Source organism: Hippoglossus stenolepis, chromosome 5 (assembly GCF_022539355.2).
Source record: "Hippoglossus stenolepis isolate QCI-W04-F060 chromosome 5, HSTE1.2, whole genome shotgun sequence".
Classification (NCBI taxonomy): Eukaryota; Metazoa; Chordata; class Actinopteri; order Pleuronectiformes; family Pleuronectidae; genus Hippoglossus; species Hippoglossus stenolepis.
Window position 1 is genome coordinate 21,734,938 of NC_061487.1, and position 269,646 is coordinate 22,004,583.

At 42.3% G+C, this 269,646-nt stretch overlaps 23 protein-coding genes across 42 annotated transcripts; 9 read left to right on the forward strand and 14 right to left on the reverse strand.

Moving 5' to 3' along the window:
* Positions 1–515: 515 nt before the first annotated feature.
* kcnj11 (potassium inwardly rectifying channel subfamily J member 11) lies at positions 516–2,701 on the reverse strand. The gene has a single exon (XM_035156302.2). The coding sequence runs from the start codon at positions 1,927–1,929 to the stop codon at positions 775–777; it is 1,155 nt and encodes a 384-aa protein (XP_035012193.1). The 5' UTR covers positions 1,930–2,701; the 3' UTR covers positions 516–774.
* Positions 2,702–3,790: 1,089 nt separating this feature from the next.
* On the reverse strand, positions 3,791–52,120 carry abcc8 (ATP-binding cassette, sub-family C (CFTR/MRP), member 8). 7 transcript variants are annotated; one of them, XM_035156297.2, is made up of 40 exons: positions 51,754–52,120; positions 47,763–47,925; positions 45,065–45,206; positions 43,795–43,916; positions 41,739–41,905; positions 40,094–40,336; positions 36,741–36,929; positions 35,777–35,941; positions 35,520–35,675; positions 33,045–33,179; positions 32,224–32,386; positions 31,441–31,481; positions 30,802–30,947; positions 28,446–28,560; positions 28,062–28,181; positions 27,389–27,461; positions 27,160–27,265; positions 22,131–22,163; positions 21,524–21,562; positions 21,086–21,184; positions 18,867–18,951; positions 18,470–18,550; positions 17,633–17,770; positions 17,053–17,178; positions 16,824–16,920; positions 16,193–16,261; positions 14,751–14,998; positions 12,323–12,489; positions 11,542–11,769; positions 10,884–10,976; positions 10,008–10,110; positions 9,531–9,635; positions 9,035–9,155; positions 8,116–8,246; positions 7,943–8,021; positions 7,709–7,817; positions 6,964–7,067; positions 5,842–5,975; positions 4,825–4,887; positions 3,791–4,082 (listed from the first exon to the last, which is right to left on the reverse strand). In XM_035156297.2, exons 1-40 carry the CDS (start codon positions 51,772–51,774, stop codon positions 3,945–3,947), a joined length of 4,857 nt encoding a protein of 1,618 aa, XP_035012188.1. In that variant the 5' UTR covers positions 51,775–52,120; the 3' UTR covers positions 3,791–3,944. The 7 variants fall into 7 exon arrangements, with proteins under 7 accessions (XP_035012188.1, XP_035012187.1, XP_035012186.1 ...); XM_035156296.2 differs by having other exon boundaries at positions 14,751–14,995; positions 28,062–28,238; XM_035156295.2 differs by having other exon boundaries at positions 28,062–28,238.
* A 460-nt stretch (positions 52,121–52,580) lies between these two features.
* ush1c (Usher syndrome 1C) lies at positions 52,581–72,704 on the reverse strand. 2 transcript variants are annotated; one of them, XM_047340001.1, is made up of 25 exons: positions 72,564–72,704; positions 69,866–69,933; positions 68,481–68,624; positions 68,213–68,351; positions 66,804–66,912; positions 66,681–66,705; positions 66,521–66,578; positions 65,987–66,175; positions 65,838–65,897; positions 65,510–65,566; positions 64,246–64,388; positions 63,706–63,771; positions 63,482–63,615; positions 62,499–62,548; positions 62,108–62,272; positions 61,767–61,883; positions 60,675–61,433; positions 59,766–59,894; positions 58,573–58,638; positions 57,134–57,175; positions 56,580–56,633; positions 56,395–56,494; positions 55,499–55,608; positions 54,537–54,592; positions 52,581–53,315 (listed from the first exon to the last, which is right to left on the reverse strand). In XM_047340001.1, exons 1-25 carry the CDS (start codon positions 72,597–72,599, stop codon positions 53,303–53,305), a joined length of 2,889 nt encoding a protein of 962 aa, XP_047195957.1. In that variant the 5' UTR covers positions 72,600–72,704; the 3' UTR covers positions 52,581–53,302. The 2 variants fall into 2 exon arrangements, with proteins under 2 accessions (XP_047195957.1, XP_047195958.1); XM_047340002.1 differs by lacking the exons at positions 58,573–58,638; positions 59,766–59,894; positions 60,675–61,433; ... (1 more) ...; positions 62,108–62,272; positions 62,499–62,548 and adding an exon at positions 63,275–63,339 and having other exon boundaries at positions 72,564–72,703.
* Positions 72,705–73,199: 495 nt separating this feature from the next.
* Positions 73,200–77,589, forward strand: ccdc77 (coiled-coil domain containing 77). The gene is made up of 12 exons (XM_035157060.2): positions 73,200–73,284; positions 74,200–74,248; positions 74,646–74,832; positions 74,920–75,062; positions 75,241–75,337; positions 75,447–75,537; positions 75,759–75,847; positions 75,960–76,108; positions 76,236–76,497; positions 76,664–76,789; positions 76,882–77,034; positions 77,310–77,589. The coding sequence occupies exons 2-12, from the start codon at positions 74,214–74,216 to the stop codon at positions 77,454–77,456; spliced, it is 1,479 nt and encodes a 492-aa protein (XP_035012951.1). The 5' UTR covers positions 73,200–73,284; positions 74,200–74,213; the 3' UTR covers positions 77,457–77,589.
* Positions 77,590–78,284: 695 nt separating this feature from the next.
* hdhd5 (haloacid dehalogenase like hydrolase domain containing 5) lies at positions 78,285–82,601 on the forward strand. 2 transcript variants are annotated; one of them, XM_035157106.2, is made up of 8 exons: positions 78,285–78,596; positions 79,211–79,426; positions 79,514–79,626; positions 80,245–80,338; positions 80,412–80,445; positions 80,536–80,710; positions 80,835–81,023; positions 81,124–82,601. In XM_035157106.2, the coding sequence occupies exons 1-8, from the start codon at positions 78,486–78,488 to the stop codon at positions 81,545–81,547; spliced, it is 1,356 nt and encodes a 451-aa protein (XP_035012997.1). In that variant the 5' UTR covers positions 78,285–78,485; the 3' UTR covers positions 81,548–82,601. The 2 variants fall into 2 exon arrangements, with proteins under 2 accessions (XP_035012997.1, XP_035012998.1); XM_035157107.2 differs by having other exon boundaries at positions 79,223–79,426.
* Positions 82,602–82,603: 2 nt separating this feature from the next.
* Positions 82,604–86,177, reverse strand: LOC118109750 (ras-related protein Rab-19). 2 transcript variants are annotated; one of them, XM_035157111.2, is made up of 5 exons: positions 86,015–86,177; positions 85,421–85,522; positions 84,728–84,838; positions 84,056–84,239; positions 82,604–83,195 (listed from the first exon to the last, which is right to left on the reverse strand). In XM_035157111.2, exons 2-5 carry the CDS (start codon positions 85,469–85,471, stop codon positions 82,921–82,923), a joined length of 621 nt encoding a protein of 206 aa, XP_035013002.1. In that variant the 5' UTR covers positions 85,472–85,522; positions 86,015–86,177; the 3' UTR covers positions 82,604–82,920. The 2 variants fall into 2 exon arrangements, with proteins under 2 accessions (XP_035013002.1, XP_035013001.1); XM_035157110.2 differs by having other exon boundaries at positions 84,728–84,916.
* Positions 86,062–89,570, reverse strand: LOC118109749 (coiled-coil domain-containing protein 34). 3 transcript variants are annotated; one of them, XR_007032713.1, is made up of 8 exons: positions 89,451–89,570; positions 88,855–89,148; positions 87,911–88,061; positions 87,668–87,775; positions 87,389–87,547; positions 87,170–87,299; positions 86,659–86,933; positions 86,062–86,135 (listed from the first exon to the last, which is right to left on the reverse strand). XR_007032713.1 is itself a non-coding variant. In XM_035157109.2 (7 exons), exons 1-7 carry the CDS (start codon positions 89,534–89,536, stop codon positions 86,731–86,733), a joined length of 1,125 nt encoding a protein of 374 aa, XP_035013000.2. In that variant the 5' UTR covers positions 89,537–89,570; the 3' UTR covers positions 86,311–86,730. The 3 variants fall into 3 exon arrangements, 2 of the variants coding, with proteins under 2 accessions (XP_035013000.2, XP_047195883.1); XM_035157109.2 differs by lacking the exon at positions 86,062–86,135 and having other exon boundaries at positions 86,311–86,933; positions 87,911–88,055; XM_047339927.1 differs by lacking the exon at positions 86,062–86,135 and having other exon boundaries at positions 86,311–86,933.
* Positions 89,571–91,250: 1,680 nt separating this feature from the next.
* On the forward strand, positions 91,251–96,508 carry slc15a5 (solute carrier family 15 member 5). Its single transcript, XM_035156005.2, has 9 exons — positions 91,251–91,602; positions 92,350–92,572; positions 93,317–93,486; positions 93,586–93,806; positions 93,882–94,068; positions 95,320–95,508; positions 95,652–95,783; positions 95,893–96,001; positions 96,269–96,508. The coding sequence occupies exons 1-9, from the start codon at positions 91,251–91,253 to the stop codon at positions 96,408–96,410; spliced, it is 1,725 nt and encodes a 574-aa protein (XP_035011896.1). The 3' UTR covers positions 96,411–96,508.
* Positions 96,509–97,102: 594 nt separating this feature from the next.
* Positions 97,103–100,513, reverse strand: LOC118109145 (E3 ubiquitin/ISG15 ligase TRIM25). The gene is made up of 6 exons (XM_035156004.2): positions 99,805–100,513; positions 98,788–98,883; positions 98,471–98,704; positions 98,226–98,382; positions 98,096–98,134; positions 97,103–98,004 (listed from the first exon to the last, which is right to left on the reverse strand). Exons 1-6 carry the CDS (start codon positions 100,396–100,398, stop codon positions 97,484–97,486), a joined length of 1,641 nt encoding a protein of 546 aa, XP_035011895.1. The 5' UTR covers positions 100,399–100,513; the 3' UTR covers positions 97,103–97,483.
* Positions 100,514–101,722: 1,209 nt separating this feature from the next.
* tmem17 (transmembrane protein 17) lies at positions 101,723–103,882 on the forward strand. Its single transcript, XM_035156008.2, has 5 exons — positions 101,723–101,955; positions 102,108–102,211; positions 103,110–103,223; positions 103,308–103,451; positions 103,546–103,882. Exons 1-5 carry the CDS (start codon positions 101,841–101,843, stop codon positions 103,621–103,623), a joined length of 555 nt encoding a protein of 184 aa, XP_035011899.1. The 5' UTR covers positions 101,723–101,840; the 3' UTR covers positions 103,624–103,882.
* agbl2 (AGBL carboxypeptidase 2) lies at positions 103,882–113,878 on the reverse strand. 3 transcript variants are annotated; one of them, XM_047339774.1, is made up of 23 exons: positions 113,708–113,878; positions 111,685–111,734; positions 111,418–111,535; positions 110,926–111,099; positions 110,625–110,732; positions 109,944–110,094; positions 109,584–109,839; positions 108,735–109,130; positions 108,436–108,578; positions 107,927–108,086; positions 107,557–107,683; positions 107,362–107,462; positions 107,081–107,193; positions 106,903–106,981; positions 106,656–106,814; positions 106,491–106,580; positions 106,303–106,395; positions 106,087–106,153; positions 105,659–105,808; positions 105,514–105,544; positions 105,200–105,420; positions 104,937–105,072; positions 103,882–104,462 (listed from the first exon to the last, which is right to left on the reverse strand). In XM_047339774.1, exons 2-23 carry the CDS (start codon positions 111,718–111,720, stop codon positions 104,258–104,260), a joined length of 3,114 nt encoding a protein of 1,037 aa, XP_047195730.1. In that variant the 5' UTR covers positions 111,721–111,734; positions 113,708–113,878; the 3' UTR covers positions 103,882–104,257. The 3 variants fall into 3 exon arrangements, with proteins under 3 accessions (XP_047195730.1, XP_047195731.1, XP_035011891.2); XM_047339775.1 differs by having other exon boundaries at positions 106,683–106,814; positions 111,685–111,737; XM_035156000.2 differs by having other exon boundaries at positions 111,685–111,737.
* Positions 113,879–113,981: 103 nt separating this feature from the next.
* fnbp4 (formin binding protein 4) lies at positions 113,982–122,341 on the reverse strand. 3 transcript variants are annotated; one of them, XM_035156003.2, is made up of 17 exons: positions 122,215–122,341; positions 121,520–121,597; positions 120,549–120,682; positions 119,656–119,827; positions 119,257–119,404; positions 119,039–119,144; positions 118,593–118,937; positions 118,251–118,443; positions 117,920–118,110; positions 117,731–117,835; positions 117,266–117,399; positions 116,014–116,183; positions 115,532–115,824; positions 115,327–115,441; positions 114,909–115,108; positions 114,645–114,802; positions 113,982–114,523 (listed from the first exon to the last, which is right to left on the reverse strand). In XM_035156003.2, the coding sequence occupies exons 1-17, from the start codon at positions 122,225–122,227 to the stop codon at positions 114,436–114,438; spliced, it is 2,643 nt and encodes an 880-aa protein (XP_035011894.1). In that variant the 5' UTR covers positions 122,228–122,341; the 3' UTR covers positions 113,982–114,435. The 3 variants fall into 3 exon arrangements, with proteins under 3 accessions (XP_035011894.1, XP_035011893.1, XP_035011892.1); XM_035156002.2 differs by having other exon boundaries at positions 117,974–118,110; positions 122,095–122,303; XM_035156001.2 differs by having other exon boundaries at positions 122,095–122,302.
* LOC118109147 (seipin) lies at positions 122,323–125,163 on the forward strand. Its single transcript, XM_035156006.1, has one exon. The coding sequence runs from the start codon at positions 122,615–122,617 to the stop codon at positions 123,884–123,886; it is 1,272 nt and encodes a 423-aa protein (XP_035011897.1). The 5' UTR covers positions 122,323–122,614; the 3' UTR covers positions 123,887–125,163.
* Positions 125,164–127,090: 1,927 nt separating this feature from the next.
* Positions 127,091–128,741, reverse strand: lrrc10 (leucine rich repeat containing 10). The gene is made up of 2 exons (XM_035157226.2): positions 128,536–128,741; positions 127,091–128,310 (listed from the first exon to the last, which is right to left on the reverse strand). Exon 2 carries the CDS (start codon positions 128,166–128,168, stop codon positions 127,344–127,346), a length of 825 nt encoding a protein of 274 aa, XP_035013117.1. The 5' UTR covers positions 128,169–128,310; positions 128,536–128,741; the 3' UTR covers positions 127,091–127,343.
* Positions 128,742–130,926: 2,185 nt separating this feature from the next.
* Positions 130,927–138,165, forward strand: cnot2 (CCR4-NOT transcription complex, subunit 2). Of its 3 annotated transcripts, none has more exons than XM_035155985.2 (15): positions 130,927–131,016; positions 132,529–132,657; positions 132,770–132,902; positions 133,052–133,199; positions 133,849–134,031; positions 134,138–134,217; positions 134,478–134,603; positions 134,829–134,953; positions 135,072–135,189; positions 135,551–135,707; positions 135,916–135,977; positions 136,068–136,117; positions 136,207–136,307; positions 136,440–136,584; positions 136,686–138,165. In XM_035155985.2, exons 2-15 carry the CDS (start codon positions 132,541–132,543, stop codon positions 136,770–136,772), a joined length of 1,632 nt encoding a protein of 543 aa, XP_035011876.1. In that variant the 5' UTR covers positions 130,927–131,016; positions 132,529–132,540; the 3' UTR covers positions 136,773–138,165. The 3 variants fall into 3 exon arrangements, with proteins under 3 accessions (XP_035011876.1, XP_035011878.1, XP_035011877.1); XM_035155987.2 differs by having other exon boundaries at positions 132,770–132,842; XM_035155986.2 differs by lacking the exon at positions 130,927–131,016 and adding an exon at positions 131,055–131,326.
* Positions 138,166–138,372: 207 nt separating this feature from the next.
* washc4 (WASH complex subunit 4) lies at positions 138,373–150,942 on the reverse strand. Of its 2 annotated transcripts, none has more exons than XM_035155984.2 (33): positions 150,796–150,942; positions 149,488–149,627; positions 149,327–149,380; positions 149,165–149,230; positions 148,404–148,449; positions 148,224–148,291; positions 148,058–148,140; positions 147,814–147,856; positions 147,621–147,724; positions 147,264–147,384; positions 146,739–146,862; positions 146,518–146,645; positions 146,181–146,341; positions 145,675–145,801; positions 145,342–145,467; positions 145,148–145,255; positions 144,891–145,037; positions 144,703–144,782; positions 144,196–144,301; positions 143,937–144,053; positions 143,545–143,713; positions 143,147–143,301; positions 142,187–142,261; positions 141,995–142,099; positions 141,766–141,900; positions 141,288–141,396; positions 141,111–141,177; positions 140,839–140,925; positions 140,451–140,598; positions 140,031–140,127; positions 139,750–139,946; positions 139,488–139,584; positions 138,373–139,325 (listed from the first exon to the last, which is right to left on the reverse strand). In XM_035155984.2, exons 1-33 carry the CDS (start codon positions 150,854–150,856, stop codon positions 139,264–139,266), a joined length of 3,513 nt encoding a protein of 1,170 aa, XP_035011875.1. In that variant the 5' UTR covers positions 150,857–150,942; the 3' UTR covers positions 138,373–139,263. The 2 variants fall into 2 exon arrangements, with proteins under 2 accessions (XP_035011875.1, XP_035011874.1); XM_035155983.2 differs by having other exon boundaries at positions 138,373–139,328.
* A 1,019-nt stretch (positions 150,943–151,961) lies between these two features.
* On the forward strand, positions 151,962–165,495 carry slc41a2a (solute carrier family 41 member 2a). The gene is made up of 11 exons (XM_035155988.2): positions 151,962–152,099; positions 153,122–153,567; positions 153,806–153,913; positions 155,193–155,264; positions 155,408–155,552; positions 156,100–156,246; positions 158,398–158,545; positions 160,901–160,980; positions 161,555–161,686; positions 162,398–162,546; positions 162,620–165,495. The coding sequence occupies exons 2-11, from the start codon at positions 153,205–153,207 to the stop codon at positions 162,860–162,862; spliced, it is 1,587 nt and encodes a 528-aa protein (XP_035011879.1). The 5' UTR covers positions 151,962–152,099; positions 153,122–153,204; the 3' UTR covers positions 162,863–165,495.
* Positions 165,496–169,142: 3,647 nt separating this feature from the next.
* On the forward strand, positions 169,143–183,507 carry si:ch211-106e7.2. The gene is made up of 4 exons (XM_035155981.2): positions 169,143–169,474; positions 176,282–180,546; positions 182,835–182,891; positions 183,002–183,507. Exons 2-4 carry the CDS (start codon positions 176,328–176,330, stop codon positions 183,010–183,012), a joined length of 4,287 nt encoding a protein of 1,428 aa, XP_035011872.2. The 5' UTR covers positions 169,143–169,474; positions 176,282–176,327; the 3' UTR covers positions 183,013–183,507.
* Positions 183,508–186,702: 3,195 nt separating this feature from the next.
* etfbkmt (electron transfer flavoprotein subunit beta lysine methyltransferase) lies at positions 186,703–190,164 on the reverse strand. The gene is made up of 3 exons (XM_035157797.1): positions 189,824–190,164; positions 188,308–188,438; positions 186,703–187,333 (listed from the first exon to the last, which is right to left on the reverse strand). The coding sequence occupies exons 1-3, from the start codon at positions 190,117–190,119 to the stop codon at positions 186,984–186,986; spliced, it is 777 nt and encodes a 258-aa protein (XP_035013688.1). The 5' UTR covers positions 190,120–190,164; the 3' UTR covers positions 186,703–186,983.
* A 26,138-nt stretch (positions 190,165–216,302) lies between these two features.
* si:ch73-62b13.1 (Carbohydrate sulfotransferase 1-like) lies at positions 216,303–225,256 on the reverse strand. The gene is made up of 3 exons (XM_035157203.2): positions 224,783–225,256; positions 219,688–219,859; positions 216,303–218,065 (listed from the first exon to the last, which is right to left on the reverse strand). The coding sequence occupies exons 1-3, from the start codon at positions 224,783–224,785 to the stop codon at positions 216,939–216,941; spliced, it is 1,302 nt and encodes a 433-aa protein (XP_035013094.1). The 5' UTR covers positions 224,786–225,256; the 3' UTR covers positions 216,303–216,938.
* A 15,796-nt stretch (positions 225,257–241,052) lies between these two features.
* On the forward strand, positions 241,053–243,714 carry mterf2 (mitochondrial transcription termination factor 2). Its single transcript, XM_035157961.2, has 2 exons — positions 241,053–241,256; positions 242,467–243,714. The coding sequence occupies exon 2, from the start codon at positions 242,485–242,487 to the stop codon at positions 243,610–243,612; it is 1,128 nt and encodes a 375-aa protein (XP_035013852.2). The 5' UTR covers positions 241,053–241,256; positions 242,467–242,484; the 3' UTR covers positions 243,613–243,714.
* Positions 243,715–247,119: 3,405 nt separating this feature from the next.
* zgc:153031 lies at positions 247,120–252,391 on the reverse strand. Its single transcript, XM_035156235.2, has 6 exons — positions 251,958–252,391; positions 251,153–251,202; positions 250,792–250,897; positions 249,591–249,717; positions 249,038–249,153; positions 247,120–247,936 (listed from the first exon to the last, which is right to left on the reverse strand). The coding sequence occupies exons 1-6, from the start codon at positions 252,062–252,064 to the stop codon at positions 247,846–247,848; spliced, it is 597 nt and encodes a 198-aa protein (XP_035012126.1). The 5' UTR covers positions 252,065–252,391; the 3' UTR covers positions 247,120–247,845.
* Positions 252,392–253,271: 880 nt separating this feature from the next.
* cry1b (cryptochrome circadian regulator 1b) lies at positions 253,272–263,770 on the reverse strand. 2 transcript variants are annotated; one of them, XM_035156234.2, is made up of 12 exons: positions 263,515–263,770; positions 262,861–263,112; positions 260,099–260,207; positions 259,513–259,655; positions 259,231–259,415; positions 259,052–259,140; positions 258,699–258,839; positions 258,236–258,547; positions 257,997–258,148; positions 257,231–257,433; positions 256,265–256,387; positions 253,272–255,907 (listed from the first exon to the last, which is right to left on the reverse strand). In XM_035156234.2, the coding sequence occupies exons 2-12, from the start codon at positions 263,016–263,018 to the stop codon at positions 255,825–255,827; spliced, it is 1,698 nt and encodes a 565-aa protein (XP_035012125.1). In that variant the 5' UTR covers positions 263,019–263,112; positions 263,515–263,770; the 3' UTR covers positions 253,272–255,824. The 2 variants fall into 2 exon arrangements, with proteins under 2 accessions (XP_035012125.1, XP_035012124.1); XM_035156233.2 differs by having other exon boundaries at positions 262,861–263,770.
* Positions 263,771–269,646: the final 5,876 nt, after the last annotated feature.

The following is a 269,646-nucleotide window of genomic DNA, read 5'->3' on the forward strand; positions in this document are numbered from 1 at the left end:
CAAAAAATAATGATAATAAACTAAATACGTGTTTTTACTGATAAAAAACACATTAATACCACCAGTTTCATCATCATTCTAATGTATTGGTAGATTGAGGTGATTATCACACCTACATACACTGCATTTCCCAAATGAAGGAAATATATCTCACACATAGTTCCATCATCTTTCTGACTTGATAAAGCAAAGTTGAAACAACCTTCTGCTGAATTAGAAATCAACTGACTTTGTTTTGTTTATTTATTGCATCATTTTTGTTTATAGTAGAATAATCACTAAAACATTATTTTAACTTGATTGTGTTATAGGCGACAATGTCATGATCCCTAATCATTTGTTAGATCGGATGTTAAACTGGTAGCATTAATGCTGTTTATTATTATAATTGTTTTTATTATTATTACTTTACAACCACATTTAAATAGATTTTTGTAACCTCTCAAATATCAACATGGAGTTTGAAAAATGGTCCTAAACTCTATGGAAATACAAAAACCCTTAAATCACATGTATCCACATCTCACTTCTCCTTTATTTCTCATAGATACATGCAGGCAACTCTGAATCATACAAAAAGATCAAACATGTTCGAACTGGACCTCCTCTTCATCCTCTTCATGCACAGGTGTCACATCTCGGCGAAGTCCGACTTTGTGCTTCATCACAGACCCTGAGTATAAAATCATGTGCGTATATTTGACGAAAAAAACAACAACTTCATACTTGATTGGTTCTCACACAAAATGCTGGTTTACACGAGTCATCAGTTTGTCAAACGTCCATCCGGGACCTGCGCATCGAAGAGGCCTGGCGCCTTCTCACGGACGGCCGCAAGGTGACGCCCTCGCTCAGCTTGAACTGGGCTATGCCCCCCGCCGCGTCCAGCTTCTTGGCGCTGCAGCACGGGGTCGGGGCCTTCACCGTGTTGCCGAACTTGGAGTAGTCCACCGCGTACATGCCGTCCTCCGCGGACACCGTGGGCACGAAGCGCTGGCCCCACAGGATCTCATCCGCCACGTACGAGGTCCGGGCCTGCGTGGTGATGCCGGTGGTCTCCACCACCCCCTCCAGCACCACCACCACCTCGAGGTCGTCGTGCTGCAGGTCGGAGGCGCACATCTCGTACAGGGGACTGTCCTTGTCGATCACGTGGCAGATGATGAGGGGGGACACCAGGAAGATGCCGTTGGTGCCTACCGGGTTGTCCATGTGGATGTCGATCTGGTCCAGCGGCACCACCTCGCCCTCCTCCGTCGTGGTTCTCCGGACCACCTGCATCCGCACGGTGGCGCTGATGATCATGCTCTTCCTCAGGTCGCCGATGCGGACCATGAAGCACAGTTTGTTGTTGCGCACGGAGATGACCGCGTGCTTGCTGAAGATGAGCGTCTCCGCGCGCCGGTTGGCCTGCGCCGTCTTCATGAAGATGCAGCCGAGCATGATGGCGTTGATGACCAGGCCGACGATGTTCTGCACGATCAGGATGATGATGGCGGAGACGCACTCCTCCGTGATCATCCGGGCGCCGAAGCCGATGGTCACCTGCACCTCTATGGAGAAGAGGAACGCGGAGGAGAAGGAGTGGATGCCCGTTACGCACGGGACAAACTCGTTTCCCCTTTGGTCTAAGTCGCCGTGCGCAAAGGCGACGAGCCACCAGATCATCCCGAAGAGGAGCCAGCTGCACAGGAAGGACATGGTGAAGATGACGAGCGTGTGGAGCCATTTTAAATCAACTAGAGTGGTGAAGACGTCCTGCAGGAAGCGGCCCTGCTCTCGGATGTTGGTGTGCGCAACATTGCAGGTGCCGTTCTTGGCGACGAACCGAGCTTTCCCCGGTTTCGCCTTGAACTTGGGCTGCACGACCCCCTCGGCCAGACGCGTCAGCAGGTAATCCTCAGGAATGAGTCCTTTCCTGGACAACATAGCGTTCCCATACTACGGTGCCTCCGCCGTGTGGCTCTGAGGGAACTCTCTCTGCCCGGCTGGAGGCTGGAAAAGAGGAATCTTCGCCCCTCTCTCTCTCTCGGGGCCTTTTCTCACCGGTGTCAGCTCCTCGGTCGCTGTCGTGCGCAGGAGGCAGAGTCTCCGTTTGGCCCGTTCACTGGAGGTATGTGCGCTCCTCACGTTGCCTCCAGATCAGGCGCTTCACAGCTGCGGCGACGTCCCATGAGAAGATTCTTCTTCCAGCTCCGCAGCTGCCGCCGTCACTCAGCGCACGGATCGACCGTCCGGACGTTGCTGCTGCGCCGCGCCGCCCCGTCCCATTGCGCACCGACGCACCGGAACCTGTGCGCAACTCGGCGAGATGTGAAAAGTTGATGTCGAAGCCCTGTGAGCTGCTGAGCGGAGGGTTTATCACCTTTGGATGAGGAGACAGGTTCATGTGGCGCACTTGGCTCAGCGCTGACTTCAGCCTGGTAACCTGAGCTGGTGGAGAGACCCTCCCTCCTGATACCCTTCCTGTGATCTTTAGAAGCAGTTCAGTGGTGCAGCTGTAAAATGCCTCAGGCAGCTCACACTCTGAATATACATAAGAAATAAAGGGCACTTTCTGTAACTCACCCTCAGGCTGTTTGGTTTTATCTCCAGCAGCTTTAAGCCTGAATAGAAAAACAGGCAGTTCACTCACATGAGACAGATTTAAGTCCTGGGTTTCACTCCCTTGTTCTTCTCATGACAGATTTTATTTTACAGACCATTGGGCTTCTCTGGCATCCACATAACTTTCTATGTCACGTGTCAGTCCTGACTCCAGCAGCTGCACACTCTCATCCCACTGACACCATCACTGATCTGTGAGCTGCAGTTTCCAGGAAGCTTCATTTTAATCCTACGTTTCCTGTTTTTTTTTATCTGTTTCTGTTTTTTAACTGGTTCCAATTGTTTGGCTTCAATTTTTATAACTATATTATCCCTTGATGACTCATTTGATTATAACAGGGTAACAGGTAATTTAGGGCCAGGCGATAAACCAATATCAATAATTATAATAGCAATAATTATCAATAGCAATATAACAAAAGTTCTACATAAATCAATACATTTTCCTATTTTGTAAAGACAGTGAGTAGATATGAGACATAATTGATGGACCTCAGATTTATAGAATGTTTTGGTGCTTATCAAGTGTTTTTCATTCTCTGAAGAGAAGTTTGAAACTAGAACCTTCACTCTGAAGCAAAAAAGCATCAAGTCTTAAAACCTGAGTCGGATTAAAGACGTTTTTGTTTCATCAGTGGATCTTTTCTGGTACTGTCACTATTTGGAGGGAGGTTTGAGGAAAGCAATGAAATTATGTCTCAAACCAGATTTTATTATGTAACATTCTTAATTTGATCATTTTGTTGGGAAAAAGAAGGATGTGGATTCTCTCAATGTTTATCAATTTAGAATCTTTGATAAACGTAACCTAACTTTGGAAGGATGTGTTGCAAAAATAAATGATGCACTTCAAACTTTTTTAAAAGCAGAGAACTGGAATAAAACTTTTATTTAATCCCCAAAAAGATAAACAATTTATTTATCTATTTATTTAAATTATTGTTTAAATTTATTTAGTTTTCCTTTGTTGCCTAATTAGGTTGTTTGGCCTGTTAATACAGTTGTGACAATATATGTATCGGTCTTTACTTTTTTTAACTGCATAATTGTCGATATCAAAACTAATAATTTTTTATCGTGATATAGTTTTTGGCCATATTGCCCAGCTCTACACATCACACACACACACATAAGCACAAAAAACACTCACTATTGTGATCATAACCAAGAGAAAACACTAAAGTGAATGATAATTTATGTTTTATTAACAAAGATTTCATATTTTTTAATGTACAAATATAATACAACGTGATTTAAAAATAAAAGGAATATATTCCATGGGACAATTGCACTTTGAATGTCTTCCTTCGCTGCTTCCTGTCTCTTTTTTTTTTGTGCTATTTGTCTGCGCGCACAAAGGAGGCGAAGACGCTGTCCTGCGCGTCCAGCAGGGCCTGGGGTTTGTCGTACTCCAGGATGATGCCCCGCTTCATCACAATCACCAGGTCGGCATTCAGGATGGTGTGGACACGATGCTGCAGGGTGGAGAGCGGGAGGAGAGAACGATTACTACATCAGAGAGAGCGGTGGGCGCTAATCTACAGTGAAACGTCCTGAAAGAGATTTTAAAGCAACACTGTGTCACTTTCGCTGAGCGACAGCGCCCTCTGCTGCCACATGTGTCCGAGCGATGGCTTGGTTTTCATGTAGCGGAAAAAACTAAGCGAATTCACTGAACTGAAAGACAACTGAACATTGGATATTACCCATGATCTCCGGCTTCCTGAACCAGAAGAGCTGCTGCTGTAACAAATCCACCAAACCCTGTTTAGAACACTGTTTTTTAATGACTTCTAATCATTTTTAAATGATCTACTGGATCTGATTCTGACAGTTGAAGCTGCAACCATCAGTCAGGAGATGGTACCTGCTCATTAAAGTTACATAGAGCAAGATGCAAGGTTCAGGGTGAGGAGTGGGAATGAAAGAGAAAACATTCTTCTTATTTCAAGTCAGTAAACCATCAAACTCATTTTGAAGCCGCTAAGGTAAAAAAGTTGCGTAATGTTGCTTTAAATAACAGAAAATCATTACTTTTGGTCTTTTAACATGGACGGTTACAGTTTACACACGTCCTCCAGGAAGTCCAGCATCTCCTCTGATTTCACCTTTCCTCCTTTTGTGTCTAATCTTTTTTAAATTTTCACCTTCATCCTGTTCTGTGTTCGCTGCACCAGTTTAGAAGAATAGCATCGTCAGTGTGGGGGAGATACTCACTGCTATAGTTACCACTGTGCGGTCAGCGAATGCAGTCATCACCACTTTCTGCAGGATGCTCTCCTGTGAAGAGAGAGAGGGAGAGAGAGAGGAGGGCGACACAATCACACTTACTTTCACGTTAACTGAGAATAAAAGAACATGTCAAATATAAATAGTCGTTTTAAACAGTCGCTCATTCTCCTGAAGCTTATTTATCAAACTGTTTCCTCGAGGGCAGAGCGGCTGCGTTAATGTAAAACTAGAAACATCGGCTCATTGTGGCCCATCATTCAGTAGCGGGTCTTAAGTAAGAAGCTATCATTCACGGACACAGTTTCCCCTCAGGCTCTGCACTGCACTCAGTATTCTCCCTCCATTTCAGTCTCTCTCTTTCTGCCTCACGCACACACTTCCTCCTCCTCCTCTTCCTCTTCCTCCTCCTCCTCCACTCTGACTTTCGTTTTTATCCTCCCCTAATGTATGATTCTCTCTTCCCTTTCTCTTATGTAAAAAAACAATCAGGTAAAAGTAACCTCCTCTTCTTCCTGCTCCTTTTTCATACGTGGGAATGTGTAAGTATACGTGTATTGTTTTGTTTTGTTAAATTGTTGTTGGATAACACTGAAATAAACAAACTTAACTATACTAACCCCCGATCAGAACATGTGATCATCACCAACAGATGGATATGAGACAACAATTTCTATTTACATCTTATATTTTCATTTAAGATCCATAGAGAAACACAAGAGTGCAGATTTTTCACCCAGAAATTTTAACTTTTACAAATGAATATATGTTCTTTTAGAGTTTATAAGGTCATAAAGGTCAAGACTGGGCCTTAAACAAGTATAGTTCCATCTATAAATTCTTTTATTTCTGCTTTTCTTTTGTTTTCATGTCTACAGATGAAAATCAGCTGCTAAACTTTGTCTCCTCCATCTCCTCCACCTCCTCATCTCCTCCATCTGTTTCTTCCCTCCATCATCACCTCTCCTGACTCAGGGATGCAGCTCTCTTAAAGCACACACTGACCGTTGCCATGTCGATGGACGCCGTGGCTTCGTCCATGATGAGGATGCTGCTCTTCCTGACGAAGGCTCTGGCCAAACAGAACAGCTGCCTCTGACCCTGACTGAAGTTCTCCCCTCCCTCCGTCACCGTGGCATCTGAAAGACAAACAACAGACGTATCTTTAATACTTTAAATCGAATATAATACACAACACAGCCAATATTAATCTTCTAAGTTCTATATATTTAGACCGTAAACTGTAAAGCATTAAGCCTCAATTACATTTCTTTGTCATGGGTTTGATGACAACATATTTATTGGAAAACATCAATCAGGCCTAACAACATAATCATCCTTAACTGGATTTTTTGTATTTTCTTCCTGTTACATAATAAAACCTTGAAAATACAATCATTAATTTCAACTGTCTCATCATGGCCGCAGCAACGAGGCGCCTCCCAGCAACAAAGAACACTATGTTGTCGCAGCGCTGTTACTAAACTAATGAATCATTAACTCCTGGATTACAGAACAATATATCTTATGAAACACGCAGCTCCCCTGAACATAAATTAAAGCAGTGAGTAGCTCAGTGTCAACATGTCACACAACTACAATAACACACACATTTGTCACTGTCACACAGGACAAGGGAAAGCAGCTCCGTGTCTCCTGAGGCAGAAACACATCAGGTGAGTTGAGCAGCAGCAGCAGACGACTACAATGACAAACGACCAACCCAGAGGCCAAGTGCATCAGCGTGCCGAACATTCATCATGTACAGTGTAGGTCAAGTCTGTCGATGAGGCACGTGGCCACTCGGCTTCTATCGGATCTGATCCTGAGTCTGCTGCAGTGTGCAGCTGTCGGGTCTGTGCAGGACGGAGCAGCAGCACACATGATACAGCTCAGCTAAAACATTAATGCTCCTGTATTCTGATACAGACGCTGGAACTTTGTGGGGAGACACGCGAGCAGATGACGGATGTGATGAGAGACTAGAAGAAGGAATAATAGTTTCCCTCGAACACATCAGCAAAACACAATCAGCATAGATTTACATATATTTATGAGTAAGTTGAAATTCAGTGCAGATACAAACGAACGAATCTGGATCTTGTGAACAAAGAGAGATTTCCTCACCCAGGCCTCCAGGAAGGAATTTAACGATGGGCTTCAGCTGAGCAATCTCCAGAGCTTCCCACAGCATCTCATCTGTAGCCTTCATCTCTGGATCCAGGTTGAACCTACACACACAACACACAACACACAACACACAACACACAACACACACACACACTTTGATCAGTGAATCTTTTTATAACGTTTTCCCAGTTTGATCTATAAAACATCATAAAACTGTGAAACCCACTGACCACCATGGGCAGTGGGTTTGTTTTGCACCAACAGTCCAAACCTCAAAGATATTCAGTTTAATAAGAGGACAGGATAAAAGTTAAAGTAAAGTTAAAGTAAAGATAAAAATTCATCGTGATCATCAAACATGTAAACCTTTACTTGTCTGTAAATATACTTTTACTTGATTTTACTGACAGCGTCACACCGCTCCATGAGATCTCTGCTCATCTCCTCTTCTCTGACATGACTAAGCTTTTATGGTCACTGCTGCTGGAGTCTAAAAATAAACTTGTCTCACAGAAGCGTTTTCAGAGGAATGTCCTCTTATCTCAAACCCCCTCTCTGCTCCACTTGTGCTTCTAATAAGTGTCTCTGAAGTGGAGCACATTCAGCACCACAGCTCCTGTAACTGTTTCCCCTCTGCTTCCTGAATCCATCTCAGTCAGACCGTCTGTGTGACCACATCTAAACTGCTGTGAGGAGTCTTTCCTGTTGGTGGAACTGAAGGTGACGTGAAGGTGCACTGTACCGGATGGTGCCGCTGAACAGGATGGGGTCTTGGAGGATGATGGACAAGCGAGACCTGAGGGTCTGCAGCGGCAGCTTGGCGATGTCGATGTCATCGATCACGATCCTCCCTGTGAAAGGAGGAAAAACAACCATCACGCTCAGACACATCAATCGGGTTTCTCAGTATTTAAGACATTAGGTACAAAGCTGTTTCTGGCTTGTGTTGCATTGAGAAACCTTTTAAAGGTTTTACCCTCAAACATGTCGACCATGCGGAAGAAGGCCAGGGAGAAGGAGGATTTGCCGCTGCCTGTCCTGCCACAGATCCCCACCTGAAAAAAAGCCAATAATCAACCAATCAGCTAATAAACATCGTAAATTTACAGACTGTTTCCTTTGTTTTTGTTCGCTCAGTTGTTTGTTTACCTTCTGTCCGGGGCTGATGTTTGCGTTGACATTTTTGAGCACCGGCTTCAGCGTGGCGTCGTATCGGACGCTCAGGTTCTGGATCTTGATCTCTCCCTGCCGGGGCCAGCCGTCAGGAACCTGAGACACAGCTGAGACAGACACAGACACGTCAGTGGAGGGAAGATCTCAAAATTTTCCATAGACTGTAATTAAAGATGGTCGACATGACAGCTCCTCAAAAGTGAAGCCAAATTATCGCAATCACCCCCTGGTGGCGGGCTGCAGTATGGTCGTAAACCCTGACTCCTCCATGTTAGCAGATGGGACCAAACTAAGAAATACAAGCACATGTCGAGTACATTTTTCTTGAAGATTGTTTTAGGTCACTTTAGCTAGTTCTTATCGCACTATGTTGTTTGTTGATAAGTTATTTGATGTTATACAAACACAGTGAAACGTCATGATTGACAGCTGAGACTGAAGCGTGTGTATTGGCAGGAACTCGATACCGTGGCTCCATCCCCCGATCGTGTTTTGACTCTGGCTCCAGATGACGTCAAAAACTCAAGATGGCAGAATTCAATTTTTACATCTTTATAAACGATCCATATGTTTTTCTTACACTTTGAAATTCAGGAAAGACGTCAGGACTATTTGTAAAATAATTTTTGGCTTAGAGGCAACGTGGATGGTTGACAGATTATTAAGGGATGTAATTGCTTTAGCTGAAGGAGGATAAATCAATAATAAACCAGCCCTAATCCCCTTGGCATTATGTTTCCCTACTCGAGTTGACCGTGCTAAATTTAAACTTCATCCTGAGAGACGAAGAAAACATCAAGATTCGAACCCCCTGCAGAGAACAGGTGTGATTTATTGCGGCTGAATTAGTGAAAGTTTAATTTAAGAAGAAGTGAAAGTGTGTTGCTGCACTCACTGAGCAGTCCCTCGAAATTCTCTGGTTCAGTGTGGAGCAGACCGTTGATTCTCTTGACTGAGCCAAGCTGCACCTCCATGTCTGCCAGGTTTCGAACCATCCAGTTCATGTAGTTGGACACCTGATACACGGAGGGGAGGAGGTGGGTAAATGTCCCTCGCACGCACACACACACACACACACACACACACACACACACACACACACACACACACACACACACACACACACACACACACACACACACACACACACACACACACACACACACACACACACACACACACAGTCCTCTCAGGCTAAAGACTCTGACGTTGCTGAACCGGCTGTGTTTACAGGATCACTTCAATACACAGCACATTAAAACAGGCAGATAATTAAGCAGGCACTTCATTATATATATATATATAGTGATAATAAACACAGAGAATGCATTATTTAATAGACCAATATATAAAACCAGGTAAACACACACCACATACACACATATTCTCACCATGAGTGCGTACGTCAGTCCCAGCCCCACCAGACCAGTGGACTGCTGGTTGTTAGTGATGGAGGCCACGGCTGCCACCAGCACCACACACGCGCCAATATACTCCTGCAGAGAGAGAGAGAGAGAGAGAGAGAGAGAGAGAGAGAGAGAGAGAGAGAGAGAGAGAGAGAGAGCATCACTAAATAATAAAAAAAAACATACATTTTGTGTCAATTAAGAACCTGTCAACAAGAAGCCCTGTGCATGTCAATCTGTGCACATGAATGTGTAAATATCTTAAAGCTCTTAAGCTGGGAAACACTCAAGCTGAACATATCACATGAACTTTATATTCAATGTGAACAAGAGGATGGAAGAATCTGTTTTACTGTGTCCCAGCAGACGGAGCAGTTTCCCAGCAGCGAACCAGCGGCTGTGCGACAAACAGTAAAACAGTCGCCAGCACTGATCCATGTTCCAAAGATCTGAGGTGGTTACCATGCGGACCTCCAGCCACCGGTTGGCGGCTGTGAGGAACAGCGAGGCGATGTTGTTGGCGTCTGTGTACTGCAGCAACCTCTGTCTGAACCTGGGCTCGTACCTGTGAGACGGAAGAGATCATTTCATTACGTTACAGACACATTAACCGTTCTCCATCCTGTCTGGTTCTGTGTCTACATCCACCAATTAAACAGAAAGCCGATTATTGGGGAGGGAGAAAGATGAATTATTGAATTAATTGAGCTTCAGGACCTGTTCTTTAAATATAAATAAATAATTATTTCACTGACTGTAATTGAAATCCATTATCCCACCTCTCTTGATTTAAAACCATGACGGGAGACGAGGTTACAAGGAATTGTGTAAATGTATAATCATTTTCCTGTGTAATTATGAAACTAAATGGGTGTCAGAAAGCCACATACCTCTGTAAGATGAGGCTTTTTAATTCTGAAAAATCAAACAAGCGACTGAGCGTCTGTGTTGCAGACTTTAGTTTCCTCAGAATTTGCACCTTTAGGTTAATTGAAAAGTGGCACCAACAGCATGAGGCCGAACATTTTTTAAAGTGTTCAAGCAATTCAACATCATGTTTCCGTAAAATTTCAAGGCTTTGTAGATACGATTTTTAAGAAAACTTTTCAAACTTTTAGTCCCTAGTGATCCAAAAACCCTCAGTAAGATTTGGCTCCTCCAGAGTAGCTACATTTCAACAGCAAGTTTCATAACAAGTGGAAAGTCAAGAAAAAGAATTAGATACGTTTGTATCACTCTGAGGCAACAATATCAACATCATTCAACTTGGCTGTTTCAGCCACTGGACTCCAGGACGTAAAGTAGCTACAGTGGGAGATAGTGTACGTTAGCAATGACCTGAGGGCCCTGATGGTGGTGAGACCTTCCACTGTCTCAGTGAAGTGGGACAGCAGAGGGAGTTGGGTGCTGTCCTCCAGCTGATGCAGGTCCCTGACCAGATGTTACAAACACAGCAGAGAGAGAGAACTGTCAACTGAAGCAAAAGTTCAACTGATATCGGTCACAACGGTGTGTGTGTGTGTGTGTGTGTGTGTGTGTGTGTGTGTGTGTGTGTGCGGTGTGTGTGTGTGATATTTCTGTACTCGAAACCAAAAGTCGACATCTTTCGTGTTTTCGTGACATGTCCAAAATGCATCTTAAATTATTTCTCAATTGTAACTTTATGTCTTAAAATGAAGGATAATATATTGGCAACAAATAATTTAAATTAAAACAAATAAAAACAGCTACAAGCAGGTAAGAAAACTCTGATGTAAACAGGGACAAGACGATTGTTCACCAAAAAGTTCAAACTTCTGTCACTGATGGAAAACTGCTTCACTTTTATCTTTCTCAATCTGTTAAGTCATATGTTTGTTGAATGTAAAGAGAAATACATACAGTAAATACCTCAAACTTTATCAAATGTTAGATTTAACATTCTAACATCTAAATGAGGAGAATGTACGTTAGAGACATGTGGCTGAGATCCATCGGTCTGTCCTGTCTGACTCACCTGGACGCCACGCGAAAGTATTTCTGGATGAAGTAGCAGGTGACGGCAAGTGGCAGGAGGGCGAAGAGGAAGACGGGGGTCACGTAGGAGATGACACCGAGGGCGGACACACACAGCAGGGTGGAGCGGGAGAGGCATTCCAGGGTGGTGGGGATGTGCTGGTCGATGGTGTTTGTGTCGGTGGAAAACCTGTTGAGGATACTGCCGAGCGGAGTCGTCTCAAACAGCCTGGAGGAGCCAAAACAGAGCTGAAGTGTTTCTGAACAACTCGTGAGGATTCTTACAAAATCCAGGTCTGATATCTATGAATGTGTGAAATCTGGAACAGCTTGATTGAATTGAAAGGGACAGGTTGTGCTTTTAATCTGCAAAATACGTCAAGCACTTAATTATATTTTATTATGTTTATTATTGTTTTGATTTAAATACTGAGAAATATTATGCTGTGCAGCTGGTTCAGTGTAAATTCTTCCATCTGATTTACATGTAATTATTCAGACGTCTTAAGTGAGTGGATATTTACAGTATGTGCAGCTGTGTCATGTGCATGTGAGCGTCCTAATGTAAGTAATGTCTCTCCTGGGTGTTGTGTAAAGAAAGCAGATGTTCTGCTGAGTAATGGGGCGAAAAAAAGGTGCTTTTAACGGCGTTTCCTCTTTCAAATGATCTGTTTTAACACAAACACACACACACAGATGAGGACACACACACATTGTACACATCTCTCTCATTCGCCCTGAGGTAGAGCTGCAGCACACACACCAGTCACTGAGCACTGTACCTCATGGGGGCCAGTATGATCTTGTTGAGCAGGTTGTGGTGGAGCGCCTTGGCCACTTTGAGTCCGGTCCACTCCACCGCGACAGATGTGGCCATACACAGGATGATGCCGAGGCAGCACAACACGCTGAACACCAACAGATACCACGAGTGACTGAAACCACAGTGCTGCAACACAAACACACACACACACAGAAAGAGAAGGAGAGGGTTACTAAGGACGTGACTGTGTGCAGAGAGAGTGAGAGAGAGCAGGGCTGTCGCTGTCACTCAGTTTGCTTGCTCTGTGATTATAAGCATAATTAAACTCTGGCTGGTTAAAAATTAGCCGTTCAGAGACAAAAAGCAGTGAAGCTTTCAAAGCGGATCTGTCAACACCAACCAGGAGCCTCAGAAAGAGACGCTGCTCTTTTCTGCCCTGAGCTTCAGGTTCTTCTCAGTTTATCTTTTACTTCATTTCACAGTTTGACTGATTCAATCTCAAGCTTTTGTTTTTCACAAAATCGTTTTTTCACCCATTAAATATCACTTTATGCTTTATGCAGTCAAATAAAAATCAGGACATGATATCACATAAGCTAAAAATGTGAACTCTATTTGGTTGATAAACACAGTTGAAAATCTTTAGTCATGTATATTAATTCATATTAAATGTAAAGTATAATGTCTCCACTTCTTTTTGTTGTACAAATAGATATGGGAACTACCACTTTTGCACGTCTGCACAGTACGGATCCGGATGTGGAGCTGCGTCTGGAATTTCATTAGTGTTAAATTATAAAAGACACTTTTCAACACAGAAAAATCCTTACTAGAGATATCAAGAATTTCCTCATGTAATCCTCTCAATTTTCCTTTCCCTTCAGTGAAGTGAATATTCAGTTTTAAAACATACTCCAGAGAGCTGCCTGCAGTCACATAAAGTGGCATTAATGTACCAGAGACAGCGTTGGACAGCAGATCAGGACTTCCACGTCCACGAGTGGATTAGTGCAGAGTACAGCAAAGATTAGATAAACCTGGCAGAGACCCACTTTGAGGCTCGGCCGGCCAAGATGTCCTCGGCATCCAGGCGACAATCTGTCTACTCTTAACCGCACATTCAGGGAATCAGTGAACGTGTGTGAAGGGAACTGAGGAAGAGACGCCCGCGGCAGTCAGGAGGACAAGGTGCACTTTAAAACGACTCCGTCATCCTTGGCTGACTTGGTCTTCAGTCTCCACGTCAATGTGTGGAACGTGACCTGGCATGTTTGGTTCACTGGATGGACACACACACGCACGCACGCACGCACGCACGCACACACACACACACACACACACACACACACACACACACACACACACACACACACACACACACACACACACACACACACACACAAATATAACCAATGATAATGGAGCTGCTTTTTTGGTCCTGGAACATGATAACCTGCCAACAGCTGGTGAGGCCTCAACATGTGAACGATGCAGCTTAACCTTTGCTGCTATTTGCAGGTTATTGATTATTTTGAGCTTGCGTGTGAGTGTGTTTTCAGTGTGTTTCTTAGTAAACGGCAGTTACAGACTATATTGGGTACGGTGGCGTGGGAATAGAGAGCTTAAACCTAAACTAAAGTTAAAGCAATATATGTAGGTGACAAATTGTCTTTCATTTACGCACATACTTCTGTTACCGTTGGGATGAAGGTTCACTTCAGGTCAAACCGGTTGTGATGTGTTAAAATGAAACTCCCTCCACCATCTTGTAAACACTGACATGTCGTCAAACGTGTTCCTGATTAAACCTCTTTTTACTTAATGCTTCTCAGATGCATTAGTGCTGCTCTAATATGCAGATGAGGCCGAGCTGCAGTTGCTTCAGGGAGCGTTAGTGAGCGCTCCGTCTGGAGCCGGCAGCGTCTGTGTTTGTGTTTTTTCAGTCAGCGCTGCTTCGTTGAGATTCACTACAATAGAGAGAAAAATGTGTTATGTAATTTCTCTTTGGTCTGTTCTTCAAAGAGATTTAGATATGATTTTATTGTTTTCGACCTTTCAATATGTTGTTTTTAAAGAGTAACTGTAAGGGCTCCAACTGATTTTATACGGATTAATGAAAAAATGTACGATATTTTGGGGTATTTAGCCTTCAATCGTTGGATAGAATTAAATGTGAAGGGAGGAGAGCGAGCATGGATGACGGCAAAGAACTGGGCTGGAACTGAACCTGCGGACTCCAGCCTCCATACAGGGGGCGCCACACCAACAAGGTGAAACTAAAGTTTTAAAACTCAAATTTATCCTTTGACAGAGTCATGACCGCCATGAATCAATATAAGACTTAGAAACCAAACCAAAGACTCTGAAAAGTGCAGATCAATTAAGAAAAAAAGATATTTTGGGCTCTACAGCAATGAATAAAAACGAAAAACCATTCAGTGTCCCACCTGAATGATGGTACAGTTTCGAGCCGTGGCGTTTATCTTGGCTGCGATGACCTGCGACGTCCAGTGGGCCAGCCAGTAGTCTATGGCGACCATGAGGGAGTGTTTGAGGAGCTGGGACAGGAGGAGCAAGGTGAGCAGGAGGAGCCCGGCAGAGGACAGGTAGGTGCCACAGGAGCGCCAGGGGATGGTGGCTCGCTGACGCATCGACTGCGACATGTCATCGTCATCGTCGCTCTCCAGGGATTCTTCTAGGATAAAGAGAGACGAAGGTGAAAAGTCTCGATTTGGGAGATTTGATTACAGACTGTATATAAAGATGGACGACATGGCAGCTCCCATAAAGTGAAGCCAAATCATCTAACTCCATGTTAGTGGATGGGACAAGGGCCAAACCAAAAAGACGGTTTCTGTCATTTTAGGATGTTCTTCGTACTGATGTTTGTTTAAGTGTAAAAAAAATTTTTTTAAGCAAGATGGTGGCCCCTGTATCCAGGAACATGTGGCTTCATTATTAACCAACAGGAGGAAGTGGAGATGTGTTGTCCATCTTTTTAAACAGGATTTGTTTAGGTGGAATAATTCATTTATTTTAGGAAGACAGTACAACATAATCATCCTTTGGAAAATAAAAACTGTGACCTTTCAACACTGCTTCGTGAAAACTGCTTAATTTCTTATATCTAACTGTGTTCTCCTCTGCTGTGACTCAGCGCTCATACACTCTCTTGACATTTCTGATGTTTCTCCTCCTACTCTCCTTACCAGAAATCTCATTATCTTCAATTTCTAACTCTTTCTCTTTTCATTTCTGGACACATTTGCGCATCTTTTTCTCTCCACATGTCTGTCTGAGGAACCGCTGCTGACACAGGACAGGAGAGAAGAGAAGAATCTAATGGAGGACAAGGGTCACAAGAGAGGAGAACCCACAGTGAGAGAAGTGAATGACAGTGTCTATGTTCTACGATGCCAAGCAGATGCTCATTCCCACGAATGGTGTTTTCTCTTTTTTTCAGGGACGACAGAGCAGCCATGAGACACTCATTGGGGGGGGGGGGTGAGGAGTTACTGTTAACGACCTCCCGCCTCCTCCTCCACACCCCTGAAGTAAATATGTTGCATCACATCGTGCGGCAAGCTTTGAAGCATGAGGCTGCATGTGGGTGACTGGTGGGATCAGACAAACCAGAGGGGAAGCAGGAGAGAAGAGGAGGGGGACAAAATAACTGGCAGGAGCTAAACAGACTACTGCGAGCATCCTCTACAGTCATGCTGACGCTACGTAGCTTTTCAGGAGCAGGAGAGAGAAATGTTTGGGGATAAAGTGAGACAAAATAAAAGACTATAAATGGATGATGAGACTCTGAGATGGTGGGAGAAGCTCAGGCGTTTGGGCTTTTGTTGCTGTTGTTGTTTTCAAACCGCATGCTTTCTGGTCACACCTGCTTGATCGAGAAAGAGGGCAACACCTGGTGCTGGAGCCATCGCACAAGTCCACCCCGGGTAGCCATCAGCACACAGGAGACAACACAGAGCACAGATAAAGAGTACAGCCACTGCACCTTAGCCCCTTCCAATACAGTCGCATGTTCAACGGCCAAGACAAACACACACACACACACACACAGAGACAGGCATATAAAGCATCAGATTCAGGGTCTAGCCACGGCTGGAGGGAAGATCGGGTCGTATCCGGTGGCTGAGAAAGTCAGAAGAGAAGCCGAGACACCAAACACCAGAACCAGAGAGAATGAGAAGGTCCAGAGTTTTTAATGCAATGTTAGCACTGATCAGACGGAATAGAACAAATGATGAACATGAAATATATTGGAAAATAAAGAAGGTGTGAGCATTAATATAAGCTGAAGAGCTTAAGCTTTAATGTAGCAAGTGCCACTGCTCTGCTAATAAACAGAATCCGGGAAATGACAACCTGTCTATATCATTATAGTTAGTTCACACACATACACATTATAATCAGGCTTAAATTGTTAAGGCACTGACTGCATCATCATGTAATTAGGCAGATATTTACTGTTGCCATAGCATTGGCTGAGACCCGTGACCTCTCACCTTCCTCGTCGTCTTCAGTCCTGGCGGCCTCTCTGGAGTACATGGCCCGCCGCAGGTTTTTCCTCTCCAGGTCGGTCATACTCGCTGCCACCGTCTCCTGGATGAGAAGCAAAGAAAAGCATTCGATTCTCATCAGTATGTGAAACACGCAAGTATTCAAACGTTCATTCCAGGCGGTGCTAGAGTGTGTGCGACTTGAAACGTCATTGGCCCTGCAGTCATTAATCACCGTCTCAAACTCCTGGTCCTGCCTGTGCATCAGGGTCTTCCACTGCTCAAAGAGTTCAGGCTCAGTGTTCTGGATGTCCTTCAGAGTTCCCTCAGTCTGGATGGTGCCGTCCTTCATGGCAATAATCTGAAAATAAGCACACGCAGTCTTCAGTATTAGCAAATAAAAATGAATGTTAATGTGTGCTGGGATCTTTCAGAGATAAACTGCATCACACGTGAGACAATAAAGTGTTTGCATCATGAATAATATAACAGCATCACAAATGGACGGTCTTATCAGTGACTGCTGAAGAGTTAAATGTGTATTTACAGTCTGTCCAGCTGGCAAAGATAAAAACAGTACACACACACACACACGCACACACGTTTGTACTTCTATTTTAGTGAGGACACTCATTGGCAAAATACATTCCCTAGCCCCTTACCCTAACCTTAACCATCCAAACTAAATGCCTAACCCTAACTCTAACTCTAACCCTAACCCTAAAACCAAGTCTTAACCCTCAAGCAGCCCTTTGAAGAAGTAGTCCTCACTTTCCACTCTGGGTCTAGTGTGGAAAGTTCCCCCCCCCCCTTACCCAGTCTGCGCGTAGTAGATACGGAAGTTTGTGTGTCACCAACACCACGGTCCTCTTCTCCTCCCTCAGCATCTTCAGGATGCCGTCCTGCATCAGGTGGTCACTCAGGTGGATGTCTAAGGCGGAGAACGGGTCGTCCTAAAAAAACAATATGTAGACAGACTCAGATTAATGCAAGAATCAATGAGAAAGTTTAAAGGCTTTGAAAACGTGAGCTATGACAATATCCCATATAACTTTGTATTATAATCTGCATTGTCCACATCAACTACTATAATACAGCCAAGGTAATAACTCTAAAACATGATTAATCGAAGTCACCACAACTTATTTGTCCTTAAAAAAAAATTCTTTACTATATTAATAAATAAAATCCGTAAAAGTTTTAGACTCAGACAGTGTAAATACAAATTTAAAAATAAAATAGCAAACTAAAATCATTATACTGTGTCTTTTTTTCATTATTTTTAACATACAAGCAAAACAATAAAGCAATGAATTGTATAATAAAGTGCAGATTAATCAATAATGAAAATTCTTGTTAGTTTCAGCCCTAAATACAAACACATGATTTAAAGTGATGTTTATAAACTGAGAGGCAGTCGAATGCATCAGAGGCTCATGTTTTCAAGCTGAGTTTGAAAGTTGCATTTTCCGCAGCTGGGATCAAGAGAATGTTGCTATTTTAGTCACGTCAGGAATAGAATCACATCAGAGTCTAAAGGGAAAAGCTTCACACGGTGAATGCTGATATGCCGTCTGTCTGCTGATGGGGTCAATTAAAGGTGCAGTCCGACAACTGGACTCCAAATGTTTGTGTCCCGACTCCCGACTTACCAGAAAGACCACGTTGGTCTGCTGGTACAAGGCTCTGGCCACACTGATCCGCTGCTTCTGTCCACCAGAGAGGATGACGCCCTGCACCGGAGGAAAGGGCAGCATGTGAGGAAGACATTACTGAAGGGTTTCCCCACGAAGAGGAACCAACAACATGATTAAGTCTGCCCCCAGAGCAACAAAGGAGATGGTGGTTTACTTCCTGCATTACTGGTGCATGAAGAAATCCAAAATGACAGCCCTCTGGCTGAACAACATCAGACTAGCTCCCCGACGCACAAACATCAAAAGCTCGCTGCACATTAACGATGACAAACGATCATGTTATACCCAGTAGGGGCTGTGGTCAGGTCTAAGACCACAGAGGAATTTTTTTAATTATTATTGTGATACCAACCCGCTCTCCGATCTCCGTCTGGTCCCCCTGTGGAAGGATGTCAATGTCAGGCTGCAGAGAGCAGGCGTCGATGACGGCTTTGTACCTGGGAGGCACAAACAGAGACAGAATACAGATGAGGACAGAGAGCAGCTGCTGATTGTAGCCAGGAGGAAACCATGGCTCTTACCCTGTTGGCTAATATAGATATTAAATTCATGTAAATGATAGATTTCTACTGTTACACATGAAAGTCTCTAAACAGACCCCTCTCTAACAGAAGCATCTCAACAGCCTCTGTGGTTTCACTTGAAAGACTTTTCCCCCGAGACGTCGCGCTGACTCACTTCAATAGCAGACAGAATAGAGGGATTGGAGGCAGATCCAGAAACACACAGGGAACAAATTCAGCCCCTCATTCATGTTCAGATCTAAATGGTGAGCACATGCTTCATTAATCCTCATCATCATCTCTATAGCATCAATTTAGGGCAACCCCCACAGTCCTGAAACCAAAGTTCCACACACTCAGTTTCACATGACAGTTTCACCAGCTCTGTCACCGCAGGGGCCTCGTGACCCCACAAAATACAAGGCCATGGCCCAGAAAACATCAAACTACGCTGCTTTAAATAAGTCTTTTTCTAGACTTTTCATCAGACTCTGATTGTTGAGGAATTTGATATACTATTGATATACTATAACAAACATTTTCAAAAAGGTATATAAAGTCAAAACCAAAAGTCTAACCCTCACCCAAAATGGCCAAAATAGCCCATGAGTCCTAAAAGTTAAGTGCAATGTTGAAAGTTTAGCACTGGGGAACTTAAAAAAGTAAAGTGCTATGCATACGTGCTCTATGTTAAGCATGGATAAAGTTGTTTTTTGCAGGTTTTTGTTCATAAACTACATTCATCATTCATCATGGCAGAAGGAGACTGAGAGTAGTGTGCACTTGAACCTGTGTGCAACCGGGGACATGATGCTCACAAAAGCAAATGAGGGACAAAGTAATCAGGTCATAATGGCCTTGGTCAAGCATAATTTTTTGTGAAGCTCAGTCGCTGCAGCTCGACAGTAACTTAATTCATTGAATGAGCGGGAACAGGATGGAAGGATAGAGGTAGATGAATAAAGAGGAGGACTGATGAGACAGTGAGGATGGAGGCACAACAAGGACAAACATCCATTTTTTAGAGCATCATCAGGGCAACAAACCACAATGGTCCATTAGACGTACAAATTAAACTGACCTTTCAGGAGGACACTTTGCTGTGAGGATGTGTGTGTGAGAGCGAGAAAGCGTGCATGTTTTGATGATGCCCACACACATATACAAATGTTGTTACTGCAGGAGTAAGTGAACATGTAGACGCTCCACAGAGACATAAGAGAAACAGAACTGCACAGCTTCCGTCCAAACTGTTTGTTTGGAAAGTCACCAACTGGATTCTTTTTCCTTTTTTTAACAGTTGACTTCATCGGGCAATAAACACTTCCAATTCACCACAGTGGCCTCAGGGAGCAGCACGATTATTGGCTCTATTTTGGCTTAACGACTCGGCCTAACAACTTGATAATTAGTCTGTTTTAATTAACAGCTCTCTGGGTCATTTAAAAGGAGAATGTCTATAAACAGCGAGCTTCATTGGGATGATGGGAATCACTAGGTTTAATAATTAATAAGTAAGCTTCTACACAGTGGTCACTAATGCAAATGTACAGTCTACCAACTTGCTCTTGTTTGTACGAAACTCAATATCGCACCAAACTTGGTGGGAATATTACCCGGGAGGATGTCTCCAGATGATAAAAGTTTGGAGCTGATCGGCCTTGGAGGGGGTAGACGGAGATGATACTCATACTCATACTCTTACAGAGGAGGGTCAGAGTTAAGCTGATGTAATTCCTGCTGAGACCAGTATGCAAGTCGTGTGTATGTGCGCAGTAAAATAAATATCTTCTGAATTTATGCTGAATCCTGCCTGCCTGCCAAGGACAGTAAACGATTTATGGATGTTTTAACTTGCCAACGACGCTGGCAGGATTTCTCCTGGAGAGTGAGTGACAGCAGCAGCAGGGAGTAGAGCACTGCACACAGCTAGTGCAAAACACAAAGTTAGATATGTAGATGTAACTAGGACATGCATCGCTCCTAAACTGCTTTAGAGAGATGTTGATTCAATGGTCTGTGATTCTGGACACTAACAAAGCAAACAGCCACTGACCTGAGCTCTTACCTCGGTTTTATCATGGGCATCTCAAAGGTGATGTTCTCCAACAGTGTGGCGTTCAGCAGCCAGGGCTTCTGGGAAGCATAGGCCACGGCACTTCTCTTCCTACCAGAGGTTTTAAATTACAGACAAACAGATTCAATCTCTTATTTCATCTCTTATTGCTTCACACATGGGTTAAGATGAAGAAACCGTTTAACCCCTCGACCAAAGGGACTCCTCAGCCTCAAAAGCTGATGATGCATAAAAATGACTCCTGTGTATAAAAACCTGTTCCAGTGATCATTAGAGACCGTTGTGTATTTGTGAAGTCAATATGTTACTGAGGCTCAGATAGGCGAGTGGAGGGAATATCTAGTCCTCTGTTTCCATCAGTGGATGAATTACTGTTCTGTTGATAACGGTGATGCATCTCCATGGAGACGACCTGTTGTCTGAGCTCACCTGATGTCTCCATCGCTTGCTGCATCTCTTTCTGTGGGACTGCAGAGAAAAAGTCAAACACAAACACAGAAAAACATTAGATGAGCAAAACTATCGCTCACTTCACCTTCACCTGTAATGGTAAACGAAAAAACAGACGCCCACACACAAACAAGATCCATATACCCTTCCATCCCTATGACAACTGTGTGGCGGCCTAAACCCAAACAGGCCAATCACTGCCTTACATGACCTCGTCTCTCATTAGCTGTGATCTTATCCTTCCTAAAAATAATGCCCCCGCCACCCCGGCCCCTCCCAGGTTTTTCTTCCTGTAATTTGCTGATATGGAAATCAGCCTCAACCCGTGAGTACATCAACAACATGATATATTTACAGTACACTTTCCACAGCTTTATGAATGTATTTATAGTGACCACTATTTTTCCTGTGCAACAGCTGAATCAAATGTCTTTACACTGTCATCACAGATAGTTCACTGCACTACTCTGTAATCCAGGCTGCAAATAGTTGACTTCTACTCAGTTGTTTGTCCGAGATTTTCAGTTTAAACAAGGTCTTATAACTAAGGTTTATGCGTTTTAAGGCCATTTCCCTCTTTACTCACATTTCATCTTTCTCAATCTCCGGGTTCGGCAGGCTGCAGAAAAAAGATCAAAAAAGAAAACACAAACTTTAGGTCGAGACATTCTTAAGAACTCTTCTAATAACTGCTCCTCACTGAAAGTTGTAAAAGTTCAAACTCTCAAGGGCCCGGACAACATTTGGCAGTTATTTATTATAATTGTAAAAAAAGCCTTGGCACACACAAGTACATAAACTTTAACCACGCTGACTCCCACCCTTAAAATGAATTAAGATGTGATTGGCTGGTTGTAGCATGTGAACGCGCTCAGTTGAGGCTACCGTGTATTTTTAGCTTTGAAAAGTTGACACCTGCGTCACTCGTCCTGAGAAGATGAGCAAGAGCTGATTTACACCAGTTTACTGCAGCGGCTTGAAAACGCTTACCACAGTCCACCACAGCTGTCAGGAAGTGAACCGGTGCCTGACATTTAAGAAGCTGTGACACACGGCACGCACACACGTAAACACGCCCGTCACTGACTGCGTGACATCAGGAAAAAGCAACAGAAGCAAACAAGGTCAGCAGCTCTATTCAGGAGGAGTTGAAACTAAGACCATGAATGTCAGAAATGTAGAGTTTGTGCAAAAAGATTAAGATATAGCCAAACATCAACTTATTTATCAAAGTGTGTTTTTATTTTTGTCAATAAATACAGATTTAGAAACTGACTGTACTGTGTTTTTTCCCCTTTAAACAAGTCATTCAAACCTCTGCCATGGACGTTTTGTTTCCATTGCCGTTAGTAGCAGGATGAAAAAACTACCCAACCAGCAAAACCTGAGTGAGAACCAATTAGGTTTTGGAGCAGATGCATATAAATGGGCAGATTTTAGATTTTTTTTCCCCGATCGTTGTTGCTACAGTGTTATGGGGCATTTTTTGACATTTTCGTACATTTCAGAAAACATTTGTATATCTGATGTGGGACCGGATGTCAATGCAATATGCTGCTGAAGTGGCCAATCATCCTTGTTCTGTATCTGGGCACCATATGAAAGGGAATTCAGGTTGTGTTTGGTTTTCTTTTACCTCACTGAACAAATATGGTGATAATTTCACAGGGTTGATTTCCCTTTCAGGAGATAACCTCATCAAACCTCATCACCTAATGATTCAGTAGGTGACAACTTTCAGCTTTCATCTCTGGCTGAACCACCAGCCACCATTTTCCCCTTCAGCACCTCTAAGGACTCGAGGTCGTGTTGGAGGAGAACGTGTGAGGGAGTCGGACAGAACAGCTTCTATCAGCAACGTAGAACCTTGCAAACCTTAGTAATCATCAAGTCAACTGAGGACCCTCCCACTGTTTCTAATTGTCTTTAATAAACCTAAACACCTGTCGTTAAAACTTAAAAGCACCGTAATGATGACGGGGAGTAATGGTGCATGTTCACTGTGATGACCACGCCTGATAACGACTGATAATACGTCCTCATTTGTCAGCAAACAGTCGTTCTCTCACACAATGTGCTCTTGCTTTTGTACATTTCTTTGTCAATAACTGTAACCAGGCGACAAACTATCCACTTCACTGATCCTCTACAGTCAAGGGCTCTTTTAATCCTGTAATATGGGACATGGTTCTAACTCCTGGATGTGTTGCAGTTGATTGCTTCAGCAGGTATGTTTTAGTGTTATGACCTGAAACCTCTCCAGCTGGCTACGAAGCCCAGACTCTGGAGCTTTCCTCACGTATAAGATATCCAACCAGCACCAGTTTGACTGGACGCTGACGTCAGGATACAAATAGTCCTCCGCCTCAACGGCAGAGAAATCCTAGACAAACCTTGCTCTGTGCCATATTTGGATCTGGAAAATGTAAGGAAGAGGACAACAGGAGCCAGGGAGGAGCAGGTGGGAGAGAGATCCCACCTGTGGAAACGACAGATGTTTGAAAAGTACAATCATGTAGGAAACCTTCCGATGCCTGTAATTCAACCCTCTAGAACATTTTATTTAATCAAAGTCTATCACAGTCATTTTAAAGCAAAGCAACTGAAGGAGAGATTAGAGATATTAACAGCATAAAACCTTCAACCACAAATCTTTATCGCTTCCATCGTTAAATGTCTGAAATGCCCACCAAAAAGTCTAAAAAAATGATATTGATTGATATATATGTTTCCTGGCTTGCATTGCCCTAAAGCTCAGAAGAAAAATAAAATCAATTCTAGTTCTCTGACAAAACAAGGGACTTTGTGGTGAAACAGTTTTGCTCAGCTGCTGTTTCCAAAGGTCGACTTTTCAGTTAAATTCCCAAGGGTCCAAAAAAACTTGAAGTGCTGATTAAAACATTTCTAAACTTCCTTGACAACTGGGGAACTCATTCTGCCGAGGAAGATCGTGACAAGTGATCGAAAAGATCCGGAACAGCTACAGTACGACTCCTATGGTGAGAATGTTTTGACAAGCAATCCGTTTTGACAAGCAATCTGTTGTCTGATGACAAATTGGCCTCTGCGGCAATGGCCAATATGTTGTGGCGTCCAGTGTAGACAGCAGATATCTATGTCAAGAGGCCGGCATTCGTTCGCCGTATATCACTCTCCACTTGGACTGTTCACCTGCAGGCAAACAAAGTCCGCCCATGCGTGATTGGTCAAACTAGAAACAGAAACCAGAATCTTGTCCCTCGACTACAAGTAATGAAAAGAGTTATTATTACTTGATTACTTAAACACATGGAGCACGTTGAGCTCAAGTCAAACAGTAAAGTCACCATCAGCTGTTCAGTAACAGCTGACTCACCAAACACATCACAGTTATCCTCGTCTGCCTCTCTTCTGTGTTGAGTTTGAACAGGATTCATTTATGGCTTTTCCTAAAAAGCAGACCCTTCCCCTCCCAGACACCAGCGCTGGTCCCATGTGTAGCTATAAATGTCCACCGACTGAAATGCAGCACAATAATAACAGCATCAAACATGGTGGACTCACGTGTTCAGTGTGGTCAGTGTGAATATGTCTCAGTCAGTACACAGGGAGGGCAAACTCGACACTCTCCCTGTGACACATGATAAGTACTGGGATTTGGCCCCCGGCATGGTGCACAATCCAACCTAATAAGTAAGAGGGAGCGCCAGCACGACTGTTTGCCAGGAAAAACTGTGACAATCTGGGGAGTTAAACTTTGTTGACATATAGAAAGTGATAGCGGTGCTATCCTGGGTGGGTGATGAGACGATCAGATACGGGGATAAGAGCTAACGGCTTCCAGAATACATCTGTCGCGACACTAGGTTTCAGATTCAGCTGTATTTCACATGCGCTGTGATTTTCAGATCCGCTGGGATGACTTTTGCTGAAACTTGTCATTTAATTCAGCAGCAGGATTAAGGACTTCACGACATGAAAACAGATGCTCTTGTGCTACTTGTGTTGTCTGACTCATGGACGTGACAACTAGATCACAAGCTAAATATAAAGCTAATATAGCAATGATCTTATTTACAACAAAAACAGGGATATCACGTTACATCCGTATAAGACGGTGGTTTCCAATCTGGGGTCAGGACCACCAAACAGGTTGCAGAACAAGTGGTTAGAACTGTTGCCACACAGCAAGAAGGTTCTAGGTTTGAATCCTGGTACCAACCAGGGCCTTTCTGTGTGGAATTCACATCTCCTCCCTGTTTTCTGTTGAGTCCTCTGGCTTCCTCCCACAGTCCAACATTGGGATTGTCTTTTTTGGAGACTCTAAATAGACTCTAGGTGTGATTGTTAGAAGTAATTGTTTGTCTCTGTATGTTGTTAACGTGTCCAGGATGTACCCCACCTCTTGCCAAACGGCAGGTAGGATTGGCTCCAGCTACCCTTTTTCAATGCTAACTTTAAACTTTTTCCACTAACTACCCTTTCCAGAGCTTTTAGTATTGTCCCACTCTTTTCTTCAGTGATCACATAGGACTCAACTCAACACATTCAGTTTGCAGAGGAATACGGTTAAACCCCATTGAATGCTCACAGCTCACATATTTACAACCTTATTCAATGTATGCAAGCAAACATTGCTTTGCTTTCAAAGCTCTCTGGCCCAAAAAAGTCTGATATCATTGATTTGTCAAAAGCGACCATCAGCAAATTCATTCAACCTCCATAGAAATATGAGCTACATGTTGTGGGAGTGTTTCTAAAGGGAATGACACAGCAGCAGAAGCCTGAATGAGCATGCACATCTAATTTGAAAAGGTAAGCTCCAAGCCTTAAGCTGCAGCGAGTCTGTTGGGATGTTTCCCCATCTGCATTTAACTCATTTTGGGTCAGTGGTGCATGAGAGGATCCTCTCTTCCTCCACACTCCATCTCTCAGCCATAAAAAAGACAAACTGACATATCAGCACTCTCCCTACGACCTGTAAATTAGTTTTATTGCCGTGTCACAGTAAGAGGGAGCTTGCAGGTTGCTTGAAGTTGATTTGGTTATTAGTCATATTGTCCTGTCAGAGACGTAGAATATATTTCAACACACACACACATAAATAAAAGCACACAATCTCCCCGACAGGCCAATTACCAGAGAGGTTGGGCAGCGGGCGAGGAAGTAAAACTCGATATAGATCGGGTCCCTGTGGGGAAGCAATTCACTTCAAATTCATCTTTCACCTCGTGATTGAATCTCATTTTAAGAATGAACTACACCACATAAAGTACACAGGTTTCCCTGAGGGCATTTCTAATTGAAATGGTTGATATACTGCTGCGACTTTCCTTTATATACTGTTATATAATGTCAATGAGACCAGCAGCTCCAAGCACAGAGAGCTTCTTTTCATTAGACGCACACGATTAGTCACAGTAGAAATCATTCTGCACCTATTTGCAACTTGATTTTTAGAGTAGTATCACAATTGTTTTTCAATTGGGACCTTGTTTTCTTGGTCTAATTATTTCATTATGAGCTCAGTGGTACTTCCCAGCGTTCCAGTGATTCTGAAGAACATCACTGTTCAGAATTGATTAGCGCAGACGGATTCAGGGAAAAAGTAAATAACGAGTGAAGCTGAAACTGACCTGTTCCAAGTGACTGTTCCCGACACTCGCTGCACCTCCCCCAGCGCTGCCAGCAGCAGAGACGATTTCCCACAGCCCACCTGGCCCACAATCATAGTGAGCTTACCTGATTGATTTCATGAAGAAGAGAGAGAGAACTGCACAGTGAGTAAAGAACAGAAACTGGATGGAGGAATAAAGAAGCGGAAATGAGAAGGTAGACATGTGCATCACGTTGCCTGACGCTCACCAAAAGGAACATTGATGTCCACGTTGGTGAGTGTTGGCGGTCCATCGGTCCAGGTGAAGTAACCGCTGCTTATCTGCAAAGAGATTCATTCAGCCTTTAAAAAGTAAACAGCGACGATGTCTTCAACCAGAAATGATGCAGATAATAGAATTTAGACAGATCATCATTGCCAGTTTAAGCCGAAATGTGATCAGTGGTGTCCAAAATATTGTGTCTGACATCTTGTCATGATGAAACCTCAGGTCAGTTGGTTTAACTTTTAAAATTTCGGTTGGCAAAACTGATAATTCTCTGAATGAGAAAACTGTGTCTCTTCTTCTGGAGCATCAATTTGAAAAGAATTAGCTCCAAGTAAAGTTACAGAATATTGATGAGGATACAATTTTAGATCATTTTTATTTCACAGCAAGACATAAAACGGAGAATTCTCTAAAGGTCATAACATGATTATTGAGACTAGACCTGGAGGGAAAGTGTATTTCCCTCCAATTACGGAGGGTCAGGTCAGTGTAGTTCTCTCTGACTGACCTTTATCAAAGGTAAAATGTTAAAAACGTCGTTATAATTTAGATCAAACAATGAGGAGCAATGTGTCTGACTGGGCCAACATGCAGCCTGAAGAAGTCTTCTGCACTTCTCAGTCTCTCTCTCTACTTGTCTCCTCTCTTCTCACCTTGATACAAAGGTCTTGGTCCATGTCCTGGGTCGGTCCGTCGCCCACATGGTCCCCCTGCGAGCTGTTGTTGTGCCAGTCGTCCCTCGGAGAGCGCTTCCGGTTCACCACCTTCAGGGGCTGGAGGTGCCGGGACAAAGAGGAGGAGGACGATGAGGAGAGAGATTTTGAGGACGACTAGAGGAGGATAAGATAATTTCCGGCACAAAGGATTCAAAGGGGAAGTGGAGATTTTAACAGGAAGACATTAAGGGGGGAGGAAGACAACAATGTGAGACAGCCTGGATGCAGCAAAGCCAAGTCAGTGAGAAACAAACCATGTCTGCATTAAAATAAACTCAACAGATTAATGTATTTCTGACACATGTGTCTTATTGTACTTACCACAGCCTGGTACCTATTTCGGTTGTGATTACTGGAGCCGGAGGTTAACACCGCTTTGGGCTCTTGTTCTTCTCCAATCTCGTCACTTGAGAAAAACTCGCTGAGCTTCTGAACGCTACAGTGCAGAGAGAAACATGTGAAATCAACCAAGTTATAAAAACACAGTAAATAATGACAGATCCTCTGTGTTTTACTACGACAGCAGAAATTCCTGCAGTGAACTACACCAGCAACATGGACTTGAAATGAGGTAATTTCTCATTCGTGCTAAGATAACAGCATCACTTTAATTCACTGTCACATCCTTCATTCAGTAAAACAGATTGGAAATCAATGGAACATGGTTCAGTAGAAATTAACTTCATCTTATCTCTCTCTTACACTCGCACACACACACACACACACACACACACACACACACACACACACACACACACACACACACACACACACACACACACACACACACACACACACACACACACACACACAAAACGCTACTACATACCGTAATTGAATAATTTATCTCCTACATTTCATTTCTAAGTGCAAATGCTTCCCTCTGTTATATCATAGCTGCTTTCAGAAATTCTAGTGGGGCTGTATGTGAGAATGTAAATCTCCAAGTCGGTTGTCCTGGACATTTTTATGGATTTCTTCCTGTAACCCTCTTGTATAAAAAAATCCAGAAAATGAGCCCATGTGAGAATACATCAGGAAAATGCCAACGAAGACTTCAACCTGGAAAGCCAATTACAGTCCCGAGCTTTAGGGCATGAAGGTCGACGCCGGAATGTTCTGCCTCCTGAGTTCTCTACCGTCACCTGAATGTTCCGTCTGAAAACAGCTTCAGTTTGTGCTTCATAACAGACATGACAGGTTGAAATCGTCTTAACTGGGATTGATTTCCTTCTTTTTACATTATTATATCTTGTGCCATTTAATCTATATGTTTTATGAATCAAAACACACACAGGTAACATGCTACAGTGAACCCTGTGTGGTGAAGAAACTAAGTTGCAGTAGTCATGTTAATATAAGTGAGAGCTGCTAGTTTCAATATGAAATGAGAATGACTCAACATTTCAGTCAACAGGAAGAAAAACAAATGATTATAAAGCGAATGTCGCCTCTAATGAGTTAAATCTAATGAAATATAGTTAAAGCTGCACAATGACGTTGTATTTACAATATTGTTTGATTATTCTTTCCTCTTCAACTAAACATCTTCTCACGTTGAAGAGTGAAGACTAGCTGAGGTGCTGAAGCCACAGTTTTTGCTGGCGTCTGACAAACTGTGTCAGATCGACTTGGTCCCGAAATAGACTCAGTCTCAAAGGATCGGGGGCAGCTTCGACGTTCAAACACGAGAGAAACGCTGCCCCCCCCCCAAACCCATTACAAAACACCTCATCTCCAAAATGTTCAAACACAGATGATGGGGTTTAAACTGCCATGCTCTCTTTGCTTCATTTGACATTCCTGGAAGGAGATCTATGAATTAATGTCAATCAATCCGTAAATTAATTCACACGGGGGATAATGATGATCAACGACATCTGATAAAAGTGATTTTGTCATTTGCAGAAGAGACTAATCATTATAATTTTCCTAATGGTTAATTATACATGAACAAATTGACTTTTTAAATTTATACCGTCTCAGCTGAGCCATTCATTGTTTTGCTTACCGGAGGGAGAATTATTCATGTGAGTTTTCCTGCACAGCCAACCTTTAAGTAAATCTACTCTCCTCTGTATATCCATCATTCCCTTGTGGAACTGCTATTTTGCAATGTGAGGCTTTTAACACCTAAAATCAAGACATCAGAGATTCGAGTGTGCAAGGAAAAAATGGGTTGATAATTTTCAGCCTATTTGCATAGATCTATGAAAATAACAAGGCAGTAGAACCGGAGAGAGGATGACTAGAGCAGATAATTCTACGGGTTGTGCAGAATTAGTAGCTGAGGGAGAGAAATCTGTGGCTGCAGGCGCCTGATTTCTCCACTAACGAATTTGTGAGGCTAATTGCTGAGATAAATAGATGCAATCAGTGTCGGAGAGCACAGAACTAAAGCAACTGGGACATTAAGCACTTTGTTACATGAACAAAGGTTGATCCAGGGAAGCAGCTGATCCATCTACTGCAGAAAAAGGTCAATGGCTTCATTTAATCACATTTTGCTTTTCTCCTCTGCTCGTTCTCAGTGGTGGTTCTGCTGTTTCAGCTCAAATCTCCTTTGAAAAAACTTTTTTCAGACATTTCAAATAAATATTGATCATGTCTGTATGAAGATTATCTGAAGACGATCAGATTTGACATCGGGTTATCCATGTATTGTTTATATCCTCACCTAACAAGAGCCTTGACGGTGGAGCGCACCACGCTGGAGAGCAGGAAGAGGGGGGTGACCAGGATGTGGAAGAGGGACAAGGAGGCAAAGGCCACAGCTGGAGACAGATCCGCGTCCTCCGAGAGGTGAACGTGAACCACAAAAGTCTGAGGGATGAGACGGAGAACAGAACAGCAGAGGTTAGTCTCAACAGCCTCGCGTTAGACCCTTAAGCCCCGGAGCTTTTGGGGTTTTGATGAGCTGACAGTCAGCCATGGCCGGTTCAAGGTAAAAACAACAGTTACAGACGAACAGAACAGTCGAACTCGTGCTCTCAGATCAAATCAGATCCTAAGAGGAAATGCTTGTCTACATTTGTCCTCCGGAGTCGTCCCTCTCCTCTAGTATCTGTCTGACTTTTCTAACGTGTCACCACTCAGACCAACAACAAAGAAGGGCTTCTATAAATACAGACGGGATTGAGTGTGGTGCTGTCAGAGATCTTCCAGTGTGACAGTGTGAAATGTCCCCGGACATCTTACTGGCAACACTGTGGCAGTGTCCTCGCTCTGTCCTTCACACCGATGTGAAACTGTTGCTCTAACGAGACACAACATTGGGACATTTGGAATTAATGACAATATAGGAAGTGGAACTCACCGTCAACACGGCTGCGATGGGAATAGCTGCATTCATGAAAACTGAAAGCAGAAAAGAAAGACAGGACGATATGAATCACTGACAGGCTGTAAAACTTCACACGCTGTAAAATAAAAAAATGTAATGTAGAGAGAAACTATTTCTACGTGGTGTTTGTTTGCAGGAAGAAAACCTGTTTTTAGAGCCCGACTTATTCATGGATTGGTCGACTGAAAAACTGCAGATGAGCCTTTCACAGTCTTACGGTCTGCAAATGCATCCAAGGTAATTACAACACCCTTTAGGTGCTTGAGTATTGTGTGGACATTTGCTTGTATTATCCAAACCATGCACGTTTGTCATGATAAAACACAAAGTGGTTAATGCAGTGGAGTAGTGTTGGCACTGTGTTGAGGGTAAGCTCATCTTAGTTTCTGTTCAGCTCCTTGTAAAACTGTCAAGGATCCATTACAGGACTGGAGCCATGTGGACTGCAGCCAGTGAGCAGAAGAAGATAAAGAGGAGAGCAAACACTCCTATAGTCTTTTGTAAATGGGAAGTGAATGGAAGCATAATAATCCCTGCTGGTCAAACATCAGTTATCTTTACACCCAGTTTCTTATATGTTAAAATAAAAATGTTCACTTGAATGCAAATAAGAATTATAATAGAAACATAAGTTGTGGTCACAGCGGTGAATTTTAAAGCCTAATTCTTGTACCTGTGTTTGCCTAAGGGAGAAATATTTCAAATGTCGTCAGTGTCAGAGTTGAAAGTGTGTGCAGAGGAAACAAAGGGCCTCACTGGATATGGATGTGTAAAGGGCGAATTCCTTCAGGCTGGTGAGCTCCTTGCCCCTGGTCTCCTCCACACTGTCGCTGAAGATGTGTTCCCAGGCGTACAGCTTCAGCAGCTTGATGCCCCGCAGCAGCTCGTTGGTTTTCTTCAGTCGCTCGCTGGAGTATTCCTGAAAGCAGAGAGGGGAGACGTTGATAATTTGACACGCTGCGGACATGGAGGACTATAAAAGGTTACGGCCGAGGGGCAACACAAGCGTATTGACTTGTATTAGTGTCAGCAGAAACATTTCAGACAACAAAGCAAACATGTTTTCTCTAATATAATATCCTCCTTCACACCATCAGGGGGAAAACAACATTGATTGAATAGCAGCTTTGAAGCAACTGAACAAAAGGCTTGAGGAGCTCATTTTGAGTGATTGACATTTGACTTTCACCTGTGTGATGTGTGTGTGTGTGTGAGAGTGTGTGTGTACTTGTCTTTCTATTGTTTTGAGGGCTAATTTTATTTCAATACCAATATCAGTTTTTTTCTCCAGCCCATGATGACTTATTTTGGCTTAAATCTGCTGCACATAGCATCACCATCACTACCATGTGACATCAGACACCTCACTAAAGAGAAGCAGTTCCAGCCGTTATATTAGAGACGTTGGTGTGTTTATCTTACAAAGATTGCAGTTTTCCATCCCAAGAGTAAAAGTTAAGGATGATTAAGGCTTTATCTTCTTGGGACCATGAATGTCTTTAAAAAAGGTTATTGTCAATCTATACATATGTTATTCAGATACTTGTGTAAACAACATTGTGAGTCTCAATACACACCAGGGTGCTCTTTTGCGTCTGGGACAGCTTTGTGGCCACAAAGTATTGTACAGGAGCTAACACAGCGATGACGGTCGCTCCAATCAAGGCACTGATTCCCAAGAGGTAGTAGAGCAGGATCACTCCCACAATAATCTGAGGGCGGAGGATAGATTGATGGAAAGAAAGGAAAGATACTCATACTCTTATATTATATCATATATACTCACATTCATATATTGTGAAGAGAAAAACAGAATACGAAAACGTATTAACACAGTACATCATTTAGTGAGAAGCAGTGACCTTGAGCTTCATAAGGACATCAGCATAAACGCCAGGAAATGTTAATTATGTAACACACAGCTCAAAACACTCTGAAACCTACTATGAATGAAAAGTAGACATTATTATTTCAAAAGACATTTACACTGACATTCATACGCACATGCTTACAAACAAAGCAGCATATTTCTACACGCTTCTGGCTTTCAGAGACACAACTCTTTAATCCAACATCGCTCTGTAATTTCATCATAAATTAAGAATGATCAAGCTGAAATATTTATGAAAATGAAGCTCTCTTCACAATGCTCGGGTCATTCAGCATCCTGCACATACTGTAAGTATCTCTCTCTGCACTAGTTCACTACAGGCATGAGTCATGTTTACAGCCCTCCTTGGCCCATTTCCAGCCACCGACCATCTTTGGCAACACACTGAACACATGCCGGCTTCAGAAATCCACAGGACACTCAGAAGCAGATGGAGATGGATGTGACATTTCCCACCTTCTCCTTCATCCCTCACCGGATAATAAGTGCCACTGCGGATGAGGTGGGTGACAGGTAAAGCAGCAGGATAAGAGCTACTTGCCTTTGTAATATCTATATTAAAAGTGGCACCTTTTTACAGCACAGCTGTCTCCCGAGGTGGGACTCAAGTTGCGGCGCCACCAGATCCCACACAGTTTCTGTCACTCTGTCAGACAGACAGAGAATACTAATACGGCTCAGACCTATCAAGCCAGCAGGCTATTACAGCCTGAATGATCTAACGCAGCCGGTATCTGACCTGCTCTGTTCTCTTGATTCATAAATAACAGAGTCATTTGCTGAGACTTTGTTTCAAAACTATCCCTATTTATTGGCTTTTTCAAATACTGTTTGACGATGGTTTTCCTGTAGCCTGACACAACGTTGTGTTGTATCATCGAAATGCTGAAGCCCTGCCTGAGGTGTTTATGCCTTAAAACGGTCTGCAGAAATTATACCACTTAAAATACAACAGAGCAAAGATTAGCATGAAGATAATACTTCAGGAGAACTGAAATGTCAACAAAATGCAGTCAACTCAAATTCAAATCTGCATGCATATGTAATGTATTTGTAACTTTGTGTTAAAAACATCATGTAGGTTGTATTTCATCATGCTTGTGTTTCATCGTATGTTGAGTCACACACCGAAACGTTTATACCAGCAGATTTCCCATCATACTAAATATCCATGGGAAACTAATTGTTGTGGATCTCATGAATTAAATGATCCATTTACAGGACACTTCAACACACAAAGGTCACATGCTGACAATCGACTGCACACATTTGCAGTAAATCTAATCTAAATCCCACAGGGGCTGTAACATCTGACACTGTTTTCTGCCTGTACATCTCTGTATACGATTATTTATGTCCCACTTTAGAATGAGGAAAGCTTTGCCCTCTTGACTATGAGTCTAATGGGAAAAGACAAACACAACCTCAATGACAAGAAAACACTGCGACAAGATACAATGCAATAAAAAAGCAATCCAATAACAGAGGAGCGGCCAAATGGCAAAGGGAGAACCCTGTTCATAACACAAAGTAATACAACATTATGAACTGTAGCAGAATGTAAACTGTGAATCGGAGCTATAACCATTACAGAGACAATCAAGAAGTCCTCCAATGAGACAACCGTACCGATCCTTTATTCCGGGGTCACAGTTTGATTTGGTTTAAACAGACATACTGGTGATTAACCCAGTGGTTACGTTTTCACCCCAGTCTGTTTATTTGTCAGCGGGATTACGCAAAAACTACTGAACCGATTTCCACGTAATTTGGTGGAAGGATCTGATGGGACATGGCCCAAAGAAGAACTCAATAAATTTTGGCGTGGATCCAGATCAGGGGGCGGCTCCAAGATTTTGTTTATCACTGTCGTTAATTTAGGATTTTTTAACATTTTCACAAATTTCCGAGGGAATCATTCATGGATCTTGATGAAAAAAAGGCCAATTTAGAAGACTGATGTATATGATTGTGTGTGATGTCATGCAGCTGGATTGAATTTAAGGGGATTGTCGGGCCTTGGCGGAGGAATATTTGATAGAGTTGCGGTTCTAAACCAACGCATAGATCCAAACACAGATGTAGGTATCAGGACAATTCAAATTAACCTCTGTGTTAACTCACTATATCTCTGACTTATTGTCTCACACGTGTTTCCTACCTGTACTGGCATGGCCCACAGGTTAGGACAGAGGAAGAAGAACCACATGAGCTGGTTGGCATCTATGGCAACCAGGTTGCAGATCTGAGCAGCGGTTAGCTCGCCTATAGACATGTTGGACGTACACAGACGCATGATCTTGTTGTAGATTTTTGTCTGGGGAGAGAACAACCACATCGGGATCCATGTGAACACAAAGAACCATAATAAACTTATAAACTCGTGGCTAAAAGTGGAGAATTGGTCTAGAATCGCACCTGTATGGCCCCACGCAGGTTGATGCCTGTTTCAATGGCCACGTAGTAGGAGGCCTGGAGGAAGGTCCTCTGCAGGAGCAGAGCGAAGAAGAGCAGCACAGCCAGCACGTACGCATTCTCCAGAAACTCCTTGGACGAAATGAAATAGATACCGAGCAACTTCATCTGGAAGCACACACAGGTAGGGAGAGAGACACAGAGGGAGATATCGACCGGTTTATCACAGTTAGTCAGCGACAAGCCTCGGCAGGGTCACTCACACAGACTGAGCTCGGCATGACTGCAATCGACTTCTGTCAATGAATAATTCTCAACTGAAATTGGCTACTGCATCAATTTTTTAATGTTTAATCTACATGATACCAGAGGCTTCAATAGTGTGAGTGAAGAGGAGCCTTCAGAGATTAATTCATTCTGCAGCAGTTACCTCACGTCATCCTAATCCAACTTTATATATCTGACTCTCTGTGAACGCAGATCCTGCCACAGACTTGTTTACTGCTATTTTACAAAAAGGCCTATTTTCAGTATTCACTCCAAACTGAAACAGTGTCGAGAACAATCATTTTGAGGGACTGTAGAGGCTCTTTGACTTTCAAACAAACAAGTCTGACAGTTATTCTCACAGAAGAGATGCCTGAGTGTCTGATGTGGGACTGTGTCCTGTGAGGAATCTAAGAAACTGAGACAGCTCCTCAATAAGTCTCATGAATATTTGACCAGGCTTAAATTAGTTCACCCTCAGGGCAGACGTAAACTGATCAGGTGCGACAGTTGAGTCAGGACGAAGCCATGTGACAAAAGTTGTCCACTGAGGCTGTTTTATTCTGTTTCATTGAGCAAAAGATTAAAAAAAACAGCAGCTGAGGAAAATATATATATTTTTTAAAAACCAATAACACATGAATCAGCCTTGTCCTTCTGTGTTCTGCTGTAACTGTGGCAGAGCGGTCGACCCCCTCACCGGCTGTTGAATGGTGCGGTTGTCCTTGCTGATGTGGTGGACGATGCCGGAGATGCACAGCGGACCGGCGAAGCCCAGCAGGTCGGCCATGAAACGGAATGTGATGCTGAGGATGAGAGGTCTGCCGAACGCTCTTCTCAAGGCCCGCCAGATCCACTTTGGTCCCTGGGGGGCTGTGCTCTGAGTCCGCTGGGGGAAAAATAAGAAAGAAATATCAGCAGAGTGAATACGTTGAGCAGAGGTGAGCAGCTTCAGTCATTTACTGAATTCAGCTAATCCGCAGAGACTGAAGAACAATGTTGTCTAATTTAAAATATAAATTACAAAATTCACACTGTTCCATAAGTGAAATGAAGATAGCTCCTGTGGAGGATAAAAGTAAATTGGATGGTTCCTTCTACGTGAAGATGACTCATAACACTGAGAGCTGCAGTTATTTCTCTGCGGAACGGATCTGGCAGCACAACAAAGGAAAAGGAAGAAGCTGGGTTAGAAAAAGAGGAGGTAATTGGTTGAACATAAAAGCTGAATCGACACCATTTACTTCAGACTCTGTCCACCACTGCAACAGAAACCAGCAAAATGAGGTCAAGCTCTTTCCACCCTCTCCGCTGCTGCTGCTGCTGCTGCTGCTGCATCGTTGGATGTGGTGAGTAATGATGAGTTTCACAGGGAAGCTACAGTCAGTCATGTGTAACCGCTCTGTAACTAATGATGCTGGAGAGCCACGACAGTGAGAGGGAAGCTAAGAAGGACCCTTAGAGGTGTCGGAGGATGTAAGGACGTTAAAAATCACTTTGAGAGTTAAATAGATTTCCAGGACAGACCAAAGGAGCCGCTCATGGTGATTTATATTCATTGATAAAATACAACAACTTCCCAAACTGCACAACAGCTCGGTTCAGTGGGTCCATTAGCAATGAGCAGAGGAAAACATCTGTGTAGTAAACACTCCCAGAACACTGCATCATGTGTGTGTGTGTGTGTGTGTGTGTGTGTGTGTGTGTGTGTGTGTGTGTGTGTGTGTGTGTGTGTGTGTGTGTGTGTGTGTGTGTCTATCTGTGAACACAACTGAGTCAATCTCAGAACTGTGAGAACAGACGTGACCATTATCATGTATCCCTGTCTATTGGAGTTTGTGAAGAACCTCAGCCTCCAAATTCAAACTGTGCACATCACACATATATAAATAAATATACAGAAAGACGTGTCCTCTCTTTCTACCTAACAGTTGGTTCAAACAACAGGGAAGGGAGATGTTTCATGTTTCATTCTCACACACGCGGAGTGAAACTAGCTTCCCATGATGTGCAGTGCTTTCTCCCCCGCAGGGGTCGGGATGTCGCCTCGTTCACAGTAGAATGGGATTGACCCGGCGCCTCCGGGCCCTCTTCTAAGTGCCCCACCCCCACCTCTCCACTGGGATCTCTCAATCTCTCTCATCCCTTCGCTCCTGCCGGAAGGAAGTGGAGTTTGCGTTCACACCGGACGCACACGCACCAATGACGAATCTGCGTGACCTTCCAAACACTGGAAAACGGTGACCCTGCAGAGGAGGCCCTTCACCTCGGACCCCTGACACATGCTCACGAGAGAGGAAGAGGAAGCATAACGAGGAAATATCCTCAGCTTTGACGAAGACCTCAGGGTGACAGCGGTGACCTTAAAGCATAAAGGACCAAAACTCGATTTCATCAGCCAATTCAATTCTCTACCACACAGATGACATTATCTTGATAAATGGAACATTTCTATTTCATTTTACACTTTCAACTTTCCAGGGACATGGTTTGAATTATCTGTAATGAAATCTGGTCTTTACAAAAGAAAAACGTTATCTGGAAACACGTCCAACACATCACCAGCGAAACAGAAGTCTGAGCAACTTCAGTCTCTGAACCATGTTCATTATTGTGATCCGCCACAGAGGTTGTGTTTGTTAAATTGTCGGCTGGATTATGCAAAAATGGTAAATATTCTGTATTTATATAGAAGATTCTCTAGTGTTGATGACCACTCAAAGAACTTTACAGTACAGTTTTGCCATACACCCATTCACACACACATTCACACACACATTCACACACACATTCACACAGTGAATCCATGGGCGGCACTTTTGAGCAGCCATTCAGAATTCAGTATCTTGCCTCTTATCAGAGTTATGTGCCTTTCTAGTTACCTCCGGCTGTTTGTCTGTTAGCAAGATTACGCAAAAACTATACGGACAAGTTTACCACTAACATTGGTGGAAGGATGTTGTGTCATTCAGGAGAGAACCTGATACATTTCCATTGTGAATCTGGATCTGGGGGCAGATCCAGGAATACATTTTTTTCTTTTCTTTAATTTTGCGAAATAGGGAGTTTTTCATAATTTTCATTGATTCTTTTCAGAGAATAATTTCTGGATCTTGATTAAGAACAATAATCAGACATGTTTAGGGACTGATCTTCATGAGTGTGTGCAAAAAGAACTCGGATCTATTGAATTGAAATGGTTTCAAAAGGAAACTGTCTTGGTGGAATATTACACTAGAATGCAATTCTATTTCTGTATGTACTACGAGAGAGCCTGAGCTTGTTTACATGTTTATATTATTACGAGCAGTGTGACATTTCAGTGTTTACACTGTATTTTGGCTCATCATCTCTGTGACGTCTGATACAGTTTAACGGTCCCAGTCCAGCCAGAGCCGAGTCTTCACAGGACAGAGGTCAACAGCTGTATAAGATGCACACTGAGCTCTGACTTAAAAACTTTAAACCTTACTTGTGTCTGTGATAAGTTTGAAGTTGATCCATTGATGATAATCATTACATTCAGAAAAAGACAGTAGTTTGTTATAAATAACATAAAGACCCTCAACGTGCATGTTGTTTGGTGTTTGTGGACAAAACGCTTCAATATTTTGCTTCTGGCTGAGACTCAATGGAAAAAACATCTGGTTATCATTGCTCCATTTTTTGCAGATTTCCTCTGTTACTTTGCGTTGCTATGTTCACCAGCGCCCGAAACATTCACGATTATTTATTCAGTGACGCAAAGCAGAAAGTGACGCTGCTGACCTTTTTCCCATGGAATTGCAGTGAAATGAGAATTTACACTTGAGGCTTTCCCACATGATCTGGAAGAAATCCACACATTTCTGTTATTACATGCAGGAGCCAACAAGCTTCTATGCCAATGCACGTGGTGGAAAGTAGCACAGCAACTTCATGTAATATTTACTCATAACACCTCACGTTGCTTCAATTAATGTTTCATGTGAGCTGTGATTTTTCTTTATGCATTTTTCCAGCACTAGACAGCGATCACATATTTACTATTACCCGGTCAGGCAGTGCACTAACCTTCTGGTCTTCGAAGGCCGTGCGTAGCTTTATGTAGTTTGTGAGCGCTCTCATTGCGATGGGGAGTTTGCCGATGACCTTGAGGTCAATGGGTCGTCTATGGGCGGAGGTGATGAAAGTGTTCATCCACCAGTAGGTGGCTTTGGACAGCAGGTTAACGAAGGGCTGGAGGAATCGAACGCCCAAGTCCTGAAGGTCCTCGGGGGGCTTCACCTCTGTGGGGTCGGCAAAACACATGTAGCGCTGTGATGGGAAAGAAAAGTAGAGGAGGACAGGTTTGATTTTCCAATAAACCCACTGTGTCTTCTGCAGTGACCTGAAAACCAAGAGTGAATATAAAAGCTCACGGCTGAGACATTTACTCATCCGTCACTACATGATGGAGTTATAGATTTTCTTTGTGCTGTATGCGAGAGCAGCAACATAATGGATACGAAAGCTGAACACACTTTCATTTGTGGGTTTAATTAAAACTGTTCAAAGCTAAACTGTCTGTTTAATTCACAGTAATTCCAGGTTGTCTGATATCACAATAGAAAACGCTGAGTCTCGGCAAAGCTTAACAATTCGGAATCTCTCTTCGTTCTTTTAAAACCATCGAAGTGGAGCTTTTACAATTAAAATAAAAAAATTATCTTTAAAATGTGTGTTTTATTGCTAGTTAATTAGTTTTATAGGACTGAACAATTGGAGTGATTAGTTGAATAAGAGATAAAATGATTTATATAAAGAAAATATCTACAGGGCAATACAAGAACAGATGAGATCCTATAATTTTCTATGATAGTTCCTATAATAAAATGTACTGTTACATAAGAATCACTTTGCTTTGCTGTTCACTCAGATCCACTAACAGATGTGTGCTCAGCTTAGAGGTAAACTGAGACAAAGCCACTCTGAACTGTTCAATGGAAAAAGATGAAAAGACTGTTTGACTATGAAATGACGATGATAATTTTTTCCCCAGTGAAACACAACTGAAACACGATAAGAGAGGAGCAAAGAACAAGGTTTTTTTCTACTTTCAGACCCAATTTCTATAAAGTTGTCATTTGCCACATTTCAGTCTGCGTTTTGTGCGACACCTTAGAACCTATAAGCCAGACGGCAGCCAGAGGCTTTTAATTTGTCATAAAGCTGAAAGGACCTGCCCTTCACCTTCATGTAATAATCTGCTATTTTTACTTCTGACATTGGTTTGAATGGATTACTATGACATTTCGTGCAGACGGTCATGTGCCATTCGTAACTTCTTATCTTACAGCATCATCAGATCAACATTTCAGTTTGGTTCATAAGAAAATTCCTGCAAAAAGATAATTAAATATAATAAAGATAAGAATTCCCAAGAGCTTTATCTGTGCCTTATGTTAAGTGCTAATCTGCAGGAGTTAGCATGCTAACACAATATACCAAGATACTAAACCTGTTAGCGCTCTAACATGGCTGGCTGCTGCATAGGTCATAAATCCTGCCTCCTCCATGTTAGCGGATGGGACATAGGGAAAACTAAAGCCTTCACAAATGTAACACACACACACACACACACACACACACACACACACACACACACACACACACACACACACACACACACACACACACACACACACACACACACACACACACACATAGACACACTCACCCTGCCCAGGATGACATTGATCTCCACAGATAGTAGTAGTCCATAAAGCAGCATCAGCAGACTGGTGATGCAGTAGCGCAGCTGCCTGGGGCCGATGCCATGCTCAGTGTATTTGGCAAACTTGATGGTCTTCATGATGAAGGCCAGCACCCAGTAGATCAGCAGGGCTGGGGGTAAGTAAGGGATCAGAGAGATGTATAGCAATTCACCGGACAAGCCTAAGTGAATTATATTAGAGCTGAATTTTAAATTTCATGGGTGTCACCAAAGCCCAACAACTATTCCTCTCTTACTGCCTCAACAAGGCAAAATAATAATAAGTAATAATAATTACTTTCTATGTCATGAGGGAAATGAAGGTTCCTATCTCCAAAATGCTGCTACATGATCGAACCAGATAAGATACATCATAAGCGGCAAACTCCCACAACTTTATATGATTTGCAAACTTTCATGTCATGCCTCGCACACTGATTTTTTTCTAATAAGTTAACAAGTGCGAATCCCAGGATACTGAAGACGAAAGGAGAAAATACAAATGAGAAATGAATGTTCTGGTCACATTCTAAGATAGAGATTTATATTATGTCTCTTTTATTTGGTTTATGCACATTTTTCATTTAATTCGATTACGTATTTCATTATTTTGTACAATTGAATGTGCACTGATAACATCTTATCATTCTTTCATATGAATGAACATGAGTGGCGATATAACAATATACTGTACGTATGTTTGTCTGAATCAAGCTTAGTGCAATATCCAATCATATTTCGTCACCACAGCCATTGGTCAGAGGTGAATCTTCTAGTATCTGCATCACCTTCAGTTAAACCATCTCTTGTGTGAGAGTGAAGTGAATCGTTACAGACATATTAGATACGAGCTGTATCAGATCCTTCCTCTTTCACTTTCTCCTTTTCACCCTGTTCCTCTTCAGATGTCAACAACATGTGTGACATCATCATCAACATCAGCTGTCCAGGTCAAAACCTTTAACCAGTGAACAGCAGATAAATCAATTGTCTTCCCTCCGCAAAGATTCACATTATGTCCTTCCTGCAGGTTGACTGGAGTGAATAATGATAAAAGATGAGTGTTGTTGGGGAATAATTACCCTGCAAGGAAACAAGATCATTATCTCACATTCTGCTGCAGACTCAAGTGTTTACTTGTTCGTAATGATGAATATTTATAAAAGTGACAATGATATCAACAGACAAAATGGCTTTGTCATTTAGACGAATAATTCCATGCAACGATGAGCCCAGCATCGCTCAGTCACTTCTCCTCAGGAGACCTAAAGCCGAGAAGTGTGATGCCAGCGGCGAGTAAAGCGTTCAGAGCCGAACACAGAAGAGGCAATGATGTGTGAAGAGAGTAAAACTGTATGAACCTTCACAGAGCAGCAACAGGGTTTTCATTACAAGAGCAGACATGTGTGTCATGTGATAGATGCACGAAGGAGAATAGTGTGAATATTCATGCATTTCCCCATAAAAGGATGAGATGAGGATTCCACAGTGTTTGTTCTCCTGTATTTATTTATTTAAGAAAACCTATCTTGCATCATTGCCACTGGGATATTTTGTTATATTTTATAAACTCTCACAGGCCAGAATGAAATGTAATGAATATAATTGCGAGCAAGAACTATTCCGAACCATTAACGCCAAGAATCGTGTAAATCTAATTTTGTTAATGAAAAGTGACAATTAATATTAACCCAGTGCCGTACAGTTACACAAATGACATTGCACTCAGTCCTTTTGCAACCCGAAGGTAATGAACCATTCATCTGCAAATGGTTGCACTGGCCCTGGCGCTGTGAATTATAATTACATCATCCCGAAATGCTCGTTCAATTTGAATCCGTGGCTGTTGACAAAGGTCAGTTCTCAGTTAGACTGTTTGGTTAATCCTGGATTTGCAAGCCCTGATCATTATTCAGTGATGTTTTCACTTGACCTCATCAAACTGTGGGTGTTTACAGCAGAGCTGCACAAACAACAACACTGAAGGGACGAGATTCTGCTCAGTTAAAAAATACGGTACCTAATAGTAGTTTGGGAAAGTTGGAGGTCTCGATGTTGTGATAGTAGACAATCGAGGTGATGCCGGCCATGAAGGCCAGCCCTGCAGGCATGTACAGGTGGAGGTGGAGAGATTGGCTGAATCTGCAAATGAATGTCAGATAGAGGAGAAAAGGGATTAGAGCACAAAATGACACACATATATATCCAGGAGGCAACCAGGGACATCAGGGTGGGAAATGTTAAACTCACAAACCAACGTAGCTGCCCCTCGATAATCCAGAATATTCGGTTGGAGAACGTGTGATGCAACTCATCACTTTTGCCATATTTTCTCAGGTGCACAAACACACACGTTCACGTAAATTTGACAGTCGTAAACAACCATCCAGGGATTTTCAGCACCGCGCTGAATTCAGTGTAAAGAGATCAGTGAAGTGGGGAGCAGATGGAGAGCTCCTCCATTCACTTCAGTGGCAATCACACAAATGTGGTTACCCGCCTACAGTCTGCAGTAATGCTGATAAACAGTAATCCTGAGGGGATGCATGCATGGAGGCCACGGCAGAGAGAAACAGATAACAAGAAGATTTAGAGACGGAGAGGGCAGAGTTGGATTCTATCTGACTCAGTGAAAAGACTAAAATAAGAAACCCATTAGCACGTTAGAAATAAATGCGACATATTTTCACAAACACAGGATGGAAAACCTGGCACAGCTTTGTTTGTTTGTTTACTTGTGCTTACGTCAGAGTTTAATTGGAGCGCGTGCTAAATGGTTAGCGCTTGTGTGGCTGTGGACGCTTTTCGTGTCAAAATGAAGCTGCAGCTGACACAGATGCTAAGAACCTATAATTAACATCTGTGTCAGTGACTTTCGAAACCACAGAAACAGAAAATGACATGTTGCTACATTTCTGATATGAAAAATTGATATGTCACATAAACACTTACTCAACTGCGCTCTACATAACAAACAAATGCTAACTATAGCTCGCAATTTGAAGGCGTACCTCAATTAAATTAATTAATCCAAATGAACAGTGTGAATCAGCGAGGGGCGACCACAACAATGAACCGTGGGGTGCACAGTACAAAACACAATTATCTCACTGTCGGTTTATTGTTCATTATAAATATGCCACCACACAATATGGTAAATGTTATAAAGAGAACTTTAATTGATAGAATTGTCAGCATTTTCAGAAGTTCAGGACATAAAAAAAGTCCCACATGCACCTGACCTGAAATTGAGATGAGGATAAAAAGTTATACGAGTTAATCTGACATACCCATCGGAGACGATGCCCTCTGCGATCTCACAGACGAGGATGAAGAGCAGGACGAAGGTGAGGAGCCAGCGCAGGTTGTGACCAGGAAAGTGAAGCCAGGTGCTGTGGTGGATGTGGACCTTCGAGCTCTGGCTGCCCCAGCCTGGAACAGGAGACAAGAAATTCTAATTTAGACTAACGACCAGAAACAGATGAAATCTCCTGCAGATATGCAGACGAGCCAAACAGAGGCTGGAACCACACAAGAATTTCTACGTGAGTCGCATGAAAAATTAAACCGTGCACAACCTTGACTTGATGCGCTGCTTTCTATTCCCCCGTGCAGCCTTGAACATCCTGAGCTACAATACATGACAAGAAGTCTCATCCTCAGAGCAAGGCTGGATGATAGCAGCAGGAAAACTAAGAACACAAACCTGCTGGGTAAAAGGGCTTCGTGCCTGCTGCGTTGCCTCATGTTTGGCAGACAAAGCTATGAGAGTGGATGCAAGGCTGCTGGCCTGAGACCTTTCAATCAATTATTAAAGCTCTTTACAGGGGCCACAGCTTTTCCCCGTCTCAGGTCAGACAAGGAAATTACAATAATCTGGTCCTCTAAGTGCAATTTTTATCATTAATGTGAGACGCTGCTGTCGTGAAAACACATCTCTGCGTATCAAACTGTGATGATGACTCCTCTGCTGTTGGCACCGTAGCCGCCGGATAGTTCATTTCTCAGGGGTGTTGGCGAAAGCCAGCAAATCACAGACCCACTGCACGGATTCTTCCTCCTTCTCGTTTTCACATATGCAAACACACAAATTCATCATCTGCTCAAGTACTATAAGACTAAAACCATCTGTTAAAATGTGTAAAACAAAACCTATAGTAACCGTTTTTTAAAATCATTACTATGTATATAGATTTATTTCTTTGGCTGCAGATGCAGATAATCATAAACACGATCAGACAAATTCAGCAGAAGGCCAAGGTAAAATAATCCTTATCTCTGATCGCTGGTTTACTGAAGACTGTTTCATAAGGGTCTGTGGGTACATGGTGCATGTATCCACAGTCCTCTCACTGCCCCGATGTGACAAGGTGCACTCACAAGTCTGCGCTCCAAACAGCCAAAGAATCACATATCTGCAGGCCAGGAGTGTTAGATGCATAAATAGGAAGCTCACTTAACAGGATGTGTCTTTCACACCCCTGAGGTTTTTCTTTGGTGACAAAGAAGAAAAGCAGCTCAGTGACAGGAATCACTGCAGTTCATGAGTTATCCTCTAACAATGGACGCTCGTGACATTTAGGGATGTGACTTCTGATTCTGAGACCGTCCATAGTCTTTTGACATTTTCACAGATTCATGAATATTGATGAAATGAGTCAGGCATATTCAGGGGACCCATTTCTGTGAGTGTGTGCAAATTGGTGCAGCTTGATTGATTCCTTGGTCGAGCAAAGAGCTCTTTAAAATTGTTTTATATTTTGTATATATCACACATTACACAAGTTTTCCTTCAACTGCATGTTTGGCCCAATAATTTGGCCCAATAATGATCGCGTGAAAACACCAACGGTAAAAGTTAGGATGTGAGGGCTGGTTCAATTAGCTCAAGATGGATAATAGGAGATTCTATTCACTCATTCAAGTCATCAAAGTTGGAACCAAATAAAAAAACTGAGGTGTGGCTCAAAAATTTAGGTCTGAACCAAACTGTATATTTTAAAAATCATTACCCACTTTTTTGTGTTTTGTCGTCCCTCTTTCCCCTTGTTCATTAGCATACATTCGCGGAATTTGATTTTTAAGTGTTAATAATTACATTAAAATACATTTATGGATGCCAACATTGTTTTGAGAAGAATCTAAGACAAAACTAGATTTACAGATCACAGCCACGATCAGGCTCTAAACGACTGTTCTCAGGCGCCGCAATGTTGAAAGCTAATGATGTAATACAGTGACAGAAATAACTGTGGACGCTGAAAATGATCAGACTGTCTTTTTACAGAAGCCTCCAAATATAAACACAAAGAAATAGTGATGAATTAAGTCAAAGGACAAAAGTTCAATGTGAAACTAAAGAAAGGAGAAACGTGTGCGCTTGATGTAGAGAGTTTGAATATTCTTGAGACAACAGGAACGCAGAGGCAGCACATGGAGGGACGAAGTGCTTTCAGACAGATACATACACATGGTACACAAAACAGACACACCACACTGACATGACAGAGCGCATGATGAAGCCAGAGCATGTGTGTGACCATGGCAGCGGCGGGTGCACAGCGACTCGTCTGTTACACGCTGATGATGACACTAATGGAATGGCCAGCAGCCAGGAAGGGGAGCAGAGGAGGTGTAACATAATCCTGGCACGATGGCATCTGTTTGCCTCTGTACAGTAACAAGAGTCACAAGAGTCACATTGGGCTGCAAAAATGCTTGCAGCTCAAAATAAATGTCTTCAAATGTCCTACCTCACTCAGGGAATGACATGCAAATTTTTTTTTTTAATTAATATTTATTATTTGACATAAAATATTGTGTAATAGTTCATTCATCACATGCAGAAGTAAAAAAAGAAGCCGAGAATGGAACTTTCAAAGTCTTAGATCCTTGTTTTGACACCTTATCTGAGGACAAATGTGAGTGTGTCTGTTTGTGTGTGAGTTGTGAAGAGGTTAGGGATCTCACCCCCCAAGTGACACTCACCGATGAAGAGGATGGGAAAGGTGATGAAGAGGAGGAATACATGTGGCACCACGTTGAGCGCGTCCAGGAAACAGCCGTTGTTCAGGACCCCCCCATCCACGTTGTAGGCCACCGAGTTATTCTCGTTCCCACAAAATGCCAAGGACATGGTGGAACCGGGACTCTGCAGGGAACCGGCCGGAGCAAGAGGAGGAAGAAGAGGAGGAGGAGGAGGGAAGGAGGAGGGGGACCAGAGAGAGAGGAGAGACAGAGAGATTTAAACCAGAGGCTCTCAGAGCATTTCGTCTTTTCAAAGGGAAGACTGACGGCGTCTTCAGTAGATCCTGGTAATTCCCAAAGTGACCTCCTTCCTGCTGCCCTCACAAATCCAGCTTCCAAATATCGGATCCGGCAGAAGAGAGAAGAAGAGGGAGGGAGGGAGGGGGAGGGAGAAGAGGGTCAGAGGCAGTCACAGTCCAGCGCAGCAGCTTCCTCCCCTCTCTGGCTGTCTAAGCAGCTTTCTCAGCCATGTTGGTGAGAGACATCTGCATCCCTTCTGCCCACAGTCCTCAGACATCCTTTAAAACTGAAGCTTCACCTGCACACAGCTCTGCACAGCTTCACTGGAATGCAATCAAACACACATCTCCCACATACACACACACACTCAAACCGGCTCTACACTCAGAGCAGCGGCGGCATTCTGCGGTGCACCTGCTATTCCTGTCTCTTTGCAAATGAGAGCTCGAAGTCGACCTTGAAAGACGAGAGCAGAGGGGGGCACAGTGTGCAGGCAGGCTGGAGGACTGAGCGGCAGAGCCTCTGAAGGTAGGAGGGGGAGGTCGGGAGTGAAGAGTGACTGATGAAGAGAGAGAGAGAGAGAGAGAGAGAGAGGGAGAGGGAGGGGGAGAGAGGGAGAGGGAGGGAGGGAAGAGTGACTGATGAAGAGAGAGAGAGGGGGGGAGGGGGAGAGAGGGAGAGGTCGGGAGTGAAGAGTGACTGATGGAGAGAGAGAGAGAGAGAGAGAGAGAGGGAGGGAGGGAGGGGAGAGAGGAGAGAGAGAGAGAGAGAGAGAGAGAGAGAGGGAGAGAGAGAGAGGGAGAGAGAGAGAGGGAGAGAGAGAGAGTGAGGAGAGGGAGAGAGTGCGGGAGAGGGGAGAGGAAGAGAGAGAGAGAGAGAGAGAGAGAGAGAGAGAGAGGAAGAAGAGGGAGGAGAGGGAGGGAGAGAGAGAGTGAGGGAGAGAGAGAGAGAGAGAGAGAGAGAGAGAGAGAGAGAGGGAGAGAGGGAGAGAGTGAGGAGAGGGAGAGAGAGAGAGAGAGAGAGAGAGAGAGAGAGAGAGAGGAAGAAGAGTGAGGGAGAGGGAGGGAGAGAGAGAGAGAGAGAGAGAGAGAGAGAGAGAGAGAGAGAGAGAGAGAATTTCTCTTTCAGGAATTGCATAACTCCCTGAAATACCCCTTTGTCACTTATTCTATCATAGTTTATATTCTAACTATACTAATTAATAAAGCAAGAAGGAGCGAATGCATGGAACGTGAATAACCAGGCTGCACACATGAAATATAATGTTATGAAATATTAATGCATTCCTGGGACGGATGAATTGTGCAGGGAGGGATCAGGCTGCAGCCACAGGAAGCTGACTCGTGCTCAGGGATCAGCAAAGACCCACACGGGAGCAGATTTTGATAATCCGTGTATCAACCAGGTCGGATTTATAGCCTTTTCTTAGTCTTTAATATGATTTATGGTAAGTGTAATCCATGCCATGCTGACCTTCACGTCATGAGAGCCAGGAGATGAGTTTAAATGAGCAGTTTACATGAGTGTTGACACATCAAATTTTATTGGTACAGCCCATATTCCCAAATTACACTTTGTCTCATAGAGCAACCAAGACGACCTCTGTTCTTAAGCCTCAACAAGAGAGAGGAAAAAACTACCAAGCTGTCAGAGTTCTGTGTCGTACAATTTCTACTCCTTACAATTACTGTGGGGATTCTCTTGTACTCTAGACCTGGTAGTGAAGGTTAAAATGAAAACATAAAAATGTCACAGTTATAAACTGGAAGAAAAATCATTACAAACCCAAGGCACCACAGTCTCTTGATGAAACCACAATTAAATCACTAGATACAGAATTCTGTTTGGATCTGCACCAAATTGCATACACTCACACATATTTACATACCTGATTATCTCACAATCTTACAGAAAGAAAAAAATTCCTTGGATCCGCTTCCCTGATCCATAATTGCACCAATGTTTATTGGGTTCTTTCCTGACCCACACCACATCCTGACCAACAAGTTTGGTAGTAATCCATCCAAGAGTTTCAACAAACTCCTGCAGACTCACAGACACAAATAAACAAAGGAGCGAGCAGACCTGCAGCAGAACAGACACCAGTGGCTTTTCTCTGCAAAAAACATAACTGTGACAAGATTTGGCTCGTAGGGATGTTCAGAAGGCCAAATGGCATTTGGGGAAGCAATGGACTGTATGGGAAAGGGACACCATGCAGACTGGGTGCAGCTCAAAGTGAAGATATTCCTGCTGTCTGTCATTTAACCACCGAGATGCAGAGGTCACAGCACATGCAGCCCTCTCACTTCCTGTCACACATCAACCATCTCATGGGGAGAGTGGAAATTGATTGATAGTTGGAAGCTGAACTGATATTTCAACAAGCAACTGAATTCTTTTAAAAATGTCTCAGCAGAACACAGACTAACCAGGAGTTATGTCAGGCGGGAGGTTCACAAACCACAGAAACCACACTTGCACCACGCATTGACTGTGTTGTTATTCTTTCCACCAGCTGCATGGGGATAACTGTCTGGGTTATAGTCCTGTGGTGCAAACCATCACTACTTTGTCAGATTACCACAGATACAGACAGATGTGTGTGTGTGTGTCTACTTGTTTTTGCTACCTCTTAAGGTCATTATCCATTACAAATGCTGACTCTGACAGGACCTAAGCCTGGTCTGAATGAGACTAAAACTAATTTCCGAGGTCTTGGTTAATGTTAGTTGTGAGATGTGAATGGTTGTTGGGTTAAGGTTAAGGAGGAGGTTTGGTTAGACTGTCCAAATTGGATGGAAGTCAATGCAGAGTCCTGATAAGGATAGATGTTTGTACGAATGTGTGTTCCAGGTTATTAATCATATCGTGGGAGCCTAAATCTGTTACAGTCACATTATGGGGCCTTGTCTTTCCTATGTGAATACACAGGAAGTCCCCATGGGGTAAATCCTGATTTAAGGTAAGGTTTGGGTTTGGGTTTAAGTTACCATACAGTTAAGGTTAGAGTAAGTCTCCAGGAAGACAATGGAAGTCAATGAAATGTCGTCTGAAGCCATGGAGACACGACTCTGTGTGTGTATTTATATCTTTGAGGACCATTTAGAGGGAGACTTGCCAGTGAGGGTCCTCTCCTCACTAGGCTAGAAGTGTGTGTGTGTGTGTGTGTGTGTGTGTGTGTGTGTGTGTGTGTGTGAGAAGCAGTGATGTTTTTTTGTCAGTGGGATCAAACTGAGGGTAAGAGGTGAATGATGATGATGAATGATATATTATTTTATTTTAGCATCTATGTGAATCTATTCTGTAGGCCTCCGTCTCACTAGTGGTTTGTTCATCTTACATCTTATGTAAAAAAAAGAAGAAGCTTCTTTTACAAAAAGCTGTGAACACATAATGGAACAGCCCTCCCTCCCCACAGTGACACCAGCACATCCAATAATTCACACTCCATAACTCGCCTCTAGAAGTGAGAATGAATCTCAGTGATGCATGAGGCCATTACACAGGGACTCATTGAGCAAATATAACCTAATGTGACTTACAACAGCTTTACACAGACTGAATCTGCAGCCAGTGAATGCTCTGTGTATATGCACTGGTGCAAGTGAGCAGCGCAGCCCTAACGATTCAACGTGAAAGTATGGATCGAGGTGAGGGAACAGGTGAGACGAGCAGCAGCAGCCGCAGCAGCAGCAGCAGCAGCACTTACCGGTTTATACCGTGAGATCATCGCGCTTCAGCCTCGGACTCTACAGACTCTGAGACTCAGTAATGTCACATCCGTCGCTTGGCTGATGAAACCACTGGAACCCGTCGTCCCTCGTGCGCTCGGGTCGCAGCCGACTCGTCTGTGCCCAACTTCAGTCTGACCATCAGAGCGCGAGGAGCTGTCCACGGTGCTGAACCCGGGTACAGAGGAGGAGGAGGAGGAGGAGGAGGAGGAGGAGGAAGAAGGGAGGAGGTGGTGGACAAAAGAGAAGGAGGAAGAAGGATGTTGATGTTCTAACGAGGCCTCCTCTGGTTTCCCACGTGAACCGTGGAGCGGCGGGTTTCCGCAGCGGACAGTAGTCACGTACATGCGATCAACCGAGACAGGCTGACCCAGCGGTTATATAACAGTAAAGTGGGATGATGCTCGAAGCAAGAACATCGCATGATGCACATCTGTGTTCTCTTTTACCTCAAATTTCCATTTACCACGATTAACTCTCAGTTGAAGTCTCATATATAGGTCATCTGATTGTAATATGTAGGTTTATTTAAAGGCAGAATTATTCACACAGGGAGGAATCCCTCGTTCACATAGCAGCTTGGTATTCAAGAAGGAGCACTGTTGCCCCCTGTGGACGTTTTACGTTTAATTACCAATCGGTACAGCTGCCGGTGCATGGTTAGAGGAAATCGATGCAGAACAGCAGAATAAAACCCACAGGTCAGGGTGTGCAGCAGGAGAGAAACTTCTTTCTTTAAATAAAATCTCATTTAAAATATGTAGAATGATGTTTATTAATATTTAAAATAATCAAAACGGGGACATTTAAGTTTTTCAAGAAATTTTATATTGAATTCAATTTTTATTTGCATACCGCCAAATCACAACATTCATTAGCTCAAGGCAATTTACATAGTGAAGTCGAGACCGTACAATATTATAGAGAAATCCAACAGTTCCCATAACGTGTGAAAGGTAAATATAAAGTCCTGCGTTTTAAAACGACATACAAAATGCAATTTGGGGCTCAGTATCTTGTTCAAGGAGACTTCGACATGAGGAATGGGGGAGACAGGGATCAAACCATCAGCCTTCGATCCGCTCTACCACCTGAGCCACAGCCACAAAGCAGAGAATACAGATACAGAAACTCTTTCTGGTTATAGGAGCTGCAGTCCTTTATTGGGCTTTGGAAAAAGGCAGATTACAGAGGTGCTATTGATCACAGTTTGCCTCCTGAAAGATAAACGGATGGTCATTTGTCTCTTAATGAGATCAAGCTTGTGTTGGACGACACATCTAGACAGTGACAATGTACATCGACTGTTGTCAACATCTCAAAATATGACACAAGGCTGATTCTCAAAGAGATTTGAGTAATGTTAAGAACAATAAGACTTGTACAGATGTGTGTGAAGATGAAGCAGAAACAGTTATTTTTATTGAGATAAATCAGACTGTGCATCTTGAAGGAATCATCAATAGTAAAAAAAAAAAAAACATCTTCTTCTCAATCAGTCTGGTTTTCTTGGCAGGTCGTTAAAGACTAGAAGAACGTCCTGCAGGAGAAGAGACAGGAAAGAATCAATAATGAGTTAATCTGGTGAATAAGAGGAGTTGAGTAATGTCATTTATTAACTGGACCTCTAGGTGATGTATGCATTGGATGTTTCTTCTGTTTACCGTTTGCTTTAGTCACTGCACATTAAGCACAACAGAGCAACACACATGCGGGTGACAAACAAAGAAATAAAAGATAATCAGGGCTAAACTGAACTTTCGTTTTTTGACTGAGGAATTAAACTGAAAGAGGAAACAGAGCAGCTGCCTGCTCAAATCTATGCAAATGAATTAGCAAAGTTATTTGCACAGATTTGAGTGTGCAAATGTTTTTCCTTAATATTGTTTTTTGCTTGAGGAAAAGTCTGTCAACATGTTCGTTCTTACTCTACCAGAGCAGTGTCACTTTATGTCTGTGTATGTCTGAACATGTCACAGTCCCGTGGAACAACATCAATCAGAACAACTGCTGAAGGCTGGCAGGAGTCGTAGGCTGCTTTTTATGAGAGTCCGTGACCTGACGACACTGGACAATACCACACGAGCCGTACATGTATGAATGTGTTTATATCCGGCTCACTGGGTCAGGCATTGGCAGATATATGGTGGGATGGGTCACTGATCGCATTAGCTATGAATGTCTTCACTTAAATAGCCTGGCTGTGTCACTGTCCACCACATGCTACAGCAATAAAGAAACAACGCCCTGAGGCGGTTTTCGAACAGGGAAGAAAACCTGCACACTGTGTGTACATTCACTCTCACGCTAGCTTTTCATGAGAACTTTAAAGGAGATACATAAATCTGACAGTTTGACATCAGCGACGGGAAACAAATACCAAAATACTCTGCGCGTCCGCTTTCTTCTGATTGACAGGGAGACTGTCACATGTGCTCACGAACATAAAAAAAAAAACGGGGGCAAACAAAAACAAAGGCCACACCAAGCATCCTCTCGGAGACGTGCAGTGAAGAAGAGGAGGTGTGAAGACTACGAGGATTACCAGGACGAGGCTGAGCTAGTGCTGAAGCAGGTAGCCGTGTCTGTACAGTGTTGCACTGCCTTCAAACACCTTTCTGTTCACAGTGGGACTGACTGATGCTGATTTAGGGCTGCATACACGTGCACACACATAATTGCAATTAAATAGAAACAAAGATGATCGTGGTTATACATGTGTAGACTAAAAAGATGATAAAGACTCGAAAGGAACTCTTACACTTCGTCTTCATAGTCTTTCGGAGGAGAAACAGCGATAACAACATCGATCCAGTCCTGAGAAAGGCAACAGTAAATATTACTTTCTTTCTGTCCTTATTAAGGAGTGTGGTTTTTCAGTTTGAGAGCAAGACTTATTGATTTCATGTTCAGATTTTATGAAGCTTTCACTCACCCACTGCTTGGGCTTAAATTTGCTCTGCTCACACTCAGATAATTTGTTGCTTGGACAGATTTCTTGCGCTGCGCCGTCACCTCTTCTCCTCGCAGTCACACTCCTCCTGCGTACGTGTGAAACGTCTGCTCTCGGATTTCTGCTCTGCTCTTGGATTTTTCTGTCTGTCAAAAATTCTCCAACCAACAGAATTCCAGGTCTAGTGTTGACAAATTAAACCATCTCGCCCCTTGTTATGGGTGCATTAGCTTTACTTACTATGTAATAATAAAGCCATGGAGGGCGGGAGAGCATGAATCCAGTTAAAATAACCGCCCTTATAGGACACTCAAAGAAGTAAAGCTAATGCACCCACAACAAAAGGAATATTCTTTAATTTATCAACTCTACACCACAATTCTTTTGGTTGGGGAATTTTGGGGATGTCTGAGAGCAGATGTTTGGTCCAAGCAACAAAATATCTGACAGCAAGCGCACAGCTTGAGCACAAGCAGAGCACAGTTAGGGGCTTTTTGAGTGTGAGTGCCGGGTGAACGAAAAAATCAATAGGTCCTGCCCTGAAAGACCACACTGTTGAATAAACAGAGGAAAAGTAAACATATACTGTATATATTTTTATATATATAAATAAAAAAGGAATCTGTAAGTAAAGAGTCTGTCAACACAAAGTACAAACAATCAGTGTGGGTTCATGTGGTTTAACTAGATCACTAGCACTCCCTGCTGTGGTAACATATATTTTTATTAATGGTTCATGGCATTTCATTGGAATCTAGTCTGAGTCATACCCCTCCACTACTCCAGGCTCGAGCCAGAGAGTTTTGTCCCTCGGTCAATGTGGCATCGATCAGGATTTTCCCGTTCACGGCCATGAGCTCATCCCCTGGTACAATGCCCCCTGCGAATAGAGACATCCGACATTTAACTGCCAAACATATTTACAGACACACAAACACAGAGTACGTGCCAGCTCCAGCAGCAGACATAAATACAGTCGGCATGAAAAGGCTCTCCAGCACTTGGCTCTCTCAACTGACTCGTGTTAACCCTGTGCGAAACAGAGCAGGTGTCATTTTCCTGATGCTGTGCCACGCCCCTCGCTACAGTTCACCATGGAAACAGTGATGACAGTGTGATGATAATGTACGAATATAAGCCCAGTGTTTTCACACAATACAAAATGATTCTGTTCTCCGAGGTTTGGTTTACACAAAGGACTTTTGTGTTCAGTGTTAAATGTGTTTGCAGTTCAAATATGAGATTTTGCTTCAGAGCCTGAAGTGGGACATTGTCTGATGAGATCTACACTCAGTTCCTAGTTTATTGATGTATTTAACAGCCTGTGTTTAGTTTAGTATATTAATACAGTCTAATAAAACTGCCCCATGATAAATCCCAGGATCAATGTTATAGTGTTCAGTTTCTGGATTGTGTTTTTAAAGAGGTGTTAAACAGCAAATGGACTGTGTTTACATAGCGCTTCAGTCACATTCACTAATTCACACACACATCCAAGCAATGCTTCTGTACACGGTGTAGCAACTGTTGTCCATGAAAACGTTCCGGTCAACAGAAAATATTGGAGCTGTACCCTCGTCTGTGTCTGGAACCTGCCAAGTGTTTTTAGACGTATTATAAATTGACATGAAGTTAAAGCATGAACGTTAAAAAAAACCGAACTGACCGTGCCTATCTGCAGCTCCACCTTCATACACAGAGCACACCGCCAGCTTTCCCAGAGGAGAGTCTGCTCCACCCTCCAGAGCCAGGTCCAGCTGTCCGGTCTTCAGAGCAACAGCCAAAAAAACACCATCAGTCACATTTTAGAAACTCTTACCTCAGTTATTTCTACGTGAATGCAGTCGCTACCTTTTTGATTCTCAGCAGCCTCACTTCTCGTCCGGCTATCTGCTCCGAGGAAAACTATTGACAAACGGGATAAGGATTTAAAAAAGTGGAGGGAAAGGGACACAGCAGTTATATAGAAAGTAGTAAAATGATAAACAGAGGAGGGAACATGAAGAATGATTCATCTGAATTTAATACTCTAAACATTAATCTGAAGTCGATATGCTGGTTTCAGTCATTACAGCTGCACCTTAATCTCTTACGATATCTATGAGTTTCAAGGGGAAGCAACGAAAAGTATGTTTAAGTTGTCAATCCAACTTCCCTTCTAACTCCCAAGTGAAGCTAACCCGTGTGTGCCATTAATATTGTATATAGGAAAAACAACAGACGTTTCTTACAAACAAAGCAACAAATTTGTGTACGTCTTTTGTTCCTGTGATTTTAATAACCCAATAAGTCAAGGAGACATTCTGTCTCTGTAAAAGCAGGAGCAGAGATCTGTAAATGTAAAGCTGCATATTTATGAAATGTTCTGCTTCGTTGTGGTGGTCAGAAGATCAGGGATACGATACCATTGAGTAGGGATCAAAACCGTCCTCGTATTTCTGAAATCCCTGAAAGAGAATCAACACGCAGCTCATTAAAAACGGATCAACGCATCGATAACAAGCAAAGAGACAGGCCACAGATTAAATCTCTGTGAATGTGAGCTGTGTAACAAGTCGATGCATCAAGTGCATGTCAGATTTCCTTTGGCAACCAGCTCTGTGTTTAAGTTTAAGTTCCACACTGAATAAATGGAAACAGCGAGACGGAGACTTTACTTACAACACACATACATAGAAAATCATCTCTAATCATTCCTCACAAAGACGACAGCTATTTAATTTCATGGAGGGCGGAGGAAACTTTAAAAAGAAAAGGCTCATTTATCTGTAATGACTCATTTGGTATAATGGATGAATCTAATGAGACTATCAGGTAACAGTCACTCCCTTGGCTTCGTGAGGTCGACTCTAACCTGTAGTGGTGGGATGCAACTTTTAATTTGAATACATGCATTATATTTGAAAGCAAGTACTAAGTAACTTTTGCCCGGTTGGAAAAGTTAATGTGGCACGTTTGAGTGCTTCCTCCACCACTGCCAACCTGATACAACCTCTGACCTTTACTTTATACACTTCTGGTTAGATGCTAAACTGCAGCCCGGGGAGACCAGACAGAGGAGGTCCACAGACGCAAGAAATAAATATCTAGAGCTGGTGGCAGAATATAGAAGGCCCGCTGCGAGCCCATGGAGGCGGCTGCAGGGGCTCAGCGGGACAGTCTTCACACCGAGATCTCAGTCTCTTTGCCATTAGAGGGCTGCAAGAGACAAAAGCCACCACAAATGTCACCAAAGCTGGGTCGCACGCAACTTAGACACAAACCTTTAAATGATCTCCCCCCAGCTGGGTCGCCCAGGGGAGGGTGTCAGTAGAGAATAGACCTGAAACACCCTACAACCCTCGGTTCATCAATGATGTCAAGTGGTGTTATTCAAGAAACAGTTCTCTGTGCTTTAACTTAGTTGAATCTACTCTCATCTCAAAGTGTTCTTTGTCGGGCAAAGTGAAGGTGCTGTACACAGATAACAACTTCCTATGAGCCTTTATAGGAAGGCCCTTAATAAATAATCCATCTGATGCCGGTAAAGATCACATCTAATCACTGCAGCAAGACGAAAATCATTGTGATGTGCATTCACACTCTGCACTTTCACAGCGCTGCACTACAGCGACCATCAAATCGATGAAAGTGCGGTCATGCAGATGCTCCACAACTGGACCTAAAAGGCAGAGAAGCAGCCAACTGAGAGCGGATATAATGAAAAAAATAAAAGGAGGAGCCACCACTGGGTCTCCAGTGAACCGTGAGGAAACCGGATGTGTGAGCGTGGAGACAGAACAAAGAACAGAACAACAGCACTCAAGGGATAAAAGAGTGAGAGAGGTGGTTATATATGGATTACTTGTCGTTTGTTCTTTGATTTAAAAGACGAGTTGAAAGGCACCATCCGTTTCAGCATTTCTTGAGGCTGAAACACAAAATAACACCCAGCATGACATCACCCATGAGTTTGTGATTTTCTCCAGCGACATCGTGTTTTATTTTGTTGAGCCATCGCCTCCAATACACATCATGCTTTATCGTCTATTTGACTCTAAATGGGACCGTAATTCACAAAATGAGCATCAAGCTGTACTGAAGACGTGAAACTAGTGATTGAGATAATAAACTGTGTACGTAAATGTTTACTGACGTTATAAATCAAGTGAGTATAGGGTCATTTTCTCATAGATTTCTATAGAAACAACATTTTGGTCATTCTAAAGAATACAGGATTAAGGCACTTCCACATTGACTTCATTCTCTGGACCAGGAGTCAGTTCCATTTGTATATCTATAGTTTTAGTCGACGGCAAAATTTCCAGTCATACCGTTTTTCTTTGGCCTATTTCTCACAGCAGATGAGACACAGTTACAAACAAGATCCGACTTAAACACTACACAACCACAGTCTTTGGGGACTGAACAAGAGGTGACAGTAAACACAACTGTACTCAGGAGCAATTTTCTTTTAAATTAATATTTTCAATTTCATGAAATAAAACCCAGAAAACTGTATCTCAAAACATCAACAGAATAAAGATGCGTGCAGCAGCAGTTTGCCAGCACATACTTTCAGACATCTGGGGTAGAATATGATTTATAGTGCCCCCCACTCGAGCTTCCACAGTCAAGGTGCCCTTCACCAGAGCATGCCTCCTCCAGAGGCTGCTGGTAGAAGTGGTGCTCTTCTACTCTCAGGTGTGAACGTGTGACTCTATCAATGGGGGAAGAGGGTTTGTGGAAAAGACAGTTGCTCGGCTCACTGGTCCACGGAAAATGCAGTTTCAATAATCTACCCGTTTCCATTATAGCTAATTTGACAGGAAGGATAAATGTCTTCCTGGTGTGATCTCATAACCACACACTGGGATTCTGTGAAACAGCTAGGGCGTCTGGACCGACTCCCCAGGAGTTGAGAAAGAGGCAGAGATTAATACTTCAGCTCGATGATGACACAGTGTGTCAGACGCCTGAATGCTTTATGGCCCTATTAAGATGAAGCAAAGTTTTAATACAGGGAAGTAGATTACTGTAATGTGGTGCGTTTCATACCAGAGCATCCAATCGGACTGCAGCTTTGTGTGGATCTGGTCGGTGCGTCTGCGACTGAGGCAGCATGACGGGCTTAGACATGACAGGGACCATCTGACGCCTCTGGTTGGGGGGGCTAGGAGCGAGTTGCTATTGGGGGAAGAAATCGTATTTCTACAAGCCACAGCTGAGCACAGGTTCATTTGATAGTTTTTCAAGCTCATGACTCAAAAAGCAGGGGATGTTTGCAAAACATGACATGCTTCCTTCAGAGACTCACCAAGGGACCGCTGGAGGAGGAAACGTGACTGGCATGCGATGTATTTCTCATTACCTGAGCCACAGTGAAATAAAAGTAATGTTTCAGCCCTCTGGCACATGCAGCACACCACAGGAATACTGGTGCCAACAAACACCCAGACTCACACACCAAACCCTGGGCGAAGTTTCAAAAGCATTGAATTCATCTTTGAATCAGTTCCTCTCATGAGCTTTATATTATGATGGTTTCATCACAAGTACACACCACACAGCAGGTGAAACCCGAACAAATCACACAGCTTCGAGAAAACATCAATATCAAAGGCTTCTCTGGATGTAGTTTCTTAGGATTAAAGAAAATTGTAAACTAATGACTCTCCAAGTCAGTCGTGCTAATACGGTGTATCACTCTCTTCATGCATAAAACATTCCAATACACAAAAACGCTTTAATGCACAGACCTGTGCATTAAAAGGAAATTTAATCCTGCAGCAGTGAAAATGCATCAACTCTGAGAAATATATAGAGATATTTCTATCAAACTGCTGACTCAAATTTTCTTTATAGATTAAAAAGGAAAAACAATCCTTTCCATCTATAAATCCAACACTCCAACAACAAGGTAAAGCCGTTCGGCCACACCACCCCTCTCAAATGAGAATCTCTAACCTTTGGACTAGAGGGGTAGGACATTTCACTGGTGTTAGACGAGTATAACCCTCCTCTCGGGAGATAGCCGCCCGTCTCCCACTCACTCCTGTGCTCTGGCGGACTGGGAGGGTGTTGGGGGTGATGGTGAGGATGGTGAGGATGCTGGCGGTACAAACCAAGGGAGCCCATCCTGTCTTCAGAGTGCTGCGGAGGTGGGGGTGGAGGGGGAGGCGGAGGTGGCGGAGGAGGAGGGGGTGGCGGCGGAGGAGGAGGAGGCCGGGGAGTAGGCTGAGGCGAGGATGGAGGCCACGACGACTGAAACTGGGGAGGGTAGTGGGAGGAGGGGTGGCTAGCGAGATGGGTTTGCGGAGGGTGAGGCTGAGGGTGAGGCTGAGGGTGGGACTGTGGGTGAGGGTGAGGCTGAGGGTGAGGCTGTGGGTGAGGCCTGCGCCCCTTGTTGGTCAAGGTAGAGGGGCCGATGGGAGGTTTCCTGGCAAGAGGTGGAGACGGAGGTCTGCGCTGAGCCGGTGCTCGAGAGGGAGGAGGAGAGTAGTTGGGGATGGTGGGGTTCAGTTTGGGTGAAGGGGGAGGGAGAGGTAAGGGAGGGGGAGGCTGGCTGGTGCTGGGCTGGGTGGGGGCCAGTCTCCTCAGTGGGCCCCTCAGGCTCTGATCAACCTCATCCAGGTTGATGTCATCCAGGTCGGTGGTGGCCAGATGGAGGCCACCAGGGAAACGCCTCACCTTGGGCTCGGAGGCAGGAGAGCGTGGCGGGGAGAGCTTAAAGTCACAGTGACATGGAAAACGTTTCAGCTCATGTTAATTCTCCTTTTAGCCTAAATAACAATTCACATTTTTACATTCCTGTTCCTCCCGTCCCTTCCCATCTATGGAAAATTATAGGGCTGAGCTAAACATTCAATTGAGGCAAGTCATTTGCTAAACGTGCTGGGGAACAGTTGCCTCTTATTGATTTTTTGATTTGTGAAATGTCTACCGATGCCAAAGTATCAGAGCTTTACTCATCTCTATGTAACAGTAAATATAAAGTTACATGTACAGACAAAACATCATTAAACAAAGAGAGGGTTGGACAGAGGTCTCACTCTGTACCTCTGGGGATTCGTTCTCCACACAGGAGATCTGCTCCAACCGAGTTTGACAAAGACGCTCAACCCAGTGCTGCACTTTCTCAGACTCCTCCAGGTCTTCTCTCTCCGTCTCTGAAACCTGGTGCAGAGGCATCGACCGGGCAGCATCAGACAACAGGCATCAAACCCTCACGCACATGCAAAACACACCTGCTCAGGTCTCAAAAGGACCAGGATGTACAACTCGGTGGCATTTGAGTTGAAGCCAAAACAAGCGAAGGTGACTTTGCCAGAATGTGCATCATAAATATTATATCATAAAAGTCCAATTAACTCGGGTAAACTCCCCCATTACTTTCATACCTCCTGCACCAGCCTATTGATCTTCAGCTGCTTCTCTCGTTCGTGCATCCCTTCTTTCTCCTTGGCGAGTTTCAGCTCAAACTCCATCTCCTTCTTGTTTTTCCTCTGCTCCTGGAGCGTGTCTGTGTTGGACACCTTCTTCTTTTTCTTCTTCTTTTCTCCCTTCTGAGATGCCATCAGTTAGTCAGCATAAACAGCAGGTGACAGACAAAATGTTCCACTCCAAACCACATGACAAATAGCTACTGACTAAAAAACACTTTGAATGAGCCACAGGAGGCAAACTTAAAGTTTTAGAAACAAGCTGAGTTATGTGACCAGCACCTTGTCAGGAAGACAGAGAGTTACAGTTATCCTGAACACCACACTGAGCTCACACAGCGGACGGTACCTTGCGGAGTGACGGCAGTTTCCCCTCATATCGATAAAACCAGCCGAAAGCTAAGGATGGACATGAGCACAGGTCATTCTCACAGTTACGTTAAATCAAAACCAAACTTTGAACAAAATCTCAGCAAACACCAAGCAGGGTATCCATTTGAAAAACAAGACGTTGAAGAGCCACAGCACAGCATTCAAGGAGAAATTGTGTTTGGGCCTGTTCTTCAGGAAACTCTTCTGTACAACCAAATGATGAATTTTCAGGTTGGGCTTGATTTTGGCTTTCATTGTGAATTTAGCAATAAATAAATGATATAAGCTACAGTTACCGCCCCGCAGTTCTATTGATCTTTGACCACTGAAATAAATCGAATCTAAGTGACAACTGGTCAAATTTGAAAGAATTCTCTAAAGACTTGAGATGATTTGCTCAAGAGGCCAAAAACATGTTTTGAGAGGACACTGTGACCTTGACATTTGACCTTTGACCTCCACATTCAAATCACTTCATCCTTGAGTCAAACTGAACGTTCGAACCAAATTTGAAGAAATTCCTTGAAGGCGTTCTTGAGATATCGTGTTCACAAGAATGACACAGATGGACGGACGACCTGAAAACATGATGTCTCCGGCCGCTGGCTGCCACCGACTCAGAGGCAAAAAAAAACTTATCACCAATAGTTACATTCTGGTTGCCAAAGGAGATCTCGCACTAGTCTCAGCATGTTTGCACAAACATCCTCTGAAAGCAGCCGTGACAATGCACAGCTGAGGCTCGGGACTTACTTGTCTGCCCTCCTTCTCCTCCTCCTCCTCCTCATCCTCCTCGTCTTCCTCTCTGCCTTCATCAGCTTAGAAGGAGAGGCCATAAAAAGCAGCACGGCACACGACAGTGACAGAAAGAGAGCGTGCAGACAGAGAGAGGGAATAAGGTGAGAGTGACTAGAAGATTCATGCATTTTAAAAGGAGGAGATCCAATCAGGCGGCCTTACGAGAGCTCTTCGTCTTCTCGGTGGTTTTTAATTCAGGTGGGGCAGGTGACGGGCTCTTCGGGCTCTTCGGCCTGTTTTTGTTGCCCCAGTCCTCCTCCCACTCTCTGCTGTGCTTCTTCTCCGCGGCATCAATCCTGCACAGGACAACATAACAAATAAGGAATATGATGATTTATTATTATAACAATATTGATTTGGCTCTTTATGGAAAATGAGTCGCGTACTTCTCCATCTCCTGCTGATAGCGCTCCTCTTCTTCTGCCGCTTTCTGAGAAATTTCCATCTTCCTCCTGGTAAACATAAACACATCATGCTACAGTGCAGGACTATAAAAGGTTAGAATATATTACATTTAATCAATAGACTGCTGTTGAAAACCCTCCAGCACATGGTACTCAGATATAACAAGCGGTTTATAAACGCCACAGACAAATGTGCAAGTGAGCCTGAATCTATCTGGCGATGGAGCTGCAGAGCAATTAAGTAAAGCTCCGGGTTTAGACAGAAAACCATTGCAGCTCGTGTTTACTTTGCTGCATCTACCGGATTTATGAAGACGTGTGAATGAGCAGCATATGTTGAAATGATTTATTCCTCTGTTCAAAATTGTGGAAAACTCTGTGTATTGCCTGTACTGCTGCAGCGGTAAACAGGCCACACAATGCAATGGCCTGAATGGCATTACAGGTGTTAGAATTCAGGATGACTGAAGAGTTTTGATTTCTAAGGAAAGCGGAGTCAAAGTTTTTATGCCGTTCACTCACTGCTTCTCCTTCTCCTGCTGATCTTTAAGGATTTTGTTGGTCTCCAGTGCCACCCTCTTCTGGTGCATCAGCTCCTGCCTATCCAGCTCCCGGCGAGACTCCACGGCCAGCCGCTCCTCGTCTGTCATGAACAGCTCGCTGCCCTGAGACGATAATGAGGGAAAGACGTCTGTTTTTGTCAAGTCAAAACTTTGAAGCTTTGATTACAGTTATTCATTTATGTTTTATTCATTTTTTTTAATTAAAAAAATAACTGCATGGGAGGAACAGGAGGACCAAAACGTCCAAAAGGACCAATTCTGCTTCGATCTCACAGAAGAAGAAAAAAATACCTCTCAGCTATAATAGTGGATTTCATGTATATTCAAAATGAAACACACACACTAACGTAAATAAGTGCCTCAGACAGGCCGCAAGGAAAACACAGTCATCGTCAATAAGTCCTGAGGTAAACAATCTGCCGAGTGACTTGACTGATGATCCATATTCCCCTTGCAGACGGCCGGGCTGAGGCACAGGCTTGTAATGAGACGTCTCCCAAACAAAATGCCACATCAATCTGTGCGCTGCTGGAATGCAAAGAGGCAGAAATGTCTGTTCGTACGTCCAGACAAGATGATCCCTGCACTGTTTTTACCTTTAGTACATTTCTAAAGTAATTTAAAAGTCAATAAAGTGCTATTTAATACATTTCCCAGGTTTTTAATTATCTGCACATCATCCTATGATATCAATCACAATACAAACAATAATTCTAGACATTTTATAAACACCATTTTGTTTTGCCTCTAAAACTGTGAAATGATTTTAAGTTTACAAGTCATGAAGATCTGTTCGATGTAATTTCTGTGAGTTATCACATTTAATAGATTAAACTAATTAAACTAATGCTTGAGGATCTCTGGGAAACACTCAACATGTAATAGAAAATCACAAAATCACTGTTGGCACCTTATCCAGGAGAATTCATTTTAAAGGTCTCATGAGCAGACGCAGTCACGTGTATCTTCAACTCACATGCTGTGTTGTCAAGTCTATTCAAAAGTGCTCACAATAGATTACTGGGCAAAAAAACACATATGAGGGGAGCTGCAATAAATAACATGCGCTGGTTTCAGACGTGCTCTGACCTCCAGACATTTTCCTCCATGTGTCTGAACTGGACATTCTCCTGCTGCACTCTTCACATGTGAAAGTAAAACTCTGGAAAATGTTTCTATGGTGTTGAATACTATATGTACATTAAAGTTGTTAGTGTACTTACAGCTCCCGTCAGAACAGTAATAGTCAGACTCCTGCTGCTCTTCAAGACTCTCACAGCCTGGGAAGAGAAAAACAGAAAATTTGAATAACACTTCAAATAACCATTCATTTTAAGAAGTGTCTTTAATGAATAAGATTATGGGAAATCCATTAACACTGCTCCTTGTCTTGTGTGAAGTACATGCTTCATCAGAGTGTGAAATCGTCGCCGGCTCCAAACAAATTACATCTTCATGAGCTTTTCCCTCAGCTGCTTTGGCAAATAAGCAACTGTCCTGATCACACAGATCAAACTTTGCTTGGGATGAAGGGTGTCTGTTAAAACACACCTCTTTGTGGTCCGTGATGGTAAAATCGACCCCATTCACCTCCACAATCTGGTCTCCAATCTACATTTTGACATGAGACATAGATACAGTTCACAGCAGGCAGGAAAATAACATGTCAGTATTTCATGGAGTTGTTTCTGAGAAGTCACCTGAAGTCCAACTTCTGCAGAGAGAGAGCCAGGTTTGACGTTACTGATGTAGATACCAGGTTTCTGTGTGGGGCCGCTGGAGATGCTGATGCCCATTCCCTTTGTGCCCACAAGACTGAGGAAAACCTTCTTCTCCTTGATCTCCTTCCCTCCGATCGATGCCAAGCCGGCAATGCTGTTTTTTTTCTCCTGGAAGGAAGAGAGAATAAAAGAAACAAAGCTATTCTGTATAGATCTGGTGTAAAAAAGACAAAGGTCATGAGATAAGTAGAATTTCAGTCCTGCAGTTTTATGTCACCACAATCCAGTGCACTTTCTGTCAACATGGATTTTCTTTTTCACAGGTTCATTTGAGATCACTGGGACCTTTGACCACTAAAATCTAATCCGTTCATCTTTGAGCCCAAGTGAACATTTGTACCAAATTTACAGAAATTCTATTAAGGCAGTTTTGAGATATCGTGTTGACAAGGATGGGAAAGACAAATTGTCTGTCGCTGGAGTGGAGCCATAAAAACAAACTCAGGTTCTTACCCCTGACTCAGACACAAACTGGTCAACGAACTGCCACTTCAGCGGCTCATCTGATGAACTGGAGAAGATGAGAAAAACAAATGAGAACAGAGGAGAGCAGAATCTTAGATAGTGATAAATAAACAAATGAATAATGTTATCACAAAATACTGCATCTCACCTTTTCACTGGGATCATCCCCACATCTGTAAACATGAGGAAAAAATATATCAAAATGAAAGATTCCACTGATTATCATCAATCACGCTCCTGATGTTGTAAAATGAGTTTGTGTTTGACGTACGTCGAACTTTGAGCGACACGATCTTCTTGGTCTTGATGAGACTGATGACCTCCTCGTGGATACAGGAGGAAATGGAGTATCCATTTATACGCACGATCTCGTCACCGAGCTATAAATCAACACAGGACGGGATATAAGGATGGACACGCTCTGTCAATCCATCACGTCAGATCACAGACGAAGCCATTGATTATTTTATAATGTAACTCTGTTAATTAAACCAGACAGTATATAATCTATTGATCTGCATAATTTATCTACATTCTTTAAATTGATTCCATCTACGTGATGCACTCTGTGGAAGTGACTTACAATTACAGAGTGAAAACCGCTGAGTAAGCTTATACACCTCAATCTCCCTGACCTTAGTTTGCTTGTGCAATATACAGGATAATCGGGGCAGCTGTGAATCAGGAGGCAGAGTGGGTCGTCCACTAAGCAGAGGGTTCGATCCCAGCAATACACTGAATCCAAAATTGCCCAAATTGGCTGTGCCGGCAGTGTTTGAGTGATGTGTAATAAAGAAACTGCTGCACATAGATGCACTGTTTGAATGTGTATATGGCAAAAACTGTGCTGTAAAGGGCTTTGAGTGGACATCAAGACCAGAAAACGATATGTAAATACAGACAGATACATTTTAGAAATTGATAAAATAACTATTATATTACACTATGTAGGTATTCTAATTAAAAATGATTGATTCTGAGTTAGTGTTTGGCTGCTTTTTAATGAAAGAAAAATATGCTATTTGCATAAATTAGGTTGATGCTGACACTGCAGGATTTCACCATTTTCCTAAACATTTTTCGTGTATCTCCAAACAGTTGATTCAATATAATTAATAGGCAATGAAACATAATTTTAAAAAGCCTTCAAAACCTTACATTTTAAAGCAGCTAAAATACATGGTGCTAAAATACATTTTTTAGATGATGACAGTTTCCCAACAGCTACTGACAGAAAAACGACTGTCCTCTACCTTTGATGCTTTATAAATCTAGATATTAGACAAGAGACCATGCTGTTATAAAGCATGTTGTAAATCTGTCACAGATAGATACAGACATTCAGGCTCTTTAGAGTGTAACAAACATGGTTCTTTACACCACCTAGTGGATCCTGCAATTATGACAAGGACTAACAGGGCCACAAAAAGTCAAGAGTTAAACAATTTTACTTTATTTACACATGTAAACTATGCAACTTATTGCAAAAAGGGTTGGTATCCTAACTGCAACTAGTAATATTAATGTTATACTATAATGACACCAAAAATAATTGTTTTACATACATATACCTCTATAAATGGAACTTTAATATAAGTTAGAATCTACTGTTTAACATTTAGTGGCATTAAAGATAAATAAAAATATCACAGTGAGCTCATACGTAGGTACATACAGCACCTGAAGGCCGACGTTCCCGGCCTGACCGTCTTTGACGATCTGTGATATGTAGAGGCCGCTGCCAAACTCCAGCCCTCCTCGGACACTCAGACCAAGTCCGTCACGATGAGTCCGGTCCAAACGCACCTCTTTGAGCTTCCTGTTCAGTCAGGAGAGACATAAACCAGAGATAAGAACCAGGATGTGTGAGCCACATAAAAGTGAGCAAGGGATAAGGAGGACGGTTTCAATACGAAAACAAACTAGCACAAGGTCATGCAGTACTCACCGTGACCTCTTGGGTGTGAGGAGGTCGTACTCCACCTGGTGTTTGAGTGGGATGAGAGGTCGGATGGCGTCGAACAGGGGCAAACGCTTTGGCTCGTTGATCACCAGCTTCAGGTCCCCAACCAGCACCGGTAGATCCATCGACCTGAGAGAGCAAGAGGAGGGTAACTGGAGATTTACATCAATGTACCACGATTTCTACCTTCTGAGAGAATTTAAAATAATGAAGACTCTTCGGGTAAAGACCGAGAGGCAAGAATGTATTTAGTGGACTTCGGTACAAGAAACCTAAACTATAGTAATGTGTACTGAAGCTGCACTAAAACAAGAATAAGGAAATGAAAATATTTCAAGTATCAAATGTTAATATGATGTACATTCCTGACATCAGCTCCAGAACTGAAACTTTATTGGGCCGGGACAAGACAATAAAATATGAAACAAAGACATTGTAAACTATTAGAGATGATTTTATAGGATTTTTCCCTTCCTGATATGCAATTTTATTTTATCTGTTTTAAAGTATCTAATCATGCTTTTTCTGAATATGAAATGACTACAATAGCTCAAAGATCTCATAACTGCCTGCAGAGGATCTCATCAGCCAAAAGAGCTTCCTAATGTTCCATTTCTAATCTAAACGTACAGCAAATGACTATATTATCAAAACTGTGATGCCCTGCAGAGTCCAGTCTTCGGTCAGTTGCTATTCAAAGAAAGACACAAGGTAACTCGAACATCCATTAAAGCAGCAAAGTAAAAGCTACTGTATAAAATTTGTCCACCTGGCCTCCTCCTTGAATTATTAATAGGTGAAACTCAGCTCTGTTTGGAGGATGAACATAAAAAGAGCTTTTGTGAATAACTGGCCAGGCTTGTCAGGGCACAGTGGAAACTGATCAGAGGCTTAACCAGCGGAGTCTCAGGCCTCTGCCTCCGTACAAAGATGAATTGGACCTGTAGCCCCCACCGGCCCACTGAGACCAGGCTGTTACCAGAAACCAGGATGGATAAAGACAGTTTGAACTGCAGGCGTGTGTGCATCAGAACGGACTGAGGCGGGATTGAGAGATTTTGGTGATTTTACATTAATAAGATGCAGAGGAGTCAATAGAAGTTGAAAAAAGGCATTTTAGCATCATTTCACCTGCAGCTAACGTACGACAAGAAGACATTCTAGCTGCATGTGAGGCAAATGGGAATAAATGAAGCTTTTACCCTTGATTTTACTGACATTTTATATTTGCATAGACAGAAACATTACAACACTGGTTCAAAGTGGCAATTATTTACCCGCCAAGTCTATTCAATGACCATCAACAGGTGATTTAAATAGAAAAATACAGGTGTGAATATACAGATGTGTATGAGACGAGTGGCACTCACTGGTGATACATGCGGAGGACGTCGTACAGGTAATCCTTCTCCGCTTCATTTTCAATCAGCAACTCCACCTGCAAGAAGAGACGCACATCAGGCGCCATCGTTCGACTCACTGCTGATTCAGAGGAAACGTCAGACACACACTGTACCGCTCTCCTGTGGTCCCGTCAACGCTACAGGGGGTAAGCCTTGTGTGTGCATCTGTGTGTGTGTGTGTGTGTGTGTGTGTGTGTGTGTGTGTGTGTGTGTGTGTGTAGGAGTCGTACAAACCTGATGGCGGCTCAGATGCAGCAGGATCGTTTTGAGGAAACGCTTCGGCCAATCACTGATGTAACACATTTCTGTCTTTCTCATCGAATCTGTCCCAAACTCAGCTTCACCCCTGACCCTGAGCAGTTGGTTTTCTTATTTCTTTAAGTTCAGTTAAAGCTGCAGGCTTTCAGATGCTGAGGCTCCTTGCAGTTTAAGCAGGTCTAATGAGTTGCCCTTGCCTGACTATCAAACCCCCGGGAGGGAATAATGGTATAACAGCTGAGGAGAGGCTGCAGCGGGAAGGTCAGCAGTGTCCTCTTACAGCAGACACAAACAGAGGTCCACATTCACACCCAATGTTCACACACACGCGAGCACACACACACACACACACACACACACACACACACACACACACACACACACACACACACACACACACACACACACACACACACACACACACACACACACACACACACACACACACACACACACACACACACACACACACACACACACACACACGACTTCATCATTTCACAGGACATTACATTGACTTCCATTGAATAATTCTGTATATATTTGTGATGTCTTGCAATGTATATTATGTATGTGTCTTTTAGTAATATTTGTATTTATAAAACGTTTCATAGGAATAATAATATATTAATAGGATTTTTTCTTTGCTGCGTTGTGTGTGAATGAGCTACCCGGACTTCTGAAAATAATATCTATCCATCTCATACATCTATATCCTAACCTTAAAACATGTCTTCACCTTAAAGTTTAAGGATTTACATTATGGGGACTTTCTTTTTGTCTTCACAAGGAAGACAAGTCTCCATAATGGGACTGTGTAGACAGACTTAGGTCCCCACAACATGACCAATACCTTGACCACCCACACACACACACACCCACACCCACCCACCCACACCCACCCACACCCACACACACACACACTTTGCCTTACTGTCTGAACTCCAAACTTTAAAAAAGTCTTATAGAGAGCAAAACACACACGACAACACACACATCTGTATCATTGTATGTTGGGATTAAAGCATATGCAGATCAACTGGGCTGCACATTGGTTTAATAAATGTTAACTACCCGGTCTGAAGGCCCTGCTGTGAGGTCATTGTGAGGGAGTGTGTGACATGGTGTTTACGACTCTCGTAAATTTCCCCTGCTCAGGGCAGTAACACACAGTCACCCTGCACTACATGCAGACTTTGGCACCATAGTCCAATAAAATAAGAGCTCATCACATATTGATTTTGAAAAGCACAATGTGTTTTTAGAGAGTGTGACTGTTTTCACACAGTAAGATCCTGTGTAAGTTCGCTTCACTATGATGTCCTAAGACTGCAGTGTAGACTTAAACCTACTGAGAGCACATCCACCTTTAAATGGCAATTTAACAAAGACGACACACATGATAATTCAGTTCTTCAGTTTGAATCCGGACAGTTGCTTTGACACACACTCAGCCAAACAACCAGAGATGACTATTACCATGTCCCCACAGAGAAACAAAGCCTGATTGTGCCGTGAACTCCCCTCTGCCTCTAATTAAAACCTGTAAACTGTCCCATCTCTTCCGCTCAGCTGCTCATCTCTGGCACGGCCCACATTACCTAATGCGAGGATGCCCTTTGTGAAGAGTCCACAATATGGCGCCATGCCTGCCTGCATCACAGATGGCTGTGTCGGTGGTGATCCCTGTACCTGCTGCGGGGCTGAAAAACACCCTGAACATATCATGTTCCCTCTGATATCGTTCACTCACAGTTACCTTTTCGGGGCTTGACATGTTTTACCAACCAATAAAACATTCTGCATTTCAATCTAAATTAATGGATTTCATGGATCAGTGGGTGACCTCAGACATATACAGAATTGACATCCTAGAATATAAATACTTAAAGACATATGTTTAATATCAATAAATAGACTATGAAGATTAATTGTAACTTAAATAATGCTCATATGTCTCAAAAGAGTTGTTCTGTGCCATCTTATGGAAAAGTTCATTGAGAAAAGCAGTTAAGTAATTCAGGTTAATTTATAAGTTGAAAAACAATTACACTATATTACCAACTCTAATAGTTCTGTATGTTTCCCATGGACGTAATAGTAAGTGATACACTATTATGGCTGTTTTGAATGGTGCTATATAAATAAAGTTATTATCATTATTATTATTAGTAGTAGTAGTTGTAGTAGTAGAAATATTTTTTAAAGTATCATCATCATAATTTTTAAACCTAATTCTTTGAGCTGCTACTCTCTTTGTGTTGTCTTGTTTCTTGAGGCCTGTTGAACATCCCGCTGTCAGCAGGTGAAGACACCTGAGCCGGTTCATTGTCCCGCAGGTAAACAAGCAGCTCTTTACATTTAGAGGTATATTCATCGGCCGAAGAGACAAATGTCGTTTTCTCACCTTGTGTCGAAATTCCCGAGCAACTTTCCGCTCCATGGTGAAGAGACAGAGACAAACAGGAGGACGACAGATCCAGAGTCAGAGAGTTGGACAGGATCTGAGGCTCCGTGTCAAGATAGACCGAGTTCAATCAGAGCTTCCGCTTTGGATCTCCATAGTAAAGGAAGAACTACAAAGTAAGAGCAGTTGTTTTGGTGATTACTTTGACGTGTTTAAGAAAGCATTCATGTTATTCCGTCACGACAAATTCCACCCTTCATTCTGAAAACACAAAGGTTTAATTTTATTTAATTTGATAACTTAATGAAACTTTTTTTTGCCGTTAATTATTTTATAATTATAATTTTAATAACTTAACAGAGATCTAGACATTGAATTAAATGTCTCTAAAAGTTATTTCATCATACTGGTCTTCATCTTTGTCCATTGTTTCCGATTTGTATTTAAATACTTCATTCAACATCGATTAGCTTACAAACATGGAAACTAAAATAATGATTAAAAAAAATATGTAACAACTTAAATAAAATGAGGAAAATGTATAAAATTCATCTGAAACGTTATTTAATAAAACTCGTCAACACTCGGTAGTTGGCGACATAACACAGCTTCCGTTACTTAATCCCACGAAGAAGACGAAGAGGCGTGGACTTCCGGATTTCAAAAGCTTGGTAGCAACGAACAACACCAGTGTGTCTGCGAGTTTTCTAAACTGTGTCAGGTGAGTAAATATATCTTATAAATGTTTGTTTAAATGCTAAGGATGCTTGAAAATACTACCTTTATATACTTATATATACTTTAGCCCATTATATAGTTTCACAATGTGTAATTCCTGACAGATTACGTTGATTCTTTCCGTTAGAGGAAAACAGGAGAGACTCATTTCTCTCTGTTATTCTCACACATTAATCCACATCGTCCAGATAAAACTGATCAAACATGAATGTTTCTAAATTATCACAGTTTTCTATTTACTGTCGTCCCCCTCCCCCTGGCGTCCAGTCCACGTAGTTCAGAGTAACTCACTGTACTGATCCAACTGTTGACATTTTAATCATCTTCATTCATCTTTCCTGTTCGGTTCTTTGATGCACTTGGTTTTATTACATCTACAAACAAGCAGCACGTGTCATCGTTATTTTTTAGGGTCAATAACTCTAATGACTTGCTTCTATTATTTCGTGTAAAGATTGGATATTATATTCATCATTTATATGTTGATATTCTAATTAATTAAATTTGCTTTTTCTGTAAAACAAAGAAATTCTATAATAAGTGCTTATAACAACCATAAAGTTTTTACTGGTTGTTGGATTATGGCAACAGTCTCAAACAGACTTCTTCTTTATATTAATATTAGTTCTCTAAAGGGACTTAAAGAGTCTGGATGTGTGAGTATATCAACATGAGCCGTTCACAGGCGTACTGGTGTCAGCGTTGGTTTATGTCAGTATGCAGCGAAATGAAAGCTTCTATTTTTATAGAAGGAACAACGCTGAAAAGATGTGCATTTTATGTAAAGAAAACATGTCATATTCTTAATTGTAGTTCTATTTATTTGGTTCTATTCGTGTTTTCATTTCCGATATCAACGTTTAGAGACAAACCTAATTTCATTAACTCTTGTTTTCAGTGTTTTGTGCAGGAATGGGATCTCCAACTAAAGATGCAACACCACACAGGTAAGGTTATTTAACACATGGGAGGAGAGACATTTTTGAAGAAATGTTGCTGTTGCCCTGACAGAGTCCAGTGTGAGAAGGACGTAATACTTTTAACTGAAATCTCCCCGAATGATACTTGGATTTATTTTGTCAGTCTGGTCTCCCGCTGTTACAAACCTTAATCCTGGATGAGATTAGTGTTACTCTTTAAGTAGGTTTAAATCTGCAGGGTAATCATTGATTTTCCTTGCTTGTTGTTTTTCTGAAGACATGTACAGGGTAAAACTGATACTGCAGGTCTAGAGCAAACACAGGGTCAGCAGATAGTGTTCATGTGACATGTGACATGCTGCTGGACTGGTATACACAACCGTCCCCTTCCATATTGTCCTACTGGTCTATTTTCTTCCCACAGAACCAACATTAAAACCCCTGGTCGGGAACCTGACTCCCCACTACCCCCCATCCATGAGCGCTTGGCGTACCTGCGACCATCCAGGGAGCTACTGGAGTTCTACCGACAGAAGATCGCCCAGTTTGACACAGAACACGAGGAGCTGCTGCAGATGATGGAGAAGTACAGAGGCATCACAGAGGACCAGGTGAGACACAACTAGGGAGTCACCTTATGTGCTTTTGCTTTATTTAGTTTATGCCTGTATTAACTGATCTACTCTCTGTCTTGGTAGCATAAGCTACAGCGGGAGGTACGACAGCGGGAGGGAGAGATCGCTGAGCTGCAAAACGCTCTGAGTGACATGCAGGTCTATCTTTTTCAAGAGAGGGAGCAGTCTCTCCGGCTTTACGCAGAAAATGATCGACTAAAGATCAGGTGGGGGAAACCATTAGTATCTACACACCCATGGTACATCTACACATGTGTTTTGACTTGTACGCTAGAGCAACTGTTCAGTGTGAGCATGGGTATTGAATATTTGCCTTTATTACTGAATTGCCATTATTCTTCAATGTTACTTATACATCTAATCACCTGTTCACTTTCTGTACAGAGAGCTAGAGGACAGGAAGAAAATCCAACACCTTCTCGCCCTGGTTGGTCCTGACGCAGGAGAGATCACATATTTCCATCGAGAACCTCCTCACAAGGTGCACACCTCCTCACAGCAAAGGTTTTGAGTTGTTGTACTTAGGGAAAAAAGGAAGGGAAAGAATCAGCTTGGTTGACACACAAAACTGTATGTGTGATATATTTCAGGTGACTATCACTCAGAGAAACCCTGAATCCAGATTGGAGGAAAATCTCAGTCTCAGAACAACAATGTTCAGACCTTCTGTGAACAGGAAAGGTTTGATACATATAATGTTATTTCAAGTGTTTCTAATAATTTAAAAAATGTAATATAATTGTTTGTTTGCATTCTTTGATCAAGTCAATAACAATATTTGTGTGTGTTATGATGAATAATAATAGTAAAGATCTGGTTAATGTTTTATGTTTCATTTCTCAAGTAAGAAAATCAGATCACTGTTTCTGCTTATCCTCCTGACTATGTCACTATTCAATTAGAGAGTGGCAGGAGAACAAAAAACGCTGACGGGGCGAATGGAGAGAGCCTGGAACAATACAAGAACGACAACCAGACTTTGTTACTGCAGGTACAGGCCCACTTTATGGATGCATGAAATGGGATGTAGGTGACGTTTTCTCATGCAAACACGCCACAGAAACCTGCTTTTAATGCAGTCATTTTGTGTCTCACATTTCCAGGTGGAGGCACTGCAGGCTCAGATGGCGGAACAGACTCGTCTGGCCAAAGAACAGGTAGAGTCTCTGATGGAGGATAGACGGATCAAAACAGAGGAGGCATATGCACAACAGCAGAGAGACCAGGAGCGAATCACAGCTCTGACTGACAAGTGGGTCTTTTATATTTCTGGAATTATCAACACCTTTCTGCTAAATTGTCCAGATGGCCCTGGATTTTGTCTTCTTGACTCTGGATGATAATAAATCTTTCCTACTGATTTTAATTTGACACCTTAGGCTCCAGCGAACACAGAACCTATTGTATGAGAGCACCAAAGATTTCTTGCAGCTAAAGTTTGACACACGGTCTCACGAGAAGAGCTGGATGGTGGAGAAGGACCGGCTGTTGAGGGACTTGGACTCCTGCCACAACCGACTGAGGAAAGCCGGGTTCGCTGGCACTGAGCCGGGCCGGACGTGGCAGCCCAGCAGCAGCACGGCTCTGCTCCTCCCACGGCCTCAGCCCGAGTCACAGCAGACAAACAAAGAGGGGCTGAAGGTGACATTAATTATCAGTACACATTGACTGAGATTTAAGAAGTTCCCAGTAGCCTATCTGTCTTTTTCATAGTAGAATAGATATTGTTACCTTTTGTCCTTGATGAAGAAAGTCAGTAGCTTTGGTTTTGAAGGTTTGTTGTTCTTTACTTTGTGCTTTTTATCAGGCAATGCGGGAGGATCTGAAACAAGCCCACCGTCTGGCAGAGATGTACAGGGAGCAGTGTATTACTCTGGAGACAGAACTGTCCCAAATCCGAGAGGAGGGAGATGTTGGCAGGGAAATATTTAAGGTGCTAAAGTTGGAATGATAATCGGTGAAAATTAATGCACACCTCTGATTGATTGTTCTTAATTTTCTTAATTACTGGTTTCATGTGTGCAGGAGCGTTCAGAAAAAATGGCCAAGCGACTTCAGCTGATGACTCAGCGCTATGAGGCACTGGAGAAGAGGAGGGTCATGGAGGTGGAGGGCTTCAAGACTGACCTGAAGCACCTCAGACAGAAATTCAAAGATGTTGAAAAACAGCTTCTCAAGGTAAATAGTTTGTGGGGTTTTGCAGAAATCATATTGTTGCTTTTAATTTGATCTAATCTTTTAATCAAAAGTTTCACAAGAAAATGATTGAGGACAACGAGCTTGATTTGTTGAGATCACAAATACATTATTTAGTTGTAATAGCAAAACTTTGAGCAGACTTCTCCCCTCTGCTTTCCATACTGCTGAGAGTTTAAAAAAATAACATTTAAACTGCTTAAATATGTGTGTATAACGTATATATTCTCTACTAAGATCTTTATTTGTGTTTGAAGGTTACTCTGAACATCGGGCCCAACCAGGACCTAGCTATTCTCCATGAAGTACGTCAGACCAATGCCAGAACAAAAAAGGTTCAGGGTGAGCTGATGACGCTGAAAGCTAAAATCTATGGGCTGGAAAATGAGCTGAGATTCAGCTGAAGAATTTACTGTAATGTCTAGTGCCTGAATCTCTGTGTGGTTTATACCAGTCATGTGTGTTTGTGCTACTGTGTTTGTTACGATAGATTTTCCTATACTGTGTTTTGGACCAATAAAGATGTTTTTAAAATGATTTGAAATAAATGGACATCCATGGTTATTGAGAGTTTGAGTTCTGAGACATGACCGAGAGCCAATTTCCACAATACAAGGACCCTGTAATGTAATGGCTTGATGGAAATAAGCCATTATAGTATTTACACCTATGTCTTTTTTATAATTCTCTATATGGTAATATAAATACCTGATAGATACAGCGGTTTATCGTGGTACTAACTGCTAATACTTTTATCTGTCTTTCTACTATTAATATATCACACTGGCATCACTTTTAATAGTGAATTTGTGAATCTTTTTCAGTAAATCAATCAATCAAAAACTACATAAAATCATGATACATGCAGGGTGGTAAGAAATGAAGCCTCTACTTGGCATCTCCAACTCAACCTGCAGTCAGAGGAGAAGGTGCACAACATGGTTATTGTATTATGCTGCGGTATATATATATGTTTTGTATATTTAGAAGCATTTACAAAAAAGGTATATATATACATATAATACATATATAATTCTTCGAAAAAGAATAAGCATAAGTATAAAAAGGAATATAAGCATACAAAAAAAAAAACGATGTATTATTTTTTTCTTCATTATTCAAAACAGAGATTACAAGAATAACAATACACAAATAAGAAAGAAGAAAGATGAAACTTCCGGGGGGATATTTCGTGACGTAGTAGACCAGGAAGTAGGCAGGTCCCCGCTCCTCTGCGCATGCGCCTCCATTGAGCAGCGCTGTTGTGAGTGGAGACAGCTCCACTGACACCGTGAAGAAGAAGAAGAGGAGGAAGAAGAAGAGTTCAGCACCGACTCTGAGGGATCATGAGACACGTTCACTGACGGTCACCGTTAGCTTTAGCTTTAGCGGAGCCTCGTGTCTCGTTGTTAAACTCACCGCTGCCTGGAGCGATGCAGAGACTCGGCTCAGTGAGCAGAGTCCTGAAGCTGCTGAAGTTCAGCTGCGAGGGAGCAGCCGGACATGTCCCCGGCTCGTCCTCCGCCTCAAGACCCTACAGCCATGTAAGTGGAGGCTTCACTCAGACTTTACACACATGAAGAAGACGAGGTGGAGCAAATGACACGATCTTTTAGTCCTTTAACGCAACACTAATGGCTGCTGTGCACAATAGTGTGAGATATAAGAAATGTAGGGAGCACATACACCCCCAACCTTGTACTTCTGAGTACTCCTTGTACTTCATTGGCATTGCCTAGCCCCTTACCCTAACCTCAACCATCACCCTGACCTAATTCTAACCCTAACCTAAGTCTTAAGTTCCAAACCAGCCCATTGAAAGTGAGTCAGAAAGTGAGCACTGGCCAAAATGTCCCCACTTTTCCAAAATGTCCTCACTCTATAGGTTCTAGGGTCCAAGAGGTCCTCACAGAGACATCTATCTGTACAAGTACACACACACACAAAGAGTTGATTACATCACACACTCACAACAGCAGTTATTACGATCTCATTCACCCACTTCACTCATCAGTGATTTGTCCCCTCCATTAAATCACTGCTGTGTGATTCTTACACCCTGAGAGTAAATCCCACCCGGCTCCCTCTATCTGAACTGATGCAATCAAGATGCCATGCTCAGCGTGTGTTATCACAGTCAATCAATAACTTTTAACAGGTCCATCCTCAGGGCCCCGGCTCCTTCGGGCTCCTCTTCGACATCGATGGGGTGCTGGTGCGGGGCAGGACGCTCATCCCTGCCGCCAAGGAGTGCTTCAAGAACCTGGTGGACCGCGACGGGAAATACAAGGTGCCCGTGGTGTTTGTCACCAATGCTGGGAACTGCATGAGGCAGACGAAAGCCGAACATCTGTCACATCTGCTGGAGGTGGAGGTAAAACAAAGTTGGATTTTCTTTTGAAGCTTCCTCAGTTTTATTTGTCTCTGTTTTTCACATTTTTTTTTCCTCTTTTCATCTCAGGTGTCTCCCGACCAGGTGATGCTGTCCCACAGTCCTTTGCGAATGTTCACCCAGTTCCACAAAATGTGCGTGCTGGTGTCTGGGCAGGGTCCGGTGGAGGAGGTCGCTCACAAGTATCCTGTCTTAACTCTGCGGCTCCTGCAGTCACTCTGGATGTTGACTTTAAAACATGTTCTGTTTATTCAGTGCACTTATGTCCTACTTTGTTATCAGTGTTTATTCTTTGTGCCCTTTGTTCCCTTTGCTTCCTGACTGTCGCACCGGAGAGTCGTCACTGATTTCTTTTACTCATTTTATTCTTAATGGAGAATTGATGGGTGGTTTGTTTCTTTTTCTCATTTGGAATAAGCTCTTATTTATTAGTTGATTCATAGTGTGAAGGTTTTACTTTTAATCTAATCAAGTTTGAGAGTAAATCAGTGCGTACGATGTGTACGATCTCCTGTGAGAAGTGTGGAACTTAAACTGCCAGAATCAGACTCCAGTGAGTTCAAGAATAAGCTGAAATGTAAATCAGTTAAAAACACGGATCCCAACAGAATAAATCACTACTTGTGGCTGCAGAGGGCGCTGTTGCTCAGTAAAAGCGACATTGTGTCGCTTTAAAGTAAATTATACTTGAAGAACAAATTATCCAAGGAACAATCACGGTAATATCAGGGTTTTTAACATGTGCCTTGTGGCTCTTACCTCCACATGTTTGTGTTTGACTTTAACTCAGCAAACTTCAGTCTGGGCTTTCAGGATGTTGTTACCATTGATATGCTCAGAGACGCATATCCTCTTCTCGATATCGTCGATCAAGACCGAAGGCCCAAAGGCAGTGTAAGCATTCCCACTAAAGCCAGTATATGTTCAGACGTGGATGAGTATCTCACCAGTTGCCAATGTCTTACAGATTCCACCCACCAAAGGCATACGGCCGATAGACGGTATGTTTCCACTGACGGTGACTGCTGTAGCTCTTAACATTTATGACTGTATTTTATAAAACTTCTCTCCTCACCCGTTTGTTTGTACAGCTGTGATTTTATTCGGCGAGCCAATCAGATGGGAGACAAACCTGCAGCTTATTGTTGATGTGCTCCTGACAAACGGGAACCCAGACAACGCCTGGAGTTCCATACAGTACCCTCACATCCCGGTCCTGGCCTGTAACATGGACCTGCTGTGGATGGCTGAGGCCAAGGATCCCAGGTACGGTGCATGTGCGTTTAAAGATACACACAATATTATGTACATCAAACTCAAAGACACTATTAGAGGATCTGCAGGACCACAGAGTTATTATGGTAAATGTGTTATTATCCGTGTGTTACAGGTTTGGTCACGGTATGTTTCTGGTGTGCTTGGAAAGCCTGTACAAGAAGATCACAGGCCATGATCTGAAGTACGAGGCTCTGATCGGTAAACCCAGCGTTGTCACGTACAACTACGCCGAGCTGCTGGTCAGACAGCAGGCGGAGAGACTCGGCTGGACCACACCGGTGAAGAGGCTGTATGCTATAGGGTGAGAGATTGTTATCTCCTGACTTTGAATCATTTAGTTTTTCCCTTTTACTTTTACACAGAAAAACTTTGACTTTTCCTTTTATTGTCTCCATCTACAGCGACAATCCCATGGCAGACATATACGGCGCCAACCTCTACAACAGCTACCTCCAGGCTTCTCGGTCTTCCAAGGCCCAGAAGCAGGCTAAGAGTGGGGGAGGTGGTCTCGAGCCCTCGGCAGAAACTGTGGACCATGGCCCTAAGATGACATCAGCCGAGCTCGGCGGGGCGTCCAGCGTATACGGGGCAGAGGAAGATCTTCCGGACAAGTGCAGCTCCATCCTGGTGTGCACTGGCGTGTACAGCAGAGACCAGCAGGAGCTGCCCTCGGACACAACGCAGACCGTCACAGAGCAACACATCTTCCACGGCCACCGGGACTTCCGCTTCGACCCCAGCCTCACACAGCCGTCCTTCGTGGTGCAGGATGTAAAGGAGGCGGTGGAGCTGGTGTTCCAGCAGGAGGGCTGGCCCCTGGAGTAGGACCAGCTCTAACACCTCCTTACCAATTGTAGCAGAAGCTCGAGGGTGTGTGTTCTGTTTTAATATAAGCTTATCCACAGGGTAGATGTAGCTGTTACTGTAGCTAATTCTTAAAGATTTTCATCAAGTGCCATAGAATCTGCTGCAAAAAACAAGTTTTAACACCAAATATATAAAGGCTATAGACGTTTTAATCCGTCATATGTTTTTTAAATTAATATATTTTTCACAAACAATACACGCCTCACTGTTTCTAATCGCCCAAACTGCACTGTATAGTCTGACGTCTGCCCTTTCTTGCCTTTGTACACAATAATATCAGATGTCCTTTACAGATAGTGTAGGCGCTGAGTTACATTCTTTTTTTTTGCAAAAACTCAGACTTGTGAAATATCTGTATGTTCAATGACCAGAGCTGAGAAATCTCTTAAGTCTAGACTGATCCAGAAAGATCTGTCGACAGTGTCGCAGATAAAGATAGATTTTGTTATTTTCTCAACAGTCTGCCAAACTAGGTCATCTTGCCTTCCCAGATACACAGACCCCAGCAGGTCTCATGTAGCGCCGTCCTGCTGCTTGTTTGCACTGCTCTCACATTTCAGCTGGATTTGTTTTTAAACTAGGATGAACATGTAACCACTAATGCTGATGAGATTAAGTTGCCAGGTTTCAGTTTAGTACCTCACCAGATTAGATTTTTAGCCTTAATCAGGAGTATTTTAATTTTGATGTTTTATTTTATAGAGGATCTGCAATTACCAGAGTGTTCACAGCAATGAAAAAGGTGCTATTTTTCTGTCAAGTAGTTTTAGTTGTGAAAATTGAATGAATGATTTCTGTGAATTTCTGTATTTTTTGTGGATAAAATATTTAATTACATCACCAGCACTAGTACAAAATGTCATAGTGCTGTTTGTCATCTTTGTAAGTGACAGGTTTAAATTTTTTTATTTGTATTTGACTTCAATTACAGGTTGAAACCGGTAAACACTGGGAATGTACTGTAATAGCCATACTGTGTGAGAGGACAATTAAAAAGGCACAAAAAACTGCACATCAAGTGAAAACAGTGTTTACAGAGTCCTCTGGCAGAGGTGTGGTTTGTAAAGTCAACACATTCAGCAGCAGTTATCCTCAGGAGAATATTACAAATACATTTCCCATTTAAAACCTGCGATGGAGGTTTTTTAGCTATATAAATAATAATAACAAAACCTACATTGATTCACACACAATATAACAGATGCATTTCTTTAAAAAATCATGTAAATAACCTCCCTGCTCTTTTTGTTTTAAACATACGTTTAGTTTTCAGGCTGCAGTCACTATTTTTTCAGACAAGTCTTAATCTACACATTCCTGCTTCATTCCACTCAGCACCCACACTTTTTATCTGAAGACACGGTACCATAGACAGGGTGAGAGCTGTTACTAAGCATGAACTCAGGGTGGTCTTGAGAGGCCTCGTCTACCATCGTCATGCCGTTGCGTGACAGCAGCTCCCGGGCCATGAGGTTGAACGCCGTCTCCACATTCTGGGCCTCCTTGGCTGAGGTTTCTAGAGCAGCGAGGACACCGTTTTTTTCTGCCAGAGTGCAGGCGTCCTCGAACAACACCTGCCGCTGATCGAGGAGGTCGGACTTGTTACCTGCAGAGGTGAACAGAGCAGGAAATGTTGAAAACACAGTGGATACAGATGTTTGTGGTTACAAGTAGGAGATTGCCGTTCAAAATAATAAAGCCCCGCTTCAGAAAAATGTTTTAGAGAATCTGCTGATTCAATTTTACAAAACCCCCAAACATTGAATTTATAGTTCACTGTATTATCATATACAAAGAAAATCATAAAATTCTCCCATTTGAGAAACTGGCACCAAACAGTGTTCAGAATTTTGACTTGAAAAATGATACTGTATCGTGGAGAGCAACAGCTGATATAACCACATCTCCACAGGTCAAACCAAAACTTTCAAATAAAACACTGAAGTTCCAAAATATTAGTGATGCGTGTAATTGATGTGTTGTTGGTGTATTGCAGGGAATTCCAACAATGGACACGTTTACCTAGAAGAGTACGAAAGATTTGTCTAAACAATCAAACAATTATTAAAATAGCTACAACTCAATGTGTTGTGTTTGGGAGAACGATGAACAAACCGCTAGCATCACAAGAGTCTGATCTTTTGTATATTTACTGCAACCACAGCCTGCAAACTTCCAACCACAGCTGTAACACCTGAACACCGCCACCTGCTGGAGCGCAGAGTGCATTAGTGAAAAGTAGTGAGTTAGTGAATGAGACGCTAAGCTTTAAACGTGCACACTCGGTACAAATGCAAACTTCAAAACGAGACCCAGCCGAGGCACTGTCCGTTCTGAGATCCCTGTGTGTTGTGTAGTGAAGGAGCACATAGAGCATGATGGGTGGGTCACTAGAGCTCACCTGACAGGGCTGAGGAGGAAAAAAACTCTGGCAACCTCTGACTGACAAGTTTTATTTCTTCTCACCTATGAGTATCAGGACCACGCTGGAAGCTCCGTACTGCTCCACCTCCCTGATCCAGTGGGGGACGGATTCAAACGTGGTGCGGCGGCTGATGTCGTAGGCCACCATCGCCCCATGTGCACTGCGGTAGTAGCTCTGAGTTATGGTGCGGAAACGCTCCTGTCCGGCTGTGTCCCACACCTGCATCTGTGATGACACACAAATAAAACAACAATCCAGTGTAACTACAGTGGCTACAAACTGTGGGTCTAATAGCAACAAAATATAGTTAATATACAGTTATTATATAATTATATTAGAGGAAATGTAGAGTTTTTCCATTTTTTTGAACAGTGCTCATGTCAACAGAACCCCTCATTAGCATGACAAGCAGTTAACAAGTTAACACACCCAGAAAGCTAACACAGAAATGGTGTCATTTAAAGGAGCAGCCACTCCTCTTACTAACGTAGGAAAAACACTGATTAACTGAAACAAGCAGACGCACTATTTACTTAAAGACTAAAGTAAGTACAGGTACATCTCACATGCATGTTTTCGTTAATATATATATTAAAAAATGCACATTTTAATGACCTTATACCTGTGAAAATGATTGTGCAGTAGCACCATATGTCTGATGCAAACTGGACTCAGGTTAGCAAACATATGTACTGACACACATATCCACTTACCTTGATTTTCTTGCCATCGATGTCCAAGGTACGAACAGTAAAGTCGACCCCGATGGTGTTTTGCTGCTTTTCGATGAAAATGCCAGATTTGAATCTCTGAACCACGCACGTCTTCCCCACATCCGAGTCCCCAATGAGGATGATTTTAAAAAGAAAGTCAAAGGAATCCTCAATCTCCGGTCCTGCAGACTGCATGGTTGAAGGGAGGAATATACACACACACACACAAAACTGAGGCTGAAACTCTGGATCCAGTACCTCTATGCCTGTATGCAACAGAACGGGTTCCTTCCAAGTTGTGTCAATAACAAATGAGACTATTTACAGAGACAGCAGTCACATCCTTGTTAGAAAAAGAAGCAGCTGGAGCAGAACAGTCCATGTGGTTTGAATGAGTGATTCTCAGGTGAAAGGTATCCAGGTCAGACATAAAAAAAAAAACTATATCATGAATAATTAAACTGCTACAGCTGAAGTCAGTTCTAATCAGCAACAAATGAACATACTTATCTCATTACAGAGGATTCAAATTAAAAAAACAAGTAAAAACCGCCATCTTCGTTTCCATGTCTACGTTACACTATCCACCACCTTCTTCAAGTCCTAACAAGTGTAATCTCTATTTCTGCCCTTTAGACTGTCACTCTGCCCCGCTCACTTTCATTCTGCGACTGTTTAAGCCACGCCTCCTACCTGTCCTGGTAGGTGTGATCTCCAGCTGCCGGCCCACCTGCACCACTGCATCTTGGGATATGGATTTTTGTCTCTTCAGGCTGCGGGAAAGGGACACAATACCTGGAAGAGGTGGAAACAAGATATCATTTATTGAAAGCATGGAGTGGCAGATACATGGAGACAAGATTGAGCTGCACTTGTTGTTATGTTTAGCTGGTTAGATTGTACACAGAGAGCCAAAATGCTGGAGGCGTTGTTGGAACAGAAGCTTAACTCTTTATGCACAGTTCTGCTCACAAGACTCAATGTGCAAACTCTCCTGAGCAAACATCTTAAACCACTCCCACAGTCAAAGTACTGCCGGCAGAACGTAAACACCTGACGTCTTTGTATTAGAATGTGTCCTTTGCACCCCGCAATGTTTCTTCGTGCATTTAAAAAGTGTCCAACATAATCAGCGTCCTCATTATGAGCCCACTCACTGACTCCTGTCAACACATTCCACAGCAGCAGACAAGAGACCCAGAGGAACGTCCATCACACAAAAGACAAAAAGGAAACACAAGGGAAGGAGTTAAAGACAGTCATTAAGGAATAAGGTGATCATTTTACCTCCGGCTTCAGCGTGAGATGCTTAAACACAGAGCGAGCGTACTGCTTTGAATCTGAATCTCTCTCCTCTGCTTCTCTCTCCCTCCACCCCCTCACTTGTTTCTGTCGTCATCTCAGCCCACTGAAGAGCAAGGCACAACAGAACAATGTGTGAGTGTGAGGGGCTCTTGACCACGCCGGGTTTATCTATCTGTGGCTGTGACCGAGAGCCAGCGTCTTTGTGTGGTGTGGTTGACATGTGGTTCTGCTGACCACCCAGTGACGGAACAAAAGAAGAAGAGGACACGAGCCCGGGGGAGATGTTTATAGACTATTTATTGCAATAACAAGCTGAGTTAATTTACACAGTGCGAGAATAAGAAAGAAAAAAACAGGGTGATGTGGGTGTAGCCATCTTAGAATATGAAAGCTGATTAAAGTATCAGAACAACTTATTTACATCTTTTAGGTTAGATCATGTTTAAATCATGTAAACATACTAAAACCTGAATATTTATTAATATAATTACTTAAAGTTTACATTAAATTGGTTCAACAAATTGCTCCGGTGTATAAATCAAAGACAATAATGAAAACTTCAACAGGACATGAGGGACCATGTCTCGATTACCATATTAGAGAACAGAAATCCTGCTGTGACTCACCATGGTGTCAGATCAGGAGCTGTGGTTGAACCTAAACAAAGCTGCAGTGTCACAGTCACAGACTCTGCTGTGTCATCTCCCCGGCAGCATCTGTGCAGCACTCACCACATTTCTAAGTCTACAAGTCGTCCTGGAGCTTTGCTGTTTTTTTCTTTGTTTCTGAGGTTTATTCCCAGAGGTCTCATTCAGCGATGTCTCTGGAGGTGGTGTGGGAATCGGCTTCCATGGGATGGGATTGACGTAGCTGGGTGATGGGTAGGATTTGTCATAGGGACCTGGCGGGAATCAAACCGATAACATATTCATAAATACCAAGGATCCACAAGGGAAAAGAAACTGACAAGCTAGGATCACAATTACAGTCTGAAACCAAAATAGAAAATGTATTTTGCCGCTGATGATAAACTGCATGAAAAACCCAAAGATAGATTTTTATCAGTTGTAGGGTTTCAAAGCATTTTTAAATGATTAATCACAGTTACGTATTCCCTGATGACTGAAATGATCTTACTTGTTGGGCAGCAAGGTGATTTGGGAACTGTTCTGCTTTTTTCATTGGTCGTCGTCACCCATTCCTTAAACTTCTCCTCTGCCCTCTTGCGGCGCTCTTTTTCCTGCTCCTCTTTCAAGGCAGCTTCCTCCTGTAAAAAGACAAAAACATCCAGTCATCTCTCACATCATCAGATTTTCTTTTATAAATAGTAAAATGACTACAAAGCTTCAGCATTACTTTCTCCTTCTTTTCTTTCTCTACTTTTTCTCGGTTCTTCTTCTGCAGCCAGTCTCTGTACTTCAGCTGAGCTTTCTGTTCAATCTCCCTCTGTTTTTCCAACCGCCTCTGCAGCTCCTCCTCCTCCTTCCCCTGTTTCACAAGCTGCTCATGTTTCTCCTGCAGTTGTAAGAAGAGAACAGATTAGAGAAACGACAAACGTAGATAACTGTGGCAATACTGTTGAGCAGCTTTAAAAAAAACTGTGATTCTGTTGAGTTTAAAAAAGCAGCTCTGTACCTGTTCACTTTTGATCTTAAGCCATTCTTGGATCTTCTCTTCAATGACCATCTTTTTCTGTTCACGCTCCCTTTCTTCTTGTTGTTGTTTTTCTTTGAGTAAGCCCTCCTAATTAATAGTGTACAAAAGGTTTCAAAACATTCAGATAGTGTGAAGGAATAAAGATGGTAAAAACTAAAACAAAAAGAGTAAAACGCTGCTGTTCCATTACAGTGACAGAAATGATGTGAACCAGTGGCTGACCTCCTCTGCTTTCTTTTCCAGTTTGAGTCGATCCTCTTTGGCTTTGTTCACCAGCCACATCTCCCATGCACTCAGGGTAGGTGAGGCCGAAGGCTGCACCGCCGAACTGAACATCTGCTCAACGGGTCTTTTTGGAAGCTCACACCTATAACTAAACCAAACAAGATGAGTATGGTGGCCCTAAAGTGCAAAAAAACTGAACAGAAAAATATAAGAAAACACACGGAAAACCACAACAACAAATCACCAAATCAATGTCATTAAATTCTAATAGTGAAGGTAGGTAATGAAATATGGACAAGGCTCTTCACTGATTGGATGAACACACTCATAGACACATAAGGAAATGCTGTGTGTATTTTGTTATTTGTTGTAGTGTTTTGAGAATAGTTGTGTGATTTGCACTTAAAGGTTCAGTGTGTAGGATTGAGTGACATCTAGTGGTGAAGTTGCCTGTTGCAGTTGAACACCCCTCACCTCATGCTCTCCTTCCAAACATGAAGGAGAACCTATGGAAACCTTCAGTTGTCCTAAAAACTCAAAAGGTGTTTAGTTTGTCAGTCTGGGCTACTGAAAAAAATAATGGGGGCCTCCGTAGAGAGGACCTGCTCCTGATGTAAATATAAGTATTTAAATATTAAGTATTTAAATATTAAATATCTACATATAAAAGACCCATTCTATCACATCACTAGTATTATTATATATTTTATTTCTGCCAATAGATCCCTTTCACCTAAATCTTACACACTGAACCTTTAAAAAGGGCCAAGATAAGAAGGAACAAGATCATTTTCCACTGCACATATAAGATATTGAAATACTCTCCAAACACATTAACTTTAAAACATATTCTATTATACACAGATATGTTACCAGCCTTGATCCTGATGGTGTTTGAGTCGGTTCAGAAAGTGTGAACAGCTTTAATAACGGATCTGTACCTGACTGGAGAGACGCTGAGTCCGGACTGGAGGCTCTGCCGGGGTGAGTCCTCCTCACCCGGACTGAGCTCCAGATCCTCCTCCTCACTCTCAAAACTGTCATGGTAGATGGGGGAGAGCAGGGAGAACGTGTCCTCGTCGTCGGACAGGACTCCGTCCTCCAGGCCCCCGGGTGCGTGGACATCTTTCCCCCGGCCGCTGCTCTTCAGAGGGGTCGAGCTGAAGACCAGCGAGGCAGAGGAGGGACAGTTCGACATCTTCCCTCCAGCTCCAGACATCACTAGCCGATGTCTGCTGAGAAGCACATGTTGACACACAACGAAGGTTTTCATGTAGTTGTGATTAACTTCTGTCTATGAAGTGAAGTGAAATAAACACACGCAGCTTTCAACGTGTAACAACACGCAAACACAACTCACCCGCTGACGTTAAACAGTCGTGTTTACAGCTTGTTTCGGCGGTTAGCAGAGCGGGGCTAACGTTAGCATTAGTGAGCTAACTTAGCTAAAACAGCCAAACGACTGATGCTAAGTGCTGGCTAACTCCGCAGTGTCTGTGGCTCAGTGTGAAACAACAGACAACAACAAGTAGTTTACCTGTGTGTGTGTGTGAAGAAAAGCTTGGCTGTAGTTCTCGTCTCTTTCTTTCTTCCAAGTGCTTTGTAAACAACTCCGCTTCCCATGATACGCCACGCCCCCACGCTCAACTGGACTCTGCCTCCGTAACCATGGAGATCTCCTACTTCTCAAATGCCAAACTCTTCATCATGTTTTCAGTCACAAGACATTTGACTGTGTATAAATATATAAGCTACATATACATATATATGCATGAACATGTTGAGTACAAATATTTTATTGTTATATTGTTTTCTTGTTTAGTGACATGGAAGCTCACAAAAATACTCTCCTCTCCAAATATTATAGACTTTTATATATTGACTGTGACATCTATAAACAGCTCACATTTTCACATCTATCGTTGTTCTATTATGTTTATTACCTTATACTGTGTATTCTAGTACTTTATTGTGTATCATTTACTTAGGGAGTATGTACAGTTTTTAGTACATTTTATGTTTATTACATTCTATTTAATAAAGTACAGACCTTGTATCATGTATAGTACCATCCATCCATCCATCCATCTATTAATTATACTGCAAATACCTGACATGCCCCAAGATGCCTGGAAAAAAACGTTGTTATAAAACAATAATAATAAAACTTTATTTTCTGTAGCATTTATCCAAAGAAGGATACAAAGTGCTTTCTAAAATACGGGGGGATAAAACAAAAAAGAATAAAACAGAGGGATAATAAGAAATATAACATGAAAGAACGTATTACAAAACAAACAACATCTGTTGTAACCAGTTAAGGCTTTCCTATAAAAATATGTTTTAAGCAATTGCAGAGCCTCGAGTGGCAATGGCAAAAGCCTGGTGTATAAAAGGAGGTGTATAAAAAATTGGACTTTCTATTCAAATATGCACGTTTTAAACATCAGAAAAGAATACTGAGGCCTCCAGAAAACAATCTTGTTCCAAATCATTAGCAAAAGTGTTGATCCCTCCATTCAAAGCAGCTTGTAAACTGCTGAATCAGCTGTAGTTAACCTCACTTCACGGCGGACGTGGCCTGGACTGTGCTTTGGGAAGTCAGCTAACTGTCTCCTCTATCAACAGGCAGTTGTTTTCTAAATGCACGGGCTCAGTTGACTTTAAACTGCCGATGACTCTCACTTAACATCAACAGTCTAATTATCAGCAGGCGAGCCAAAATGAGCTCGTACACTGAAAGACTGCTTTCACAAGGATATGTGACATTTTGTAAGTGTTTGTTATAACCTGCAGCACTAAATTATTTTCTTATGTTTTCTTTTATGTTATTTAACACTAAAGCCTACAGCTTAGGCAACATCATGCTTTCTTGAGTTGTCATTTCATCCATGACTATATTAATTGCAATTTAGCAGAATTTCAATGACATAATTAGATTTAAAAATCCAGAGCCAACAGTGTCCAAATAACGATTGTGGGAATAAAAACAACAAACATCATGTTTATGACTTACTGGTAATTATAGAAATATTTCTGGGATGCTCTCTAAATAGATTCCGTCCATTACTCCTGACGGGTGCGATCTCCAGATCTGTGTCACATCCTCGTAAGACGTCCACAGTTCTGAGTAAGATCATGACACAGGAGGAAAAATCAGTCACTAGCACGTGCAGAATGCAAGAAGGTGTGTCTCATCCTACGTGTCTCAGGTCCAGTTCCACAGTCGCACCAGCGTGACGGATTCCAGCTCAATCCACAGCTGGTCCCATCCTCGAACGGGCAAGAGTTCCCATTCAACCGAGCAGCCCGGCAGCCAGCTCACAGGCCAGGTGTTATGGTGGCAGGAGACTTTCAGAGACTGCCAGAGGGCAGGAGCCAACTGCGACGAATCTCCCGGACGCCTCGTCCAGACCCGGGGCGGCCGAAGAAGTCACGCAAGAAGCTCCAAGTCATCATCTGCGTGCTGCTGGTGGAGCTGTGTGAAAGATTTGCTTTCTTTGGGATTGTGTGCAACATGATTCTCTTCTGCACTGTGAAGCTCGGCTATGACAACTACTCAGCTGCGACAGTCAACCTGTGCTTCATAGGAGCCAGCACCCTGACCCCGGTTCTGGTGGGGTGGTTTGCAGAAACCTTCTTAGGAAGGGCCAAAGTGCTCTACGTGTGTGCTGTTCTTCATTTCTTTGGTGAGACACAATGATTTCAGTTTGATACCTGTTGTCTGATGTGAGAAATTGGAAAGTATATTTCTGTAATAATGTAAGATAAGGGTTTGGCTTGATGATACAAAGATCAGCTGTGATGAGTCTTTTCTCACTTTTCCTTGATGATACAATATCTAGATATTTTTCAAAGCCTGGAAAAAAGTTTCAATTGTTCCTCTTATACCTCTGTTCATCCATCCATCCATCCATCCATCATTCATTATCCATTATCAATACCTCTTATCCTTTGAGGGTAGCGGGGGGAGCTAATCCCAGCTGACATTGGCTGAGAGGCAGGGTACAACCTGGACAGTGTCTCGGAGGCCGACATACAGAGACAAACAGCCATTCACACGTCGATTTAGATTCTCCAATTAACCTGACCTAAATCTGCATGTCTTTGGACTGTGCAAGGAAACTACGGTACATGCAGAAAAACCCTTTAAATACAGGCAGAACATGCCAACTCCACACAGAGGGGCTTCTGGCCAAACCAGGATTCAAACCTATCTCTCTTTGAAACGACAGTGCTAACCACTGCACCACCATACCACCCTTCATTCTTATTGTACTGTATTATTGATGTACATAAATCTACCAGATTGTTAGTGTGGGCAAATTTCAATAGTCTAATTCTGTAAAGGTGCTTGGTCATGGTTCCACTCCTGTGAAATCCTGTTTGAAATGGAGCTGATGACGAGGACTTCACATGTCTTTGTAAAATTCTAGGTACAGCCATGCTGCCCGTGGTGGCTTTTCCCTTTGAGGATTTCTACATCGACACTCATCACATGACCCACCGGCTGGAGCCCCGGGAGCAGCAGATCTTGTTCTATACCGGCCTCCTGGCTGCCGCTCTGGGCATCGGCGGCATCCGGGCCATCCTCTGCCCCATGGGTGCCTACAGCCTGCAGGGCTACAACCAGCACCAGCTCCTGTCCTTCTTCAACTGGTGGGTGTCGCAATCTGAGAGCTGTCATTTACTAGTTTAGCAAATCCTCCACAATCCACTGCTGTTTTTACTGTGATCAGTTTTAGGATCATTTGAGAGATCGTCTTTATGAAGTTCTCTACAGATCAGTGCTTCTGTTACATTCTGAAACTTTTTTGTATGACGTTAAAATGTTCCTGTATAGCACCAACCCCCAATGGTAATGCTTGCGAAGAGTTTATGAAGTGGAGTAGAAAATAGAGGGGTTCATCCTCTGGGGAAAGTGACCATGCTCAGCAGTCTAGCAATTGTATGATTGGTTTTCCAGATGTATGTATAATTATATTATTTATTCTATAACCAGGTAAAAGTCACATTGAGATTAAAACCTCCTTTATAAGAGAGATCTGCCCAAGAAGACAGAAAACCATTGTTACAACAATAAAAACAATAGACAAATGCAGCTGTTATACACTACATACACAACACAAACAACTTTTAAGAGACTGATCCTGGTATTAGATAAAGAGAAATAAAAACGATGCAATAGGTTTATCAAAAAGAAAATAATGCAAACCGTTGTTGAAAAACTTTGAATAGACTTACTTCCTTGTCAAACCAATCAAAACATGCCAACATTCTTAGGGGATACAACAAATCAAACTGTTTCACAAAGCTAATGTACTCTACGCTATGTACCCATGTAAAACTTCATGTTTAAAGAAATTAAGGACTTTCATTTAGAATTGATTTCCTTGTGTTCAGGTTCTACTGGTTGGTGAACCTGAATTCCACTGTTGTGTTTCTGGGTATTGCGTACATTCAGCAGTCTGTGGCCAAAAATCTGGGCTTCCTCATCCCGTTCACCTCAGTGCTGCTGGCGCTCATCGCCATACACATGATGCGCAACAAACTCACCTACAAACCCAAGAAAGGTAACGTACATAGAAAAAAGTCAGTCTGGCTCACAGTACACATACTTCTAGTCTATGACGTGTACAACCTCACACTTTTCCTCCGTGTTTCCTTCACAGGTGGATCCTTGCTGACCACACTGGGCGTCTTCCTGAACTCTCTCAAGATGTGCTGCCTCCACTATCGGCACCTGAGTGGAGATGTGGTGTCTTGGTTGGACCGGGCCAAGGAGAACAACGGTGGTCGCTACAGTGAGACGCACGTGGAGAACGTTAAAGTCCTGGCAAAGCTCTTCCCTCTTTATGGCCTCCAGCTGCTGTACAGAGCCTGCATCACACAGGCAGGTCAACGCAACGATTCCTTTAGTTAATCATCGGGATCGTTTCCATAATGTTAAAGAATGTGTTTCCCACAGATTCCCTCAGGTTACTACATACAGACGATGAACTCCAACCTTCACCTGAACGACCTGCTGTTGCCTATTGGAGCCATGAATGTGATCAGCATCCTGCCTCTGCTGCTCTTAGCCCCGCTGATCGAGTGCGTCTCTACCTGCTACCTCTCCATGGAAAAGGCTCCTATGGCCCCTGCGAAAGTCATCAGTGAGTATATCTGAATATAAACTCCTCCACTATTTGTTTTCACTGTCTATTTTCTTTCATTGAGTCCGTTTTTTATGCCTCCGTGGCAGCGACAGCCAGAAGTCAGAGGCATTACGTGTTTGGGTTGTCCGTCCATCCGTCCTACTCTACATGAACATGATCACTCAAGAACAGCCAGAGGGAATTTAATCAGATTCAGTAAAAAGGTTCAGTTGGACTCATAGATTAACTGAGTAGATTTGGGTGGTTAAAGTTCAAATGCCAAGATTTCTGGGACCTCACAGTTCCCCTCTTTGCCTTGTGAACATGTTCATTTAAGAACATCTCTAGAGGATCCTTAGAGGAGGAAATTTGGTTCAAATGTTCACTTTGACTCATGGATTAATTGATTAGATTCAGGTATTCAAGGTCAAAGATCAAGGTCATTGTGACCCTGCAAATCAATTATTTTTGCCTTATGAACATGAAATCTCAAGAATGCCTTAAGCGAATTTCTTTAAATTTGGTAAAAATGTTAAGTTGGACTTACGTATTAACTGATCAGGTTTGCATGGTCGAAGGTCAAAGGTCACAGTGTTCTCAGAAATCATGTTTTTGACCTTTTCAACATGATATCTCCAGTTTGCCTTTAGGGGACTTCTAGAAGTTGTAGTTCCCATTTAGACAGTGTTTCCTAACAGGTCACTCACGTCACTAATAGAACATAGTTTATCGTTTATCTTAAGCATAGCTGTGAGGCTGCATCTTCACAGTTCCCACTAGTAGCTGTCATGGCAACCAAGGTCAAGCCCAGACACTCAGACAGAGGGTAAGGCCTTCAGTGACCAGTCATATCCATTACCATTAGTTTAAGATAAGGTCACCAATAGAATCGTCACACACGGTGGATGGATAAAGAATAAATAATTTGAACCTGTATCATGTGAGTTGACTGATATCTGTGTATATTTGGGTTCAACTACCCCCTGCCAGGGACAGCCTTCGTGGTTGGGTGGCATTACACTTGTTGGGTTGTGTGTCTCTTTTGCTTCCCCTTCAGATTGAAGATTCTGAGCTCCCCTCTAGATTTCCTTCTGTCATTACTTCACACTTTTTTTTGTCTTCACCTAATCATCGGAATGACTTTCTCGCTCTTCTATCTCTGTGTCATCCTCCATCTTCTCTCCTGTAATCACAACCCCCAACCCGCTCCCCCTCCATTCCGCAGCCCCCTCTCTTATCATCCCACCCTGTCTATCCTCCCCCTTCCAGCTCTGGGCCATGCATGTGCCACTCTGTCAGTCCTGGTGGCAGGTTTGACTGAGCTGCAGAGGAAGACTCATCCGCTGGTGGAGCAGACGCTGTCCGGGAAGGTCCTGCAGGTGTCGTCCATGCCGTATTTCCAGCTGGCTCCCCAGTACATCCTGCTTGGTCTGGCAGAGGCTCTCGTCACCCCTGCATGTGAGTGAAAGACTAGAGTTCACCCGGGATTGGAAGCTTTTGTGAACTGATCAGATTACTCCGATTTACACATGAAGGAGGGTGCAGGGGCGGTGCTGACATGTCACAAATAGAAGCTTCTGCTGTCACTTCCTCCCTGGCAGGTTCCCTCATATCTTTCCAACTGACCCCGAGCCACATCAGAGGCATCTCCCTGCACTTCCTCACTCTGTCCTACGGAGGGGGCTGTTTTCTTGGAGCCTTTATCGTCCAGCTGGCGTACTTTCTCTCTGGAGGTAAAAAAAAAGTGAAATGTTTTTTTTCCTTCCTGTAACAAATGACAGGGGCACAGTGATTTGATTAGAAAGCTGATTCTGATATGGTCACGATTATATTTGACGACAGGTAACTTCTACCCAAACATACTGCATGATGGGAATCTGGAGAGGTACTTCTTCCTCCTGGCCTCACTGATGGCTATTAATACCCTTGTCTTTTGGAGAGTATCTTACAGGTACAGTATTATTTCCAACAATCTTGTCTATATGGTGGTTGCCTATAAGGTTACAAGTATTTTATTAATTATACACAATAAACACTGTCATGCGTTGATTTCTGTGAGTTACCCTGGTTCAGGTCCATTACAGTTCATTTTAGGTGCTTTTGAACAGCTAGTAATTAGTTGAATATAAGACTATGGTTAAAATGATGGTCAAATATATTTTTCTGTTTCCTCTTTGTTGCTTTAAAACATTGTGCATCTTCCTGTTGTCCGGCCCAGGTACATAGACCTGAGTGTGCAGGGCAAAGCACTGACCATCAGCCCTCTGACCGAGAAGCTGCTGCGTTATAAGGCCTGCCTGCGTTTCTACGACACCGTGGATCGCTCCTACACAAACAGCTCCATCGACTCTGTTCTATGACCGTCTTCGTCACGACCTCAACTCTTAGCGGCGCTGGCGCTGTTACTACTGTGTGTCTAAATGTGTCACTTTGGAAAATGTAGCTTGAACTGAAGGAATTAAATATGTGGAATGTACATTTTTTGTTGCTTTCCGATTATTTTAATACAGCGATGGCAGAATTTCTGCATGTGATCAAACGTATACTGATCCTTAGTGTTCCCTCTGCCAAGGAAGTTCACCCCTGGTGGTTTGTTGGTTCGTTGGTTTTGTTTGTTTACCACACAACTTGGTTTAAGGGCTACATTTTAGTCCGCTTTTTAAAACATTGACATTTTCACTGATTTCTCCGAGTATAATTCATGGATCTTGATGTAGAAGAATATTGATATTTATGAGTGTGTGCAGTTTGGTGCCGCTTGACTGACTGTTGCCTTGACAACTGAGGGCCTTTCTTGGACTGTTATTTTAGTGTTGGCCCATGGAAGAGGGCCATATGTTGGGTATAATTTTTCAAATCAAAATTAGACCACAACATTTTCATACACGAGCATCACAACCCAGTCACCATAAGGTTGAACTGAGTTACCTGCATGTCACACATCTCTGCTGCAGCTTCCACCGTGTTGTCACCTTGGTGTTCACCACACACATCATCAGGCATATGAGCCGTCGATGGGCGCGGCAGGAGAGGTCCAGAAACAACACTGAACTTTTTCACATTTTATTTTTATTCGTAAACATGTTCCTATGTAACGTTTGACCACTATTATTATTGGGTTTACATTTGAAATGAAGGTGTTATACTTGAAGAGAAATGTGTATGATTAACAAAAGAACTTGAAAATAAACATGTTACGTTTCTATCATCTTTTCCTTGCATGTAAAAGAAATACAATCAACTCAGGTCCAGCAAGTTCAAGATTAATGCTGAACTGTAGATCCGTTAAAACCACATATTCAGTGAGGAAACATTTAAAGTAGGAATAAGGTGCAAATGAAAATGAGAAATATTCAACAGTCAATTCTGACACCAAAAAAATGCACGAAGCAAAACGAAAGTACTCTCAAAGATAGTTCCCTCAAGCAACCCTTTACTTTGGTGCGCGTATTTTAACAGAGGAACCTCTGGAGACCATGAACCCAGGGTACAGAGGCTTGGAGAATGTGGTCTGAACTCTGTGAAGGAGCATCATTTGACCAGAATCAGAGACGCTGTAGAAGGACAGGCTCCCGACCTGGTGGTTCAGATACACTCCTACAGTGACGGAGCAGGGCCCAGATATCCTAGTTTTGACTTCATTGTGCCAGAAGGTGCAACTAGAGGTTGAGAGGGAAAGGCTCCAGGACTGGTCTGTGTATCCAAAGCAACTCTCTTGCAGCTCTGAGCCTTTGTAGCACATAGCGACCTCAACCCTGGGCCCCTTCCACTCAACCTCCCAGTAGCACACGCCAGATAAACCTTCAGTGCACAACACTTGATCATATTCGGTGAATCTCTCTGGATGGTGGGGGCGGTGCTGAGCCCTTTTAATCCAGGTTACCTTGCTGTTTCCATCAGAAAGCATTAGGTTTTTAAATGCTGTGTTAGGATCCAAACTGATGCTGCAGAGATCTGAAATGCAGAATGTTAGAAATTATTATTCAGTGTGAAGTGACGGGCTTAATCCAAATGTGTTTTTGCCAGGATACAGTGAACAACTCACACAGGAGGAACTCTTCTCTTTTCATCGGATCAGCTTGAACTAAAACAAACACAAATAATCTCAACATCCTTAGAAAACAGAATATTTATACAATCTCATATGCTTCCAAAAAATAAACTTGTTTTCTTACTTGTCTCAGTTATTTCTGCAATACCCTGTGTGATGTTTTCCATTTGATCTCTCAAAGTACAGATGGCCTTTGTCATAAAGTCAAACGATGTGTGCAGGTGGATGTTGAAATCTGGAGACTCATCAGGTTCTGGACAGTTGAAAATGGACTGGGGGCTCTACACACGTGAAAAAAACAGACACACGTTATAAGTTGCAGTCCTAAACACCAAATAATTGGATCCTAGCTGCTTTGTGTCGCTGTACCTGCAGGAAATAAATGTGATCCTCAGTGAGCGACAGCTGCTTCAGTACGTCCTCTCCCTTCCTCAGCTCAGAGATCTCCCTCTCCAGCCGATCCACCAGGGCCCCGGCTCGGCTCACCCCAGCCGTCTCCTCGGCTCTGATCCCCTGCTTCACAGCACGCAGCCTCATATCCGCCGTCCGGACAATTTCAGTGTAGACCCTGTCTGCCTCTTGCACCGCTGCATCTCCAGAGCCCTGATATAGTGCAAAGACATTGGGAATAATGTCAGTTCCTGTACAGGAAATGGTTGCAGGAAAAAAAGAACAAGAACATTCACCTTTAGTGAATCAATCTTCTGTCTCAGTTGCTGCAGCTTCTTCTCTTTCTCGTGAATTCCCCGTTGATACCTTTGTTTGTTCTTTCCAAATTGTTTCTGAAAATAAAACCATATTGTTAACACCTTTGTTCGTTGTTGATCAGTAACATAGATTTACACTTTATTAGAATAGAATAGATTAACGACCCCGCCAAGAATGTTATGTTTTCACCAATATCCGTTTGTTCGTTTGTCATCAGGATTACGCGAAAACTATTGAGCGGATTTATACGACACTTGGTGGACATGGGCCGAAAAAGAAGATATTAAATATTGTCTCGGATCCACAAAACATAACACTTTATGATTGAAATATAGTCCTTCCGTCTGCTGAGCCTGTTTTCCTTCAGTATGCGATGCAATTGATTCCTGATGTTCCTGTGTCTCTGTGCAGGAGCAACAAAAGTTTCATTATAGGCCATTTACAGGTGAAAATAACACTTGATTTCTCTGCTATGGTAAAAATCTGCATCTGGTGGCTGTGTGCATCTGACGCACCGTGTAAATATCTTATGCCCACAAAAATATAGCACAATTTGGGACTTCAGGGGCTCCGGAAGTGGCTAATGGGGATATAAATAAACTTTACCAGGACAGATTTGTATATTTGCACACTTGCAGTAAAAACTGTATTTCTGTCTCCTCTTAAATCTTTAGTTTTATAACACTATTAAGAACTAAGATAAAATAAGGGAGATTTGCAGTATTACAGCTGCAACAGTCAAAATAGGCATCAAATAAGTAACATGCAATACTTGTTAAGTGTAAGGACTATAAAAAAAGAAAGTAATATAGTAAAATATGAATGTATTTAAACAAATAAATACAGTGTAAAGACAGGAAAGTGTGAGAATTTGTACAGGGAATGAATTGCACATGAACCGTTGATATTTAGTCTGTTGATAAAGTGTAAAAGTGTCAAAGGGATATTCTCTCTAATCCTTTGTTAAAGGGCTGGCCGACATTAAACAGTCTGACCTGTCTGTCTTCCCTCTCCGCTGCAGCCGAGACGGTGTCATGACTTCTGTGCTCGTCCATCACACACAGCAGACAGATGCAGTGGCCGTCGGTGCGGCAGAAGACCTCCAGCAGCTTGTTGTGCTTGGGGCAGATCTTGTCCTGCATGGAGGCGGACACCTCCACCAGCTTGTGCCTCTTGAAAGCTGCAGACAGGTAGTGAGGCTGCAGGTGGGTGGAGCAGTACGAGGCCAGACACACCAGGCAGGTCTTCACGGCCTTCAGCCTCCTCCCGGTGCAGAAATCACACTCCACGTCCCCGGGGACAACTTCGTCCTCCACAGCAGCAGCAGCAGCTTTGGCTTCTTCTTTTTCTCCCCCGGACATTTTCCCCATCGCATTCGCCAGCACTATGCTCTTGCTCAGGACGGGTCTTGGGTTGAAGGAGTGGACACACTGGGGACATGTGTAAACTCCACTCTGGTCGCCCTGGTCCCAGAAGGCGTTCACACACTCCTGACAGTAGCTGTGTCCGCAGTGAAGGGTCACAGGGTTGATCAGTCCATCCAAACAGATCGAGCACTGGAAAATGTTTGACTCGCAGCTTTCTGCCATCTTCTGCTGCTCCGTCTAACTTTCGTTTTCTCTCAAAGTGAAACTGTCTGTAAGGTGGAAGTGATTTGTTGTTGTATTGTGCTGTAGATCATTAATGAACCTGACAGGGCTGATTACAGGAAGTATTTTACAAATGTGTCGCTGTTTAAAGCTCATTAGTTTGATGTGGTGTCACATTTTTAAAAAAATTTAAAAGGAAAAAGGGGAATTTACCAAAGGAATTCACTTTGGTGCGTTCACGTGGTCTCAGAATTATCGGGAAATATTCATTTTACGAGTGGGAAAATTCACGTAAACGACACCGGCACAACTCGAATAAATTATTATTACTAAATACTTTATTCAACAATAAAGAGCTTACAGACATATATCATTTGGGGGATCACAACAAGCAGTAATGACGTAAAGAAAATACAGGAGTACAGCTACATTATGAGAAAGTGTCTTGAAACATAATAAATAATAATAAATAACTTCAAAGAGGTAGGCAATGAATTACATTTCTATAAACCCATTTTATCACACTAGTCATATGATTGTTTATAATCAAAATGATTCATAAAATCAATTCTAAAAGACTCAAAAGTTGGGAAATACTTTGAGGACTTGGCTTTGTGTGTGCGGAATATAATTAAAATCAAGAATTTAGTTATTTGATGAGTTTTCTAGTTTTTATTTGCATAACATATAAAAACGTCTATAGCTTCCAGTTAAGTTGAGTGGTTGGTGTGTGTGTCAAAATCATCTACGCTCTTCCATAAAACAGCTGGTTTATCGCTTCTTCTTCAAATTCAAAATTTTATCAATATAATTTAAAAGTAACCCTTGACACTCATAACTTGTTTTTTTTAAATCGTTGAAAGGTAACACAGATATTTCAACTGTCTCTTGTTCATGGTGACTCCCACTGTCTATATGCCAAGTTTTAAGTGACTTTACTGTAGAATTTGTGGAAAAAAATGAAAGGCAAAGTTGGCTACCTTGATTGTGGCTCATAACTTGCTCATATTAAATATAATTTTAAAATACATCTTTGAGAGGTGACCCATATATTTCCCCTCACTCTTGTCCATGGTGACTCCCACTGTCAGAACTTCAAGATTCAGAAGATTTTTACTGTAGAATTTGTCAATCAAAGGCAACATCAAAGGCAAAGTTGGCTACTTTTTCATTGTGACTCATAAAACTGCTCATATTTAATATAATTATTAAAAAATCTTCTGGATATCTTATATAACATCAGTTTACACCTTTACATGAAAGATAACAGGATCAGGAAATACCACCTTAAAGACACAGTTCTCCATTCGCACCGTGAACAGCTGCAGTTGAATTCTACTTCCTGAACTGATGTCTTCGGTTGCCAAGGAGACGAGGACAGCGTTCGGACAGCGGAAGAGGTTTTCACTTCCTCCGCTGATGTTTGTGTTGCGCAGAGAACGATGGAGCTGCCGGAGACGATCCGCAGACATTTAGAGGATTTCTCCCGGAACGTTTTATTCGACCGGAGCCGAACGGAGACGCCCTCGAAGCGGAACGACGGGTTTTTGTTTCCCGGTGAGTCCCAACACGAAAACAGCTGCTATTGCTAACATGCTAACGTAGCTAACTAGCGACGGGAGCACCCGTTCGTGTCAGGTGTGGTTTTCTGCAGCCGCTGCCACTGAAGCTGATCTGTTCATTGATATTTTTTATTATTTCTCTTGCAGACAAGCGGGTTCTGTCCAGTCTCCAGCTCCAGATGTCTCTGTACTTTAACATGTGGTTCTTCCCCTGGTGGTGGATCAGTGAAATTGTGATGCTGCAACTCAAGGTGAGAAACAGGGAAAGTGATGTGAAAGAATGTGAATATTAAAAAAATCAATAATTACAACACTGCGATAGTATGAACTTCAGGGTTCTGATCCTGTTTGTACTCAGGAAGTAAATACTGATGTGAAAATAAATCTAAGTCAGATCACTGAATTCAAAAGGAGGACAACAAAGAAGAGTTTGGGGAAAATGAAGTTAATAAAGTATTTTCCTGCATATTTGATACAACACTATACAAAAAATATGTGAAAAGCAAATGCAAAGTTGAAAAAGCACAATTTCTTAAGGAGTAAATATGCACTTTAATTCCATATTGACCAATTGTGTGTTTATCCTTTTTCTTTATATGGTTTTTCTTGTTTGTTTTTCTTTTTGTGTTTTGTTTTATGTATCATTTTGTTTATGACGTGCCTTTATTGTAATATATTTGAAGTTGAACAGTTAAACTTTGCTGTATGTCACCAGAAACGTAATTTAAATCCTTAGTATTCAAATCTAAATGGCTCAACCTGACCCCCTGATTGGCTGAATCAGGTAACTGGCGACTATCTGCAACAAACGTTTAATCGACAATGGGCTGAGTAGCGGAGATTAACCTGCTCTGGTTAATAAATCACAAAAGGAAATCCAATGTGTGTAAAGTCCTAAAACTAGTCTGTAAAACTGGTGGCTCCCATTATCTAATAAATTTCATTTCACTCTTAACAGCAAAAAATAAGGCTTCCCCCATCACATCCTCTCCATTCATTCACAACTAAACAGTGAACAGGTGACAAACATTATGCTTCAGCCACTGACATCAACAATAACACAGACGACACCTGACTCCTACTACACAGGGGTTCATTTTTACTACTCACTTAATTAAACTGCACTGCTGTGGTTGTCCTCCCTTCCAGTATCCTGCCTTGCCAGACTACTACAAGTTCATCCTCGTGACCGTTCTCATCCTGATGACTCTGATCGAGGCCATTAGACTTTATCTGGGTTATGTCGGGAACCTGCAAGAAAAGGTGGTGCATCAAGCAAACATAAAGAAATTCTGCAGTTGACGTATACAAGGAGTGTAACTGATGTCATGCTTGTGTTTGCGGAAGGTCCCAGAGTTGGCTGGATTTTGGCTGCTGAGCCTCCTGCTGCAGTCTCCTCTCATCCTGTTTCAGCTCTTTAACGAAGCCATTCTCATACAGCCCCTGGAGAGAGGAGTTCACATAGTTCTTGCTATATTTGTACTCTCACAGGTATGATTACATTTCCCCCAAAAAGTGACAATTTTAAGCAATGTATATACTGGCTGCTATTTCATCTTCATTTGTTTCTTCCTGAATGATCCAGGCCCTCTCTGGTTTCGTGGCGCTGCGGGACATGGTTAAACACACAGAAAGCCAATTTCACCTCCGACAGTTTGACTGATTTCTGAAGCTCCGATGTCTCCGCCACATCTGGACACACCTGGACATGACATCGACTTTGTTCAAGGTCTAACAAAAATGATGCGTCACTTTTTTTTAAATGACATTTTACATGGGACACTTGCTGAGCACAGCTGTTTGCTGAAGAGAAAGACTTTTGTACCATATTTATTTTTATATTGAACTCACATTATATTTCATTGGATTGTGATGTTGTTATTTTTTGTAGGGTTGCAATAAATAAAATCCATATAACGTGTCGCCTGTACATCATTTATTAGCAATGCAGGTATAGTTAAGTATCAAACAAAGATTGATGTTGGATAGTAACTGTTACTTGGGGGTGTCACTTCTCTCCTATCCAAATGTGATTAGTTTGAGTTGAGGGGACAGAATGTTGTTCTCACAATGTTGAAGAAAGTGAAAAAAAACAATCCTGGAACAGCTCCCTGATCTGGACCTAAATGTAATGAGTTCTTCCCTGAATTAGACACCCTTCCACAGTTTTTTGTGGAAATTGCTGCCCTGTCGTTTTGGCGTAATAAATAAAAACAAACAAACGAATGCAGATTAAAACAACATCTTTTGTGGAGTTAATAAAATCTGTAGTTCTCAGATTTTTAGAATCGAGCATCCTACAGTGGTGTGGACTGCGATGGTTTTATGATGGCAACCATCTCCGCTTGTGGAGCCGTGCTTTTTCTTCCAGTGATGCCCTGAGCCTGAAGCCGACTGAGTGTGTCCCTCTGCGGATGTTTCACCTTCATAAAGTCTGGAGGCTTTGACACAGGGCGAGAAACATCCAACTGCCTTTTGGTCTCCTGAGCATCTTTACACAGTCTGAGGAAATTGAAAAAAAGGGATAGGGATGTTTGTCAATGTTTGTCTTATTGTCACTGCACAAATATTGTCTGGTTATCAATTTTTATTCGTATAGCCCATTTTCACTAATTACAATTTGCCTCATTGGGCTGAACAATATGTTAAAGGTGCAACATCCTCTGACTTTAACTACTCACTTAGAGAGTTTAATTTAACATTTAACATTTAACAGGGAAAGAACCGAAACCTCAGAGAAAGTCCCTAGTGAGGGAAAGTCACTCCCTCTCCCAGGAAGGACAGAATTGAAATAGATTTAACAAATTAACTATTTATAACATTCCTGAGAAAAGAGAGAAAAGACAGTGTCTAACATCATCTAACATGTAAGTCACAAACTTTAAAATGAAAGGTTTAACCTAAATATTTTAGAGACAAGAAAAGATGGCAGAAGAAGGGAAGAGGGAGTACTCGAGAGGATAAAAACTAATTTACCTTTTCCCACTCAGGTTTGTGGCTCTCAACCCAGACAAAGTGCTGCGTGGTTCAGTTTCTCTCAGCGGGCCGTCAGACCTCATATCTCTCTGCTTCTGCTCCTCAAGTGGTTTACATCCCCACAGAGACAACCCCACTGAATGAATGACAGGTAGAGAAGAGGTCAGAGGGAAGTTTGTGATACATTTATGTAACGGTATCCTCACAAACAAAAATCTGTATAAACTGTATCAGTGTAATATCTGTTCATATCAAAGAGCAACCTTCTGTGGGGTCATCTTCCTGTTCCCCGTTCTGCCGTTTGATGGTCGTTGCATCTGTGTGAGAGGGGAAGGCGTCCTCCAGCACAGAGTAACTTGCTGAAACACGCAAAGAACCTCTGGCTCCGAAAATAAACCGTCTGTTGTCACTGGTGAAACTTGACAGCAGGCGCTTTGTTTGAATCATATCTGGAACCATATTGACGCACGTTGATGAGGGAGACCTGCAACAGATGTAACACTTGTTGAATCTGATCACTACTCAGCAAGGAGTTATCGCTTGTCTGCCTGATAAGATTCTACACATTTAGGTTTACCTGTGTGCTATTTTTAGGGGAGGCAGCAGCCCTGAAAAGTGGAGATAGGTTTTAATCAAGCAGATTTCAAATCGGAAGCAGACGTGTATCAACTGATGAAGAAACTTAGTCTTCATCTGGAGCTGAGGTGCACGTGTAGACAAACCTCCGTAGAGTTTGTAGGACACTGGGGATTGTCCAGGGTAGTGATGCTGTCGCCGGTGGGGATGCAGGAGTTTAGCTGCAGGTATGAGAGCACTGAGGTGCAGCAGCTGAGAGGAACATCGCCACTGTCCTGTATCCATCCCCAGGTCACCTGGGAAAACAAAACTAACTACATGTGCTGCACAATACCATTTCAAAGGATGCAATGATATCTTGCAAAATAACCATGAAATCTTATTTTAATCCAGCAGAATATTTTAGTTTAATCCCTGCTCTTTTTATAACGTTTTCAGTGCAGGGCTGACGTTTCTGTGGACAGGACTAAAACTACATTGAAACGCCGATGTAAATCCGCTGGCTGACGGTGTATTGATCAATAGATCCAGGAGAATCTTTTAGAGAGGCTGAACATCTAAAAATAAAAGCTACCTGTGTGAGGTGATGCCTTTGCCCTCTGAGGTGAGTGTGCAGCCCTCGTGTTCTCCAGACCATCGTCCTGAAGCACAGAAAAGACCCACAAATAAGAGTCAAAACTACAGTGAGTTCAGTTTCCTAAAGTTTCACCTTGTATCAATTAAAACATTTGTTAAATTGTGTATGTTCACGGCTGATCGATAATGTGACAATGATCATGGTCATATTAACCTTGACAGGTTCGCAGCCCTGCCACAGAGTCACCTGACTGACATCTCCAGTGTTGGGTGGAGGCATTGCTGCTTTTTTCATCACACTGTTGACCTTCACAAAGAAAGAGATATAAACAGAAACCTCTCAGGAAATCTCACTTCATTGTTGCTCTGTCTCATAAACCATCCACTGTCTGTGCTTCATACCAGCCATTTAGTCCGGTGTCGCCCGACAGGCCTCTCTGTGACGCTCTCTTTAACTGTGGTCTCATGAGGCAGACAGGACTCCTGCAAAGTCTGTTCACCAATCAATAAATACGAATAGGTTAATCAGACGGGGTGATTTCATTAATGGACCTTTTAGTCTCTTACAGTACTCTTGATGCTGCTTTGCAGGACCTGTGGCTGTGTATCATTCTTCGCTCCCTCCGGCCGCTGCTTGTTCCTCTCTTTACGACTCTTTAAACGTTTCTTCTTCTTCTTCTTCTTCACAGGATTTTGCTTTGGAAGAGTGCAACAGTTTGTGGGAAACTGAGGAAGCACAAGGATCCAGATGTGATATGAACTTTAGAAAAAAGGCACAAGTGTGTAAACACAGATTTCTGTTACGTCTTTATACCTCTAGATGGACAGTTTCAGTCTGGTTCAGTAAATGAGCCGGGAGTCCATCTGAATCTGAACTGTTTGATCCACTGGTGCTGTGAAAGGAAACAGAAAATATTCACATCCACGCTGAACGAGGACACATTTTACACATATCCCACATCACCCAGGTATAATATAAATTATTGTATCACCTGGTTTCTAGGTCAGACTCAGAGATGTTACAATCAGGGCCTAAATCTTTGCCCAGCCTCTCTCCGGCCTCCTTTCTCAACAATGTCGCCAGCTCCGTCAGACAGTAAGTGGTCTGAAATAATAAATGTGAATTATAAAAACCAGTTGCACACACAAAATGTTCAAATTAAATACTAAAGTCACAAAATCCAAGCTTTAAAAATCATGATCCAGGTATATTTCCATGCTTCAACAATGGAAAGAGTCTACATTTCTTCATATAAAAATAAAAGACTCTCACCTTTGTTGGATCGGGGTCACAGAAGTCCAGGAGGGTGTCACAAAAATTATAGCCCATTGACTTTAGGTCTCGAGTCGTAAAATGTGTCCCCCCCCTGTCACCTAACAATCAAACAGACGACAGCTGCTCATACATCAGGCGTACCAGCTTACATCACTGGACATTAACGCTCACATTCAGGAAACCTGAGCTCACCCAGAGTGGAGCCTCCGAACGTGGCCTCCATCGTGTAGCTGTTTCTGATGCCAAGTCTCCACATGGCGATTCGTCCTGTTCCCTCTTTGCTCTTCTGCACCTTGAATTTACAGCTCTTGAAGGAGAACTGAGAGGAAGCCAGTGTAGTTTAGAGCTTGTAGCTGAATGCTGACAATACACAAATGAATACCAAAGAAAAGACACTGCCTCTGAAACATAATTCATATTTTGTAAGAGTGGTGATGGGTTGTAACTGTAGAAAAAGCATTATGTGAAGATGACTAGGACTAATAAAATGGTACCATAACTCCAAAAAATAATTTGTTTGAGTCACAGTTTAAATATATTAAAGGCTTTTAAGTGACTCTACCTTGTTGTTGGCGTTCTTGCTCATCATTAGGGGAAAAACTCTTTCGTGAAGCTTCGGAGAACCTTCACCTCGGTTGTTGCAGCCGTACATGAAGACATTATTTTTGCGGTTGTGGCCATGAAAGTCACAGTAAAGAGCGACATCTGTCTCTGCCATTAACCTGGAGAAGATACAGCACAACAAGGAGCAGAATGAAGGATTTTGTGCAGAGTAGGTTGAGGTTTGTTTATGAGCTCACCAAATTGACAGAATGTAGGAGGGTAATACAGAGCAGGCAAATAAAGTATGTTCCAAGTATGTTCCATGTTTGTGAAGCTCCTGCAAACTCTGGAAAAAATGTTGCACAATCTGCGCTTATTGTAAGAAGACGTGCAGCGAGGGTTCACTTTATATCATGTTGGTTAAGTTTGGTCTTTTTCTCTCATAGTTTCATTGCATATGAGCCTAAAATGCAAGTTATTTGATATGAATATTGTCATTTCATATTGTTATTGTTGTCGTGTCTTTACCTCTCCACCATGTTGCGGATGTGCCACACACAGGGAAAAGAGTCCCTGAGCAGTGTCTTGTAGTTTCTGTTGAGGTCCCTGCCGGCCAGAGAGCAGCGGTAATTCCCCACCACCACACCATCAGGGTTCAGCATCGGCACCACCTGCAGCACATCATGCAAAACTGTGTGTGATAGCATTGCAACACAGACGACGTTCTATCTCTAAATTGCTATTCAGACATAAAAAATTGATAATGTATTGGAGAAATAATTGTGAAAATCATTCAGATGTGACACAACAAGTTTGACGTTCCTCACCTTAAAAACAAAAGTGTCCCTGAGCAGCTGAGCGTCCGACGAGTCCCCGAGCAGAAAGTCCAGCAACCCCTCCATCATCCAGGAGCTGTTGGTTTCCCCTGGGTGCACTCGGGCCGTCACCACCACAGCCTTCTTGGTCCTGCCCTTCACCTTTCCATCCCCCTGGGATGTTATGTTCATCACGTACACGGCGTTCCCAGCGAGGCTGTGGCACAGCACCCGCAATTTACAGTATGACGCCACTGCTGGGTTGGAGGACACCCGCTGAAGGTAGCGCTGCAGGTGTGAGTAGGTGTAGGGGTAGCAGTGGGCCAGGTAGCAGGTGTCTGAGTCATGAGGGAACCGGAGAGTCCAGGTAAGTGAGTACAGGGCGATGGTGTCATTTTCATTTGAATCCTACAGAGAGACACAGACACTGGTTTTCAAGAGAGTTGCTGCTTCTATGACTGTAAATTATATTTCGTAAAGTCATCCTGTTGTGGTGTGCTTCTGTAATTCTGGCAACACGACAGACGACAGAGGTTTGTGCGTGTTTTAATCAACTTACAGATCTCAGACTCAGATTTACTGACAGCCTTTTACCAAGGTTCAGTTTGTGGAGCTCAAGTACAAACATCAACTTGCACTTTTAACTTATGAACGCAAGTTTATGCAAAATGTGATGACAAGTGGCTCCCAGAGAAATATGAGTCTTTCACAAACACATCAGTCTCTGCACTAGTTTACTGACAGCTTGTAGTCGACTACAGAGCATAAATAAAAAGTAGAGAAATGTGAATGGTCGCTGCTGCTGCTCCTAAATCAGAGTGTACTGACTAAAGACAGTCCGGAGTCAGACGGTTCACTGACCTGACTGCAGTTGCGATAGTATCTGATGTTGAAGCCGGTGCGTTGCCATCCAACACCTTCCTCCTTGGCCGCCCTCTCAGAGTAGAAGAGTGGTCTCAAACCCACAGAGTACAGGCAGCTCCTTTTCATCAGGTTGATTATAGTGAAGCGGTAGGTGACTCCAGCCTCCATGTTCCTGACCCTGAAGTAGAACCACTGCGTGTGCTTCTTCGTGTACGTGTCTGTGCACAGGGTGAGCTCATACTCGTAGTCCCCCCTGGAAACAGAGGGAGAGTCACTTAACTTAAAGGTGATGGGAAAAAATATAATGCCCGAGATGCAGTAACAACTGATCAGTGGATTCTTCCTGTAGGGACTCACACTTGCACAGCTTTCTGGAGGTTCCCACTCTCAAAGCGTGACTCAAACTCCAGGGTGAAGTCTGCCTGATCGATGTCACAGGAGGTGGCGCCCTTGATGGGCCCCCTGCTCCCTCCCACACGAGAGCAGGTGAAAAAGGGACGTTTAGTGGCTTAAAGGAGGGAGAAGGAAAAAGTCTGTATTGTAAGGACGGTTTCTTGGAGCAGTGGTAAAATATTGATGATGCATATTCATCAAAAAGCAGGACTTACAGAACATGTGAGGGTGGTGACATTAATATGAAATCTCATAAATCTCTCTAACTCACTCAGATGTGAATTCACTATATCAATATCTTCATGACATTGTATTTAGTCTGTTGAATATAATGTTTATATTTCTTTTACATTTTCTTGTATTTATATTACATGTTTACATATTGATTATTACTAATCAATATTCCACATGCCTGGATGGTGTCAGAGTAAACAGGTTGGACCACATCACCCTGGTTTCAGGTTCCAGTACATTTTAGAATTGATTTCTTTTAATTGCTTACAAGGTACTTGATGGTCTCACTCCTCAGTTTATCATGGATCCTATATCCCAATACAACCCTGCTCAAACCTTAAGTTATGGTTGTTTATTTTGTGCACTAATATATACATTTATGGAGTAAGATGCCTTTTTGTTAAATGTTACCTTGGTCAACGCAGTACACCACTTTCCCTCTCTCTTCTCCAACAGGCATCGGTGTCCTCTCATGTCCTGTGGGCTGATAAAAAGTCTCCGGCTCTGGCGGATCCCACTCTGCAAAATACACTCTCACTGTATCATTACACGTTAACATCCATTATTTTTTTGTACAACAAAAGAATCGATATTTTCAGAGAAAAGCGTCACCTCACAAATTTAACTCATTACCTTTGCTTGGGCCGATAAACACCAGTGATTAACATTCATACCTGGTGATTTTAAAGGTTTAAATAATATCCAAACTTACCTATGTGATGGATAATGTCGCTGATGACCTCACACTCTATGGGCCACCGGGGGCGGGAGATTGATGGAAAGCTCACCAGGTCCTGCGGTGCCCTTAGACTCAGAACTGGTCTGCCACCATTGAAATCTATTTCCAGCTGCCTCGTCCGCAGAGTCTTTTTTAGGTTTGTGGACACTGGGTGAGAACATGAGCCACACATTCAGTATCTGTTCTTTCAAGCTCTTTTTCTTCCAATCTGGATAAATGCATTTTTCATCGGGTCTGCCTCACCAACTAAAAGAATATATGCTGCACCCGATTGCTCTAATTGTCTCATTCACAAAAGAGCTCTTGTGTAATAAATAATGATGTGGAATTAAGGACGAGATGTCCTCTCCAACACAGGAACTCATTATCATGGCTAAACACAGTTGATACGTAAACATTGTTACGCTCCCATTTTAGAAACAGTGAGATATGCATATGTTAGTAAATGCAGTGAAAACATCTTACACTGCCTCATCTCCGCCAACTCCCCCTCATCCTCCTCTGTGCTGGAGTTGTTGGTGTCCGACTTGTCCAACTGGAAGGTGTTCCACCAGTTCCTGATGGCAGAGACGGCCATGGTGGCCTGATTGGAAAAAATATAGTTCATCAGTGTTGTATTAAATACCAGATCAGAAGTGTAATGGCTTGATCCCTGTTAACAAAGAGAGCCTGAAATATTGTTTTGAGTGACAGAGGAACAACAACAAAAAAACAAGTTAGGTTTAAACTCACAAGTGAGATGTTAAGGGAGGAGTCTCTCTCAGGCATCTTCAGCTGTATTTCTGCTAAAAGGGAAATGCCAAAGAATTTAATTTGCCATTTAGTATAGTGTTATTGCAGGAGAGTATAATAAACCGTAAAAACTAATAATGTAGTCTAAATATATATATTTTGTATATTAAGAAAAAAATTGAACTTTTTAAGAATATATCAAGCTGTAGTGGCTATTTGTCCAAAAGATGTCTCTGTCAAAATAAAAGACACTAAGGCACAAGTCTAGTTGGGTTTGACTTGGCTTGATCTCTAGCGTGAGACATTGGAGACACTATCCCCAGGTCCAGCTGCCACTGAGGCTGTCAAACTTAGGACATCAACATGTTCAGGACTCTTAATATTAGGTTGTCACAGTACAGTGTTATTTAGGTGTGAAACCACTGCTTCTTGTTTTTCAACTTCATCCTTGGGTGTGGGTAAGTTTAGGATAATATTCACTCTCATTTCTTGCTTCCTCATAGCACTTGATGAAATTGGACAATTCACACTGTACGTCAGTAATGATTTCCTTGGAGTCCATAAGCTCGTGAAGCTTTTTCAGATGTTTGCTTGCTTGCGTTTTGATTTTCTTGCAGCTTTAGCAGTTTTCAGCAGCAACTCAGTGCAAACCCGACAAACCGGGCCGACACAATCAACACAATCAACGCCACAAAGCTCAGCAAATGAAACATGACCGTCAACTCCAATCGTTGTGTCGTTTTCCCAAACACAGCTTTACAGTCACTGTGTCTATTACACGTACCATGTCTCAGCGCCCTCCGCTTGGTGCGGCGCGCTCCTGCTCTGGCTTGGCTGTCCTGCTCCAGTGTTTGTCGTGTCGGTGACACATTGGCTTTTATAACGTAAATATAAAGAATGCACATCCACATGAAATCCACAGAATCGAAATGTTCCTTTTCCAGTTTTCTTGTTCCAAAGTTCTTTGTTCAAAGGTTTTTTTTTCTTTCTTTAATGTTCCAAAGGAAGTTTTTTTTGCTTTAATGTTCCAAAGGATGTTATTCTTTTTACTTTATGTACTTTATGTGGCTATTTGTCCAAAAGATGTTTCTGTCAAAATAAACTTGACATTAAACAGCCACTGAGGCACCAGTCTAGTTGGGCTGTACTCAGGCAATTGAAGAAGTCCAGTGTCCACGCTGACTTCACGGTTGGGTAGATTGATTTCATGTAATTCTCCTCAAGCTCTAGTAAATAAACATTTCCCTTAGCGGTGCTTCTCATTAACACCCCTGCTACCTCCACTGTGAATCCTACCTGGCCTGGTGCTTAGGGCCCCCTGGTGTCTAAAAATATAAATGCAAAAATAGCAAATAATAATCACAACATATCAAACTAATAGAACAGCTCCTACACAAGCTACTAACATTAGCACACACGACTGCCTTTACAAAAACCTCTTGTGCGGATAAGTTGGTGCGATCAGATCTGTTTCAGCTACAAGGGAATTCTTTCTTTTGGTGCATGAAGTGTTGTTGGGAGATTGTGCTGAAAACTGGAGACGGAGAAATCACAGCAACACATTCTGCAACTGGAATAACAGGCAAAATTAAAACTGTTTACACTTTTTATTTAATTATATTTAAAGTTTTTTTTTTAATAACAAAACTAATTATAACATACAAAATAAAACACTTTAAATGTGAGGATGTAAATATATCCTCTGGTTGGAACTTTAGTGTAAACATCTTAATTTATTTCTCTTGGCACTAATGGTGTCCCATATACTCCTGTACTTAAGCTAACTCGAACAGTTCCCACATCAACACAACGTTCAACCTTCAGCACAGACTTCCTGCTGTTTTTCTTCCGTTAGTTTAAGTTGACAAAGTCTGTTTTAATAACCGTTTGAGAGAAGTCGGTCATCAACATACTGATAACTGGTGTAAGAAGCCTTTTCCCGCTGCTAATGTCATTAGCTTCATTATCATCTACCACCGCAATGTCCGCAACGAGTCATAACAAATGTCTGAGAGCCACTTACCTCCATCACGTTTTAATTTCACCGCTTTACATGATGACAAAAACACTAATCACGATTAAAAACAACTTCCACCGCAAGAGGAACAATCTGTCGAAGTGCACGAGGTCACCAAGCAACAGGCGGCGACACCAACACCGGGGTTGCCATGGTGATGCCGTCCTATTGACGTGGCCCCCCCCAAACCAGGAAGTGCTTAATAAAATCACGAGGAGCACGGATGTACTTACTATGTTACCTTTAGATTGATTACGATGTAAACAAATCAGGACGAGACTTTGGAAAAAAAACGTTTAATAACTTTTTACAAAATATACAAGTTCAGTGACATTCACTTTTCTTCAAAAAAAATAAAAATAAAACACAGCTTGACCCATAATACAGCTTATGTACACAGTTGTAAAAATGCTCAATAAAATACACAATCCCTCCATTTTAAACTGTGGTGGTCATCTAGTTGTTGAAGTCTTCAATAAAGTAATGAACTCAAGACATTTGGCACAAACGTAGCTACAAAAACAACCAAAAAACAACATGGCCGTGTTAGAGCCTTTAAATGTCTCCATGTACAAAGATGTACAGTCTCCATGTGAACAAGAACAGTGGTAGAAAAAAAGTCCACAGACCACTGAGCAAAACGTTAACCAGGGGAGGACGACCTTGTGGGGCCAGTAGGAGTGGATTTGGAAAATAAAATTTTTAGATGGGTGGTGTATAACCGAGGCCAGATGTTACGTGCTATTCAACTTCCGTTTCTTCAGTCGCTGCCGCCAGTCGTCAGGAAGGGCCTCGAAGTTGGCGTTCTTTGACGCTTTTCCTCTGAAGAGATGAAAACAACACAACAGTTAGTGTAAGACAGAGAAAGGCAGAAGACACTAGAGGTTAAACAGTTCTTCTGAACCATTCAAAGGAGGTGATTGGATATCAAATGGTAGCATACGTCTGGAGCTGCGCCTGCCTCCAGTCCTCTATGTTCTTTTTGTTCATCTGGTCTCTATCCTCGTCACTGGAGCTGCTTTTCTCTTCCTCGTCCAACTCTTTTTGGATGCTCTGCCATTTCTTCACCAGAGAAGGCATTTTGGTCTTACTCTTCTTCGACTATAGAGCGAGTGTATTAAAAGGAAAGAAAAAAAAGGATTACATGGATGCCTTGATTTCACCCACTTTTAAACATCTTGTGTAAAATACTAACTCCAGTACGAACCTTATCCTTTTTGACTTTCTTGCTCTTGTCTGAGGGCAGATCTTTGGCCGCAGGAGGCTCCAAAGGTGGCTGCGATGGTGGCAGAGGCGGTAGAGGAGGTAAGGCTGGGACTGGTGGGAGCGGAGGTTCACAAGGCGCCAAGGGGGCAGCGACTGCGACAGCCGACATGCCCCAGTAGGCCGTTGCTGAGATAAGAGGAGCTGCAGACAAAAGTAAAGCTACGGTTTTATTTCATTTGATTTATTGCTTGTTTGAATTTGCACTCCTTCGTTAAGCACTGCCTTAGTGAGCTGGTACACTGCTGTCATTTACCCAGTATACACATCTGTTCCTTATTTAACAGTGGAAGGTTCAGCAGACAATCAAATTAGGAACAAAGGTCGTAACAAACTGCAGATATGTAGTGATGTGTGTTTACCTGCAGTGGCAGCAGGCTGAGTGTAGAGAATGGGACTGCTGCCTATAATGGCTTTATTCAGCTGACCAGCCTTACGTTTCTGACCCTTCACCAAGGGGCCCGGTGACTCCACGATCTGTAAAATGCAATAAAGGTTTAACACTGCTGCCCTCTCTGAATTAACACATTTAAAATTGTCATGTACAGTAAACTATATTATATACACCTTCATGCTAGAAGCGCCTGGAGGTAAAGGAGGCCTCCCACTGCCGTCCTCCTCAGTTCCAGGGGCTGGAGGCTCCCCGTCATTGTCATCATCCATCTCCATCTCCACCTCCATGATCTCCCCATCACTGTCAGGAGGAGGAGGCGGTGGAGGAGGCGAGCCTGGGGGGAGAGGCGGAGGTGGGGGGTAGTTGGAAGGTGGAGGCGGGGGGCTGTCGGGAGGAGGAGGTTGGGATGGGGACCAGAATGCACTGGGCTGAGGGGGGGCTGGTGGGGCAACAGCAAAAGTAGATCCTGTAAAAACAAAAAAACAAAGCATGGGGTGTTAGTGAGGGACAGTAAATTGTTGAATTAGTTTTCCTTTAGTAAATCAAATTAATGAATATTATCTATGAACAGGATTAATAGGAGAAACATGAATATTAATTACATTTTTATTTCAAAAGTCACTAAAGACAGAAACAAAAGTAGTAGGAGACTGACCTGTGATCCCACCAGTAGGTGCAGACACTGTTTTTGTATCTCCTTGGCTGGAAGTCTGTGTCTCCGCTCCTTCGCTGCCTTTCAGGTCCTCTTCCTTGTCCTCCTCTGAAGGGAAATCCCACTGGGAGGCACCGGTCCGGTCCTTCACATAGAAATACCGCCTGTGTTCTCTAAAGAGTGGGACAACAGAGATAGAAGGCAATAGTCTCAACAACTGGTCTAGCAACTGGCTTGATTGGCATGATACCCTGGCAGAGTGGGGCAAGGGAATGGACATTATTGCCACAGTGACGGGCAGGGGTGTTGGCAAGAACAGCATCTTTAAGCTGTCCAGAGGAAGGGGCCCAATTAGAGTGTGGTTATGGATGTGGACAGGGAACCCACCTTGCTCTCAAAGATAAATAAAGCAAAACAAATCATCTCTAGGGTCCCGAAAGTAGCATTCAGCAGCTTACACCATGGTTGTCACAACAGTTTCTTTTTTTTTTTGACAACCATTCCCACCCAGACACAGGTAGACGCCAGGGAGAAAGCATCATCCTTATCATCATAATCATCATCAACTTCATCATCAACTTCATCATCAACATCATCATCATCAACATCAACATCAACATCGTCATCAACCACCATATTTCAGAAAATAACAAGCACACAATCAATGCATTTCACATCAGAAAGCAGAAAATTAAAAAACAGTAAGACATATGAAATAGAGTTGGTCTGACCTGCTGGATTCCCGTCATTGCTCCATCTTCACCTTTTAATTGATGCGTGACACTCGGCGCTTCCTGGGCGTCACTCTGTCTGCATTGCATTCTGGGTGTTGTAGTCCTGTAAAGTTCAAAGCTCTCCCACGCAAACCAACCTTCCTACCGTACCCGCCATCCCACCCCTAAATTTTCCACTGACTCGTCCGATAATCAGTCTACATCTGCCCTGACAACACAGGGCTTATCAGTCTGTTATGGGACGGGGAGTCCTGTCTGTGGTTGGTATATTTTACAGGAAGCAGGCTGGCCCAGAGTGGATGCTCCCTTATCAGTGCGTGCAAGGCAGAGTGCCAGGACTGCATCACAGAAACCTGAAGAGTCTGTTTCTGGTAAGTATCTTAATCCACTCGAACTGGTTAAGCTTCTCCCCAAGTCATGTTACAAAGTCTGTAACCTCAGCAGTGAAGGAGGTGTAGTCACACGGTAAGATTTTTGGGAGACGAAGGAGTTTAGAGATGTGAAAGGTAAGGAGCGCGTACCTGTCCCAGTGGCAGGACCAGCCTTTAGGGGCGGCGTTAAGTTCGTAAAATTTTATGTGTTCAGCAGCTTCCTGCAGCCTGCGGCGAAGATAGACACCATTCAGAGCGCCCTCCCTCCAGTCAGCAATTCGTGTCTGGAAGAAAAAGGACAAAGCAAAGAGACAGGAGTGAGATAAAAAGTGAGATAAAAATCAAGAGAGCAGAGGTAAAGGGATAAAGAGATAGAAAGAGACAGAGGAGCAAGAAGATAGATGAGAAACACAGAAAAGTAATTACAGTAAGTTTCCAGAATGACAGATTGTGATGGATTATTATGGGAATATTAAATATTAAATGCCACCACGTGGCTTTGTGCAAAAATTACATGAAATAGAATTATGCAATAAATATTTTACACGTCGCACTGGTACAGCTAAAACTGAAAACTAGGGTAATACTGCTTTGATAAATCAACGGTGCGCTCACCTCTGTTTGTAGAAGAAGCAACTGGAAGTTAGAGATTGCTTTTTTGTTTATCCCCAGGAACTCCATCTTGCTGGTTAAGGTGTTTGCCAGCTCTCCAATCTGAAACTATATATTTCAGCATAAAAATAATGTATTAAAAGAGATTGTAACAATTTTTATGTTTAGTGATAATAACAAGATTGTTGTTACCTTGAGCTCAGGCGTTTCCACTTTGAGCTCAGGGGTTTCTGATTCTTCTTTTACCAGAGGTTTTGAAACCGCTTTGTCTTCAGAATCGTCGGTTTCCTTTTTTTCTTCTTCTTCTTCTCCCTCTTCTTCTTCTTCCTCCTCCTCTTCTTCTTCCTCTTCTTCTGCAACATTCTCCAGGACTTTAGGAAGTGCTATAGGTCACAACAGAGGAAAACAAATCAGAACGAATTTTGGGATGAGCACATTAACAGGTAAGATTTCCTATGTTGTTTACACACCCTTGTCGTGAATGGCACCCTTTACTAGCACATGTGTAAATATTTGAACTCACTGGTCTCTGTGTTGTCCTGCTGGTCTGAGCCTCTGCTGTTAGAGTCAGGGCTGGAAGCAGAGGGGAAGGCAGTCTTCCACCGGTTTTTCTTCAGTGGAATACCACGAGTTCCAGAGGCTTCTTGGCTCGTCTCAGAACAGGGACTGGAAGCCCCGGTGCTCCCATCACCCTCCTCCAGTGCCCGCAGCTCAGCCTGGAAGTCAGAGGTTCAAGTCAGTTCAAAACTAGTCCATATTGACGTTAACATTTGCCACGAATGTTGGAATCTCACTGCTGTGCACTAAAAGAGGACTTACAAGCAAGTTATCAAAGATTCTCACTGAAAAAGCATTAATTCCCAACCTTTTTCCTCTCCAGAGCCAGTTCCAGATCCATTGTGTCTTCCTCTGTCTCCTCCTCAGCATCAGAGTTGTCTCTCGACTGCTTCTTGGCACAAGTGTCTTTATGGGGAGTGGGAACAGAGTCTGATTCGCACGGGGGGATAGCTGGGGATCCTGCTGGACGTACACCCTCGCCATCAGAATCCACACTGTTCTCTGTGTCATCTAAACCTTTAATCAGTCTTTTTCTCCATTTCTCTTCTGCTTCTTTTACTTCAGAGGGGATCAGTGGACCAAGCAGAGACGCAGCTACTCCATGACGCTCCTCCTCTTCACTTGTGAGTCCTACAACACTCTCGATTACCTCCTTTGACACAACACGAGTGAAATATTAAAATCAAAATTACAACCCTAAAACACCACAAAATCAAGGCGATTCATATTTGTGTTGACATGAATGAAACTTGCCTTCACTTTGTTCTCTTTCGCTGCTGTCGGAACTGCAGCAGATGCAGATTTCTCTTTCTCTGTATAATAAGCTCCATGGGCTGGACCGTTGCCATTAACACTAGAGCTACAAAGAAATATACAAAACACATAACACACAATTTAATTTCTGTACGGGGGACAAAATAAATAAAACTGTGCTTCAGATAATGTAGGTATCAGTCATTAGTGAATCCTACCTGTTGGCATGCTGCCCCAGGCTTTGCACCTGATCAGCGAGATAGTGTGGTAGCTCCCAGGACACCTCGTTGGTCACAGTGTTCCAGTAGTAATGGCAACCAGGGTTCTCCTCCCACACCTCCTGCCAGTCTCCCATCTCCACATCCACTGCAAAAAAGAATATAAATGAGATAAATATATATTTTGCACAATATCTCTATACCCTGAACAATTTGGAAAGTGGAGCCAAAATGTCATCAGAATTCTGCAATATACTAAAAAGCTGGCAAAAAAGTATTTCCTTGTGTTATGAAGACAACAGTAATTACTATACAATTGCTTTGTTTATGTATTTTAACACAGGACACTTGACAACACACATTTGCACATTTGATTTTAAAACGAACTGAGACATTTACCTCCAGCTAGTGAATACTGAGTATTGTACTCAAAAGCTGTGCTTTGATTCTGTCCGTCACCGGCAGAGGGCTGCTGAGTATCAGCCTCGGGTTTGGGAGGGATGTTAGTCGGGACTGAGGGATGAGATGCTGCCTCCTCTGAACTTGGCTGAGTGGTGATTGCATCAATTTCCTGTGGTGAAAAAAAACCCACAAAAAGGAATGTTTTGAGTTCCAAGAATGAAAAACACTTTCCTAATCATTAGTCTTTACATAAATATTGTGATTTATTCATGAGTTAGATACCAAGAGAAAATCAATTATAAGTCAGAAAAGCCAAAGCCTGCATCTACGTTGTACTAAAAACTGCTACTCACATATGATTCAAAATTAATAAAAAACACAGATCTAATAACTACTTCTTCAAATCATGACGACACTCTCTGCTGCTGTTTGAGCTCATTTTGTCCAGTTTGAATCCTTCAAATCTCCACAACACTTTATAGAATAGTCTTATTAGCATAAAATGTTGCCCTCAAACAGATGATTCGATGGACAAAGAAAGTCAATTAATTCTCCTTTTTTTTTCGTAGTGATTTTTAGACTGAACTACTTTGACTGCTATTATTTAATATCAATCACGTAAAACTGAATCCAGATAAAGGTAAATATTAGTTGGTTCATTATGAACCTCAACTGCACATAAGAACTGGGTTAGAGCCATGTTTGTTCCTACAGTGAACCATACAAACAAATGTAGTAGCTTACAGCCTAAGCTATACAATTAACTATTCTATAATTGTTTTGAACACTGCCCTAACTATAATGTGAGTATTTTTATAAACGATAACATGAGATCAACATAAACACTGTTTCAAACCAAGGGAATAAGATATATAACAGTATATACTCACAGCCATGAAATTGGCCAGTGTACTGTCGATGTCAGCTGACTGGTTGTGTTGAGAATTTGCATTCGAGCGTAGAGAGTCTCCAGCATCGTCCTCATCATCACTGTCCTCGTAGGTTCCGAGCAGGGACAAGCCCTCTACAGGTGGACACAAAACAACTCTGCTCAATCAAACAGCATGTCTTTTTCTTGTTGCCACTGCCTGACACACACACACACACACAGGTTTGTGCAACTATCCCTATTAGGACTAAGCATTGACATCCACTCTTTGTGGTCCAACAGTCTGACCAAAACCTTATCCATAATCAATAAATGCCTAAACCTAGACTTAGCCCAATAATAATTTTGCATCATTAGAACTGGGCTTTGGTCATTCCAAGGTCAGTGTTTATGCTAAGGTAAGAAAAACGAGTCCACAAACATAGAGGATTGCCCAGCTATCCTAACTTTACAGCCTTATTAAATCCGTATCCCAAACCTTAACCCGAACCTATCCAAGCTTAAAGGGATAGTTCAAATTTGACTCAAAACGGCATCATTTACACCATGTTTTCAGCCCAAATGTCTGCTGTTATGTTAGGAGGAGGATAACAGCGGCCATTTAGGCAAAAAACATGGTGTAAATGACAACGTTTAAGTCAAATTGATCCTGTCGGGGTTTACGTACACTTGGAGGACACCACATTGAGGATTTGGCTGCAACACTGTTTACCCCTGAAACTCCAAAAGTGTTTTGTGGACTCAAACACTTCACCCACCACCTCCATTGGCACAGTGGTGAGAAGATAATAAGTGACTTCATTTTTGGGTGAACTATCCCTTTAACGACAATTCACATTTTACCCCAAAACCTTAACAAGGACCCCAGAGATTAAGTTTTCCAAATTTGGACCCCGTGAGACAATGTCAGTGTTTATACTGGAAAACATGCAAATACACACAATAAAGTGAACACACACACACACAGTTTACCTGTGGCCTTCGCTGCGGGCAGCTTCATGATTGTGCGGTTCTCTCTCGTGAATCTGTGTCCGTCGCCCTCCTGCTCATCTGCAAAGCACAAGAGCCACGAAGTTCACGCGGATCTTCCACATTAAAACTGCACGGAGCTGACTGGTCGCTCCGCTACACGCACCCACATCCTGGCTAACTGCTAACAGCTGCAGTTAACCGCCCGCACGGTCCTCACACTCCTTCATGAAGACAATACAACTCTTCGGTGTTTAATCGTCACGTAGTTTGATTAGGTTTGAGTTAACTCACCCACTCGTTTGTCATAAGCTTGTTTTTGGCAAGCCGTCAAAACCTGCTAGCTTGCTACCCGCTAGCTTAGCCAACTAGCTGTTAGCTGCTACCACTGAATGGAACAGAAATAACGCGGTTCTTACTTGGTTTAATGCGCTAATACACATTTTAGTTATAAATATATGTATATTATATATATCAAATATATTAACTAACCCGACAGCTAGCATTAATCGTCCATAAAACCTATAGCATTTAGCCGCTAGCTATCCTGAAGCTAACAAAGCTCCGAGATGTTTTACCATCAGATCCCGAGGCTGCTTCCTCCCTCTCCCCGACATTCCCACTGCGTAGCCCGGGGGGTGAAAGCTGAAGGATCGTTCTCCGACCGACTGTTCCACCCGTGAGGCGAGTTTTCTTACCCATCCCTGGCATGAAGGCCTGCACCCTGCGCTTCGCTGGCGTCGGAGTAGCGGTGGTTTTTCGCAGCTGCCACAAAAAAAGAAGAAGGCATCGACTTCCGGGTCACGGTGTTTACCGGGGAGGAAGAAGAAGAAGCTGGAGGAGGAAGAACACGATGTTTTGTTTGTGTTTCAGCGGCTCAATGGTGACAACAGCGTTAAGTTGTTAACGAGCTTAGAAACCCTCCGTCCGCACAAGAGGAGCTGACACTAAACCTCCAACAACCCGGGGAAGATTGTGTTTTTAATGTTTAGCGAGCTTGTGGGTGAAAGCTAACACTGTTAGTGTGCAGCTGAACGAACATGACATGGAGGAGTGAGCAGAAGCAATTCGCCACACGCTCACTGGGACAACCCACTGATGTCTGAACATAAAGACCCACCTCAGAGGCAGCAGTCAGCGGGAGTCGGCGGAGGAACAAGCGGACAGACCGGGAACAGAAGCAGGCCTGTGTCTTCCATATCAGACTCGATGGGGGCGGCGATGGGACCCGCGCTGCACTGGCTGCACGATGTCGGGGTAGTGACTCTCCTCAAGGCCCGGAGGACTCTGTTTCAGGCGGCCATCCTGTTCTGCGTCCTGGGTCTGCTGCTCTGGGTGTCCATCTTCCTCTACGGGAGCTTCTACTACTCCTACATGCCCACCGTGAGCTTCTCCACCCCGGTGCACTTCAGCTACTCCTCGGATTGTGACCCCTCGGGGCCAGGGCTCTGCTCGTTCCCCATGGCCAACATCTCCTTCATGAAGAACAACAGGGACCAGGTGATGGCGTTCGGCCAGCCTTACAGGGTGTCTTTGGAGCTGGAGATGCCCGAGTCTCCAGTGAATGAGCATCTGGGGATGTTCATGGTCCGGATGTCTGCCTATGCCAAGAGTGGGAAGACGGTCTCTTCGGTGGGGAGATCTACGATGCTGCATTACCGCTCCAGCCTGCTGCAGACCCTGAGCACCCTCCTCTTCTCGCCCATACTCCTGACCGGGATGGCTGAACAGAAGCAGCTCATAGAAGTGGAGCTCTACTCTGACTACATAACCAATGCCAATCAACCCACTGTGGGTGCCGTCCTCGAGGTCCACTCCAAACAAGTGCAGATCTACTCCTCTCAGCTCCGGATCCATGCCTACTTCACTGGCATACGTTACCTTCTCTACAACTTCCCCCTGACATCCGCAGTCGTCGGCGTGGCCTCCAACTTTGCCTTCCTCAGTGTCATCGTGCTCTTCAGCTATTTGCAGTTCATATGGGGGGGGCTCTGGCCTCCAGACCAAGTCAGGGTCCGGGTGATGATTGGAGACAACACCCGCATCCAGCAGAGGAGAGAGGAGGCCCGAAAGCGCATGGATCGAGAAAACTCGAATAAGGAACTTGATGTTCCTAAAGTGATCGGTTCTGTGACTGACCCGTCTGATTTCCAGGGAACTGACACAGCGGCGAAGGAACCGTCAAAGAAGACCTCAGCTATCCCAGATGCCTGTGAGGCTGATGCGCCTGATACCAAGGAAGAAGGGTCTCATGACTCTGAGGGGCCCGATGAGAAAGAAGACTCGGACGCGCCGGGTGGATGCCCGCTGCCTGAGCCACAGATTGAGACAACACTCCGTCAGAGACCTGGACCCTGGATGAGCCTGTGAATCATGCATTGCACAAAGCGACAGTACCTATAGTATGTTCTTATGCCAAATAATGTCCCATCACTCTTCAGAAGATGGGAAGTTATTTGGCAGATGCTACTCATAGACCTCCTGGTACAGTTGGCACAAGTACAGATGCATGAGAATATATTACCTGTGTCATTTAAGCTAACAAACTACAGTTTATTGCCTTGTCTTCAAAAAAAGTTTACCTCATTGTAACTTAGACCTCTGCTAATGTATTTCTGCTTATTGTCTTCTGAGTGGACAGACTGTCCTAGACAGCATTATACAACAGTCGTATGTTTGTGTTTTGGGTGTGTCTGTAGCATGAGGTGCTACATACCAACTCAGTCTTGTCCAACAGTGTTGTCAGCAGGAATTCTTTGGTTCATTGTAAGTCTGTTGAACCTGCTTATGTTTTTTTTTTTTTGCTTAGCCAAAAATATGTGACGTACAGATTCTGACAATCCTCCCATGAAGACGTTGGAAAGTTTCTCTCTCAGTTACTGATTCCATGTCGCCGCTGTGTACTTGCAGCTACATTTTTTACTCGAAATTTGACCATCCAGAACTTCACACCCTTTTAGAGGAAACCCATAAACATGCCTCGTGATGTTTTCTTTCTCAGAGACTCTTTCAGACCAATTCGATTTGGAAAATTTGCCCCAAAAAAGTTCCTTTGTTTTAGAAAAAACCTTCTAGGAACATGTGCAAATGTTCCCGCCTGACGGATACAAGGAATGTGTTTGTATGTGTTCATATTTTTAATCATACTAATAGAGATGTTCTGTCTCCGTTTTCTCTGCCGTGACAGATGAAGTTAACGCTTAAACGCTTTTACAGAGTTGCTTTTCATTCCATCTGATCTGATGTGTTCTGCTGGGGTCAGGGTTACACAGTGCTACACTGTTACAGTGGAGTCTGTACTCTGCAGTTATATGTTGTAAGAACATGGTATTTATTGTGTTTTCATTATGTCAAAGAACCAACAATTTTAAATGGGTCTTCTAAGAAAGAGAAGTTTGTTAATGGGTCTGTTGATTGATCATTGATGAACATACAGTGTGAGAAAGATAAGTGAAGCGACTGTTGTTCGAAGTTGTGTCGATTAAGGAGTTAGTAGCAAAGATATTAATAGGAACCACTTATCACTTGTTCATCTTGGTTTTCTGTTCTTCAGAATATTCTGCTCAATGCCTCTGATGTTACATGAGTCTATGTTATTTATGCACTGATACTAAATTAAACAAATAAACATGCAGCGCTGCACATCTTTTTCTGTCTTGTCTTTTTTTTACGATTTGCTTCTGGGACATAACTCTTAAGTGATGTTTACAGGAAAGTGCAATTTGTGTCAAATCTGTTAATTTCTTTATTATAACAATATTATATATGATCAGTCAGCATGCCACACTCAGTGCACCTGATTCTATCTTCTTAAAAAACACTCTGCATCCACATCCACTCTCTGCTACCACAAACCCACTCGTCTTCATCGCTTGATTATCAGTCACTCCCTCAGGTTGCTGCTATTTCTGGTCACAGATCAGTTGTAGCTTGACAGTATCTGTAAGACCAGTGGTACCACAGCTTGTTTCGCTGGAGCTGCTTCATGTGTAGGGACTGGAGGTGAGACCTCCACCAAGGCATCCTTTGGTCAGAACACCTTGGATAGCTGGCAGCCCTTGTCCTACCCAGTCCCTGTGTGCATCCTGGCGTCCTCATGGAGCTCCTGTGGTTGCTGTCACTCCATGACCTGTCGTTCACCCATGTTACATGTGTGTATGAATGGGATAAAGGGGGTGGAGGTTGTTAAATGAAGCTAGGTGATAATATACGATACGTGTACTGTATATAAATGAAAATATATCTTTATATTCCACACTATTTCCATTTAAGAATGACAGAGGCCACTGTCTCTGAGATCTGCACCAGCTCCTTCAACTTGGTTTTTACACCGATATTTCAATATCTAAAGTGAGGTGCTATAACAACATCAAGGAGTTTATCTTTGACATAGAGAATGTAACAGGAATACGTCTTTATACACTGAACCTGTGAAATAACTCCAACAAACAGTGAAATTGTCCTTAAGCGTGTATGAGCCTAAGTGTTAGCTGAGAATACAATAGTTCAGTTTGTGCAACCAATTTGAAATAATCACATTTCCAGTAAATTAGTTGGTATGCAGCCAATTTAATTCCATCTTTTTCCCCCGTTTTGTTGAAAAGGATTCCAAATGATAAATTGTGCATTGACATTTAATCTTGTTTACGGAACATTTTCCTGGTACATTGCGGCATTAGAAAGCTGCCTTTATGATCTGTCTCTAACCAGAACCGTATGGCAATGATATTAGGGCCCAGGAGCAGCCTTTATTCAAAGCCACAGCCCCAATCTGTCAGATGAATTATGCATTGGTCTGGATAAGAAGTGCTCTAATTGACTCAAACCATCAATCACGTGTATTAAAAACCTCACATTAAGCCTCAGCAGGTACAGATATTATCTCAGACTCCTCTGGAACAAGAAAAGCTTTTTCTCCGTCTCTACAGTATAAAGTACGAACTTACAAATAGACATTGAGTTTGGTGCAATCTCACTGTTGTTGATTTAAAGATTAAATTGTGTACATGCATCAGGGATATCTGAAACTAAGCAACCCATAGATGATCTGCAGCCTCAGCAACAAGTAACTGCGTATTCAAATTAATGGAAAACTATGAATGCCGGAATTACAGTCCCACAAAGACACTCTTTACTATATTTAAATTGCCAAGTTTAGGTGTTTTGTACCATAAGATAAAATGGTAAGAACCTTTGTGACAAACAAAACAATCTAATGTTGTTTCTCCCACCAAGGATTTTACGCTTTCATCCCTGTATGTTTTTTGTTTGTTGGTTAGTTTATATGTTTGCTTGTAAGCAAGTTTATGCAAAACCAACTGGATGGATTTCCATGAAACTTGGTGGACGGATGAAGTAGGTCACAGAAGAGCTCATTAGGTTTTGGTGCAGATTTAGCACTGAGGGCGGATCCAGGAATTTTTTTAACAATGCACGATAGACACAGTTTTCCCAGGAAACAATTCATGGATCTAGATGATCTAGCCTGCTTTCAAATTACAATTTCACTGCTGTTTACACCAATCATTTGAAGGTATTTACAGATGTATAAATTCCAATAAGAGACATTTCATATATATCAGTAAGCAAACATATTGATATGTTTTTATTTCAAGGTTCAAGTGTCGCTGTTCACACAGGCCACGTTTTTTAGACAACTTATCAATCAGTGTCTCACATTAAAACACATATGCCTGACTTTGCCGTATATGGACCAAAGACCATCAGCCTGATGAACAACACACCTCTCTGCTCTAAGTGCTCCACTTGAATCTCATCCTGTGCTGGCAGCCGCCACCAAGGCTGAAGGTCATTTTGTTCCTTGACCCTAAATGTTGTGCTCCTCTTCCGGTTGTAGCTCCACAACCTCGGCTGTGGTCTCACTGGCTGCTTTTGGCCCTTCTTCGTCCTGCTCTTCATTTGCACAATCCGCCCAGCGCCCCACCCTCCTCACTTCCTCGCCAACCACTGGGGCATTACAACAGGGGTTGTGGTCGTAAATGACAAGTTTCAACCCCTGCATGTGAGACAGGGCTGGGAAGCGACGTATTTTGTTCCGATCCACATCAATGACAGCTAGAAAGTGCATTTCCAGCAACACTGACGGGAACTCTGTCAGCTGGTTTCCAGCAAGCCAGATGCTTCTTAGCTCTTCCAGCTGTCCAAGTTCTTGTGGTAAACTCTTTATCTGGTTATACCCGAGGTGCAGGGTCTTGAGATTGGAAAGCTCACAAACCACCTCAGGAAAAACAGTGAAACAGTTAGTCTCCAGCCACAGAGTATTGAGTTCCTTGAGCACTCTCAGTTCACTGGGGAGGTAGTAAAGCCTGTTGTTACCTAGGTAAAGGATGCTGAGCTGAGGCAGTTTGCAGACAGCTGCTGGCAGCTCTTCGAAGCAGTTAAAGTCGAGGGCCAGCAGCTGCAGCTTCCTCAGCCCCTGCAGATCAGCAGGTAAAGTGCTGAGGTTGTTGTCACTCAGGTAGAGCTTCACCAGCTCATCAAAGACACACACAGCAAGAGGCAGCCGACGCAGCTGCCGGCTGCTCAGGTCCAGGGTCCGATCGAGAGGCATCTCTTTCAGGTCCCCCACTAAGAAGCGTTGACAGCGCTCTGACGGAATCAAGGCGATGACACCTCGCATGACATTACCCATCTTCCTAAATGGTCTCTGACACACCCCTGGTCCTTCACACCACAATAGTGCCAGGCAAGGGTTGCACTTACGCAGGCTGTTGGCATCTTTTAGAGAATTTCATGGCATCCAAATAATGCTCCTCCACTCTGGAGTTATTGATCTTGAAAACATGAAAAACCAAAGTTAATAACAATTTTATACATCTTTGTGAAAATGTAGCTGTATGCAGCAGCAATTACATGATTATGATGCAGAATTGCAATCTTTCATGTGATAAAAGCCACAACGGTGAGCAATTTAAGACAATATCATCATTAGTCATCAAAAAGAAAACAGATAACATGAGCATGTAGGTGATCATTATAAGTTTGAAAAAAACACTTACTTTCCAGTGTTGTCCTGCTGATTTCCACGACTCTCAGCATCTCCAACAGAAAGCCATTTGTTTATGCAACTTAATGGGCTGAAAACCTATTGTATCCCCTGGACAGTTATTCCCCAGCGCACTCCTCTTGCTATCTCCTCGTGGCTCTGAGCTTTGCCCTGACTTTCATGGCGATAGCAACCACTGGCTGCGCTCTCCTCCCCATTTGTGCCTAATGACTCCCCCCCCCACCCACCCTTCTTCTTCTCCAAGATGACAGAGGTGGTGGAGCGAGAGAGAGACAGGGAGGAGCAGGGTGCCAGGGATAAGCTCGAGAAGTGCTCTGTGATAAAAGAGCAGCAAAGGTCATTTACATTCTGTTTTAATCGGCCGGATGCTGTCCTGGATCTGTGCCACCGGGCCAGACAAGTGGGCCCCCACAGAGGGATAATGTCAGGAATTTGTCAATGTTCACAGCAAGAAAAAAGAAGGAGCGTGTAGGTTTTACTCCCACTTAGGTTGTAGTGAATCATTGCATTATTGTTGAAATGTTTCTGCAGGGAAGGGAAATTAAGTCACAGGGCAAAAACTACGAGAGGCCTATTGAAGTGTGATCAAGGGAGTGCGGCTCTCTAGGTCTGTGTTTTGTCAGTGCCACATTGTACATGTCTTTTTGAATTGCTTGGACATGTGGGGTCATTGTGGCGTCGATACCTCAGTGCCATAAACACTCTAATCCTCCAAATCCAAGTTCAAACTGAAGTTTTAGTTCAGTTTTGCTCCTGAACTGTGGGAAGTCACAGGTCATCCATGCCAGCCAGAGGTGTGATTTGCCCATGTTGTCTACATACCTTCATTAGTGCTATTTTCCAACAAGATAAAACTGGGGAGGAATTTCATTTTCCTTATCACAAGGGGCAATGGTCGACCCCCCCTGTCTGTTTTCACTCACTGACAGACTGTTTTTAGCACTTGTGCCTCTTCTTATCCACTCACTGCATTGGGGGGCCTCAAAGAGCCAACAGACGGAACACACAGACAAAACACGTGACTGCATAATATACCCTGTTCATCGCAGAGATTGTTATATGTCATAGCAAAAAAGCTACAGTGTAATTGATTGTCCCATTATGTATTAATGGACTATGAACTGTCATAGGCTTTTAAATACGCTGCGCTTTTCCTGCTATAACAAGAAAACATCTGCGGTGAAAAAGGTCTATGCAGCACCAGATCTAAATCTGATCACTAAAACAGCTTTGTCATGATTGTTAAAACCAGGGAGGATCAAAAGCCACATTTTCTCTCATTTTTAAGTTGGACCAGGTCCTAAATGTAGAGAACAAAGTAAAATATCTGGGTCACATCATTAGGGATGATTTATGTGATGATGATGATTTTCATCGTTAGTGCTGCAAACTGTATGCATGTGTGCAGATGAGGTAAAATAGCACTTTATTAGAGCCTAACGAACTCCACCGTACTTCTAACTAGATTGCTCCCTTCATCACTGTCGAACAATTTCTGTTCTACAAATACTTAAAACACTTATTTTCTCATCAATGTTGTAAATATTGTTATTCTATTGATGTGCTCTGATACTCACGGCATCTATTGCACTTCTCTCCGTCCTGGGAGAGGGATCCCTCACATGTGGCTCTCTGAGGTTTCTATGTTTGTTTCCCCTGTTAATTGGATTTTTTTGGTAGTTTTTTCTTACTCTTAATGAAGGTTTAGAGATTCAGTGTGTAAGATTTAGGTGAAAGGAATCTATTAGCAGAAATTTTATATAAAATAATCCTAGTGATGTTTTCATTAGTGTGTAATTATCTAAATTGTATGAATTCTTGTTTTCTTTACCCTAGAATGAGCCCTTTATATTTAAATACTTTATATTTACATCTGGAGCGGGTCCTCTCTTACGGAGGCCGCCATGTTTTTTTTTTACAGTAGCCCAGACTGGACAAACTGAACACCTTTTGAGTTTTTATGACAACTGACGCTACCACAGGTTCTCCTTCGTGTTTGGAAGGGGAGAATCAGGTGAGGGGTCTTCAGCTGCCACATGCAACTTCACCACTAGATGTCACTAAATCCTACACACTGAACCTTTAAGGACAGAGGATGTTGCACCTTGTTTAGCCCTGAGACAAACTGTGATTTGTGAATATCGACTATACACATAAATCCTGATTAAATTCTGTGATTGACGATGATAATAACAACAATAATGAGAACAACAACAACAATACCAACAACAACAATCATTATTGTGATTATTATTATAATTATTTTCCTTACAGATGTGAGGAAAATGCCACGTGTGTTCTTCTTCGTAATATCTGTGCTCGGTTAAATAACTTAATAAAAAAAAGAGCAGAGCGGTTTTGTGTACGGAAGTGGTCAGCCGGTTGTAAGGTCAGAGGGTAAAGGCTATCCCTGTTTCGATTTAGAATACACACAGCCATCTTGGATCTAACGAAGCGAAGGGAAATTGATGCGGTGAGGCTCCTTTACTTCTTTTTTCGCCGCATTAAAGAGGCTCTTGACCAAATTCAACCGGTCAGCACGAGCCAGTCCCCTCGAGGTTTCCTCCAGTTTCCACACGGAAGCAGCTCGTTAGCTTGAAGCTCCAGCAGAGCTGAAGCTGCTGCTGCTGCTGCGGACGGAGCGTAAAGTAAAGCGAGAAAACGGAACAGCTGTCCGGGTACATAGAGCCAGAGAGGGCCCGTGTCACCGTCCGATTCCGACCGCGGCTCTGCAACCAAGTCTGGGGGATTTGCTGTAGAAAGGTGTCGGTGTGTTAGCTCCGGTGAGGGTAGCCGCTTAGCTGGCTATGCTAACACAGAGTGATTACAGTTAGCATGCTAACGCTAGCTGCTCTACTGTTGGCTAACTAGCCTGTTAGCATTGCTGCTGCTCCTTTTTCTCAACTGTGTCAAATTAGCTAAATGTGCATCAATTAAATATAAAAGTCATTAAAGAGCTACAGGAAGCTACTTGTCTGTGAGCTGGGCTGTAAAAAAACCAACAGTTTACTTTGTAATGGAAGTTCATCATCTTGTTCCCATTGAAACCAGACACACACACACACACACACACACACACTGTTCAAAACTTTATCTCAGCAGCGATTTGATGCCAAAATATGTCGCTGTGTATTTACACAGAAACGAGAATAACAAATGCATCTGTGATTTTCTTGCACTCACAGAGAATACTGTCCTGTTATACACAGGGAAAGTACATTTCACATTAGGTCTTTGTGTTGTCAGTGAAGTGCTGAAACAAAAGGATCCACATTAATCTGTCAAATGAAAACAGAGGTTCAACATTAGAAGATTTTTAATCATATAACCTATTATGGTGAAACTTGCCTATTTCAAAGTTTGTATAGGGAACATTCAGGTTCAAAGAAATCAGTGTTGGAGATGTTCAATATCATTTTTCCCTTCCTGACATAATTCCGATATCAGGACTTTGTGTATTGGACGATACAGGAAATCAGATATTAGTGCATTTAGAAAATTACAATATATATATATATATATATATATGTATTTCAACAGATGCACGTCTCTAGCGCTGTATGCAAGTGATGATCGCTATCATACATACAGTACACGTCACCCTTTTACTTGTGGATGTGCAACATTGCTGACATTTTAGGTAGATCTGGCTCGTGCTGCATCACAGGAAATCACCACTTCTTCCCCGCTCTAAAAACGACGAAGAAGTGATTTCCAGGAAAAGGAAACTGCAGTGTTATCTGGGGGAAACTAATATACTTTAAAGACATGGTATCAGATCAGTACAGGGAATTGTCTACTCGCTGATGCCTGTCCCGGCACTTGTGACAGTATCTGAGGCACATGCGATGCTGATGTCAGGACATCTCTAGTCTAGTGTATTTAGATTAGAAATCTTATATGTATTAGTTTAGTGAATGACTTCCCTGACTTTTTTCTTCAGGGCATCTTTAATATCACCACTCTTCTCTCTCTCTCTCTCCAGGTGACAAAAGGCATGTTTGGTGCTAGAAAGAAATTTGTAGAGTTCGTCGAGGTGGTCGATAACGACTTCTCTGATGAAAGCATGTACTACAATCAGCCGTCGATGTTCCCACATCGATCGGACAAAGATGTGAGTTTTTGCCTTCAGCTCTGCACTTATTTAGTAATTTCTTGAGTTATCACCAGAGGAGCTGTTTTCCCGTCGTCTTACTCGGCCCTCTCCTCAAATGTTTTTCCTTCAGATGCTCTCCTCCCCCTCACCATCGTCGTCGGGTCAGCTGTCGCAGCTCGGTGCAAGTCTGTATGGTCCACAAAGTGAGTTTGTTTCAAATACAGACAATCACCACAGTTTTCCCATGTCACAAACCTGGAGTGGTAAGATATTCTATGCTTGTTGAAACGTGATGCTTGTATTTTTCAAAATTTTTAGAGGCATTTTAACAAGTAGGACAAGAGTTACTAACAGTTGGACAGATACTTTTGGTTGCCTGACAGTGTCTGTTTGTCTTTCTGTCTTACTGCAGGTGCACTGGGCTTTTCAGTCAGGGGCATGGGGAACAGCACACCTCAGTTAAACCGAAATCTCACACAAGGCACGCAGCTACCAAGTCATATCACTCCCACAACAGGAGTCTCCACCATGTCCCTCCACACCCCTCCGTCACCAAGCAGGTCAGTGTGAAGGGGCTCATTTGTGCGTTCGAAGACAAAGGTTGAACAGACACCGGTTTATAACAGTGACTAAAAGGGCTGTGGGATGTGATCATTTACATAATGTGATGGTGAAAAATGTCTATTGTTTCATAATAATGCACTATTGTTTATTTCACTGTTTCGCAAATCAATCTTTACGACTATTTACAGTCATTTGGACGGCACTTTGCCTTTCGTAACTCATGGCATTGATGCAGACAGGAAATGTGCATCAAGGCAACACAAACAAACATTGAGGAGAGTGAATTTGATACAGAACAGAGTCATTCTGAGGAAAAGATGGACTCCAGCCAGCCAAGACAAAACGAGGAGCCTGGACCTAAAAGAGAAGCTACTTCAGCTTCATAGTTGTGGTTTGTGGACGTTAAGTCTGAATGAAACGGGCTCAAACACCTCTAACCCCTTAAACTTCCTTCGCAATAATCATGTCAAACAGTATTGATCTCAAAACAAACTCCAAACTTAGCTGTTGCAAAAGGCTTTTGCTTTCAGCAAGACATATGGCCAAAGTCATGAAGATGGAAGTATATGTATATATTTTAGTCATTTTGCACAAGTTTGCCCTGAAAGGAGCAAAAACTGATCAGATCTGATCTTGTGTTTACAGGGGGACGTTGCCAATGAACACGAGGAACATGCTGAACCACTCTCAGGTCAGTCAAAGCATTGGGATGAGCGGCAGGACCAATAGCATGGGCAGCTCGGGGCTGGGCAGCCCCAACCGCAGCTCACCCAGCATCATCTGTATGCCCAAACAGCAGCCAGCACGTCAGCCCTTCACCATAAACAGGTAGACAGAGCTGAACACTTGTTATTCATTTTACGTATTTTTATTAGAAGTGAATGTTTTGAAGCTGATGTCATCTTCTTGTTTTGGTTCCTCTCTCTCTCTGCAGCATGTCAGGATTCGGTATGAACCGCAACCAGGGTTTTGGGATGAACAACTCGTTATCAAGCAACATCTTCAATGGCACAGGTTAGAATCCGTAACCTGGGTGGGTCAACCTAGTGATCAGTATTAGTGGGTTTTATAGAAACACTCCTGAAACACATCTGTGTATATATAGAATATTAAGAAAGCAATCTGATTAAAAAAAATTAAAATACAGTGAGATGTGCATTTCATAAATACTTAAATTTTGAAATCTTGAATTAAATGAATGAATATATGACAGTAAATAATATTAATACATTTCATCGAATGTGACATTGTTCCTAACCTTCGTCTTGGTGCAGATGGGAGTGAAAATCTAACAGGACTGGATCTGTCAGACTTCCCTGCGTTAGCAGACAGGAGTCGAAGAGAAGGGACTGGAAACCCAACACCGGTGCTCAACCCTCTGGCTGGGAGGGCTCCCTATGGTAGGCCATTAGACGGAGTAAAGTGTCTTATTTTTACACACATTAAGCCAAAGGCAGTAGGTTCGCAGAGGAGAGGAAGTGGCTTTAGCTTCTTGGCTTCATAGTCGAAGGTTTGTTTCAGTGACCGTGTGAGATCGTAGAAAAATTGTCGGGATATCGTTGAAAGTGTGTTACTTACATTAGAACCTGTGTAATCTGTACTTCACTGTGATCGTCATCATCAAGTTGGCATGGTGACAAAGCCATCGACAGAACAGACACAGGATTTCTCCATCCACAACGAGGACTTCCCTGCACTGCCTGGCCCGAACTACAAGGACCCCACGTTGAACAATGACGACAGCAAAACTGTGAGTGTGAGCGACTGATGACTTTACTCTGGCTGTTTTTCATCAAGGTTGCACATCAAAGAGAAAAAAAAAATGATCACACATTTACATCCTTTAAAACTGCTTTTTGTTGTTTTAGAACTTGAACTCCACAAGCAAGAGCACATCCAATGCAGATGGGCCCAAGTTCCCCGGAGACAAGACGACCTCAGCACAGAACAACAACCAGAAGAAAGGAATCCAGGTGTTGCCCGATGGTGAGACCTCTCAGCCAATCGTATCGCTCCAATTCCACTGAGACATCCCTTCTTAATCGCACAACTTGGGTGAGGCAGTTGGGCTCTCTACCCTGTATTTTGGGTTTAGATAATTATTGGATAAGGGACATAGAGGAAACCAAAACATTATGTTTACTATGATACAGACCATCATTAAATCTTTACGTGCACTTGTCTGTGACCATAACGTATTAAAATAAATAATTGGCTTGGTTTGCTCTCCAATGCGTGCACAAAGTGTGGTTTAGAAATATGGAGGTAATGTATTGACTCTAAGTATTAACTGTAGTTCCCAGTTTCAGTGTCTTTGCTGAGCTCTGAGTGTGTCGTGCCGCTGCAGGTCGGGTGACGAACATTCCCTCAGGAATGGTGACAGACCAATTCGGCATGATCGGCCTGTTGACGTTTATCCGGGCGGCAGAGACTGATCCTGGGATGGTCCATCTGGCGCTGGGGAGCGACCTCACGACACTGGGACTCAACTTAAACTCACCAGAGTAAGAGGGCTGTCCTATTATATTAACATTTAATGGTGAAACAAAAATTAAAATAGGATTAGTAAATCACTGCTTCAGTAATCAAAATCACCAGCTTATTTAAATAGTTATAGGAAATACTGCAGACGGATATGATAACCATGTTTACGATGGCATTTTCTGTTTGTATAAGAGACGAAAAACTTACAGCAACTTTATTCTCTGACAGAAACTTATACCCCAAGTTCGCCTCTCCGTGGGCCTCAGCACCTTGTCGACCTCAAGACATCGGTAAGACATTAACATTCAGTTAATGAGGCTACATGTGTCACAATGACTCTTCTGAGATCTGCTCACTTATGTCTGTTCTTGGCTTCTCAGACTTCCATGTTCCCTCTGAGTATTTAACCAATATCCACATAAGGGACAAGGTAAAGCAGAGCCACATTAATTGGCCTCATTTTTAAAAGATGTATCTACAGTACGAGTGGAAAACTAACTCCTCGTTCTCTGCTTGTAGTTGGCTGCGATCAAACTGGCTCGATATGGCGAAGACCTGTTGTTCTACCTGTACTACATGAACGGTGGAGACCTGCTACAGCTTTTGGCAGCAGTAGAGCTGTGAGTATTTTCACCCTTTTATGTGGGGATTGGTGCAGAAATATTGTCTCCATGTGTCTATTGTCTGTTTAGAGAGAAGCTCACAGGTTTTCTCCACTTTTCTTATTCCTCTTTCACAACCTCACTCTCCAGCTTCAACCGGGACTGGAGGTACCACAAAGAAGAGCGGGTTTGGATAACGAGGGCGCCCGGCATGGAGCCTACACTGAAGACCAACAACTATGAGAGGGGCACCTACTACTTTTTTGATTGTCTTAACTGGAGAAAAGTAGCCAAGGTAAGAATCTGTCCGCTCAATTCATCTGGAGAAAGTTTTTACTGGCTTTAATTGTGGAGGAGAACATTTCCCATCGTTGAAACTGTGTCTGCATCTCCAAGGAGTTTCATCTGGAGTACGAGAAGCTGGAAGAGAGGCCTCACGTGCCAACAACGTTCAACTACAACCCAGCCCAGCAGGCCTTCTAAGGCCCGACCAGTCCAAAGGCCGCAGCTGCTCCCGTGCACAACGATGCAGGGGGGGGCGCTGTGGTTCTCACAGCTTGGTTTTTATTCCTCGAGGATTTGGCTAAATGACTGCGGGGGTCATCGCCACCATCAAAACTGCCCTGCCTTTCCAAAATTTACATGCTGCCCAAAACACCAACACTTGTTCTGTTTTTATTCTTTATGTTCATCCTGTTGTTTTTTTTGTCTTGTTTCGAGCAGGGTCTGTGTTATGTTTACGTCTCTGAATCTGAAGCCTGTTTTTCTCCCGGAGAGGAGGACTGACCTTGTGGCACAGGACAGTGACAGAACAAGGGTTAACGCCTCATATTTACAGCAAGTGTTAAGAACAGAGAAAAGAGCGGGGAAAGCAAAGTTAACTTCGTCAGACTCAAGTGAAAGGGTGAAAGAAATGCAATGTTTATTGTTGCACTATATTTAGTAATAAAAGAACACAAAATTTGTTTGTGCTTTTTTATGTGAACACTCCCTCTTTTTTCCTTTCTACATTTCTTTGTTTTGGCTCAAGGGGGGGTGGGGTGGGTCATGCAACTTTTCCACATGCATCACTTTTCATTTCACCGTTTCTCTTTTTCTTCCTTCCATTAACTCTGATTTCTTTAACCTCCGTTTCTGCAACTCCAATTTGTTTCCGTCTCACACTCTGTCCGTCTCTCTCTCTCTCTCTCTCTCTGAGAGTTCTGTGCCAGTTGAACTTGGACACAAATCTGGGAGAAGACTTTGGCGTCTGCGAAACGTGGACGAAACCTCGCAGAAGCTAAATGGCGACACGTCGTTGCTCCGGAGCAAACAAAACACTTTCCAGTCTTTGTTACAATTTTGTAAGAAATGTGTACATTTTTTGTTTCTTTGCATCACATAAATTAGTATATGTATGTACGAATGTGTATATATGATTGCTATATATATATATATGTATGTATATATATATATATGACATCTATTTTGGAAGAAATTTTGCCCTGCCTTGTACCTCGTTTTTATGAGGTGAGCATGGATGCAATATGTGGACGCAACAGGACATTTCTGGATCTGCTGGACAGGGTGTCACATGGCACCGTGGGCACTTACAACAAAAAAAGATACAAAATTTAAATGTCATTCAAGGAAAGGCCTGATTCTCACCAAAAAAAACAAACAAGAAAAATAAACATTGATCAAGTCCAAAGCAAAAAAAAAGAAGGGATGTATTTGGATTAAAGCTGTTTGAGCAGCGGTGAACAGCAGCATTTCATAAGAAACGGGGAAAAAACGTCAATTTAAGGAGATAAAAAAAAAAAATCAGACCAATCTTGTATTTTCTGAAGTGAAAAGCTTCTTTTCTTTGTATTAAAGCAGAAAAGGCTTTCTTGAACCACTGTGTGTGTTGTTTTTTCAGCTCAATAATCCCTCATGAATTCTCCCGGGGTGTTTTATTTGTTTTGTAAGAAAGACATTCACATGTAGGATTATTTTCTCTACCTAGTACAACAGGTTAAATGTTCACACGGAGACATTGAGCTTGTTTCCTGTGCAGCGAGACCTTCACTCTTCAGTACAAAGTCAAGACTGACACAGTGAAGTCTATTGAAAGTGCAAGTTTTATTAGTCTTAAGAGACTTTTCTCTTCAAGCAGGTTAATTCATGGAATGTAGTCTTTGACCAAACTGGCCTCATTTCCACATGTTGACATATAAAATATAAATGCGCTGCAGAGAAATTAACACTCAGATCAAGAACCTGATGTGTGTTTGGCGTAATTAATTAGGATTATCCGCAGTTTAGAAAGGCGCTTACACACCTTAGTTGATACGATGTATAAATTTAACAAAAATAAGTAGTTGAGAAATATGGCACACTAACAATAAAGGGTTTAAATGGAAAAACATTCTAAAGAGTCCTCGCTCGTGTGCTGCAGCGCACAGAGCTGCCATCAAAGGCCACAAACAATCACAACAGCACTGAAATGAAATCACATGCAAACTAGTCGATGATTGAACTCTGGTCAGCGGAGGGCGCAGAGCAGCTGAGGCTTCTACTGTAGTAAAAAAACAATCCAGTTCTTGAAGTGTAAAAGTAGCAAAAGGCTGCGTAGCACTGGAACTGATTCACCTCCACCTCATGCTTGTCTCACCGCCGCGCATTTCAAACTGCACTTGCTTGTTTAAATGCTACGAATTCAAAGTGAATCGATTAGAAGCCGACAGATTTGGGGGCGACACTCTGTTGTTTCTGTAAAATGGAAACAAAGAAACAGACACTTGCTGCCGTAGCACTTGAAGAAAAACATTCATTCTCTGATGAAGATAATCCCTTCGTCATGGGACACAAAGAGTCTGACAAACATCGCCTGTTGTTTCAAGTCTCTTATCTCTGAGATCTTCTCTCCACTCTTCTGCTCGACAGGTGCACGCTCTGCTTATTTTACAGTCCTCTCAGACTTTACAATCCAACACGACATCATCCGCTGGCTTCACTTTGAGGCTGGTTCAGTCGTGTTGGAGTCGTCTGAAGCGCCTCCTGCTTTGGAAGCTGCTTCTGGTGGAGAAAATGTTACAAGTTACTAGTGAAGTCTAAAGGATGAAGGCACAGACCTCCTCATTCATTAATCAGGAAACATCATCTACAAAAAGCCCATGTAACAGGGTTGGATGTGCATAATTTAAGGCTTCATTAATCATCACAACACCAGCCAACCTCTGTCCTTCTTCTCCTGAGTCTCTTCGGCCGCGGTCTTGTCCGCTCTGAAGAAGATCCTGGCGCTGCTCAAGGAGAAGTGGAGCAGTTCAAACTCCTGCAGAGAGAGAGAGAGGAAGACAAAGAGTTCAGTGTGAAACATCCCGCCCACACGATCACAACACTTCGCGGATTTCCTTGTTGCTTTAGAACTCTGCATTTCAAAGACAGACGGCAGAATCAACGGAGAGACACTGAAAAGGCTGAAAACGTAAGAATATACCTGCAGGTAGATGTCCAGCCTCTTTTGGGTGAGGTTCATAGTTTGCAGCAGTTTTTCATCCTGACTGGACGACTGGACGTTCTGCTCCTTCACCACCGCGTTCATCTCTTTCTTGTACTTATCTCTGACGGCCTGGAACCAGTGCAGCGAGTCGAACTCCAGATACTGGTCCAGCAGCTTCAGGATGTACGCCACACCTGAGAGAGCGAGTCAGAGACAGTCATGACCCTGGACAGAGGCAGTTAAGCAGGAAGCTGTTCCAGTGAAATGTGATTTATTACCCATAGCAAAGCCGTCGTCTGTGAAAGCTGCTCCACTTTTGTTTTTCTTGTTGAGTTTCTCTTTGCAGCCGATCGAGTGCTCCACGAAATTCACGGTCTACGAGAGAGATTTGTTCGTGCATCAATTCTTAAAAGTGCTGCATGTCTGAAAACTAAACAAAAAATTCCCAAAAGGCAGACAAGACATGTTTTATAAAAGGTCACAGTGTCCTTCCTGTCCCACCAAATTGTAATCAATTCATCCGTGAGTCCAAGTGAACAAGAAGTTGCCCAGGGGTGTTGTTGAGATATTTTGTTTTACAAAAATGGCACAGGTGGAAGAACAACCCGAGAACATAATGCCACCGGCCACTGGCTGTTGCTGGAGTGGAGGCATAAGAACAAAGCTGACACACAAATGAAAAAAGACTCAGTACTGACCAGTGGGGGTACAATCATGTAGAAGTTCCTCAGGTGCATATTCTTGGCACTGCGAAACTCAGCTGCAAACACCGCCACCAGCATCTTGAAGTACTCCGTCCCCTCGGCAGAGTTGCTGGTCAGATCCCCCAACACGGAATCTAAGACACTGGGAATAAAAACACAGAGAGAGTTTCAGATGAACAGATGTCAAAATAGCAGGTGACGTTTCATTCACATTTTTGTAACTGTGGTGCCACCTTGAGGTTGAAAAATTGAAATGCAGCGCAGATATCTTATAATAAACCGTCTGTGCAGAAGATTGTACATCGTGTCTACATCCACTGGAGCTGTAATAATAACAATAATCTACAGACAACATTTAAAGATATTTTGAAGTTGTGCCCACCTAGCAGCTTTCAGAGTCTCCTCTGAAAGTCCCTCCTCCTTCACCAGCTCCTCAAAGTTCACAATGTCCTCCAGGTCTGGAACAAACCTGCAAACGACACAGACAGAAAACATTAATCATTAAAGAGAGAAATGTCAGAAAAAAAAGGGAGAACTCTTGTAAATGCATCCAGGTTTTTGAGTATAGTTAATGTTTTGAAGACTTTTTCATTCCTTCATATTCAATCAAAGGGAGCATTGTTTACTACACAGCTACAACAACCGTCTACTCACCTGATAGCACTGCTGCAACAGTGGAGGCCACCAGAGCGGATCATGCGAACGTAGCCCATGGCGTTACCTGAGAGAAAAACAGGGTCAAATCGGTGTTGGCTGACATTGGCTCAGACGGGATCCATGTCCAATGATTTCTTAGGTTTAACCTTCATCTGTTGAATGGTATTTTCTCACCGATCTGGCTGATGAGCTGTCGGAACTGGTCTAGGTAGCTCTGTCCATCAGGACTGATTCCCAGCTTCCTGATGCCACGGTTGAACTTCTCTGCTCGCTCAAACGGATACTGAGACAAAAACAAACAGTTAAACAGCAGCTGGGAGGGAAATCATGTCATTGTCCCTGGTGATATAATAAAAAAAAGTATTTGTTACAACAGACTTCACAGTTATTACTGGAATCCAACTGGTTCCAAGAACAGAAAATCTAGATCTTGTTCCAGAGAATTGATTTACTGATGTGACACATTAACCTCCTCTATGGTTGATTAGTTTCGTCTTAATCACTGATCACAGTGTTGGTTCTGTCTGCAGCTCTCATGCATGATCATTAACTGGTGTTACGACTTTCTGACTGGAGTAAAACACTTTGCTTTGTTAGTGTAACTGGTGTAATAAAGTGATGAGCTTTGAGGAGACAGCGAGTCGTCTCTCACCTTCTGATCAGACTGGTCCTTTGTCTCTCTGAAGAAGCGGATGTCCTTGATGAGTCTGGACTTGATGTGTTCGTCGTACATAAACTGGCTGAAGATGTAAAACTTCTTACGCAGGAACTGGTAGGTGAAATTCACCTGATGAAAGCGGGGGGAGATGTGCAACAGGTGAGAAAAAAAAATACTTAAGTGGAAAGATTCTAAACCTCCTCTGCGTCTCCTGGGAACTCACCGTGGTGTTCATGATGCCGGTGCCGTGGGTTCGGATGGAGTTGGCAATGTGGCGGATGTTGATGGTGTTCAAGTGCTTGTTGTTACTTGCCTTCTCTATGAAGATCTATCGGAGAGCGATGGATTAAATGTAAGACTTGATATCCACTTGGTTCAACATACAGAAGGTGAACACGGAGGCTCAGAGTCTCACCTGGTTGTTGAGGTTGTAAAGGTAACGTGAGACAAAAACATGAATGTTCCTCATTATCTCCAGGACGTCTAAACCCTGAGGGAGAACACAGAGGAAACAGTTAATCATCCATTTATCTGCTACACTTCTATATTAAAACATCCACTTCTATTACAGAGTAAATTCACAATTTCCCCAGTCTGATAAGTAACCAGCCCACATTGGAGATTTAAGTTTCCTGACATAGGGACGTGCCGAATGACTGACTCTATGGCCCCATACACACCTGGTATTAACATGTGGTTTTTGTGATCCGAGCATTAGATGGACAGCTCTACGTAGAGGTGTGATAGCGATCCGTCTGGGCCACATGTCTACATTCCTTTAGCTGTGAGATGGCAAATGCGTCCAGGGCCACATATGAAGGAACGCCTACTCAGCTGATGTCCTCTGACCTGCTACAGTTTCACTGTGAACTGAACCTTTTTTTTTTAACTCTCAACTGTGCCCATATGCGGATTTGTTAGTGGCCATTGGATTTATTCAGCGCCTCCTGACTCGTCTGTCTCTCTCTCTCTCTCTCTCTCTCTCACACAAACAGTGACATCGGACACATCTGTGACTGGTCAAAACAACATCATTTGGTTTTAACCAAAACAAATTACACACATGTTAATTTGCATGTAGAGCGGGGAAGTGAGATCCGATCACAACTGGTCACAGGAGACACATTCAGGATGTATTTTAATGTCAGGTGTGAACACACAAACTCTGGCCACTTGTGATTGGATCAGGATGGATGTTAATACCAGGGCCTATGTCAGCACCAGTTGGAAACAGTCGGTGGCACTATAAGCATCATGTAATGTGACATTAATGTGTTTCGTCACAGTACAGTCACATCATTTAGTTTACATCTCAAAAAACACATGTAAATGTAAAGTATCTCTTCAATGATGTGTAAGGTGCCATCACACAGACCTGTTCCAGTGTCTGGCTGGGCAGGTGAGCCTCTGTCATCGTGAGTCCATAACGCTGTGTGGCCAGGTTCCTCATCTCGCTGTAGGTGGCCCAGTCATGCAGAGCCACGGTGGTCAGGTTGTAGAAAGTTTTGTCCAGGTAGTGAGTCACGTAGGCTGCAATGGCAACACCGAGTTAGTTTACCAGCAGGGGTCAGCATTACTCAACACACACACTCCACTCTATTTCACTGACATGATTCAGTTTTTAATAAAACATCAACTCTATAGATGTATGGATGAGAAGACATCTTTTAGAAAGTTTTTGAATCAACAGCAAAAGTTGCCCCCAAAAATGTTTTCAATATCCAACAAGAACAAACAATCTGTGTGCATGTATGAAAAAGAGTTTCCCGGGACCTTTGATATGAATGAAGCGGTTGAAGAAGCGGACGGGTTTAAGGGAGAAGAAGTGAGCCAGATCCTTCATGCCAACTTTGAAAGGGTTCCTGTCGTCCAGCTTCAGGTGAGTGTGAACGGAGAGACGCAGGTCCTTCTCTATCTCCTTACAGAGCTTGTCCAGTAGGTGCTGCACGAGAAAAATAAAACAAAATCCACATTGTAAAACTACAACCCAAAAACCTAATAACTTTGGCTACGACACAACAAAGTCCACATATGTACAATCACATCCTCAACCTCCATGTTGAAACACGATCTTCTAAATCAACACTGTGTTGTGATGATTCGATTCCTGTACATTTCCTCTTTCTGCTCCTTATTCTGGCTGCAACATTTTCATCTGCTCTCACCTCGTTGAAAACATCCATGATCTCCTTGTCATAGCTCTCCAGTAGCTGGTCACATGACTCCATGTGTTTGGCATGTAACATGGACGGCACACTGTCTCTCAGCGCGCTAAACATGTACTGCTCTGGCCAATCAGACGTCATCAAGGGGACAGAAGAAGAGGTGACGATTAAAACATAATCAAAACAAAGATAAAACAGTTTTCTTGAATTTGCAAGTGGAATGTTTTCCACTTCAACATAATTGTGCCCGTCAGCCTACGTGTATTCTTGCTGCGTCCACCGCATTGTCATACACGTCATCTAAGTAGATGGGAAACACAGCTCGGTGCCAGTAAAGGAAACTACAGTCGCACTGTATCTTGACCCTGAGGAACAAAAAAATACAAATTCCTTAAGTATGACTCTTACAGTATGTAAAAAAAAATACAACGTCGAATTGCATCATGAAATCATGTTTCTGATAAGCTCAGACATTAACCTTCCTAAGGACCAGAATGGTTTGTCAGCTGCCAAAGTGATAAATGGGCATTTGAGATGTTCGGATGTAAATGATTTGTGGTCTGACTGTGAGCCAGTGAGATCAGAACAAAACTCTTTGATTCTACTTCAGAAAGATGTCGAAGCCGCCCGTGACATTGCCCCCACACCAAGTAGCATCTCAACTTCTCCAAGTTTTCTTCCCTGACACAGATTTCGTCATGCACCAATTATAAATCTAGCACTGGAAACTTTGTTGCTAATCAAAAGAAGAAGAAAGAAACCACACCTCTCACGCAGCTCACTGATCAGATCCAGCTTCTTCAGCACAAGCTGCAGCGGGAGCAGATCCTCGTCTTTGAAAGTTTTCTGGAAGGAGCGACAGATTGATTTCAGTGTCAAGCTAAGAGTCAAGTGAAATAAGAAGGAAACAGAAGTGTCTGTATCCCATTAACCATTTGTTTTCCCCCGACGTACCAGCTGAGTGCCGACGCACAGAGCCAGAGACACCACAAGGCGGCGCTCTTTTGTGCTGGGTCCACTGAGGGCATTTTCTGCCAGCACCAGAGAGGACAGCACATCCAGTCGCTGCTCACTGTACTTCTTGTCAGAGATCACCCTTTTCTTCAGGGAGGTAAACACATTAAGTGTCAAATAAAATGAACATAGAAACTATATGAACTCCTTCTGTAAATACTTAGCATTTGAATGAATATTTTTGGGCCTGTGTTTACCTTGGCTGTGCCGATGGCATTCAGGGCCTGTGACTGCAGCTGCTGAGTGATGTGAGACACAGAGTCGGCTACAACCATAGAACGCCTGTGAAACATGTGCTCCACAGCCTGAAGGGAAACAGGATTAAACCTCATGTTAATAAAGGTACAGGTATAAAGCATGGAAATAGTCTCTCATGCACACACCCACACACCTTGAGCAATTCAACCAGTCGACAGAGCGCTTTGACCGAGGTCTTGGTCATGGGCCGCTGCATTGACATGTACATGTTCATGGTGGTCTTGATAATAGTGCCGATGCCGTACGCATACAGGATTCCCTGTGAGGAACGGGAAAGAAGAGGGGATTTTCAGAGTGTTCTTTTAAGAAAGGACACTTACAGAAAGCTTGTCAGTTAACAAATAAATAAATGAGCATAATACATGTATTTCTCTGTTCATGGAGACTAAAAAAACGTAAAAGCGAAAAAATGTGAAACGTGAAATGTTTGAATGCATCACTGTAGTTTATATTGTGTTGTCTTTACCTGTACAAACACATTACACCTGCTGTTAAGGTCGTCTGCCAACTTGTCCCCTTTATGGTCCTTGGACAAGATGGACTCCATCTTCATCATCCATGAGGTTACAAACACGTAGTAGGACTGAACATCCCTGAAGAGAAACGACAACAGAAACTGTTAGATTGTTTTGAATCTAACTAGAATTACTGCTTTGCGGTTGTTCGCCTCTGCCAACAAGTGCAGTTTTTGTTTACATATCTAAACACACCTTTTTCTCCAGATTCATAATCTAATCAGTTAATCTTTGAGTCCAAGTGAACGTTTGTACCAAATTTGAAGACATTCCCACAAGCTGATCTTCAGATATCATGTTCAAGAAAAACATAAACAGCCTTTGTGAGGACACCGTACTGACGGATGGACGGACAACCTGAAAACATAATGCCTCCGGCCACTGGCTCTCGCCGGCGCGGAGGAATAACAATCTGGTTTCAACAGAACTAGTGTGACTGAGTATGGACACTACTGACTTTGTTAGCGTCTGAGCTCTCTGCTGCAGGTAGGTGTCTCTCTGCCCTCTGATGCCCTGCAGACTCTTCTTATCCATCAGTTTAGCTGCAGCTGGGACTTTAGCAATGAGGAAGGTGTCAGGAAACCAGATGATGTTTGCAATCAAAGTGACAGCGGGAACCTGGAGGAAGGGGGCAGACACAAACACACATGAAAACTAGAATGGCTCTCAGGAAGTATGCACCTCCACCAAGTCCGAAGAGTTTCCTTATGAAACCACATTTAAATTCACTAGATCCAGTTTGAAACCAGGATCAGGAAACGGTGTCACAACTAAAGATAGAAAGACAAAACTACCTTTTTACAGACATCGAGCAGGGCCTTGTACAGCTTTTTGTCGACACTCCTGAAGATGTGAAAGTGAAGCACAAAGAGACCACAGACGCCAGCATATTTATCCCTCTGGTCAATTTCGGAAGGTTCACCTGAAAACCACATGAACACAAAGAAGATATTTCAAAGTTGCAAGCGAAGGATACCACCTGGCAAACTAAGTTTTCCTGGGAGAAGAAACTGACCAATCTTTGACTCAACGTTGGTGAATATGGTGCGAAGGTTGAAGGCAAACTCCTCTGCAAAGACGCTGTTTTTGGCAACAGCTACTCCTTCCCCATGGTCGTCAAACCTCTGTTCCACGCAGGCCTGTCACACAAGCATAAACATTAGGAGATCAGTGATCAAGTATTTGGTTGTAGGCTGAAGGAGGTCAACAAATAATGATGCCAAGAACCCAGGAGCAACCCCCATGAGAAAGTGCTTCCTCTCTCTCCCTTCTCAGAGGGGGGTTGCTTCCTATCAGGTGAGATCAGACAGAGGCAATAAAACCACATTCCATTCTGAACTGAAAACCAGCTCATTTTATTGAAGGTCTGAAGCAAAGTGAGAATAATGTTTCTGTAGTTTGTTTAATATTGTTTTTTATTATTGCTTTTAGTTAATTTGATTAAATTCCTTACTGTTCAAAGACTAAAATCATCCTGTGGAACCTGCTTATATTGATTAAAAGACTTGAAACTAAACTAAAAACACGTCTTTGAAGTTACCTGCAGTATCATGCCATCCAGCAGCTGTCCCTCCAGCTTCAGCAGGAGCTTCTCGAACGGTTTCAGCTTCTCTTCGGGGATGGAAAATTTCCCAGGGTTATGGTGCACTGATTTCAATAACCTGTGATAGAATGATGCAGTTATAGACGACAACAAACAATGAATGATCATAAAAATGCATTCAATTTAAGGGTAAAAGGTGAATACATAACATAATACAAAAACAGCACTTCTGTCTATATTTTATCTCACTGGTTGCAAACTGGTGTGTGTGTGTATGTGTGTGGGAGGGAGAGAGGAAAAGACAGAGGGTAAGAGGGTTTGGGTTTGTGTTTGTGTGTGCGTGCATGCGTTCACCTTTTATACATCTTCCAGTGATCTTTTAGTGTGCCATGATTCTCCAAAATCTCATCCAGTGTGAGCAGCACCACTAACAACTCTCCGAGGTGTTCGTACACAGTCTGCAGCAGGAAAACACAAAATAGACAATATTTAATACTCAAGACACAGACACACACAAAAAAAAAAAATCATTACATCATAAACCAACCTGGAAATGGACGCCTGATGACTCAATGATCTTCGTTGCACCTCTAAGATACGGAAAGAGAAATGTTGTAACAGAGCAGAAACATTATGTGGCTATTTAAACCAGAACTGCAGTGTGCGCGTTCTGCTTTTGCCTCCATGTTAAGTGGGTAAAGACTCTTCACAACGAGGGTATTTAAACCAATCCAACCACAAACAGTATATCCACTGTGCAACACTGACTGGCTTCTGTTCATGCGTCTCACTTGTTGCTGTTGTAGAGGGCAGCCAGCTGATGGACAATGTTGACCACCACTTCATAACATCTGGACACAAAGCACGACAGTTCCTGTACAAAGAGCAAAGAGAGAAGCTCTCAGCGTTTTCTCCAGTAAATGATCTTATCAATAAAAAAAATGACTAAATACTCACTTGCAGGAATGAGATGAATCTACCCATCTGAATCTGTGACTCTCCTTCAACCACACCGGTGTCAGACACTGTAACGCAAAAGTACATAAACAACGTATTTGCATCAATTCTTTAAAAAGCGGAATGTTGAAAGTAAGAAAAACGGGGGAAATGAGGAAGCACTGCTGGCTGACTGATTACCTCCTTCTCCGTAATACAACAAGCCATTGTAGAACTTGGTTTCCGCCTGTAGGTGAACATAAATATCAAGCAGGTCAGTCAGGACACAAAATCTGATTTTGCATTTCATAAGCACAACAATAACAGAGTGTGGTGGCAGAAAATTCTGTATGTATTTATTCTTTGCAAGCTTATGTACTTATACTAGGTGTCTGTGTAAAGAGAGCATCAGAACTGCAGGCAATCCAAGTCAAACGGTTGTAGCGGCAGGCTAATGAGGCTATAAATGTCTATGTGATATACTGAGGAGATGAGAAAGGCACTAGCTCAGCATGAGGCTGCAGTTATAATTGCAGTTGTACACTCTCAGGTGACAACACTATACTGTATATCAAGCATAAATGTAATATAATCATGATAGAAGCCTTATGTAAACATGTGAGGAACGGTTGCTTTGAAAAACTTATATTTAGAATGGGACATGTAACGAAGAATCAACCTTAGTTAAGTCTAATGGTGAAAGAAATCATACCAATAAAAAGCTCAGATCAAAGGCCTCCAATGACGAAGATTGATAATGGTGTCAGAGGTGGACTGATAACCAGTGATTTAATGAAACCATTAAAAACCAGTGATCTAATGCCAAAATTCACTAAAGGAAATACGACACCATTAGACGAGTCAGAAGTTTTGAACAAGAAAGAAGGTGAGGAGAGAATAGAATCTGGCCCAGTGTTTGTATCTCCAACAAGTGAAGAGTGCACTGTTTTGAAAGTACTTACCTCATACTTGAGTTTCTTCACTTCACTACAGAGTGCAGCATAAACTGTGATGACTTTATTTAGAACCTGAACAACACAGAAAACAAGACTGATCAATGAAAAGAAAAAACAACTTTGTGGATCTGAGACTTCAACTGTTCCAGACTCTTGGTCTTGACTTACCTTGTTGTCTGTTTTAATTAACTCCAGTAAAGATGACTGCTCATATGGGATAAGCTGAAAGAGAGTAACACAACGTATTGGGAAGGAAGTTGTGCAAGTTCCAACTGTGTGAACTCAACTGTGTAAACGCTCAGGTTGATGTTCGGCCAACGGGGTTTTACCTTCAGGGCGATGGGGTCCAGAGTGAAGTCCCACACGTCTCCGATGGAGTCATCCAGCGCCTCCTCGATGCCCCTCAGCTGAGAAGTGTACTCCTCCAGGAACTTATTGTAGTTCTTCAGCTGGACCTCGGTGTGTATTTCTGTATGATGGGAGAGAGTTAGATGAAGGACATTGTCGGGGGATTTTCATGTTCTTGTACTTTACTTCACCCTGTGGCTATTTTCTTCTTCTACTCTCTTAAGTTAATGGAACTCAGTAGAGCACATAACTCTACCAAGGCCCAGCAGTCCCCTTAAATCCCACCCAGCTGCACCATAGTGTATTTTGCAGTGTTAAAGACATAGAAAAAACACTGCATCCTTCAACATTAGAGTTGGACCACATCGCCAAAAATTACATTGAGATAAAAACGATCATATTAGATGATGTCAATAATCCCCACGATAAATGTCCCATTATGTATTATACGTTTAAAGACTGATTTAAAGTGAAGGTCAACCCTAACCCTATGGACAGAGGACGACAAATCGGAGGAAGATCAATTACGTGTTATATACCTCATCGCTGCATTACCCTTTAATTGATGTATATTTGACCTTTGTTATACTGCTACTGATGAAGATTATACAGGGATAAATATATTATTTTATTGCGGAGCCCCAATAAGTTTGCAGATGTTTTCTTCATCCACAGCAGATGCATGAAACGGACACTGAGCCTTTGCTACCAGCTCTGACATACATGTGTATTTACATATGTTTGAATGAGGGTAAAGGGTCATGGTTAACAACTGGGTGAGGATTCATTCCTGCACAACTACCCAGCTTTGTATTTGCATACGAGTCAGAAAGAGGAACCAGCACAAACACAGAAAACCCTCAAACGCCAACGTTGATCTATGAACTTTAAACTGTTGCACTTTAACCCTGTGTTTTGTTTATGTGAATGAAAGTAACGTGAGGTGATTTAATCGTAAGTGAAGTAAATGTTTGTGTACTGTCATACACTGTGATTAGCCTTATTTGACAGGTAGCCGGCTAGTACTGACAGCTAACACGTCCCTGCCTGTTGTTACACGAGTTTACACCTTAAACGTGAGCGAAACTGTCCGTGCTGATGAAGTCACTGTCAGTAAATATCAAGTGAGATAAGTGGAAATGTCTTTATTAATCCAGTAAATAGACGGAGCCCGGCGGCAAAGCATCTAGCCAGCAGCGCAAGCTAGCACTGGAGGCTAATGTGGCTAACTGCAGCGTGTCGCCATGTTTTTTCTTGTTTGTGTCTACATGTCAGGGCTCGTCACTTACTCTGTGAGCCGTCGTCAAAACGGTCAAACTCCCAGTCAGGTGCGATGGTTTCCACCGCCATTCTGCCCGGAGAGGAGACCCGAGAGCCCGCTGCTACACTGAGGAGAGGCACGGTCCCATGATGGGTCCCATGATTCTGTGAATGGTCGCTAGGGTTCATGGGAAGTGGAGTCCGCGGAGGGAGATAGATAGATAGATAAATAGATAAATAGATAAATAGATAAATAGATAAATAGATAAATAGATTCTACTACTACTTCTACTACGACTAGTATTAAAAAATAACATAATAACTATAATAATAATAATATCAATAACAACAATGAAAACTTTATTTCTATTGCAAAACAGTAGTTACAAAGTGCTTCAAAATAAACAAACAAGTAAATTGTCAGTAAGTACATCATTTATTTTATTTATTTGTCTCATTATTTGTTGTCAAAAGGCAAAAACATGTTTTCTGAGATCAGTGACATCGACCTTAGACGACCAAAATAAAATCCAAGTGTATGTTTGTACCAACTTTAAAGAAATTCCCTGAAGGTGTTCCTGAGATGTCGCATTCACAAGAGCGAACATGTGTTTTGCACGGTTACTACAGTGACCTTGACCTTTGAGCACTATATTCTAATGAGATCATCTTTGAGTCCAAGTGAAAATTTGTACCCCATTGGAAATTAATCCTTGGAGATGTTCCTGAGATATAACAAAAAAATTGTGAGGTCACAGCGAACTCGACCTTTGACCATCAAAATCTAACCAGTTCATCCTTGAGGCCTAATGTCCAAGGAGACACTTTGGTACCAAGCCCTACTTGTATCCTACATCCCACATCTTTGGTTTGTGTCTGCATCTGACGTGCCAGCTGATTGCAAACCAGAGAGCTTGTTACATCCCTATTTAGCGATATATATTGTAAATTCATGTAGTTTTACGCCCTTTAATTGTTGTGCTTGGCAGTGCTGCCATAAGTGCTTGTTCCTATAAACAAATAAACAGTCACACAATGATAAAGTCAGAAGCCAGGACTAAACTTTGTGTTTAGTGCTGTCTGTCATATACAGGTTATACACAGGATGTGATACATGAGGTGAGAGTGTGAGTTATGTGTATGTGTGTGTGTGTGTGTGGTTGTGTGTGTGTGGTTGTGTGTGTGTGTGTGAAGGAGGTTTGGGTAATTCCACTGTGAAGACTCAGCACACCAATCAGACGACGACAGTGGCCGCAAGGAAGAGTCCGTGTCATCAGCAGTGGACTGTGAGAAGAACAGATGCCTCTTCTCCTCCCATGGTCTCACATTAAGGGTAAGGCACTTGTTCACTCTTTACTTTCTCGACTCTTAAGCAAAGACCAAGTGTTGCTATCAAATTAAACGGAAATTTGTTTTAAACTTTACTTTACTGTGCTTTATCTGTGTTTGCAAAGTTGCTGGGAAGAGAGAGACACTCTCAGAGGGTGTTGCAAATTAATTTGATACGCGAATTAACACTCTCAGGTTTGTGCCTGATGGTGGAAATCCTCTCATTCGACTGTGTCTACTTGACGTCAGTTTGATGTTCCCGGATTTTCCTTGACGTACTTTTCTAGCATCTAACAGCGCCGACTTACTCAAAGACATCACTGCAGGACTCCACACAGACAACAGTAAACACCTTGAATTACCTTGTATGTCGTTGCCTCACACAGAGTCTGATGATAATCCAGCTGTTGCTTGGATCATCATCAGACTCAATATTTAACATTATGCAATGTTATTTCCATTAAAGCTATAGTTCCATCTCTAGTTAAAGCTTTTTAAACATATGAGGCTTCTTTAATACATTTTGTTCCAGTGTTTTTGCCGATTATGTTAGAATTTTTTTTACATTTTGTACAATTCCTCTCTCAAAACTTGATGACCTTAGCTTTTTTCGTACCTGATCATCTCTTAGGAATTTTTTTCGAATGAAGTGCATTGTCTCTGTCAGACAACATGGCCTCAGTGTTGCTGAGGCAGGCATGAAGAATGATAATCATGGCAATTTCCACCATCAGATGACACTGAAACCATGCACTGACCATTACATTTTGGCACTGATACAGATCAGGGGGATCCAGGTCTCTTTTTCAATTTCTTTAACTTTGCAAGATACTTTTTTGAGAATAATTCATGGATCTTTATGAAAGAAATCAAGCATTTTTAGGGGATTTATCCAATTAAAATATGGATCAACTGAATTGAATTGCTGTTTCATAAGGGGACTGTTGTGAAGGTCTGAACTCTACTTCGTGCCATTCTAGTTTATTCTATCTTTACCCTTAAAATAAAACTTATCTCCTGTTTTAGCAAACTGTGTCTGACCAGTGAAAGGATTTCTCAGGAGCCGGAGCAGCGGGATTAACATCCTGCCAAAAACCTCACTTCACATCATGGTTGTCTCGGAGTCCCAGGACGATCAACAACCCATAAGAAGCCCCGGTCAGCAGTCCAGATCAAATCCCTCCTCATCCCAACACTCTGGAAGTCCACAACCATACAGCTCCAATGAGAACATTCCACCGGTCGACACCAGTCTGCAATACAAGCCTCGGGAGTTAACTGAGATGGACTACCTGCTCCCCGTTAGACTCTACGGAAGTTCAAGGGTCAGCGAATCCACGACAGAAAAGGATGCAGTCGTCACGAGTGCACCTGCGGAGTCGGCGCGCTCCTTGTTGTCGCAGATCCTGGTGCCGTTTCTTTTGGCCGGGTTCGGGACAGTCGCGGCCGGGATGCTGCTGGACCATGTTAAGGTGAGGACACAGAAATCATTAAGACGAGGTCAACGGTGAGGTCATCATTTAGTTTACAGTGCCTGGTTGCTGAATCAAGGAAACTACATGACCAAAAACATTCTCCTTAGAGAGGAAACAGGTACGGAAGAAACACAGAGAAGAAGGAAATCTGTGTAGTTTTTCTGCGTGGGTATTGTGTGTTTGTGGTGTTGGTGTAAACTGAAGCTCATTTATCTCTGAACTGTTGTGTTGGCAGGACTGGGACGTGTTCCAGGACGTCAAAGAAATCTTCATCTTGGTCACTGCTGTCTTAGGCATGAAGGGGAACCTAGAAATGACTCTGGCCTCGAGACTCTCCACTGCTGTGAGTGAGCACACACACACTCACACATGAGCACATGAGCACATGAGCAGTATATTGCATTCAGTGTAAGAGAACAGATAACATAATAAAATTCCCTATGCAGTAAAATGTAAAATATAAACAAGGACAAAGTTGAAGAAAACTAAATCTGATTGACAAAGAAACACCAACTCTCAGGATTAGATTTTGCTCTTTTGCATCATGGGTGTGAAACTCCTCACAGGCCTGTGAAGTCCACGGCAGCAAATCAATTTACTAATAATAGTCCAACAAGTCGGATAGCCTGGCATGATGTTTTCCTGGAAAAGCAAATAATATAACCATGTAATATTTTCATAAAGAGCCTTCATAAACTATCCAAAGATCGATTTTTCCTCTGTGCTTCAGATCGCCACTGTATAAAAACTACTAAAGCTCTTTTCTGGTTAAACATCAACACTGTGGTTTGTTTTGAGTCAGTGTTGGGCTAAAGGGTGTATTCATCCGCAGCTGAAAATAGTCACCACCTTTTGCTTCTGTTTCCACGGAGGCGTAGCGTACTCGGCATTTCGGAGACTTTTTTAATTTAGTTTTCTAGTGAATGCGATACGCTTCCGCAGTTCTAGGAAACATTGACACTGTGGTTTGTTTTGAGTCAGTGAAAATAGTCACCACCTTTCTACGGAGGCGTATTGCATTAATTTGAAAAAAAAGTTCAGTTTTTCTGAGATAATATCTCGGGAAATTACGAGATAAGTTTTCGTTTAAAAAAAATAAAAAATAAGAAACTCGTTTTCATGGAATTCTTTTAATTTTTTACTGTTATTCTGAATGACGCTCTCATTTGTTGGCTCTTTGGTGTTCGTGGAAGCAACACTGTCCCGTCTGCTTAGTTTAATCCAGTTTAATTTTATTTTTGTACGGAAGCGTATTGCATTCACTGTTTTTCTGAGATAATTATCTTGGAAATTCCGAGATCAGTTTTCATAAAAAAAAACTAAAAAAACGTTAATGCAATACGCTTTCCGTAGTAGTTTCCCCTTTTTGCTTTACATTTACTCGTTAAGTTGTTTAAAACAGTTTATCTGCAAAGAAAAAAAAAATATTAAAACAAAATATACATTAATAAAACAAATGATTATGATCAGTTATCAATTGATGTTCAATTCGATTTTTGCCCTTGGGAACATCATTTGACACAACACTGAGCTCATAATCCAATTTACAGCTCAATCGATGATCTACACACACATAGTGTGATGTATTTATACTCTACTGTATTTTAATCTGATGTTTTCAGGTAAATGCAGGGAAAATGGAATCTGCCAGAGAAAAGTGGATGATTATCGTTGGCAACCTGGCACTCAAGCAGGTACATTATTATTTTTCATTTGTCTTATATCATTATTTGTAACATATCTTAATTCAAATCAACCATCTTTGAATCCTTGTCTATTTATCTGCAAAATTGAATTCCACTCCAGTAAATCTTTTTCCTATTTTCTTACTTCACAGCTGCAGGCCACAGTGCTGGGTCTGCTGGCCTCTGTGATGGCGACTCTACTGGGCTGGATGGTGGAAGGGGAGATGACCTTCAATCACGTTGTGCTTTTGTGTTCAACCAGTGTTTCCACTGCCTTCATGGCTTCAATGCTGCAAGGTAACAACACAAACTGTTCAACTGTCCTTGACCTTTCTGTCAGTGTGAAAATCAGAAGCAGAATCAGAAATATGTTATTGATCTCTTGGGTGGAAATTAGGTTTTGTTACACTCGCTGCAGTAGAGAAAATAAAACTATACAGACCAAGACAATTGCAATGAATAGAAATGCAAAATATGGGTAAGAGTTTGAAATAAAAAGTTTGTAAAGTCAGTAAAGTAGCAGGCGTCATGCATGGTCTGTGCCTTGGTGGATGTAAAATCCTCATTTTGAATGTCCAAGTTTTCTTTCCCTCTACGACATTAAGAATCCTCTTGTGACAGAAGTTACTCTGGAAAAGAGAGTTTAAACAGTTTGTGTCTCCAAATCACATTGTTTTCTGTTTACAAGTAAAACTTTAGAGTTACACTTGAATAAAGACATGAGACACAGTCTTATTTCCATTGTTGAAATTTGTGTAAATGGTAAAAGTAAAGTTTATCCGTGTTTTGACTTCAGAGTCACGTCATACATGGAGAACCTCCCCCTGTCTTTAACCCTGCCCAGGCATCATCATGGTGGCAGTGATCCTCGGCTCCATGCGACTGGGGATCAACCCTGACAACGTGGCGACACCCATGGCCGCCAGCTTCGGGGATCTCATCACTCTGGCCCTTCTGGCCTTCAGCAGTCGGTGGTTCTACTCTATCTCAGGTAAAGGAAGATGACGATAAGATAAGATAAGATAAGATAAGACAAGATAAGATAAGACATATATATATATATATATATATATAATTCACAAAGGGGCTTTTCTCATATGAAAATAATGATACATAATAAATAAAAAACTAGAATGCCACTCTTTCTGTGCCTACACTGGGCATCAGTGTGTGAGGAGCATCAGGCAGTTAACCTTTGAACTGGGCCTCTGTACATGAGGAGCATGTGCAGCCCGGGGCAGCTGCCTAACAAAGAGCACAAAGAGGCTTCAGGCTCCGAGTGCAGCCCGAGCAGCCTGAGGCGATTGCCTCATTAACAGCAGACACATACGAATGTCCTTTGATAGAAAAATGTAGTTAGTTGCCTTGCATGTTAAACACTGATTATATCTTATACTGGGGGATGCATAAGGGATGACAGAGGCCCACCATACAGGGCGAGACCAGGCAATATAGATTTCTTTTTGCAACTCTATGCTTTTGTTGTATATTTAAGCAGCAGTGATGTTGAAGATGATGATGAAGGAATCTCCGCGGACACCATTCTTGCTTGTATAATAAGGTTTATTACACAGAAGTTACAGGTCAGGACAGGTACCTAGATATACCCGGAGACGTTCTCAGCCAATGCAGAAGTCTGTCTCGCAGATATAGGGAAGTTGTTCAAGATTCAAGATTCAAGAGTTTATTGTCATATGCACAATGATAACATTAAGCAGTGCAGAGTTATGACAGATTGGAGGAGTTTAAAAGTCTTATGGCCTGAGGGATGAAACTGTCTCTGAGCCTGGTGGTGCGGGCCCGGATGCTGCGGTACCGTCGCCCAGACGGCAGCAGGCAGAACAGTTTATGGCTGGGGTGATAGGGATCTTTAATGATCCGGTTGGCCTTCTTCCTACACCGCTGGGTGTAGAGGTCCTCCATGGATGGTAGCTCCGTCCTGGTGATGTGCTGGGCAGACTTCACCACCCTCTGCAAAGCCTTACGGTTCAGGGTGGTGCAGCTGCCGTACCAGGCGGTGATGCAGCCAGTCAGGATGCTCTCTATGGTGCACCTGTAGAAATTGCAGAGAATCCTGGCATCCATGTTGAGCCTCCACAGCCTGCGGAGGAAGAAGAGCCGCTGTCTGGCCGTCTTCCTGATGGAGTCTGTGTGTGCGCCCAAGACTTGAGATAAAATGACGTCATACATAGGGGCCTCTAATTCAAGACATGCTTCGTACATAAAGATGGAAACGAGGGCCCCCTAACCATTGAACAGGTCAAAGAGCATTCCCCGAGGGACAGAACTAACGAGTAACATCGGGAAGAATAATTACATAATCTGAGAGTCCGGAAACGAGGGTCATTATGTTTTACACACATGTCAAAATGATTTACGTTAGCTAAATATACCACACTTTCACAAGACAGCATCGTAAATTCAGCATAAAGAAATGTATATTCTAATGGAGTCCGGAAACAGAGCCTTTGAAACTGAGTAAGGACTGAAACAGAGGCCCTCTAAATGCTCCAAAAGATTTATAATGGTGTGAGAAATTGGCAATCACTACTCTATACACCATTCAAATCGACTGAAAAAATACTTGTGGCTCCATCCCTGATCCTCATCCTGATCCTGATCCGTACCAAAATGAAATGATTTTCTTCTCTGACCCATACCGCATCCTTCACTAAGTAACGTGGTCCGTCCAGTAGTTTTACATCCTCTGGTTTACAAACAGACAAACCAACAAATAGACAGACAGGGGTGAAAACATAACCTCCTTGTTTAAGGTAATAAGTAAAGATACAATATAAACACAAGGGAATATAAAAGAAAGAATGTATAACGTGTAACAGTACTGCACATATAAGACATTGAGATTGCACAGAAACTAATTATTGTTAAATAGTTAAACTAATTGAAAACCTGAGTAAAGTATGAAAACGAAGAGGATCAGCAAGGACAGTTTGATTCTGTAACACACACTCAGGATCAGAAAACATTTTTAAACACTTGGTCTTTCTCTGAGCATGATCCCAAGCAGTTTCCACTTTTGGCCAGCAGATGACACCTGTTGCACTTGTTTCACAAACATCACAGAGCCATCATGGATTAGTGTGAAAATGAAAGTCTAAATAAAGACTGTTTCTCTGGACAGAGCTGCAGCCCTACGTGCTGTACCTGGTGGATCTGTTGATTTTGTGCCTGATCCCTCTGTGGGTGGTGATCTCCTCCAAACACCCAGCCAGTCACATCCTGCTGCGCACAGGCTGGGAACCGATCATTACTGCAATGGCCATCAGCAGGTACTTGCCTCAGCCTTCTACCTGACTCTTTCCCCAGCTTGGACATTTATTCACATTATTTATAAGGAATACGTTTAGAAATACATTAAATTGTGAGTTAGGGTTAGGGTTAGCCTTAAGGTTTATGATAACAAACATCATATCCCTCCAATCACTGTCATCCACATATCCACATACAGGGCTACACTACACATGTGTATAGTAAACTGACATTTAAACTGACATCAGGGTCTAAGTTAAGGCTTGAAAAAAAAGGCTGAATTGATTAAAAAAGTAAAAATATGACTTTAAAAGAAAACAAGAAAAAGTCCAATGGCAGACTTAACAAAAAAAAACAAATAACATATAAACCAGAGGTGGTCTGGACCAAGTCTGAAGAAAGGTCTCTTTTATATGGTGATATTTGCTGATCTAGCCGGAAATCTTCCTACAGCAGCAGGAAAAGTTGTGTGTGGTGGGAATTTCTTTTCTAATTCCTTGGTGAGGAATTAAACTATTACAATGAATTATTGAAACATAGCTCAAGCGAGTTTCAAGGCATTTTATGCTGATCGATGCAAAATTACAAAGAGTATATTGAACACAAACCAAGTCACAGTGTTACTATTTGGCCAAATAGAGACAGAGTTCTCAAAGCCACTGCAGGCATCAAGAATCTGATCTGAACTGTCTCTTCTGACAAGCTTTTATACATAAAAAGTGCTGAACACGTAGCTGGTCAAAATCACTGTCGACCCCGTGAACGCGCGTCCTGTAACCTGCTGCATGGTAAATATTTAAGTGTACAGATTATAAATGTGGGCCGATTCTTATCTTATCAAACAGTTCATTGGCATTTCCTCGGTATTACCCTTACACAAGCTTTCCTGTAATTGTACCCACGCAGCATATTCCGGTCGAGCTGTTAGATGATGCAGATTTCCATTACATTGTGCATCATCGCTCTTCCACATATTTCTGTTGCATCTCTGCTGCATTTCTCCCGGTCGGTTTTACCTGTTTTATACCCCCCTAAAAAACGCAACTGACTCCTCTCCCATAGCCAGCAGAGGAGAATACATCCCATTCACCCTGGTAATCTGAATGAAATGATTGGTTGTGTTTAGTTCTGTCATCTTAACACATACTTGTTATGAGCATAATACCACTGGTGTCTTCACTTAAGGATGGAAACCTTCATCAATTCCAGGATTCTCAAACAAAACACATTCTAATATTATCTTAACACAAGAATAAGAATAAATGAAAACACACTTTCGGATACTTATATGATATATATGATAATGATATAAGAAAGCTCAATATACGAAGTTGATTGCAAATGAATGCATTTCATCCTTCTTTGGTCAGACAATTTCTTGTCTGTGTTGCTTTGGAGATTTTCCTCCTTTAGTTTTTGTTTTTGGTCTGTCTAGCTTTGTTTTCTATTCAAATGAGCAAAGACGTAACCGTCTGTCATATGATAAATACGTAAGGTCCTGAGACAAACCCACTATATGAAAGTAAGATGACAAAGCAAATTAAATAGTTGCATATAATTCTATTCTTCCAAAAACAAAAACAAAACAAAACATCACAACTCAACCTTGGACAATCACAGGCCGTGCTCTGCACATAGGACTTGCACTGTGCATGCCAACCACTCAACTTTGACCTGCAAGTTAAAAGCTTTCATATCCTCTCCTGCCAATGAACCTTCTCTTGGGAACCATTTGCACATTCCTAAAAACTTTCCTAAAAACTGCAGACTTCAGCGTCAGTGGGAGACTCTTCTCAGTAGTTGTCCATCCTGAAGACAACACCCAGTGTTTATCCTTGTTTCTGTTGTCATGTCCACATTTCCGCTTGTTAAGAGGTTTAAACCTCAGTCTTAATGGACATGTTGCCAGCTATTGGTGCTCTGGCTTTAATCATCCTGATTACCAACAGTTGTTATATCTAATTATTTATTAAAATTTCCGTAGCTTGGTCTATTTATTAATTTGAAATAGATAAATTTAAAGTTTTAATCATTATTGTTATTTTATTACTTTGCTATTTTTTATCACGCGCAGATTATCCAATTACTACACAATATCACCGTCTTCCTTTAATAACCCCTGCAGCTTTAATCTGTCTTGTGTGTGTGCAACCTTTAACTATAACTTAAATGAACTTAAAATCATCACAACACTCTCTTTTGATGATTGATTGATTGATTGATTGATTGAAAAGATTGAGGTTCTGTCATGAAACAGTTATCAGTGTTTATAAACAGAGACAAAAACCTGAATATCGTGGTGTTGATGTTTTTAAAGTGCCAATAATGTACTGATCATAAAGAGCTTCTGTAAACTTTCTGTTTTTGTCTTTTAGTATTGGAGGACTTATTCTGGACATGTCAATGTCAAATCAAAACATGGCAGGACTTATAATTTATGCTCCAGTCATAAATGGTGAGTTGTCTTCTGAAAATGTGTATTAAATGGGCTGCTTTGTGTGTGTGTGTGTGTGTGTGTGTGTGTGTGTGTAATGATACAGGTTTAAAATCATTTGATCATGATAATCCGCCTCTGAATTTACACTGTGTAATCTCATCCTCTCAAAGGATCAGTGGTGGATGAATGGATGGATGGATGGATGGGTGGATGGATGGATGGATGGATGGATGGTACATGTTGTTTTTTGTGATTCCTCACCAGGGTCATTGTAGCATTTGATGTCAGTCCTTACAGCTGTGAGGTCTGCTGTTTGTGAAGGCGTCTGCATGAGAAGAGAATCTCTGAACAACTGCATTCATCATGTGTGAACGATGCAGTTGTTGAGTTCCTCCACAGGGTTTGGCTTTCTGTGTGGGTTAGACCAGAGGTGAGATTGAGCCTTGCATACAACGCGTCTGATTTCAAAGGAGGTCGTCACATTTAAATATATTACGATCTTAAGAATGCGGCCTTCTTTGTTGTCAAACAGTAGGTTATATCACGTCCTATCGCTGGTGACCCCTGCCCCCGACATTTCTTTTCTTCTCAGGTATTGGAGGGAACCTCGTCTCCATACAGTCGAGTCGGTTGTCTACTTATCTGCATTTGAACTTCCCAGCTGGAGATCTTCCAGAGGAGCGAAGGGGCTGCTACAACCCATTTCGCACCTTCTTTGGATCAGGTGATAAATGGTCAATTTCTTTAAAGCTGTTGAATTGCCCCTTCACTATACACACATACTGTAAAAATGAAAAAAAAAAAAACTTCTTGGCTATCTGGGGTCTCACTCTGGGGGTCTTCCACAGAGACATGAAGGCAGGATAGCTCCCACCCTGATAAGACATTACATAACATTTCATTTAGCTGACGCTATTATCCAAAGCGACTTACAATAAGTGCATTAAGTACAAACCCAGAACAACAAGAATCAAGAAAGTACAATTTTCTTCAAAAAAGCCAAACTACAAAGTGCTATAAGTAAGTGCCATTTAAGTGCTACTACATTTTTTTGTTATAACTTTTCAATTCTTTTAAATTTCATGGACCTCAGACATCAGGAGGGTAATACATACCTTCACATACCCAATGGGAGGGAGCTATGGGTTATAAGAACAGTGTTGGACTTTGTGCTTGATTCACTGAAATAGCCAACACAAAAGACATATAGATAGATAGATAGATAGATAGATAGATAGATAGATAGATAGATAGATAGATACTTTATTGATCCAGACCAGAGAGAGATTTAGGCATCCAGTAGCACACAAAACAATCAAACACAAGAGCATGAGACTAATAAAAGGGCGAAATGAGTCAAGAAGTAAGTTGCCTTTCAAATTTTGAGTTTTCATTTTAGCATTGTGAATTCTGATGTTCAGCTTTGTTGTGGCAGGAGCAAACCATCGCTCTGCCCGGATCCTGCTTCTCTTGGTCATCCCTGGTCAGTTCATCTTCTTATACACCATCAACCTAATGAAAGGAGACCCCAGGTTACCCGGTGCTGTCCTGACTGTCGCCTTCTTGTCTGCTTCCCTGATTCAGGTGAGTCAGTCGCAGGGTTCAGTTTCCCTCCGCCGACTGTTCTACAATACATCTCATACTCCTTGTCTCGTAGGTCTTCTCTCTGCTGTGTACAGCCGACTGTATGGTCCACTGGTTGTGGCGGAGGCGTAAAGACCCCGACAGTTACTCGATACCCTACCTCACAGCCCTGGGAGACCTTCTCGGGACCTCACTCCTCGCTCTTGCCTTCCTCATGCTGTGGTGCATTGATGACTCAGGCAGTGAGCTCAAAGCAAGAGGAACAACATTGTATTGCACCCTGTGCAATACAACGAAAAATTGCACAGGGTGGTGAAATGTTTTTTAAAAAAGGACAGAGAAAGCAAATATTGATTGATGAAAGACGATCATCCATTTCTTCATTTCTTTGGCTCATCATGTTTGTCCTAATAATATTTTTGCTCTTTCTCGGTTTCTATAATTTCACCTCCTGACACTATGGAAGACACACCCGCTGCTTTTATCTTTGCACGATAACAGTAAACCTTCCTGGGATTTTGGGAAGTTAATCAAAACGCACATGTCTGATTCTGTCACAGCTGTAGCAAGCGAAAGCAAACACAAAGAGCTAAATGCTGAAAACTTTAACCCAAACACCATGTTAGCAGTATTTCACAAATAACTACATGATGAGGTTTCAGCAGTTTCAATTTAGGGGACGGATCAGGATTTGCTATTTTTAACATTGCAACATTTTTTTGAATCTCTCAAGAACAAAATGTAGAGATCTTGATGTAGAATGTCAGTCTTTCTTGGAGGACTGATATCTATGAGTGTGTGCATTTTGGTGCAACTTGATTGAATTTAAAGGGACTGTTGGGCCTGGTTGGAGGTGTGTGCTCTACTGAGTACAAACAGAAAATTCACAAGGGGGCTAGAAACACAGATGCGCACAACTACACAACTCAAGGCTCAAACTGTTACATGCACACTTGAAGTCTTTGCACACTAACTCTGTATTTTTCATCCAAAAATTGTTGCACGTTTAAGAGTAAATACGACCTCATGTTGCATCAAGCATGTTTACACACTGACATATAAACTTTTGTCTTTTAAGATTTTGGAGAAGGTTTGATTTGCTGCGTTTTTCGCATTTGTCAAAGGCTCCGAGAGATTTGTTTTCTTCTTCTTTTTAATGTTCAGTATCAGTGCTGGTAGCGTATCGAACTGGATCTGACATCCTGAGATGGACTTGGAAGCAATCAGGATCATTTTGCAGCTCTTTGATCCGAGGATGAAATTCCTGTCGGCCTCTCAGGATTGGATGGACCAAATGTTTTCCCTTTTTCAAGAAGTCAGAGGACCTCGAAATCATCCTCAACCTTGGACAATAACCAAACGTTCTCTTCAATTCTGGCTCAACTTGAACCTGACACTTCTCCTCTCTCCTCCTGCCAATGGATCTTCTCTTGGGGACCAATTGCACATTCCTAAAACATTCCTGGAACATCTATTCATCCTGTCGCTGCACATGGAGTGAGGACCGCTTGTGTAAACAAATTCACTGTGACCTTAAGAAATAAGTATACATGAACATATTCATACAACCACACAAGTATCTTTGAGACCTATGAGAGAAATTGTGATTAGTGAACACAGATTTAATTGATTGATTGATTGATATTAGATATACAACAGAGGAAGCTGAAAGCACAATATATGCCAAGAACCTAAACAGTCCATTTGGTTAATATAAAACTGTTTTTTATCTCAGGTTACTTTATAGTGGGCATACATTTCTTTCTGTAAGTGTAGCTGAGCATCTGCAGATGGACTCACAGCACAGTCAAACACATGAGATGCACAAATGACTGTGTTTTCTATTTGCTGGTGAGTCACATATAACCTGGATCGCAAGTTACACATGTTCTTGAGCCGTTCAGGCCATCTCATCCTGTTCCGTCCTTGCATATGGAGAAAGGCACTAACAGCTTGCTGGAACCTCACTTCTCGCTCTTGCCTTTGTGGAAGAAAGTACATTTTGTAGTGGAAAAGTAAATTTTTAACTCTGTGGTCTGAACCTCTTTAGATGACTTACCTTTAGATGACTTATTAACCGTCTAATTTTCAGACCCTGTTTTAAGACTGCGCCTATGCAGAACCAGTCTGAACTGGCTCAGGCAACAGCCTTAGTTCTCTTATACAGGATGTTTGCATTTGACTGTTCTTTATCGACATTCTGAGATCCTTGTGACTCTGTGTTGATCCTTTCTGCAGAAAGCTCTTAATAAAATACACAATGACAATTTGGTAATCCAGCCTCTTGTATTTTTAGATTTCCATCACACCTTCCTCATGCTGTGGTGCATTAGTGACCCAGGCAGTGTATGAGCTCAAAGCAAGACGATGTCTGAGGAAGAACAAATACAACGCAAGATATCATGTGGTGGTAAAACAAGAACAGAGAGAGTCGATATTGTTCGCTTTCATCTCTCAGATCACTGGAGGTCTGGGTTGAGATTGAGAGGGCTTTTCCTTTGACAGTGTGAATGCAAATGTCTCCTGGGCAACATTTGCATTCACACTGTCAAAGGAATGTGTCCCAGATAGGGTTTAGAAGAATACAAAAGATCTTCCATTATAAGAGCCTGTAGTGGAAAAATAACTAAGTGTGGTTGAAACCTATTTTGTAGTTGAAAAGTAAGTTTTTGCAGACCTGTCTAAATACTTTTATGACCTGAACTGTTTATGATCTGAACTTTTATGACCTGAAACCTTTATGACGGTTTTATTACTATCTCCAAAGGAACCATATCTAAATCTGTTCACTGTTATATCTAAATCTGTTCAACCAGTCTGAACTGGCTCAGACAAAGAGCCTTGATTCTCCTATATAAGATCCCTCCATCTTCACTCTGAGATCCCTGTGACTCTCTGTGTTGATCCTTTCTGCAGAAAGCCCATATTAAAAGTCGGCTTCTAACACGTTGTCAGTGTGCATTCATATTTTTGGGGGACGTAGCTTTGACAAAAGGGCTGATGGGAACATGTGGGATGTATCGGTTGCACTGTAGCCTGCACTTGGTAGTTTTTCCCTGCTAATCAAATCCAGCTTTCACCGGCAATGTGCCTTAATACTTTGTATTTCATCGCTCTTGTTCAGGTGTAATGGAAAACTCCACTGATCAATGTCTTACTACTGTCTTATGACTGTTGCTGACTGTGGCTGATGCAACCTCAGATTTCATGCCATCCTGTTGACCCTTATCTGTGCAACTGGGTGCTGGGGTTGGTTCCTCTTTCTGTAGCAACAAAGCCAGACGTTTCCTGTCTGCTTTCTGTTATGTTTCCTGTTTACCACAATGTATAAAAACCTTCTTCTTTAACGATCGAGATTCCACTCTGAGTGTGTAACCCTCTCAAGAGCTTACTATTCAAACTCAAAGACAATAAAAAATATTGCATCGCGTGGCTGCGTACGCTAGCTCTGAAACCTCGAGGAGCCGACATTTAGGCTTAAATCACAGTGTAAATTACCTTGTTTTCGAGTCGATTATGAATGTCGTAGCTTGCCGACCCTTGGATGAGACCACACGAGCAGTATGGAGGCATGTTATGTTTTTTGTGATGTTTAAATACGTCTGAAGTGGAAATCGTCTGGGCTAAACGCTGTTTACCACTGAAGTGTTTTGTCGACTCAAACACTTCACCCACCCCTCGATCGGCATAGTGGTGAGTAATTAATGAGGGAATTTTCATTTTTCTGTGAACTGTCCCTTTAATGAGGTTAAACGGATGAGGTCAATTGAGTTCAAAGTATTGTTGTCTTGTTTTTTGGTCATTGTTATTGTGTGTGGCTTGACCTCTACATGACCAGTGTTCTATGACTAGTTATATAACTTGTGTTGATCAAACTTTGCTGTAGTATGGGGAAATACCAAGCCTCAGTTGTAACCTTATATGCACAAAACACACACATACAAGGCCGTACACACGGTTGGGTCAACAATGTGTGTCCTGGAACATTATTTCCGAACACTGCTAAATCGGTGGATGTGGAAGTCCCCTCTTCTGAAAAAGAGAAACAGTTCTAAATGAGGAACTAGAATCAGCGACAGGATGCAGAGCAGAGCTAGTAAACGATTTGTGTGTATAGAAAAGATCTTTAATCACCAGCAACTAGCAACTATGGTCCAGCAATGTCACAGTGAACATGTTTTGCAGAAAATCGCAGTAAATACATGGATGAAATATGAAATGATATTTAAAGGGGACATAGCATGCCCATTTTACCACAAGTTGATATGGTTCCTTGGGGTCTTAATGAAATGTCTGTAACATACTTTGGTCAAAATAGCACAAGGATCATATAAAACAGCACCCTTTTCACCCTGTATAAAACAGCCCTCCACAGAGTGACCTGTTTTGAGGGAGAGGGGGGGGCAAGACCATGTAGGAGACTTCCAGTTCCTTGTTACGACACAATACCCAGGAAGCGCAATCGAGTCGCTCAAGCATGACGTTTCTGACTTAGAGGAACTATAACAAAACGCGCGAGTGTTTTTTCCCCAGAGTTTTTGGGTTGGTAGACATGCCAGATACCCACATTAACCTGTAGAAGCACTAACAAAGTGGAATTTGCATGCTATGTCCCCTTTAAAGGGATAGTTCCCCGAAAAATTATAATTCACTCATTATCTACACACCACAATGCCGATGGAGGGGTTGGTGAAGTGTTCACAAAACACTTTTATGCCTAAAGTCCACAGGAAGTGGCTAAGCTAGCGGCCATAGCCACACGATGGTGTGTCCGAGGGTCCGTGAACGCACCTCGTAGGAAGATATCAGCGGACATTTAGGCTAAAAACGTGGTGTAAATGATGTCGTTTCGAGACGAATTTGAATGTTGGGGCTTGCGGACACTTGGATGACACCACAGGAGCAATATGGAGGCATGTTTGTTTTTTTCTGTTGTTTAATTACGTCTGAAGAAGGACACACCATTGACTGCAATTGTATTGGATTCTGCTGCAACAAAGTTTACCCCTGAAACTGGTTTGTAATATTCACCCCAATGGGAAGCTGTTGGCTCGCTCCTCCCCCCCTGAGGTTGTTTCTTAAGCCGAAGGTCAGGATCTTCTGATGATGAACAATGCCTTAGTTAAAGCCATCAGGCCAAGATTCATTCAGTCAACAAAGGTTACATTGAACAGGATTCAACATGATCAATACATAGGGAAAATGAACATGATTAGTATTGTACATGAGTCAAAGGTTACATTTCTCTTACAACACCCCCATTCCAGAGTTCTTAACCCATGTCATAAAGGTTTGCACTGGTGTACAGAGGTGTGGGCGGCAGGGTTGTGTTAAATTCCAAACCCTTTAAAGTCAATTTAAAAGTTAATTTAAATATCAATGCCAGGAAGCAATCTAACCCTCTGAATAGTGCTTTGGCAGTACAATGGGAAGCCTCGAATTACAACTCATATTGACGTAAGCTATTATTTTGAATAGTTAAAAACAGAATTACAGATATCTGCAATTGTCATTAAGGATGTGTGACGAGTTTTAGAAAAAATAGAATTCGTATCGCTTCCTTAAAAGACTTCTAAAATAACCAACATGCGATGTATGAAAAACTCCAGTTCAGTAAATCATTCAAACTAGTAGGTAAACCACACACATAAGAATAGTAGTAAAGCAAATTCAGTTTCATGTTATTAAAGTCATTGACTAAAATACTCCTTGCAGACAAACCAAGTAGGATGAATGCAAAGTTTTGTAACTTCCCTTTGCACCATTGACTGTATATAAAATGCTCAGCACACAAAAAAATATATTATAGAAAACGTCAATGTGAAATCTAAACATCAAATTTCAAACTAAATATTTAATGTTAGATGTTAAATCTAAATCTAAAATCTAAATGTAAAATCTTTAATCCAAATCTAAATGTTAAATGTCAACGGTAAATCTAAATGTGGAATCTATATTTGAAATAAAATGGGAATTGGAAATGTTAATTTTTACACTTTAAATTTCAATGTGAAATCTAAACGTTCAATTCAAATGTAAATCTAAAAGTGCAGCTTTACAATCGCTGCCCCACACGCTGCACAGGCACGTTGACAACACGCACAGCACTGTGTCCTGAATAACAATTCTTACACAACGCAATCACGACCAGTGAAAATGACGTTGCATATATCCATAATGATAATTTTAGATAGAAGTTCACGGAGAGGCCTGTGGATCCCTGTAATGCACGACAAGCCCTATGCTGTGTAGTTCACTTCCGAGTGTGCTCTGTAGTTTACCACTCTCACCTGATGTGGGACACTCAGTCTCCTGTGTTGCATGGTAATGCAGCTGCGGAATTGAACTCACAGGGAGACCAGAGGTTGAATCTTTGCTCAAGGATCAAACGGGAGTGTCACCACGATCCCTGGTGAGCAGCATGTGGTGAGACCATAGACTGGGTGAGACCCTGTGGGCGGGACGCTCACGTGCAGATTCTCCTCCTGCAGGTGACGTCACACATTACACGTGGCGGGATGGACAGCAGAGCAGAATAGAGAGCAGAATAGAGGAGGGCTGAGGAGAGGAGGACAGAGGAGAAGAGGACTGAGGAGAGGAGGACAGAGGAGAGAAGGATCAAGGAGTGGAGCACTGTGGAGAGGAGCACTGACGAGAGGAGGACAGAGGAGAGAAGGATTAAGGAGAGGAGCACTGGGAAGAGGAGGACAGTGGAGAGGAGGACAGAGGACAGATGACTGCACAGAGGAACGGGACCTACTCTTTGTCCGCGTCTTGTCAGAACACCATGTAGAAAGTGGGCTCTCGTCTCGTCCGCCGCTCGGTACTCCTGAATCACAGCGGATGTAAACATGGAGGAAGGGTCGTTAACACGCAGAGAGGCACTGTTCGCGGACTCCGGATGAAGGAGGAGCTCGTCGAGAGAAAAGTAAGTTCGCCAGCTTGAGCAACCGAAGAACAGCGATGTGTTTTCACGTTTGATTTGTCACGAGTGAACCTGGTGTTAACCCGGTGTTAACGGAAGGTGCGGGGCGAGAGGCAGCAGATCAATAATTCAATTAAAATAAAAGCAAGGCAGACAAAAGTCCAATGCAACACAAAACTAAATCTATATACATTTAAAGGTGCAGTGTGACAACGTTAACGGTGTGTGTGTGTGTCTGTGCGTGTGCGTGCGTACGTGTGTTTGTGAATAAGTTATTTCACATTTTTCACATGACGACACAACCAGCTTCTGCCCTGTTTCAGTACGAGTCTGCAGAGCCGGTAGTTCAACTAGAAAACACCGGGAGGCCGAATGTCTGACAATTAATATGAATAATAACACATTTTAATTATTGTATTTATACAGCAGCTTTCATGCATGAAATTGAGCTCAAAGGACTTTACAATAAAATCAAAGACATCAACCAGAACTCGTTAGCAATAAAACAAAGACTTAGGAGTAAAAAAACATAGAAGTAGCAAAAGGAATAAAAAGAAGTACAAAACAAATAGAATAAAAACAACGGGGTTAAAAAAATGGAAGATAAGAATTAAAAGCAAGATCATAGAAATTGGTCTTGATTTGTTTCTTAAAACTATCAACAGGAGTAGTACATCTCCTAGTAAAACTAGTCATAACAGTTCCCTTGATTAAGGTTGGCTGTGCTCTTTGATCGTAACCCCCCCATTTCTTCAGCTGAGCAGTAAAAGAACAGTAAAAGAACATATAATTAACTTATCTGCATTGGCAACAGATTCCATTGTTTGATGCTGTCACAGAGAACGATCACTGACTTATAGATAGAATTGGCCATGTTTTTAATTAGGGCTGAAGGATTTGGGAAAATAATGTAACTGAAGGGCGTTAGGGTTAGGGTTAAAGTTCCTTATCTTTTGTATTATTTAACAAACACAAGCAATAACACATTCTATAGTATGACCAACATAATATTAGATGGATTAAACAGATCTCTTATATGTTATGATTAAATTAGATGATGCATGAATTGACCTGAATGACATATTTTTAATTAACTACTTCAATCACAGTAGTATATTGACTGATTTGCTTCACTTCCAGCCTTGTAAGCAATAATTACCATGACAACATAACAAAGAACAAACTATTACAAATCACACAAGTGCAGATTTGAGAAATATATAAACAAGAAATCTGTGGCTTCCCCAATCTATATATAGATAATTCAAAAAGTCATTGTACTAAATATGTGGATTGTCTGTGAGCTTTACCCAACAGTCTTTAGATAAATTAACAAAAACATAAACCATACAGATCTCAAACTGAGGTGCAGAAAGATAAAGGAGAACAAATATCTTCCTCTACCATTTTGAAAATGTTGTTTGGTTGTGGCTTTGCACTTTGTCTTCTGAACGGTTTCACTACCTCTTCTCCTGCCAGACGGAAAAAAACTGCCTTTAGTTTTGCAGTTAGATGATATATAAATATTATGTGTGTTTGTGGAAGTATCATATTAAAGAACATAATTATTATTAACCTGGTTATATCTACGTCTTGTGGATTTTAGTCTGTAACGTTTGGCTATTTATAATGGTTAATAGGATGAGAGAGAGAGAGAGCGAGCGTGTGTGTGTGTCAGTATGTCAGCCCTTGCTTCGGAGCTGGTCGGAAACCGAAAGTGAACAAGAATTTCTCTTCTTGCTGTAAACGCCTCCTTTTGGGCCAGCGTACATTAGCTAGTATAATGTTTGACCTGATTCGGGTCATTGTTGGAAGAATGGGATTCAATGCAACTATTTAATTTGATTTGTAACTTTACTTATATCAAATATAGTGGGTTTGTCTCAGGACATTCCTTATTTATCGTATGACAGACGGTTACGTCTTTATTCATATGAATAAAAAACAAAGCTAAAAAGACCTAAAACTAAAGGCGGAAATTCTCCAAAGCAGCACCGACAAGAAACTGTCGGACCAAGGAATGATGAAATGCATTCATTTGCAATCAACTACTTATATTGAGCTTTCATATATAATTTTTCCTTTTAATTTCACGCCACCTTATTATAAAAAACAAGTATCCATTTATTATTAATCGCTTAATCATTTATCATGTTTTATTTTTAATATTTTTCACAATCTCATTTATCATTTTATCAAATCACTTTTACTGTCATTTATACATTTTTTATTATTATTTACTCGTTTTTAATGTTGTAAGAAGGGTGTCCAAGAATAAAAGTCTTTACTGATAAACTCCCTCACAGTTATACTTAAGACAGCTACAGCAGCATAGGAAGGGGGTCCATTGTGAGTGAGGGCATCTAGAGTTAAAAAGGTGTACATATAGGTCATAAGCTCTGTGACTGAGAGCCAGATTCAAACAGTTCTCTAACTGGAGCTCCCCTAACGTTACCCTGTGGTCGCGCCTCTCAGAGGAAAAACCTGCAGTTTTAACAAAGGATGTTCCGCACGGTATTAATACAGCTGTCTCAGAAGGGTGCGGCAGTCTGCCACAGACTCTCGAAATAGAGATGCCAAAGTCTTAGCTCCGACATTAGAGGTGAGGTCTCACAAAAATAACATGCTCGTGGGTTTCTGCATACCTCAAAGCGACTAGCGGTGGATGCTGATCACTCAACAGCTTTACCGATCAACCTTCGACTCAGCGGCTACACTTTCCGATAAATCATTGGCTAGTAAGTCCAATAAACCTTTGGAAAAGGAAGCCCTCAGATCGAATACATTGGTAAATAGGCTACTTATACCATAGGAGGGTAGATGGCTACTCGCATTTAAGGCATCAAAACAGAGCTTACATAGCGGGAGAAGGTTAAGCAGAAGGTTTGAAGCTCAGTCTTCAGTTGTGTACTGGAAATTCTGCTCTTGTGTAATGATTAATGGATGAACAGACATGCATGTAGAGGATGGGATAAACAGATGTGTTTATCTAAAAAGTCAGCTGTGAGTTAATGTTAGGTTAACGATTGTCACTCCAGGGACTTTACTTTTATGGCCTCGGGAAACCTGAAACCTTATGGTGTCTCGGACATCTGGTGTTGGGATTTCACTCCAGGGGTCTAAGCAAGAAATGAAGGCAGGATGTCTTGCACCCTAATAAAACATCTAAGAAGATAATGAGTAAACCTCTCTTACCTTGTGGGAGGAGACTATGAGCTATAAGTATTCCAATTCTACTGTGTTCGTTGCTCATTGTACATGTCACACCAGGTGATGTGTATGGTGGGTCCATCTACAGATGTAGAATTAAACCTACCGAAAGACAACTGTATGACTTTGTGTTTGGTTTACAGAAAATTGCCATGACAATTGGGTTCCGGAACCAGCTCAGATTTACATCTTGTGAAAGAATAAACTCAATTGCATTGAATATTGACCATCTCCAGGAAATTATTTTGACCAACTATTGAGAGTAATGGCAAAGTACACGTGTTGGAAAATAATTGTAGTCTTATAGCAATCCAAATTGCTCCCACTCTGGCCTGAAAACAGGAACCATCCACAAAATAGATTACATCCACATTTATTAACGGAGCAGACTCCACATCTGGTCTCAGCTTAGTGAATATTGTCATGGAAATTTCCATTATCTAACTGTTCGACCTGAATATGCTCAGGGGTACAGTTACAGCAATGCTTGTGTAAGGGTAATACTGAGGAAATGTCTGTGTACAGAGAGCGGATGAATTGATTAACTGTTTGATAAGATAAGAATCTGCACACCTATATAATCTGAATGGTTAAGAGAGATCAAAGTCCACCTCTTTACCATGCAGCAGGTTACAGGACGCGTGATCACGGGTTGATAGTGGCGTGATTTTTAGTCCCTGTTTCTTTCAGGATTTCCCTGAGTGGAGCGTTTTTCACTCCCTAGTCCTCTATCCAGTCTCAATCAAACCCTGTCGTCCCTAAAAATGTCATCATCTGTCCCACAGTCTGTGGCTTGGGAGCTCTACTCACTCCTTCCAGTTGTGAAGGTACCACTGATATTTTACCTTGAGAGATATCTCTTCCCAGATACTCAACTTGTGGTTGGCAGTACTGTAATTTAGTCTGGGAGGCTTTGGCCAAATCCTATTTCACCCCTTGGCCCTACCCCTACCCCTTGTTTTGAGGGTTATCATGAAACGGAGTCACAAGGGGTAGTGGTTGAAATTTTCTCCTTCAAGAAGCCATTGCATCAACAGTAGTCGTCGCGAAAACCTGACACGTCGTCGGTAGTCGTCGATGTAAACAGACGAGACAGTTTTGCCGGGGGTGTCATGGGCGCGACATGACATCATGGGAAAATACGTGACTATCAAGCAAAATGAAAAGAGCGCAAGCGCGGTCGCAATTTTTTGTTTTAAGGTTGTTGTGAAAAAAGTGACCATAATACATTGAAATGATATTAAACTAAGATATTACAATCATTATCGTAATTTAAAAATCCTTATTAATGGAGAAAATACTACTTTTTGGTCTCTCTCCCAGCTGGCTGGTGATTCGCAAGGCATTCTGAGTACCCCTAGGTTTAAAGTGTGGGTCTGAAAAATCTCCGTTTGGAGGGGTATAGAGCCCTACACCTTAACCCTACCCCTCCGTCGCAACAGGTATTGGGACAGCCTACCCCTACTTGTGAACTTGCAAAACGAAGGGGAAGGGCCAAGGGGTGACTGGAATTGGGCCTTTGTGTCCTCCCTCTGCCAGTTTCTGCAGCAATTTAATGGAATCTCGATGACCATCATCAAAATATTGGATCAGAGTGCTGTTGAGAGGTAATCAGTCGAGATCTTGCTTCAAAACCTGGTTAAACAAGTGAGGACTATGTCTGAACCCCTGTGGGATTCTCGTGTATGTGTATTGTTTACCTTTTGTATGTGAATGCAAACAACTGCCTTCAGCTAATGAAATGCTAAAGAAGGCAGAACACAAGTCAATCACCGTAAAAAACTTAGCTTCAGGTGGTACATTAGTGAGAAGCGTATGAGGGTCTGGGACATCCTCTGGCCAATCCTGTAGTACTTCATTCACGACGCGTAAGTCATGTACCAGCCGATACTTTGACTTATCTGCTTTTAACACGGGCAACAGGGGAGTGTTACAGTGACTTTGGTTCTCAATTAGCACCCCTGCCTTTATCAACCTTTCGATTGTTTTGCTTATGCCTTGCTCTGCTTCAGGCTTTAAATGTTATTGAGCACGTCGTGGAAGATTCGCATTTGGCTTCAACTTTATTTTAACTGGGTTCGTTAATGTTACTTATACATGTTTAAGCATATCTTGCTTCAATGGGTTTCTCCTTCAGGCAGCATCATTTAAGATATGGTCTGGTCTTAATGAAATGTCGTAACATACCAATACCACAAGGATCATTTAAACAGCACCTTACCTGTATAAACAGCCCAGCGACCTGTTTGACTGCTGTTAAAATGACAGCCTCCCCCATGATTTAACATATAATTACATTTTTTATGATATAAATTATCAAATATGCATCCATACTATTGTTGTCGGTTTTAATTTTCCCAATCACATATGTCCTGCCATCCACTACAAGCACACAAGCAGACAGACAAGAAGAGGTGGGGGCTGAAGACTTTACCCAACCCCATTAGGCAACAACACGGAGACTTATATGTACAGTCTAGGCTGACCAGCGAGAATGCCGGAACAGCCAGGCGGAGGCCCCCCGCAGGCACTCCGTACCCCGTAACTACTGTAACCGGCGGAACTACTGTAACCGGAACTACGTAACCGACAGTGACCGGAAGTCTTCACAGCGCAGGAGACCGGCGCGCCCACGAGCCGCCTGCTGCAGACCATTCTCGTCAGCCCTAGACTCATATAGGTCAGCCTTTGTCCTTGCTGAATGGTCGTCTGAACCTGCGGAAGTCTTCACTGCGTGCTGGCGCTGACAATCAGCTCACGCAGGGCGGTCGCCAGCAGCTGCGCTCCAGTCCCAACATCAGACAAATGCCACATGTGGACTGACCACAATGCGAACGCCTCGGTTGGAGCCGCGCAGCCTCCTGTAACCAGTAACGAGGGGGACGGACGGGGGCCAGACCATGGAGACTTCAATACCCAGAAGCGTGCTCACATGACGACTTAGAGGAACTATAACAAGCGTTTCCCAGTTTTGGTTGGTAGACATGCGATACCACTAACAAGCACTAACAAGGATTGCATGCTATGTCCCCTTTAAGTTTTGTCATTCAAAATTCATCAAAATGATCTACTCACCACAATGCCGATGGAAGGGGGGAGGAAGTGTTTGAGTCCATGAAACACTCAGGAGTTGCAGAGGTAAACAGCGTTTTCAGCCAAGGTGACCTCTTCTTCTGACGTAACAAAACCACAGACAGGCCTCCATACTGATTGTGTGTCATCCAAGTGTCTGCAATGTTGTTGCAATGGAAAATTTCACTGATCAATGTCTTACTACTGTCATGATTGATGCTGTCTGCCTGACAGGATGTAACCTCAAAGTTCATGCCCTTATTTGGCAATGCTCCTCGTGTTGACCCTGACTTCTGAACTCGATTCCTCTATTTGTAGCAACAGCAGATGTTTGTCTGTCTACCAGATTACATGCGACCACAAACGGTGTGTATGCCCTTATTCGGTAACGTTCCTTCCAACAGCTGACAGCTGACATGAGCTGACAATAAATTTCTTTTTTTTTTTTCTGTTTTCAAAAGTGTGTAACTAGCCTTGTAACTGTTCAAATTGATGTTTTACAACTGTTAATTTATCTTCCTCTTTTAGGAAAGTTGCCATGTGGACCTACTACAAGGCATAGCAGAGGACAAAAATGTATTATTCTACACAGATGAATGGACCATACCAACCAGTTGGACAACCCTCCCAAACTGTACATGCTGCTACTCCACCTACTTACGACACAATGAGAAATCAGCAACCTGGGACAGCAAATAACTCTTGTTCGTTCTGGGCAGTGGACCCCAGAATACAGACACCACAAAATGGCCATGTACCTTTTCGAGATGGAACTCAGCCTAACAGACAGATGTCAAATTGGCAAACCTCAGCAGCTCCTCATCAGGCAAGTTCCTCCCAGTCAACAGCTGGGATGAATGATACAAATTATGTTTTATATAAAAAATACCCCAACTTGACAGGTATACTAGGTGAAGTCCCTTCTACACCTTATCAGAACCCTGCTCAGAATTCAAAGATGCAGACTCCACCTAAAATGAAGACTACACACTCCCAGCAAAACACGACTGCATATTTGATCCAACCAGTTACATTTCATGGTAACCAATCAATAAGGACACAAGATGTACAAAATCATGGGGTCCAGAAAAATTATCAAGTGGTAAATGGCAAGGTGACGAATCCTTGCCTTACGTACATTACAGCAGCTACCTTGGTTCCATGTAAACAGACAGTTTGTACCAGCACAATACAGCTAACAAGACCAACTGCTAACAACCAGAATTCCCAACAAAATGTCTCTCGGCATAGATTTCCCACTAGCATCCTCCCAAAGTACAGTGAAGCTATCTCTGAGTCTCTCACACACAACAGCATTACAACAAATCCACCACCAAGGGGACAGATTTGGGGTTATTCCAGCATGAGTCAGACAACTCAACAATACACTGCTCAACTCAACTCAACACCTAACAATGCAAGAGAGGCCACTTGCAGGCCAACTTGCAGTTCCATAAAAAGTAATGAGCTGCCCCTTAAAGCTACTGCTGATGCTCAACAACAAATGACCAATCACAATGAGGAAACTATGATAATCTCACGAATTGCTGAGGGTCTTCGTAAATCGTACCAAGCTGAAGCAGTTGGTCGTCATCCAGTGAATACTAATTCACCATCCACATGGCAGCTAATCAGACCGTCAAGTCAGGTCTGCGAGGTCGGAACGATGGAGTGTCATCAAACAATGCAACTTGGGACATCAGCTGCTGACAGATCTAACTCAAATGCCACCCAGCGCCTACAGCTCATTTCTAGACAATGTTTGCCTCAGAGAGTTTTGTCAAGACCACCACACATTGTTACATCACCTCAGCAAAGGTCTGCACCAGATATCTACTGTGTCACAACAGAAGATGGAATTACAGATGGAAATAAGGAGAGGAATGCATTTTTTCCAAAAAATAACAGCATCTCCACGGGAAATGTAGTTGAATCTTCAAGTGCTGTATCTCAGTTTATGCAGCTGCCTGAGGCCATTTTGCTACAGAGAACCGAGACCCAATTGTCCGTAAAAAACAATCATGAAATGCTCTGTTCCGTTGGAAAAAAGGACAACTCCATCCAATCGTCTCCCAGTCGCACAGGCACGAGAGCTGTTGCTGTTGTGCAACCACTGTTACAAAAAAACTACAATGTTGTCAAAAAGCAAAACTCTTCAAACACAATTAAACAATTAGAAGAGTGCACTGCAAAATATGCCTCTTTACGCAACCCTGAAAAAATATGTACTTCTCCAGCTGTAGCAAAAAAGAGTCAAGTTATAAATTTAAGCGAAGGATTGAAGAAACACCTACAAGATGGACCTCAAGACAAGACACAAAACCAGTCATATGCACATGAACAAGGATCTGAACTATCTAGCGACCGGAGTGTAGCACCAGCTGTTCAACAGTCTGTTACCTCTGAGGGGCTAGAAGGCCAACATCGTGATATGAACAAAGCCGAGGTGCCACTTGATCAAAATACCTGTGATTTCGACCTGTCCTCGATCCCAACAACTCAGTGGACTACTGTCAACTTAATTAATTTTACAATGGATTCTGACAAAGCCCAGTCACAAGACTTCAAAGGGTTGGATTCTGTGCAAGACGTGATGAGAATGTTTTGGAGGGACAAGATTGACATTTTCAGGAATAAGATCAAGTCCGGCTGGTACAGGACTTTAATGGATGATGTTAAGACATTCTGCAGGGAACATGTGACTAACGACTCTGTCATTCTATCACAAGTAAAAGGAAGCTATTCGAGGCAACTCAAAAAGCACCATTTCCTCAAACATAATGAAAAATATTCAGAGCCGCCCTACCAATCATCATGGTTGAATGTCAATGAGCAGGTAGATGACATTGACAAAGAGTTTGGCTTCTCCCGGACTTTAAGGCCTCATGTTAGCACACTTGGGAGTGACAGCCAACCAGATGAATTTGGAGAAACAAGCAGCATTTCTGCACACAATTTAAGTGATGTGTCCAACAAAGCCTTCTCTCAAACAGAGCTCAGATCTGTTGACCCAGGTGAAGGAAAACAAGCCCCCACTGTTGAAATTACATCAAGTCGAATTTCCTCACCCAATGAGACAGACCCAGACAGTGCTCATTCCAATGACCAACATTACTCTTTTGAGATACAAGTTTTGTCCCCAGAAGAAGCTAAAGTTATCTTTGGGCAAATGCAAAGTAAGCTACCACAAAGTATGGACACTCAGAGTCAACCAGAGAATGTCACGAAAAGCTCTGTTGAGGATGAGCTGCCTGACTTTGGACAGAGTGTCACGAAAAGCTCTGTGGAGAATGAGCTCCCTGACGTTGGAGACACATTGAAGGACTCAAAACTGGAGAGCAAGAAGAAAATCTCTTTAATAGATGAATTTTGCTGCCTTGCAGGGTGGATAGAAAAGTTTTTTGGGAAAGACACTTCTTTGAAATGTGCGTGCAAGGAAAAACAAGATCACAAAGACTGTACAGAAAAGACACTTGATAAGGAGACGACAGTACAAAATAACAATCAACCTGCGATCAGGTTGGACAATGTCCACTCTGCCATAGAAACAGACCATCAAATGAGTGCCGAGGAGAACATTGACAGTCAAGTTGTACCATGTAGTTCGACTGATCTATGCAATGATATCAGTCAAACTATAGACTTAGCCGAAGATGAGAAGAGACTTCGCTCACATTCTGCTAAGGAAACAAAGAACATGTCCCTATCAATCATAGATGATAGCCAGTTAAGCCCTTTAGTCTTAAGTGACAGTGAAGTTGAAGATGTCTCTTGCAGTGGAAGTGAAATTCCAAACCAAATCCGTGATAATGGTATTTGGATGTCAAACTCTGAGGAGAAATGTGTACAAGAACAGCTGAAGTCAGTAGGAAGTGGTCAGTCAAGCCCTTCAGACGACAGCAAGGGAGAATTCATAAAGGTCGTAAGCATTGATCTTGAGAGCCATATCAACACTGAGGTTGGCTGTCCACAAGCTCAGCTGACATCCACAGATGTAGCAGAGTCCTCCTTGGAAGTGGAAGAACCAACTCAAACCGGACCAGCGGCTGGCCTCCAGACCACCTCCAGTCAATGTGATAAACTTGAAACAGTTGAAAGAAAGAGGAAGACATTGCACAATGATGAAAAAATGTGTCAATTATTGAAGAATTTAAAGAAACGTGTAAATAAGAAAGTTTCTGTTAATGCTGCTGAGACTAAACCTTTAGCCTCAAAAGATAAAACAGTAGAACTGGTCCTATTTGGCTCAAAACGTCATGATGGTGAATTTACAGGATCTCATGCAGCACACAGGCCTCCAAACGTTGTCTCTGTGAATCTCAATCCTTCGAAGAGAAAGTCAAGTGTTCCCACCCCGGATTATTCTGTCAAAGGATGGATTCACGAAAAATGGAGGAGAAGTTATCTACCAACTACAATTAGTCACAGAAAAAAACTGAAAACACTTCCGGGTACTTTACCTCGGACAAGTCTCAAGAAAGCTGAAACAGCTTGCCCCTCCAAAACCGAAGAGCTGCCAGTTTGCAATGAAATGAAGAGAAAAGGAAATACCAACTACTGCGTGAATCGAAAGAAGAGGCGACTCCTGTCTAACAGACCCAAACTTGGAGAGGAGAGTAGAAGGATGGATGTGGGTCCCCTGAAACCGTCTGATAAGGAGAGAAGTGACGACGGAAGCCATACCCACACACGTGTTGGAGAGAAATACGTCCTGAAGTTCAGTGTGTTACCCAACACTTTCAGCTTTGCAGATGGACCCAATGGGAGAAAGCAAACAACTGCTAACGTGTCAGGTAAATAATAATATCAACACTATTGAGTTTCTCCAATGTTGGCAATTTGTTAAGATATCACTTCTTAAGACACATCTTTATAAATAAGCTTTTATCATGTGATGTCTATTGCTTTTATTATCTGTATCTTTATTATTGTGAATATTTCAACATATTGGTGGTTTTTGTACTTTAGGTGTATTGAAAAGTGCTAAACAAATAAAGTTATTATGATCATTATTAGTATTCTAGGACATTTTATAGTGTTGTAGAAAACCCCAAGTCAAACTTTTCTTTCTGTGTTTGGAAAGCCCTTATTGATGTTAAACATTCACTCTGCGTGGTATACGCTCACTAAATATAGTCTGTGTTAAAGATACAATATACCCCGTATTACAAATGTATACATGTATTATGTGTGTATAACATAATGGAGTCAAAATAGACGCTGGAACCCCAAGAACGCATGGTGTCTGAGGCAAGACCAAACATGGCTGCTTCTGACACCATTCAAATTGGCCCATAAGGAATAGTAGTGGGAGACAGACAGACTCCAGATTTGGGAAGGTATGGCACCATTATTTTTAGGATGAGGTGAACAGTTTGAACTAAAAAGGAGGTGGAGAAACCCATCTCCTGATTTGGAGGAAAGGCAAATAGGACATGAGTGTGGGCGATATAAGCAGATGTTTATCCAACAAAAACACCCAATGCAAATACAACGAACACACAAACAATTTGTCCCATACTGCAGGAGACATGTTGAAGAGGATTCTCATGAAGAATTGACATCTTTTATACTCTTTGATAAACAATATTGCTGCCAGTACTGACATGTGCAAGCCACATTTCCAGTAACTGCTCATCAGTGTGTATGTGAGGGACTTTCTCATTGTCGTGCCAACTGTGTGTGCGCCCCTGTTTGTTTGTGTGTGTTTTGTGCATATAAGGTTACAACTGAGGATTGGTATTTCCAGTAGTACAGCCAAGTTGGATCAACACAAGTTATATAACTGGTCGTAGAACACTGGTCAGTTAGAGCTCAAGTTACACACAATAGACGCACTGTGGTTGAATGCCTTTGGTGTTTTAAATATTTTTTTGCATATCATTCCTGTAATCACCAGAGCTGCCAAGTCTGTGGGCATTTGTGACGTGGAGTGTCGAGCCCGGTCCCGTCCGGACCGGACAGCGTCGTGTTCGTAGATTTGAGGTTCAAGTGGGAAAGGCAATGATTTAGACAAGATCCATGTTCAAAAGTTTCACAGTATCAAGTTTATTGTATAAGAACAATACTTACAGAGAGTCTCTGGGGTTCTGCCAGACACGTCACCAGGTTCTCTGGATCATGTCGAGAAGAAGCCCCGTTTCTTCCGAAGTCCACAGTATATATAATAAGACCCAGGCTGCGGCACAGAGGAGGTCCTTCTTTATCTTTAGGAGACTCAGTTATTGGTCTCACGTATGCTGCTTCCTCAATTTGCAGCTGGGCAGATTACTTACCTCAAACTGTATTACTGGGCAGATTACTTACCTCAAACTGTATTTTACTATCAGATTGACACATGTTCGTGTGCTTGTGTTACTAGGCAGTTGCTATGCCTAGTTCCTGTTTTGCCGCTCTTTCTGTGGTTGTGCCCTGTGCCTGACCCTGTGTCCGAGTCATCAGTCTAGACTTCAGTCTAAAAAACAAACAGTTGTTGCATAAGCTTATAAGTTCCTATTTCCACCTCCTGACATCTCTGGCACACAGTGTGTTTGAGGAACCAACTATCATATACATGTTATTCAATTACACAGGTTATAATGATTATGCATTATTGATTATATGGACCATACAGCTGACATTATTCGTAGGATACAGGTAAAACATAGATATCTCAACAGGAGTGACAGAACACGTCGCTTAGGCTTTACTCACACTGTTCCCTGTCAGTTTCAAAATGCATCACTGTTGCTACGTTTACCCCTGCGGCCCACCCCACTCCAGAGCTCCCAAGTCTGGAAACTGTTGACAACCCCATTTTAGGTTGAAATCTCTGGGGCTGCGCTGTAGAGGGTTACGTACGATTCAATAACCCAGAAGGACCGACTGGTTCTTATCAGTCAGCGATGAGTGTAAAACATTGTGTAATGTTTCTGCCAGTGACAGTTCTACCTTGCTTGTTCGTCCCAGAAAGGAAATCTTAATATTTACCATCACTGTTATGTAATTTGTGTGATTAATATATCCTCTCATGCTTTTGTTTCTATAAAAGATGTTCCAGCGTCCTTTTGTTAACCTAATTCTGACTTTTCTTTTCTTCCAGGTAACTCAGATGCCGCTGGAGGAGACAGCCCTGGTAAAGCTATCACAGGGGCAAGAGGTAACAAATGCAGCCAAAACACACATAAACATTTCCTTTTTTATTTCTTGAATATTATGTGGGCAGCAACTTCAGTTTTTCCTAATTATTATGACTTCATTGCACAATAGGAACACGGTGACAACGTCCTGGGAAGAAGTATTGTCCTCAGCTCGCCTCACGTTCCCAAGACCTCCAGCCTCTTCCAGGAGTTTCAATAGCAAAACATGAAGAAGGAGCAGCCATCCAAGGAAAAATAATATGCAAGCAATAGTTGTGTGTACTACAGAGACAGATTCAATATCTTCTCTGGGAAATTATTTTTTTGAGAAATGTTTCATTTTGTGTACGCGTATATTTGCTTTACAGTACCAAGCAAGTTACGACTGCACATGCCACACATAAAAGTCATAGTTTATATTATAAGTGTCTTTCATTTGAGGTAGAATTTTTAATGCCTTACAAAAATAATGAATGCAAACGTAACTTGAGTATCTGTAAAATCTGTATTTCATTTACGTTATTTATATTTTTTTACATCATTTTTTTGTACATCTTATCTAAACAAACATTCTTTTTTATTCTGTTTTGCAGTTGTTTGTATTATTTGTGTAAATAAATCCATTTGTCGACAGTTTTTGTGTTTCGGTGGTGTGATGTGTGGTGTTATAAACTATCTGATCAGCAGTTTTATAATCAGTGCAGAGGAGAAGGACCAATCACAGGACCAACAAACGGAGACAAACAACAATTCACATTCACACCTGCAGTTTAATTTAGAGTCTCCAATGAACCTAACCCCAATCTACAGGTCTGTGACACTTCCCAGTTCAAGAAGTTCCTCACTGACAGCGCCAGGTCTCCCAGTGCAGCCCTGCTTTTATTCTTTCTACCAGAATTGTGTAGACCCCAGTTGAACATGCGTCCTCTCTCTCGACATGCTTACATTGAATGTCTAATTAACAACCGACACAGGGAGAGTCTCCATTGGAAGGAAAATGTAATGAGTTTCTAAGGGATGACAAAGACCGACAGCACAGGTCAAGCCCAGGCAAAATCGATTTCTGATTGCAACTATACGCTTTCACAAGACAGAACCATGCAGCATAAAGACATTTAATCGTATACGCCCTTTGTATACATTTATTCTTTGCATGCTTATGTACTTATACTGTGTCTGTGCACAGAGCGTTGCATAAGCGGCTAAACTAGGTGTGAAACTGTTCCATTATGTGCGTTCTTAAAATCACAAGCAGCTGTGTGACGCATATTGGCAAAAACATGTAACCACAGGATGTGTCCTGACCTTTTGCTTTGCACGCTATCTTACAACATGTAACACCCTTGTATAGCATTAAGGAAGTTCAGTCAGACAACTCGCATGCAAACATTTATTGCAGCAGTAGAACAGGTTTAGTGTTTGGCGTCTAGGCACCAACTTAATCACTCCCCCATACGATATACACACAGGAATGATGGGAGTGATGAGTAAATACTTGTAACCCCCCGTTGGAGCCTACAGGTGGATGCTGGGGTGGTGGAGGGGCTGAAGCAACTGGTAGCAATACTGCAGCAGCAGTGCGAGCAAAGGGGATGATGGAAAATCTCTCTCTGCTTAAATAGACCACCTGATAAGGTGGGTGTGTATAATAGATGGTTGTGGAGAGTGAGGTATGTCACATGATATATGTCACATGATTGGCGCAGCGCAGCTCGAGTTGGCTGCCTGAACTAGCTCGCCAGCGCTGCTCCATTCACCTGACCTTTTGCTTTGCACGCTATCTTACATCCTGTAAAACCATGTAACCACAGGATGTGTCCTGGCCTTTTGCTTTGCACGCTATCTTACATCCTGTAAAACCATTGTATAGCATTGAGGAAGTCACAAGACCACATTAGGTCATGACATCCGGCAGCAGACGGTATATAGCCCTGTGTTATTTAGGACACAGCACGCACTCGGTGCCCCTCATATGCTTTCATATCTTACGAGACTTGGAGAACTCACAATCAGAACCTCACAGGAACTGACGTTACTTCATCTTGAAATCCCTTTACAAAGAGCCCCAATGAGGACGGAAGCGATAGAACTCGACTTAAGAGTTTGTTAGCATAGGACAATCGGTATTTTGTAAATTTCTGAATAAATTTGCTGTTACCCATTGAGTAACAGTCACAAAACTTTCTAGCCAGTTGCCTCCTTGGGACCCACACTTGTCTACGCCAGAGATGTCTGCCTGAAGGGTGAGTATCCACTGGTAGGTGGTCACCTTAACTGTGCTTTTTGAGGTATGGGAAGGACTCACTAGCAGTCTTCTGCCACGAGGTGCGGATTGAACATTGTGAAACACTGGGAAGTAAGACGCTTACAAGCCTAGGACTGTGCAAGGACTGGCCCAGTATAACAACTCCAGCTACCGTAAGCCTGTAAAACCCTGCGTTCCTTAAGAGTGATAGCTTATCTGTCGGTGTAGAGTCATAACCTAAGGCTAACCGGATTCTGCCTAGACAACCCTGAGAATTGATCACTCTCTTGGTTGTCGCCTGTAAAGCATCTCCAACCGTGAATCCTCCTCTGAGCAAACGGGCTAAATACTTTGACTTTGTACACTCTGCAATCAACGATAGGGCTACGGACGCTAAGGACCTTGGAAGTGTTGCATAAACGGCTGAGCTGGGTGTGAACTATGTTCCATTTACGTGTGTTCTTAAAACCACAAGCAGCTGTGTGATGCATATTGGAAAGTACCTTTAACCACAAAATATGTCCTGGCCTCTTGCTTTGCTCGCTATCTTACATCCTGTGTGAATTAGAGTATAGCATTTTACCTTTTGTTCTGCACTCTATCTTACATTCTGTATGCGTTGTATCATCCTGCATTCCATCCTGCATATGTTGTATAAGCATTGAAAAAGTCATTAGACCATATTAGGTCGTGACGTCTGGCAACAGACAGAATATAACCACTGTGATATTTTCAGCACACACACTCGGTGCCTCTCATATGCTTTCGTATCTTATGAGACTTAGAGAACTCACAATCAGAACCTCACCGAGGAACTGACTTTATTTTTATCTTGAAATAACTTTACGAAGAGCTCCAATGAGGACGGAAGCGATAGAACTCGACTTAAGAGTTCGTTAGCATAGGACAATCGGTATCTTGTAAATTTCTGAATAAATTTGCTGTTACCCATTGAGTAATAGTCACAAAACTTTCTAGCCAGTTGCCTCCTTGGGACCCACACTTGTTTACGCCAGAGACGTCTGTCTCAAGGGTGAGTATCCACTGGTAGGTGGTCACCTTAACTGTGCTTTTTGAGGTATGGGAAGGACTCACTAGGAGTCTTCGGCCACGAGGTGCGGATTGAACATTGTGAAACACTGGGAAGTAAGACGCTTCTTAGCCTAGGACTGTGCAAGGACTGGCCCAGTATAACAACTCCAGCTACCGTAAGCCTGTAAAACCCACGTTCCTTAAGAGTGATAGCTTATCTGTCGGTGTAGAGTCATAACCTAAGGCTAACCGGATTCTGCCTAGACAACCCTGAGAATTGATCACTCTTGGTTGTCGCCTGTAAAGCATCTCCAACCGTGAATCCTCCTCTGAGCAAACGGGCTAAATACTTTGACTTTGTACACTCTGCAATCAACGATAGGGCTACGGACGCTAAGGACCTTGGAAGTGCTAGGCGGAAATAGGCCGTTATAAAATAGCTGGGCTGGTAACCGTTCCAAGGGTCCCGATCTCGCTAGAGCTTGATTCACAGAAACTGCCAACACACTCTTAAATTCCTCAACTCTGTTTCATCAGAAAAAAAATCCACAACATAACCTCTAAAGAAACCTTTATAGAAACAGTACCGAAAAGTATTTATTACATTTGGAAAAGTGCAAATCAAATAAACTAAATTAATTAATTTTTTTATCATTATACCTTTAACATCCACATATAAAGATTCTCCTCAGTCATGTTGTGTATATGAATACAACACAGTATTCTGGATATTAAAAAACTAGAACCACAAAGTGTCCACAGTGCTTTGCAGATGCTTATATCTGAAGTATTAATTACATTCATGTAAGAGAGTGCAGGAGATCCTCTGTTGGCCTCAGACTTCAGGACTGTAGCACCAAACACTGCTGCAGGTCAGACCATAGTTTTCTTCTCTGACAGACTCCGGCAGCTCAAACTGAGCCAGTTGACGCAGGAGCCGCCGGATGCTGTGTCCCTCAAACTGGGCTCTGCCGGGATCTCCGATCAGGACCTGGGTGCCGTTGGTTTTGATGCAACTGTTCAACCAGCTGTGAAGGCTGGTGGCCAGGGCCTCGTCGTAGAACATGTCACCCAGGAGGATCAGGTCAAAGCCCTCTGGTTCTGAACCAATCATGTTGTCTGTCGCACAAATGGGCGGGTCCAAGCCGTTCAGCTCGCAGTTCATGTGGAACGCAACGGCTGCAACTGTCACACAAACCGACATATTTAGTTGTTCATTTACATCAGTTTGTCAAGTATTAAGTATTATCACATTAACAGAATAAGTGGCTGCACAAACTGAAATCTACACATTTAGGATATGTAGTGCAGCTTATTCTTCTTTAAACATAGTATGTGGAAATGTTTTGAAATAACAATGTTTTTATAACTATCACATCCACAATTCATGGGACTCTGCATCTGCTTTGTTTTATAAACATCAACAATCTTTGTTTTAATGATCTAAAATCTCAGATACTAGTTGTTGTAGAAAAACCCTTTGAAAGCATCTGATACTGTGTGATCATCTCCAGTGAATTCTTTTGACCAACTATTGAGACTCCAGTAATAGTAAAGTATACGTGTTGGAAAAGAAGTCGACTTAGTATCTGGCCCAGTGCTGGAACTTTTATCTCCAACAATATAAGAAAAGAAATCTGTGAGATAGAAATAATATTCAGAAGAATGATGGCAATTGTTTTTGTATCTGTTGACTTTACTTCTGTCTTTATAAGGCTGTATTATAAACTTCTTTTAAATCTCTGCCAGGGAGGTTGTCCACTTTTTTGAAAATCAGGGACGAGTGTAATGGAAATTTACTTAATAACTACTTATTTTATTTAATAACTACTTAGTTTATGATTATAGCAGATATTTCCATCTAGGGTACAGCTCAACATAAACTTTATGCATATAGCATGTGCACCCACTGTTTATTCATGTCTTGCAGAAGTTGTTCCTGAGGTTCACCTGAACTCTGTTCACACTGTGCTCACATAAGGCATATTCATGAATCATGTTCATAAATCATATTCAATAAGAGAACCAACGGCAACACTTTGTCTCCCCGAACAATTAAACAGGCCATGATTCATTTGTCTTCATTACAAAAATAAATAAAAGGCCTTGACTGAAAAAACAACAAGTGTCTCAAAATCTGAATAAATATTGATGCATACCGGGGTCAATGTCATTAGCAACAACATGAGCAGCACCACAGAGTTTTGCGGCGATGGAAGAGGCTCCACAGCCGCTCCCCACATCCAGGACCTTCTTACCCAGACACACTCCAGGGTTGTCCAAGAGATACCTGCAGGGACGAGGCAAAACACGAGTGTGACCCTTTCTCTCTCTGAGGCACAGAAATACTCATGCATGCTTTTATTTTTCCTACTGTCTGGTCTACCCAAAAACACCCGCGCCCCCCCCAAAAAAGAAAAATAGCTACAGCTGAATTCAGAGCTCTGCAGTGCTGACCAGGACCAGAAAAACAGACCTAGCTGTCAGTTTCTGTAATGGTTTCAATATTTGATTACATTATTTTTAAAGCACTTCATGGTCTTGTGCCAGCTCACGTCTCACATGTATGAACCAGTATGGGTCCTTTGACTGGTTCAGTCTGCTTGAAAAAGTGATCGTCTGTGTGGTGGAAACCTAAAAAAATAAAGGTCATGAGCTCTAGTTTGTCTTTTGAGAGATTTATTAAAGCTTTTGCAAAGTGTCCACTCTGAGAAAATAATGTTGTAAAGAGTGACTGAGCCGTGGTGCTGATATTAATAAAAACACGGTGTGGATCTGAGTCAACATCAAAGTACATTCCATCTCTATGGGGGAGAAAATCAAGGCTGTGAGTTCTCAGTTAATAAGAAGTCGCAGCCTGGTGCGGTTACGTCAGCCGGAGCAATCAGGATGTGTCACGTTCATGACAGATTAGAGTGAGAACGGTCAAGCTGACATACATTCACTATGAATTTACACTACATCTGCCACAAACTCATATCTGTATTACATAGTTCATATACGTCTGCAGCTGCTTGTATCTGGATCAAAGAGTCAAAACTTGTCCACACCCTAACCTTTATATTCTAGGTAGTAGTAAAAGTTTGTATTCAATTAAATTTCAAAGTTTCTCACTGAATAATCACAGTTTAGAGCGTGACCAGGCATCACATTAGTCTCCTTGATTACAGGCAATACCACTGTGTCTGATGTGAATATGTGTTTTATAGCTTAATACCCATTTTGAACTTTGAATAATAGAATGTGATGAACAGGATTTACAGATGGGTTGTATAGAAAAAATGAAAGCACTTATCTCTCTGCAATTATCTTTGTGACTCTCGCATTGTTTTACCTCGTGCTATCTGCATTGGGGGTGGGATAAAAATATACAATATATCGTGATGATATCGTTATCGTGGGCCATCGTGAATCATGAGTTCCCTTGCCACTCCCACCCCTTATCTACATCACCTGACTGTGCTCCGCCCTGATTATACACCTCACACTCTGTAATACCGTGAGAACCTGTGTGTGTGTGTGTGCACCCTGACATCACGTTTGAACTGATATCTGCAGCTTCTCTATTAATATTCCAGTTATTCTGTTTAGTTTATTGGCATCAACTCGTTCAAATCCACAGGTATCAGGGTGAGTTTCTTCTCTGTGTCGCACCGCACCACCAGCTCCTCTCACCGGGTCACTGCCTGGCCCCCGGGCCAGTAGATGGCCCAGTACGGCTCCTCGAAGGGCCACAGCTCGGGTCTCTCCCTCCAGAACCTGCAGCTCGGGGTGAAGAGCCTCAGTCGGATCTCCGGCGTCAGACTCTGCTCTCCAGATGTTTCCGTGTTCTCTCGGATGAAACCCCGGATGTGTTGGTCGGACTGGCGGATGTTTGAGAGACTCCGGATTCCATCAGTCTGATTCAACGCGCGCAATAATGTTTTAACGTAGCGGGAACGTTTAGAGTTTAGCGTTAGCAGGCCCAGCATGATCGTCGCATGTTTCCGCACGGACTCATAATAAGTGTCGGACAACAGGGTCCATCGACCTCCAGAAACAAGCAACAACTTGTTTCCGCTTAAAATTGTTCCTACGGATAATGTGAGGAGTTTTAATCGATGATGATATTTTCTTATATTATGAAATGATAAATATTGTATTGGTCCGTACATGAGTGCAATACAGATAATGGATGTAAATTATGAATATTTTATGTGACAGATTTAATTGGGCTCGCTCAATTTTTGTAGCTGTAGATATATATAAATAATAAATATGTGACAAAGTTTTCATAGCTGTAGAAATATTTAGTAAATATGTAAAAAACATTTTTTGCTGTAGAAATATTTAGAACATGTGTATGAAGGTTTTGTAGCTGTAGAAATATTTAGAACATGTGTATGAGGGTTTTGTAGCTGTAGAAATATTTAGAAAATGCGTAAAAAAGTTATGTAGCTATGTAAATATTAAGTAAATATGTGGAAAAGTTTTGTAGCTGTAGAAATGTTTTGTGCATAAGTATGATGGCCGTTTGCTGGTGAGAGGAGAACTCAGGAGGCAGCAGATCGAGTTTATTGCAGGTTTGATTAACATCAAGGAATCTAGACGATGAACGACATCAACCTTAACAGAGTAACATGAGCAATGGTCACCTGCCTGAGGATGTGTCAGCCTGTTTCCTGTCTCCTGGGATTTCACATTTCACCCTCTTCCCAAGCTAGAATCACCCAGCTGCATAACAGAGGACGACTGTGAATGTTCTTTGTCTTTCACCAGCCTGAGAAACTGTAGAAAACAGATAAGAGAGTCCGTTCCCTCCCTCTGAGACTGGGACAAAGCTTGTAAGTGTCAGAGCACAGATTACTGTATGTTATGATAACTTTGTTTGCTCAGGGTCAGACCTGCTGATACACTCTTGGTGAGAGAAATCTGTCCTTCTCCAGCTGGCACAGGATTTTCACTACAACCCTTTATTTTTCTTTAATAAAATACAAAAGACTAATTTGTTTAATCTGCTCATTTATTTCACTTCTTATCCAATTTCCACTCATTTCCCACCGTTATGTCTGTGATATTAAAAGGTTGAAACACTTAAAGTTAGGCCTCTCTTACCCAGGATGACACATCGTAGAGTAGTCAGAAGAAAAAAACATCACTGTCTCCCACATATTTGTGTTGTAGTCCAGAACTGCTTGTTCTCTTCTGCAGTATCTAAGTGAGTCAAGGCCGAGTTAGGAATCCATGCAGAAAACAAACAGAGGAGATACAACATATCTTCACCTGCATATTTCTGGAGTCAAAAGACATTGCAAGGGAGTGATGACACGAGCCAAGGTTTAGATATATTTGTCCAATAGAGAAATTATTTTTTTATGTGTTTATTTCAGTTTTTTCATGTTGTTCCTTTATTTGTTTTGCTGAGTATTGTAAAGGATTTTTTTAGATCCAACTGTTTGACCTGAACATGCTCAGTGAGTTCAGTTAAAATAGCCTGAAACAGCATTATGCTCTACTAGGAATTTTTGCGTAAGTGTAATACGTGGTATTGTTTGTGTTCTATGAGCTGGTTTGGTTTGATTGAAACTGTTTGCTCAAATATGCAGTGTCTGTACACCGAGGTAAGAGAGGTCAATGTTGAAGGACACGTGATCACGGATCGATAGCGATGTGACTGAGGACAGACGTGTGTTTCAAACCTTGTGTATAAAAGCCAGCTCGTCTTTAGGGACATTTGTCAGACTTCTGCATCACGCTGTGATGTTGAGAACTCTGTCCTTCAGCTGAATAAAGACTCTGATACATTCAGATAGATTCTCGTTTACATTCTGAGATAAACTCTTTTCTTATTTTTCTTATATTCTCTGTTGTATTTCCTGCTTCAATAAATCCACAAAAGACAGTTCGATCTGAGAATTATTATTTCATTTCTCTCACCAAGAACCACAGGTATGATCTGGCTTTTCTGCCATTTGCTCTCTTTGCACTTATATTTTATTATGTGGAGAACCTTGTAAGTCTGGTTTTGAAAAGTGCTATAGAAATAAAGTCCATTATTATCGAATCAAGCACAAAGTCGAACACTTGAAAGACTTTCTGTAGGTTTAATTCAGCTTCTGCAGATGGACTCACAGTAAACTCCCCCGACCCTCTCCCATTTGTTATGTAAAGGTGTTTATTACCCTCCTTCTCTTCTCCTGTTGTGAGATCCCTACCATATAAAATTAGGCCATAAAGTTAAAGCCTCTTAGCAATAGTCGTAAACCTAAACCTTTTGAATGAGCAATCTGGTCAACTGCTTACACACATCTGCTCATACTGTGAAATACACAAATGACCTTTCTAGACACCTTAGTATGGCTCTTCTCATTAGTCACCATGATGTAATTTTGCTTAACACATCGTCCGTCCCCAAAAAACTTCCGTCCTTCACCCAGCAAGGTTTCTCTCACACACATATTGGAGGAGTTTATGTGTCAATGATAAAACGTAAAAAGTTTGCATGTTGTGCTGCCCAGTAGCTCAGGTACAGACGCTCGAGTCCTTCCACAGCTGCATGTCTTCCCCGCTCTCTCTCCCCATTTAATGCTTAGCTGTCAATAAATAAAGCCAATAGAAGCTTAATGCCAAAGAATATCTATTTTGCATGTTGCATTTCCTTATATATTTGTTGTCTGAAAGCTCTGTGTCTCTCAGCTCTGGGATTCTGCAACCAAACAGTAACGTTTTTCTTAATAGAACATTTCTGTAAAGTTGTTAGGATGTGTGGTATATTCAGCTAACGTAGATCGTTTTGACATGGGTGTAAAACATAATGACAGGTTTAAAGCTAGGGGGCCCTCGTTTCTGGACTCTCAGATTTCCTAATTATTATTCCATATGTTAGTTCGTTAGTTCTCTCCCTCGGAGAATGCTCTTTGACCTGTTCGATGGAGGGGTTTCCATTTTTATGTACGAAGCATGTCTTTAATTAGAGGCCCCCTATGTGTGACATCATTTTAACCTTATTATACAAGCAAGAACGGTGTCCGCGGAGATTCCTTCATCATCATCTTCAACATCACTGCTGCTTAAATGTACAACAGATGTTTACAAAGTGGAGGGAAACTTCCCCACAACTCTGATTCGGTAGAATTAGTCTCTTCTCCACAGTGAGTATACAGAGGTTCTCTCAGCAGGTTTTTGTTAAGGCTGAGTTGATGCTGGATAAGTTGGGGGAAGGTTTTTTTCAGCCACATTCCCCGCATATATATGACCCAACATGCGTCGTTACATTACATCCCCCCCTTCTCAACTCTGCTCTGCTGCAACCGGACCCCCGCCTCATTTATTTGCTCCCCCGGTCAAAAGGTGTAAATCAACCCACCACATCCCCCTGTTACCAGGATACATTTGTTCTCTCCTGCCTCCTCTGCCACTTCCCAAAACAGAGACAAAACACCTGAATGAAGACATTTTAACCTCAGAGCCAGGAAACATATTTTGAGTAAATAATAATGTAAATAATAGAGTAGATTGTTGTAAAATTATCACAACAATGTGATGCATCAGTCACATTTCTTCAGGAACTCTACAGGGATCCTCACAAATCACACATGTTATTGATGCCTCACAGTTCAAGAGGAAACAGGCGCCAGCAGTCTCATAAATGTTAAACCAATGCTGTGGCTCCCCCTGGTGCTCAAAACCCAGTTTATTTTAAACAAATGGAAAAATAGTTCTCTGGCGTTCAAACCAGATCAATGTGTGTGACAGGCTGATGATAGGAGAGCAGGCGGTTAAAGGTCAGATATGCGCATCCTCCCTTATTGTCACAATGAAATTACATTTTGTGTGGAGCAACAGACACATTTAAGTCGTGACACTGTAAAAACAGGATAAAATATATAAAAAAATATATAAATATCTATATACAAGGGATTCAAAATAGAGGTAAAATAAAAAAGTGCTAAAATAAAGTGGCAAACCCTGTAAGAAAGTGACAGTAACTTATTGCACTCGCCATTTGCTGCTGTTTTTCACCAGGCAATCCACAGTCGTAATAACAACCTTTTGTCTAGAATGATGTCACAGATGAATTATGAGGTCGTTTTAAACCCACACAACATTTTTTTCCTACTTGGTTTCAGTTGGTCTCCGCCGGCAGAAATACACACCATTAAAAAGCGTGATTTATTAGGAGATCATACAGACACTTTGGTCACTACAGATAAAAACAATGAGCTGTGCATGAATTAATTTCCCCCCTTTTTTAAATAACCACTGTGTGTGACTGAGGGAGGAGTCAAATAATCCAATATTTGCTCCAGCTTTAATTCACATTGACAAAGGGCTGATCATGTTAACAAGAGCACGACGCTTCACTGTTCAAAAGACGCTGATAGAGCCGAGAACACAATGGCTAGCTATCATTTCTGCAGCTATGCAAATACACCAATTAATATGCTTCTGAGGAATAAAGCTTTGTGCAAGAGTGAGCTCAGTAATATCATCTGAGGAACGAGTGGTGCTTCGGTTGTCATATGAGGCAGTGAAGAACAAGGAGGGGGGGGGGTTTGGGGAGGTTTTCTCTCTCATGAATTTGTTGACAAAGATTCACAGTAACAAGGAACAGTTTGCTCTGATTTTTATTTTTTTAGTTCGTTCCCTATTTTGTTTCTTGTGCCACGAGGACTTGTACCATTCTGATGAAGAAATGTCCTCTGCACAGTTGTCTGATGATGATGTTGACCGTGGCTAAATAAAGGAAGTACTCGATGAGCGTATTTGAGTTTAATATGGATCTGTTAACAGACGTGCATGCAGACAATCAGACCGAAACGCTCAGAGAATACCCTCTGGAAGGAAGAAAGATATTAGTCTGCGTCGCCTCGATCCCCCCCACAGACTCTCAAGGTTTGCTTTATCTAAAACACACAGACAGGCCGGTACCTTCCTTACACAGGCTTCATCAATCTACAGAGGATCTCATCACTTCAGGTCAACCACTGATATAAATAGGTGATTTCAGGCCTAATGTGAGTCACAGAAACACGTTAAAATCGTTTTGATGTACGGGATCCAAACAGTAAATGTGAACTCTGTCAGAGTCAGTGGGAAAGAAGCAGGCATCACCTGTTGGTTGTAAATTCATCGAGTGGAGTCAGAGAGAAGTGCTACGTTTTGTTGTCGGGAAATTACATCTTGCGAGCAGAGGATGCCTCGGGGGAAATGATGATGTCCATCTGTGAAGTGTATATAGATCATTTACATGCATGTTGTTGCTAAGTGTAAGCTGAGGGACATATGGTGAACTAAGCACGTCAAACAGCAAAACATCTACATTTTCTGCAATTCAGACGTACTTCTTCACAAAAAGGATTTTCATTAAACTTGGTGGAAGGATGCGATATGCGACAAGGAAGAATCCATTACATTTTGGTGCATATCCGGCTCATCTCCTTCTCTTTAACACTGTGAGATATGGTATTTATTTGATATTTTCACCTATTTCCCAGTTATTGATTCATGGGTCTTGATTAAAAGAATCTATAAGTGTGTGAAATTTGGTGCAACTTGATTGGATTCAAGGCGACTGTTGGGCCTCGATGGATGTATGTGCTCCACTGAGTGCCTTTCTAGTCTTTATAGTAAAACCAGTCAGGCCAAGAAACAAATGAAGTCAATGTCAAGTGTCAACACTTCACATTATTTTTCTTTTCATGGGATCAACACAAGATGATCAATATTCTTACACACGTTTAGCTGCGTGTGAAGTGCGTGTTTGTTTGTGCCGCTGCATACGGATTTACCAGACTAAGTGAAGGGCAGATCACAGCATTGAGTGCTATTATGGGATGTAAACATCATTGAACCAGGTGACAGCAGCGCTGAGAGGACAGGTGAGCTGCTTCCTAACAGGAGCAGAGTCTTCAACATTTCGTCCATGTCCTCGTCTGTAAAAATATACCAAGCCCAGTGAGAAGAGGAAAGTTTCACTGATAAAACACATATCAGTTTAATGTTTAATGTTCTCATTTGTGTCACCTCTTTATGACCTTTTTTCCAGCATAAACAGCACCAATTGACCTCAAAGGGACCTGACCACAGTTCCAATTCGACAAAAGGTCCTGGTTAAGGTTAGGGCTATGATGGGGGTAGTGGTTCGGTGGAGGATAGAGTTGGACATTGTTATGGAAGTTTTCTGGAAGCTGGTGAAAGGAGAACTCAGGCAGCAGCTGATGTCTCATGCAGAAGATTTTAATGTAGACTTGATGCATCAATGAGACCAGAAGGTGAAATACACAAAATTAGTTAGAGTTGGTGAGAGTTGAAGTTGGAGCCTCTTTGTCTGGAGCATCTGAGTTCGATATGAAAGTCCCTGAGCGTAGACGCTACAATGTGCTGTTGGTTGGTCCTTTATCTATAACCTGTCCTTGGGTACCGCTTGGAGAGAGACGGGAATATCTGTGGAATTAGACAGGCACTCTTCTCCTAATGGTGTACAGATGTAATGTAATATACACTTTATAATATAACATAACATATAGTGTCATATAGTCATATAATGGTTAAGGTTAGAGATAAGGTTTTGATTAGGCTTCACACAATGAATGAAAATCCTAAAACATGTTTATGTGTGTGTGTTTTAAGATTAGGTTAAGGTTAAGATTAGCTTTAGGGTTAGGTTTGGGTTTAGGTGAAGTTTTATCTCAGGGTTAGGTTGAGGTCAGGTTAAGGTTTAGGTTTAGGTTTAGGTTTAGATTTAGATTAGATTAGGTTAGGTTAAGGTTAGTGTAAGGACAAGGTATAGACTGGAGTTACTATAACTACAGTGACTTTAACTGGTAACTATGGTTAAGGTTAGAGTAAGTCTCCAGGAAATTTTACTGTAAGTCAATGTAATGTCCTCTGAAGTCACGGAGACATGACTGTGTGTGTGTGTGCGTGTGTGTGTGCGTGTGTGTGTGTGTGTGTGTGTGTGTGTGTGTGTGTGTGTGTGTGTGTGTGTGTGAGCTCACTGGGAGATGGAGAGAAAATGAGACTATAAACAGTCTCGGTCAGAGGAGATTGACGGGGGAGAGAAAAGAGGGTGATTTAAGTCATGGAAAGACAGAGAGAGATAGAGTGTGTCTTTAGTTCTCATCTGTGACATGAAAACCCACCTCTATTAGAAAGTTATTTTGGCACAATACCCCTGAGAGCTGCTCCGTCGTCAGAATGTCACCACCAAACAGAACAAAATGGGCCGTTTTCCCCTGAAAGGACGGTTTCAAAGGCAGCTGTGAGATGTGAAGCCGGAGGAGGCAGCGGGGCTCCCCGGTGGATACCGCTTACTGAAGATCAGGGGGAGGGGATTTGGCGTTGGAGCAGAAGAAAGTGTGCACACGCTGGCTGCAGATTTCATCTCTCTAAACACTCCCCGCGTCAACCAGTTTGAAACAGCAGCGGGCGGCCATGTTGTAGGCCCCCTGGGAGCATGTGAGAACGGGTCAATGCTCGGCGCTCGGCTTGATATGAGAGGATTTTGTTTGTTCTGGGCGAGGAGATAGATGGAGCACGGCGGGGAGGATTCTCAGGTAGTTCAAGGTCAAAGCAGAACCCAGGCGACATGCGGAGATGAGCGGCTGCAGAGAGGATTCTGTTGTGTTGTGACAAGAGCTGACGAGGGTTGACACCGTAATTACACTCTCATGGGAAATTCCTTCCAGTGGTTTTGCTCTGTGATTTTAATAAGCCTTTTTTTCTACTGTCACAGGGAGCCGACACTTTCCAATGATACACTTAAATACACCATTAATCTCAATAACACACACAGGCCCTTTATTTACACGATCTGAAAGTACATTTTCTCTCCCTAGGAGACGATAAAGCAACGTGTAGATGTAACAGAGGAAAGACGACGTCGTAGTCTGCTCCCCTCCTCTGCAGCCAGTATATTTTATTCTCTCCATCTTCTTTAAGCCGTGTACTGAGCACAACTATCCTTCTGTTGTGACTGGTCCCGGGACATATATCCAGCCAAGGCCTCACCTCCCACAGCAAAACCTTTCAGAAACTCCCTGGTGAACTTCTCACCTCTCAATAAAAGTGTCAGATTCAGGAGTGAACAGACACCGTACCATTGCACTGAACATAATGAAGAGCGGCCATGAAGTCACCTGTATGACCTTTAGGGGGCAGTCTGGTTGTACGTCTCAGGAAGAGGACAAACTGCATGTACCCACAGAACAAAGTATATATACTCTGACAGGCACACCCGTCGTGCCACATGATTAAAACCAGTTACCAGCCTTAAAGTCGTAGCTGAATGGTGTATATATAATCACAGTATGTCAGAAACAACATGCTGACTGGGTTGTGACCTGTTCAACGCAGCAGAACCTTTTCTCCCCTGCAAAGTTCAAAATAAATGTTATCATCGCACTTAACAAACAGGTGAGATAAGACACTTATCAGCTGTGATGGAAATCTGGAAATACAAGAGGCTGGAACACCAAATTTGTCTTTGTGTATTTTAATAGGGGCTTTCTGCAGAAAGGATCAACACAGAGAGTCACAGGGATCTCAGAGTGAAGATGCAGGACAGTCAAATGCAAGCATCTTATATAGGAGGCTGTTTGTCTGAGCCAGTTCAGACTGGTTCTGTAGGCGCAGGTTGAGAGAGGAATGTAAACACAGACAACTGATTTACATATATTTCCTTTGGAGATAAGCAGACATACATTCAGTTCTTTGGAGAGTAAATAAGTGATAAAAAGGGTCTGACAGTTTTCAGGTCAGACACAGTTCAGACCATAAAACAGTTCAGATCATAAAGTATTTGGACAGGTTGTATATGAATGTAGATATAGGTCATAAAACTTACTTTTCAACTACAACATAGGTTTCAACCACACTTAGTTATTTTTCCACTACACAGCAAACACTTAAAGGGGACATAGCATGCCCATTTTACCACAAGTTGATATGGTTCCTTGGGGTCTTAATGAAATGTCTGTAACATACTTTGGTCAAAATACCACAAGGATCATTTCAAACAGCACCCTTTTTACCCTGTATAAAACAGCCCTCCACAGAGTGACCTGTTTTGAGTGCCTGTTCCTTTAAATGCTAATGAGCCAGCTCCCCCCTCCCCCCTCTCCAAGGCCATGTAGGGAGACTTCCAGTGCCTTGTTACGACACAAAACCCAGGAAGCTCAATCGAGTCGCTCAAGCATGACGTTTCTGACTTAGAGGAACCATAACAAAACGCGCGAGTGTTTTTTTCCCAGAGTTTTTGGGTTGGTAGACATGCCAGATACCCACATTAACCTGTAGAAGCACTAACAAAGTGGAATTTGCATGCTATGTCCCCTTTAACAGATCTGTGGCACAGGTCAAGACCAAACCCTGACTTACACTCATACTGAAGTATGACTCAGTTATTCTTTTTCCTTTTTTATTTAAGTTTAATTCAGAAAATGTTAAATCTAATTATAAAGGCAATTAGTTAGTATAATAAATAAGTCAAAATCAAAAATATATGTGAGATGTTAACAAATTCTGTAAATTAGTCCACACAGCAAAGGAATAAATAAAAAAAATGGATAATTAAAGAATGTATCTCGTGTCATCTCCTTCCTCAGGACCTGCCTCCACTGCTCATATATTTACCACTGCATAAAATGATTCTCTGGACGCCTTTCATACATCATCATCCTCTAATCTCATTCAAGTATGTAACACTGCACATATTTGCTTTATGGCAGCTCTGTGTAAACGTCGTAAATGGTGATAGAGCCGCTAAGAGTCACAGCCCCTCGGTTTTGTTTGAGCTCTCAGGTATTTATTTGCTCGCTGAGTCTTTCAACACATGAATCCTGCACGTGTGTGGGTTTGATTAGTGCTTATTATCATCAATGTTCATTCATCAACCACAGATTAAAACTAAATCCGGTATCATTCATCTCCTTATCTCTGTCATTACTCGCTCTTCCTTGTGTTTGTTAATAGTGTTTAATTCCTTCAGACATCTGGTGCTGCATTGTTTTCTGATTGACATTTATACACATTTCATTGATTTAAGACACACAACACAGTGCAGGGATTTATAAAGAAGTTCATCCATTGCATACACTGCTTATCCTTAGAGGGTCGTGGAGGGGCTGCAATGGGGGAGAGGCGGGGTACCACCTAAGCGCCACAGGTCTGACCCTGAACCTTCTTGCTGTGAGGCGACAGTGCCGCCTGGTTTCCTTTTCAGGTACTGGTGTCAGTCACTCTGGGAGCCCCTTTAATCACCAAGGGTAGAGAGATTGCATTTGTTTTCTCTTTAGGAAGCAAAACACAGGTATTTAATTTATGTTAAATTATGATGGGAATTACAAATATGCAGAACGAGGTCGATGTTGAAAGAGTTGGGGAGGAAATAAAAGGGGAAGGATCCAGATCCCCACGTCTGAAATGCGGAAAAACTCGTCGGACTTGAGCAAACCGTACATGTTGCTCTTGAACATGTGTAGAGGTTGTGGACTCCATAAGTGCAGGGGCGTTACAACAGGGTAGGCAAAGCAGAGAATTGTCTGGGGCCCCGAATTGAGTGGGGGGCCCCCAAATAGAGTTAAATACATAAGTCCACAGCAACGATAGTTTTGTGAGAACTCCTCTTAAATTCATTCTGAACAATGATTTCAGAGAGGTCACATTTTTTCCCTCAGTCTCCTTGACTGCATTCATGAGCTAAATCACAGCTTCAGTTGTTTGGGTCAAAAAAAGATTGAGATAATAGCAATAGAATAACAAATTACAGCGAATCTGACCTTTGACCTTCTGGCCCTCCCGCAATCCATTCATAAAGCGTGACGTCATTGAACTCCTATTCCTGTGAACCAATTAGTGAGCTAAGGTTGGATCTGTGTACAGGATTAACTCAGGTCAGTGCCTCAGGTCTGCAGCTCTAAAGGACTGATGAGGGACCATGGGGATATTGATTACATGGTATGTGTGCTGGGAGGCGAGGGAAGAAAATCAGCTGCGACCATAGAGGAGTAATGAGAGAGAAACATGTGAACTCAGGTCAGCTGTGCTCAGAAAACTGCCTGTAATCAAACTTTCTATTATATCAGAAATTATTTAGGACACACACAGTATCACACACACACACACACACACACGCACACACACGCACACACACACACACACACACACACACACACACACACACACACACACACACACACACACACACACACACACGTACACGTACGCACACCAGGTCAAAGTAGGTGTCATTACTGTGATGGATGTAGAAGCTGCAACGAGAACTGAAGCAATTGATCGTTTGATTTGAAGAACATCGGATCATAAATCAAATGTTTAAAAAAGGGCGGAGTTTAATTCAGTTCCACTGCACGAGAAATACGTTTTCTGTTTGTAATGTTTTGGTACAATTTGTATTACATACAGGTAGGAGGTTATGTTTCTGTTTGCGTTTATCTGTGTGTTAGTTAGCAAGATGCCACCAAAAGTACTTAATGGATTTCGATGAAACCCATAAAACCCATATTATTTTGGCGTGGATCGAAATCAGACATTTTTAACATTAGTTTTGTTGCTGTTTATACTAACTCGGGTATAATATGGTCAAACTATCCTGAATGTCACACTGAAAAAAACAGGAAACACATGTCATTTACAGGTAAATTTAACAGTATTTTTTACTAATTCTACTTATTTTAGGGAACATTTGGTCCTTTTTCCAAAGTTCATCCCTGTTGTCCTCAAATTCAAACCCTACAAGGCCTCAGAAACCAAAAAAACGACATGTCTTGCATTATGTGTCTTTCCTGAAAAAGCCTCTGCTCGTCTAATATTAGGAACATCACTAATGCCTCCAGGTAGTAAACAGGAGTCCAGCTCTTGAGTGAGCCGATTGTTGGGATCCCATTAGCCATGTCATCAGACCCTGCAAACCACGAATGTGAAGAGATCTCAGATCCCAGATAAAAAGGCTCAGTGCGGCGTGGTAGCATAGCAACAGATCAATATAGAGATGGAAAATGGAATATTTCGAGTTTTAGACTTATTTATTCTACGACTGTGAAGAAAAGCTGCTCAGACAGCGAGTGTTTGGATGTGACACTGAGACTGAGACGCTTCTCACAGGCGACAGATGCAAAAATGGAAAAAAAGAAAAGAAAACATATATCTCCTGGTGAAAAGCGGTGACACAGGATTTGTTGCAGTGTTGAATGTGTGAAAGACAAACTTTATCCGTAGGTCATGTCCGAAAACAGATGAATGAATCTGCCTCACAACATTAGGCAGCTAAACATCTCTCATGGGTCGGTGGAGACCAGACTGTAAATAAAGATGGATGCCATGAAAGCTCCCGAAAAGTGAAGCCAGACTACCTTGATAGCCCTCTGGTGGCTTGCTGCAGTACAGGTCATGAACAAAAAACTGAATAAAATTGTCCCGAAGATGGTTTCACACATTCTTATCACACCGATCAGTGTTCAATTGTTCCATTAAGTATGGTATTAATTAGATGTTTGATGCTATTCAAACAGGATTAAATGATTTGATTGACAACTGATTGGTTGAGAGTCGGACCGCGATACCATGGGTCCAACTACTGCACTGACTCTGGCTCCAAAGTACGTCAATGGTGCAAATTGGCCACGCCCGTATACGAAAGTTTGGCTTCGGTTTTGTCAAGTGGGCGACCCACTGTCCATCTTTATACAGCCTATGGGTGGAGACCAAAACAGAAGGAAAGGGAAAGTGAAGAACTGATAAACGTTCCACTCCAACACCTAAAATGTAATATATCAAATATTTTTCCTAACATTTATTTCTCCAAATGGAAACTAATGTTGTTCAATAGCCCCAGAATGTGATTGAAATTGTTCACATTTGCTTCTTTGTGTTAAAAGGTGATAACATCAGTGTTGTAGTTAATTCAGCTTTTCAATAGACGCCTGCAGTATTCTGACATATTTTAAGATGCAATCAAGTAAAAAGGTATTTTCTCTTTGGACATACATGTGTGTCTGTGCTGTTCTGCCTCCGGATTTTTTCTCGCCGTTATTATAATCACATTATTTCTGCATCACTTCATTTCCCACAGTTTTCATGCCTTCTTTATAACCAGGCTACATCTATTCATGAGAAAGGTGATATTCTATATGAGATTTCACACCATGGTTGTGTCCCACTTCCTCCAGTCCGCACCAGCCTCCCGTTCAGGCAATTTCTGGTGTGTTCTTGGTGTTTTTCGCAATAATGGAAAGTCTTTCATGTGCTGCATGGCTGAGACGGTGGGAATTCATCTTTCGGCTCCAACGAACAATAGATTTCTTTTTTAAGGTTCTTTCCATCTTTCCTCAAAACCTTTTTTCATTATTATATACTGCTCTATGGAAATGGTCACAGGCTGCTTGACCGAACATCCTGGATGTGATGTGGGAATTCATTATGTCCTTAATGAAAAAAGAGAATAAACGTCATTATGAAAGAAAGATAAAAGAAACACATATTGTATCATTCACTCATTTTTCTGTTATGCAGGATGGAACTGTCTTTAAATCTGAATATATAAGGTGAATGCACATCAACTATATATGTGTAATCTTTTCATAAATCACCAGTGAATGATCTCAAACCTCTTTGATGGCTGGATTATCCGCTTTTGTTCTTTGTGTTTCCACAGTGAGTAGCTCGTCAGGTCGTTTCCTGACAGCGGGGTCAGTCGATAATGACGGAGCGCCGTGTCGGCCCCCGGATCGATACTGTTTTTCTCACACTTCCTTGGGGCGATCTGATTTAAAAACTCGAAGATGTTGCATATCAAATTGTGCCGTTAAATACAGTCGTCAAGTTGTCAGACGATGAGTGATGGTATTTGTTTAAACTTCTTTAGCTCACTACACTTTTTGTTTTGTGGTTTATTCAGTTTATTTATCAAGTAATATGACTGTTCTTCAATGAAAAGCATTGATACTAGTTTTAATACTATCAATAATAACAATAGCTTGAATTTATAAAGCGCCTTTCAAGAGACCCAAGGATGCTTTATATGTGTCAGTGGGGACAAAAGAGAAAAGAAAAGAAAGTAATTCGCACAAAACGCGACAGAAAAAAACATTTGAATGTCATTTATTAGCCACTCAGTGTTTTAAACCATCTTGGGCCAATGCTTACATCTCTACATCATGACATTCATGTGTATTTGAAAAGGTTAAAACCCTCTAAACAAAGGTGCGCAGCCCCCCCGCCCCCAGTGACCGCTCATTAGTGGGAATCTGGAAAGGCTGCACGATTCAAACTGCTCGAGATGACCTGGGACTTGCTTATCAGGAAAGTCTGGAGGTGAGATGCTTCCAATTTTCTGCCACAAATGTGTGTGTGCTGCTATTGGAGTCGTCGCTCACTTAGATGATGTGTGTGTGTGTGTGTTTGTGTGTGTGTGTGTGTGTGTGTGTGTGTGTGTGTGTGTGTGTGTGTGTGTGTGTGTGTGTGTGTGTGTGTGTGTGTGTGTGTGTGTGTGTGTGTGTGTGTGTGTGTGTGTGTGTGAAAAACCACACTATATAAACGAGATCCTAATAATGTTTTCAATCAAAACATACAGCAGTATACTGTTGACTTTATTCTGAATCAGCACCACACACAATTGAAATTTGGCACTTTTAATATCTTCAGCAAAACCATAATAAGCGAAAAAACGTTCATTCTATCGGCAAAGTGCAGAAGAAAAATTTATAAATAAGTCAAATGAATAAATCAAATAAATACATAAATAAATAAATAGAATAAAGGAATAAACACATAAACGGAATGATAAATAAATAAATGAGCGTATAACATTTTTGTAAACCTTTAACCACATCCATCATGTGACTGGGTGAAAAGTCCTGTGCTCCACTAAACTGTGGGACAAGTTTCTGAGCTCTGCTAAGGAGTGAACCCGCCTGTATCCCAGCAGGGCCAGGGTGTCGTTGCACAGATTCTGCACGGTCCTCACGATGTCGAAGCCGAGCCGCAGCCTCCAGCTCTCCGCTGTGGCTCTGGAGTCTCTGGCGGTGGAGTACCTGTAGCTCCAGTCGGACGGGGAGGACACGTTGCTGTTGGTGTTCCTTGCAATCCACATGTTCACCCTGTCCTCCATCTCCAGCCCCGCGAACCTGTAGATCTCTGTGGCCTTGTCCTTTGGTCTGAACGCCAGGTCCTCGTACCCGTGTGTGTGTTGGGGTAGGTAAGACATTTTTTTTATTTATCCAGGGAGAGACACTTCCGCCCCAAACGTACACTTAAATGTTTAATGTTCTGACTCGGAGACATTTACTATTATTTATTCTACACATACTCAGCTTTTCATTTCTAAATGACAGTTAGTAGAACTGTGTACAGAGCACAGTGTAAATAAAGGGTTAACATGCAGTGATCTGTAATCCCACCAGGCACAGGGCTCAATCATCCTAATCAAATTTTCACAAACCCATGTGCACGATGCCGACGCTTCTTGCTATCTCTTTTAAACTATGTATTTTCTATTGGCCGCGGTGGGTTTACACACGCTCCCATTTGAGATGAGGCCATCTTGTTTATCCCATTACAGACAGGAGCTCTGATTCTGAGAGCCTCCTGAAAAATGTAATTTGTCCCGATAAGCCAATAAATGCTCCTTCATCAGTTTAGTGTTCAAATCCATTAAAGGAGCACTCTCCTCAGCAGAACAGATGGAAAATAAAAAATGACTGAGTACGAGCGGAGCCTCGAAAGACGCTCATTGATTTGAAGGATCTGAGAAATAAGCCTCTGCATCTCAGCTGAAGGTCAGTGATTGAAACTTGGAAAAGACAAATCAAATTTCGACTTGTTTACTGTAAATCGGCGAAGTTACATCACACGAGTTTAAAACCTAAAAACTGAAGAGTTGAGCCCAGGTTGGCGGCTTCGAGTTGGGACCACATGACAGCCCCGGCTCAGGTGGTTCGCAGATCACACCAATTAATCCAGTGAAGTGAACCCAACGGAGTGAACTGGTCTGGAAAAACGCCGGCGAATCCCAGCGACACACGAGGTCCGCTGGGTGTAGCCGGGGCCTAAACGGTCCACAGGGAGGCAGAAGACGAGATGTTTCACATTAATTAAATCTGCCATATGTTGGCGCTCTCCTCACATCCCGACTCCCACGGCACAGCAGATGCAACTAACTATCAGTTGTGTCAGAAATGAAATCTATCAGGACTTGAACATGAGAGAGCGAGTGAATCACCCAATCGCTGCCTCCGTCCTCTTCCAGATAGGTTTTCACAGCTTGGCAGACGCTCCTCTATCTGAACACTCGCCAAACGGAGACATGTGGTCTGTCCTGTTATTTGTTGCTTTGATATTTGCATTGCAATATCATTCTGAATAAATATAAACAGTAAATAATGGTTTAGGGGGGGGGATTGTTTTTCGTTGAAGGTGGTAATCGACGGCTTAAGATGCATCAAAGGTAACTTCTTACGGATCAGTGCAAGTTCTTTATTCTTTTAATTTGATTTATGAATGGAGTAATTGCACACAATGTGTCTCACCAAAGCTACTTTCAGTGGCATCAAGAGAGTCCTGATCTCTGCTGCAGTCGTCTCCTCGGCTCGGGAGCCAGATAATGTCTGTCGAGAGCGCCGTCATCAAAGAGTTTGTGAGGTCTTTATTGCCACTAATTAGTTCGCTGTCTTTGAGAACCCCTGAAGGCCCCGTCAGTTTGTTCTTTGTTGTGATCGTCTACTTGCTGCCAAGCCTCTATTTTTCTCTTCTTCTTTTTTTAAATCTCTGTAGTAAGTTTGTAGTTGGAGGGGATAGAACTCTCCGGGTGCTGCGGTCGAAGGCGCCGCTGGTGGAGCAAAGCTTGATGGGTCTTTGGATCGATGATTCCTCAAACTGCATCAACAGGGATTAACTGCCCCTCAGAGGGAGCTTCTCAGGTCAAAGCTCGGCTCATTTAACAGCTAATTAGATGCTTTCTATTCAGCATATGGTTCTTGTAAAGCATCTGTTTCAGCACAACATGCAGTTAACGCTGAATCTGCACACGCTGGTCAGTGGGAACACTGCGTGCCTGCCTAGGCTGACAATGAGTACGATCCGTGGCCCCCAAGTATTTTTTTTGCCTTTAGTAATTTCTGTTTCATTTTAGTTTTGATCAATAACGGCAGATCGCCTGCAGCATATTCGTCCAATTGAGTGATGTCAAATGGTCTGGTGCGGTTTTTTTGAGCTCAATTCTTTTTAAAGCCAGAGCAAATCATGGTGACGCTGGAGTCGAGCATCAATTGTCCCCCCATTACCCGATCAATCAAGCCAGCACACCACTGGCAACTTCCTCTTCCTATTACATTTCAAGACAAATGGTGCAGCAGATTCTCTGTTCATTAAACCGTCGGTAACCGCGCCAAACGTCTATCTGGGTTCTGCGGCAGCCATGCTTGCTCTCTCTCTCTCTCTCTCTCTCTCTCTCTCTCTCTCTCTCTCTCTCTCTCGACGATGTGGCTGCAGCCCGTGTGTGTTGTGTGTGGAATATTACGCAGCCATGATGCAGAGGAGACCAGACTACGGGTCCCTTCATAACAGACCCCTCTGATTATATTTATGAAATTCAATTACTCTGACACAGACAGATGGACTTGCTGTCAGTGGGGACGCTCGTCATTTGTTAGCATCAGGCCGACATGTCAGCCCTGAGGTACTGATGGGAGCACGACTGTGTGACTGGAAACAAAAGAAGGGAGGGAGAGAGAGAGAGGGAGGGCAAGAGGAGAAATGGTGATCGCAGGCGGACGTACCGTCGATCCGAAGACCCCGGTTTAACATTGACTTCGCAATGTCATCTCTGTGTGTTAAACTCAAAGCTGGAATCCAGATGAGTTTAGAATAAATTGAAATTAAGTTGAAATAAACACGTTACTCTGAACTGGGAACCTTCATCTTACTAAGTTAAATTTGTGGCAATTGACGATGCCACCGGGGGTCTCCCAAACACAGCCAGGGATAAAGGAGTCGCTTTTCAATATCTTTATTCCTATATATAATCGTCACTCTTCTAAGAAGTGTTTTAACTCAAAGTATAACCCTGTTTTATTCTCATGGTTAAAAGTCAGGATATCTTGGCGTCTGACACACTCCTGATTTTGACAGTCTCTCTCTTGCAATTCTCCCGACTTTTTAAAGTACAACTGATTCATTTCACGCTGAGATGAATTATTTTGCAAGTAGTTATACCTAAAATAAAATGGTGACGGGAAACAGACAATATTTGCAGCAGCCTCATGACACTTGGAAGGACCTGACGTGTTTATAGTCCGAGTCCATCCCCCCCACCGTCTCCTCTCCATCCCCGTCGGTTTCCTTCTCCTTTTCAACATATTGAAATTGGACGTCTCATATGCCATTTCAATGAATATGAAATCTATTCAAATTAAACCAAAAGGAAAAGATACAGTGCTCGGGCCTTTAATCCAGCTGGATGCCGCTCTGTTCGGTGCCCTCTGTTGGTGAATTATGGATGAGTCTGAAAATTAAAGCTAGTTGGGAATTCACTGAGGAACTGCTGACAGTGTTGGTATACCTTAATCTAGACAGAGTTGTGTGTGTGTGTCTGTGTCTGTGTGTGTGTGTGTGGGTGGGTGTTCAGGTGGGATGGTGGTTCAATGCAAAGTGTGTTAGGTAAAAGCCGAACAAAGGGAAGGCGTTTGTCTTTGTGCTTCAAACTTGCACCGAACCCTCGGCTGCTGCGAGCTAAGACGAGTGGGCTGGAACGACGGCGGCCAAACCGAGCTCACAGAGCAGGACTGAAAAGAACGAGCCTGCAGGGTTGCGATCGCACCTTGTTCCTACTGCCTGTGTGATACTGCGGCCCACGCCTCACACTGCGCTACAGTCCGCCCGCTCTGAAAGACTAAATAAAAATGAAATAATAAAAGTCTCACAGACATTTTTCACGCCTACTGTTTTCTGAAAGTGGAGCTGGAAATGAAAGAAGGGAAGAGAAGCCAAACGGGGGAGGAGGAGGGAGATTTTTTGGGGTGGGAGGGAGAGAGTGGGTGGAGGACCAATAGCCATATCTAAAACATCTGAGTGTTGCTCACTTGAAGAAAGAGGATTTGGGGTTTTAGAAAAAAAAAAAAAGCTTCCATAGGAAAGAGTCTCCTCGGGGTGAGTTCCTTCAGAGGAGCTCAGGCTGGTGGGGGTGAACACACTGCTTCACACGAGTGAACACACTGCTCTTCTCAAACAAAAGCTACAGCACAAGCAGTGATTTCACTCTCACTGTTATCTTCTTTATACATCATTTATCTATCTAATAAAGTCATGAGGCTTTGTGTCACATCAGTGGGGTAAAGTAATAAAGTGCATTTGCTTAAGTCTTGTACTTATGTATAAATATAGGCTTAAAGGTTCAGTGTGTAAGATTTAGGTGAGATGGATCTATTGGTAGAAAATAAATCCTAGTGATGTTTTTCTCTTGCGTGCATTTCATCTAAATTGTACAAATGGTTGGTTTTTTTACACTAGAATGGGCCATTTATATTTAAACACTTTATATTTACACCGGGGTCCCCTCTACAGAGGCTGCCATGTTTTTTTACAGTAGCTCAGACTGGACAAACTTAACACCTTTTGAGTTTTTATAACAACTGAAGCTACCACAGGGTTCTCTCTCATGTTGGGAAGGGGAGGGTGAGGTGAGGGGTCCTCAGCTGCAACATGCAACTTCACCACTAGATGTCACTAAATTCTACTCACTCAACCTTTAACCAAGGTGGCTGAGACGTTTCACACAGGCTCCATGCACCTGTACCGTTACTTCAAATAAGCAAGAATCAAATGTTAAGCTGCAACTGGTTTGACTGGGTTTTCACAAATGACAGCTCACTTGACCCAACTCAACTCATTTCATTGTCAATATCTGTTGTCACTCACTTCCGTTGTGGTTGTGTGTTTTACATTAATATACTTGTGTGAGAGGTTTTTGCTAAATTGGGTTTTTGCTAAATTGTATACTGCCCTACAGTTGACATGGTCTGTACTTTCTGCTCCTCTTCATTTACTGGACTGAAACTGTGATGAATTTGCTTTGGCTACTTGTGATTTCCTCTCTAATCTTCACAGACAGTTTCAATTGAAAAAACAGATATTAATGAATAGTCCACTTATTGTGTAGCAGCATCTAATTAGTGTCACTCAGTAGAGCTTTTTCTAGTCCTGATGACCACTCAGAGCTTTTTACAGTACAGCTTTAATTTCAGCCATTCACCCACACAGTCATACAGTGCATCTATGTGTAGCACTTTCTCTAAGAGTTGGGTTAGAGGACAACCGCTCTTTCCCCTGAGCCACAGCCGCCCCAGTAGAGAACATACCTCTGCCCCCCCCCCAAGTTCAATCAAGCTGGAACAAATTTCACACTCTCATAAATATTAGTCCTCTAAACATGCTTGATTTTTTTGATTAAGATCTCTGAATATATTTCTCGAGAAGTTCACAAAATTGTTGAAAACCCTCCAGTTATTTTTCCACCGAATAAATCAATAAAATCGAGTCAGTGGTTTTTGCGTAATCCTGGTTGCAGACAGACCAGCAACAATAAAAACACAACCTTCATATCGGAGGTAATCATGTGTCATCGCGACATTCAGAATGATCCCGTCATGTCATTAAAACCAACCTTGAGCAGCCAGACTCTAAATGGTAACGGAACATATAAACAGGAAAAGGCTGTTTATGTACTGATGCATCTGGCAATTTGAAGATGAAAATATCGAACAATTCCTCTTTAAAACTAGACCTTTGTGGAATATTTTGTTCACTTGTTTACTTACATTATCTAAAATGTTTCCAACAATGTTCAAACCCAGAAATAATCAGCAATTTAGATATGATATGACACAAATAAATATAGTATAAATAAATAGTTTTTAGGGGGTTTCCAATCATGGTGTCGCTGCAGTGTCCTGTACATAGACAATCTAAGAATTTAAGGGGGTTCTCACTGTGGACTAACACAATCAGCCAATCCCGAGGGGGGGCCCCCTCAGCTCTGAGCCCCAGGTTAATGCCAACCTATTGCAGCGCCCCTGCACGGTGCTTTAAATGGATCACTGCAGTAGAAGCTTATTCACTGATATATGAAATTCTTATTATTGAGACTCACTGGTGTCCTTTTAAACTGCAGTGTGTGTGTGTGTGTTTGTGTGTGTGTGTGTGTGTGTGTGTGTGTGTGTGTGTGTGTGTGTGTGTGTGTGTGTGTGTGTGAGTGTGTGTGATACTGCTGACGATGCTAAGTCTGATAGGGGGCCTGCTTGCATTTACCTCGAGGAGCCGTACCCCGTTGCAGCTCCGCCAGCTGGCCTTTTGATGTTTGCCATGAAAGCCCCTTATTAGGATCAGTGGAAAACACAATAAATAATCTGTGAGTGAACTCGCGCTGGAACAAACGCTGGGGAGGGTTGTCATAAAAATGCAAACTTTCACTACAAAAGATATCTCAGCCAATGCCGAAGGAGCTGAAAAAGAAAAAAGGAATACAGGCAAAAATGTTCGGATTCTGTGAACAGAGAAAGACGAGGAGGAAAAGGTGACCGATGAAGAGCCTGGGTGCACGTAGAGGTCTTCTGTGTGTGCAGGGAAATAACAGTATTTGAATGATGGGTGTGACAGAGGCTGATGTCTGCTCAGGGCCAGAGTGGCTCCAATAATAAAGATACTGTGGCTCAAAGTGGTTTCATTCTGTCTTAAACGCTCCTTCATCTCAGCATAAATGATACGTGTGGCTCCCAGTAAGGAGAGTGAAGAATGAAACCTGTGTGTGCCAGTGCCACTGGGATTTTAATGGTTGTGTCAATAGAGAAAAATGAGCTGAGCTTTTTTACGTCAGGAGAGTCTGATGTATTTTCTCATCATTCTGAACACATTTCTATAAAAGATATAGTGAACTGCATATGGTGGGTTTGTGGAAATTACAGCCCTCTGTACCTCGCTGCACTCAAGAGGCTGAGAGAAATGATGAATGTTGTGTGATGTGAGAAACTGTTTTTAAACTCTGCTGTAATTCTGATCAAATAGAAATAGGAACGTCTTCAGACATCAACTGCACTTTTCAACAAGCCGTTATTGAAATTGTCCATGAAGCTAAGAACCAGCAAATCATGATATTTATCTTTAGGGTCAGAGCTGTGATTATATGAGTTTAAGCACAAAGAAAGAATAGAACAAATAAAATCATGAATCCATTAAACCTTGGAAGGCATAGAATTTTGGAACATGACAGCATATATTTAAATAAATGAAAAGTGGAAGTTATATAAAGTATAATCTGGCTACAAGGATCAAATGTTCCATAGGTGAAATTCAAATAAACGAAATAGCAAGTAAAAGGCAATTTGAAAAGATAATGAATTCAATTTTATATATATGTATATAAACTTATGTAATTATGTAAAAACAAGTAATATTTAAGATACAATATATATCAATCATTCATTAAAAACCACTCACTAATCACTATAGATATGTAGGCCTCTATATAGTGAGTTTGCCATTTTGTAGTGCTGAAATCCTATATAACGACTCATTGTTTCCCACAATGCATCCTGAAATCCATCCTATTGTTTTGATTGAGAGACCCCCAGTGGCCGGACATATTGTACGTGGTCAGTTGTCGGTGTATCATGCTCTAACCTTTCTTAAACCAATGCCTTCCTATAACGAAGGTAATTTGCGGAGCTCACACAAGAGCTGAAATTGCTTCTCTGCTGCTGGGTGTCACCTTTGTCCCGCCTCTAACAGCCATATGTACATTATACCCTGAACATACAAGCACACGTATGCTTATATATGCATACATGTACACCGGTGGAAATTGAGTTTGCTCAATGCGCGTGGTTACGTGTGAGCACGACACGGAGGAGGCTCATAATTTGCGGACTTTCTGGCCGCTCGCCCAGAGTAGGACCATAAAGAATCGACAGTGGGATAATGAACCTGGATGACACACCTGCAGCTGGAGGAGCATCTCCAAGGACGTCTCACGGCCTCCTTCGCTCCCACATCTCATTATGACCAACGACTGGTTGGAGCTGGTGATTACAGACGAGCGGCGGGGGGGCCGAGCTGAAGAGGGGAGGGCTCACGACGTGACCGAGCTGATTCAAGTGACACCGACGATTGGAAGGTCAAGAGGGTGATTATCAAAATACTGTTGGAAGCTGGTTCACACACATCTGTGCTGCTTGATGTTTGTGACGGCGAAGCTGTGACATGCATCTGAAACTGTAACAGGTAATTACAGTCTGTGACATGGGTGAAAGGAAACAGGTGTGGAGTTTTGTTCTTCAGCTATTGAATGGATGGATACAGAGATTCAGGGATAGATGGATAGATGCTGAGATGGATGAATGGATGCATGGAGGGATGAATGCAGGGATGGATGGATGCATGATTTATGAACGGATGGATGGATGGATGGATGGATTCAGACATTCAGGGATGAATGGATAGATGCAGAGCTGGATAGATGCAGAGATGGATGGATGGATGGATTATTTGTATCATCTTATCTGAGTAGTATTATCTTTGGGTTACAGTTGCAGTCAACACCACTCAAATTGAAGTGTTGCTGAAGTGTCCTTGGGCAACACACTGAGCTTGAAGTGTCCTAGTGGTGTATAATAGTGTTGTATGAATGTTTATGTAAATGAGTGAATGTGATTTGTACTTGAAAGCACTTATGGTGATATAAAGATAATTAAACTCAGATAAATTGATAAAAATGATATGCATCCATTCAACCATCCATCATCCCTGCATCCATCCATCCATGTAAATTCAGGACAAAAATACATAGAAATACAGTGGGAGTCATCACTTTCACAGACACAGCAGGAAGGAGAAAGTCACAGTGCCACGTCCCAGGAGCTGTCAGTGTGACAGATGTCTGCGTGTCCACTCTCCACATGACCGCAAACCATTTGCAGAATAAAAAGGCTTATTTTCACCTTTTAACATGTCGGGCTGAGGACGTTTCATTCATGTGTGTGTGATACTCTCACTCTCCTCTTCTCATCCCGTCTGATTTGAATGTCAGGACAGAACAGTATGGAAAACCAGGAGTACATCTGCAGTTATATGGGTCTTCATGGAATAAAAATCGTGAATAGATTATATACCACCACCAAGGCCCAACAGTCCCCTTATGAAACCACATTTAAATTCACTAAAGCTGGACTTTTATTTGGATCTGCACCAAATTTTCACACACTCATAAATATCGGCTTCCTCAAAATGTTTGATCCATGAATTATTCTCTTAGTGAAAATACTGAAAAACGCGTTCTCAATTTGCAACGTGAAAGAAAGTGAAACAATATTCCTGTATCTGCCCCCTGATCCCGATCCTCACTAAAATGTAAAGGGTTCCTCTCTGACCCATACAGCACCCGGGCTCCAGGTTTCTGTGGATGACACAGTGACTGGGCGGATTAGTCACGGTGTCATCCTGCTAATAAACAATCAAAATACGCACATATTGAATCATCGGTTTCACTGAGTGTCTTCAGACGATGTGAACGCTGGTTAACAAGCTGAGTCCAAATGTAACCAAGCACAGTGGTTGAATTGTTGAAAGAGCTGGCTGAATGCTTGAATATTTAAAAATTGAAATAAAATAAAAGTGAATGAGTTATGTGTGGTGTCAGTGGAGGGGTACTTGAGTTCATCTGCCTGGAGTGTTGAACACATTGAACAAAAGCAGGTTGGGAACCATTGGTGTAGATTAACGGTTCTATTTTGCATTTTCCAATATCAGCATGCGCCCCATATTTGTTACGAGTATTTATAGGACCTACTGTAAATTTGTCAGCACAGTTAAGGAGACAGAAAGGAGTTGCCGGTATTGAGTCTGGAGAAATGGGTAATTAGCCGACAGCTGACTCAGGCCACTCGCAGCTTTGGGTGTCAGGGTGGGGATGGAAAAACCGATGAAGCACATCTCCTCGGGTGTCATAAAGCTTTGCTTTATGGCCAGTTTGTGTAGCCGCGCAGATTAAGTTCAAAGAAAGACGGCCACTCTTTTCTCCATGCATCTTAAATCCTGTTTCTCCTCCGCTGGATGTGTAGATCAATTCTTTGGGCTTTGCTGAGATATCCCTGGTGTCAGCAGCTATAGGGCAGCTACAAGAAGGTTGTTTTGTGGTGGTGGAGTGTGTGTGTGTCTGTGTGTGTCTAAAAATAAATTTTATAGGGACAATTTCCCCTCATATTTAACAGTGCTCCCAGAGCAGCATGACCGTTCCACCCTCCCTCACTGTGGACCGGCTTTCTTTGCAGGGGTGAGAATGAAAGCTCACAGCTCCCAGTGGACTCCAGCTGAAGCCTCCATAGGAAGAAGCAACACTCGCAGTTGAAAAGCAAGAAAATCACAGTCAATCAGAGGTTTGGCTGCGATTCATGCGAGGAGCTCTTCCTCAGAAACTACTTTCAGCATTTATCTCAAGAGAACAGCTCCGCGTGGAAGTAAATGGGCTGGTGTCTGGAGATGGCATGCTTCCTTTCTCTGTTTAGACACAAAGAGCAATTTCAAATGGGGGAAATAGCAGAAAATGTGCAGCTGTCTAATCTGCGACTATACTTCACCGCAGACAGCTGGTGCCGCCGAATGATCCTGGTGTTTTTGAAGGTGCACAATCAACGGAGAATGAAACGCAGCATGTGCAGCTCGTGTTCTCCTGAGTCAGAAACATATCTGTTACTGCAGGAACATCAGCACCACTGAAATCTGGCTTTAAAAAGCAACGACTGAACCGAGCACGCACGGTTTAAAGCATAAGAGACAATGATTTTGTACCATGAGCCTCTGTTTTCAGCACTAAAGCTCATTCACTTATCCACTTTCCTCTGAGGATTAAAGAAATGAAAGAACACATCAAACAAAACTGGTTGCAACACGACTTCAGCAGAGCGATGGATATATATTACTTATAAATTATTTATTTTTTAAAAAGTCTAAGAAATATGAACCGTACACTGACAAAAATGCCCAAATATATCCAGCACCTGACATGTGCACATTTGCATTCTGACAGTTACACAGTATTTACAGTATTTAAATATTTACAGTAAAGGATAAAAAAAAACTCATACAGATATTTTCTCATATTTTCAACATCCTCACATAGAAAACACAGCTGCTCTGAGGGAGATTGCACCAGGAAACATATTCTACCTACGACATGTGACATTTTAATCCTCTACCAGAATGCATTAGAGACACTCGGAAGCCAAGGCCTATACTTTCTTCTTCTTTTATTAACAAATAAATCCCCCCTTTGCTTCCTGTGTGTCTCACCTTCAGGAACATTACGCTTTGTCTGGATAAAGGTCAGATTTGCTCTGAAATAGTACAGAGACTCTTGTGTGTGTGTGTGTGTGTGTTGTGTGTGTGTGTGTGTGTGTGTGTGTGTGTGTGTGTGTGTGTGTGTGTGTGTGTGTGAAAAACCACACTATATAAACGAGATCCTAATAATGTTTTCAATCAAAACATACAGCAGTATACTGTTGACTTTATTCTGAATCAGCACCACACACAATTGAAATTTGGCACTTTTAATATCTTCAGCAAAACCATAATAAGCGAATAAACGTTCATTCTATCGGCAAAGTGCAGAAGGAAAATGAATGAATAAGTCAAATGAATAAATCAAATAAATACATAAATAAATAAATAGAATAAAGGAATAAACACATAAACGGAATGATAAATAAATAAATGAGCGTATAACATTTTTGTAAACCTTTAACCACATCCATCATGTGACTGGGTGAAAAGTCCTGTGCTCCACTAAACTGTGGGACAAGTTTCTGAGCTCTGCTAAGGAGTGAACCCGCCTGTATCCCAGCAGGGCCAGGGTGTCGTTGCACAGATTCTGCACGGTCCTCACGATGTCGAAGCCGAGCCGCAGCCTCCAGCTCTCCGCTGTGGCTCTGGAGTCTCTGGCGGTGGAGTACCTGTAGCTCCAGTCGGACGGGGAGGACACGTTGCTGTTGGTGTTCCTTGCAATCCACATGTTCACCCTGTCCTCCATCTCCAGCCCCGCGAACCTGTAGATCTCTGTGGCCTTGTCCTTTGGTCTGAACGCCAGGTCCTCGTACCGCACCAGTAAGTAGCGTCCCCGCAGCCACGCCGGTCTCTGCAGGCCTGTTTCTGCAGAGGCAACCATGTCCTTGCAGGTGCTGGTGATCTGCGACAGGTCCACGTATCGAGGTTGCCGTCCGGTCGCGTTCCATATTTTCCAAGCGCGGAACTGATCTGAAAACGCCATCATGCGGGAGGCGAGGATGGCTCTGGGGTCCCGCACCAGGTGGATTATCTTCAGGTCCAGGCGTGGATCTTCAGTCAGGGTCCGCAGATCCCCCACCTCAGGGACCCGCACAGTCTTTATGGCTACGTGTCCTCTTGACAGACACGACATTGAAGCTAAAGTGAGGTTTAAGGCCCCACACTTCTTGGGACACCAGGTTTCATCAGGCGCCTCAGGGGCCCCCGCATCTCCTGCTTCCAGGCACACGGGAGGAGAACAGAGGGCGTGGCTGGAGCTTCGGCGGAAGAAGAGGCTTGTGACGTGGTCCTGGGGCTCTGGGCGGATGTAATTCTCCATGAAGTGAAGGTCGCAGGTGTAGAGATTGAGGAGGAGGTCCCTGTACGCTCCCAGCAGGGACCGGCGGTCCAGGGTGCGACGCAGCCTGCTGCTGGAATTAGTGAAGGCCTGCTGGACGTGGTAGAGAGGCTCGAACACGTAGAAAACCCCCGGGTGCTGGTTGAGGAGCTGGCCAGTGAAGGAGGAGCCGCTGCGCGTGGTGGCAAACAGAAGGATGTGTTTCCGAGGCAACGCCACGGGAATCCAACTGTCGTCACACAGCGCTCTCCATCTGGAGTCTGGAAGAAGGAAAAGAAAGTTTACATGTTGGACTCAAACTGATGCCAGATATATCCTGTTTTGTCACAATAAGCAAAAGGCACATGCACAGCCAGCTTTTTAAAACACATTTGACCTGTTTTCCATTTTTAAGTTCTGTTAAAAGTCGAGTTATTCCATCTGATACAAGTGAAAGAAAGTCCTGTTTTCTGTCATGACTTCAGGAGAAAGTAAACTCCTGAATCAAGCCAATAAGGTTTGAATTATTCAGAGGGTAAACACGCATGAGTAAGTTGCTTGTCTGCTGGTGGTTATCGGGGGGGTTTATGAAATGGAGGATCTCTAAATATAGTGCAAATAGCTAACGTGTAATTACTGCTGATGAGGAGTTGATTGCAAAGGGGATGTTGCTTTTGTACACGGGAGCCCGGCGCCGGCGAAGCTGCAGCTGTGCTATGAGAGGGGATTAATGGAGATAAATTGGAGGGTAATTGTAAAACGGATCACACATATTTCATTTCTCCGTCCTCGCCACTTCTTGGGAATTCCCTCATTTAATGCTCCGCTTTACTTTTTTCTCCCCGTTCAGCCACAGCGTGCTGCCGCCGCTCGATTCTTGTCTTTGTTTCTGTCAGTAATGATTTTTCTTAGCTAATATTACAAATCAAGTGATGAGTGTCTGTGTGCGCCCTCTGCCGGTGCTGAAGAGCTATAGTTTGTTGTCCTATTTTTATAAAAGAGAATGGTTTTTCAGTTTGAGAGCAGGACTTATTGACTTCATCCTCAGATTGGGTAATGCTTTCACTCAAAACCCTGTGCTTGCACTCAAATAGCCCCTGCTTGTGCTTAGATGTCCTGCCTTCAGCTCTTGTCCTCGCGCTCAAGCTGCTTCTGTTCACACTTGGAACGTCCACTCCTGTACGTGTGGTTACTTTAAGCCGGTTCATGCAGCTTTATTAGCTTTATTATAACACCGGCTTCCCTTTGATGTGCTTGAAGAAAAGAAAACAAACGACACCTTCATGGAGCAGGAATCCAGTAGATCCCTGGTAAACAATGAGCGGAAAAGTTAAGGATCTCAAGTTTTTTTACGTTACAGGAACAAACAAGATAAATGCCAACCTGTTTCTTTCCCTCTATATCTTATGAAACAGCATGTGAAATTGCATGTGTTTTCTCAATTTGCAGTGCGTCAACGGTGAAAGTAGCCAAAACAAGGGCGGGGCAAGTTCATTCATCATCCAACAGCAGAAGGAAACATCAGAAGGCAGAGGATAAATGCAAGTGCAGACATTTCAAACGCACACGGAATCAGAGTAAGCACGAGGAGCAGAGCTGCAGCTGAGCACAAGCAGGGGGTTATTTGAGTGCAAGGGCAGGGTTTTGAGTGAGAGCATTACCAAATCCTGAGGTGAGATCAATAAGTCCTGCTCTGACTACTGAGGGGGCACACTCTTGAATAAAGATAGGTTAAGAAAAATCCATGAAGAACTAAATTCTGTAACAAAACAAGTGGATTTTTCATTATTTATATCATCTTTGCATTAAACATGAGTGCCCATATATCCATAGCTGCAGCACTACATGCTCTCTTGTTGCGAGGCAGTACAGCGTGTGGGATAATCCGGTGTTTGGAGTGTACCTCTGAGATGTCTGGTCTGACAGCGGTAAGCTCCCTGGCAGGGTCCAGACAGCGAGTCCCTCAGCGTGCGGATGGCCGTGTACTGGACCCCCAGAGAGGCGCACACCAGCAGCAGCACCGTCTTCCAGGAACACTCCATCCTGCGCCCCCCTCTGGCTCTACATCCTTCACGCTGCCAGGAAGGCACAGAGACACACTATGAGATTTCATTTGAATGCTTTTTTTTTCCAGATTCATACAAGTGCAGCTTCCAATCGTCTAACGCCTGCAGCCCGATACTGAAATCCAATGAGAAGCTCCTACTGGAGCCGTTAGGATTTTTGCTCTTGGCTGCGTCAACAGCTGAAAGTGAAGTACTTGTCGTTGACTTCTTCCATCGACATTCAACAACTTTGTCCTTCAATTTGTGTGGCAGCATTTTCTTGTGAAGTCAAATAGTAATTTGAGAGAATACAGGAAATAGTTCATAATTTGCTTTATCGCCGAGAGTTAGATGGAAAGAATCATGCCACTCTCATCCAAGTGGCAACTCAACATGACGTCACCCACTTGTTGGTGAGCTGCTGTTTTAAGTCTTGAGTTCTGCATGTTTCCAGCGCCATCTTGTTTTTTTTTAAAAACTGAAGTAACCATATTTGGAGGAGCGGGGGGAGGAGCCTGACTGAGAGCTCAAGGACACTGCACGCCCACCTACACCTGCGACCTGCACCCATTGGACGGTACTACCTGTCAATCACACATTATCCATGCCTTCTACAGGGAGGTCCACAGATTATAATCAGACACTCAGTGTATAGTGCAATATTACAACTCATGTGCAAAAGCACCTTTCACATGCAATTTGTGTAACATGACTGTTTTTGTTCATCATCGCATTAATTCAATATCATGTGCAATATCCAATAATACTTTACTCCTTTATCATTTCATCTCTATTTACTGCCACTCTAGTTAGTATCTTATTCTTATTTCTATTGATTTCTACGAATAGGCACTGGTTCTGCATTACTCTGTATACACTTAATTTAATTGAATTAACATTACACTTGTACTTTTAATTTTATCTTTATCTTCACTTGTATTTTACTTCATATTGTTCTTTACTGTAACCTTGGAGCAAGCAGGCACAATAATTTCCTTCTGGATAAATAAAAATAAGTCTTATTTTATCTTACTATCATATCACCAATCATATCTGAAGCACTTTGAACTACATAACCTACATGAAAGGTGCTATATAAATAACGTTTTATATAAGTTTTAAAGGTTGATTGATTGATTTATTGGCGATCTGTTCCGTCCTGTTTGTGCTAAAATAAGCGACGTGGATTAGTATTTAGCACAGCAACATGTCAGACTCTTCCTTAAACATATACACTCTTTCATAACAAAATACAGACTCCAGGAAAGGTTGCTCTTTTTGCAAGGAGAGTAAACAGACAACACCGTTTGATATTTCTAACATGAGGAGCTTAAATTCTCTGAATAAAGAGTTTGAAGGTTTGGGATGTTTGTCCCTAAAGAAGAATGGCAGAAGTAATGTCCCCATCTACAGTAGCTCCACTAGTCAGGACACCGCGCTCGCACACAGTTGCATAATTGCATTTCATTTTTGCTTTCCTTTCTTCTGGGTAATTAGCCTCTAGCAGAGAGCTGCATACCCAGATAAATATAGATGTCTTCACATAGATGAGCACCAAAGTTTCCTCTGTTCACTTCGGAGTTCTTTGCCACTGGGCATGAGAGGGAAATGTGATTCTAGTAATAATGGATTTAGAGGGGGGAAAAATAGGTGCTGCCACGCATTTGTCCCTATTCGCCAAACTGATGGACTGTAATCACATGAGATCCCCGGGCGCAGACCGTCTGTCCATCACTCAAAGTGGCTGCACCGAGGCAATCACCATCAAAACCACAGGTAAATATACATCACGTTACTGACAAAAATAAATATCGCCTTCCTGTTTGCTTCCTCACCCTCTTTCTGTCACTCTGCCTCGCTCCAGTCGGCGTCTTGTTCATTAATGATGTCTATGTGTCCCTGGCATCACACTGAGCTCAGATCAGCTTTTGATGTTCCATTAATCACTAACGGTACAACACCAAAGACGTTTACTCCACGGGTGAGAGAGGAGAGGGAGTTGGGCTGACATCATGAGCCATTCTGTTTGAGTGTGGCTGAAACACCGATCACATAATGAACTCATCGGGGGGGGGGACACAAACTTTGTGTGTTAAGATTGGTGGTTTCAGGCAGGATGACAAAAACGAGGACATTGAACTGTTTGTGTTTCGATTCAGAGACTCTTTAAAAGCTGCTTGATCTGCATGTGCGGCTGTTGAAGGACACAAGAGACAAAAAGAAAAGGCAGAGAAATGTTAGCGTGACTGACAGCAGAGAATAATAAACTCTGACCGAGCTTCTTATCACGACAGAGAACTAGACTGTCACTCAGTCGAGCTCATAACCCGGCCAAAGCCCAACAGTCGCCTTCAATTCATTCAAGCTGCAGCAACACTTTCACACACTTATAGATATCAGTTCCCTACATGTGCCTGATTTATTTCATCAAGATCCATAAATTATTACTTGTTGAAAAGGATTTGAGGTTGCATTCACACGATTACGTTTTTGAACTTGGCAGACATACACACATACATATCACGTGACCACTCACAAACACTGGGCATGCGCCTGCCGGTGAGCACAGGTGACATTTGGTTGCCAGTTGCAGAAAAAGCTAAAGGGCTAAAAAAAAACAAGAAGCAGCAATGACGTAAAGTAAAATCCTGAGTCATCGTCGCTTGTTATTGATTGTCTCTGTTGGATCAGCCGAGGTTGATGCCGGTGTTTTTTCCCGGGAAGAGGGTCATGTGAAAGAGAACCTGATGAATCAGCGAAGGCTATGTCGTGACGGAAAAGACAGATGAAAGTGTCTTCGTCTCAAAATATCTCAGTTTCTGCCCGTCCACTAAAATACAGCCCTGAACCTTTTCAAACTAAAACGGGGCCAGCAGTGTTTCCAAGAAGTGAAGACGTCAGGCGTAAATCCGTGGAAGTGTTGATGTGTTTCCAAACTAAATCACAGAGGATGTAGCCTGATGTAGCTCCACACAGCTGGCTGACCAAGACACATCACATGATTCCTCAGCCACAGGTTTTGTTTTCCTTTCCAGTCGTGATCAGAAAGCTCTGCTGTGCACACTGCCGCCCTCTGGAGAATGGAAACAGATGCTTCAATGGATTAAACCAATTTGATTTGCAAGTCCTCCTTTGTCTCTGGCTCATAAGTCGTCCCCGCACCGGGACTCACAGCAGGAGTGAAACCCACTATGTCAACAGCTGGAAGGGGACTGCGGGCTTCAGATGGCCTCAGCTTTTGGATCCCTCAAACAATAACAGCGCTTAGAGGGGATAAAAGCCTCGGGGACAGGATCAAGAGAAGATTACGCTGTGCGGTGCATGCTCCTCTGGAAGGTTTGAGTTGTAAATTCAGCGAGCACAGGAATCGCTGCTGCTGCGATAAGACAGCTAGCAGCAAAAATATTGGAGGTAATGACATTTGTGCAGGGTGCAGGAAAGGCAATTGCCTCAGTGGAAAAGAAAGGCAACAAATGAAGTTAGAAGTTAGTGATGAGAGAGGGACTGAGGGATTTGGGATGGAAGTGACTGAGGGATGTGACAGAGCCAAACATTTTTCTATTAAGACACCTCGGCGTGTTCGCTGATCCTCGGAGGGAAGCTGTTTGTTGGCAAAGTCTGATGATGAATCCTGCAAAAACACAAAGAGTTGAGCAACAGTAGCAACGGGAGGAGTCTTCTGTCCTCGCTTCTCTTTCTCTCTCTAAACCAACACACACAGACACACAGACACACACACACACACACACACACACACACACACACACACACACACACACACACACACACACACACACACACACACAACACACACAGTGCCACAGGCTGAGAGCAGAGCAGCAGAGCGCTGCAGCGTGCAGAGGAGCTGCATCTGACCCCGGGCTACACGAGGAGCTCCTATGATAGCGGAGAAGATGAATCTTGTCCTACATGATTCCTCCAGCACACACAAACACACACAAACAAACACACACTCACACACACAAACACACACACACACAGCCCTGAGAGCAGAGGAAGGAAAAATGAAGAGACGGGTCAATGCTTCACCCTAACTGATCTGATCTTGTCCATTGGAGAATATATTAATTTTTACAGGATTGCGACTGTGAGTTTTGTTCTAACTGTTTAGTTAAGTAACACGGAGCACACACACACTCACACACACACTCACACGAACAGTTGTGTCTCCATGACATCAGGACATTACATTGATTTCCTGGAGACAGCCTTAATCACCGTCCCCAGCCCTAACCCCTACCCTTGCCCTTAACCTAAACCAAGTCTAAACCTAATCTAAACCTACACATAACCTTAAAACATGTCTTCACCTTAAACTGTAATGATTTACATTATGGGGACTTGCTTTTTGTCTCCATAATGTGACAATGTATACAGATTTAGATCCACACAACATGAGTAATACCTGGACCACACACACACACACACACACACAGAGAGAGACACACAGTTGTTTAAGTCTAAAATGAAAGATTAATGAATTGGAAAAAATGATGCAAAGTGAAGTGATGATGAAATTCAGGTATAATATGTTCATATGGGCTGTAGAAGGTGTATGAGTGAGGGAGCTGCAACTTTTGAGCAGGTCACGGTTATACAGAGAAAACATGTGTAACTAAAACCATTGATAATAACGCAGCAATGATTGGATACTAATATAAAAACAACCCTTTTCTATGAGATTCTAATTGAATGAACACCTGCTGTGTGGTTTTAATTCATGCGTTATAAGGATGAAATAAACTCTAATAGAAAACTGAGTCCATGTAGTACGTGCAGGTTTAGAGACTCTATAAGTCGCTATAAAGAGAAATAACTGGTATATTGACAGACGCCTCTTCGTTAGATCTCACTTCAGTTCAGCTGCGACTCGCTGCGCGTAAAAAACGTAAATCAAGATGATAATAATAATAAAGGGAAATCCTGCCTCACCATCAACGCTGTCCATCAGCTGCAGGGTTGCTCCGGCGGCTCCGCTCCTCCAGCCTGCATGTGTAAAAGTTTGCGAGCGTGTGTGTGCGTCGGCGAGGCGGAGGGATCCGTGCTCTCAGGGCTGGAGATGCGCCATGGATGGAGCGAGGCGAGAGGCTGAGTGAGGATGAGGCATCAGCCCTCCTGAGACCACACAGGCTACTGGAGCCCACACTCCAGATTGGATGCGAGATTGGCTCGCCGTGCGTTACGCGTTCGTGCCGCAGGGGGTACGTGTTTTTTTACGTCTTGGTAATGCATGTGATCTGCACGGGCAGTAAATAAAACCAGGACCTACATTTCTGTTGCCGTCACTTATTTGATTTGCTTGCAGACGCGGGAGAGGAGCCGAGCGATGCCCCGTGATTCATGCGGGCGGGTGTCACCAGCTCCATCCAGGCATCAACAATCATCTCAGCATCCCACCACGAGCCACCAGCCTCCTCCTCTGTCACTGTCCCTGCAGGGAGTCTCTCCATATACCTTCAAATGGGGCTCCGCACACACACACACACACACACACACACACACATGCACAACACAACCACACACCTGTCCCCTGAGATTACAGCAACACACACACTGACCTCTACCTCTGCTCATTCCACAGAGGATGGCTGCTGTCACCCCTTCCTTGCAGATGACTCCCCCAGTGAGGAGGGATGTGTGCCATATCATTGCCCCCTCGGGGGTTACCGTGGGGTCAGTTTTACCCACTGACAGCTGCATTACTCCTGGGAATGGGAACGGAATTTACCCCCAGCCACCCACCCACCCACTGAGGCAGAGTGACGCCGGCTAAAAGAGTGTCCTCACTGAGATTCACATGAGAGATTGGTGAAATAATGTGGCGGCAGCAGCTCATCCAACAGCAGAAATGAGACCTGAGATGCTGCCATAAAGCCCCAGTGTGGCATTGGTCGTCCCAGCTAGCTAAAACCTCTTTCGCACCAAAATTAGCGGGTATACGCAAGATTTTTCCTTCAGGAGTAAACCCGCTAAAAAAGGCAGTTGACCCCATGAACACCCACTAACATCTGGCTTTTGTCTGCAATGTGAATGGACTTGATTGGCGACTCGGCAGCAGACAGGGGGTTTTAAAGGAGCAGTGATGGAAACGTGATACCCAGGTGAACTTGCTCATCTTGATAGCGAGGTCGAGAGAGCGCCTCAGATGTTGGTGCGTTCGTGATGTCGAACATAATCCACCTGGGGCAAAAAGACAGAAAGGTAAACTGCTGCAGTGAAAATTCAGTTAATTTACCTTTTTAAAGCAGTTTTACCTACGTTTAAATAACCTGTGTATACTCTCTAATTTTGGGTGTAAGAGGTAGAGAAGCTCTCTCACCTTCTGTCTCGTGAATGTTGCGTCTTGCACGATACAAAACAAAAATTGCATTTGTTTTCCAAGATGTAAAAAAACAATAAAGACACAAACATTTGTGGCGAAGTTCAACGTGTGGAATATCGTCTTCGAGAAAAAGTGCAGTGTCAACATCTAGACTGATAAAATAATGAAGATGAAGAAGAAATTAGCGCGAAGACAAAAGCCAGAAGTTAGGGGGCGTAAGCATTGTTTTTGAACAGAATGGCTTAACTTGTGTTTAAACTCGGGCAGTGTTGGCTACAGCAGAATACACAAATTCAAAAGCAGACAAAAATTGTCTCACCAGAGGCACCGAGGGACAATACCAGCAAAAGGCTTTACCCCACAAACGACAATAAGGTGCCAAGAACTCCCGGTGAGTGATACAAGAGCGTCCTGTGCTCCACGCCTCCCTGCGCCGAGCCCTCGCTCCGCCCGCCCACAGCATCGATTCCCCGGCTCTGGGGAGCCAAACGCCCCCACACCTTCTTGGTGAGATTGGAAACAGGCAATAAGAAAAAGTTGAATTTTCAGAGAGCGGAAACCGAGTCCTCCAAGGGCCTCCCTGTTTAGCTATACCCACACTTGTTCCTCCACCACGCACAAATGCAAAGAGCACAGAATCAAACGTGTGAGGGATTCAGTGCCTCCCTTTATTGTTTTCCCAGAACCATCAGGCTCTTAACAAATGCATCGTCATTCCGCAAGCTTTCTTCCCCATATCTGATCCGTAACATGACAGCAGTCTTTTATCACAACGTGGATGGAAACGTTCACTTCTGTTTTTGAATAACCTTGTCTCTGTATACCTCGCTTTTCTTTTTTTTGTAGCTGGGCTCGTTTGGCAACTTCTACACCTTCCACTTCTCATGTAAAGACGCAATCCTTCAGTCAGCTTGTCACGAGGGAAAGCACGTCTCGCAAAAGTTATCTAAGGGAGGAATTTTTGCCTTTGGAGGAAAGCCACTGTTTCTATACACTACATCTCATTTGAGGGAGTGAGAGGGAAGAAAGGCAAAAGGCTTTTTTCAGCCCTCCCTCGCTATAAGTGCAATAAGCAGGTGAAAAGAAATCTCATTTCACCCACTGCTATGCCAGCAGAGACAGCTAAATTTAATTCACCAAACAACCACACCAACACACTTGGTCTATTGCTCAGTGGTATTGCACAGGCAACTTCTGAGAACTTCTCCGCAGTTATTGTTGCTCGTTCAGTAGTAGCAGTTATTTAATCTAAAGCAAGAGTTTGACAGTTTGGAAAATACACTCATTTCCTTTCTCGTTGAGAGTTTGGTGAGAAGATTGATACGTCGCTCACGCACAGTTTAATACGAAGCTAGAGGAAGGAGGCGTTTAGCTCGTAGCTGAGGAAAAACACTGAAAACAGGGGGAACAGCCTTGCTCTGTCCAAAGGTGACAAAAACCAGGAAGATTTCGACTGTGGGTCCAGAAAGTGAAGCCAACGAGGAAGTGCCTGAAACCTGTAATTCCTCAAATGACTCAACTGGCTACAAAAAGACCTAAGTTTCTATAGAAGTCTATTAGAACGTGACCCTACTTCTTTATATTATTATACAAGGTTTATGGTCTCAGTCTCTATTTTCAAGTCTTCTTCGATAGAGCCAGATGGCCGCATTTAGAGTTAAACAGACAATTAAGCAAGGTGCAAATTGGGGCATAGATCCCGAATATCACACCTACGTTGTTTGGTCCAGAACTTTCGGACTTTTATATCTTGTCTGAACAAAAATAACATTAACGGTGCCTCGTAGTTCGACCAATAGAGGTGTTCTCAGTCCAGATCAAATTGGACCATGATTCAGTTTGTTCGCAGCCTGAAAGCTTTTTTATTTTTTTCAATCTCTGACCAATTGCAGGAAGTTGAGACAGCATTAAACAATAGAAGAAGAAATAGAAGCTGTTATGATATAACTTCTTGAATGACAAGGACGTTAATTTGGTGCATTCGAACTAGTTCTGCACCTGAAGTTGGAGATGCTTGGAGCATAGTTCATTAATTTTCTCCTGTCAAACCACCACACAAATTGACAACACGCTAAGGTCAGACACACGCCTCATCTACAAACCAATCAATGTCATGTATAGGCAGACGCAGCCCATGTAGGTGATGACGACCGGACGTATGTATGTCAAACTAACTTCTGTAGTTCGCTCCATGAATTACAATGTGAAACCAAAGCTAACCAGATGGAATATAAAACACTTTAACGAAACATGAGCTAATGGCGTTAGCTTAGCTGAATGACCAGGCTTCTTTCCCCAATGTTTTTGTCCCCTTAATATTTTCTGACTCTTAATGGGGGGGTCATCATTGAATTCAGTGGTTCCGACCCCAATTAGACTCAGTGTCTAAGTGGGTTTGATTGCTTGTTATCCTGAAGCTCACAGAACTCCTGACCCTCTCTGCTGCCTGGTGTCTCACCCGTCACAGTCGGCTCTCGATGAAAACTCCAGTCGACCATTTTCACAAACCAAAGCTCTCAGCTAACATTTACTCTGCCGCCTCGTTCCCACCCGGCTTGCCAATTTCGCAGGGCTCCATTTATTAAATTTGGACGGGACCGGTAGTGAGGTGCTTCACTGCTGGCAGGATGGGAGAGATCCGCTGAGTGACACGTGGGATGATGAGGGGAAGGAAGCGTGTGGGGGAGGAGGGGGGAGCGAGAAAGTTTACACACTCCATCTGTGCGACATGGGTGTGGCTGTGCCGCCTCACGACGCACGTCTGCGTGATTGTTTTTGAACGAGAGATCTCTTGAATATAGATGGTCTCATTTTCATCCTCCTGTCGGCTGAGATTTTTTATTTCAGCTTTTATCCATCAGACTCTGCACATGAGTGAACAAGTCGGCTCTGCTTGCGTCGGGGATCCGTGCCGTCTACAGAAAAACAAAAAAGACGTGTAATTATCTGCTATAAACATGCAGGTCTCTCTTCAATGAAATTAAAACTTTTTCCTGGTTTTTAACTTTCCTCCTGGCTTCCATCAGGACTTCCACAGAGGACGCCTTTTCTGCTTCTTACATACCAGAAAGAACCAATTACATAATGAGGCATTTTCTGGTCCAACCGGTTGCTCCTGTTCACAAAATGTTTCCCTTATGATACATCACACCGACTAATAAAAAGGCGGATAAACTGAATTCTGCTTGTAAACGTCACAAAATGAGCAGGGGATTAAAAACCAGACCGAGTATTTGCGATGCTCCTTCTGTTCTCCGACGGTTTCATCACACAGGGGAGCCGAAGTTTTATCGAGTATCACAGCGTCTCAGCCTCACGCCCTCTGGATTCTACGTTGTAGACTTCAAATCAAATCTGCTGGACGGGAAGTCCGGAGGGAAGCCGTTTTTTTTATTGGGAGCATTTGATTGGTCCCAGTCTCGCTTGGAGTGGCCCTCTGAAAATAACAGACATAAATTCCTGCATGGCTGCGATCCAACCAGACACCTCCACATGTCAGGGTATAGAGCGAGCAGACCGCTATTAGGGAAGAAGAAGCCCCAAGTGGCTTGTCTCTAACATTTTGTTTGTTGCTGTTGTTTTTTACCCAGAGGCCTCCTGCTGCTACTGTTTCATCCCCCTGCACCTTCACTGTAAAACCATCAGCGGTGCTCTCTGGTGCATAATTGGTGCCATTAGCAGAACACATCACACGCTCTCAGACACTGTGGCTAGACGGCAGCAATAGTGAGTCTCTCTCTCTCTCTCACTCTCTCCCTCTTTCAGTCCTTCTAGCTCTTTATCCCCACCAACTGCTTCACACTCACAGGGCGCACAGCCATCACATTTGTGGGAGTAATAGGCCTGGCAAATTACAGCAGATTGGGCCTCAGCAGGCTCAGCCCCGCAGCCGCCAGGGAGCATGCAGCAGACGCGCTGATTCCACAGAGCGCGGCCCCCTGATCGCACAGAAAGACGGAGTGTGCTGACATCCACTCTCTGGGATTTTGATTGTAGCATGGGCGCGAGAAGTGGACCTGTGTGCGTGTGTCAGCGTGAGAGAGAGAGAGAGAGAAAACTTCAGATAATCTTCAAATTGGAAGTCTGGTCACACGTGTGTTCTGCAGAAGTTGTGCGAGCCCAAGTGAACACAGGAGACTCCGAGGAACAACTTGTCTGAAACACAATTTCCTGCCTGATTTCATTGATTATTTCCGTAACTTTTTCTTCGTCTCAGTTTGCTTAAACTTGAACCCGCATGCAGCTCGGGCCGACACAGACATGCACTTGCAGCTCAAACACGCCCTCCCACACAACACAGATGGTCTGAGAGATGCCTCGACAATTAAGCAGATCCATTTAAAGTCTCTCGCCGTAATAAGCCGAAAGAAGCCTGCTGCTGGATCTCGGTGTTCTCCGAGGCGCTCTGATTGTTCGGCGCCGTGTCGGCCCTCCTGGGGCCACTCGGGGTGTGACCGAGCCCTTTCTTAATTACACCTGAGAGTAACAGCTGCTCCTCTTCCACATCTGTGTCTCCATCAATCAAACCAATGAAGAGGAGCAGGCTGTTTGGAGCTAAATGGAAAATATGGAAAACCTTCTTTGCTTCCTCCTCCCTTTCTTCTTTTGTACTCATCTGATTCATGCGTGCTTCACATGTAGAAACAAATATTAATATTAATATCCCTGATTTAGTATTGAAAATTCGAACCCCACATTGGTTGCCTCGTCCTTAGAGTATTTATGACAATGAATCGTGGGCAGAAAACCGAAATTCTTTCTCAAATTCATATTTAATTCAAATCTCTTCTCCACAAATGTAATGCTATTCATACAATTGGTCGATTTTTAACACTTTGAATGCCTTTTTAATAAAAGTGCTTCATCTCAGGGTTGTGAAAGGAGACAACACACAAAGAGGGGAAATCAGGAAAAGACATGAAGGACATCTACATTATCAATTTGTTTTTATATATCAGCTTTAAAGAAATAAAAGAAAAATGACAATAACATCAGCTAAAGAGAAACAATCAATTTAGAATTTTATCTTCTGTCTTCCGGTTCATCCGTTGGAAGCAGCTTCCATATCAGATATTGGCTCGGCATCAATTTAAAAACAAAGATGGAGTATGATTTAATGTTTTATATGTAGCAGCTGAGCAAATATTTCCTAACGGAAGCCATATTTCCTCTTAGGATGCACTGGCACTGTACATAAATATTTATCAGGGCTCCAAAAGGTTAAGTGTGTGGGAGTAATAGAATCTGGCAGCTGAAAATACTGCTGAAGCACAACATCTCCGGATTGTTTTACATGATGGAATAGCTTCATAAATCCACGGTGCTACCTAATGGCCCTCGCATCATCAAACATCACTAAAGATGTATTTTCTGCTTTTTTTTCTTAGCTCATAGTGTGAAAATGTTGAGCAACGACAACCATGGAAATAAAAATGATAAATGTAAACACGTCTTTTTAAAGCAGTGACACTGAAAACAACTGTTTGAGGCTGATGTTGCAGCTCGGGGGGACAAAAATCGGAAGGCACAGAAAAATCTGTATTTAGTAAATATGCATTAGAAGTGAATCCAATCCTCTCATGAATTTTGCAGCTTGTTGCTGCCTCTGTGGAAGATGTGCAGGAATGCAGACTGTGACCTGGCACGTCAGAAGTAATGCGGCGCCATAGAAACACCATTAGAAGCCGTGTTGTTGATTCAAGATGGTGGAGGCAGCGGCAAAGTCTCTATTGGGACATTTATTCACTCTCATGCCACAAATGAGTTTATGTTATGTTATTTATTTTTAGTAAGGTATTGTATAATGTATACTGTTGTATTGTACGTCTACATCTAGCAGTCTACATCCAACACTAACTCGGAACCCCCCAAAAATACTTTTAACATTTGGATTCTTTTCTGGATCAAACAAAAGCGACATAAGATGTTATTAGAATTTTGCTCCACAGAGCCAGGTTATCCTTTTCCTCCTGTTTCCAATCTCCCTGCAAAGCTTCATACTTGCTGTACGGACATGAGAGTATTATAAGTTATTAATTTTAACTTTGAGTAATCAAGTAAAATAGCACATTTCCCCAAATGCACTATTTCTTTAGCATTCAATTGTTTGTTCAGACAGAGAAACACAGTCTGTTATTTCCTAATTTTGCAGTTCCACTGATATAAAGCCACATTCCAGGTAACAAAACCAGCATAGAAATCAAGTGACTCACTCTAAAGGCTGGATAAATATTTGAAACACCTTATGAAATTCATCTTATACTCCGACTGTGCAGCATGTGCAAGATTCATTATTCACTGTTCAGTGAATAAATACCTTATGGCCGTATAATTACACAAGATATAACAACCTACAGCTGTAAATGAGCAGCAGTTTCTGCAGAATCTGGTCAGATGAGCCGTCAGAATTCTACTGGAGGAGTGAATGAACTATTCTTAGTCAAGATATTCAATCATTTTGTGTTTTAATGATGGAGAAAATGGTTCAACACGTCAGATCAAAACCTCCCAGACCCGTCCAATTCACTACGAAGGCCAAAACTTATGATCCACATCATTTTCATCCTTATCAAACCACTCAGGAACTCCATGTGCCCTGTGGGATGAAAGCATTGTCATCCTGGAAGAGGCCACTCCCGTCAGGATAGAATTAAAATGTGTGGATTTGCAGTGACATGGCCTCAACGGGGACAAGTGGACCTGAAACCAGGCCAACAGGCTCAGGTCAAGCATTCAGGCCGGCACCGCTCTCTCGTCGTGCTCCACACATATGCACTCGCCCACTTCTGGAGAATATGCTGAAGGATGACTCATCTGACCACATCCCCACTGCTGTAATATCCCTCTCTCTCTCAGATAGTCAACTGATTGTTCCTGCTGACACAGTCTGGTCATGTCCTTAATTGACATTCTCAGTTCCTCCTCACTTTTTCCTTTCCCCGTACGACAATACACAAGCATCAAATGTGTGCTGTCGACCATTTTCTGTTTACTGACGTCTTTACCGGGGATCTAAAGACAGATGTCCCTGTTTTTTCTGTCTGCAGCAAATTCTCTCAAAGTCACATCTTTTCCTGTTGTTGTCGTGATGAAAAATCTGAATCATCTGTTTTGTTATGTTTTCACCCCCCCATCCATTTGTTTTTTAGTTAGCAGGATAAAAAAAAAAGGGAAAATCAGGAAAGAACTCATAAAATGTTGGTGCGGACTCAGATCAGGTGCTGATTTTTTTTTTGCATTTCAAGTGAATAATAGAATAAAGAATAATTCATGGATCTTGATATAGGGGTCGGGGTTAGGGGTTATTTAGTGAACTGATATTTTCCTTTAATTTCTAACTCATAATAGCGTAATTCAGGACACTGGGACTTATTCATGTTTTATGTGAAGTGAGGTCAGGGGGTGAGAAGAGAATCGGAGCCTCTCCTCGCCTTGTTATTACTGACAAAGTGAGGGGGGGAGAGAAGAGGTTTCCAGTGGCCTCGCTGTGGACGTGCTCCCCTTCAGCAGCTCAACAACCTGCATAACAGCACTAAACACGTTGTTGATTAAATGGATAATTACACTCTTGTCAAAATGCAAGAATTTTTAAAACCACATCTTCTCAGTAACAAGCTCTTCGAGCCGCACAAATCAAATTCAGATTAGATGACGATGAGACATTTCTCAGATTCTGCTTTAAAAACCTTTATTCAAATTCATGTGAGCTCGTTACAAAAGAGACCTGAAGCGCTTCAGCTTCCTGAGCATGACACCTCGAGACTCGGAGGCAGCCGCTCATATTTTCTTAAAAACATAAACTGCACATCCCTCTGTACATTGTCGCGTACAATAAAATGCACAAGAGAATCGATAAGAACACACTCAGCTAGTCAGTAATGCTTATAATCACTTTATACTCTATATCCCATTTTTGTTTTGCAAACATAAACTGCAATATGGGATCGATACGTTTGGCTCTGCAGCAGTGTGCTGCTTAACTCGCTCAGTACTCAGCTACAGCACATATTGATTGAATATCGCAGTTAATGTGTGTAGTGTTGGATGAGACAGCCTCAGGTATAGATCCCGCACACGGAGATGTAAGATACTTTAACATGTGTCATGTCCGGTGTTTATTTGTTTAGCTGGCATTTCACATTCAAAATGAACATTTCAGCCTTTTGGAAAAATCGAAGTATTGGTGGCACTTTTTCCCCCCTTGATCATTATAAGATATATAAATATCTATATACATGCAGCAACAAGGTTCCTGATTTGGGGAATAAAGCATTTAAAACAAGCACTTAGAGAAGGGGAGATCATTTGAAAATTTTAATATATACAATATATTTATACAGTTTATAAATATACAATAATGATTTTGATCTTTTGCTAATTTCTTGCATGGTAGTCTGCCATCATCCCAGTAAAATCCACTTTGCTCCTTCAAAGCTGCACAAATCAATATCTTTATATTCACACTGGATCAAATGACAGTTTGTAATGTGAAGGGTTTGCTTGTAATGATAAATACAGACATTTAGCATCAGCCTTTTGTTCCTCTTGGCTTTACAGTACATTTTGGCATCTTCATTTGTTTTGGCACAGATTCACTCATTTGGTCCAATGTCAGTAATGAGATTCACATTGTTGCAGCTGTTTCTAGCACAAAAGCTTTAACAACCTACCAGGTGGCAACAAGTAGGATAAACCAAGTTGGCATCTAGCAAACAGTTTTGTAGCTAAAGAAGCAGATATGTCTTCCAGGAAATGGTGGAGACCAAAAAGGAGCAAATGTTGGCAGGTTCATAGAAATCCAATTCTAACTGAAGTGTAAAACAGGTCTGTGTCTTCTTAAAATAACAAACTTCTCCTGAGCCGTTAACAGTCACATTTCTTTAATGTGCAACACGGTACAATGAAATCATTCTTTTGGCAGTGGAGCTTCAGGTACTTTCTCTGTCGCTCCACCTTATCGACACCAAATCAATCTGTTGACAGCAGAGCAGCCTGACTGGTTTTCAGTCCTCACTTAATGACAACCTACAGCTGTACGACATTCTCCGTCCATCAGATAAGTCAAAATCTCTGTTAACGTGAACTGTGTGATTAAACCTGAAGAGACACTTTGTGACAGGATGGAATGTGGACATTTTCAGTCACTGGTTAAAAATTTTTTTTTTCAGATTTAACTCGATAAATATTAAAATCCATTGTCGGTGTCAGCAACTCAGAAAAGAAAGTCGGTTTAAACATGAGAGTATAAATACAACCATTTCATAATGGAAAACATTTCAATAAAGATGTGATTTATGGACATATTTCATCGCACAGTTAATGTCAGTTGGATATAAAATACCTCGGAGCTACTTTACAAAAGCTGTTAAGCGCCACATTCATCACCAGTTAAGCTCCTAGTACAACCAGGATCCTCAGTCATTTTTATTTCCCTTTCCTTATTTATTCCAGAACGAGATTTTGCCATTTTTTTCCTGATTACAATGGCTGCAGCAATCGCTCCAACCACCAGCAGCGTTGCCACTCCTGCCGCCGCGGCGTAAGCAGTAACGTTAGAGGCCGGCGGCGGGTCAGCAGTGGGGTTGGCATCAAGTTTTCTGTTCTTCGGATTAGAGGTCACAGGCTTGATTAATGTCAGGATGGTCTCCTGTTTCAAAATGCACCTGTGCCAGAAATGGTCCTCACCATATTCATCATCCTCTGTATGATCATAATCATATGGGTAATCGTCATCATCGTCCAGTAACGCAGGTTCTTCTAAAACAACACACCAGTACACGCCTGCATCGTTCATCTGCAAGCCGGAGATTATCAGCGAGGAGCCGTTGTCAGACAGAGTCACTCTGCCCTTCAGATCCTCCAGGCTGGGAGCAGTCTTGTCATCTGAGTCAAGGATGAGTTTATATTCCCCTGATGTCTCAGTGCGGTACCACAGCACACTTTGGGGATCGTTGTGGCTAACTTTGCATTCCAAAGAAATGTTCCTGCCTCCAAAGTCCATTTTTTCTTGGGGTTTCTCTTTGGGACAGTGCTTCAGCAAAAACTGCGGCTCAAGTGAGGTGGAGACACATGAATATTCCCCAATGTGTTTATCAGTGACGGCAGGAATCACCAACGAAAAGTCCTGTGATCTATCACCAGCTGATATATACATCTCACTGTTCCTCGTGCTGCTGCTGTTGATCTTTCCCAGTGGTGTATCCCATTGCTGGTTCTTTTCATCAGAGGGGCACTTCAGCACCACTCTGTCCCCGTGTGACACAAATATGTCCCTGCTCTCGTTGTGGTCTGGTAAATACATGTCTTGGAAACTGAGGCAATTCTTACCTTTAATCACAACACAGTGAAAGTTCCGCGAACTCTTCAACAAGCTCTTGTCAATCACGAGACTGGCCCCTCTGTCTCTGACCTCCACGAGACCCTTCATCTCCTCCACCACAGGCTCCAGTGACACGCCGCTGTCTAGGAAGAGTGTGGTTTTATAGGTAGAATACATTTCATGGTACCAGCGCACAGAGGTTCCCTCCAGACCAGTGGAAGTGCTGTTGCAAAGCAGCTCGACCCCTGCAGCTCCCTCCTTCAGGATGATCTCCTCAGATTCAACCTCCTCATCGCACACAGAGAGCTGCTGTGTGAGCTGGCTGACGAGTTTCTGGTTCTGCCAACATTCCCTACGATAAATCCCAGAGTCCATGTGCGTGAGGTTAAGGATCTGCAGCCCGAGCAGCCCATTGTCGTGGTTGAGGCTGACGCGATCCAGCAGTTCATCTGGAGGTGTGACGGCCGTGCTGGTGTCTGAGGAGTTTCCAAGCAGCTTGTCTCCCCCCGGTGCAGATCTGTAAACAACAATATAATCCACTCCGAAGCAGTACCCCAGCATGATAATGCTGCCCTGCACTCTGAACACGGGATGTGGTTCCTCGCTGTAGGCCCGGTGGAGGAGCTGGAGGCAAAGCAGAAACTCAAGACACCAAAGGGAGGTCATCTTGTCTGGCTGTCCCGGGCCATGTGCTGCTCACACTCTGGGGAGGCGTGCGTACAGTAAGCTGGTTTTTACTGTATCCACTGCTGCCTGTCACTTTGGATCCACCTCCAGCTTGTTCCCTCCTCTTCCACAGACCCACACAAACACAGATGCACAGCGACAGACACACACACGCCAAGTTACTTGAGCGGGTAGTGATGCATCAAAGTCTTTAACTTAATTGTGCCAAGTCTGAGACAACGGATGGAGACAAACAGAGCATAATAATAAAAAGTTAGGATTCTGGTTGTACATTTACAGCGTTGCTGTGTTGTCGGAGTGGATTTCTCTCCGCTGTGGGTGTGGTCAGTCACCATGACAGCAGTTTAAAGGAGTGTTCGTTTGCACTTGCACTTTGTGGAAATTCCGCGCAGGCAAGAGTCATTGCTATGTGGAAATGCACCCGGATCATGTTTTTTGCCCCAACATGCCCCTTATTAAAAGAGCATGCTAATCTGAACTCAATCTCTGAGGTATCGGGTATAATGTGTTTCTGTGTTCTGGCAGCTTTCATTTCACTATTTCTTCTGTCACTGCGAGGCAACACAAAACTCCCATTCATTCTGGAGTTGGGTCGTGTGATACACAACATAAAAGCTGTAAAATCCAAATGGGTCCAGTCGTTTTATAATTCGCCAACAATATTTTAAAATAGAAACATTTCCTGTCCTCGGGAGAGCAGCCTCATGATGTTGCAGTTTATATTTTACTTATTGTTCATGTTACGTTAGGTTTCTTTATTCTAACCATCATTGTTAATGTGCAATCTGTTTTTCAATGACACAACACAGTGGAAGGTTGATGGTCTTTTATTAGTGTGTGAGTTCATGACATATTTTGCTTTTAGTACAACTGAACACAGCTATTATGTTATTGAACTCATAATCCTGAGCTTTAGCACAAGTTAACTGAGCCACTAAAAACTAATTTTCTGGCAAATGTAAATGTGCTTGTTAATATACAAAATAAACCAAACAAGGGTTAAACCTGGTGTATGAACAGGAAACAAATCAGACTTTCTGTTTTACACTTGGCTCTGACTCTAAGATGAAATCTGAAACAATGATAGTTTGTGTTATCAGGAACTGGTTTGTTTTTTAACTCCTGCTCTCTCTTTTACTTGCTATTCAGGTTGAAAATGTTTTGAAGTTTCTCTGGTATTTAAGTGAAAGATAAACCTTGCTGGGAAAACCCATTAAAACACATAACACTTTAGCCACATGTTGAGGATGTGGGTCACGTGGGACCTTTGGTGTTATGTGGAGAAATCAACCTGTTTGTTAGACTCTGGGCCAAGTGAGATGAAGGTCAAGAAAACTGGTCGACTGTGGAGCAGAGATGGTCCTGGAGAAAAAAAGTTTTGAAAGTTATCTGGACAAAATAATGTATCCTTTGCGACGCAGCATATTTTACCCAGGACCCAAAAGATCAGAGGGGCCATGGGCCAGAGCCAAAGAAAGTGACGGAGCCTGGGAAAGCTTCTGTGTTAAAAAGTTAAAAAGACAAAAAACAAATAGATAGAGACACAAAATTGCCACAAAGAGACAAAGAAAAATAACCACAAAGATGTAAAATGGCCACAAAGAGACAAAAAAAACAACAAAGACAGAAAAATAACCACAAAGAGATAAAACAAAAGAGACAAAATGACTATAAAGAGATACAAAATGACCCAAAAGAGACAAAAAACAACCACATAGAGTGAAAGCTAACACATAGAGACAAAACGACCGCACAAAGAGATGCAAAATGACCATGAATAGATTGCATTGTGTGCTAACATTTTGTATCTCTTTCAGTCGGGGGGGTTCTTCGTAGGATGGGTGGGGGGCCTTTTCACTATCTTTGCCTAGGGGTCCATTTTCTTATAATCCGTTCATATCTCGTCTGTACAAAGCTGCACCAAGTGTGTGAGCATCTGCGAGTGGTCTGACAGCCTGTATCACAATTTGCCTTTGTTGCCCAGCGGCAGTTTGGAAAAGCTTCTTCTCTCCTCTTCCAGTTCAATGGCTTTTGTTTACGTCTTTGTCCCGACGTCTGCTCCCTCCTCTCCATTTTGTCTCTGGCTGATGCCGCTGTTCCCTGAGCACTGGTGTGTTTGGGCTGTTGTTACCTGGTCACTGTTGATGCTTTCATATTTTGTGCAACCCACAACAATGAGAGTGGGAACGTAACAAGTCAAAGTATGTGCCAACACGTCTGGATTTCAAGTTCAGACAATTTTCAAACACCTACTACAGTTATTTTATTTGCGTCTTTATTTGACAGTCATTGGAGAGAGACATGCAGTTTAACCAGGAGAGCTGCCGCTGACCGACTATCCGAATTACTTTATGTGAACCCACAGTTTCTCGACAGCCCCTCCGGAGTGTTAAGTGCATGTCTGAAAGCAGCTTCAGTTTCTATCAAGGAGCGGATCGTGTTAAATCACAAGGATTGTCCACGTTGTGTAAATATTATAATCAGGCATGGTGGCCTTGTGGTTTGGCATTTGTTATGACTCCTTTTACGAAGAGTATTTTAGTTTTGATCTCGGACTCTCTATTACTTTTCCTGTTTTCCTCGTGTTTAGGTTTGTGTTGGATTTGTGTTCTCCCTGACGTTCCTGTTTTTTTTTTGTAGTTTTTGCTCCTTGTGTGTTTCCACCTTGACTTCCTGTCTTTGCCCTGTTTCCCGCCCTTGTGATTGTCTGCACCTCTTCCTTATGTGTTTCACCTGTGTCCAATTACCCCCACTTTTTTTGAATCTGCATTTTTGGGGCCACCTGCTGCATAAAACCTGACAGCATTACTTTTAAAAACCAAAGTTCAATCCTCATCCCTGCCTTTGTCGTCTTTCTCTCTGTGGTGTGGAATCAGTTAAGTTTGTCAGTTACAAATCATGTATATTATCTTTATGTGTGCCAAAGTGTCCTTGATTTGTGTGCTATAAAAAGTTATGCACATAGTTGCACCTTATGAATGTGTGTGTGTGTGAATGGCAAAAACTGTACAGTAAAGTGCTTGGAGTAGTCCTTGAGACTACAAAATAAATAAATACACACCATTGACCTCATGCTTTATCTTTAGCTTCAGTCTGTGTGTCTATTTTACTTTTGAAGATTCAGTTAATCAGTTGATTACATTTGTTTTTTTGTGATTTCTTTTCTCATGTTATTCCTGCTCAAGTTTTAAGTTCCTCATATTTTGCATGTAGAGAAAGAGGAGGAGCCAGGAGAGGAATGTACTGATTGCGTGAGTTTGCTTAAACCCTTGAGGGAAGTTTGAACAGGTTGACTGCAAATAGAAGAAGGGTGAATGAGGCTGTTATTCTGCAGGCCCACATGTTGTGTCATATCCCTGCTTCCTCTCTGAGGAACGTTATTCCCCCATGAAGCACGATAACAACACCCTCAGTGCTCTGCGATAACCAGCTCACTCACGTCAACATACTGGCTTTAAAAAAAAGAAAGAACGCACCAACCTGTTTCCCCTTCGAGGCGTTTCATCTGTTTACTAGTACATAAACCATAATGAACCCAGCTACCCACTCAGCAGCAGCGGCTCTCGTGCTGCTGAGGGAACAGCTTGCCGAGCTGGTGATCAAGCATCATGATTAAGCACCAACTGTGAGAAAACTCTCTGTGTGTTCACTCCAATTCAGCCCTGTGCTGATTGCACTCATCAGGGCCTCCGTATGCTGCCGGCTCTGGAGCTCTGGAGCTGCACCAACTGCTGGTTGAGATACAGATGTTATTTGGCCAATTTTTTTAATCACTGGCCGTACGGGCTGCGATAAAAGAGCAGGAGCTTTGAGGAGGGGGGAGAGATATCGGGCAGTGTGGGCGTGGAATCAAATGACACATCGACGTTTCTACATCATGAATGTTGAATGTTTATCTTCTAAGAAATAAAAGCTTTTTTTTCAGGGTCCAGTTTGAATTAGAAACGTTTGTCGTGCTTCGCTGCAGTGCTCACCACCGCCTCTGTAGGGCGCTGTGGTGAATCGGACAACACAGGCAAACAGTAGAAGAAGAAATCGGTGTCATAACAAAACGTCACATCCGCTGACCGCAGCTAAAGGTAAATCACGTTCTGACAAATGTGTTTCGTGTTGTTTAAATAAACCATCATGTGTTCTAACACATTAGTTCAACAGTAAGTTATGTTTAAATGTAAAATCTCCAAGGGGAATCACACGCGATGCTGGTGGAGCAGCGTCACTGCCTCCTGTAGTGGCTAGCCAGCAAGCTAATAGCAGTTAGCATGTTTCTCCAAATAAAAGCACGGAAGACTTTTATTTTGAAGTCGTTGACCTGATGCGTTGAGTCAACGGGGAAACCTCCAGTGTAAAGTTCAGATTTAGTTACTGTGGTAATTAAGTTGGAACGAGCTTCCGAATCTGTTTGATTTGACTCTTGAGTTGACAACAGATGTGATTAATGGCTCCTCCTCCACTGTCCCCTATGAAACATCTGGCAGCAGCTGTGCAGAGTCACCATTACCCTGCTGCTGAGGATCCTGTGTGATGACAACAAGGCTGTGAGGAGGGGCATCAACCAGTGACTGTGTCAAAGCAGGGAGATTAAATTACAGAAAACATGAGGGAGATAAACAGTCAGATTAGAAATAACGTGGGCAGGAGTCTCTGGGTTTTCAGATGCAAACTTTGACATAAGGGTTTTATTCACATTGCACTCCTGTTTTGCATTTTACTTTACTTTTTATATCTTTTATATCTTTTTATTTTATATATTGTTTTTTTCTTATGTGTAGTACTTATTGTGTTTTTATGTTTTATGTTCATTGTATGCACCTATATACCAAGGCAAATTCCAGGTAGGTGTAAACCTACTTGGCAATAAATACTTTCTGATTCTGATAACATAAGAAAACCACAAACAAGACCCACGTGGAACTCATAGCAAACACCCCTGGTCAGTTTATCTCCTTACACTCTGCTCAGCGGTGGGAAAGACTATGGAGACTGTCTCTGCCTGTAGTTTGTGAGATAAAGTGGGATTTTAAGGGTTATTCACTACTTAACCTTATCCTTAATTTTGGGGAAGTGTAAGTTATTATGACACTGGGGTTTTCTTTTGTCATACATCTTAATTTTCATTTATTATGGTCCAAGAAAGGTCTTAAAAAGAAATGTATATGAATCAATATTTGCCCTCAAAAATCTATATTGGTCGTGCTCTAATTTTTAGTCAATAGTTACATATACAGTTATTCTCCTGCTCGGCTGTCACCCATTGTCCCTTCTTCTCTCACTCTCTCCGGGGATCAGCATCAGGACTTTGCATCAATGTTGAACTTGATCGCAACATCCCTGAGCCTCCGGTGCCAACGTGTCGCCGCTCTACCTCTAAACCTCAGGATATGCTCGACGCTGAGTTCAACAGAAAACCAGCAGACGGTGCAGGAACTCTATGATCTCTCCGTGGACATTCAGAAGGTCCGGCAACTTAAGGGCTGGGTCCTGCACCAGAACCCAGCCTATACCAGGGAGGTATCTAATCTGCTGAAGGACATGGGGGCCTCAGGGTTCATAATCTCTCGGATTTTAGCAGATCATCCTGAGGCCGTCCTCTGTCACCCGGAGCAGATGCAGGCTCAGAGAGAGCTGTGGAGGATTGTGTGCCCTAACCAGAAAGAGCTGGTTGGGATCATTGAGAAATTCCCGGCCTCTTTCTTCACCTGCTCCAGCCACCACGACAACCAGCGACAGAACATCGCTTACTTCCAGAGTTTAAACCTCAACAAGCGGATCATCACCAAACTCATGGCCAGTGCCCCCCAGAGTTTCAGCCGGCGGGTGGAGCAGAACGAGGTGATGGTGCGCGCCCTCCAGCAGGCCTACCTGGAGCTGGGAGGGGAGGAGGCCAACATGAAGGTCTGGCTTCAGAAGCTGCTGAGCCAGAACCCGTTTGTCCTCCTCAAGTCCCCGGAGGTGCTGAGGCAGAACTTGCTGTTCCTCAGGGACAAAGGCTTCAGCACTGCAGAGCTCCTCCACCTCATCTCCAAACTCAAGGGCTTTGTCATCGAGCTGAACCCGGACAGCATGCGTCGCAGCCTTGCGTACTCCCAGGAAACCGTGGGCTGCTCTGAGGCAGAGCTGCGGAACATCGTCCTCACATGCCCGGCTCTGCTGTACTACCCTGAGGATATTCTGGCAGAGCGCTTTGAGGGGCTCCTTCGTGCTGGGATCAGCATGTCTCAAATCATGGGCACTCCAACTTTGCTGGAGCTGACCACGCAAATAGTGAATTACCGCATCCAGCGACTGAGGGAGCGGGGCTATGCTGTCGGGGCCGGTAGTCTGGAGGTACTAAATGGCACGAAGAAGAACTTTGAGATGAGCTATGGAAAACTACAGCTACGCACAGAGAGACCAATTTTTAACCCTGTCGCCCCTTTAAAAGTAGACGACTGACATAGGTTGTATGGAACTGGAGCAAGGGAATTAAAGCTGAAACTGGATTTGTACTGTTCTTATAATTTATACTGTGTCAGTATTAAAGTGTCTCAGTCTAAAGGTGCAACCACTTCTAGTATTTATTCTAGAATCACATTCACGTGTTTATCCTCACAGTTTGATTAGGAAAAATTACAATGATGCCTTATGGAATTAAAAGATGCCCCGAGAGGCCAAAATTGATCGACCACAGAAAACTATCTCAAAATGCAAGAATTAATTGTGTATAGTTTTTTATTTCACCATGTGCTCAAATCTGTACAGCATAGAGAATGTGTTTCCTGCTGCCAAATTTCCGAACCTTGGGGGATGAAAAGTGGCAAACAACTTGTGACTCATGTGAGTGCTATTTTCTCTCCAAGCCCCCATTTTTGCCTCGACACGTTTCATTTATAAATTAGACAAAAGAAGATTGTGATCACAGCCTTTTTATCAGTTTGCGTAATATTATTACACACGACAATCAGAGCGCTTTTATCACAGATGTAAATTCATGTCGGAGGAGTCCAGAGCAACATCGGACAGTGAGACAAATGCATTGGGCTCTTAATATGTCACAGGTTTTAGGAAACATAGTAACTCGACAAATAAAGAATTTATTACTGCTTATTTACAATTTATCTCATCACAACAACTTCACACATAACGCTGCATGACTTAAGTGTGTAAAAGGCGACACGCTGACTCGTCTATCAAACACATTACCGAGGACAAACAAGGCTTTTAAACTGTTTTATTTACTGCCCGAGTCACATTTTCACACAATGTTCTTGGCAGCACAGCCATTTCCCTCAGGGTGGAGATCTAACTGTGCCTCAGATTTTTATTGTTACTTTACAAATGGAGAAATTTCATTATAAGCTATCTCACTACAGAAATGTCACTTCATTATCATTTCAAATGAATTCAAATGCACCCACAAGATGACATGAAAGAAGGAAGGAAATGGAGTTTCTTTGATTTGGATTGGAAGTGCTTTATTTGAACACACTCTCTCGCCATCTTTAGAGTTTCAGATCATTTATGCGAAATTGATTTTCCATTATGTTTGGTTTTATTAATAAGCTTTTCAGGTCTGTGTGCGTCATAGATTAGTGCCCGTATTTCTTTTAGAGTAAGCCACAAAAATCAATATACAATCTTACGGAGCGGTGTCTAAGCCGAGAGAGGACACTGTAAAAGGTTTCCCGTCTCGTTTTGAATGCGTCTTAATCTTTGGGAGCCAGCGAAAGCCCTTGAAAAATGCTTAAGAGTGGCTTTTAATGGGAGCGAGCTTCGCCGGTAATGAAGCCACGACTTTATGCCTCGAGGTTCGCTTGCTCTCGTAATGTGGATGATGGGGTCACAGCAAAGAAAGAGAGGACTTGTGTGTCCAGAGGGAGGAGGCGGGTGGCTGGTGTTAGTATACATTAACAACTTCCACTTCCCATCTGCTGCCGTCTGCATCACTCAGCATGGTTCCGTAGTCATGGCGATAGCCACTGGGCAGATGATGCAAAAGTGAGTGCATCTGGTAATGAATTTGTGCTCAGCAGATGGATGCTTGACTAGTTCATTTTCCAACCATTCTCAACATGGAGCCCTCCAGGGGCAACATCGCACCTCAAGCTCACTGCAGCTGACGTACTGATGTTACTAATTTTATTCAGTGACGATGTAAGTCATCATGTCGCAGGGTTGTGTCCGTCACCAGTGCTAAGGAGCCAATACAAGGAGTTCATCAGGATGTTTGAAGGTGAAGTAGATGAGACGAGGCCTCGGGTGTGTATAAAATATATAACCTCTATTTCTTTTGCTGTGTCTCCTGCTGTGTGCGATGGATCACGCAGACAAGCCACAGAGGTTAATTAACGGGAGAATAAAATCGTCCTTTAACATTTCAAACACGGCTCATGGATTGATCTAAGTCATTCTTAACATTGTCTTTATGGGTCATTTCTCACCAGAAATGGGCGACACTGCAATTAAAATCTATCATTTTTATCTTGATGGCGTCCTTGGGTCCCTTGAAAGGCGCCATAATAATGTAAGTTTATTATTATTATTAAAAACGACCTTATAAAAAACACCTACCATGTTTTGTGACATCACTTGTCTCTCAAACTCACCTGTGACCTGATGAGACGACTCAGATATAGTGAAGATACACCTGCAGGGAAATAAATGTCACATTGATGGACGTCTAATGCACAGAAGGTAAATGACTTTCTATATTAAACATTGCATCTGAGATTCACAATATGGACTCATCTGTCACCGCTGCACTTGTCACCTGTGGCGAGGTGCGGTCTGTTGTGTTAATATCACCGGCTGGCAGATTCATTCATGTCTGATTTTATACTGCCACTCACCGTTTAAAGCAGCGTTTGTCGATGCTTGTCCTTGAGACCCATGAATAACTCTACTCTTTGAAATTACTGCGTCAGAAATTCATTTTTTCACAGATCACACTTTGACTAATTACCGTAGATAAATAACAACATTAATTGAGGCTCAATTTCATTCAGCAACTTTAGTTTCAGTGTCCTTGTAATGATCACTGTGTCTCAGGCTTGCCAAGGGCCTAACTGTTAATATGGTTAACATCGGTGACGTCATAAAACTTCAGTCACACTTTTTTCGTCTATGATAAATCAAAGGATCTGCAGAGAGAAAAGTCCCTTGGTGTGTGTGTGTGTGTTCGGTGTTTGTGTGTGTTTGAGACGAGACAGATTTTGTCCTGACCATGAACTTTTAGTGCTCATTGGTCAAGGTCAAGGTCTGAAAAGTGAATTTTTCAAGATGTCTCTGTAAATGATAGAGGAACAGATCTAAAGCTTTCATCGATCAGAGAGTTGATGTCACATGATCAGTGACGTTATAAAGAGGTATCCAAAAAAAATCGGAGGTGCTCTGAGATTAAAAAAAAGATTCATGATCATATTGCCGGAATGGTCATAATACATGAATATGAATGGAAATAGTGGAGTCAGTCTGTGGAGACGGTGCACGAGGTGGCTTACATGACTGTGGCAGGATGAGTGACTGACATGCAGCACTGTGCTTCACGTGTTCAGGCTTTGGAGGATGCACTGATAATAAAAGGTGAGAGTTGTGTGTGTGCAGCTCTAAGATGATGTTTATTTGAAACTCAGATGTTTGCACTCGCACCAGGAGTTTTTCTTCCTTCCCCCCAGATCGACCCTGATTGACACTTTAATGCATTTTGATTTGTTTTATTTTGAGAGAGTTTATGTTTTCACCCTATGTTCGTTTCTATGTTGTGTGTGCATGATACTTGTAACGTACAACATCACTATTTCAAGACTCAGTCGCTGTAGAGGTATCAGAATCAGTGTATAATTTAAATGTCACATTAACTCTGTTGGTATAATCTGAGGTATGTTGGCAAGGTTACTTCAGTGCTGTCACATGTCCTTCTGTAATGCCTCCCCCTTGTGGCAAAAACGACCATGTACAACCAGATGAACCAGGATAACTTTATTCAAAAATGAAAAATTGAACTCGCCCAGTGTCACTTAATTGGTCCATTAATTGGCTCACTTCATTAAAAACCCTTGCAAAAAGCTATACAGTGAAAACCATTGGCAATAAATATGTTGCAGCTTTTCTAACCACAACAAATTACACAATCTATATCTCTACATCCATCTATATATGAAAAGATATATCATCATAGCATCAAAGCAAACCAGTTGGATAATTCAGTGGTGTCTGTCGTGTCTGCTGAGACATCTCACCCCGGAGCGCAGGCTGTCGATGCTGACTGACTCACTGGCGAGCATATTTTCCATAGAGCTTCACTATCACCAAGGAGGAGAAGATGGAAACGCTGACAAGTGACAAAGTGACGGTAGATGGCGGCAAAAGATCTTTTCCCAGCAAAAGGGCAAAACTAGATTTAAGCCGAAACACAAATTCTTGGGTTTACAAATTGCTCCGCTGCCACACTATCTATTCTCAGTGTTCTTCATGGATTAAAAATACCGTTTGGTCAAATTTTCACCAGCTCATTGACAAACCAAAAGGTAGTTACAACACATTTTTCCTTGGATTTGCACAAGTACGACACACTTTGTGTGCAACGCCTCTGTGGTTTATCCAGGAGCTGTGCACAGGGTTTTTAAGGAAGAACAGAACAATCCAGTGATTTAGTTTTTTGATAATATATACATTTCTGCAGTCTCTAATCTAAATGGCATCACAGATCGATTTCTTGAATACTTGGAATTTGTACTTAATGCCGTCCTCCTCCTGAATGCCACTCGGTACTTGAGGAAATCTTATTTGGAGACAAAAGGGGAAAGAAGGTTTTTTGAGTTCATTAGGACAAAAACAGTTAAATATAAATATAACAATGCAACGGATGAACAGTTTAATAAAAGAAGGAAAACCCTGAAAGGCTGCTGATCATCTGCAAAACCATGAACTGGGATATAAATTAGCTTTTATTGTAAAATAAATCACACTGATATACTCAGTGAATATTTTACTGCTTTTATAACAGTTAACAAGTTTGAATCAAATGACAGAAAACAAAGATACCAGGAAAACGAGAGGTAAGAATCTACCTTTAATGGACACACTCACTAATTTACCAATAAAATTCAATGGAACAGAAGTTATATTTAAAGAAGTTCACATGGACATAGACATCTGGACTTGCTCGTCTTTATTGAAGAGGTTTTACCTCTCATCAGGTATTAAATGTATGTACCTGTGTTGAGAGTCGTTCTGTGAAACATGCAGGTCAAACTATCCAGTTAGTGGATCGTTGGGGTCCTCGGAGTCAAGCTGGGAATGGCTGTTGCTACCTGTAAGTTGTAGACCCCCCCCCTGCTATTGTGTGAGTCAGTAGGGTCATTTGATTTGAGGTGTGGTTGGGTGATGAGCTGTGTGGGGAGTGAACTGGGAGAGTATTGGAAGTCTTAAACCACCTCCTCTGTTAAGGAATGGTTTTTCCAGGTTTACAAAGATGTTCACTCTTTCAAACCATCTGTGTTCTCTGGCCAGGATACTGTACGTAGACTACCATCCTCAATAGAGTGTCACTTGTTACTCCTCAAGTATGAGGGATATTACTATTTGTTCACTATTTGAGGATGGTTGTGTACATATTTTGGCCAGAGGAGACAGAAACCTCTTGTATGAAACGTCTTCAACAAACACAAGTCCAGTTGCCTACGTGGAGACAGCAGTAACTTTGCTTTTCAAAACAATGCTGTGGCAAACCAGTGAGGGTGGAAGTCAGCAGAATCTTTTGAGCTGAGCTATTCCAAGTACAGACAATGCAACCTTAGAGAAAGTGCTGATGTTTGCTTTGTGACTAAGTCAAAATCGCTCTCTAATCGCTCTACAGTCGGGAGATAAAATAAACACTAACCTTTCTTGTAGTTTGAACACTCCTCTGTCAAACTCGGGGAAGAAAACATCACACTCAAAGTCAGCCATGACATTGGTCAGATAAACCAAATCACACCACGGGTGGCTCAGCGCGTCCTGGTCAGAAAACAAGGAGCAAAAGGTCACATTTGCGACGCTTCTTCATGGTTATACAGCACAAGAAGGAGAGAGACTGAATCAAAGCTGCAAAGGAAACTCTGCATGTTGATGGCAGTTTTCTTTTCAACACTACTGCTGGTGTGAGGTCATTTTAAAGATTTATCAGCATATGGCGATGTTGTTGGATCCTCGTTATTCAGCGTTTCTGTTTTATGCTTTTAATTTGAATTACAGGTAATTAAGTCACATTGCAACACTCTGCCAAGTCGAAAAGAAAAAAAAGACAAGGGAAGAAAGACAAAAGGTTTATTTAACGAGCTAACATTGGGTCTGATGGATTCTATCACCAATGAATATCAACAAATTTTTGTCCAGCAGTCAAAGATCTAGCTTAAACCAGCTATTCTCTGAATGTGCTGCTACGACTTATTTACCTTGTAGACCTGCATACCACCAACGACCCAGATGTTCTCTATCAAGTCAGCGAGGGGGGGCTCTGCAGACATGCGGACAGCGCTCTCAAAGTCTTCGGACAGGAAGTGGGCGTGATCTGGAACTTTACTGTAAGACAACAGAGTTCACGAAAGATGTGTGTTTACTCCCTGGAGTATATTGAGCAGATAAGGGCTCCTCTCGTTGCTCAAGAGCCGACCAGGTGTCATGTGTGTGATATACAACACAAGTTGGTCTAAAACCTGATGTACAGGTTGTGTGTGAGAAGTGGAAGATGTGGGAGCTGCAAGAGCTGAAGCACAAAAGACCTAAAAAAAAACCTGCAACTGTCAATAAAAAGCATTACAGGTAAAATGTAATCATTCAAAAACTGTGATGAAATACAAGGGTCATAGCTGAAGGTTTTGTGGTGTGTTTGAAGCTCAAACAAAGTCTCGAGCTGAAAGTGGGCTGAAGTGGTTTGAATTCAAAGTGGTGAGAAATCTAGAAGACGTGTCCATTCCCTTCATTCATTTCAACGGGGAAAAACTTCAAACTAAACGTTGAATATTTCAGAAAGTACGAAATGTATTGAAAAACGAAATACATGCGAGATTGTCCCACGTGAGCTGAGCATTTTAAACAACTGCGTAGAAATAAGAACCAGAAAAAGTCAATCTCTGAAGGAATTGTGGTGTGATCGCTGTTTTCTGCAGAAGCTGAACTGTGTTGCAGCCTTGAATTTGTCATTGAAGTAGTATATTAAGATGGAAAAAAAAAAATAGCAAGGCATAACAATACAACCTGTACTGTGAGCAGTGAGTCATTTACATGAGTCGTATTACGTAAGCCAGCTCAAGTTCGGAGAAACGACGCTGAAGCCAAAAGAAGCATCTGGAACGCATTGCTCTGAGAACTGAGGTGTTAAAACAGGTTGTGGAAATCGCCTAAAGGTAAACTGAACTCTGCCAAAGCTGCAAGTCCTGAAACACCTGAAGACCAGGTCGTTTTGAGGGCTAACTTTGGTTTAAAGGACATCTTGACGAGTATGCATTATAAGTGTCCTCAAAACTACAGAGTCAAGAATGTATGTGTGTAGTTGTGTTTGAAAACATCGAACACAACAGAAAACAGATGAGCTATGTATGACCAGCGGAATGTGTGTGTGTGTGTGTGTGTCTGTGTGTGAGATATATGACTCACTTCAGTTTGGTGCTCAACACCACATGTAGAGTATTAGCCAATGGGAACATTGTTTCTGGGTGGGAGAACCAGCACAGTTTACCCCAGACCATCATGTTCATCTTCCCTGAAATCAAAAGAAATACAAATATTTGATACTAACGTCGACTTCTCAAGCAGCACAGCTCCCATGTCTCTGATGATGATACATGCCTGGTACTACAACTCCAGAGATAAGCATGGATGATGAGGATAACAGCTTCTATAGTAGTGGCCTTTACGTCATTTTACATCATAGAACACATCAACACATTACAGGATTATACGTGACCCTACGTGAGGTGATAATATGATATGACAGGATGTTGATCCTGGGGAATACCTGGTCTGGACACCCTGGTGACCGTGTTGAGGAAGTACTGGAATTCAGACCTGAAAAAGTCACATTTTCAACATTAACCCAAGCACAAAACAGACGGCTGTTACAAAGATACAACTACTTATAGTTTGCAAATAGATTGAGAAATCCCCTTATGATTATGATATGCAATTATAGATTATATAGCTAAATAATGCATAAAAACACATACAGAAATCAACTTCTTTCATGAGCAGAGGATGACAAATATTTAATATAAACAGCAAAACATTTTCGGTCGATCAATCATGTGTTGTACCTCCTCACTGAACTTGCTCAATGCGTAAGTAATACAAAGACACAACAACTTATATGAATATTAGTCATATATATTGATCAAAAGTAATATATTGATAAATATTGAACGTTTGTTGTATTTTTATACATTTGTTATATTGATATTGCCATTGTTTTATTGCCCAGCCCATGTATTACGCATTCAGCCTCCAACTGTCACCTTTATTTAAATAACTTATTTTTTATCTTTCGTTTTTTTTTGTATTTCTTCTCTTAACAGATTTTTGAAGCTTCTTTGAAGATCAAAGGACAGCTTATCATGTTTAGCTAAACATCTCCATGTCGCAGCTTCTCCTCTTGTCACAGCTGTTTCACTGTACCGTGGTTGTCAATGGAATTTTTGGCGATTCTAAAACAGTTTGTACGAAGCCCTCGTTAATAAATGTTTCTAACACACTCTGCTGCAGGTACAAACTTTGTTCCCCCCTAATAAATATGAATGAAATATCAAAAATGTGTGTGCCTCTCTTACGGTAATTTCCAGGGCAGTTTTCCGTCTTTCCCGATGCCCATGTCATTGCAAGCAGCCGCGATGAGGCGCACCGGCTTCTTCTGCCTTTTCTCCCGGCTCTTCTCCATCTCGCTCAGGTGAACACACGACACCGGGAGCCCGGACACACGCTGCGGGATCGGGGTCTGCGACGCGAGCCGAGTCCGGCGGCGGGAACCATTTATCGGGATGAGAACTTCACGATCACCGCCCACCGACCGGCGGCCGCGATTGGACACGGTGGATTTCCGCTGCTGTTGTTGGTTTTCCAGCTCGGTCACATCAGCCTGATGTGTAATCAGTCCGCGGCGTGACTCACTCACGAGGATTTGTTACACAAGCACCACGCACGGAGACGGATTCAGGACGAACATCGTTTGTTCCAAACCGTGAGAGCTTCCCCTGAGTCCACATGGGCGAACACACAGCTCAGAGCCACTAACAACACAACAAGTGGTTGGTTGTAGCACAAAAAAAACTCTAAAACAACACAACTCTTCTTTGTAAAAAAAATAATGAGCACAAATTGATCCTAGTCAATGCTGTAGCACATTCAGTTTGCTTGTTGCTTTTATTTTTATCTATTTATCTCATGCTCTTCACTCTCCTGTACCCTCCTTGTGTTCCTGTGTGCTGCTTTTCTTTGTAACTGTCGCACACTGTAAGCTACTGGGTGCTTTCCCACCGGATCAATAAAGTACTGATATGTGTGTATTTGGCAGCAGTTACAGCCTGAGTCTACAGGTGGATAAGTGTGTCAGCTCTGGAAAGGTTGTACGAAGGATAAGGGTTTTTCAAAACCTGGATCAGACTGAGGTCTGGACCTTTATTCACGTTTTTCTGCCATCGTTTGTGACGTGTCCTCACACTTCAGTTATTTGTCTTGTTGGTTGGGTATTAGTGTTCATCCACTGTAAATCATTACGGCATAATCAAACGTGTTTGGGGAGGGGCTGTCTGCAATCTAGTAGCACTGTACTTCATTCCTGACCCTGATATGTCATGTCATAGGTCATGAATCTCAATAACCGCTGCACTTTGTCTGGCACATTTTACACTTTGGTTTTGAAGCTTTACTGCCAGGTTCTGTTTTTCATCTTGTTGACCTTGTTATAGTCTTTTAAGTGTTTCAGGGCAGGTGCAATATTCAACTCACTTTTACTCTACATAATTACGTGGTATGTCCTTGTGTACTGTTTTTGTTGTTCTTGTTGTACAATGCACTGTTCTGCAGCTGCTGAAGCACTTTGGCCCAAGAAACATTTTTGGTTGTCTTTGAAATGCAGATGCAGGCTGTATCGTATTATAAAAAGTTTATTGTAATAACAAGATGCGTTTCATGTTATAATTCAACTTTATAACATGACATTTACATTATTGAAACATAAAAACTTATCCCACTAAAACAAGAAATGTTTCACATTATTACACTATTTATCACATTGTGTAAAATGTTTCATGTTTTGACAACATAGGAACTTTTATAATGTGGAATGCTTGTTATTGCAAAAAATCTTTTCAGGAAACAATGTAAAACATCACAGTTAAAAAATATAGGAACATTTACATGTTATGAGAAAAAATAACATTTTAATGTGAAAAGTTTGTATGACAAGCAAAAAATATGTGGAAAAACATGTAATTACAAACAAATTGCATATTATAATGTAAAAAGGTTTCATGTTTAACAACATAGGAGGTTTTCACATTAAAAGTGATTTTTTTCCCATGATAACACAAGTTCATATATAACAATGTGAAAATACCTTATGTAAAAAACACATTTTTATAACATTTCGCATTATAATGCGACACTTATCAGTATCTGTGATACTATAATAAACCCCTGGGACATCAGATAGTTTGGCTCGTCAAAGCAGGAAAATCACAACTGTAACATTGATGTTAAATCCATTTGGGTTTTTCTGCTTTGGCCAAAAATATGAGCTGTGACAGAATCTTCAATGAGATGGACAAACCTTATCAGCCACTGAGAAGAATTCAGATGTGACCTCTCCTTGTACTTGGGAGGTACCATCCCTGCCTGTTGAGACCCTGAGATAAGGTTCCTTTCCAAATGTTTAACAAAACCAAAACTATTTAATTTGTTAAATTTGCAAAGAAACTAATTTCATGAAAACTTTTTAAAATTTTTTTCACAATTACATGAATTCCCTTTGTGAAGAGATAACATTTGATTAATAGTGAAAGAAAATAAAAATATATACAACAATGTTTGCGTCTTACATTGTAATCTCAATAGAGTTAGAAAAATAATAGATTTACAATCACATTGGAGACAAAAGCACATGCATTCACGGTAGGACCTTTGAGTTTTGGTGACACATTATTTACAAAAGGTAGCTGTGAAAATCCATAACCAAATATACAAAAGTTGGAAATCAAAAGCAATAATTATTTACAAAATATAAGACTTCCAATTGTCCCTAACCTTCCTAATGTGGGTGTGCAAACACAGGATGAGGACGTCAGACAGACCTTTAGATTTCCATCAATCAAAATGTTTTTTACAATAAGGTGTGGAGGTCAAACATACTTGAGTGCAGTGGTTCTCAAACTGGGTGCTCCTCCTTCGTGGAGGTCACATGGAATCTATTCCCACCGCAGACAAAAGCCAGATGTTAGTGGGGTTTTTGCCCAGAGGAAAAGGGGCTATAGAGCCACTTGGAGGGAGAGACACTGGATGACCAGGGGAAAGATATTGGGTTGAATGGAAATGATATATGATTTAACTAGAATCGTAACTGATGAACCTAAACAGAACTTTTACACCGGGATTTTATCCTGAATTTGTCATCATTTCATTATCAGTTTGGTTAATAATCAACTGCCACTGACTCTTATCATTGTATTGTTACATACTTGAACCCTTTACAATGTGACTGCTCTCTACTCTAGAGTCATCTGGGTAATTACACCCACAATGAACAGACGTTTATTATTTCATTTTATAGTTTTTCCATTTTACACTTTTTCATGGTAACACAAAAAAGTTAAAATGTTTTGTTTGCCAGTATTTAGCTGGTGTTTGACTCTCCTACAGTCAAAGACCTGTCAGGTTACTGAACTAGAGGGGCACTCAGAGAGCGCATACATCTCCAGACCAAAAAGCAAAAATATTTGGGTAATAAAGTCCTAGCTCGAGTTAAGTCACAAACCTTAAGTCAATATTAGCAACTGAACCACACGCTAAACACTTATTGCTACATCATGACCAGCCAGCTGTGACTAATGTTTATCTTTAAAGGATAATGCTTCTTACATTATTCAGATTTTCAGCTAATTAAGTTGTCTTGTAACCTGCATGTGCCGCCATGTGACATGACTTGGGGCTTTATTTGGAGCGTATTATCAAGATATGCGAGAGGGGCAAATGGGGACGAGAAGTATTTTAGCCTCTGTAGGGGCGGGGGGGGGCAGGTCCGAAAAAGTTTGAGAACCACTGCGGCAGTGGAAGACAAGAGCTGTCCTCACAACACCTTCATGTCGAAACTTCAAAGATCCTTTTAATTTCCCCCACAAATATGACCAATTTGTCTCAATTCCTTCCTCTGTGCCTGAGATGTGTGACGCGTCTGCATCTGCAGACCGAGACGCGTTGTGCCGACTGTCCAGTCCAACATGTGATGATCTTAAATGACAACCAACGCTATTATCTGAAATGAGTTCTTCAGACAAACCAGCTCCATTGAACTCCAGCAGCACATTTGTTCTTCTTCGTGGTTGTTAGCTACAGTTACTGTGTGTTAGCTGAGGGCACAGCGGGAGCGAATGCTATGAGAGCATAGCGACAGAGGCACCCTTTGTATACCGTCTCTTGCCCATCGTCTACTTGCTCTGCCTCCAGGATTTAGAGCTGTTTCCAGATGGAGCCTCTTCACAGCGCCGCTTCTGCGTCAACTGTCTTCTTTCTGCATTCAAACAAGACACACAACACACGTCATGAGACTACTTCTAATTGATTTGGTTTCATCTTTTTTGTGTGTGAATGGAATAAAAATAACATTGACTTCAATAAAGTCAGACAGGACGATGGAAAGCACTTTTGAATTTGGTTATACTCTGGGGTCAATAGCAATCCTTCTAGCCAGAGATATCCAATATTTGATTAAATAAATGTCAAGTTTGCCAAGTGACCCAAGTCTCATGTCTATTAAATTTAACATGGGGTGCGATGATTTTTAGTAAAAAAACAAGTTAGTAATCTACCATGTACATTATGAAATGTACTTTATTCAACCACAATGTCAACCATTTAGTTTGTGTACCTGTTGGAGAAGTTCCCTTCTGACTGTACAGTTCTTCAGAGGACCCTCCTGGACCTCGACCGGTCCCCATGTTACTGCCACTTGCACCATTGTGTGGATTGGCAGGTACTGTTGCCAGAAGGCCTGCAGGGAAACCGAAGCATTTTAATTTACATGCAAGACAGAGCTTCTCTGTAAAAACGATGTATACTAATAACTGCTTCTTTGACTTGATGTTAAAATGCTTCTTAGGCCCAGGAGCGATCTGGAGATTGGGAACATTTTGAATGTTTGGCGGTGACCATGAACATCAGTGAACTCTTAGCAAAGCTAATGGATAAGCGACATATACAATAGTCACAGTGCTGTGTATTAATAAAATTCTGGTTGCTCAACTCAATGAGAGCTTTGATAAACCTAAGGCTGAATGCAACAAAAGCTGCCGATTGCAGCCATATGACTTACTTACACACAAAGGCTTCAACTGCTAAATCCTGGCCCTGACTTAGAGGAATTAAAATGGATTTTTTAATCATATTTGCTGAAAACCTTTAATCTTCAGACCTCCTTAAGCTCTTCTTTAAAAAGTTTGTATTTATTTATTTATTTTGAACACACGTTCCAGCCACTTGTGTAGTCGGTAAATCTATTTGATGAAATAGTAGCACTCTTTCTGGGTTACGATTAACTGAATGCCTAATTACACATCAATCTATCAATTAATAATAAACCGCGGATCCTGTGAGGGTCGCAGTGGGCTGGAGCCAATCTCAGCTGGCACACCCTGCATAGGAGGCCAGCAAAGTACAGGGCCAATATAGGCACATGCAAACTCTACACAGAAAAGCCCTAGTCTAACTATAACATGTTGGTTTGGAAGGTTATTTTCTTAAACAAATGTTTACATGGCCCATCTGTTTAAATACAAGCAGCATTCCAGAAAAACACATTCGAATCAATGTGGGAGTATCTGAGTCATGTCCCTACCCAGTCCTCTATTGCAGGAAAGCTGCTGGTAAATTTGCTTCATCCGCTCAATGTTGATGCGGCTGGCTTCAGCATGGTTCACCATGGGCTTGGGGTAGTGCTCTCCGATGATACACTTGGCTGCTTTCTGCACTTCCTCTGGGGCCCTCCAGGGATCGTAGATGTATTTGGCTGGAAAGTCTCTCAATATGGGCAAGTAACGCCTGAAAATAGATTAAAAAAAAAAAGAATGAAGATAAATTTGTAAAGATGAGGAACATGATGTGAAGGTTAACGATGTTCATGTATCAAGTGTGATGACTTTGTCCGCGATGGTGCAGGAGGGCCTTGTTAGATGAGCTGGTGTTCAACCATCATTAATACTTAGTGTTAAATCACTTATTTATCCACACATATTGACAACGAGAATAAGGTCACAGCATTTCAAATGTTGTCCATCAGTTGATGCATGTGACTACAACAAGTTATATGATGATGACCTGTATTAACGTATTATTAATAGTAGTGTAATAAATCAATATTGCATTTAATTTGCCATGCTGTAATTTAGAGATAGATGATGAGTGAGAGATGAGTTCAGCTTAGCCAGCACATCGTATCTTCAATTGGTAATTTCACAGGGCAACGATAACTTCAACAGACAATGTCCCCCAACACTAATGCAACCATGACAAATAATATTCCCATGTGAAGCAACCATTTAAATGACTGCAGGGGACCCAAGTACTCAGAACTTATGAAAGACGAGATGGAAAGACGGACTGACCTTATGTATTCGACGTTGGGGTCTGTGCGTCGTCCAAATCCCACAGGGCAGTAACAGCGGAAGAACTGCTGGAAAAATGAACTGCAGGAGAAGCACATCCAGCTGCCAGCATTCACACTCCAATCTGCATCCAACAGCAACTCCTCAAAGACCTGTACACGGCAGTGACAGCAGACAGGTGGATTCATTGACTAATCCTTCTTTTATTGACCACACTGATCTATTTTCTCAGTTCATACCTTCATGCCTTCCTCCCAGCTGATCCACAGGTCTCCCCTCGTGAGGAAGCAGGCCACGGCACGCCTGGCCAAATGATGGATCCACCCCTCCTGCCTTAGCTGGGTCATAATGGCGTCTATCCAGGGAAAGCCCGTCCGTCCCTTTGCCCACTTGGCCAGCGCCTCTGGGTTTCTGTCCCAAGGGATCTGGACACACACAGGGTTTCCCTCCATCTTGTCAAAGCAGGGGTTGTTGGTGGCAGTCGTATAGAAGAACTCCCTCAACAGCAGCTGCCCATAAAAGGAAAGTGGCGGCTTGCTGTTTTCCTTCTCCTGATGGGATAGAGAAAATAAAGATAACTTGATTCAAAATAAAGTTTATCATCTGCAGTATAGACTGTTTTGACTCCTTCCAATACACAAAAATAAATATTTCTCCATATTATATCATACTGGCTCACAACTCGTTGGTGGTCATTCGTACCTTCCTATAAAGATCTGTGAGTTTGAAGTAGAAGAGACGAGCAGAGAGACACCCAAAGCGCAGGTAGGGGCTGAGCCCTGTGGGACTGGCCAGCAGGGAGTTCGCATTCATACGTGGACACTCGGAGTTTGCCACCCATGCCTGTAAAAAGATGAAGCTTTAATTGTGCTCAATATTCATATATACAGATTTAAATCATCACTGAACGCAGGTAGTGTGGCATTGAAAGTTTAACTGGTGAGACATTAAGACGATGACTAGAGCAAAGGGACTGGTGAGCTAAAGCAGATATAATGGTACCTGCATTAACTTCTTCTTTTGTGTGTATACTGTGTAGTAACATGTCTGCTTACCTTCCTCTCCAGATGCCGCTCTAGTCTCATGAGAGCTTCTGTTTCTCCACCTGGCCACACTGCTGTGCTCAGGCCCTCTGTCTCAAATCCTGACCAAAGCAAAATGTACAAGCGGAGATTTAAAAAACGGTGTCTCACTAAATACAACACATACACACATTTATGTGAGAAACACTTACCAAGCTCTTCCAGAGAGGGCACCCCAAACTTTACATCATGGTCTGCTCCAATGGGCGTGGCACATTTTCTAACGACCTCAGATGTGATTGTCTCTGCAGGCACATCCACAGGATCCATGCAGTTGATGAGAACCTCGAAGCTCTTGTAGGTGAGAGGAGTCTGACCGCCATTGAGTTCTATGATCCTTTAAGAAAGAAACATGTATAAAGGTGAATCAATAAAAAGCTACACACACACACAGAGCCTGCGGTCAAATCCACTAATACTGCACAGTCACTCACTTGTCCAGATCATAGAGGGTGTGTGAAACCCGCACCAGAACCTCCACCGCAGCCTCGTTGGCCAGTTTTTGAATGGTGGCATCACGCTCTTTGCCAAAAGGCTCAGAGTCATATTCATAAGATAAACATGTGATCTGCCATTCCTGAGGAAAAGTGTGACATACTTAACACATACACAGTGGTGTGTAGATATGTTATTTACTGTTTTGATCTGCACAGACATGTTTGTTCAAGATTGACAGAGAGAGATACAGACTAAGACCACAATGTTAAAATAAAATCTTCAGCTAAGTTCAAATATCATTAATAACAAATTGCTAAATTAAGTAAGTGACCTCAAACTATGGTTCATGCCAACATTGTAAGGTCACTTGATATGTAACTAGAATCATAAGAGATTTCAAGGAAGAATGAATTGAAATGTTTTATTTCTATGAAATCAATTTGAAAGGCCCTTACATAAGTTCAGCGTTATCATAATGTTGCTTTGTATTTTGGCTGCTTTTTACTTGGATGTATTTCAAAGAATAGCAAAACCAAAGCAAAGTATTCGACTGCATCTTCTCATCTGTCCGATCTTTTGTACCTTAAACAGACGAGGGAAGACATCGGTAGGCTGGCCTCTTATGACAAACAAGCGGGAGTTGAGTTTGCGCAGGCTGGCATCCAAGTCCTCCAAACAATGCAGCAAAAATCTGGAGCCACAGAGTCACAAGGATCAATCGATTACAGATATAAGATCATTCTCCATACCACAGTTACACAAAATGCAACCATGAGATCATGAGAATCAATCAGAAGTGTAGCTGACTTGAAATTGATTGGGGGGCTACAACCACTGCTACACAAAGACTGTGTGTCTGTGTGTGTGTGTCCGCACATCACACAGGTCAAGCTTCATTGGAGTAGTAATGTCTGTGTGAAACCTCCCCTGACAGAATTCATAGATTAAGTTTATGGGTGATCCAAGTGAACAGATTCAAATACAGGTGTGAACAGGACACACTGAGATCAAATCACTCCAAGTAAATTCAGAGTCGCCACATAACAGACTGTCCACCTTGTGTGAGATTTAAAAAAAGCCAATGGAGATATATGATGAGTGCGAAATATATCTTGGGCGATTTTGTTTCATTGGAACACAACAAGAAAGAGACTTGGATTTGATTTGATTTAACTTTTTTCTTCTTCTTCTTCTTTAAATTGCTGGCTGACTTGGCACGGCCGATGCGTTGCAGTCTCCTGCTTGTTAAAAACAACAAAGCAGTTGGTCTTGGTAAACGGTGTGAAATCCGATCATTGACATTAAATATAACTATATATTCTATTCTATGTACATTAATGTCTTAACAAAACGGCCTTTAGATAGAACAAAAATGTTATGTCCACAATATAATAAATGAACTGAGCTGTACATCTGGATATATGTTTTAACACTTAAATGACAACATGATTTTATATCCTCACTAATGGCCCTAAGTAAACAACTTAAGTAACCAAGTTAACAATCACCAGCGTTACAGTAGGCAACAATGGTCATTGTGCAATTACAATTATTTTACAACACACTTCACTTGCTCACTACTTTACCATCCAAACCTAACATTTTCAGTCACTATCATACAGGTTCAACCACACATGACACCTTCAATATTTGGCTCATGATTTAATCATAAAAGTACATTTACTGCTATTGCATCTAAATTAACTTAAATTCAATGAACTGTGTCATTAACTTGCACTGCAGTAACTCAAGTATTATGGTCATTCACCACCACTATCTTGAGAAAGCCAACAGATCTGCTGTAACAATCACTGAAATTACAAATAGCATTAGATATGGACTATAGACCATACTGTATATAAACAGCTTACACAAAGGAAAAGAGTGCATGAGATCCAAGTGTTTCAGTGTGAGAAGGCAGCCCTCTGTTGGTGACATCTTCATACACACTGAACTCTGAGTTATTATCAACGAACACAAGGGAGAACGAGCTAACAAGACTTTTATTCATATGATAAAAGCTTCTACATTTACATCAAAGTTTTTCTCTGAGTGCAATCAGCACAGTGTCAACCACACTGAACTTGTTCAGAACAGGCACGGCATCTTTGGTGAATTGTATTATAAATTTTTCCTCGTCTACAATTACAAATCCATACGTGTGCGTTTAATGTGGCTCAGAACTGTGAGAGGGTGTGATGTAATGAGAGCAGCACACTGATCCAATTTCTCGGGCCTCCAATCAGTCCTGAGCGGCAAAGTTTGTAAGCGGGAAAAATTACTTGTCATCATGGTGGTTAGGCGCCAGCTCCACGCTCACTGCCCGGAGCTTTTACATCATGCTTTCTGAGGACATGGAAGCTAAAATACTTTCCTCTCCTTTTATCCCCACTTAAATTACTGACTGAACACCAGGAAACCGGCGGCCCAGATTCGAGAAAAATGTTTGACCATTCTTAAGAAATTGCTCTCTCAGATTCATCTTTCTTTGACATTTGTTTGTTCCATTTGTGCAGCGGGGGCTTCATTACTGTATCTGCAGCTGTTTTCTTCAGCCACTGTGAGGCTTATCTAAAGCTAAAGGTTGATTTCACGGACACAATCAAAGAGATAATAAAAAGGAGGCCTCACACTAATCAAGCGCCGTGGATTCTTATGCAATGAAGGACACCAAACACAGTATCACACAGTAAATTAGTTGTAATTGGTCCGGGTCTATATTTGTAATTCAAAACCAGCTACGGACGATCCACTCGAAATCGATTGATGCCAGTTTTTCATTCAACACAAACCCCCATACCAAAGCTTGACACTGAGATGAAAGCAAATGGACAAATTGAAAAATTAGAGGCCATCAGAATGGACACTGTGGACAGTGAAGAGGTGTTCATTGAGACCTGGGCAGCAGCAATAAACAAGGTAAGGTATAATACACATATTTTAAAAGCAGTAGGTGTCCGCCTATGAAGATTACTTAAGATAAATAAATTCTAGGCTGTCTATTGGCCAGTTTGTAAAAACCTTAAAAGGTAGATTTAATCAAAATGTTCAATCAGAGGATTGTATGTGGGACAAAACATGGCGGCCTCCATAGAGAGGACCTGCTCCCGATGTAAATATAAAGTATTTAAATACGAAGGTTCCATTCTAGGGTAAAGAAAACCACAATTCGTACAATTTAGATGAAACACACTAGTGAAAACTTCACTACGATTATTTCAAATTCAATCTCACCAATAGATCCCTTTCACCTAAGGGACCTTTAACTGATCTCTAACATGAGCCCTCCACCCACACCACACCCCCATCCCACAAACCTGTGACTCCCCCGCCCCGCCCCTTACCTCCACCTGTTGATGCCCACGCTGGAGGAGCCTGCGAACCAGGGGTCCAGGATGTAGACGCAGCGCAGGGAGTCAGCCCCGCGGATGGAGTCCCTCAGGGACGGGTTGTCGTGCAGCCGCAGTCCCTTCCGGAACCAGTGGATGGAGTTGACCACCATGTCGCCTGCGTTCCTCTTTTTACTGGTGGGGTTCCCTCACACACACACACACACACACACACCAACAAAAAAATGGCGCCCTCTTGCGTTGACACTGTAGAAAAATAATCAGGTGTCCATTACCATCCGAGGACGGATCAGTGTTGTTAACGTGGTTTGTGAAGAAGCGTTGACGGGTTTATGGTTTAAGCTTCCTGCGTGAACGTATCCACAGAATGAGCTGCATGTGTGGACAGCAGGAGACCACGCAAAAAACAACAAACAGACGCAAAAACAACACGACAACTCCCGATACTCGTCAACTAGCAACGCAAGCAATTTTACGTTATTAAGTTCAGAATAGAAACATGTCCAGTCACCGGCAGGTTTCTAACTTTGGTGAAACCCCCGTAACACAAATCACCGCGCGGACACTTCCGGTTTGTTCCCGCACGTCCACGCAAAGTCTACATTGACTCTAAACCTGCAACACTTTGAAACGAGTTATTTCCTCTACCTGCTGAAGTCGTCGGCCACGCGTGACGAGGAACGGAGCGCTCTGATTGGTCAGATCCAGCCATTATGCAACTTTATGTCCGTCACGTTTCTGTAACGTGTTTCCTTGTGTCGTCTGCGCCTTCGTTAAAAAATCACACCAACGTCATTATCCACTCGTGTTTTCTTAATATCTGCACCCAGGGTTCACTTTAGATTAAAAACGGACTCATAAACGTGTCGGATAGAGAAGTTGACTGAAGGGGGGGGCGTGCACACTGAAGGACCCGGATGAGCACGTGGAGCGCGGCGAGGCATCGGGTGTGCTCGATTTACCGCAGGGAACACTCCGTTCACGTCTCCAACCCCGCCCACACCGAGAGGCGATCATCTGCCAGCACTGTGAAGTATTAAAGTATCACTTTAAATCTACTGTGTTGTTTAATTAATTCAGCAAGAGAAACGGTCACTTATTCTAATCATCAACAACAACAACAATAACAAGTATTATTATAATGACGCAGGTCTTCTAGTAGAACTTAGTTGTGTTTGATCTCATTGCTTTATAAACCTAAGGCGACACATTAGGTCACTACTGTAAGATGTTACTCAACAATTATTTTCTTTATCGATAGATGGCAAATATTTCTGTGATAATCAATTGATTGCTCCATGTATAAAATGTCAGGAAGTAGTGAAAAGGCCCAATATTATTCCCTGAAGCCGGAGTTAAAATATTTAAATTGCTTGTTTTGTGAAACCGAGAGTAAAACCTAGTAAAGAGTTTTCTATCATAGAAGAATGGTGAATATTGACATGTGATTGGCTGGTACTCAACCATTGACTTAAGTGATGTGTCAGTTTTGTAAATTTTCTGTCATTCCAATAAATGAATGTATCAGCTAACAATTTCACTTTCACAGTACTCCTTCCCACATACCCGGGGAAATAATGAAATACCCATGTGTAGTGATTGTTGATCAGGGTCTTAACACATTCTTTCCCACTGGAGCCTTGGGAGGATAATCATTCTATGTACAAGGTTATGGCCTATACATATTTTATTAAAAGTTGTGGACATTACTTTTTTCCCCCTATATATAAAGAGTTTTATGAATAACTCAAGTCTGTTCTTGCTCTTTTACATCACACAGAAATTACAGACTCAGACAAAAGAGATCTGTGCTGAATAAGAACGTACGGTATCACCCTGGAGCAAGATGTCAAAAATATGTCACTGCCACAGCCCGTGTATCTGAGGCTACAGTTTAAGGAAGCTATTATAATAAGTTTCTACCTGTACAGGCTTTTAATCTGCTCAGAACGTTAAACATTTCAACTTCTACTTAAGTTGTAGTCTTTTACAAGAAACTATTGGGACCCAGAAACCAATGTCTAACAGTAAACAGCTTAATGTAAGGCAGTACAGTGTGTGTTGTGGTTATTCTATATTGACTCCTGGTGTATTCACGGGGGGGGTGTCTGCAGCTCTCTAACCCAAGCTGCTTTTTTCAGCTGCTTCAGGGACGTCTTCAGTGGCTCCCTGACCACACATCCTCCCCTTCCTGGGTAAATTATAGTGGATGTGCCTACATCAAGCTGCTTCTTTGGGCTTAGTTTCCAGGGCTCCAGGGCATCTTACTGTGAGAGACACTGCTCCAGTTTAATCCATAGTTGTATCTATACTCTCATAATATTAATAGAATTAGGTCTTATGTCTTAAACCGACTTTTTACTCAAACAAGTGATTGAAAAAGGCTGTGATCTGTTAATTATGCTGCATCCCTGTTGTGAGCCTGATAAAGGAAATAATCTATAGGGGAAAACACGTAGCTTTTATGACCACTAGATGGCAGTCTTAACCAGGACTTGTTTTGGAATCAACTGCCTCACATTTTAACGTTTCCCCCTCATTTTTATTATTAGGGCCCGAGCACCAACGGTGGGAGGCCCTATTGAAATTGTAAGGATTATTCTTATTAGGGCCCGAGCACCTCCGGTTGGAGGCCCTATTGTATTTCGAAGGATTTGTATTTCCCTTTTGGGGCTTTTTCACGGCCTAGACATGCTCAAATTGTTACCAAAGTTTGCAGGGAATTCAAAACCCCAAAAAGTAATTGTATTCTGGAGTAATTTGAAATGGGCGTGGAAAGATGGCTCAACAGCGCCATCTAAGGAAAAGCCCCTCAGTTAGCTTTCACCGATCTTCACAAAAATCGTAGCCCAGGTGTATCATGACCAGACAAACGGTCAGAGGTGCAATTGGAAAAAAGCAACAGGAAGCCCGCCATTTGTGTCAATGCTCTATGTGTCAATATTTCCTCAGTGTCATAGCGCCACCTACTGATTCGCCATGAAACAGGAAGTACTTTGTAAATCCCCTCTGCATTATCCAACCGGCTCCGAACTACTGACCTATGATCACAATCCTGACCTGAACACATCCATATATTAATATTAGTTCAGGGTCATAGCGCCACCTACTGATCAGTGTGAAAATTAAGTTGTTGTAACATTGTCCAATTGACACAAAATTGCTCACGCTACATCAGAGCCCCTACTTGGGTAATAATAGTGATGGCGCCACCTACTGGCAACAGGAAGTAAGCTTTGTTTTACAACTATCATTCGATTTACATAAAATTTTCACAGTGTGATGTGCAATTGATAGCGTGGACCGTAATGAGCAATTAGCAGGCAAGGATCGACAACACGTGACGGACGCAGGAAGTCAAGCGTTTGTCCTTGCCGCAGTGTGCAAAACGCATGTAACGCGGAGACGTGCGCTTGGTCATTGATCGCTCTCTCCACTAACCGCAACAGGCTTGAAAATGCCTGTGCTCGGGCCCGTTAGTGCTACAACGTAGCCCTAGTTTTTTATTATTTTCCTATTTCATTTTCAAACAGACAAGTTGTCAAAATAGAAATCAGTCAGACAGCAGATGATATGTTAAATTTGTGCAGGTACAGACATATGTAAAATAACATGGCAGTGCCTGCAGCTTCATTTCATAAAGAGACAATTCAACAAACATGTAGTGTGTACTTTTTTAAACACTTACAAACACTTGATAATAAAATAACTAAAAGTAAAGAAAGGTAACGTAAAGTAACGTAACGTGAAGTAAGTTATGTAAGTAACGTAAAGTTACGTAAGTGGCGTAAAGTTACGTAAAGTAACGTAACGTAAAGTAATGTGAAGTAACGTAAAGTAATGTGAAGTAACGTAAAGTAACGTAACGTAAAGTAACGAAAAGTAACAAAGTAAAGTAACGTAACGTGAAGTAAACAAAGAAATGATGAGTGCAAGATTAAAGCATAAAAAAGTATTTTGTTTTAAGAAAAAAGTTTTTCTCGTTACAAATAAACCATTGGCCCATTTTCATTTGAAAAGCACGTTATAAAAGAGGAGGGAGGAAAGATTAATAATGAATTTATAATGAAAAAAAAACATCTATAAAGAGGAAAAATAAAACAATTACTTTACGTTACGTTACTTTACGTTACGTTACTTTACGTTACGTTACGTTACTTTACGTTACTTTATGTTACGTTACTTTACGTTACGTTACTTATGTTACGTTACGTTACGTTACGTTACGTTACTTTACGTTACTTTATGTTACGTTGCGTTACGTTACGTTACATTACTTTACGTTACGAAAGCACATTATAAAAGAGGAGGGAGGAAAGATTAATAATGAATTTATAATGAAAAAAAAACATCTATAAAGACGAAAAATAAAACAATTACTTTACGTTACTTTACGTTACTTTTCGTTACTTCACGTTACGTTACATTACTTCACGTTACGTTACTTTACTTTTCGTTACTTTACGTTACATTACATTACTTTACATTACTTTACGTTACTTACGTAACTTCACGCCACTTACGTAACTTTACGTAACTTTATGTAACGTTACTTTACGTTACTTTACGTTACTTTTAGTTACTTCACGTTACGTTACTTTACGTTACGTTACTTTTCGTAACTTTATGTAACGTTACTTTACGTTACTTTTCGTTACTTTATTATCAAGTGTTGGTAAGTGTTAACTGTTTAAAAAAGTACACACTACATGTTTGTTGAATTGTCTCTTTATGAAATGAAGCTGCAGGCACTGCCATGTTATTTTACATATGTCTGTACCTGCACAAAGCGCACGTCTCCGCGTTACATGCGTTTTGCGCACTGCGGCAAGGACAAACACTTCACTTCCTGCGTCCGTCACGTGTTGTCAATCCTTGCCGGCCAATGGTTTATTTGTAACGAGACAACCTCGTCCAGATCTTCACAGTCACAGCAGCATCCGTACTGGTAGATATCACACTCGCAGCAGCACATGGGATCATCTGGCTCCGGAGGCTTTAACTTCTCCCATTTCATTATGGCTTCCTGAAGTTCACAGGGCAACTTCGTTCTCTGGAGCGATGCACAAATGAACTACACCATTAAAACAAACTATTAGTGCAGGGAACATATCTATGGAAATGTACTGACATAACACAAAAACACACACACACACGATCTATAACTTTGAAAAAAGCACATATATACATACATATCAACATATATATAGGAGCAATTATCGTAATTATAGAGGGTTTACTTTACATCTGAATTGGCAGCAATATTTCATCTATCTTACTGTCTATAATGATATAAAACCACTTATCAATTAAAAGCAACTAATTAGGGCCCGTGCACCGAACCGGGGGAGGCCCTATTGATCGCTCTCTCCACTAACTGCAACAGGCTTCAAAATGCCTGTGCTTGGGCCCGTTAGTGCTACAACGTAGCCCTAGTTAGTACTATTATCTGATCACACAGTTAGCATCACACAGTGTCTGATAAAGCACATGTTGCATTATATCATTTGTATTATGTCTTCATATTATTGGACAAATTGAGGGTTTGAGCTGATGATGGTTCTAGACTGTGGTTAAGGGATCACCAGAGACACTGCAACCCCTCCTGATGGGGCAGGTTGTGCTAATCTACTTAAAAGTTGTTGAGATATTTCCTGGATAAAGTAAAAATGACTGATGCAAAAGGAAAAATCAAGGAATCTCCTAAATCAATTGAATGCATCCTTTGGTCACCATGGATACCTGCGTTACATTATTTGGAGATCCATGCACTTATATTGAAATATAAGTGGTGGACAGACCTAACATTGCCATCATTAGGCTCCTGCTGATAGTGTAGCTTAAAAGCAGGTCACTTGCTTTACACTCAAAGTATTCATATTATTAAAATAATGAATTAATTGAATTTTGTTAAGATATAAAAGGCATCAAGACAATATCTGAAAGCAACATAAGAGAATATAAAAACAGACCATTTGGTTAAATGTGGAAAGAGTAAAAGTTACAGTGCGGATTACAACATGAGTCATTATTTGAGTTCAACAGAAGAGTCCTCAGCCTTGATTTAAATAAACTGGGAGTTACAGCAGACCTGCAGGCAAATCCATAATAAGAGCAGTTTCAGTGCAGTGGTCGAAATCCCGACTGGAGGAAATCCTAACAATACTAGAGAACCTAGAAGTAATTTGACCTAAGAACAGGAGAGTTGATACAGGCCTTTCAGTGATGTGCTCTTTATGACGGCAAATTTCAACCACTTGAGACAAGAGGCGTGTTGACAATTTGTAGATCATCTGAGGCCAAGCAATTAGAGACGTTTAAAAAAAAGCCTTTTGGCAGAAAGTCAAGGCAGCAGGAAGAGGATTCTTGTCCTCCTAGTTTTTCTGGTTTATGGATTAAATCAAACAATCGCCGTTTTTTTAAAATTACCGCTCTCTCTGACATGCTGCTCCCTCTAAATTAAATATAATTAAAGCAGTCACTCATTTGGAAAGGCTAATTTGCCCCCAACATAGACATGAAACTGTGATATTAAATCATCCCTCTTGACTATAAAGGACTGATAAAGACCTTGGAGTTAGTTTTGAATCGTGATCTTCACAGCAGTGATTCTCCAATAAAGATTTGTTGGTGCCCAGCATTGAAAGATGGAGCAGTCAATACAGAGTCTGAGAAACATTAATATGATTAAAATCAGTGAGAATGAAAGAGACCTGGCCTTATGACAGTAATTTGTGTGGCAGTCACTCTTATTGTGTGAGGTAGAACGTGGTTACGTGG

Bases quoted from the DNA above. Each gene is read 5' to 3' on its own strand.
- LOC118109749 (XM_047339927.1), bottom strand. From the start codon at position 89,536: ATGGGAAGCGGAGTTGTTTACAAAGCACTTGGAAGAAAGAAAGAGACG. The intron at 89,149-89,450 runs GTAAACTACTTG...TGTGCTTCTCAG, and splicing joins TTCTTCACACACACACACAG to CAGACATCGGCTAGTGATGT. The intron at 87,776-87,910 runs GTCAGCCACTGG...ACTATTAATTAG, and splicing joins TGGAAAAGAAAGCAGAGGAG to GAGGGCTTACTCAAAGAAAA.
- ccdc77 (XM_035157060.2), top strand. From the start codon at position 74,214: ATGGGATCTCCAACTAAAGATGCAACACCACACAG. The intron at 75,063-75,240 runs GTGGGGGAAACC...CTTTCTGTACAG, and splicing joins AATGATCGACTAAAGATCAG to AGAGCTAGAGGACAGGAAGA. The intron at 77,035-77,309 runs GTAAATAGTTTG...TTGTGTTTGAAG, and splicing joins TTGAAAAACAGCTTCTCAAG to GTTACTCTGAACATCGGGCC.
- cry1b (XM_035156234.2), bottom strand. From the start codon at position 263,018: ATGGTGGTCAACTCCATCCACTGGTTCCGGAAGGGACTGCGGCTGCAC. The intron at 257,434-257,996 runs GTCAGTCCGTCT...ATCTATTTTCAG, and splicing joins CCCAACGTCGAATACATAAG to GCGTTACTTGCCCATATTGA. The intron at 255,908-256,264 runs GTACACAAACTA...GTTTGAATGCAG, and splicing joins GAAGGGAACTTCTCCAACAG to AAAGAAGACAGTTGACGCAG.
- kcnj11 (XM_035156302.2), bottom strand. From the start codon at position 1,929: ATGTTGTCCAGGAAAGGACTCATTCCTGAGGATTACCTGCTGACGCGT.
- LOC118109750 (XM_035157110.2), bottom strand. From the start codon at position 85,471: ATGCAGTGGTGCAGGTGGGCCGGCAGCTGGAGATCACACCTACCAGGA. The intron at 84,240-84,727 runs GTAAGTGGATAT...GTGTCATCACAG, and splicing joins TCGATGGCAAGAAAATCAAG to ATGCAGGTGTGGGACACAGC. The intron at 83,196-84,055 runs GTGAGAAGAAAT...TCACCTCTGCAG, and splicing joins CGTGGTCCTGATACTCATAG to GTAACAAGTCCGACCTCCTC.
- tmem17 (XM_035156008.2), top strand. From the start codon at position 101,841: ATGGAGCTGCCGGAGACGATCCGCAGACATTTAGAGGATTTCTCCCGG. The intron at 101,956-102,107 runs GTGAGTCCCAAC...TTTCTCTTGCAG, and splicing joins CGACGGGTTTTTGTTTCCCG to ACAAGCGGGTTCTGTCCAGT. The intron at 103,224-103,307 runs GTGGTGCATCAA...TGTTTGCGGAAG, and splicing joins TCGGGAACCTGCAAGAAAAG to GTCCCAGAGTTGGCTGGATT.
- agbl2 (XM_047339774.1), bottom strand. From the start codon at position 111,720: ATGCCTGAGAGAGACTCCTCCCTTAACATCTCACTT. The intron at 109,840-109,943 runs GTGAGTCCCTAC...CTCTGTTTCCAG, and splicing joins CTCCAGAAAGCTGTGCAAGT to GGGGGACTACGAGTATGAGC. The intron at 105,073-105,199 runs GTTGCTCTTTGA...TCATTCATTCAG, and splicing joins GGAAGATGACCCCACAGAAG to TGGGGTTGTCTCTGTGGGGA.
- si:ch211-106e7.2 (XM_035155981.2), top strand. From the start codon at position 176,328: ATGTATTATTCTACACAGATGAATGGACCATACCAACCAGTTGGACAA. The intron at 180,547-182,834 runs GTAAATAATAAT...CTTTTCTTCCAG, and splicing joins AACAACTGCTAACGTGTCAG to GTAACTCAGATGCCGCTGGA.
- cnot2 (XM_035155985.2), top strand. From the start codon at position 132,541: ATGTTTGGTGCTAGAAAGAAATTTGTAGAGTTCGTCGAGGTGGTCGAT. The intron at 134,954-135,071 runs GTGAGTGTGAGC...TTGTTGTTTTAG, and splicing joins ACAATGACGACAGCAAAACT to AACTTGAACTCCACAAGCAA. The intron at 136,308-136,439 runs GTGAGTATTTTC...CTCACTCTCCAG, and splicing joins CTTTTGGCAGCAGTAGAGCT to CTTCAACCGGGACTGGAGGT.
- zgc:153031 (XM_035156235.2), bottom strand. From the start codon at position 252,064: ATGGAGAAGAGCCGGGAGAAAAGGCAGAAGAAGCCGGTGCGCCTCATC. The intron at 251,203-251,957 runs GTAAGAGAGGCA...TGACTTTTTCAG, and splicing joins AAACTGCCCTGGAAATTACC to GTCTGAATTCCAGTACTTCC. The intron at 249,154-249,590 runs GTAAATAAGTCG...TTTTCTGACCAG, and splicing joins GTGGTATGCAGGTCTACAAG to GACGCGCTGAGCCACCCGTG.
- mterf2 (XM_035157961.2), top strand. From the start codon at position 242,485: ATGTTGAACTTGATCGCAACATCCCTGAGCCTCCGGTGCCAACGTGTC.
- ush1c (XM_047340001.1), bottom strand. From the start codon at position 72,599: ATGGAGCGGAAAGTTGCTCGGGAATTTCGACACAAG. The intron at 69,934-72,563 runs GTGAGAAAACGA...CTCTTCTTGCAG, and splicing joins CTCGGGAATTTCGACACAAG to GTGGAGTTGCTGATTGAAAA. The intron at 64,389-65,509 runs GTAAGTACACTA...TTATCGTCTCAG, and splicing joins TTACTGTTCTGACGGGAGCT to GGCAGCGAGCTGTTCATGAC.
- fnbp4 (XM_035156001.2), bottom strand. From the start codon at position 122,227: ATGCCAGGGATGGGTAAGAAAACTCGCCTCACGGGTGGAACAGTCGGT. The intron at 119,405-119,655 runs GTAAATGTCTCA...TCTTTTTTGCAG, and splicing joins TCAGTATTCACTAGCTGGAG to TGGATGTGGAGATGGGAGAC. The intron at 114,803-114,908 runs GTTCGTACTGGA...CTCGCTCTATAG, and splicing joins AGAAAGTCAAAAAGGATAAG to TCGAAGAAGAGTAAGACCAA.
- si:ch73-62b13.1 (XM_035157203.2), bottom strand. The intron at 218,066-219,687 runs GTACACTCCAAA...TCCTTCTTCCAG, and splicing joins TCAGACCAGACATCTCAGAG to ACTCCAGATGGAGAGCGCTG.
- abcc8 (XM_035156295.2), bottom strand. From the start codon at position 51,774: ATGATCTCACGGTATAAACCG. The intron at 45,207-47,762 runs GTGAGTGTCACT...CTCCTGTTCCAG, and splicing joins CTTTCCCATCCTCTTCATCG to GCTGGGGCAGCCAGAGCTCG. The intron at 7,068-7,708 runs GTACAGTGCACC...TTGTGTGTGTAG, and splicing joins CTGTTCAGCGGCACCATCCG to GTTCAACCTGGATCCAGAGA.
- etfbkmt (XM_035157797.1), bottom strand. From the start codon at position 190,119: ATGCTGGGCCTGCTAACGCTAAACTCTAAACGTTCCCGCTACGTTAAA. The intron at 188,439-189,823 runs GTGAGAGGAGCT...TCGTCCCTGCAG, and splicing joins GGGGGCCAGGCAGTGACCCG to GTATCTCTTGGACAACCCTG. The intron at 187,334-188,307 runs GTATGCATCAAT...TTTGTGTGACAG, and splicing joins TGCTAATGACATTGACCCCG to TTGCAGCCGTTGCGTTCCAC.
- slc41a2a (XM_035155988.2), top strand. From the start codon at position 153,205: ATGGTTGTCTCGGAGTCCCAGGACGATCAACAACCCATAAGAAGCCCC. The intron at 153,914-155,192 runs GTGAGTGAGCAC...TGATGTTTTCAG, and splicing joins CCTCGAGACTCTCCACTGCT to GTAAATGCAGGGAAAATGGA. The intron at 160,981-161,554 runs GTGAGTTGTCTT...TTTTCTTCTCAG, and splicing joins TTATGCTCCAGTCATAAATG to GTATTGGAGGGAACCTCGTC.
- LOC118109145 (XM_035156004.2), bottom strand. From the start codon at position 100,398: ATGGCAGAAAGCTGCGAGTCAAACATTTTCCAGTGCTCGATCTGTTTG. The intron at 98,884-99,804 runs GTCAGACTGTTT...TTTTATTTTCAG, and splicing joins CGGAGAGGGAAGACAGACAG to AAACAATTTGGAAAGAACAA. The intron at 98,135-98,225 runs GTAAGAAAACAA...TGTTTGTTTTAG, and splicing joins TGCAGAAATAACTGAGACAA to TTCAAGCTGATCCGATGAAA.
- lrrc10 (XM_035157226.2), bottom strand. From the start codon at position 128,168: ATGGGTAATGTCATGCGAGGTGTCATCGCCTTGATTCCGTCAGAGCGC.
- washc4 (XM_035155983.2), bottom strand. From the start codon at position 150,856: ATGGCGGTGGAAACCATCGCACCTGACTGGGAGTTTGACCGTTTTGAC. The intron at 145,256-145,341 runs GTGTGTGGGTGT...GTTTCCCTTCAG, and splicing joins GACTGGTTGAATTGCTCAAG to GCTGTGGAGCACATGTTTCA. The intron at 140,128-140,450 runs GTCAGTACTGAG...TCTCTCTCGTAG, and splicing joins ACATGATTGTACCCCCACTG to ACCGTGAATTTCGTGGAGCA.
- slc15a5 (XM_035156005.2), top strand. From the start codon at position 91,251: ATGGTGGCAGGAGACTTTCAGAGACTGCCAGAGGGCAGGAGCCAACTG. The intron at 92,573-93,316 runs GTGGGTGTCGCA...CCTTGTGTTCAG, and splicing joins CTCCTGTCCTTCTTCAACTG to GTTCTACTGGTTGGTGAACC. The intron at 96,002-96,268 runs GTACAGTATTAT...TGTCCGGCCCAG, and splicing joins TTTTGGAGAGTATCTTACAG to GTACATAGACCTGAGTGTGC.
- LOC118109147 (XM_035156006.1), top strand. From the start codon at position 122,615: ATGTCTGAACATAAAGACCCACCTCAGAGGCAGCAGTCAGCGGGAGTC.
- hdhd5 (XM_035157106.2), top strand. From the start codon at position 78,486: ATGCAGAGACTCGGCTCAGTGAGCAGAGTCCTGAAGCTGCTGAAGTTC. The intron at 80,446-80,535 runs GTATGTTTCCAC...TTGTTTGTACAG, and splicing joins AGGCATACGGCCGATAGACG to CTGTGATTTTATTCGGCGAG. The intron at 81,024-81,123 runs GTGAGAGATTGT...CTCCATCTACAG, and splicing joins AAGAGGCTGTATGCTATAGG to CGACAATCCCATGGCAGACA.